At 41.1% G+C, this 288,358-nt stretch overlaps 13 protein-coding genes and 3 long non-coding RNA genes across 22 annotated transcripts in view; 9 read left to right on the forward strand and 7 right to left on the reverse strand.

Annotated features, from left to right (window-relative positions):
* Window positions 1–10,653: 10,653 nt before the first annotated feature.
* On the forward strand, window positions 10,654–56,239 carry kif6 (kinesin family member 6). 2 transcript variants are annotated; one of them, XM_026353820.1, is made up of 23 exons: window positions 10,654–10,786; window positions 11,820–11,929; window positions 12,636–12,710; window positions 17,138–17,285; window positions 17,501–17,610; window positions 19,210–19,339; window positions 22,253–22,459; window positions 22,694–22,837; window positions 24,132–24,218; window positions 28,925–29,028; window positions 31,575–31,680; window positions 33,653–33,812; window positions 39,846–40,043; window positions 45,886–45,988; window positions 46,495–46,550; window positions 50,555–50,605; window positions 51,323–51,410; window positions 51,524–51,659; window positions 52,771–52,859; window positions 53,806–53,895; window positions 53,981–54,070; window positions 54,709–54,824; window positions 55,461–56,239. In XM_026353820.1, exons 1-23 carry the CDS (start codon window positions 10,727–10,729, stop codon window positions 55,475–55,477), a joined length of 2,475 nt encoding a protein of 824 aa, XP_026209605.1. In that variant the 5' UTR covers window positions 10,654–10,726; the 3' UTR covers window positions 55,478–56,239. The 2 variants fall into 2 exon arrangements, with proteins under 2 accessions (XP_026209605.1, XP_026209606.1); XM_026353821.1 differs by lacking the exon at window positions 22,694–22,837.
* Window positions 56,240–58,288: 2,049 nt separating this feature from the next.
* LOC113158742 (potassium channel subfamily K member 16-like) lies at window positions 58,289–60,040 on the forward strand. The gene is made up of 5 exons (XM_026354894.1): window positions 58,289–58,552; window positions 58,845–58,959; window positions 59,035–59,201; window positions 59,478–59,646; window positions 59,846–60,040. Exons 1-5 carry the CDS (start codon window positions 58,340–58,342, stop codon window positions 60,019–60,021), a joined length of 840 nt encoding a protein of 279 aa, XP_026210679.1. The 5' UTR covers window positions 58,289–58,339; the 3' UTR covers window positions 60,022–60,040.
* kcnk17 (potassium channel, subfamily K, member 17) lies at window positions 60,024–68,747 on the forward strand. Its single transcript, XM_026354895.1, has 5 exons — window positions 60,024–61,015; window positions 63,271–63,385; window positions 63,742–63,908; window positions 64,005–64,173; window positions 64,288–68,747. The coding sequence occupies exons 1-5, from the start codon at window positions 60,800–60,802 to the stop codon at window positions 64,548–64,550; spliced, it is 930 nt and encodes a 309-aa protein (XP_026210680.1). The 5' UTR covers window positions 60,024–60,799; the 3' UTR covers window positions 64,551–68,747.
* LOC113158744 lies at window positions 64,452–79,302 on the reverse strand. Its single transcript, XR_003298585.1, has 3 exons — window positions 79,222–79,302; window positions 73,644–73,799; window positions 64,452–64,539 (listed from the first exon to the last, which is right to left on the reverse strand). It is a non-coding gene; the product is annotated as an uncharacterized LOC113158744 (long non-coding RNA).
* Window positions 79,303–79,426: 124 nt separating this feature from the next.
* kcnk5a (potassium channel, subfamily K, member 5a) lies at window positions 79,427–88,686 on the forward strand. The gene is made up of 5 exons (XM_026354893.1): window positions 79,427–79,893; window positions 84,839–84,950; window positions 85,158–85,324; window positions 85,432–85,600; window positions 85,774–88,686. The coding sequence occupies exons 1-5, from the start codon at window positions 79,708–79,710 to the stop codon at window positions 86,709–86,711; spliced, it is 1,572 nt and encodes a 523-aa protein (XP_026210678.1). The 5' UTR covers window positions 79,427–79,707; the 3' UTR covers window positions 86,712–88,686.
* A 4,143-nt stretch (window positions 88,687–92,829) lies between these two features.
* On the forward strand, window positions 92,830–105,582 carry rab3gap2 (RAB3 GTPase activating protein subunit 2 (non-catalytic)). The gene is made up of 35 exons (XM_026355619.1): window positions 92,830–92,938; window positions 93,420–93,508; window positions 93,730–93,847; window positions 93,930–94,011; window positions 94,241–94,288; window positions 94,385–94,460; window positions 94,638–94,739; window positions 95,193–95,292; window positions 95,711–95,809; window positions 96,004–96,152; window positions 96,250–96,329; window positions 96,720–96,812; window positions 96,911–97,050; window positions 97,194–97,398; window positions 97,511–97,654; window positions 97,993–98,075; window positions 98,177–98,241; window positions 98,325–98,415; window positions 98,521–98,642; window positions 98,836–99,046; window positions 99,607–99,704; window positions 99,842–99,950; window positions 100,060–100,220; window positions 100,371–100,545; window positions 100,694–100,867; window positions 101,021–101,127; window positions 101,308–101,374; window positions 101,578–101,648; window positions 101,734–101,769; window positions 101,900–101,974; window positions 103,057–103,272; window positions 103,377–103,466; window positions 103,553–103,777; window positions 103,895–104,059; window positions 104,315–105,582. Exons 1-35 carry the CDS (start codon window positions 92,830–92,832, stop codon window positions 104,465–104,467), a joined length of 4,128 nt encoding a protein of 1,375 aa, XP_026211404.1. The 3' UTR covers window positions 104,468–105,582.
* A 62-nt stretch (window positions 105,583–105,644) lies between these two features.
* Window positions 105,645–114,094, reverse strand: iars2 (isoleucyl-tRNA synthetase 2, mitochondrial). Of its 3 annotated transcripts, XM_026355620.1 has the most exons (24): window positions 113,630–114,094; window positions 112,718–113,230; window positions 112,513–112,635; window positions 112,264–112,417; window positions 112,033–112,181; window positions 111,802–111,851; window positions 111,590–111,699; window positions 111,415–111,505; window positions 111,165–111,280; window positions 110,667–110,836; window positions 110,201–110,291; window positions 109,915–110,066; window positions 109,645–109,805; window positions 109,347–109,449; window positions 109,146–109,239; window positions 108,298–108,406; window positions 107,895–107,997; window positions 107,686–107,808; window positions 107,445–107,576; window positions 107,259–107,365; window positions 107,016–107,161; window positions 106,718–106,908; window positions 106,271–106,415; window positions 105,668–105,813 (listed from the first exon to the last, which is right to left on the reverse strand). In XM_026355620.1, exons 2-24 carry the CDS (start codon window positions 112,982–112,984, stop codon window positions 105,668–105,670), a joined length of 3,033 nt encoding a protein of 1,010 aa, XP_026211405.1. In that variant the 5' UTR covers window positions 112,985–113,230; window positions 113,630–114,094. The 3 variants fall into 3 exon arrangements, with proteins under 3 accessions (XP_026211407.1, XP_026211405.1, XP_026211408.1); XM_026355622.1 differs by lacking the exon at window positions 113,630–114,094 and having other exon boundaries at window positions 105,645–105,813; window positions 112,718–112,984; XM_026355623.1 differs by having other exon boundaries at window positions 111,415–111,502; window positions 112,718–114,094.
* A 67-nt stretch (window positions 114,095–114,161) lies between these two features.
* LOC113159109 lies at window positions 114,162–124,444 on the forward strand. Its single transcript, XR_003298600.1, has 3 exons — window positions 114,162–114,309; window positions 114,701–116,629; window positions 124,430–124,444. It is a non-coding gene; the product is annotated as an uncharacterized LOC113159109 (long non-coding RNA).
* Window positions 121,334–126,157, reverse strand: qrsl1 (glutaminyl-tRNA amidotransferase subunit QRSL1). The gene is made up of 11 exons (XM_026355624.1): window positions 126,023–126,157; window positions 125,031–125,190; window positions 124,852–124,950; window positions 124,675–124,771; window positions 124,428–124,595; window positions 124,155–124,330; window positions 122,973–123,085; window positions 122,691–122,883; window positions 122,459–122,576; window positions 122,121–122,326; window positions 121,334–121,726 (listed from the first exon to the last, which is right to left on the reverse strand). Exons 1-11 carry the CDS (start codon window positions 126,044–126,046, stop codon window positions 121,524–121,526), a joined length of 1,557 nt encoding a protein of 518 aa, XP_026211409.1. The 5' UTR covers window positions 126,047–126,157; the 3' UTR covers window positions 121,334–121,523.
* A 75-nt stretch (window positions 126,158–126,232) lies between these two features.
* rtn4ip1 (reticulon 4 interacting protein 1) lies at window positions 126,233–133,996 on the forward strand. Of its 2 annotated transcripts, none has more exons than XM_026355625.1 (9): window positions 126,233–126,750; window positions 128,285–128,436; window positions 129,677–129,745; window positions 130,023–130,147; window positions 130,386–130,434; window positions 130,823–130,959; window positions 131,094–131,277; window positions 133,408–133,500; window positions 133,665–133,996. In XM_026355625.1, exons 1-9 carry the CDS (start codon window positions 126,468–126,470, stop codon window positions 133,869–133,871), a joined length of 1,299 nt encoding a protein of 432 aa, XP_026211410.1. In that variant the 5' UTR covers window positions 126,233–126,467; the 3' UTR covers window positions 133,872–133,996. The 2 variants fall into 2 exon arrangements, with proteins under 2 accessions (XP_026211410.1, XP_026211411.1); XM_026355626.1 differs by having other exon boundaries at window positions 126,236–126,750; window positions 133,733–133,996.
* A 2,058-nt stretch (window positions 133,997–136,054) lies between these two features.
* Window positions 136,055–148,197, reverse strand: crybg1a (crystallin beta-gamma domain containing 1a). The gene is made up of 19 exons (XM_026356584.1): window positions 144,854–148,197; window positions 143,986–144,024; window positions 143,775–143,893; window positions 143,259–143,436; window positions 142,802–142,941; window positions 142,215–142,341; window positions 142,087–142,122; window positions 141,088–141,224; window positions 140,876–141,002; window positions 140,546–140,691; window positions 139,935–140,061; window positions 139,635–139,664; window positions 139,417–139,529; window positions 138,852–138,984; window positions 138,634–138,773; window positions 138,274–138,397; window positions 137,982–138,140; window positions 137,139–137,301; window positions 136,055–136,899 (listed from the first exon to the last, which is right to left on the reverse strand). Exons 1-19 carry the CDS (start codon window positions 148,184–148,186, stop codon window positions 136,811–136,813), a joined length of 5,460 nt encoding a protein of 1,819 aa, XP_026212369.1. The 5' UTR covers window positions 148,187–148,197; the 3' UTR covers window positions 136,055–136,810.
* LOC113159722 (altered inheritance of mitochondria protein 21-like) lies at window positions 148,186–179,272 on the reverse strand. 2 transcript variants are annotated; one of them, XM_026356585.1, is made up of 5 exons: window positions 178,873–179,272; window positions 157,127–157,268; window positions 152,406–153,787; window positions 150,081–151,141; window positions 148,186–149,803 (listed from the first exon to the last, which is right to left on the reverse strand). In XM_026356585.1, exons 1-5 carry the CDS (start codon window positions 179,172–179,174, stop codon window positions 148,212–148,214), a joined length of 4,479 nt encoding a protein of 1,492 aa, XP_026212370.1. In that variant the 5' UTR covers window positions 179,175–179,272; the 3' UTR covers window positions 148,186–148,211. The 2 variants fall into 2 exon arrangements, with proteins under 2 accessions (XP_026212370.1, XP_026212371.1); XM_026356586.2 differs by lacking the exons at window positions 157,127–157,268; window positions 178,873–179,272 and adding an exon at window positions 154,675–154,993.
* On the forward strand, window positions 177,918–178,955 carry LOC113159724. Its single transcript, XR_003298638.1, has 3 exons — window positions 177,918–178,036; window positions 178,110–178,246; window positions 178,875–178,955. It is a non-coding gene; the product is annotated as an uncharacterized LOC113159724 (long non-coding RNA).
* A 627-nt stretch (window positions 179,273–179,899) lies between the features above and the next one.
* Window positions 179,900–185,369, forward strand: ccr6b (chemokine (C-C motif) receptor 6b). Of its 2 annotated transcripts, none has more exons than XM_026356588.1 (2): window positions 179,900–182,636; window positions 184,144–185,369. In XM_026356588.1, the coding sequence occupies exon 2, from the start codon at window positions 184,144–184,146 to the stop codon at window positions 185,242–185,244; it is 1,101 nt and encodes a 366-aa protein (XP_026212373.1). In that variant the 5' UTR covers window positions 179,900–182,636; the 3' UTR covers window positions 185,245–185,369. The 2 variants fall into 2 exon arrangements, with proteins under 2 accessions (XP_026212373.1, XP_026212372.1); XM_026356587.1 differs by having other exon boundaries at window positions 179,901–182,012.
* A 10,926-nt stretch (window positions 185,370–196,295) lies between these two features.
* Window positions 196,296–239,575, reverse strand: LOC113158956 (peroxidasin). Its single transcript, XM_026355361.1, has 23 exons — window positions 239,323–239,575; window positions 228,719–228,790; window positions 225,298–225,369; window positions 222,992–223,063; window positions 221,309–221,380; window positions 219,215–219,286; window positions 218,265–218,434; window positions 215,179–215,296; window positions 214,743–214,912; window positions 213,959–214,231; window positions 213,256–213,531; window positions 211,572–211,684; window positions 211,136–211,292; window positions 209,212–209,320; window positions 207,730–207,887; window positions 204,933–205,939; window positions 204,098–204,594; window positions 203,848–203,982; window positions 203,369–203,577; window positions 202,249–202,360; window positions 201,631–201,760; window positions 199,789–199,902; window positions 196,296–198,883 (listed from the first exon to the last, which is right to left on the reverse strand). Exons 1-23 carry the CDS (start codon window positions 239,505–239,507, stop codon window positions 198,740–198,742), a joined length of 4,437 nt encoding a protein of 1,478 aa, XP_026211146.1. The 5' UTR covers window positions 239,508–239,575; the 3' UTR covers window positions 196,296–198,739.
* A 5,165-nt stretch (window positions 239,576–244,740) lies between these two features.
* Window positions 244,741–288,358, reverse strand: part of myt1lb (myelin transcription factor 1-like, b) — an 82,155-nt gene continuing 38,537 nt past the window's right edge. Inside the window, 22 exon segments of the mRNA XM_026355573.1 lie at window positions 244,741–245,265; window positions 245,405–245,467; window positions 246,529–246,672; window positions 246,787–246,890; window positions 247,472–247,566; window positions 248,158–248,379; window positions 251,177–251,260; window positions 251,472–251,534; window positions 252,172–252,240; window positions 253,533–253,654; window positions 255,171–255,179; window positions 255,252–255,485; window positions 260,542–260,708; window positions 260,745–260,828; window positions 260,942–261,168; window positions 261,977–262,084; window positions 263,442–263,532; window positions 266,181–266,315; window positions 268,962–269,834; window positions 269,919–270,054; window positions 273,481–273,696; window positions 273,784–274,006. Of these exon segments, the coding sequence (XP_026211358.1) occupies window positions 245,125–245,265; window positions 245,405–245,467; window positions 246,529–246,672; window positions 246,787–246,890; window positions 247,472–247,566; window positions 248,158–248,379; window positions 251,177–251,260; window positions 251,472–251,534; window positions 252,172–252,240; window positions 253,533–253,654; window positions 255,171–255,179; window positions 255,252–255,485; window positions 260,542–260,708; window positions 260,745–260,828; window positions 260,942–261,168; window positions 261,977–262,084; window positions 263,442–263,532; window positions 266,181–266,315; window positions 268,962–269,834; window positions 269,919–270,054; window positions 273,481–273,696; window positions 273,784–274,006 (3,610 nt within the window). The 3' untranslated portion in view covers window positions 244,741–245,124.

Below are 288,358 nucleotides of genomic sequence, written 5' to 3' on the forward strand. Positions count from 1 at the left end.
AATCCAGAGCAGATATTATATCATAACTGTTAGGTTTTTGTCAGCTGAATCGAACGCTGTCACTGTCTTTAACCTGAGCCTTTCACACCATCCACAAAACCCAATCAGTGAATTAGAGTAGACACACAAATGGTACATGATGTGTTCTGGCTCAGTGTAATCTTTTACTTTATAAGGTGTCAGGAGTCAGTTCAGACAGACCCAACCACACTATTGTTTGGATCGCAAATGTATGCCATATAATGTTCTAAAATGAAGCCACCATGTCACAGTGAACAGTGTCTTTAGTGACGCCACCACAAATTAAGTGGTTTTCCAGTGAACCCAGTGAAGTGGGGATATCTGTCAGAGGCTCACAGTTAGTTCATCTAGGTTTTACGCTGACCTCAGAGAGACTAATGGGAAGAGACCCAGGAAAAATCGCTGTTCAAGTACAACTGGAATTCTTTAAAAGCTTGGCAGACACAAGGACGGCTGGACTCCAGGATATCGCAAGGGAAAGGGCTGCTTCTAAGACTGCTGGGGTGTCCAGGCAGACAAATCAAGCACACATCAAACCATTGAAATAATTTGAAACCATGTAGCTTTGATATCCCAGCTCAGGTCCAGTGCAGTTAGCCAAGAGTAACAGATTTTCTTACAGGAGCGTTCACTTACTGCCTATCAGACAGGAGCCAGGTCATTAGTAGACATTCTTGATTTGACAGGGCTGCAGATGTGGAAAGGCCCACTCGACACCTTGGGATCTCAGGGGTGTCTGGGAGAACAGAAGCGCCACTAACTGAACGCGCACATGTCTGTTTAGTATGCACACGCACACACGCTTTTGTGTACCGTGAAACCTGGAGACATATACACACACCATCCAGATGTGTGCAATCATTACACATGCTCAAGATGATTTGTATTTGACATCTTAGACAACTAAATGCCTTGGTGCCCTTGACCGGGGGCACTTACCTCAAATTGCCTGAGTGACAAGCCAGCTGAACAAATGACTGAAAGACTCGGAGCAATAGTTACTGCAGAGGAAATGACTTCATGCATATTTATTCACAGCAGTGTTGTCCTCTGTTTGCTAAAGAGGCTTTACTTCGGGATTTAACTGAAAGAATAAAAGCATGAAGACATCCATCTGCAGCAGATGACCCTAAGATGAAAGATGAAACGTGTTAAAACGGCACATTGTGTTGTGCCGGCCAACACACACAAAAGCTAGTCACAACTTTATTTTACTAAAATGAGTGTATTTTGGCGTGAGTCATTTGTGAATTCTTATCGGACAGTGTCACAATTACAACCAGAGGCAGCTTGTTTTGTTCTGAAAAGTCCAGCTTACTCCAGACAAAACGTTTTTACACGTTTTTATTTTTACTTGGTGACATCTGAAACTACTAAAAACATCAATGTGTTTTGATGAATGAGCCATAAGGCACAATTTAAAATGTGTTGAGGGCACGCAGAAATGCACTTGTCCATGAGGAGTGGGTCAAAGCATTAATTCACTTATACAGGTAATGGTGTAAAGTCAGTAGAGGAAGACAAGTAGCAAGTAGACCTTGCATATTGGGGCTTAAATTAGATTAAAAGTAGAGCAGTGTCAGTTTATTGGAATTAAAAAAAAATGAGTTGGTAGGACATGAATGTGTGACTTCCAGATGAAGGGGAAACTCAAGAGGACACATTAGTTAGATGAACATGTGACATCATGCAAGGATATGAAACATCATCGTAAAACTTGATAGACTGGACCTGTTACCTGAAGACAGGCCGGCGGTGACTCACGCGGACAACAGCCAGTCACAGACAATACGTCCAAGTGATCCCTGAATCTGAACTTGTTGCAAGTAGTTAGAATGAGATTCAATGAGCGATCAGCTGACACTGTTTCCTTGCTTTGTTTCGGGCAGCTTTTAAGGAATCATTAAAAAAAGGTGGCTGGGTATTGTTCCACTCCATTTTAGTTGTATGTAGTATGTTTATGTAGTATAAATGGGTGGGTCAGTGCCACCCATGAAAGTTCTTTGAAAGTGCCTTTGCAAAACAAATGCAATGATAGGTTTGGGGAAATTGGCAGCATACAGTGTGCATTTAGTTGTAAATGGTTTAGACGGCATGTTATGAATTGATCCTGATGGATGGGTTAGATAGAACGCAGATGTATAACATTCACAAACAGACTAAACATCGCCTAGCTTGGAGAGCCCAGGCTTACAGAAGGCACTGCTGGTCAGTTTACATATGTGATTCAGTAAACGAAAGGGCCTACATTTAGAGAGCTTCCTGTTGCTCTTTACCTGACACGACACGGAGACCCTCCATTCTCCGTCACCGTCTCCCTCTCTGTTCTGTTTCGGCTTGAAGCTGCAAGACAAGACATCTCAGCTTCATGTTTTTCCTCCTTCTCTCTTTGTCTCATCACCTCGCCATCATTTTCCCTTTCCCCTCTTTTCACAGTATGCACCCTGATGACTATAGTACAAAGTATGAGACACAACAAGATACCACTCTGTTCTATTTCTGTCCTGTGTGATAGAATCCTTCTCATTTCCTGGCTGCCATAAATGTCTCTCCACGTTTGCCTTTCTCTCAGTCTCTGCTGCGGAGAAGTGGGGCTTTTTATCTCTCTCTCTAACTGTTTATGGTCAAACAGATTGTGTATGCATGTGTCTATGTGTGTGCGCTTATGACATAGACATTGATGTTGGCAGAAATCCTGATTGCCAACAACAAGTAGGGAAGAAATGGAATTTGCATCCCCCTGTGTGCAACTGAGAAACAAAACTAAATAAATCAGTATCGTCTCACACACACACACACACACACACACAGATACCTACACGCACACGCTTGTTCTAATCTCTTCAGCATGGCCTAATTGGACGTGACACATTCCTAGTAATCAATACACAAACCCGCTGTTGCTATGGAAACATCCTCAATGAACTGTCACCGTTCCTATTTGTGCCAGAGACGTTAAGTTAAACGAGACATAGTGTCTGCTGGAATCACGCTGTATGCATTTATAGCCTTATGTAACCAAGAGGTCAATATTTTTTCTTTTTTAATCAAAGAACATGAAATGCATGGATAAGCGTTCAAGACTAGTTTGTGGTTTTCATCATGCATCCAATGCGATTCCCAGCAGTTTCTCAAAAGCAGAAATCTCTCGGCTGCTTTGGCGCCGGCATGGATCGGCCTCTCCCGGTGTGACACGTGACGAGGTTTGCCCACGCTTTACGGTGACATAACATAGTTCATATTGTGTGAGAACAGGCATGCAACAATAGGCCGTCGACTGGTCGTGAATAGGACTTCACAGGCAGTCGAGCTCAGCACAGCAAGGTATTTCATTGTAACTCTAGAACGCTGTGGAGCAGAGGAGGAATTTGGATGCTCGAATCCTCCGCAGCTACAGGAATTCAGCAGGCCTTCGGGGGCGCTCATGTCAAAATCCCACTCAGCTCATAGCCAGACAGTGTGCTGAACCATCACCTGGACTTGGCTTGTGTTAGGTAGCGGAGCTGAACAGAGAGTTGCTGGCTCTGTCCGCTCATTGCTTGGAAAAGGTGGAGAAAATGGATTTACTGTAGAGAACCTGTCAGCATTTCCAGTTCCTTACAGTTCTCCTGTCATTCCAGCTGCAAATATTCCTCCAGTGCTCTTTCAACCCTGTCTCTTGTTTCATATCCATTTATTTTTTCTGCACTCTTGTACACCCTATCCTTCTTTTTCTGCTACTTACAAAAGTTCAGGAGGAAATTCCACTCCTCAGTAACAGTAGTTGTGTTTTCAATATACACACAATCTCCCTGTTTCTTTCCTGTCCTTCATGCTCTTGCCTCTCCCATCAGCTTGACAGCTGAGAAGTGAAGATGTGGGCTCTATCAAACCCAAGTTTGTTCTATTTATATTGTGCAGTTAGAGCGGTTAGGTCTGTGCTCAGAGCTCCAGGCCTTGGAGGCGGGGGGACCTAATCCACCCACTTTGTCCACCGCCAGACCAGCAGGGCTGTTCAGCCCTGTCCTTTCCTACTGTCCAAACTCTTGACCACATGCAGCTGGGATGGAGTGATGGATTAGATGGAAGGAATGAACAGGAAGGAGGGCTTGGGAGGGAGAGCATGTACCAAATGAAGTGCATGAAAAGCTTAAGGAAAAACAGCCAAACCGTTGTGTGCGTTCTCTCTTGTAGCCATACTTGTGAGTAAATTATAGCTTTTTCCATGAACATAAATTCAGATACAAAGACATCTCCAGACAAATGTACAGAGATGTCTGAGGATTTGAGAAATGAGGAACTAACAACATAATGTTAGTTTTTTTCAAAGATGCTTCAAGGTCTAAAGAAAGAGATGAGAGAGAAAATTCTTCACGTAATGTTCATTATGCAATAACGGCCTAAAAATTCCCCCAAGCTAAGATGCCAAGCTTGGGAGCTGCTATAAAAGGAAAAGGTATGCATCAGATTTTCCAGGCAAATGGATACGTTGCACATGCCAGTAATAGTTTAAAAAGTACTTTGATGAGTATTTATCTAGGAGCATATCATAAAAAGAGATATGTGATGACATTTGCCCACATGAGGAAATATAACAGGATGAGTTAGAAGGGAAAAGGCAGAGTTAGCCACTGCAAAGCAAAAATACTGAATGGAAGTAAGTGGTATAATGTCCCATTGGCGAATTCTGGAGAACACTGAAGGGGCGGCTTTGGTTCAGCTAGTGTAACAGTTGTACATGAACTGCAGGGTCATCAACAGGACATCAAAACCCCATACATGCACAGTCACATTTGTGAAACTGTCAAGCAACAATTTCCCTTATTGGGGTCCATGCAGTATGTTATTACGTCTTCAATATTTTAATCCAAGTAAATGTTGTCACTTAAAACCATTCTCTGTTTCATATTTTCTTGACTCGTCTTTACACACAAACAAGTGCGCTGACTTATTCTGAAAAATGTTAAATGTCACCCTGTCCATGACTTCATGCTCATCCTCCTACCCATCTCACAATATTGCTGGTCTTTGAGTCTTGGAAATTCGTATACAGTATTTGAGGAATGCAGATTGAAGTTTGATATGGCTGGGCAGAAGCCTCAGAGAATAACACATAACCAAAGCCCTAAAGAATTCCCTTGGACACAGCTACTGACCAGAAAGCAGTGTACCAAAGGGGAAGGCAGGAGAGCTGCTGAAAGCCCAGACTGAAATAGAATGGACTGTGCTGCTGGTGACTGCTTAAAGATAGACACTCAGCACTTTGGTTTGTGTTGATTCTGGCCAAATGTGAAACTGGTTATCAACTTATTAGAGAATATGGTGCCAGGGTTCTGTTTATAGTTTGGTATGATGCCAAGACTTAGCTACAATAGCCAAAAGTTACCTACTTACTGACAGAGTATCAAAGATAATTAGAATCTCTTAGTCATTCCCAGCTTTACCAGAGCTACCTGTTATTTTAGTTAACGGGTGATTTGTCATGGGGATGAAATGCCCGCTTTTAAATGATAATAATACTTAAATCATCACCATGGCACCATTCTTCTGAACGATGACTCACATCTGTCCTTTTCCAAGTACAAACAAATCAAATTATCCGACTGCCAAGAAATAATTCTTAACAAGAATTAATAATGCTAAACCAACATATCTATCGTGCATATGTGTAGTTAACCCTGACGAATGATGGATCCTATGATTCAGTTATTTTTTGTATAACTAATGAAAGTGTAGCTGTGTCCACTGGTCAAATGATTTTCCACACAGCCAAGCCAAGCTTGTATGTAAGCACGCATGTACAGTATCAACATATTTCATGTACTGTGTGTGTGATAACACTAAATAGTTTACAGTCTAAGCGAAGTACTGTAGCAGCTGAGGCTTGTCTCTAATCGTCCCTTTGGTCAAAGGAGTGAAGGAGCACCTTGGCAGTTCACCGCTAACCCTCGGTGGCCAGCTTTAGTCAGAATTGGAACAACACAGACACACACACACACACACACACACACAGATACACAGAGCAACATATCATCCTATGGAATCTACAGTATCTGACCACAACCACTAAGCCACTGAGAGGCAGCTACTTAACTGAAGCATCATCTTCCCCTAGTCTGTAATAATGGCCCAACCAAATCTAAACCACTATGTGTTTTAGAGGAACGCCAAAATGCCTTTGTAAGGGGTTGACTGGCCAGGAGCCGTGGATGGTACAGTGTTTAAGGCTCAGTGGGCTAGGCGTGTGCACTTGCAAATAATCTTCACATTTACAGTGCAAAAACACATGCATAGAAATGAGGGTGCACACAAATGCAGAAAGAATCCAAATACTCCCACAACCTGGCTGTGTATAACTTGTGATGGTTGTGAGGCTACTGTTAGTGCTGAAAGCAAGCACTGGCAAGTACTGTTGATGCCTCATCAGCTCCTGCACATTTATGTTATCAGGCTGGATTTTTACAACCGGGACTGAAACTCTGGAGACGACTCTGCCTCTTCCCCAAAAATGAGGACAAATTCTTGATGCATGTTTCTAATGCAGTTCACGGCCAACAAATATGACTTTTCACTGCAGTACATGACACACATTGGCACAGTGTAATATCCACTCAAGCTGGTACAAGGTCATCTTGCAAACATGCAAACACAATCGCAACCACAAACCAAACTGTCTGTCAGGAGTGTGCTGCGTACACTCCCAGCCCAGGCTGAAATCCTCTGACATGGAGCACACCTTTTTGATAAGCTGCCAGGCCGGTGTATAAAGACAAAGGTGTCGAAGGCTGGCAGGGACCACTGAAAAAACAGGTTTATTCATTTGCCGCAGCAGCACAAGTTGTTTTTGCCTTTAAAGCTCTGCAGGTTTTGAAATGTGTGTGGTTGAAGCAAGTAGCCTCAAACATTATCTGTATCAAAACAATAGTCTTTACTGTACCTCATTCCTTTTAGAGTCTATGAAGCGTGCATTGATGAGAGTGCGTGTGTGCGGGCATGCATGCATGCTTGCTCATGGCAGCATGAGTAACCATCATCCGCAATGACAATTCCATTGTGACACTTAAATACGTTTTTTTTATTATTGTCACCTGATCTTCATGTGAACCCAATACGGGAAATAGTAAAGATGAAAGGAGGGGAAAAAAATGTGTCTGAAGTATGGAAAATCATTTACGGGAATCTGAGAAATGACTTCTAATTGCTTCAATTTGCCAAAAGAAGGAATTCAGTGTGGTTTGCATGCATGCAAAACTGTTTAAGACGAACTGAGTGCCGGGCTTGCATGTGCAACGTCTCGCATCCACATTTAAAGTCCGTTTCCGTGTGTCGGACTCATGCAGCACAGTTGGTTTCCTCCTTCGGGGTGAAACCACAGCTATGTCAGCTAAAGCTAAAGACAACACATAGACCAAAACAGGATATTAAAAGAAAAGAGTTCACAGCTCCCTAACAAGCCTAGTCCAGCCCTGAGTTGGTGTTTACTGCACTGTTCTGTCAAGGAAACAGATTTAACTACACTGTATGTCTATCCTGTAGAAAGTGGACGTGGCTGCTTCCTTCTTGGAATCCATGCAGATGCATTCGTATACAGATGCTCAAAGTTGACAAAATGCGATGTTATCATAAAAGTACTAACTATTTCTGCCGGTGCTGCTTATTTCAGCCTTTGTGGGGGAAAAGTCTTCTTTTTACTGCAAAGAAGAAAGTAGCGAGTAGGCAAACTGGATTCCTGCATACAATTACTGCTTGTCATGTGTCATACTCTATGAAAAGATCTCACATTGATAAAATAAAGATCACAGTCAAATAGTTTGAGGAGCTATGTGGAAAAAAAAATACATGTAATAGTTTCAACATAGGCTTGTTTTGCTGATATCACTGTGACATATTCCAGCTGGACTGAACTTGCTTATTCAGGTCCAGATTTTGACTAGTCCAAACCAGACCATTCATTTTATTCCTTATATCGTCATCCAGAGGTCGGTTCAGAGGTTCAGAGAAATGTTTGAGATCATTGTCTTACAGCATTCAGGATTCTCTCTTATGGCAAGTCGCCCTGGTCCTGAAGCAGCAAAGCATCCCCACAGCATGACACTGCCACCTCCATGCTTCACCGTAGTCATGATGTGTCTGATTTATGACACTAACAGGTCACCTTTGACTCATCAGACCACTGTTGAGACTTTCTATCGCTTTTTTTCTTTGCTTCATTACTCTCCTATTGATGCCATTTCTATCCGTCCATCTTTTACACAGTGGGGTCATGATAAATGGCCTTCACTGAGGTGACAGAGCCCTGCAGGTTCTTGGATGGTTTCATTTGTTATTTTGTGAATTTTTTTTGTGGAAGGTCAGACACTTTCAAGTTCATGAGTCTTCTCCAGATCTTAGAGATAGCTTTGCAACCCTTCCCAGACTGAGCAATGCAGTTTAGTAGCTTTTTTGGATGCGGGTAAATGCTTTTTCCCACAGGCAGAGTTGACCTTTTTAATACAAACAATCCAATATATATATATACCATATAAAACCTGTGTTTTGTTTTGCTTAGGTTCTCTTTCATTTTTGTTAGATTGTGTCTGAAGATCTAGGAGACACACACAATACAGAAGACGGATTGGGGTGGTGGTGGCAGTGAATATCTTTTCACAGCACTTTATTACACATGCAAAGTTAAAAACCAACAAGGCAATGAAATATGAAAAGACATCATGTAAAGAAGCACCTTTGCTCTTGGCTACAAAGTGCTGCCAGTTGGAGCTTGAAAAGTCAGCTAAGGTTACCTGAACAAACAGATGTTACTATGGTTCCTCTCTTCTCTAGGCTAATTCAGCAAAGTCACCAGTATATTTGTCTTAACATGCATCAGCGAGTAACTTCTTTGCAAATCTGAAGTGTTTTCAACAGTTGAAATACATGGACTGGATTCTGTTGTTTTAGAAAGTTCATACAGGCACCACAGTAGCTGTGAGCACCAGTACGGCTACTAGAGGGTGTGTTACACCTGAAAAGAGTTCCTACTGCTGCAGGGCTCTAACTAACACATCTCTTGTTCAACCATGCATGAACCTTAGTGTATAGGGCTGCATATGATCCTGTAGGTTATAAGACAACCTGAATACTTATGTCAAAGGGCAAAGGTTTGTCTAGTTGAAGTTGTAAGTTGTACTTGGTTCTTTATTAAGTACAAAGGTTTGTGCAAAATCTAAATGAGGAACCACACAGGACGTATTTTGTGTGCCTCAGAGGAATGCACTGGAACAAACATGATGCATTCTCCTGAATGTCAGCATGAAACCACACAGACTTCCTCGTACACTGTCTGGGGTGCAACTTGGGGGAAGGTTTCCTGGTAGGCTAAATTTGGGAAGGGGGAGGGTGGGGGGTACTCAGGTGAAATACCACAAACAGCATGACATACATACGCTGTAATTGGAAACAGGGTTCAGGGCACCACCTCCGACCTCACTCCGCCCTCTCAGACATGAGGCGCATGGTTCTTTGGGAATCAGCTGATAAGTTCATCTGTGCTCCTGATGTTTCTTTGATAGAAAACATGCAGCGCTTTCTGCTGTGGTGGTTCCTTGTATAAGCCAATAGTTTTCTACAACTTCTGCTGGTGTTCCTTGTATGGTACAGCTGGTGATAGGAGCACAAGCAGGGAGGACAGTAAATACAAAGGCTTACAGAAGTCTGCAAAACCTGAAGCATTCATACAACAATCAGGAAAATAACAGAGAGTAATGTAGAGTACAGTTATATAAACTAAAAGGAAAAGAATAATGTTTTAGCTATACAAAAGCTATAAAAAAGCAAAAATAGCTATAGGTGACCACATCCAGTATATATGTGTGAGTTTGTGCCTAAATTCAAGCTGATTTGCACATGAAAGGAATCTGTTTCAGTCCACTGGGTGCGTATTTGCCCATAAAACATACACACACACAGAAAAAAAAATGTAGCAGTATGGCCTCTCTCATTTGGGACTTTAACACACTCTGGTTTCTCAAATCTTTCATTTCCAAAACACAGAATTTTGGCTTGTGGTCAATCAAAGCAACACAGCTTAAATCCTAAGATCTGTTGCTGCTTTTGGTTCGATTTTTCTATTTATACATATAAATATTTTAGTGTTACCTCTATACTATATAATAGAAGCATTTATATGATCACCACGTACAATGTACTTTATTTTAAACCTTTTTATTGGTGATCTGGAACTGCTATATCTGTCAGTTGGTTGCACCTATTTGTGTTATGAGTAACAGCCATTGGCTTAATGTGTGGGGAGTGCCTACAGCACTGAATCCACTTATGTCAATATACCCAATGAATGAATCACTGAACCTGCAGTGAACTCCTAAAATATACAAAACACCTGCTTAGAGAGAGCTTAGGAAACATCAAAAGATGTTTCATTATTTCTTCTGACAAAACCTTTAATTTTACTCCCAGGCTCACAAGTGGCTCTGACTCCTGCCATCAGGTAAAAGGGAAGTGAAAGTAAAAGGACAGATGAAATGTTTGTTTCACTCTGAGGAGTCACCATCACTATCATAGACGATCTTTGTCAATGGCGCCGGAAGCTCCGTTACCTAGCAACTAGCAACAACAAACGACACAGAGCACAGCACCGACGTTAATGCTAACGTTAGCCAGAGTGCTAACTTAGCAGCTAAGTTCTGTGCATAAGAAAAACCAACCAGACTGAGTAGCGTCAGAAAATAAAATGGTGAAACAAACGATACAGATATTTGGTCGTATTAAACCTACTAAGAAAACTACGGCGGTAAGTGGGTAACTAAAACTTAATTTTTACACACAACTAAAGTTAACCAAAAAGATAATAGAAAGAAAGTAGCACTTGCGTTAGTTATGTTTAGCTAATGTAGGTAGCGTCAAAGCACAGGTTAGGCCACACTGAATACTAGCTATGCTGGTTCACATTAAGTATGTTTATTATTCTCATGTTATCAGAAAATAGCAGGTTAAACTGCTGTAAACACAACACCTAGGTAGTTCCCCGGAACCCCTCTGGTTAAGCTACATTTTGTGGACCTGTGGTGGCTTTTTACACTGCATTTTGCATGTTTTAACCTTAATTTGAGTGGATTCGTGAACCATGCGTTCTGCAAACGTATGGAAGTTGTTGTATTAGAATCGATTCTACTAAATGACCATCAATGTAGAGTGATTTATACACTACAGTACAAAAATAATACAAGTAAAATTGGAAGTGTACGTTTTAAAATATGTATCACAGTCATTTAGGTGAAACTGTGTGTGTTCGTGTCAAACACTGGCAATGTCATATATGAACCAACCGATTACTGGTTAATATATAATAATAATAATAATAATGATAATAATAATAATAATAAGGTTATTGTGTAGCTGCTTTAATTGAGCATGTAAAAGATGTTACCTGTTCATCAAAGATTTGGCTGTTGTTGGCAGTACTTACTGCTAGCTACTAATGCTAATAATACTGCGAGCTGGGCACATCGAAAAACAATCCAATCATTTAGATCTTATCTCTTATTCCTGGGACTATAATAATTACATCAGTGTCTACTGTGCACTAGAACACATGTCAAAGGTCACAGAAGGAGATTTTTTAGACTGACCCAGCCAACCTTACTTTAAATGTCGTCCCATATTAGAGCATTGTCTATAGTGGTTCAATGTTTTAATTTTTTCTTGTCTCCCCAACTACAGCTCTTTATTTTGGCATTTACTTTCCAAACATTGTCCCTCTATATTCAGTTTAAATCGCCTTGTTTCTCTGGAGTTGACTCTGCTGTTGTCTCTGGCTCCCCCAGGTGTACTCTGTGGACAACGAGGAGCCGGCAGGTGCTACTCTGGAGTTTGTAGTGCCCAGGGATCTGGCTGATGGCTTTGTTAATAACAAAAAGGAGTGCTACAAGTTTAGGTAGAGTGTCTAGAGAATTTCGAAAAGCTTTTCATGTATTTTTCTAAATCAGGCAACTAACTAACACTAACAAAAGTAACAATCTATCTTTATTGTGGAAGGAATAAAGACAGCATACATGCACCAAGGTGTGTTGCCCTTGAGAATTTAAGCGTTCAAGATTGCATAAGAACTTTTCCCATAAATAATTCATCCACCAGTTCTGTCACTGAAGAGCCAGAACATCTGTTTAACGTTGGTGGTGAAAGCTGCAGCCTTATATACCCTCTGGGCAGGGCCTATGCCACGCTTCCAAGCCCTAAATTCACAGTCAGGGAGTCAGACAGCAGTGGACACTGAGAGCCTTAGAAAACCACAGTGTCTTATAATAGGCTGTGGAGGTTCCCTTGTGCCCTTATAGAAGTGAAATGTCCACATTTAACAATCTTCCTGGGCGGATTCCTTTCACATCTCTCTCATCTTTCTTTGGTTTAAAAGATGATGGTTGAGGCTGCTTTAGAAATAGTGACTAAACTCCTCCACTTGGGAAATTAAATTACTTGTTCAGTACTGCTGTGGGTTAATGTGTTTAGTCTTGGGTGTCTGATATGAACCAGCAAAATACTGTGCATTTTTCTATATGTTAATGTTATGTAGATGCTCTTAACTATTCTGTTCTGCGAAATGTGTCATAGTAGTACTGTTTTTCTTGTTTACCCTTGTCAAGGTTCCAAAGAGTGTTTGATCAAGCAGTCAAACAAGAAGACATATTTGAAAACATTGCCAAACCAGTAGCAGACAGGTAAATCTTCCTTTTTTTCTGCAAGATTACTAATTTAAATAAATGTTTTTAATCCAAGGTGAGGAAAGTTATGGGATTTCTTAAAACCTTTTGTCAACTCTGAAAACCTCTGCCTTTAGTTATCCCATTAGCACATAAAAATGTCATGTCACTTTCAGTTATCACTGACTGCCTATACTCAGCACTGCTCATTTCTCCATGCTGTCAGGCCACACAGGCTTTAGCCAGCCTTGTTGACAGGAAGTCAATAAAGCTCGGCTTTCTTAAAGATGGAAATAGAGGGTCTCTGTGATTTTTGGCATGCTTTACATACTTAAACCACTAAGTGGACTGAGCTGGCAGGCAAGATGGCACACTGTGCCACTATGAGTGTGAGAACATTTGCATGCCACAACACAGAACTATACCAGATACTGCAGCTACTCACTAATTTTGAGCTTTGGTTTAATTTGTCATGTACAAGGGCCTGATTAATTAGATTAACCAGCTGATATGTGATCTTAGAATCAACAGTACGAGCCACTTCTAATTTAAAATCAAATCAAATAGAGCCACCAAGCCTGGGTTTTAAATGTAAAATCCTACATGTATACAGTATTTAACTGTTGATATGCCCAATATATTTGACTGATTTGCTTTTCAATGTATATTGAAATAATGTATTTCAAGTATAGGTGCAAGTGTTCTCATCCATCATTTATCAATACAGCATTTGATTGAAACAAATACACAAAAAATTTCTATACACAAAAAAAAGTCACCACCTGGATTTAACTAAGTAGGTAACAGCCTCCCATTGGGTTCTTACTCCATGGATGATATTTTTCAGCTGGCAACAAGTTATTTAACCTTAACTGATGCAGTGAGTAGCTTCTCATTTCTTAAGCAACCATGTCAGAAGACACATCCTGTGGTCGTTGAAAAGATGTTAATCTGTTTCAGAAGGGTCAAATTATTGGCATGAATCAAGCTAAGAAAACATCAAAGGAGACTGGTGAAATTACTAAAACTGGGTTAAGAACTGTCCAATGCATTATCAAAAATAGTGGGGAACCATCATCTTCGAGGAAGAAATGTGGTCGGGAAAATGTCTTGAATGATCGTGATCGGCGATCATTTAAACTTTTAGTGAAATCAAATCGTAGACAAACAACTGCAGAACTCAAGAGCATAAGAACATTTCCATACTCACAATGCGAGTGGTTCAGGGAGCATGACACATCATTTTCACACATGGATTGGTCACATCTTGAGAAACTTTGGGATGTGCTGTGTTTTATGTAATTTATGTAACTCTGGACAAGAATGAATGTTGTAGCATTGGAGAGGCTTATCGACGGTCATGCAATGCCACTGTGAATGTCAGGCCTGACTTCCAGGAAGAGAAAACAACTAACAAGAGAAGGAATGTACTTGGAATTTCCTGTGATCTAATGTTGGTTATGCTGTTATGTGAACAGGATTCTTCCTTTCCTCCTCACAAACCTCTGTCCTCCTGGCTCAGTTTGGCCCCTACCATCTCCTCAACATTCCACCCCAGTGTTCTTAGTCACAACAGGGGCTATTTGTGAAATATCGCAACTGCTTTGCATTATCTTTGCTATTAGACAACATATAAACAGCATGGTGAGACGTCTGGATGGGGTAAGTAAGGACTTGGTCCTGTCTCACACTGGTTCACTGACGTAGGTATTAGGTTGCCCTCCCCAGCAAACCTTTTAACAGTCCCCCCTTTGTTGTGACAGATGGCAAACATCAGGTTAATACTTCAGTCACAACCAGTCTGTGTCTTGCCGTATCAATTGCCTTGGCGTCTTTTAGTCTCTGATATTACTAAAGTATCAGTAGACTAGATGACATTCTTCATTTCATCCAGCTTTGACCACTCTGTCATCCCGACCAGACATTTCTTACTCAACTGTCAAGTCCTTGCCCCCACTGCAGGATGTGCGTTTACACACCAAATGTTCTGAATTCCACAAAGTTTTAACTTTTTAAATTCAGTCTCACCACAGAGGTTACGGCACTGGAGTGAATGGAGTGCACCATTTTCCATTTTACCATTGCCTTTAAAAACAATCACAGGAAAAAGCCAAATCTTAGAACAAATATATTTATATGGTAATGATAGGGATTGTTGAAACAATACAACAACTGGAACTGATGTAGGCTAAGTGAAAGCTGATAAATATGTACTGTAGTTTATGTTATGATATCTACATGGTTACAGTTAGAAGCACAGATGGTCCATGGATAAATGTACAGTTAGCTGGATCATATCATGTGCAAAATATCACTGTCTTATAGTTACAAAGAATGAATCATTGTATCCAACCATAGCAATTTAGTCTCCTATACCCATGTATAATATCATTGAAAACTGAATAAATCACAAATGCAAGATAATTTTATCCAGGATTAATCCATCGATCATCAACTGTTAAAAGCCAAATTAATTTCATGAGAATTAACAGGATTCGTTCATCTAAATTATCTATCATGTTAGTCTGAATTTCTGGTCACAAACATAATCAAATTTTGACTGACAGAGTATTTTTCCTAAAGCCATAGAGTTGGAAAACATTTATTCAGTTTTAGTCAGATTTTCTTTAAACCAACTGTGTTGCTTTCACTGCACTAAAACTCAGTTTCATGCACACAGGCACCTATCCTGTTAACTAGCAGTAACTGTCATCCTGTTGTTTTTGTTGGTATTCTATCATATGTGCCGCACATCTAGTTTAGCCAAAGGTTCTACCTCGCTTATTTGCACATTAGTCCCTGACTCTGTGTCTGCTGTGGTGTAACCAAAACCGAATCATTTCAACCCCAATACAGTAGTTTAAAAACAAACCAGCAATAATAGGTGCAGGAGAGGAAGAGCCAACGTAATGATGTTGGGCTGGCAACGCAACACTTTTATCTGGATTCTAATCCATTTTCACAAGGCTGTGAAAGCTGCAGGCCAAGCTCTAACAAGAATGTGGGTCTGTTCAGTTTTATCCATAACTGTGCTACGTTAAAAGATTGGACATATATATACTGCTTTTCATGAAAAGAATAAGAATATTTGGGATGATGAGTTGCCAGTCTCTAGGAAAGCTGAGGTGGAAACAGGAACAAGCACTGGGAAATGCCCAAGCCTCAGCGGCAGAGCCTAGGCCGCATCATTAGCACTGACATTAAGCTAAACACTGAGCTTGTGTCTTTTCTTCCCACTGCCAATCATTGCCATGGCTCAGGCTAGATTAAATGGACATGCAATGGCCATCCAAGTTAGACTAACAACTACCATATTCAAAAGTGGACACAGTTTTTATATAAAGTAAGTGCAGCTTTTTCCCTTACCATTCTGCAGGGTGTGGAGCTATTTAGCACACAGGAAGGGGAAACCCACACACTACTCAAATACTGGGTTGGCAGTACCATTAAAAATAAGTGAAAGGCTTATGTTCATTTATAATTGGTCTTGAAAAATATAGTTATCGTTTTCCTTGCAATTTCAAAAACGTTACCCTCACCCTATATCGAAGCTTGTGTGTTAGAGGCCTCTTGTCATTTTACTATTTCTTCCTGGTTTATTTCCAAGACTACAGACCAGAAGGGTTTTTTTAAATCCCAGTTTACTCTCCTATGATACCATCATTTTGGATGTTCACTTCATTCAGACAGAACTGGATACCATTGGTTTCTATGGCCTTGTGCACGTGCAAAAAGGCAGCTCAGTGCCAGACCAAAATCTACCAGGCCCTGCCTGGTCGAGTGGGTTTGGGCCTGTTTTCTGTCGCCATAAGAGCTCTCCACTTACTGCCATCTTTTCCTGTGGATTTAAAATGTCAGATTCAATTGAGTCAGTCTGTTGCCGTGGAGATATCAGGAGATAGGAAATGCATGACGCAAATAAGCAAGAATATGGCTCCAAACACAAAAACAGATGCCATATGCTTTTTTATTACGTGGCTCTATATTTTAAAAAACAATTTTTTTTATTTTTAGGCCCATTATTGTTTGCATATTTTAGTTTTAGCAGCTAAAACTGTTAAACTGTCTTGACTTCTTATGGTACTGCTACACAGTAGCATAGTCCTTCCTGTCTCAAGTTTTGTTTCAACAATACTATGTGTTTGTTCCTCCACCTATAATATATTGGCTATACTGAATGTTAAAGAAAAGTGTTAATTTCAATGAAACTGTATTTCTTAAACACTTTGAAATCTAGATAATGTACACTAAACAGATAAGTAGTTGGTAATATTGTTGGTATTACTGCAGACATGTTCAGGAACTCATTGAACCTACTATGCTTATCCTGTCTCTCTTTCTCTCTCTCTCTCTCTCTCTGTGTGTGTGTGTGTGTGTGTGTGTGTGTGTGTGTGTGTGTGTGTGTGTGTGTGTGTGTGTGTGTGTGTGTGACTCACCCTTGGCAGTGTATTGGCTGGCTATAATGGCACCATATTTGCCTATGGCCAGACGGGCAGTGGAAAGACCTTTACCATCACAGGAGGAGCTGAGCGCTACAGTGATCGAGGCATTATTCCCCGCACCCTGTCCTACTTGTATGAACGCTTCAGCCAGGTCAGAACAGCATGACTTGATTGTCTTTCCAATGACATTAATCTAAAGTTTTATTGAACTGGTTAAGACAGACCACACAAATTGCACAAATAAATAAACACAGGTGAAGTGTAAATTTGTCTAGTTACTGCACCTTTATACCATCATTTATTTTCACACTTCCTTTTGTCAGATGTCCTAGTCCAGCTTTACATGCTGAATGTTTTGCTCCACAGGACAATAGTATGGTTTATACCACACACATCTCCTACCTGGAGATCTACAATGAGACGGGATATGATCTTCTGGATTCCCGACATGAAGCATCCCGACTAGAAGACCTACCGTCAGTGTTTTTTTTTGTTTGTTTGTTTGTTTGTTTTTTTTGTCTTTTGCTGTATTGATGCTCCAGGAACATTGTTACTTTTGAAAATGTCAGCAATAACACTTAATCAAAAAATCCATTTTATATCTTCAAAGCATGAGCTCATGAGTGATTCACACTAATAACATTGGAAAAAAATGTCAGTGAGTCCAATATTCTCCCAAAGACTTGTGGGTTCAGCTGAGCCTTATTCCTGAACAGCCATTTTTTAGCCTGGCCTGGAGTCACCGTGTGGTGAAACGTGGAGTCTCTAGCATTTACCACCCCACTACGCACTGCCAACTGACATAATGAGCCTGTTGGGACAGCAATGGATGTGGTCAACCTGGTGGTAGACTCTGCCACTGGAGTAGAGAGGGTCATGTGTAGAAATAGTTTTTCATAGCCAGTTGCTGCTGCAGTTGTTCTGAGGGGAAATTCTTTTTCATGTCCCACTACTTTTTTCAGTAGTTTCTTATTCTTTTTTTCTTGCCTCTCTGCATTTGCCCGTCTGTGTGACTGTGTCTGTTTCTCAGTGTTTATCCTGCTTTATTTGTTTAGTTTGAGTCCATCTCTCTTTATAATTATAAATTCCATCTGTCTTGAGGTTTTTATATGTAATTCTTTTGCCTGTTTTTGTCACACTCAATACGTATTCATCACAAACTATACTTTGGACTTCCAGGCACGACATCGTCTTTGGACATCATTTTGGTGTTTGTCTTGTACTTTCTCGTACGAGTTCCATTTAAGTTTCTTCTCTCCTTTTTGCTGAGGATCCAGCTCAAGGTTTAGATACCCACAAATCACAGTCTTCTGGAAATAGACAGTGCCCGTTTTTTAACCATGGTGTGGCCGTACTTGCTGATTTAAGGAGTTGTGGCAATGACAGATTTTTCTTTGACTGTTGGCCTGCTTCTGTCTTTAGTTCTCTTCAGTACCATTTATCTTCTTTCTTACATTGTTTTCTTGTCTTTTCTTGTCTCCGTGTGTGAACTATTTGCATCATGGATTCCAACATCCAATGAGCTCAAAAATCTGTAAATTATCTTGTTAACTTATTTATCCCTGTCATTTTATTTATATTAGTGTAAAATACTCCACAATACTCTAATCCATTAGGGTAGGGGAAGGGTGTTTGGGAAAAAAAACTACCAATATACTGTTTGTCATCATATTAATATTAATCTTGTTTTATCAAGCCACTTCAATTAACTACACAAAATAATATAATTCTCAACATGTGTTATCCAGTCAACAATCACCTGTTTGTTTTAAAAAGTGAGCCCTGTCGGTTATCAAGTTATAGACCCCCTGATAGATAAAGCACATGTCAAACTGGGTTGCAGCCCACACTGACTTGCAGATGTGGTTTGTTTGGATTTAAAACTGAATCAAGGCCAAAGTGACGGGAGGGAAATAGATGACAGCACTTGCACAATTAGCTGAACCTAATTGCTTCAGTGTTGACTCATTTGGGTTTTGGCTTAATTTGTCTTGCTTTGTAATTGTACATTTATTTTCAGTTAATTTATTAACTGAAAAAAAAAAGTTCTATAAAGTTTTTCTTTTCCTTTCCAGAAAAGTGTTGATCATGGAGGATCCAGATCAGAACATCCATCTCAGGAACCTGTCATTGCAGCAGTCGGCAAATGAGGAAGAGGCACTGAATCTGCTCTTCCTGGGTGACACCAATCGTATGATTGCAGAAGTAAGAAAACAGGGATTCTATCCAACACATGAGCAATGTACAGTTTAGTGTGACTTCCTCATTTATATTCGGACACAACTGATGCGGTTTTGTAAGGAGTATGTAAGGACTGTATGCAAACCAATCCTAGGGTTGGACTGGCATACAGGGTATTTTTTTCTGCCCATAAATGCAATATGCATTTTAAAAGCTACCTTAAGACCCCTTTAAAATATTGTGGTTCCTTGTACCATGTTTTTTTCCAGTAAAACTAAGCAATCACTCTGTAATTTCTGTTTATATTGTGGTGTTTTTTTCAACGCTCAGACACCCAGACTCCCCACGCTGATGAGACATGTGGTGGTTCAGCTTTTGCTGTGCAACCTGAGGTTTTGAGCAAAGGGCTGATCTTACCTTGTTTACTCCGGTTGCTAGTTTGTCAGTAAATAACAGAGAGTAAAAGTGAACTGGGTGATCAGGATCAGGTTTAAATTAGAGACTTTCCCAAAGTCAGTTTTTGATGTGGTAAGAATAAAACCAATGCAAAAGAAATAGTTTTGGGATCTAAGATGGAATTTCTTCAGTACTCGGAAATGGGTTTATAAGCTAGTATCCTGCCACACAACTTGTGTCGTGTATAAGTAAATGTGTCCACCAAGTGTCTGCTACACTGAACATACTGTAGCTTATTACCAGAACAATATTGCATTTGTTGTTGTTTTTTTTCACCTTGAGGACACATAATCTGTGTCCCCTGCTATAAAATATTTGGGGATATTTCAGTGGCAACACATTTTTGGTTGTTACACTCAAGAAAAGGCACAGTCCACCCACACTGACTTTTGTGAACTCATCCTCTCTTGGACTTCAGAGAGGAGAGATTCCTTTTGAGCCTGAAGCAAACAAAGAACCATCGTAGTCAATTTATCACTGCCAGAATCACCCCAGAAGTCTTCACTCCTCATAGACTTCAAATAGAATTAATAGCAATGCCTTCTTTATCTCTTTTTTCCAACCATGTGGACAAAAGATGACACATCCATTCACATTGCTCTCAGCAGAACACAAGCTCAGTCTCTTTGAGAGTTGGAAATTGGACAGGGAATAAAATACACCTTCTCAACTTCTGACCCTTTCTTTAACCTCATCAGGAAAGATTTCCTCTCATCTGGTCTTTTCTCTATATCCTTGTTTCTTCTCTTCACATGTGGGGATGTAGGACCTGGACCTCTCTCACTCAACAGCTAAAACCTCTTTGTGAACTCATCCGAGTGAGCAGGGTAAATGGCAGATGGTCCAAATGAGACTACACTCACGAATTCACCATCTCTAAATGTTTTGGGCCTTGCAGCACAAGATTGCCCTTTATAATGATGCACTACAGCACTGTGTGCGGTCTGCATGTAAGATCAACATAGCCAATTTAGAGCATTGGAAAGTAAAGGAAATTACTCTAATGAGGTTGCATTGTCCTGCCGTTTTTTTATGCATATTTTAGCGCAACTGTGTAGACGTAGTTGTTTCAGTGGGCATGCAGTTTGTGAACATTGAAACATACACACAGTAGCTCTTGTGCTTTTGTCTTTACACTTTAGTTGTACTGAGCTAGTGCTCAGTCTTGATAATTACCATGGTACAAACAACATAATAACACTCACAGATAGGAGCCAACAATTGCTCCTTATCAATGGACAGCTGCCAGTGTTTTTAATTTATTTATGAGTGCTAGTATCAATTTAGTGTGTGCATTAGCAGTCAGGCTCTGTGCAAACTCTACAGCTGATCACATTGGTACAATAGATAAGTAAGAACTAAGTGAAACTGAAACAAGTTCAATTACATGGACACTTGATCCCTAGCTTTGAGCCTTTTTTCAGTCCTGTACGTTATCTCTTGCCAACATCTAAGGGCTTCACATTACTTTAAGGGATACTCTGTGGAGCCAAAATAGATGTGCGCAGAGTAATGGGAATTTGGACTGATGAAAGAGACTACAGCGCTGGGTTAAGATGGTGAAACATCTGTGAGGAGCTTACATTACATATAACAGTTAGACATTGACACATTTATGGCAACACCAAGTCAGGGTCAGAGCACCCTCTCAAATGAATGACCTGGAAACTCTATGATGATGTTTTCAAGTAGTAAGAAAAAGCATCCGCTTGAGTCCATACCATATCATTGCTACGGCAATTATACAAAAGGAAAAGATGATCAAAATTTTTTTCTGATTTCTGATTTTATGTGCTTCCTCCCAGTTCCCTTTATATACAGTACTGTGATCATCACCATGGATACCAAATAATCAAATGACGTTTTTTAGAAATCATTACAAAAACTGCAGAAAAAATCCAATAACCATAATTGTGCAGTGTGATTTGTGCATTTGATTACCACATTTAACAAACACTACACTCATGTTTTTTCTGTGTGTCAAGAGAAGGAAACAAACAAAACACAACCAGTAGAAGTCCAGTACTTGGCAATAAATGTTCAATACCTCAAGGAGGACCCCATGAGTAGTCCAGTTAATAATACTTGCTTGTGCAAAATGACTCATGCACACTCCCTATTTCTGCCTCTTCCCGGTTCCTGCCTGACTTCTGTTGTTTCAGTGACCATCAGAAAATCCACCTCAGTTTCAGCTTTTGGAAAATTTTCACAGTGTTTACTGCTCATTGGTTACACATGGTGCATGTTTGATCTTCAAACCAGCCAGAGCAAGAAAGAAAAAGAATCAATAGAAGTGGAAGTTTTTCATTGTCCTTATTTGAATACAGAAAATACCACAGATGGAGAATAAAACTCTTTTTTTCTTTGTTTGTGTTCACCATGTGTAGGGATTGTAAAGGATTCAGAAAACTCTCCCACAAACCTAATTGCAAAATTGAAAACCTTCTCTCACCACTCTGTTCTTCTTTCTGTCATGTCCAGACTCCCATGAACCAGGCCTCCACACGTTCCCACTGTGTTTTCACTGTGCACTTGTGCAGACGTGAGCCAGGTTCTGCCACCCTGCGGCGTTCCAAGCTGCACCTGGTTGACCTGGCCGGATCAGATAGAGTTAGCAAAACTGGTCTGAATGGACAACTGCTCACTGAGGCCAAGTACATCAACCTCTCCCTCCACTACTTGGAGCAGGTAATCACGTTGTTTGACAGTTTATTTCAAAATCTATTTTAAGTGACAAATATACAAAATATGCCTTTTTCACTGATCCTGCCAGGTAAAAATATTTTTACCTCACTTATATATTTAGCCATAATTAATTTTATGTGAGATGTTTTACTTGAAAGATTGCATTTTCCTCTAGCCGAACATATAGCCATAGACTGTATGTTACAATTATAATTTTGTAATTGCTCTTTTCCTTAGGTGATCATTGCTTTATCAGAGAAAAAACGCTCCCATATTCCATACAGAAACTCCATGTTGACGTCTGTGTTGAGGGACAGCCTTGGTGGCAACTGCATGACCACCATGATTGCCACTATGGCAGCTGACAAGAGGAACCTTGATGTGAGGATAGATTTTCAGTTTGGATTCATTTTGGTTTCCCCTGATTCAGCTAGTTAGCTCTGTCTGTGGTTGATGTAACTGATCTTTCTTTAAACCGTATATTGTTGTCTAAACAAGTATAACCAATATGTTCTAAAGAATTTACTCTGTATAAAATGCTCTTTCATTGTTGCACAGTTTATGTCTCTTATACACTGCCCATCCAAAAAGAAGTTGCACACTCTAATATTTTGTGGACCACCTTTAGCTTTTCATTACGGCACGCATTCACTGTGGCATCGTTTCAATAAGCTTCTGCAATGTCTTTATTCCTGTCCGGAGATCTTGTGTTGATGATGGGAGATTCTCATTGGGGTTAAGGTCTGGACTCTGTGGTCTTCTTGGGTGACAGCAATCGTCGTCCAGGACGACTCAGGTAGTCAACCTCATTCTTTGGACACATGACGTTGGTGAACCTAGACCTGTGCAACTGCAGCAACCCCAGATCATAGTACTGCCTCCACAGGCTTGTACAGGAGACACTAGACATGATGGGTGCATCATTTCACCCGCCCTCTCTTCTTACTCTGATGCGCCATCTCTCTGGAACAGTGTAAATCTGGACTCATCAGACCGAATGACCTTCTTCTATTTGACAGTTCTCAATGTAGTTTTAGTAGTTTCATCAATCTCCTTAGATGTTTTCTCTGCTTGATTCATGTCAATAATTTGATCCTTCTGAAACAGATTAACATATTTTTGACGACCACAGGATGTGGCTCCTCAGTGCATCAGTTAAGTTTAAATAACTTATTGGCAGCTGAAACATAATCATCCATGCAGTATGAATATAAGTATCCAATGGGAAGCTCTTACCTACTTGCTTAGTTAAATCCAGGTGGTGACATTGTTTTTGGACGAGCAGTGTATATTGTTCATAGGCATTAATGAAATGTAAATGTACTGTAGCCTCCAAACATCTCAACATCTTGGGTGAGTCCTTGCATGCATTCACTTAAGTGTTCCACTGATCAGCCAAAACATCACTAACACCACTTTGTTGTCCCATGCATGGTAAGTATGGGAAAAAATGTAATGCTGGCTATGACTGACAGGCGTTAGAACTCCTAGGGCATCACACCTCCCTGTGTATGGGACTGAGTGACCTCAGGCTAATCAGAGTACCCATGCTGCCCCCTGTCCATCACAACATTTAAAGCACTAGGTGGTGTTAATGTCCTGACTGATCAGTGTATATTAAAAAGGTTTACTTTGTAATTACAAGAAAAAGATTTTAAAAAAAGGTTTTCCTCAGGAATCCATCTCTACATGCCGCTTTGCTCAGCGTGTGGCTCTGATCAAGAATGAAGCAGTATTGAATGAAGAACTGGACCCTGCCCTGGTGAGTCAGTCAGACACTTATGGCACTTCAGCAGTCACTACAAATACTGTAGTTTAGCCACACAATCACACCACAGAAGCATGACTTAATTTGCTGTTTCATTATGGTCATACCCTCCACATAGCTTCCAGACCTTAAATTGATCTGCAAATGAATTGCAATGAGAATCCAGCTTCTAAATGTCACTAGCCATATGCTGAAGTGTCGTATTTAGGTTTCCAGTATCATACTAACTTCTCCAGTGTCAGACAGTTTTCCACCTTTAACACTGAGACATTTGTCCATCTTGTGTTATTTAGACTGCTCACAGGTCCTGTTTGCATTCTCTCTCTATCTTGTTTACATGTCTCCAGTTCTGTTATGACATATCTGATTCCAATACCCCATGGTCCTTAAGAAAACATCCAATTGTAAACTGGTGTGTGTTTATGCATCTTTACATGCAGCCACACAAAGTAGTTCCAGACCAAATGTTCTAGATCTTTGGACACAGTGTCATACTTTTAAAATTGGTTACTGAGTTGAGTTACTTTCAGTTATTTGATTCAGTACCTATATAATATGGTTACATAGAGAAGACGCCAGTGCAGGAGATGTAAAGCAGAGAAAGTTTTGAACAATTCTCACTCACTCATATTTACATATACAAGTAGTAGATCTTTCTGTATATAATGACTTCTAAGAAATAACATAGGCTGAACTGATTAGCCAGGTAAACCCTTGATGATGGCTTTCCTTGAGGATCCTTATTACACATTCTGTCTGTGCGTGCCAGAAAGCAGACCTGGTAGTAACCTCCTCTGAGGCTATACAGTAAGTAAATCATCACAGTTATATCTGCTTCCTCTGCTCCCCTCCCACATCGATGTGCCTCAGGATCTACTGCTACCGTATTACTGCTACTGAAACTTGGCTGGCCATTTGCAAACCCTACAGAGGTATTTTTAAGAGAGTCTGCGGCCAGCCCAGTAATTGTGACAGTGTCTGGCTGCTCCCAATCGGGTACGGCACAGTTACAGCTCCAGGCAAACCCAAAATCCATGGGCAAACTTCTTGTCTCTGTTTATGGCTTTTTAGTGTGTTTCTCATTTTGTTCGCTGATCCCATTTCTTTCTATGATCCCTTCTATCTATCTCTCTCCTTGGTTTGCTGAGTGGAGAAAAGTAAAGCCTGCTGTGCAGTTTGCAGATTAAAATGATGTCATTTATTGTGGTTTGGGGTGACGCTCAGACTCCTACTTTTGGCGTGCCCCGTCTGAACACACACTGTCTATTGGACAAGCAGACTGTGGTAATTGATTTAAAACCTGGAGTTTGCTTTTCACAGTCTTGCAGTCAGTGTTTGCATTCCAACCACACACTCCCTTAAAGATTCTGTACTTAAGCTATAGGCTGCAAAATGCAATTCTTTAAAGCTTGAACAGCAGGAAACTAGCCAGACCAGACAAAACAAGTCTCTCATGGACAGGAAAAGAATGAAGTGTTGAAAGCGTGACCTGTGATCATAATGAAGTCAGCCACAGTGACTGCACCATATACATGGCAAGAAAAAGTAAAAAATATTCCAATCTTTCATGTCTTTATTGAGAACAACCATTAAAACATCATAGTGCTAGTGGAAAAAGTATGTGAACCCTTAAAACCTTATGTTGCACAATTCATCTCCCCCCCCCAATCACTGCAAGCTGGCCATGCCCTGGTGCAGCAAAGCAGGCCCAAATCAATATGTGTCCTCCACCATACTTTACGATTGGGATAATGCCTTCATGATATGCAGTGACCTTTTTATTCCAGATGTAGTGCTAAGTGTAAATAGTTCAACCCTACTTTTATCAACTTCATGGTATCCTGCCATAGACACCCTGCTTGTTTAATCTTTTACCTACTGTAGACTCATGAACACAGATGTTAGACAGTGCCAATGATGCCTTTATATATTTGACTGTCTCTCTGGGTTGCTTCTTTACCTCATTAATGAGTGTTTGTTGTGCTCTTGGGGTCATTTTGATTGACTGTCCACTTCTTGGTAGAGTAGCCACAGTAGCAAAATGTCACCATTTGTAGATTGTTTGCAACTTTAGAGTGGTAAATTTCTAAGGCCCTTGACATCATTTTCTAACCTTCATCATCAATTCTTGATCATAGCTCCCCTGAAAGCTCCTTTTGGTGGGGCATGGCTCACATAAGCACATTCATCTTGTGCAGAGCAAACTCAAAAGGTTTGAGTGGTTTCCAAAATGATTTTTTTAACAAGACTCCAGGTATGCTTACACCTGTCCAATTAGCCTTTTTGAGGTCATTATTCCAAGGGTTCACATGCATTACATTAAGGTTTTTATGGTTGCTTTTAATAAAGACATGAAAGAACAGAATATTTTTGTGTTATTATTTTAAGGCACATCATATTTGTTAACACTCTTGACTTACATGAAGATCAGATAACGTTTTATGACAAATTAATGCAGAAACCCACAAAATTCTAAAGGTTCACATATTTTTTCTTGCCACTGTATGGCTGACACTGTTAGTTCCAACAAGAGCACTAAGATTAATCCTAATTCTCCATTTAGACAAGCAATTGTCAGAGAAGACATTTCCTCCACCTCTGTAGTGTTTATCTCAGGTCGAGCAGAGGATTTGGCTGGGTTCATCTGAACATGAAGCCTCTGTCTACTTATACACATACACATACACACACATACACATACCTGCGAGTGAAACAGTAGCTTGCTTATAATCCACCAGAAAGACGTGGTGTGAAAGTGTTGGTTTGGTATTTGATAGAGCAGAGTGGTGTACAGTAGTAGTATAGTGCAGAGCATTAGTACACCACTCTGTGTACACTACTGGTGTACAGAGCGCTTCTATCCATAGTCTACAACAGCTAAATGAAAACCATACCTCCTCTTCCTAAAGAAAAAATAGGTTTTATAATAGCAGCAATGTTTGTCAGTAGCATACAGCATAATTTATGCCCGTTTTAGGTGTCTTCTTACATTTACTCTGGTGGTTTTCTGCACCGGCTAGAATGTATGTATTCAGACAGGTAATAAAACTTTTCCATCACTGTAATAATCTTTGTGCTGCCTGGATGTGCAGTCTTAACATAAATCTCCATAGCATATGGTGACATCATCAGTCACATGGTCTGAGTCAGTTTTTATTCAGAGTGGATGGAAATCTGCTGTGGTGCTGTGGTACCAGTGTGGGCTCGACGCTCTGAAATAGACTGCACGATTCCGCTGACCAACAGCTGGCGGTCAGCTTTTGAGGATGCAGCTGGGAGAATTACATCAGACCATGAGTTCCAAAAAGGAGATACAGGGAGCGGCTCTGGTGAGAGATGGTCAGCTATGATATTTCATGTTAAGAAAATATGATATGGGCTGGATTAGGGGCAAAGTTTTTGTTAAGTTAGGTGGCATCAACCCAAAACCACACCGCAGGTCTGTTTCTTCTCAAGACCATCTTGACTTGACAGTGTCTGACTGTATGACTGGCTTTGGCTTTTCAGTTATAAGGTGTGTCTGCCTGAAGTTACATGAGTCACTCTGACCTTTGACCTAATTTAGTTTTATTTGACCTTTGGCTCCCTAGCAATTGTGTGTGAGTATCACCGTGTGATTCCAGCACACAGTCGCCATTTTCTGTTTTATTTACACTTTGCCAGTGAGACAGTTCCACTCTTTCAGCCTGCTTTAGTATTTTGCAGTGTGGTCGAACTGACTAGTGATATTAAGGTGAAGGTAAACTGAAGAAAGAAGTGGGTCACATGGCAAAAAGAACAATTGCCAGTCATTTTCTAGTGGTTAAGTGTGTTGTTTTGTGGTGGGATTTGTGTAGAATTTTTATTACAATCAGCAGCTTTTTGTGTTGGCTTATTTTTCCCCACAATTAACATCTAACTGCATGTCTAGATGACATGTTTAGATGTAATAGTAATGTAGAAAGGTTCACCCTATGAGAAATGACCAGTTAAAATCTTGTAAAACTCCCTGCTGAAAAATCAAGCTGAACTGACTTGTGGGCCCTTTCACATTTAACCTGTTCTATATCTCTGTTGGCACACTACAATTAACTGTTTAACAACAAAATAAGGATACTTCTCAAGTGGATTTACCTTTAACCTTTTCCTTCAGGTGTGGACAAAGAGATTTAGGATTGAATCTCACTTAAAAGATTTTGTGTACAAACAATGAAGAATCAATTATGGAATGCACTGTTAGTGGTGTAGTGCAGCAGCAAGTGTGCAAGTGTTCAGATAAGTTCTCTGGATTCTCTCTTCTGACCTTGATACTGACCTGACCTGATAGTGTTATTACTTTGCAAAAATAGCTTAGTATGCCCTAATGTGAATAACCAGCAGTAAAAGGTTTTACGTGGATCTATGTTTTTTGCCACTGAAACTGTTTACGCTATTTTATGTTTTGCTTCCTGCATTTTCTCGCTGAAGCTGGATTCATTTAAGTTTGTCCAGAAAACACATCAGTACAATAAGCCACAAGATCAATTTCAGATGGATTGTCTCATCAGTTGGCAGCCGCAAAATTGTGTATTTAAGCATGTGCTTGTATGTGCATTTTTACATTGTGTGTGTTCACAAAGTGTACAGTAGATTGCTAACCTGTTTGTTTGTGTGTGTGTGTGTGTGTGTGTGTGTGTGTGTGTGTGTGTGTGTATGTGTGTGTGTGTGTGTGTGTCTTTCAGCTTATAGAACGTCTGAAAAGAGAGATCCAGTCTCTGAAAGAAGAACTTGCCATGTCGACAGGAGAGCAGAGAGATGACCAGCTAACAGTAGAGGAGATCCAGAAGTATGTCTCCTCTATTTACTTGATACTTTGTCCTTTTAATCTAGTCAGTGTATGAACCTTGGCCTTCAGTGCAATGTTTAGATATCCAGATAGCAAAAGAGCTGAGACACAATCAACTCACTCAAAGCAGGCTTTATGCATCAGGGTTTTACAGTTTTTACTTTATGTGTGTATACCATAACGATGTGACCTCAGTGAAGGACAATGCAGACATGTATAGAGCCATGTTGTCTCTGTCAGCCCTCTAGGATGTTTGCAGACCCAGGGAGGATAGAGTAGTTTTACATTTTTTGTTTGTTTTTTTGACTCTTTTCATAGGCATTTACAGTGACTTCAGTGACCCCTTCCCTTTTGCACTGTTGTAGATTTTTATTTTAATTGGATAGAAACAGACATTGAGTAATATTTAATAAGAATTCTTTTGTAAATTTATCAAACGTGAAAAACTGAAACCTCTTTCCTGATCTTTTGCTGTGGCACACCAATTGTGCCAGGTGAAGCCTATTTCCTTTTTTTAAACCCAGAGATGTGTTTAGAGAATGACCTGGAGCTGCAGCAAACTGAATTGATGAACTATGACTGAAGTACAAAATCTCTGTAGTGATGATATTGTGCAGATGTATCGATGAAGCTGAAAAAAAAAGTTTCTAAATCTCGGGTTTTCCCAGTAGCGCAATGACAAGTGTGCAAGTGCTCAGAGAAATTGTCTGGATTCTAACTTCTGAGCCTTCTGAGCCTGACTGATAGAATTATTACTTTTACTATACTATTACTATAGCTATATAGCTATATAACCACGTAAAACCCATGTTTGGGGTTTTACGTATATCTATATATCTATACATTTATACGTATATATATATATATATATATATAGACAGATAGATAGATAGATAGATAGATAGATAGAGATATAGATATAGATATAGATATAGATATAGATATGTATCCATTGGCTTAGTGTGCCTTAATGTGAAGAACCAGCAGTAAAAGGTTTTATGTGTGTCTATTTTCTTGCCACTGAAGCTGTTTAATGCTATTTTATGTTAGTATTAAACCATGACCTTAATGATTGTGAAATTGAAGAAGGGCCTGGTCTCCTCCTAGACTTGGCAATCCTTTTGACTGAGTAAATGGGTAAGTTGCGTTTTGGCAAGGAAAGTAACCAAGAACCCACCGACCACACTGACAGAGCTTCAGAAATCCTCTTTGACTAAAAAGCATACAGTATGACAGCCCAATTAGACTTTTGGGATCAGTCTTTGGATGTCCTTGAGTGGCCCAAGAAAAGCCTAGACTTTAGAAAGTCTGCAGAGAAGTTTTTTTAATCTATCTGCAACACAAAGCACTGTCCAGAAAGTGAGTAGGTCTAAATCTTTCCTAAAGCCACTGTAAGTGCAGTTCATTTGCATTTTACCATGCTCAGTTATGCTCAGTTGAAGCCTCATTCACTAAGGCTTAAACAGATCTACAGTATGAAGTGCCTCAGCCAAGACTACTTTATTTCTGCTCTTATACAGTACTCAAAAGGCAAAGAGACCCTGTCAAGCAGGCCAGAGTTCAGACCAAAAGTTCCATCGAGGACTAGGCACATTGCCTGTTCAGGGCTGATGTATTTACCGTTCGTTGGCCCTCTCAGTTGGCCTTTTTATTATTTCCTCTCTACCCAGCTGATTATTCCAGATTTCCTCGTTTGTGGTTAAAATTCACAGAGAAAAGCTTTAATGTTGTCTGTTGTTGTAACCGCATTTACAAGATGTGTTGACTTTTTCATTGCGGAGAGATTGCACATATCCTGGTTTGTTTGTTCATACATTTCCAAATGCACCTTTTTATCTTTCGTGAAGACTAACACTGGTGCCTCCAGTGCTTTATAACATGCAGTACCAAACCTTTTCATAGAAGCTGAATGCACTTTAAGTTGACTTTCATAAATACATAAAATTAGTTTGCTAGATACATACCATCACCTCACATCTTGGAAACAGTATTTGGAAACTATCAAATTCAAGCCATTGAAAGATTAACTTTTTCTTTTATATAATATTGTCAATGGCATTTAAGGGCATTCTCAAAAATCAAACTTTATATCAGAAAACCACTGATGTCTCGCAGGGCCCTGAAACACGACCGCTATGTTTGTTTTTAATCCTTTGTCATGTAAACCTAGCGTGTTTCTGCACTGAACACGTTACGGCGGAAAATAAAAACCGCACATTGTCGTGCCTACATTGGATCCTTCTGGTCCATTGCCTCCTGGTCTTTTCCAGTGGCCCATTCCAGTACTTGAAGAACCAATGTTTGGACTACCATCTAGTGATAGTTTATTAACAGGCTGGTCCAGTGGAGCTGGAACACATGTTGAAGTAAACAGTTTTCTTTGACCAGACCCACATTTTTAAACATCAGAAGTACTCCGCAACTATACGTCTTAACTGTTTGAGTGTCGTTTAATGAAGAAGGATTATACCATGGAATTTGGAATTGGTTCAAGTTTTGGTAGGTTATTAGAACAACCATGTCTGTGTTTATGTCTGTGTGTTTAGGTTGGAAGACTTAGTCAAGGCCTTTTTGGATGACCCGGATCCAGACATGACACTGTTGTTGGGACCAGACATGAGAAAAATCCAGTACTGTTTCTCCATGCTGAAGGTAATATACTATGTATTAATTCTATCTCTGTGTACAGTGTTGTGTGATACCCAAGATATTTTCAGTTCCAGTTGCTACACTAGTACTACACAAGTCTAGCATAAAGGAGGCCTTCTGTAATTATCTTCTGCTGTAACAATGAAAAAATCTGATTAGATCAATAAGATGTGACAATGACACTGACTGACTTCACATTCTCAATCTATGAACTCAGCAATGACCAACTGACCAGTCATTTCTTCTAAATAGCTCCCCCTGCTGCACTCTCCTGGGTGATGCTTTACTTTTGAATTAATAACATTGATTCCTGTAGTCACACTTCTAATCTAACTTAAAATCTCATGTTTACCCCTTTCCTATTGATAACATTAACAAAAAATAGAAGTGTACCTATGTCTATAGAAAATGTCAAAGATACTGCTGTGTCTTAATTATTTTAAGTGATACCTAGTTTTATCCAGTGCTGTTGATGTTCCCATGCTCTAGCTTGACACTCTTGCTTTGCAGTTATTTGCCATCTTATTAGATGCAGGGCGTAATGTTGACATGTCATCGTCTTTAGAATTTGCAAGACAACAAAATAGTAAACCTCTGTGTTGCTTGGTTTAAACAAGTGATTGTCTTGATTGACATTGGGATTTGAGATAGTGATGCACATTTTTCATTGTTTTCTGACATATCATAGACAAATCACAAATAATGTGAATTTGATTCAACATTTCTTACGCAGCAGCCAGTAACCCACTAATACTAAATGAGCACAGGGAAAACACAGCAGTGCTCATGCTGCTCCTTGGCTCTGGTTTGGTTGGAGTTATAGCAGCCACCAGAAGCATTTCCAGATCCTACTTGAATATCTGTTTATCTCTCTTTCAGTTTGTTATGATCCGCAAACTGTCTCCTGTTTGGTTTACATTCCTCTGAGCATCACCCCAGTCATACTCCAGTTATTCTGGATCTGGTTTGGATTTGAACTTTTTTCTCTTTGTTCACAGTCCTGGCTAGCTCTTTCATTCTCAATTATCTTCTTGTCCATATTTCAGACTGTGTCCTCTGATGTTCAAACATTACAGCGGATCTCTAGAGTTTACTGCACTGTGAGTTTAGATGTGCAGTGTGACTTTGCACCATGTGTAGTATGTTGTCACAATGCACTGCAACATGACATTGAAATGGTATTTTACAAACCTGGAAAACATCAGTCAAAAGTTCAGTGTCTTTTTTTGTGCTTCATTTGGAGAGTATTTAATCTTTCTGAAGTTCAACAATCCTATGCATTAACTGTCATCTCCAGGTGCTTAGCCCTGTATATGACTTAAACCTGATGTTCAGCTCTGGGCTGTACTGTGCTGGCTATACTTCTCTCAATTCAGATCACCAGACATAGTGCCTGGAATTCTGTTATCTTTGTCAAATGCTTTTGTCCAGCCACTCTGCCACAAAGGCCTGATTGGTGGCATGCTACTGATGTGGTCATCCTTATAGCAGGTTCTCTCATCTCTGCAGAAGACTCCCTGACCAATGTCGGTGCATTGCCAAGTTTGGAAGACGCCTGGTGGTTTCACACTTCTTCCATTTCACAATTATTGAGGCCACCATGCTCCTGGGGACATGCAGAGCTTTGGAATTGTTTTTATAGACTTGCCCTGATCTAATTGTTGCCACAAAATAATATTATTAAGGTTGAAATGTATTGAGCTATAAAAACCGCATATGGTTCTAGGAAACCCACATACTCATGGCCTTGAAAATCAGACAAGTCAACACATTTTATATCAGTATTCATTTTAAGACAGTTGTTTTTAAGACCTATATGTTTTGTTTGTTGTTTATTGGATATTCAATTCAATTCCATCTGATTTTATTTAGTTTTGTATATTTATTCATTTGAAGGTCAGCATTTTTTATTTTGTGTTTTTTTTTTTGTTGTTGTTGTTGTTTGTTTTTTTTCTCCATTCTTTTCTATGTACAGAGAATGATTCTGGCCAAGCAAGATGGAGGAAACAGGCGCTGTAATGGGCAGGATTCACCAGCAGCAACAGTGCAGGACGAAGTAATGCAAGATGCCCAACACAGCGCAGAAGAAGTGGCCAAATTAAAGGAGATGCTGACTCAGCGTGATAATGAGATCAGTATCCTTTAACATGGTGCAGCCAACGTAGTTTAGTTCTTAATGAAGGACTACATTGAATCTGGGGGTCTTTGATTCAGTAGTCAAATTAGACAATGTGTGACAAGATAATTTACATCTCAGTCTGCATGTTCACACTGTCAGACAGATTCGGTTACACAAAAAGACCGAATCAAAAAGTGATTAACATTATTCAAAATACAAACTCTTTGGTGGGTTGGAATTTGGTGGGTTTGTATCATTTGTAGATAAATAGTTTGTCAAACAAATACACCAAGGCTCTTATTGGCATTGACATTGTCAGTATTTATTTATTTATTGATTTATTTATTTATAAGCAGGATGATAGCTTCTTTCACAGACATTAGATACATATCTTAATCACAATGATCATTTAGTTTCAGATACATATTATTTACATGACATTACAAGTTCTCATATCTGCATCACACATTAAAGACAATAGTATTGGGGGCATTTAGCATTAGCTAATTGCTCAAAGATTAATATTTCTTTTGTGCTTACATGTAGCAGAATGTGCATTTGGAATTACTATTCCAACAAAAACTAATTATACAAGGTAGGTCTCAAAATTTTAAATACATCTCCACATCCTAGTTCATATGTTTATTTTTCATACTAAAATCTCCATTAGCAGAAATGTGTTTATACTAAAGTCAATCTGTCTGGATTATTGCATGATTTAATTACCACCATGCTGTACAACCATAAATTATGATATGTAAGTAAATCTGTTTTCATCAGCAGTGCCCCAAAATACACATGGAATACTGTTCTCATGCATATGTTCCAATAGGTCTTCATCTAATGACTGCAGTTAATCATAATTACTATTAATCATAACTTGTTTGAACAGAATTTCTATGGGATTATTCTTCCCTCAGTGCGCCTTGCTGCGGCTTCTAATTAGATCACAGTATATTAGTCGGAAAACTGAGATGTCTGCTTGATTATTTAGCCACAAAAACCTCAGTTCTCTAATATGATCTTGCAGATATTTCACCCTAATTGGCAAAATTGCCAATGTGCATGTTTAAAACCACACATTTCAGCAAGTAATGCACACGTTCAACTTATTATATTGCCTTACTAAATATACATCCATGTACTTTCATTGTAAAAGTTGTATATAAGATTGCAGTAGCCTAAATTGTCCCTCAGTCAGGGTGGTCTGTCTGCAGCATGCAACATTATAGTTTGGGTACATCAACCCTTAGAGGTGACATCATTTACAGCCAGAGCCCTAATAACTGTCTAGATTGTAGACCATTTCAACTTAAAAATGTGTCCTGTAGCTAAATCACCATGATTTTCTTGTCTGTTTAACTATCCGACCCCTTCAACACCTCCTGGAACCTACAGTTTACTGGATGGCTGTGTTTTGTTATAGTACAGGCCTACTGTTCCCAGACTGATAAATCCTCACTGGGTTAATTATGGGAGAATTCCCTGTTGTATCCCCCCTGCTGCCCCTGCGTGTTCCCATGTGTGGTTGACTCTGCATGGGAGTGGGGCACCTGGTAGTGTTTAGTTTACTCTGCTAATGACAAGAAAAAACAATCAAACACTCATGAGTGCTCAGAGGAAATACATCTATGATATACATTTTATATGTTAACTTATTTTTCTCTGGATAAATGTTGCTTTCCATCTCTTCATTGTTATTAGTCTACAGGTAATCACAAAGTGCAGCTGCAGTGGAGAGATGTTCATTCATCAACATTTGCCTTAACAATGTTCTGTTTGTTTGTCCAACTTCCAGTCCAGCTATAATGAAGTAAAACTTGGTATTACAAATTTTAGCCTTGAACACCAGATCAGTCAGGCTTGTCAATACATGTGTACCCTGCAGGCCATAAGTCATTTATTTTTAAGGCTGTCATTAGTTTCAGGTCATGAAATTTAAAACTCGAAATAGGTATTTTGAGACAGTGTCCACTTTGTCCATTGTGAAACACACTATTTTGTGTTTCTGTGTCTTTGTTAATGTCAATGTTCTGTAGAAATAAGGCGGCCAGTTGAAGTAAAAAAAAAACATCCATCCAACATTTGGGTATGTTTGTGAGCTATGCTGTTGGGAAATAAAACCTGCAGGGCAAATAATTAGCAAAATTAGCACCACATGGAAAAACACTAGATGTTCTAGCAAACATGTAAATATGCACATTTTACATGTAAACATTAGTTAGTTCTCGTAAATACTTTTTTTTTCTCTTCTCTCACAGGTGATTGTATCTAAAAAAGATATTTTCTATGTCACAATTGCAATAATAATACAGCACAGTTGCATTGTTTTGTGTTAACTGAAAGGAATTTCAGATTCAGATCCTTTATTGTAAAAGCTCCATATACAAGTACTTAGCAGAGAAAAAATCTATAAAAGGACACCTCAATCTTCTCTACACAAAAGAATATGTGGGGCTCCTGCAACTATCTGGAGTATCTTCTACTGTGTTAGTCCCTTTTCTGGCTATACTCGTAGTATTGCACGTCCTAGGGGTGGCCATTTTGGCACCGACAAACCAGACAATGCATTTTGGTAAACGATTTATTTTTGATGTAGACTTACCTGCAGCTTGACGTTATGGAAAATACTGTAGGTGTAACAACCTTTCTTTGGGAAGTGTTGCTATTATTTTACTGCTTACTGAATGTACTGTGGCAGCACAGTGGTGTAGTGTTTAACAATGTCATCTCACAGCTACAACGACTTGGGGGACTTTCTATGTGGTGTTATTTCTTTTTATATTCTCTATGGTGGCCTGTCTGGGGCGAATGCTGCCTCTCACCTTATAGTAGCTGGGACTGGCTTCAGCACTGCCATGACCCTTAACAGGAAAAGTGGTTAACATAACAGAATTTACGGTATGTAGTATACTGTAACTTTTAATATTGGAATTATGTCACAACAGTCTAGTCCAGACTGTTTCTGTTTTTAGCCTCTTTTAAACATCACAGTTTTAAAGTTGTACTGTATACTTGTGGGTCTGATTAAACAGACAATCAGCCTTGATGCATAATCATCCTTACTAGTCCTATTATAGTATTCATGAATATGCTAATGTGTCATCTAGCATGACAAACAGTGTGGAACTGGGAGGCTTTGGCTGTTTACTTGATTGTTATTTTTTGAGACAGCTGTGCTGCTCATCCAGATTGGTTTTGTAAGAGCTCTTTACCCATAAAGCAATAGGAATTGTCAAACACAGATGGAGCCAAGAGTAGAGAATCTCTGTCAGCTGCAAACAGTTTAGCATATTTTGAAAATGATTGATGATAGAATCAAATTGACAAAATCAGTCTTTTTTCAGATTGGACATTTTTGCCTGATTGGGCTAAACTGATTATACAGTAAAAAAAAAAAAAAAAGGTATTATTTGTATCATTTTTTGAAGTTAGCAGAAAATGAAGCACAGTATTACTGTAGTATACCCACTATTGGTTTGTTGCTGGAATTGACGTCAGCAGGTCTTTAAAACAAGTGGCTTTAGTCTTCTGTCTTTGTCTTTGTCTGTTTTGTCTTGGAAATGGCACTGCACAAACAGATTTAACCTAATGAAGACAACAGTCCCTAGAAATAAAACCAACACATATTACAGAGAGAATCACATTTTCATTTCCCCTGACAAGAGCTTTGATTCACATGGCCACTAGAGGGCTTTGTCACTCGAGCATGCAGTAATAGAGTCGGTTTAGAAATATTCAGACACTGTTAATTTTGAATAAACAAAAAGAGACATTTTTGCAAATGGAGGATTCAGACCCTTGGCTTTGGCATGCCTGGCCAAACTGACTTTTGTTTATTCAAAATTAACAGTACCTTTTTTATATATATAAATAAACAAAACCTTTTTTTATATATATATAAAAAAGGACCTAATAAACATTTGTATCTACTGTATTTAAAAATGACAAACAATAACAACAAACAAACAATGAAGAATACAAAAAGTAAAGATGTCAGAATAGTCCATAAAAACAATATACAGTAGGGGTAATCTGGAAATGCCCAGTGTTATTAATTTCTTTAGTGCATGGGCTTGTGATTTTCTTTGATTTTCTCTCGTATTGGAAGAATAGGTCATCAGTCTGCTAATTTGTGACTGGATTATTATCATTATGATTATGACACATTGTCTTTACTAACCAGGCTAAGAGGCAAAGACATAGTTGAAAAAATAGAGGCCGGAAGCTCTTGCTTGCGGTACTGGTGCCGAATTTTTTTGCAGCTCAACAGTTTCTGTTTCATGGATTTCCTACCCATCTCTCTTATTACCTTCTTCTATTTTCTTTATATCACGTTATGTATGCTTTATTTGACAGTTTATTAGAATGGGACAAGAAAGATGAGATGGAGAGATTGAATGCACATCACAAGCCTGACCACAACATTTTGATTTAATGGCATGTGACCAGCCCACAAGTCTAACTTGCAACCCCCAAGAGAATTGTTCATCATATAATCGAAGTCTATGGCATGTACAGTATGTTTGCAGCATAAATGAAGATATCTGACGCCAGAGATCCCACTAATGGAAAAACCCGGTGAACAAGACTTTAAAGTAACGACTTGCATGAAACAATGACAGAGGACAAACAGATTTCTCAGTAAATGTTGGCTTGCCTTAGTCATTCTGAATTGTGCTGGGTTTAAATTTTGGCAGTTTTGAGAAGGTTGGCCTCATTGGAAATTATAATTGGAGACTTGGTTTCTTTGTGTTATTGTTCCCACTGTCATCCCCTTTCTATTGGCTGACAGGGATATAAACTCCTCCAGCTTCTTCAGGACTACATCCATTATCCAAAATAATGACATTCTGACTTTTTTTTTTTTTTTTTTTTTTTATTCTTACATTCTAAATTATCTGCTGACCACTATAGTTTAAGTTTGGCCACAGCTTGATGTCTGCAAATCTCATGATATACCCACGCTTGAAAAACAGACTAATTTGACTTTAAAGTATGTGTTGTGATTAGGCTGTCAAACACATTTCATTTCTAGTGGAAAAACAGATGAATGAATATTTTATGAGACTGTAGATGTATTATTCATGTACCTGTTGGCTGTGTTTTATAGGCATACAGTACTTTTTGCCCTTCACTTTCTAACAAGTGACACTCTTTGATTTCTTTCTGTTGATATTTTGACAATTTCTTGTATAATGTCTTTATCATGTTTCTCATACGGTTTTTTAATGTAATTCCAGTAACAGTAACAACTAACAACAGTGTGCTCTTGGTTTACAGTAAAGGGTTTCAATTTGATAATCAAATGCAAATCAAGTGCTAAATGGCATTATACTCTGCTTTATGCATTATTGTTAAAAAAAAGGTATGTGAGGCCAGCTGAAGTTTGAATAGGAGACAGTAACATAGGAAATGATTATAGTAAATTGCCCTCATAGTATGCATATGCAGACGTTGCGCATGAAGTAATTAAACTTGTCACAGTGAAAAAAAAAAGTGTGAACAAGATCTCAGCAGCAGCTCTTGTATGTCAGCCTCGTCCCATAGTCACGTACTCTTTGTCACACTCTCACAAGTACAACCAGACTTACCAACACATCTACACTTGGAATCAAGCACACAAACATATACATACAGCCTCATCAGTGGGAGAAGATTTGTTGAATCTTGGCAGATGCTTTGGCTCCTCTTCTCCCCACTGATTCATCCCAGACCATGACATCTCCCTGAGTCTGTAAGGTCAAACACTGAGCACATGTCAGCTTTGGCATTATAAAATACCATAATAAGGCCTGCTGTCTGTAGGAAATTGCTATTAATGCTACCTTCTTATAGTGTATTGTCATGTTCTGCTACCTTTCATAGCAAATCAATCCAACAATAACTCTGGCTCTCACTCTCCTTGTATCCTGAAAAGTGTAGTTATTCATTACCACAATGTTTATTCATAGGCCAAATTGCTATGATTGTGCAACTAAAAGAGTTTGTTTTCATCCAGAACCTCGTCCTAAAGGAAAGACAACAGTCCTTAACTCAGTGTCTGCAGGTATCTTAGTTAAGATGTTGAAGAAGGAAAAGAAAAGGGCCCAGGATGCTGCTGCTCAGCTTGCTAACATCACTAATGGCCAGAGCCTTGTCTCCCAGAATGCCTCGACATTGTCAGCAAACCCAGTGTTAAAGGAAGGAAGCAAAGACACCACCTCAACTGACCAAGGAGGACGAGCTACACAGTACATGAAAAGAGGTACTTCACTTTACATCCACAAGAATGTGTACTGTCTACAGTAATAGGGAATGTGTGTGGAAAAGGATGTTGCTAATAAATTTTAAGTTCCACAACATCACTGCTACTTTAATTGTGCTGGGGTGGTGGCAGAACTCTCAGAAACAAGTTAGACTCTTAAAACTATGCCACATAAAACTTATTTTATGTCTTAGCCTAAGCTTTATGGTTGCACTATGGTTGCACTGAAACTGTATGTTGGCTCAAGTGAGTATCTCAGTTCCAGTGCCAACATTAGTCATTATTTGCAGAGCTGGTGTATTTTCTTTGTGTCTGCGAGAGCTTCCTCCCTAACCCAAAATTTGTGCATAAGGTATGGATAATGTAATGTAATACATGTCAGAAATGACACTTGACTATGGCTGCTGACAGGCTGCAAGTAGTTAAAGCACTGCATGGGGACAAATAATGTAGTAAATTAAATAACACAGGTGTGAACTAAACGTGACAGTCAGTCTTTCAGAAATGGAAGAAGATTAGGTGCTAAGAATACAGTTAAGTGATCTTTCTCATTTGGAATGTGGGCAGCCCACAGTGGTCATGCTGATTATCAGTGTGCCTGTTTAGGCTCCCTCTGAAGCATGACAAATCCTTGATTTCTGGATTTTACTGCAAAGCAGAGTCTGATGTCCCAGTGCTCTCTAGATGGACTTATTTCTAAACAGTGTCATCAGTGTTTCCTTTGGAGGTCACTCAAGTGGCCCAGTGTAGTCATGTCAGTAAGGCAACATTAGACAGTATGGTATATTAAACCTGTAATTTGTTGCTGATGAAAAGCTGGTGGGTTTAAAAACCTATAATATGTGAACTTGATCTCCATGTTGTCTTGCTGTGGCACATCCCTACTAGAGGTTTACATTATAATGTCAGGGAAGAGGAGGAATAAGAGTGTTCAGACTGCTGCTTGTATTTGACTGTAAGTCTAACTTTTATTAGAAATGAACTTGGTCTTAATGTTACAGGAAAGTGAAGGTTGCACAAAGTCAAGCCAATCAGGCTTTTCAGATATTCTCTCCAGGCACCGAGAGAATTTGTTTGTCTTTTTTGTTTCATTTTGGTTAAGTGGAGCCTCAAGTGTGATGATAAACCTAAGTCCATATAACGAGTTCGGTCATAGCCATCGGGCACAGGAGTGTGAGCCAGCAGCTCATCAAGCTGAGGCTGCTCTCCTGTCTGTGCTAACCACAACTCCCCTATCCCCTTTGACATTTTTGTGTAATGGTGCCCAGTGCGGTAATAGGACCAGCAAAGTGGTAATTGCAAACAGGGTTCTGAAAGAAGATTCTATTAAAAAACAAACATATGTTTGAATTTGGGCCAGTCAAAATTAGTAAGTAAATCAGTCATTCAAGGAGGGGTCATTGAAGAGCACTGTCATGGATAGCTATAGTGCTGAAGTCGTACAGTATGTACTTTATGTTTCCCAGAATGACACTAATGATCATAGCATAGATGGCGACCATGACTATCTACAAATGGAGAAGACTTGGAACAAAAGCGAACCCTCTCAAAAGTGGCCAAGCTCTCAATATTAGTTTAACAGAAATGTTGCTCATCCAGGAAATCACATAAGATCCAAGGAAAACATCTGAAAACTGCAGGTCTCTCTCTTACCTCAGTAAAGGTCAGTTATCACTGACCTTTAGAAATAGTATCCACGAAGCAAAACCACTGTAATGGTAGGGTGTTGTAGAACCGGATGACTGTGGGGATAAAGGATCTCGTGTATCTTTCTGTCCTGCAACGCAGTGAGGTGCGTCGTCCACTGCAGCCACTTCTTTGGTCCATCAGGATGTTGTGTAGAGGGTGGTCAGTGTATTGTAGAATAGTCTTTTTTCCTGTGTGCGTTTCTCCAATACAGCCTCTACTAAGTCTAACGTCATTTCAGTCACAGCAGGCTTTTTGCACCAGTTTGGTGATGTGTTGCTGCTTCAGGACCAGGGTGATAAGAACTCTCTAAGACAGAATTGTGAAAGTGAACATCAGGTCATCGCTGAGCCTGGTGAAGCTCAAGCTTAACTGGTTTATGCTGCAAGACAGTGACTCCAAAAATAAGAGTAAGTTGACCTATGAATCTCTAAATAGTACGTTTTGGAGTGACCTAATCCAAGTCCAGACCTGAACTAGCTACTAAGTTCAGGGGGTTGATTACTTTTTTCTACTGGTGATTTAAGTTTTGGATAAACTTTAAAAACAGCCTGTTTCAGTAGAGGCAACAACTTTTTTCACAGCACTGTCACTGGATTGAATTTTTATACAGTTAGATTCTTTTGGTGCTATATATTATTGTGTAGTTTGTTATGGAAAAGTTGCTGCCTTTCCAAAAATTTCCCAGATCTCACAGTCCCTTGTTAGCCGTTACATGTCCACTGTGGAATGTTCATCCACTTTTCTCACACTCCATGAGAAATTTCTTTTCTTTCTTTTCTGTCTTTAACTAAAGCTGTGAGCAGAACACACTTCCAAGCTCATCAGCTGTTAACCAGCAGGGAAAGCTTGATGTTGTCCAGAGAGGCCAAAAGCTTTTAAGAACACACTAAGTAGTTGCAGGAGAACCAGAGAAGACACTTCTTACACTTCAGTGTTTTTAAATTGCATAATGTGGAATCCTGGGGCACACCTGGTGTCAGGCGTTTTTAAAAAGCACCAGTGAATACCGTGGTGTCAGTAGGACATTACATTTAGCTCCATACTAAACAGTACACTGTATTACAGTGCAAATTCAGCATTTATTGTGGATTTTTCTATTGCCCATATGGACACTCATAACTAAACTATATGTGTATTAGGTCATTGTTCTTTACTCTGTCTCACTTCTCTTTTCCTCATGCTGCACTGAATGTTTATGTACATCTTAATTAAGGTGTGTTCTAACAGTTCTGCTCCTCAGCAATTGCTGTCACCTCAACATAAGTTTTATATGTAATGATGATGACCTTTCCATGGAAACTGTTTGAAATGCTGATTGAATAGCATGTAATCTCTACTACTCTGCTCTCTACCTAAATTATGCTTCAGTGCTGGGCTCTTAGTTTCGCCAGCTCACAGTAAAACATGAGTATTAGGCAGTGTTTATTTGTTAGGAGCTTTGTCTCTTTGGAAGCCATTTGCACATTTTAAAAGATTTTAATTCCTCCATAGAACTGGATCTGTGCACTGAAAATTGCACACAGACATCAGATGCCGCACAGATGGTTTTCCTGAAGTTGATTTATTGTCTTCTTTTACATGTACAGATGTACAGTGCCTTTCTGCTGTATTCCATTGAATCGTTTTGAGCTAATGAATGGATAAGATGTTCCTGTTCTAATTCAGGCTGCTCATGAATTGTTTTAAACTTATCAGGGCTGAAAGAAGACAGAACAGAACAGGGAGAGTTAAATGTTAACATAAATCCTGCTAGACTGTAATGAGACGTTAATGATTCTACCAGGTCCTCCACACGTTTCTGGGATCTTAGAAGAAACCTGAGACAGGAAGGACACCTTAGTAAGTCTACTACTACTGTCCTCTGAAGGAGGCCCCAGTAGGAATGTGTAGTGTACGCAGAGATATTGCTCTTTTTATGTAAAACCAGCTTCTTCATCTAACAGTTAACAGTTGGTATTACTATTTTACTATTTTTGTCATAATTTGTAGTAACACAATAGTCAAAATTCATTTTGCTTGTTTTTCATTTCTAAAATCTGTCAAAACAGCAGCAATAGTCATGACACAGTCCTCCTCTTTCCTCTAGTTTGTCAGCAGTTGAAGCACGGAAAAGAATAATTAGGAAAATTGGCTCATGGTTCCATGTGATCTCATTACCCCACAAATTATGTTAGTACAACATAATATGTTGTCATATCACTATTAGATATTCCTGGAATGTTGCTCTTTACAAGAGTCGAATGGAGTGCGTTTCCCTCAAGAAACCCCCCAAACTGATTTGTTGAGGTTGGCTCTTGCAACGGTTGCCTGTGAAATGCCTGATGGTTTCAATCAGAACTTTCCAAAAATAAAGAAACAAAATTCCTGACTGTCCTACAGTACAATTAATCTCTTAGTATGTCTTTGGTTAGGAACGCTTTGTCACAAAAGTCCACTCATTCTTAACAAGGAGGGAATTTCTTGAATATCCTTGTGTAGTTTTGGGTTTTTCACAACACAAAATAATGCTGCTCTGTAATCTAAGACAAATACACAATCTAGTGCAGTGTTGTACTCAATATGCTTTGTTCTGCTCTGTGAATTCCACAATTGCTTATTGGTTTACTGAACATTTCATTTGGCATATTGAGAGAGAGCACTGCAGTTGATTGACACATTTCTGTGGTTGCTCTTCTCTGTTGCCAAATCCTGTCCGTCTATGCTCATAATTTTATTGTTTAAGCAGCACGGAAGATCGTTTTACTGTAAAAGATGTTGTTGAAGCCATTTTCCACAGCAGTAGAATGCAATGTGACCTTCCAAGGTATATGTAGTATCTTCCTTTTGAGTTTCCTTCTCATTAGAGTGTATCCAGAAAGTATTCACTGTGCTTAACTTTTTCCACATTTTGTTATGTTACAGCCTTATTTCAAAATTTATTAAATTCATTATTTTCCTTAACATTCTACCAGAAATACCCTATAATGTCAATGACATTTTTACAGTATTCACAGGCTTTGCCATGACATTCACAATTGAGCTCTGGTGCTTCCTGTTTCCACTGGTCATCTTTGAAATGTTGTCCACCTGTGGGGAAATTTAGTTGATTGGACATGATTTGGAAAGGTATACACATACTACAGTTAACAGTGCATGCACCGTTAACTGTAGTTCACTGTAGTACCTTATGTAGACACAAACCAAGCCATGAACCTCAAAGAATTGTCTATAGGCCTCTGAGACAGGCTAGTATCGTGTCACAGATGTGGGAATGGGGTACAGAAACAATTCTGCAGCACTGAAGGTTCCAATGAGCACAGTGGCCTCCATCATCTGTAAATGGAAGAAGTTTGGAACCACCAGGACTCCCCCTAGAGTGGCCAGCCCAGCCAACCTTAGCAATCAAGAGAGGAGGGCCTTACTCAGGGAGGTGACCAAGAACGTTTTTTTAATTTTTAATAAAATTGTAGATTTAAAAAAAAAATCACTTCATTATTATAGGTTATTGTTGGTAGAATTTAGGAAAATAATGAATTTAATCTATTTTGGAATTTGACTGTAACATAAAAAAAAAAAAAAGTTAAGCAAATCAGATCAAATCAGATATACAGCTGTAAAACAAAACATGTCATGTAATTCATTTTGACTCGTGTGTTTCTCTGAAGCAGATGTCTAGTGCTTTTAATGAAAAATACAAAAATAAATAAAACTACAAGCCTTTAAAAATAGCAGTCAGGACGATGCTATGTACAAAATTGTGTCTTGCTACACATAGCATTTTGCCAAAGTGATGTGGGTGGGGGGTGTCCACTGTGTACTGCTGACTTGTTCTAAATGGCAGTTTATGTTTGTGTTTATGTTCTCTCTAAATCTTGAGTGGCAGACTAATAGTCATTCATTTTTGTAATTAGTAACAGGTGGGAGGTCCACTGTATCTATCAGTGGGGCTCTAGCTCACATATGGCTGCCAGATTGAAGTTGAGTACCTGTGGATGTGGGAACATGTACAGCAGCATGTATAGTTGTTCTGCACAGCGTGATCCGACGCAATTTCTCAAAGTTAGTAGATTGATTTCAGTGGAATGACAAGCATGCATTCTGGTCAGGATGGTTTGTATGGTAGACTTGATTCAGAGCACAGCATGTACTTTAGTGCTGAATTGTTTTCTCTCAGGTCCACAGCTGTCATTAGGAAAGCAGGAGGCCTTTGAGATTTTCATAAGGGATCACGAGGATCATCTGACTGTTGAAGACAACAAGAACCTACTCAAACAGAGGTCAGTGACCAGCAGGACAAGTACTGAGACAGTTGTGATTCAATCACATCCTGCCTGTTCTGCAACTTGAGAGATGTTTGTACAGTGTCACTTTATTGTATGTGGTATGTGTTTGCATAGTAGCTCTCTATATCACAGTGAGACAGTGAATGCACATTTGAAAACCATGTATAGATCACAAAAACACACCACACTATGAAAACAGGTTTTATACTGTATAGTATTGTTATACTATCATTTCTTTATCAATTAGATGAATGATAGAAGTAAAACTAAAATGTAAAGTATAGCAAATGCTCTAGTTTTCTGGGCTTTGTTTGACTAAACTTTGTCATTAAATCCTGAACAGATTTTAAAAATGTTTATAGATTTTTTTAGGGATTAAGAAAACCTTAGTGACCTTAGTGACCTCTGTATTTTTTTATTGTTACATTGTTCATGTTTATTGTTATTTTACCATGCTATTTATGCTTTTCTAATCTAATTACCTATTAACTTTGGAACAGGTCAGCTGAGGCCAGAAGACTTGGGGAGAATCTGACACAAGCTAGAAACAGTATCAGTAAGTTGTCTCAACAGACAGAAGTTGCCTTTTGCAAATGCATTTACATTTAGAAACACATTCAGTTTTACATTGTATTGTCACTATTAACATTATGCTAACTGCACACAATTGCTGTGATAATTTCTGCTAATGTTGTCCACGTCCCAAATAACATCATATCTAACAACAACATATCTGCCTGGAAATCATTAATGAACAGATTGCTGTCGGGTTCTGGTTCCCTGGAGTGTAGAAACGTCGTTCAGCACATTCCTGAACTTTTGAGAGGCGTTCTGATTTCCAGCCACCTAGTCTTCCAACCAACCTATAGTTTTTAATAGCCTGTCCCAGGCTGTTTTATGATGACTTTGTAAGCACACCCCTGTGTTCTTCTGGGTAATGTCCTTGACAGGTAGTCTTACTATGCCAAAATGAGGCCTGGCATGAACCCCAGCTTCAGTCAATGCCGAGTGATTTACAGCTTTCGTCCAGTTTCTCTGCTGTGATATCTGCATACACGAATGTACAGTCCTACTGTATGTCAGCACTTTGCCTCTCTAGTTTTTTAGTAAGATTTCTTTTCATATTTAGAAATGAGCCCACACTTTGAAGTCCCTGTGGCTTTATCCAGTAATGTGTCATAATCAGTTTCTTTCACAGGGATGCTAAAAGACAAACTGCATCATCAGTGGCAATAAGCTTGAATTATTTCACTACACTTTGGTTGAATTTTCCAGCAAACTCAAAAGATGTATTATTATGGGTTGATCTGGTTTGCATTTATTACTGAAAGCTACATTTATGAATTTCCCTGGACTGTGTGTGTTTGTGGCTTATTTCACATACCACTGAAATGGATAGGTTTACCTCACACCAGTACTTGGCATTATCACTGCCCCAGATCACGCCTGGTGGTTTGGTAGCTTTTGCCTGTTACACTCATGCCAGTGTACACTTATCATCCCAGATTTAATTTTATTTATTTATTTATTTATTTATTTATTTATTTAGATTTGGTCTTTGAAGTGCTGATACAGCAATATGTCAGATGTATTGTACATCACGCAGGAATCACCTATGACAGCATGTAGCATAGTAACTCTTAAAATATGTTCTGCAGACATCACTGTGTGCTCATAGTCTGGAGAAATTAGATTTTAACTAATTCATCATAGTTTGAGATTTGAGATTTAGTAACAAAATTCCTTAGCCTATTCAAATTTGGAAAAAGCCCCAAAGGCACATCTTTATGCTGTCACATATTATTATATTGTTAGGTACATGGAGTTACATTCTTCCTAGATGAGATACAGTATTTTTAGTGGAAGCCGGTTGCCTCTTCTGGCTGGAAAGTAGTTCCATAATATTAAACTCAGTGTGTTGTCCTGTCACCTTGGAAGCCCTGCTTTGAAATTCCACACTTGTTTACCTGTCTCATGGATACTGTAGAACACAGCAACATTTTTGCACAATATAGACAAAACCTATAGTATAGGGTCCGTAGTCTTAAGTTCAAAAAGGGAAACATTAGTATTTATTCAGAGGGATCAGCAGTGCACCTTTTCTAGAGCATGAAAGGTGTAGTGCAGATGGAAATGAGCAGCATCTCTTGATTTCTCTGCCAGATGTAGATTTATACAGTACAGTTGTTGATGGAGCATCTGGTATCTGCTTTGGTATCCCCCTTTCATCGCTTACCTTTGCTGAAGTGACCCAAAGACTCAAGGATTCTGAGATACATTGCAAAGAAACTGTAAAATGTAAGCTGTTGCCAAGATTATTGTTCCATTGCACTTGAGAAGGAATATTGCAGGAAGAATGTAACTGGATTTCTGCACAAGAGAAGATCTTTGTAACCAACAGCGACAAGGTGTTAAAAGTCCAGCTACTCATTAGAGTGGTTTAGCCTTAGCCCAGTGTCAAGCCTTGTAGCTAGACACTGGTCCTTAAATAAAACAACGCGTCTCCTGACTATGGAGGCCTGCAAGGTTAGGACTGTAGACTTTGTCTTGACCAAATAGTCATTAATGTTTGACCCTTCAGTCATGAATATGCATACTTTTATTAGTGTGTCCAACAGCAACATAGTTTATTTATGATTTATTCATAAATATTTAAGACTGCTTGGGAAGAACAACAGCGTACAGTGCTTTATGATGAAGACATAAAGCTCATCTACAGTAATTAATTTACTATCACCCTCAAAAAACATATTCCAGAGCACATGAGTCAATGTTGGCCTCGTGCTCTTTATGTTGCTGTCCTGTCATGCCAGCACTTTGTCACCATGCCAACATGTTGTAATCATGGCAGAAATATTTTTAAATCTTTTTGTCAGTGTGAACAAAAAAGACTATACATCAGTTAGTGGTGGGGCATGTTTGCAAGACTTGTGTCTGTCAGAGAAGACTTAGGCTGCCCACCTGACCACAATGTAAAGCCACAGGGCGTATGAGTTCATTTAGATTCCCAGCTACCCAAGCTACTGAGTTTTTATGAAAACACAGCTCTGTCAGAGGTTTCCAAACCCTGATTTATACTCCATAGCATTAGGAAAAACACTGTCATCATGGGCTCAGCATGTCCCCATGTGTCATTTATTACGTCTCACATTATCCACTCTCTTCTCCGCTATCTACTGTAACCTAAAAAGTAGTCTAGCACTTGGAGTTTTGAAAGATGGAGGTCTGTGACTTTCATGTGCAAACTGCAAATTGTTTGAAAGCATGCAGGCGTGGAATGCTGAGCACAGATGTTAAGATAAACCTGAAGTCTGTAATAATATTATTGTTGTACTTTATTAATCCCTAGATCTCTATAAGAGACTTGGCTTTACTCAAGGTCACTTGAGCAGAACAGATGTTTGTCTTAAATGCTTTCAGAGTCTTCATCTTGCCTTTGATAAAGTAAGAGCTCTAATCCAACTGTTTTATGGCACCATTAGAGGTGTTGCATGAAAAGGTAGGTCCCCACAACCTAGTCGTTCACAAAATGATACTTCATCTGGATTTCTCATTTTTGGAACTCAGCCTTTAGCTTGGCGACAGGATTGTATTACAGAAAGAGCTGCAGCACAGCATCAGCACTAGTAGATGTGAATAAGACCTGAGGGGTTGTAATCAGAACTTGTCACACAAGCTGCTGCCATACAATGTCCTCTTTCATCTTTCATTTCATTATCTGACACTTGAGACATTTTCTTTGAGCTTAACATGAAATAGTAAATGTATCTATCTATTTTCCATGTCATTTGGTAAAAGAAATGCCTGCTTATACAATCTGTTTTTATCCATTTGTTTTACACTTGTCATTCATTAGTGTAAATATCGACTTCACTTAGAAGAAAAGAGTCAGAGAAAACAGAAGAAGAAAACATAAATTACTTATACATATGCTGTATTAACCACAAGAGAGGCAGTCACAAGAGTCCACAACTGTGGACGTGTGCAACTCAGCAGGAGGTTCATCAGGGTGAGAAGTGTGAATAAATTGGAAGAAGTATGTTTGTGTAAAGAGACAACAGATGAGCCTACAGCATTGAAAACACATTACTAAAGACATCATGGAGACTGACAAGTGGAGCGTCTTCACTAATTACGATAGTATGAAGCTTGAATTGCACCTATGGGAAATATCTGATGAATGACTAAATAAAAGCAGCAGCATTTGAAGTTGAGTTCAGTTACTTATTCACTTATTACAGATATGTCTGTAACAAGAAACTGCTTATAGAAATACCAAAGACATAGTGTCTTTCCAGAGCGACTTATAAATCCAATATTAGTCTATATTACTAGCTGATACAGGAGGCAAGAACATTTTTCAAGTGCCTACATGAATGATAACACTGCTAGCACATTTTTACTAGTATTTCAAATGTTGCTGATGTTCTGCAGAGGGCAAAATAAAGGGTTGTCCTTAACTTATTTTGCTAAGCAAACACATGTGATGTCCATGTGTATAATGCACAGTACAAAGAGAAGTACTTTTTGATGTTTATTTCTTCCCTCTCCATTTCTCAGATGAGTTGAGGAAACAGTTGGAGATGCGGAGGAGGCAGAGGGCCGTTCATGGTGAGCTCAAGCCAAGAGTTGTTCCCACAGCAAAACTTTAACCACCAGCAAAAAAAAGTCCACCTCCATTTGCCCACAGCAACAGCTAAACCAGCCATAGATGCTTCAAACAATTAATTTGAAATCATTTTTACTCACCATATCTGAGAACCCAGGTTTACACACCCACAATTCAGAGTCAGTTGGGTCCTCAGACAGGACTCAAACGCTGTCACAAATGGAAACTTTTTTTTTTTATAGTGAACCCCTTTCAAAGTGGGGAGGTAAAAATTGTGAACACAGTGTGGGTGCTCTTGTACTGTATTGTATGTGCTGCAGTGCCCACTTTAAAGCCTTTGCAGTAGACCAAACTCTGAGCAACACAAGTCTGAGGCCCCTTCATTTACTCTGTTTCTAAATGTTTTTATCAGTGACCTTTGATGAGGAAATCTGGTTGTAAAGCACACAAACATCTTCCCCCTGCTCAAAGGGTTTTCTTGTCATTTTGAGTCCTGCTTCAGAGAACACTCCATAACAGCCTGTCTTCTATCATCCACATCCTCGGTTTCAAATGTTGTCTTTGAAGGAAATGCAGTAACATGTGCACAATGAGTGCATATTACAGTAGTTTCTGGACCTAATACAAAAAACAAGAGCACATTAAGACGGTATTTTTTATCTGCATTATGTCCATATCTTTATCTGTTTGGACTCCCTTTTGCCTTTCTGATACTGTAGCTGTAACAAGGAATCACACAGAGTTTGAGGAGGAGGTGGACGAGGTGGAAGAAAATCTGTGCAAACACATTGAAAAGGAAAAAAAGGCGTGAGTGTGCTAAAAGTGCATTTTTAAATTCCCCCGTTTAGATTCGTTAGTCATGGCTGAAGCTTGGTATTGCAAAATAAAACTAATTTGATGCTGCTAATATCTCCCGTCAGCTATAAGACCATCATTGGCCGTCTAAAGGCTTTGAGGACGGAGATTGAGCACCTGCAACTGTTGCTGGAGAGGGCAAAGGTCAAGCTCCAGAAGGATTTTCATAAGTGGTGGAACCAGGAAGCTTCCAGCGTGCCGGTGACTGCCTTACTGTACCTTCCTCTAGCTACATGTATGTGAGAGCACCATCTGTGACATGAAGCTATGACCATGTCACAGATGATGTTTCTCATATTAGATGTGAAGCTTTGTCTGTTCATTTTTGTCTCCATATTTATGGATCTTTTCTTTTGTTTGTTTACTAAATAGTGGGCTTTGACAACATGTGAGTGTGTTAGATATGCATGTGTCTCTGACTTTGGAGGCTTTTATGGCCCCAGTGTAACCCTCGCAGCCTCTGCTCAACATCATCCCCAACAGGCCCTAGTGGGAAGAAATGTAGGAGGCAAAGACACAAAAACACATGTTTTTTCCAAAATGTCATGACACACAAACAAGGGCCTGGAGAGCAGCTTAGAGGCAAGACGGCAACAGCATCAATACATAGTCTCGGTCCTAACAAAGACAACATGTCCATGAGGCTCCACAGCAACACAGTGGGGGAGAAGATGTGAGTCAGGCTAAATAATAATTGTGTGTTTGTGCTTAAACACGTAGGAGACTTGAACAGTATGGTAAAAGATAGTGTTTTTGAAAGCTGGGAGAGACAAAGGTTAGCTAAAAAAATCACAAATGATTAATAAGACAGAATTGAAAAGAACCACATTTTTAGTCTCACACTCACATACTCTGCTTGGCCTTGAAGACTGCTGTGCACATTTCAGAAACCAGACACAATGTTAAACAGCAACATCTGACCAGCAGACTGTGCTGGCTTCTACTCTCCAGTTTTTGATCTTATGAATGAAGGACAATATCTCACTCACATCTGAGCAAGATTTGGGAATTTATCACCGAATGACAAAGAGGAAGTCTGACAGACAGGCCTTACATCTGCAGTTTTGGTCTTCCAAGCAGACTGTTTTCCTTGCCAGTGCATATGCAACGTGTTCAGCTATTTATTGTTCTGTTTTTGGAAAAACAGCACATGTAATTGGTTAGACTTTGACTAAGAGGTATAATGGATTTAGTGGACACAAAATAGGTCGCTTTAGCTGTAAGTTGTATATGGCCACATGGTGTTTAACTTGCTCAGATATGGACCATTAAAATGTCTATATTTCATTACGTTTTTCAATGATGTCATTAGGAATTAGAGCCAGAGGCCACAGGGAGAGTTCACACAGTGTCACCGAGTGAAACCTTGCTGCCATCTTCACCTGGCACTCCAGGATTTGGGTGAGACACTTTCCTTGTTAATGTAAAAAACTGACTGATTTTGTCTGTACCTCCTTGCAGCAGATGTAAATGTACACGTCTGTGGACGATTACTTTCCAACTTAGTACTCATATCATTAAGCATTCATTGTTAGATATTTTCTTTTCATTCAGTCTCTACTGAGCCAAGCCAAGTTCTTCCATACAACTTCTTACCAGCCAAGTTACAAGGAGAAACACCTTCCCCCCACTGACTCATTTCTGCTCCGTTCATTAATGTTATTTTTACCCTTTCACCAACTGTGCTCGAGGAGCACTTGATTAATGCTCAACAACCTCCACCTCCTCGTTGATTGTTTCCATGAAACAAATATTTAAAAAGTGTTGAAAGGTAATGTCATTGAGTTTTTGCGCTTCACCAGCCGTGTTGATAATAGTTCACACTACAATCTGACACTTACCATTGATTTAGTTGGTAGTTGACATCCCATGTCTGCCACAAGGCTGCCATGACAAAGCCTTGTAAAACATTCACAGACAGTGACCACAGTATTTGCCCAGGCTGTGCAGCCATTGATCTTTTCACCAGTCTGACTGCACGAGTCTTATACAGTAATACTGTGACTACTGGGTTCCATCAGATTTGTTTTAATGTTGTTATATACTGCTGAGCAATATTGAAAATGTGATATAATTCAAAGTAATTCTAGGCCACTGATTTCTCATAATGTTTTCACACTTTGACTAATAGGATTGTTAAACTGCGTGCGGCGTGTTACAGTATTAAAAAGGTTTCCTTTGCAGTATTACCAGTGGTGCCAGTGCAGGTTTCATGAGATACAGTGCATAACTATTGCAGTCCCGCCATAAAACATTTATATGGACATTAAGCTGTGTGACACTCACAAATCAAGATACAGATCTGTGGGATTACACTATAACTGTCTTGCTCTTGTAACTTTTATAGTGCACCTGGTGTGAGCAGTATTGTGAGAGACCATCCGACAGATCGAGTCCCCAGTCCACACTGTTCCACCTCTGCTGTTCAAAATGTCAGGTCAGCCGCGCTTCATTTAATCTCTTTTTTGTTTCCTTCCTTCCCAATGCTTCTACTGCAACAACATCGCATTTCTTTATTTTAGAAGGGAACCTCCTTTGACAGCTGTGCCAGCATGGCATGATAGGTCCCCTGATCAGAACGTGACTGACTTGATTCCTTCAGTGGAGTGGAGGTACATGATTTCTTAATGAAACAGTATTTCTCATTTACCAAAACATGAAATATGTGTACATTTTCCAAGTGCAAACACTACAGTAGTACTATATCCCACATGTTTGCTGTAGTCCTTAAATCTATACTTACGGCCAGTACCTGAAGATTTTACAGCTGTGTCTTGTGTTCTTTCCACTTATGAATGTGGCCATAAATTTTTATTTCTTTGTGAAGTAATGTCTCCAAACTATATTAACAAATCAAAGAGCAGAAGTCTCACTTGAACACTTGCTGAAACAACCTTCTTCCAACTACAGTAAAACACTGAATGCAGTTTATATATACTGCACTGGATGCCTTTGTTCATCTTCACCAGCCTTGTGCAGCACAAAGATATTATTGTTTTAAACTAATGCTCCATGAAATGACTGAACCTGCATACGTGCTAAGGTTTTTACCTTATCTCCTATACACTTCAGAATAGGATAAGTTACACACTTTCACACGCACACACACATACACACACACAAAAGAAAAGAATAACTAGATTTTTTTTGTAGGTTTCATCAGTATAAAGTGCTTTGATTTGTGTTAATCAAACTGTGAAGAATTGACGCCAATATTCCCTCATATTAACATACAGTATTTACATTTCAGGACCCTTTCCACCACCAAGCTCACATCCTCTTCCATTCCACTGACTGGAGACCAGCAGACCGATGCTGACATCCTGGCCTTTGTCAATGCCAGGCGAAACCTCCTCAAGAGGACAGGTGAAACACATAAAGCTAGAAATAATACACACACTAACCCTTCACACACTGTATTTTGCATTCAACACTGGCCTCTGGTGGTTGGATGTCTTACAGCATGTCACCTTAAAACAAGATGTCTTATTTTTGACTTCTGGTTAATTTGGACACTTGAAGTGTATACTAACCTCTGAGCACTTGATCGGCTATGAGGTAAAAATAATTTCCGATTCACATTTGCTGTTTCTGGCAGTAGTGCATGACACAACATGCTCCTATGTGGCTCGCGCTCTCGCACTTACTCTGTCTCTTCCTCTTTCTTCTGGTTTCACTGCAGTGTAGCTGCTTACTTTGGCAGACTTTAGCAAGACTCAGGTCGTGTGAACATGTGGACAGACAGAACAAATGAGCAGATACCAGACAGAAAAACAGACTGAAGACCACTCTTCAAGTCTTTCTCTCATTCTTTTCTTTCTTTCTTTCTTAGTTTGTTAGTGTGACTGAAGTCATTAATTAGGGGGATTTAAGTACAGGTTCAGTACAATTTTAATTCAGGGGTTGTTGTATTTAAAAAATAAAAAAAAATAAAATCAATCTTATTTTATGCCTTTTATATCACATACTCGCCAATCAGTCATGTCCTTTTATTTATTTCAGGTCAGTTTAAGCAGTGATACAAGTTCCCAGGAAGCATGGAGAGGAGCGCCATCAACTAAATGCTTGGGCTGCCCTCATACCTGTCGGGTGATTATCCTGAAAATATGTAATACACCTTGTATTTTGACAAAAGGTGAAAATGTGAGAAACTGGGTCCAAAACCAGCACCAGTTTTCTCATAAAAACCAAGACTGTTATGCTAAACACACACATATTTGTTGACCTCCTGATGCCAATGATATACCGTAACAGGCAGCAGTATACTGTAAATCACAGCCTGCACCGGCCATTTGATCTGAACAAATGTTGTCTCAAGATATCAGAGGAAGGAGCAACAATAGGAACCCAGTAGGCCCAGTGTGTATTTAAGGATATCATGAATCATGGCTTTTTAAATGGTGACAGTTTCAACATGCAGGATGACAAATAGAGTATATTTTAAATGTCTGTTTGTCTTCATTCTAAAACGTAACAAGTTTGTATAAAATGTTGTAAATATGTTTGTGTTCTGTTAAAAACTAGTATTTGTCATATTTTTGCACAAAATATTTAATCAAAAATGAAGCTGCAAAATAAATGTAAAGCTATTAAAATGTCAAGGACCAAAGCATTTGTGAGATGACATAGATGTTTCTGTATTATTTCATGTACTAGTTTGCCATTTCACACAGTATCAGTTGACTGGTCACCTAGTCCACCCTGTGTGTCTGGCCTGTACACTGTAGGGAGCTGTTAACACTCTAGGAGCTATCAAAGTTATGTTCCTTTTTCATTTTGAAATAAATCACCTTTTCATAGTGCTTATATTATGCTTACTCTCTTGCAAATATTATTTGTATTCTGTGGCTTCATTTCCTATGGAATCCAAATGGAAAACTACTCAGGAAAATTGACTGAGCGTCATTAGTTCACATACTGGAAATACAGTCCATTAGTAGTGAAATTTATTAGTTACACTCTGAAGGCTGTAATGAAGATTTGACTGTGTCTCTATGATGAAATCCACAGGTACTGTATGTGGCTTTATGTCAGAGTGATGTTGTGCAACTGTTTGATTAATGGATCATCTGGTTCTTAAAATATCCATATCCAGGAACACAAGCAGGTGGAGCCTATCACGGCATGAAGGTTACAGAAGCCTCCAGTTTGTGCAGGCCTTCCTTAACATACAGTATTTGACATTCAAATTGGGTTACGAACATTTCTTTGCATAGAGTATTGATTATTGAGTACTGAACTGAATGATCACTTATGAATTCTCACTAAATTAAATTTTAGTCTGGTCAAATCACATTTCATAGTGAGCCTAAATCGTGGCAGTCACCAGGCTGATGCACAGTTTTCTCCACTTTTGTAGAATATTCAAATAACACACAGTTTGTATTGCACTTTACTATATAAATAATCTTTCCATTCCATCAGACACTGGAGGAGTTGCACCCTGCTGTCGCCATGCTCCTGACATTCACTGCATCTGTAAATGTCAAAACTCGTATCACAATCTGAGTCACCTCAGAGCTATCGCTACACACTGGCCAAACAGAGATCTAGGAGCTCTCGAACAACCCGTTTGCATGGCTTTGCCTTGATTTGTTTGATAGATGACGAGCAGCTGCCCAATTTGCATCCAGGCAGAGTTGCCATGGTGAAGGAGCCTTCTTTAGACAAGTCATAGGATCTGTTATTTCTCTCACTCACTTCAGTGACTTTGTTCATCACCCTAAATAGCAGAAGAAACTAATTAAGTGAATCATTCCAAACTATCAGATCACAGAACCTAGCAAGTTCTACAACGCTCTACAACACCTACATTGTCATGTACCAAATATGAGACAGACAGTTGGTGAACATAATGAAGCATCTCTCAGCTAAGGAGGCAGTGGTTTCATGAAACAAAAACTGAGATAAAAGAGAACAAATACTCTACTTATATGGTGATTTCCCAGTACTCTGTTTACAACTCCTTTCTTCTGCAGACACTTCAACTTTCAATAGCAGGACTTGTTCCAATATGTATGACATGTAAACATTAGGACTGAGGTTTTCTGCTATATCTGAAGCCATAGAATCGCATTAGGCTGCCTTGGGATCTCTTTCAACTCTTTGGTTTATGGCCCACAGTCAAGTAATGCTTTCCACACCTCTCCAAAATGTCATCTCCTTCCTCTCCATCTGACCATAAACATGCCTGGCTTCTGAATGGGGTGGAAAACATCTGATGATTGTCCCAGCAGACTTTGGTGTGTTAAGGTTAGAGAAATTGAGCTTTTAAACCGGTGAGCTCCGTACTTAATTAGACCGAATGAATTTCTCTTAAAGTGTGTCTCACGTCGCCGCACCAATCCACATTCTCTACAGCTGTGGTTGTATGAACAGCTAACAGCAGTTGAGTAAAATATTAACTTTTGTTCCGCTGACAAGATGCTGCCACCACTTCCTTATTAGTGGAAACAGTTGAAAGTGTGTATGCATTCAGATGTCGCCCTAATGGAGGAGTTTGATCACCCGGGCAACCCATAAATTACAACATCCCTCTGACCAATCACAGTCGGAGCATTGGGGGGACATGTTTACATACCCAGTTAGAGCTGTCACCCCAAGTCAAAGCTTAACTGTAGCTTTCTAGCTGTGATTGAACACCAGCTTATAGGGCACTTAAATAGCTGACTCACATTAAATGTACATTTTTGTGTCACTTTTTATTCTGTAATTTTCCTATTCCTTCTTTTGGAGATAAAAACCAAAGTCTGCCGTGATGGACATTTTCTTCGGAGAATGACACAAGATCCGTTACATCAAGACTTCATCTGACGTGATCAAGCCTTTTTTCTGAGTTTGAGCATCAGCATTCGCGTTCTTTCTTGTGCTGGGGGAGGTTGATGGCGAGGTTCCAGGTGATCCGCGTCAAAGTAAGCTGTATAGCAGTTTTGGCTTTGGCCCACTTCACATACCTGGTGCTTGGGGCCACAATTTTCCAGATACTGGAGCGAGAGGCTGAGAGCAACAACCGCAACCACTTCCAATTGGAGAAGCTGAATTTCTTGGCTAATTACACGTGCCTGGACAGATCTGCTTTGGAGAAGTTTGTTCAGGTAGTCGATCAGTTTCTTTCCAGTACTTTAAGTAATTTATGTTAAAGAATGGTAAATGTGTTGAAGTATAACAGCTCTCCACAGTTAATAATGTAAGATGGGTCTAGATTTCGTATACAAATGTGTATCTGTACAAATATGTTTTAAATCACTGAGTAAACATTGTGTTGGAACAGCCTCATTAAATATTGAGAAACTGAAAGATCGATTTTATGATTAGGTTAGGTACATAGCAATGAATTATATTACGCTAACCTGACCCAATAAATCCCATTGGTGTTTGTGTGCGTAGGTGATTTTAGATGCCTGGGAGAAGGGAGTGAATCCCTCAGGCAACTCAACCAACCCCACTAACTGGGATTTTAGCAGCTCTTTCTTTTTTGCTGGCACAGTAGTCACAACTATAGGTAAACATTTTTACATACAGTTTGAATAGCTGGTGCTTAAGTACTGCTACTGACTTGTCGTAATCTGCTTCACAGGTTATGGCAACCTCTCCCCCAGCACTGTGTCTGGCCAAGTGTTTTGTGTGTTTTACGCGCTCTGCGGCATCCCGTTGAATCTGGCCTTCCTCAAACAGCTGGGGAAGTGTCTCACCATCCACCTCGGTCGGCTGGAGAAGGGGGTGGTCTCAGCTGTTCCACACAAGGTATTGATGCACATGTCACTGACAAGTGGTCCTTTAAGACTGATTGGTTGAACAATGAACCAGTCAGTCAACCAGTCACTTGGTTACAGTGTATGCTGCATCCTCAGTTTGAGTCCAGCTCGGGACCTTTGCTGAATGTCCTGCACGTCTCTCTTCTCCTATGTTTCCTGTCTGTCTCCATATTAACACTATCAAATAAAGGCAAACACATGTATGATATATATATACACACACAGCATATGATTAAATGTAGTGTAACCTGTGTTTGTTTCTCAGCAAACAGTTGAAGCTCTGGCTGTGAGCCTATTCGTCATCACTGGCAGCGTGCTATTTTTGATCATCCCACCTTTGCTGTTCAGTTTGGTGGAAGGCTGGACATTCGGCGAGGGCTTCTATTTCTCCTTTATTACCCTCAGCACCATTGGTTTTGGAGATTATGTGGTGGGTGAGTACAAACAAACACTCGTGTAGTGGGAGAATCACCTCTGTCAAATTGAATGACACTTTTCTTTATATTTAATAATATATATTTTCATATTTTATATATCTAATCTGTGGTGTAAGGCAGGTTTGGCAACATTAAAAATGAATGTGTATTATGGGCTGCGATAAACTCTCGTAACATATTCTGTCCATCCTTGTAGGGAGTGACCCAAGCAAGGAGTACATCTCTCTGTATCGTAGCCTGGCAGGTGTATGGATTATCTTCGCCTTGGCTTGGCTTTCTCTTATCCTCAACATGGGAACAAAACTAATAGAGCACGTGGTTGTCCTGACTCACCCAGACCTTAAGAAACAACAGGAAGAAGAGGATGTGTGATCCAGTCAACTACACGTCAGATATGTGACAGTGGGGATGGACATGGGACTTTCTACATGTACTGTAACAGTTACTAGGTAGATTTTATCATTTGTGATTGTGGATTGTGTTCTGTACTGTATATTCATGAAGAAAGCCAAAAAACAGTCTGTACATTTATTCTGTACTGCTTAAACCTGGAAAAACCTTTTATGTTGATGTTTTACATGTTTGACCTCAGTTATACCAAAAGGTCAGTACAGTACATGAGGTGAATGTCTTCATGAGAAAGTGTGTTTATCAGCTTGTGTTTTTTGTACTTTTGTTTATATTCTATTTGTATAATAACCAACTTCACTAATAGAATGTTAGAACAGAGACACTTGTGAGATCTGAATTATTATTTCTTGTTTGTTTTTTTTCAGTCCTTTCATGAATGTTCCTACTATCTTAATATCTGTATTAGAACCAAGAACAACAACTCTGTGAAGTGCATAACCTCATCGACAGCGGTTCTTTTTGGGGAGAAAGAAGTCTTTCTTTAGACCTTCTTAACCCTGATCCTCTCCCACAGCCCAACCTCTTCTGGTCTCTCTCTTTCTCCTTATTGTATTCCACTAGATTTGCATGGCAGGCCTTTGGAGTGATTGGAACAGTAGTGCAGGTGGAGGTTTATTTGCCTGCAATCCTTGGAAAGATGAGAACCTAAACAGGTAATTGCTCAGTCGTCACTGCGCCTGGTTGCAGAGATTGAGACGCTGAGCTTGCCTGGAACCCAAAGTTCTACCAGGGAGCCAAGATGGGAATAAAGGAAGTGTTCAGTTTGGCCCGGGTACCCTCCATCCTTATGCTCGGGGTGGTTTACGTGACCTATGTGCTGATCGGAGGACTGATCTTCTGGAAGTTGGAGGGAAATCTCGGACGGAAGGATGTCAGTCTTTTACTTTTAAACAAACAAATGCTGCTTACAAAGTACACCTGTCTGGACCAAGACGGCCTGGAGACACTGGTTCAGGTGAGACACAGAAACCCAGAACTTCTAGTTCCATACAACAGTATACTATGCCTTTTCGTGGTAAAACTTCAATGATAATACTGAGTTATGGTAGCACACATCCCAGGTACCAGTGTTTTTTCTTTCTTGCAAATGTGATGGGAGCTTTTCACAGCAAATGCTGTTAAATTCTAATAGTATCTATATCTGTAGAAATGTTTTGCATAAGGCAACCTGTAGGGCAGAGACCACAATTTACACATAGGCACGATTCAGATGTTTTGAAGTGAAATCCCTGAGCCACTGGTAAACATACGGTACTTATATAGCACTGTATAAATCACTCATGTACGTCATGAGGTGTGGGACCACTGTTACGTACCACTGGTGATCCTGTTTTTAACCTTGATTTAGTCAGGGTCATTTCATGGAGAGGCTACCTCTCTTTTGCGGGAACGCCCTGATCACACTCACACATTTACACACACACACACACTGGAGCAGTTGGGATTAAGAGCCTTGGGGCACCACAGCGGTGGTAATGAGGAAAGGGCAAACAGTGATTTTCACTTGTCAATTCTCTATTAGCAAACACAATTTCAAAGTGACAAAGATGCAGCTCCTTCTATGCAAATACCAGCCTGTCAGGCCTTTCAAGATTCTACTTTGCCTGTGGATGTCACGCTGAGCTGATTCAAACAGAAGTAAAGTTGTGCCATCTTTTTCAACAGATGAGTTGAAAGTCATTTTTAATCCTGAAATTAATTCAACAGCAACGCACTCCAAGGTAGGTTAATAGTTCACCTTTTGCCCAGATAACGACTCCACACAAATCCACAAACACAAAAGAAGGAGCTGAGCTGCATAGAACCAAAGCCAAAACTAAAAGTACACAGGAATAATGTTGACACCCCGTGTCATGAGATATCTGGATTCCAGTGATTTTAGATGGTGAAACATGTGGTGTGCTGTTTTCTGACTGAATCCTTATCACCAACACTTTATTTAGTTATCATCAGTCGATTGCAATAATTTGCCTCTCTGTGCTGCTGTGTGGCAATTTTTGTGTGATACAATACAAATTAAAGGAAATACTAAACACACACACATTTTGTTCTCTGCCTGGTCACATGCCTCCTCACTACATCCTGAGGCGGTATGAAGATATGAAATCTAAATTGTGTGATTAGGAAATATTATACCTCTTAACACATAACAAGCTGCGTATGATGGTGATAAACTCTTTTGACAGGTGTTTCTTGTAATAAACTATACTGTAAGTGAAGAGTTGACTTGCCAAAAGCTGATTTCTCCATTTTTATCATGTTTTTTTCTAATGAAATGTAATATCAATAAAATATCAATCAAACTGATCATAGGATTTGTAGATTAAGTAAAATCACCTCAACAAAATAGAGGTCATCTAGAAAATTAAGCTTTATTCTAATTTAAATTTCGTTTTTCCTCCACAGCACATATAATGTCTATGAGTTTCTTCAGATTGCAGTATTTAGTACCATTTAACATGAGACAAGTTGATTGTACTGGTAACTATAGTGTTTTGTGTACGTGCCCTAGAAGTGCCATGTCCCGGATTCAAGTCCAGCTGAGGACCTCTTTTTCCTGTCTGCCTCTCTACTGTCAAAACTATTAAATAAAGATTTAAAACAAACATAAAACAAACAGGCAAATGATAACAGAGACGGTCCATTATTTATCTGAGTCCTCAGCTACAAACAAACCAACTGGACAAGAAAGAACTGCAGTAAACTGGAAAAATGACTATACTATTAAATACTACTATATAATACTACTACTACTCCCTCACCATTGTGACGTGTTTGTAATTTTACATCAACACACTTGTGACTTCTATTCATTTGACATTCACAAATGATCTAGAAGACAGCTTTATGTTAAAATGATGCTGGAATATGTCCTTTCAAATAGCACATCACTGACTCAACAGTCACTGCCACCTTGTGTCTCATGACTTTGAAAGGATTTATGTGGTTTCTCTTTTACAGAACTGATAATTATATGTTTCAGCTGTAAAACAGGAACTTTTAACACCTTTCCAATAATTATAGTTTAAGGACCAAGTGGATTTAGGAATGTGTTCTGTATTAAGAATATTCTGTTCTGTTAATTACAGGATTTCTGTATCCGTCTGTTTTTGCAAACGACCTCCTCGTGTGTGAGTCCTAAGGTCTGAGGGAGCTCTGTGCAACATCACATGGTTTTATTTCAGCTTGTAATTTCAATTTGTTTTTCAGTTGGTTCAAGATTCGTCAAAGATGGGCCTAAGTTTGAAAAGCAACAACACCGCAGCCGGCTTCTGGAAGTTCACAAGCTCAGCTGTGTTTGCTGCTACAGTGGTCACAACTATAGGTCAACACTTTTTAATCATGTTACACAACTTCTGTGATTTGATGACAATGTGCAGCCTGAGTGCAGCCTCTCCTTTAGAGAAGAAGACTGTGGGAGATCATAATTATCAGAGCAATGAAAGACAGCTTGGGACGATTTTAAGAGCTGCACTCGTGGGGTTCAGTTTTGCTTAATAATATTGTTACATCTCTTGTCCCCCTCTCTTGTCCCTGGGACTATAGCTAGAAATAATAATAGTGTTAGGCCATGCCTCTGTTTAGATGACACTTATTAAAACCACACTCAACAATTAAATGAGTGTCCCTCTGTCCTCCCGCCACAACGACCTGAGAAACTAACAGCTTACAGTTTTGCAGGTTACGGAAACCAGTGTCCCACAACTACAGCTGGACAGATTTTCTGCGTGTTCTTCGCGCTGTTTGGTATCCCGCTCAACGTGGTGGTGCTCAACAGAGTGGGCAAGTACATGCTGGTTATAGAGAGGAACATCTCAGACTTCCTCCAGGGGAAAACCAGGCGAAGGGTGAGGAGAGCTCTAATGGCCTCATCTGACATGTAAGTAGTGTATGTCCAGGAGCAAATGACTCTGACTGCTCTCCTGTGTCACATCTCACTGCAGAATTGTACTCGCTTTTCTGTCCACCTGGTGTCTTACCTGTCCGGAACAGTTCTCTTCTTCATTATGCCCATGATTGTATTCCAACTACAAGAGGGCTGGACTTACTCCCAGGCAATCTACTACTGCTTCATTTCCCTTAGCACGATTGGCTTTGGAGATTTTGTGGCAGGTATAACAAAAGGTACACTCAGCATCTGGGTGTCAGCACCATAAGCTTGTATGTTCTTATGTGCACCTTCAGTGCTTTTTGAGTGTTTGTACTATATGAGCCTCTCCTTTACAGACAGCAATCCAGACAAACAGTATCCAGATTGGTACAGCGTCCTCATGGCCTCATGGATCTTCTTCGGCATGGCTTGGCTGGCCCTGGTGATCAACCACTCCATCGACATCCTGGAGCGGCTCAACACCCACTTCAAGCGGCGGTGGGGTAAAGAGAAACAGGGGCAAGAGTCTGGCAGCGCGGAGGGGGACAACCCCGAAACACAGGTGGAGGACGAAGACGAGCTCAAGAGGCCTCCAATATCTCAGCAATCTACAAAATAAGGTGAAGAATTAGAGAGGAGACCTAAATATAGAATGATCAGGCTAGTTATCAGGACCTGAAAAGGCAGAAATTGAGGAGTGAGCCTCAGCCATGGCAGGGTGTGTGTATGTGTCATAAAACAGTGAATGTTGAGCATCTGTGATGATGATTATATAATAATATGTGACTATTTTATAGTTGGCCACTTTTGATCCCTCTCTTCTTCACAAGCTAAATATTGACTCATTTTTGTTGAGTCAGGCTTTATTTATTTGACAGAACACTACATACATAAGCTGTTCAGCCTGTTAGTGCTTCGCTTCTCAAACTGTAAACAAGTTGTAAAAAGTCTAAGGAATGTTGCCGGGACAGCACTTTGTCCTGTGAATATGTGGACGGGTTAATGGTCGGTGGAAACCGGTGTCTTTCTGTTGATCTTTGTCCTCTCATCCCACTGACCATGACCAAGTCATTCCCCAAGTCCGTGGCATGTTGCAATGGAGTCATAGAGGTTGTGTATCATCATCTGATGGCACGATAATAACTGATATGTAAATAAACTAAATTCTTAATTTAAAAAAAAGAAAAGCTTTAAAGGGGAGATACTTAGTTTTTGAAGTATGTACTAAAACAATCGTCAGGTACCCAGAAAAAAACAGACTCAGATCAACATAGCGAGCATCGTATTAAATTTGGAATGTAGTTTAGTTCTAAACAGGATCTGGAGATTTTCTCCCCCATCGTCACTTCCACCTTCTTCCAAGAGGAAATGTTTTAATGGGCTGTATAAACATGAAGGATGGTCACAGAGAGAAAAGACAATGCTGATACAGGCACCTGACTGTTGTTTTAAGATGCTTATTGGACAAACTGTGAATGTGTCCTTTAACTTTGAATGTGCTGAAAAAAAACTGAACGAAACCAGAAACCTGAGCAACCAGTGTAACACAGTGTATCATATCCCCTGTTTCCTATTTCGCTGTCTGCATTTAAATAGTGTAATAATATTAAAACGCTTGTAAAAAAAACACAATGCTGCTCATTTATTCTTCAGTTTGTTGGACGTCCCAGCAGAGGACAGCTCACTTGTGCCACTCATCTGTGCTGAAGTTAGCTTTAAATCCACCAGGTGGAGCTACTAAACCAACACTGGGGGAAATGTGGCAAAGCAACAAATTCATTTCTAATATTGAAAAGTGTGTCATCATACACAATCACAAATTGATCTTCACTATTAATACACTCCAACGTATCAGTGAAGAATATGTCCAAGTGCTGCAATAATAGTAATGAGACGGTTACTGTCTGATGTAATCTCTTATACTTTTACATCATTAAATAAACATGTACAGTGGTGATTACAGTATGTGTTTGTTTTAGCAGTCTACTTCTTTTAACAGTGGAATAGCATAATACCAAGCTCCAAACGCCTGCTGGAGCTCATATATCCCAGAACAAGTGAGACAACACTGAGGAGGAGTGAATAACAGACAGACGGAAAGCAGTGGGGACAAAAGAATGGAAACTGAGAGTCCTAGAGAGATGGATTGCAAAGCAAGAAAAGTGAAGCCAGAGAAGGGGATTTGAGGACAGCAGAATAAGACAGGGAGCTTTTCTTTTCTTTTTCAGTGGTGTGGTGTTTGCTGTGATTAGTGAGCGTATGATGAAAGTGAGAGTGAGAGTGACGGGAGTGTGTAACATTGTATGAAAAAGTCCACATACCTGTTTGGCCACGGTTCAATGACGACACAATATGTGTGAGAGGTACGGTGCCTCTTACTCGGTCCTGCTTCATCAACCAGTGGTTCAGCACATGAGTGTCCATATTTAGACAAGACTCTCAAATTTAAGGTGCCGACTACAGAGTGTGAGCTTTGGATTTCAGCCTCGTTGTCTTCATCTACCTTTATTTGAGTTACACAAGGTCACAATCTGTGGATGTTAACTAAACTGAACTGAATCTTACGTTCAGTGCACAAAGCAGAATCACTCAGATAGCATAAGACTGAGGGATGGTGATGGTTACAGTGTCTACCACCAGGGTTTACATGAAGTCTCCAGTAGAAAACACTAAATCCACATTTTCATTAATTATCCGTGAGCATGAGCTTTTCCTACCTGTGACCACTGTGGATGCCAGTGTTGTGTATTTTTGTTATGGACACATCCTATGAAGAAAAATGGAAACTGAACAGTGAATTAAAGCTACATTGTGTAAAAATGTGGAAATGAAGTGTAGAGTGTAGCAGAGACTGTAGTAGAGCACAGTGAAGCAGGGAGAGGACAGCTGGACTTGACTGATCTCCTGCTTACACTATCTTAAGCATATTGTAGCTATAAGTAAAAATTTAATTAACTCTACACATAAAAACACAGGTGTGGTGTTTATTTTGAGTCTGTCCCACATACATTATCTGGTCCTGTACAACCTCATGAAATGTGTATAAATCCACCAGGTAAATTAGTCCCAGAAAATTAATCACAGTGCACAGATAAAGTCTCTTTTGAAACACTTTCAGTTCCATTTTATGAGAGAAAGTGTCTCTTTCCAGCTTCAGGCTGCCAATTTGTGTGTGCAGGGGTGCAACTAACAATCCACTGTTAATGAAACTGCTAGATTCAGTTTCAGTGCTGGAATTTGTGTACTGAAATCAGAACTGCATACAAAGGCTTTTTTGATTGTGTAGGAGTAAGAGGGAACCTGAAAGTATTTCGGAATGACTAAATGTTAGGACATTGCAAAATATCAATTTACAGTACAACCAGATTGACCAAAAGCGGTATTCAACTTGCCCAACAACAACAACATGTCTCTCACGCTGTAAGCGCTATGTGAAATACTTGAAAGGACAGTAAGCGCCTCCTTCAAGTGCTAAATATGTGTCATGCTGATGTACAGCACACACCAACAGATACCGAAACTCACCCACAGGTTCCAAAAGACAACCAGCAGCTCATTGGATCACACTGACAATTCAGTGCAGGTAAAGTGCACCTCCATCACGTGTTGCACAGGCTTACGTAACAGCCGATCCTCATCACCTTCACTGCCATCAGCTGACAGACGAAGTGCATCGCGACCAACCAGTAGCCCACAGAAAGTGACCCATATTTCCGCCTTGTTAGCCGAAGCCAGGTTCCTCACACTGATTTCTGTGCGTATTAACCATTGACAAGCGAAATATCTGCTCTGCTCATGTGAAACGGAGAGATAAGTGTGGGAGATATTGAAAACTGGGGCTGTAATTACCGCTGTAAAGGACTCGACACATGTTCAGATACGTCTTGAGGATAGAAATGGTCACTGACCACAACAACTATATGTGTTTTTTTTATTTATTGAAGTACTCTAATGGACTAAATCACAGGTTTCCGTACATTCTTGTCACTCATATTTGGCTCTAGTAACCCACTGACATGTTTGCCTTATGCGTGTCCCTCTCCATCCCACTCATTGGACCTGAACCCCCCCGTTGTGAGCCAATGGGAGGACGACATGCACTCCCAGCCTCTCTTGCCTCCTCCTCACCCAGCTCTGTCCTTCTGTGACACAATTAACATAGCCTCTCATAACCTCGCCCTCATCTGTGTGGCTCACACACAGATCAGCATCTGTGTTTGTGTGCATTTTTTGAACCCGACTGATTGACCGGGGGCCTCTTTGTTTACTTTCCCTTACGATGCTTCGACTGCGCCTCACTCACACACACACACACACACACAGAAATCCCAACAATTACTGTAATCCCAGATAGGCTTTTGCTGAGTTGACAGCAGAAAGAAAGTGCTGCCATTGGAAGCGCAATGCAAAAATCCACTCACAAAGGTTAGCATGAGGACAGATAAGCTGGTGGCAAAACAGAGCAGTTGCAGTCGGATTACTGTAACTTACATCAGCTCAAATGATTCCACCACACACTTCAGTCTTCTTCCATCATCTTCTGTTAGATCACCTGCAGCAGTTACGCTAAAGGTCACGCACATGAGGTTTTAAGACGGCAGAATACACACTGACCCACGTCATTTGTGCAGCGGGACACTGAATAGGTGCATGTGTGTTCACCTGCTTGGGGTCCACTAATTTGTGCATTCAACTGTGTTTTTGTCTTTAACCTTGTGTCAGTGTGTCTGCTCAAGGACATATGCAAAAGGTGTCATCATGAACATAACAGAACAGGATGTTTGCCAGGAATTTGAAAAGAAAAAAAAAAAAAAAAGCCAAACGCCTACTTAACAAACACATGGCAAGGTCACACACAAACTGTCTCACTAACAACAGAGCGGAGCAGACAGATAATCCAAGGCCACGGCGACCTGCCCAAAACATTGCGAAGGTTCACCTTCGCCTAAGTACTCATTAACAGCGCACTCATGCCAAAACACGTCTCTGTGTATGTATACACGGTGAGGTCAAAGCCAGCCACACGGTGTGCACCTGTCCGCTCCCAGCTGTTTTCTCCAACAGAAAAGGCAGAGTATACTGGGAGGGAACGTAACAGTAAGTGGACACAAATGCACCGGTATGTAAAACTGACAAATATTCTGTGGTTCCAGTGGATTTCCTGCTTCCATGTGTTTTGTTGCATTGGTCAGACAAGCTGGTGATCTCAATAAATTGCTTCTTCATGCAAAACACATATTTGTGCCTATTGTCACACACAGATCAATCACCTCATTAATTAACTGAGAGAATAATCAACAGCTTAACCATTAATAAAATAAAGAGAATGGATATATTAATGAAACATCACAGAATCACCAAAGAGCTCCATAAAATAGTTCAGTCAGTGTCAAACAGATGGAAGAGAAGAGGAACTTTGGGCTGTGCAGTGCTGTGCAGTGCTGTGCTGTTCTACGGACTTTCCCAGGCGTCAGCACTCCTCTTCAGCAGCCACTTTTACGTAGTTACTGCTGCACTAAGCTTTAACAGAACGTAACACACAGCACACACAATAATGACACGTCCACAGGCAACTGCAACTTCTAGATGAACCTACAGTACATCCAAGTTGGCCTTTTCCACAAGTTTCCACTTTTTTTCTGGGTTAATTGAGCTGTTTGCACACATTCTCCAATAACCCAGAAGACAACAATGAGTCAGTGTCACATACAAGGCCCTGCAGCATGGACACACAAGTGACTTTTGTTCAAACCTGTGTGCTTAGAGTGTGGCTTTGAATTTGTCTAAGAGAACCTGTGGGTTTGGGTTCATGTCCAATCAATTACATTTCAAATAAAACATACTACTACTACTACTACTACTACTACTTAAGAACATCTTCACCGATCTGGCTGATTTATCCCTAAGTACTTGTCAAACAGAGTTGTAAACCTCAAGGAAAATTGAGGAGCAGCCCCCACCCTGGTTACCAGAAACAATCAAAAGCCCATATGTCTGATTAAAAGGTTTATTAGTGGGAGTTTATTGTGTGTTTATCACTTGCAAAGTGTTTTATTAGGCCTCCTAGTAAAAGTTGAAGCAACTGAATCAACTAGCGAGCAGCTAATGGTTTACAGAAGATACAGTGCTGCGTGCGGATGAGTTACAATACTGCTTCTGTAACATTAAAGACAAACACTAGGACATTATTTTTCTCCTCTCAGCCTCACCAACCTCATGTCAAACAGCTCCTTCATGCCCTGGATGCCTCACATAAAAGACTTACAACACAGAAAGACGAGACAGAGCAAAGGCTTTAGGGGTGGCTTCCACACGTTCACGCCTTTTTACAGAGTGAACGGCGAAGATTGGAAAAGATGTATGCTAAATGACAGTAACTGTTCTTGTAAAGTGAACTATTAGCAGTCATTCCAGACACTTGTGCGGGTATGGGTAATGTTGAATGAAAGCTTTTTGTGATGTATAAAGAGCAGTGGTTGATGCATGGAGAATTTCTTTTTGGTTTAAAACAATGAGGTTTTCAGAGCATTTCATAAACCTAAAGGTCAGAAATTCTATAGAGTCATTTAATAGAAACACTGGGACTTTTCTACAATGCATCAGAACCTGATTTGTTAATTAGCTTCAGCCAAGTACCAAGAAAATATTCAGTGTTTTCATTGAGCAGCTTCATTGTATATTGTAGAGAGATTGATGCTCTGATACACTGCAGAACTGGGACAGACTCGTGTTTACCACCGAGCTGCACAACACTGAGGCTTCTGATTGTTTGGGTTTTACCCATTCTTTCTGAGTACAAAACTTCAGCTGCTCGAAAGTGCGTGTTCGCTGCTGTCTCAACACCATACATCTTCAACAGGAGACAGATGTGGCGTGCACACGCATTCGGTGTCTGCGAGCTGCTGTAGCACATGCAGAGTAAGGCTGCCTGCTGAAATATCCACTGACTTCCTGGGAAAAGACGTTGCCTAAATTTCAGCATGTGTCTCTACACCTTTCACTGGTAACGGTCCGGATGGTCTTTTCTGGCACCGAGAGCACAGAACTGATGTACAGCTACTTCTTTGCATAACATTTCCATGTAGTTATTTGGCAGACACTTCTACAAGAAGTCAGAGCATAAAATTACAGAGTTTGCAGATTGTGTTAAGTGACAGGGGTTTTTCAAAAGTACTCCCACACCCGCGTGGCTGCATTCATCACGTTAGTGTGACGGTTTCTGACACAGTGCTGTTTTTTATCCTGCAGTAAAATTGAAATTGCATAACAACTGAGGTTTATTTCGGAGTGATTAGTAATGTAATCATGCTATTAAACAGATTGAACCCGGTAATAAAGGTTTAAGATAATGGAGGTAAACTTTGAACTCTGATATGATGTGAAGTGTGTTTTGATTCTGCGAGCTGGTTCCGGGGATTTCTGTGCCTTTCATTGCAGTGGAAAGCCTAATCTTTGTTTCGGGAACAGTTGAGCTGGGAAAGTAACTACTGCCATGGAATCAGAGGTCGTACCACCAGGCAGTGGCATGCCGTTGCTCATCCACAGCATTTCCTCTCTGGCTTATACCTCTATGCAGCTCAGACAAGCCTCTGCACGAGAGCAGAGCAGCAGTATAAACAACATGTGGCGTTTACTCAGCAGCTCTTCTTGCCCGGTTGAAGCTTCCAGCATTTTGGAGAGAACATTTTAAGCTTCAGACAGCGAATCCCTTCACAGAATTTAAGAACTAATGGAAATGGACACGGAGAATTGGAGATAATCAAAATAAATAAAATGGGTCAATACTGGTGTTTAAAACGTGTAGCACCTTATCGTTATCCAATTTTCCTAGAGAGAGCGCTGTGCAATGACAAAGTTTTTCCATTGACATTGTTGAAAGAAACGGCACAGCCTGGTTGGTATACTCTGCATATTCAGTACTTTATTCACTGACCTCTTGTGTCGTCCTTCAAATGACTTGAATTAAAGAACATAATGTCATTGTAAACATGTCGAAGCATCAACTTAAGAGATGCTGCTAAATCCAAAACAACTGTGGTTAATTCAAGTTAAGTGGCCCTGCACTGATTTAATGTTGCCATATTACGAAAAAAGGGGGAATTGTGAGACACAATAAAAAATAATGAACAATAATAATGCAACTCTCAGCTTGTTGGTTATGCTGTGTGCCTGGCATGTCGACAGAACGGGAGGGATGGGCAGAGTTCCCATAGAAATGATAGAAGCACTCAGAAAGCTGCTGCTACTGAAGCCTGTTATTGATACTACTTGTTTACCAGTGAAATTAGGTGTAAATAAACATCAATCAACATCAAACCATTTTATTACTACTAATAAAATGGATTCTTGATCTGCATGGGATGGCGGTTTTGTAATCCTTTTGTAACCTGTGACGTTGAGACTTTGACACTGTGGAAATTCCTGACGTCAGATCTCTGGTGCAGAATTACTGTACAAGTGGGAGTTTGATATGAAAGCTTTTTCCTGCTCTACTGCACGTGATAAGAGTTTAAACAACATAGCTTGAATGCAACATAACACCTACAGTAGTAGAATCTAGTAACCTACTGAATTAGATCCATGTCTGGAACAATATATGACCCAGTCTTTCTCTGTCCAGAACCGTAGGATATAACAAAGGCAGCTTATTAGTTTATGAACCCAGCTGAGACAAACCTGGCAGTGTCATCAAGACTTCAAAAAGCCTCCACAGAGCCACAAAGCACATTGCTGAGCTGTTTTCACTGGCTTAGTAGTGCTTACTGTGATGTGTAAATGGATGTTAGTGTGTAGAATCAGTGTGAGTGCTCCTTTGTGATCTGTTTAATAGCATTTATTTATGTCAATCTTAATATCCATAGGCCTCACGTCCCTGTCTCCTCCCTAGTGCAGCCATGGTCCACAACAGACAAAGCCCTGCGCTATAAACTGACACAAGCTGTATTCTACATTTTGTAGTCAGAATGAATTGCTGTCATTGTCTCAACAAAGTCACGTTGCCAGTGATACTGAAACAGCGATTGTCTCACATTTGACCGTAATCAATGAAGAATCCTGTATTGGCAGCTTTGCACACAGTACACAGTGTTACTCTCTAAATAAACCGGGGACTTCCAGTTGATATTTTTGTCACATAGGCACCTGAAAGGTCTTCAGTGTCATGTTAAAAACCTCCAAAAGGATCCACGAGAGAGAGAGATTGCGTTGCCTGATTGCACAACATCAAAGGCGAAACCTGACGTACTGTAAAGCTTGTTTCGTGTGCAGGGCAAACCTTTATCATTTGTTTCACTGTTTGTACAGGAGGATACAACACAAATTCTATAGTCCATGCATGAACATAGCAACCTATTAGGAGTTTTAGATTAAGCATAGGTTTCTTCTTAGAGGAGGATTTGAATGGTGAGCTAACAGTTTGACTGGTGTATTCATATTGTGTAGTGGAATGTATAAAGTATAGGTCAGTAGATTTGATTGATTGTTTGGAAGCAGAGTGATGAACAAGAGGTTATTAGCATTGCAGTTTGTAGTAGATAATGTACTTAAAAGACAGACACGGTGTACCCAATTATTCATCATTACTTGAATATCCTGTTGAACCATGATAATGACGTTAGTTTGGGCTGAAATAAAATAAGTCATCAATCTACTGTGTGTGTTTTGTTTGTTTTTACCAACATGTTATTGGGCAGAAACGGATTGAAGGTCTTACAGTGAATCGGACTGTGAATCTGCTGAGGTCCTGTGATCAGCATGTTCAGGAACACATCAAGATCCATACTCAGAAGAAAACACATCCCGCCCAGAAGCAAATTGGCTGCTGGCTGATTGTGCAGGTTTCCTTCCCACTGAGGAGCTCAGAACAAACCTGCAACACAAACATAAAACAATGGAACTAGGAAGCAGTTCTTCAGTCATTTCACATGGTCAATCACTGCACATGCTAAAAATAATCCTTTACGAATGAAGGTTATTTAATATTACCAAGAAAACAGGAAGAACATGCTATAAACAGACATTTCAGTGATTGAGAGAAAATTTTGTTTTCTCTGTGCTGTTTAAAAATGCTGCACGGGCTTCTTTAGTAGTAGTAATGGCGTTTTGAAACTTTACGGTTACATGTATGATGGGCAGAGGTCAGAATCGTATATTCTGCAACACTCCTTAGCTGTGTAGGCTAGGGACACTTAAGCAAGGAAGATGCTTGTCAGCGTGACGAAACTGAGTAATCTGTTAAACAAACATGGTTTCTCACTGCTCCAGAAAACTGCTAGAGTCAGATTGAGATTGATAATAATAATAATAATTTCTTTATTATTATTATTGTTTAGTTTTTCATGCAAAATAAATGCAAAGCTCTCCAAATGTCTCTTGTGACAGGCTTTTAGTTTTATCTCTACTAACTATAAACTAGAGATTCTTGTTTTTCCACTCCCTGTTTTCTTGGAGGTGCACGGACACTACCGAGTAAGTGCTACACGTGTTCCAGTTTTACAAGAATTTCATGGTTACTTTTTGCTCCCCAGAGAAGACCCTGTATTCGTTGCGAATGAATAAGCACTTTTCGCTTGATGCGTATTTGAGCGTGCTCTGCTGCTCAGCTTCTGCAAACAGACTTTCACACCTTATGCTTCAAGCGAGCAGTGTATCAGTGATGTACTCTTGTCTAGTGTGGCTGTTGGTGTGCAAAATATTTGATGAATATTACAGCACGTGGATTTAATGGCTCACGCCTTCATGCTTTCTGCCAAAAATCCTGTTGCAGTGAAGCAGTGATGCCAAGAAAAGGCTGTGATAACCATGAAACTGGATTTATTTAAGACCTGTGATATGTGTGCTTTGTAAATCATTTTTGCAGGTTACAGTGTTTTATAGTAATAGTACAAGATACACTTGAGACGTGGTATTAGTCACCAAATGAAATGTGTTAATGCATCCAAACAAAGGGGATACTGTGTTATCTGATGCCGCTCTTCCGGTAGTCTATCTCGACTGCATGAAACTCCGGAAGTCCCCTTGTATCCCAAAGGGCCTATCACTAGACCACCACGATGGCCTTTAAAGGCTCTAGAGTACACTACGTGGTATCACTGACCATCTGCTGATTGGACTGCATATACCAAGCACCCAAAGGAACATTTAGAATAGATTCATCTCTTTAGACTTTTACGTAAAAACAATACTGACGTCAAAAATCAGCAGACTGCATTCTTTATCTTCGCTTGTACAGCACAGTGTGAAAACACATAGCTTATACTCCTTAAGATGGTTAAGTGATACACGTCTGATTCACATGTCAAACACTCCATGACACCGAGTGATTGCTGATGGGATGTTTTTGTGGTTTCACTTTGACATTTTCTTTTTGTAATAACAAAAATAATGACTTGCCAGTGATACAGAATAGAAGCCAGTGTATTTTCCAGACTTTGTTATTTGAAGTGTTTCCCAGCACATATTCAGTTGAGAATTCACCCAATACTGAAGGTACAAAGGTCACGTTTTTACTGGAGGCTGATACTACAAAGGACAACTGAGTGCTACAGATTGTCAGTACCTTGGTGTATTTTAAACTAGGTACTATGAACTACTCTGTTGGCTTGATGCTAACACATAAGGCTATTTGCATTTACACAGTCCTATTGGAAATTAGCACTGTAACCATGGGCAGCACGCAGTCTGTGTTGGGGTGGCTACTGCAGTGGCTGTGATCATGAAGACACCAGCAAATCAGCCTCCTGAGAACAGATTTGAAAAGTGCATACTTTTCCTATAAAGCATTTTATTGATATGCTACATTGCATGTTAAAAAGCATGTTATGTTTAAAACTGTAAAGATAAAGAGCGAAACTGTAGAAATGATCCTGGAGCCAGCAGCTTGCTTGGTGGGGGAGCATAGCTTAGCAAAGAGCGTGGGAATGGGAAAACAGCTCGTCTGAGTGTGCGTTCAGCTACGGTAACAAAATCCACCCGCACCTCTAAAGCTCACCAATGACTTGTTAAATCCAACCTGTCAGCCATGTGAGCATCGTCTTGACAATTTGCTTTTTTGAGCCATGCTTTATCACAATTTGATCAACTTTTAGAAGCAAAGCTCTGCTGTAGAATGAGTCTCTAAACATCAAAATAAGATTTGGAGCATATTTCTAGTTAAAAAAAGGACATTTTGTTCCTTTAAATTACTTTTTTGGTACTTTTTGTACAGTTTAATACAGAAACTACAAACAAATTTGGGCCATAAAAGGGAAGAAAAGATTTTTTTTTATTAAATTTTACGGTTACTTCTCGTCTATAATTCCAAAGGTGCTCATCTCTCATTTGACAGGCGCCTTCAGGAATTTCTTCAGGGTCTTTAAAAAAGAGTCAAAACATCAGCAATAATTTAAGCCACAGTCCTTTTGCCTTTGAGAGGGAATCTTCTTAGAGCAGCCCCACCAGCTTTTTGTGAACTGTGAATGCATCATGCCACCACCACCACACCCTTGACCGTTGTGCAGTGCATGTGTAAAAGGGCGCACACCAAAGCAATATTATCACAGACAAACCTCCCTGAAATTCTGCCTGAGGAAAAATCACCATGGTTACCCTTAAGCCAAAACCTAACACTGCTGCAGGGGCAAAAACCTACTTTTTAACTTAAGATACACAAGCCAAGAGTAAATACGCTGTCTTCAGCAGAGACGTCAAACACAAATCTTGTGTAACTGTAAACAAAGCCAACGTTTCTGCACTTTCCCATGAAATGTGGGGTATTTTAATTACATGTACTTTATTAATTCATGCTTTTACAAAGTAGTTCCAACTACTTCCTCTAAGAAGCTTAATGCGACATTCTGCATTATGCTGCAGTTCCTGTGTGAAGTGATCGGTAGTCTTTCTCCACAATAAATGGATGAATGACTTACAGTAGGCATTTTCTCTGTGCTTCTAAATAGTGTTTAACATGTCAATTGTCACCTGGTTTCACTCTTAGTCTGGAAAAACAGATAAATCTGTGCGTCACATGAGATTTTGACATTACATAACAGTTCACAATGTTACAGAACAGGCAGAAAAGCCAATACAGCCTGCAGGAATGGAAGGAGGATCTTGTCATGAAGACACTAAGTCTCAGAGCCTGAGGGTATCTAGCCAGGCATTATTTGTCAGCCAGGTTTGTCTTGGGCGGCCCCTGAAATTCCCCAATCAATAGCTTGTGACTATTTAATTAAACCAAACAGCAGAATAGTTTCATGTTATTTGGGGCTAACGTATGTGAAGTTACTCTTTTATTTACAAAGTATCAATGTGACAAACACAACGAACAGTTCTGCACAGCACAGCACACACGTAGAGCAGCGTATGCTCCTGAGGCATGTCTGTTCAGGCTGTTTACTCATTTCTAAGAAATAGTTCCAGTCTCTGAAGCCTTGTACTAAATGTTAAAATCAGATGATGCAAGATGCAAGTGATCCGCTCACTGGTAAAAATGTGCTTCTTCACTGAGAACATTCAAACTGGAAAGCTTTTCACAAGTACCCACCTTGTACCACCTTTAACGTTTTAAAATTGCTAGCCTTCCAATAACATTAAGTTCCTGCTACATTAGATCATTAGATCTACAGAGCCGTTAGCTGTCGCTGAGTCTGCTAGTGCGACTGCATCTGCTCACTGTCCACCCTCATTATATACGCTCCCTAAATGGAGCCAGAAACTTTAGAATAAAACAACATCTGCATGTACAGCAGGAGCCTAATGCTAATAACAACCAACAACCAGAAGAATAAAGGATCATAACAAAGGCGATAAAGCTGATTCTTTCTGGGAAGACATGCCTGGTTCTCTGGGTGTTTATACTACTTTATTATCTCTCAATCCACTGATTTGCCAGAGAACAGGTTTGCACGTGCACTTGGCACTAGCCTGTATAGTTTCATTAATTACCATCTCATCCTGTGAACCTAATCCTGGCTCACATACTGTTTGAATATTAACAAAGCAGTGATTTATCTATTATGTTATCTGTTTGTTATCACGAGAAAGTTCACTTGATATTAAAATACTTTCACTTTCTTTGCTGGATGAAGTAAAGCACTGCAGAAAGATGGAGCAGTGCAAACAGTTTGAAAATGAACCACTTGAGTTTATAGTCAACATGTACTCAGTGGGGCATAAAACAAAACACACACACACACAGAAAAAACACCAGTGATTATGATTTGCTATCTTACTGTCTTGCATATTGTGACTTCTCACACAACCACAGTCTGACGCCCCCTGAACAGTTGGGGTTTAAGAGCCTTGCTCAAGGGCAGCACAGTGGTGTTGATGAGGGGCACAAGAGGACAAATGCTGCTTTTTCACTTGTATCACTCAGATTTTATCCTGCCACTCAAATCTAGGCCATTACCATTATCACTGGATTCCAACCCCCTCCCCCGAACACCTCACCATATGCAGTGTCCAGCTATGTACACTAACACTAACAAACCATGTCTCAGAATCTATGGCTCTAACACTAGTCAATATATTTGTTTTCTTTGTTTGATCTTGAATCCTCGGAGCCCCCAGACAGGAAACAGTGCGAATCACTTGAGCAAACATTTGAGCAATTGACGTATAAACTCCAACACAGAGGATCTTTAGAGGCATATCCTGCAACTAATCACTCATCTTTCAAGTCTTGTTTTGCACCACTGCTGCACATTGGTGGATGCTATCTTGTTCAAACACCGTAAAGAGATATTTAGACAATTTGTGATTTTTAAACAACTTCTGTTATAATATTCACAGCTCTTTCTCAATGTGCATATTTTCTTTAAAGGAAGGCATCTAGCAGTGCGAAGACTTTTAAACCCACTAATAAAAAATATCAATATAGAAGATAAGATATGCTAAGAAAACACTTTATTGATCCCCTAAAGGGGAAATCAGCTGCAGAATATATATGAAATCAAAAGTTACAGACACTAGAACAGAATAAAAGTCTTCTACTATATTCGATATAGAGAAAATGCCTTAATAGCCAGAACAGACAAATAGCAATAAAACAATGTACGATTAAAGAGGTGCATTACAGAAGATGACAGGTGCCTTTATATATAAGACGAACACAGTACAACAGTGTTAAAGACTGAAGTAACCACCAGTGTGGTTTATTTCAGCGTCTTTTAGTCCTGACATCCTCTCACCTGTCCTCACTTTAAATTGATTTATGCTCATTTGATTCGGGAAACAGTGAAAGTTATTGGGAAAAACACGAACTTAGCCGAATTGATAGCGAGTGTGTCGTAGACTATAGCTGTATTTACCGTGCAGGGATGTGTTGAAACATCTGAAACCTCCTGACCGTTTCTCTTGTTGTTGTTGTTTGTTGTTGTTGTTTGTTTGTTTGTTTGTTTGTTTGTTTGTTTGTTTGTTTGTTGTCTCTTCTCCGCTCCTCTCTCCTCGTGGGCGGGTCTACCCGCACTGCTCGCGCCTCCTCTCCTTCCACCACTCCACAGCTGCCACTGTTTGTCTGGCCGCGCACGTGGACACCGCACTACTTGCGGCCGGCGTCTTCTTCGTCCACGCGCGCGCGCGCCACCACTCTTTTGTTCTCGCACCTGCGCGTCTCGAGACCCATGCTGTCACCTGCGGCGCGCGCCCCTCACGCTGCAGAGCCGTCGCGCGGAACAACGACAACACGACCCGTTTGTGTCCGACGGCGGCGGCGGAGAATGAGTCCCGCATAACTGGCGAGTGCCGCTGTCATCTGCTGCCCCCGGACTCCCCCAGTGGAGTCACTGGAAATAAGAATGGTAGATAAAGGCCCCTTGTTGACTTCTGCCATTATTTTTTACCTGTCCATTGGGGCAGCTATTTTTCAAGTCCTGGAGGAGCCCAATTGGAAGTTTGCTGCAAAGACGTACAGAGCAGAGAGGGACAAAATACTCGAAGACTATCCGTGTCTCACCAGAGATGACTTGGACAGAATACTGGAGGTATGGACACACTCTTGAACTTTTTTTTTTTTTTTTCTCCAACCCCTGATAAAAAGATAATTTCAAAGTGAATCACCCGATACGTGTTTCATCTTGTGCTAGGTGACAGAGGAGGGTTTAATGAGCCGCAGCTGAAACTCTAGCAAAACTGCTGGATTAGCATCTCACAGAGCCAAAGTTTACCCACGAACCGTCCATTACAAATGTCCCAGTGAGCTTCAAACATGTTGTCTCCACTTATCTTAGGTGGGGTTCTTGTGCGCTAATAATTATTTTATTATGTAGCTCTCTTATCTGTTGTTAGCTTGACAGACTACTGTATCTGTCTGGTGCAATGTGCAGGACAAACGTGTCCATCCTCAGCCCTGTTTAAAAGCTGCCACTACATGGTATGTCTGGTTTTATCCACTGCACAAACAAACAAACCAGAAGTAAACACAAACAGGTGATTTTTACATGCATCTTCCCAGTGACATGTTGCTTGTTCAGTTCTCTGATGATGGATGGGAGGTTTTCATTTACCTGATTATGACAAGAGTATATTTGATCTCACTTGAATCCTCTTATGCAATATCGACACTAACAATGGTTCTTTTCTGTGAAGACAGTGACATCAGGTCTTATTGCAAGGCAAGCTTTTGAGCGCGCGCGTGTGTGTGTGTGTGTGTGTGTGTGTGTGTGTGTGTGTGTGTGTGTGAGGGAGTATGGTCAGAAACATGTCTGAACCTGTTCTTTTTTAGCCTTTCATCAGTTTTGGGGAGATGTATTATTCACCCATCCCCCCAGGCCCCTTTCTGATTCCTTCTGTTCTGTCCTTTTTGTGTTTCATGGATTGAATGGGATCTGTCTATGAGCCCCCTCCCCCCTATTCATGTCGCCTCTGTAGCTGCCAAACCTCCACAATGGCCAATACTGTTTCGGGGATATCATGGTTCAGAGATTTGGGAACTTTAGCTTTGGCACTTGCTGCAAGATGAAAGTGAAAAGCTTATGAAGTTCGCATCTTCACCTATAGCACATTTACACAGTCATATGGTCCTGTTATCATTACTCTAGATGTGTAGTCTACCAGTACTTTTTCATGCTGTTGTTTTCCAAGGCACCTGCCACGAAGGCTTTGGAGTTAATATATTAAAACATGCAATGGGTCGTCCTTGACTTGTTTTCAATAGCTTTATTTGTTTTAGGAGCACAGATTCTATTAAGTTTCCACTGTGGAAACTTTGTTCAGCTTGTTAACAGTTAAAATATATAAGCTGGCTGAACAACAAAAGGCAATAGTCTTGTAAAAGTTAGTCTTCTCTGTTATGTTAACAAGGAGTTTACTATTAACTATAGGACCCTTGAAGTGGTCACAGTTTACACATTAGATTTTATGGCCCATCAATGTTGGCTCTTGGGAAGCTGTTATAAAGTTCACTGTAGGGGATGGGTGGCTGCACATTATCTTTCTGGCAAACAAAGAATTTTAGCAGTTGGATCACAGCACTGTGTATGTAATTATGTAAAATTATTGTTTATGTAATTCTAATTAATAATTATTAGAATGTAAATGGTATTCAAATGCATAAGTCATTTAAAACTAGCATTGGAAACATCTTTAAATGTTAATGTGCAATTCATCTAAAAAACTTTTTTTGTAAGGTAATATGCTACACAACCTTGAACTTATCCAAGTCATGCAAGGTGGTGTTAATGACAAATGAATAAATAGTGATAGGACTGTGACCAAGTGACAAAGTTTGTCTTTTCTTTGCACTTTGCCGCATTTAGATTTTGCTCTGGACAGTTGATGTCACTTTTTTTACAGTTGTTCCAGTTGTTAAAAACACCAGTACATCACTAAACGTGACTTAAATCACATTTGTGTTGATCAAGTAGGAAGTTGTTTTATCAGCTCACATGCCTTAAACGAGTCTTTCCCCCTGGTTAGAATGAAAAGGCACAAGTGAGTGAAGTAGCACATTGTTTCATATCATGGCTATCTTTGTCATGTGTCAAGCATGCTTTCTCCTACTCTCTAAAAAAAAAGAGAGAAATGACACTGGAGTCTTTGAAGGTAGCAGTGTTTTTTGAAATCTTGCAGTTCTGGCAGTTAATTGGACAGAAGTGTCTTTATTATCTTGCATGGCTGATTGATTTAAGCATACCAACCACTCTAAGTACGCTGGTAATGAGGTTCACTTAATCTAGTAATAAACCTGCAGCGGTCCCAAACTAAGTTACATTAGCTTTTAATTCACTTGTGTTAATCAACTCACACAAAAAGAAACATTCCGTGTGTTGATGAAAAAAGCCTCACAAACCCATGCACTATTTGTCTTAGGTTGTTAATTAATGCCTAAAGTTTAAAAAATCTGAATAATGAACTAGAGTGGTCTGTTGGGTTGTCAGCTGTCCTGATAACAGTTGGTTTTAGTTTCTAGGTTTCTTTTCATGAGGTCATATCTTATCATGATATGACAGTGGTCAACTGCTATGCTGGCAGTTACTCTAGCAGTAACTGCTGCATCACCAACAGCATACTTGTGGTTGGTATTCTTAAACCAATGAGCCATAGAACACAATAAACACATTTCTGTCTAATTAACTGGCTGAACTGCAAGATATGAAAAACCACTGCTACCTTCAATGACTCACTCACTCTCTCTCGCGCTCTCTCTACATTCATGAAAAATAACAAAGACTTGTCATTTGTTATTTTGGTGACAGATGGCATTCACTCATATGATTTAGCTTGCTTATTACCCCCTTTTTTTTGTTTTTTTCCAAATTAGCATTTTGTATGTGCACAGATGTGTCTTTCTTTGAGTTCTAGACCATTCAACACAAGCTACTATAAAGCAAATAGAGCCCAACATATTTTTTTTCTATTTCACTGACTGTATACTTTGTTCATGTGATTGCTAACTGGTTCATCAGGCTAGTTCATAAGGCACATGCAGTTCCTGGTAGTAAGACAAATTAGATTTTTTTTGGTTTGTTTTTTGTGTTCTTAGCCTGAACATAGGCAATAACTAGTTTACCTTATGTGTATGAAGGCAAGCAGTCATTACAGATGCCAGAACTGTCAGAACTGCGTAAGCAGGACAGTTATCCACTAGAGCACAGTTGACATATGACAGTTAGCCAGTTACTTTCACTTCCTGAACTCTGTTCTGGTCATGAGATTAGTATCACATGTGTTATGGTTTGTCAGCTTTTTTATGTCACCATATTGTGATTTTTAATATTCTAGCAACATTGTTAATTTTGTGTCAGGCATTTACATCTTTGTACAATCCTTTCATTATGGGTAACCACCTTATTGCCATTGCCCATTGTCATAATATAACATCTAGACATTTAGGCCAATGATGAGTGAACAATAAAAGGCTACTGCTGTTTAATACTAGTATGATGTTAACTTTTTTTAAAAAGCATACTCGTGCTTCTTTTAGGCTATAATCTCTCAATAATGCAGTTCATCAACACATTGAGTATAAGCGGTTGGCTTCAGTTTAAGTGCCTTTATTAATCTCCTCCCTTTTTGGTTTGTTCTCCATGTCCTGAAGTCACCCCAAGCTGACCACTGGCTAACCTTTTGAAATGTTTAAAGACATAAACACTGCTGAACCTGTTTACTCAGACTATGGACACCATGTCTTTACTGGTCAAGATGGTGACAGATGGCATTCACTCATATGATTTAGCTTGCTTATTACCCCCTTTGTTTTTTTGTTTTTTTCCAAATTAGCATTTTGTATGTGCACAGATGTGTCTTTCTGTGAGTTCTAGACCATTCAACACAAGCTACTATAAAGCAAATAGAGCCCAACATATTTTTTTTTCTATTTCACTGACTGTATACTTTGTTCATGTGATTGCTAACTGGTTCATCAGGCTAGTTCATAAGGCACATGCAGTTCCTGGTAGTAAGCCAAATTAGATTTTTTTTGGTTTGTTTTTTGTGTTCTTAGCCTGAACATAGGCAATAACTAGTTTACCTTATGTGTATGAAGGCAAGCAGTCATTACAGATGCCAGAACTGTCAGAACTGCGTAAGCAGGACAGTTATCCACTAGAGTGAGGTTTTTCCTCTTTAATTTCTAGGCATGGTTTGAACACAAACTTGGTCATCTCTGCTGTCACCCTAAAGCCCAATGGAAGAACTCTGTTGTTTCAGCAGACAAAAGAATGGCCTCCCCTTGTGTTGGTAATTACAGAGCAGAACTGCCACAGACCTGTTATTATTAAAGAACCAAGCATCTTCCAGTACTTTTGGGCTTATATGAAATTTGCCAACCTCTGCACATTGCCCCCCTGCCAACACTTTTGGAGAAAAAAGTACTTTGGTGTGGGGAATTGCATTGTCCTAGCAGACATGGCTGGGTGTTTGCGAATACCCAAGAGGGTCAATGCTGTTTCTGTTATGGCTGCTTAAGCACACATTTGGTTGGAAATGCTTGATTAAGTATTTTTGGTCTTCACTGGATTTCAAAAGTGGAACTGTTCTTTTTTTCTGAAAGTGCAACTTCAAATCTTGAAAGAGAATAACAAACACAGGAAAGAATGACCACTTAAGAAACACCTGGTGCCTTTTTAATCCACTTATCATCATGTGATTATGAAATGGCTATTTAGGAGTGTAGGCACTTTCCTTCCTGTTTTTCTACCAAAGTACACAGTAGTTAGAACTACCAGGCCCTCAGGTTGAGGGCAACTCTCCATGGTGCCTGATTGTCTTTTAAGCACATCAGTGCTACTGCTGATATCATCAGCATATCATAGGAAGGATGTTGTGGAACAAATGGCGCTTGCACACAACAAACTTCCTGTCTTCCTTTTGCTTAGCTAAATATCTCTTTAATCAATTGATAGCATCTGTCTGATGTCCTCTATTAATACATTTTAAGTTAAATTCCATCTTTTACTCAATTGTGGTCTCTATTTTCTTTGTCCACAGGTGGTATCTAACGCTGCAGGCCAAGGGGTCACTATCACTGGCAATAAGACCTTTAACAACTGGAACTGGCCAAATGCTGTGATCTTTGCTGCTACAGTCATCACTACTATTGGTAAGTTCATTTAGAGATTCAACAGATCTAGTTCTAACAGTAAATGAGGCATTTGAAAAATAGATTTTGCAATGTTATCGTAGTTGGCCAAAGAATTAGTGGCATGGTTTTCAAATTCATACCGAAGAGGCAGTTTTTATGCATTGAAGTAAATGTACATTACTAAAAATAACCTAACCTCAGTAACTTATTTTCAATGTTTTAAAGGCTATGGGAACATTGCCCCGAAAACATCAGCAGGCCGTGTATTTTGTATCTTCTATGGACTGTTTGGCGTGCCTTTGTGTCTTACCTGGATCAGTGAGCTAGGAAAGTTCTTTGGTGGCAGAGCCAAGCACCTGGGTCAGTATCTTACCAAGAAAGGATTTTCACTGGTAAGTTGATACATCGCACCCCCTCACACCCCTACCCCACTCGAGGCAAATAAATCTCTCTGGGGTAAGTCTTCACCTGAAATAACAATTAGCTTTTTCTTTTCCAGAGAAAGGCTCAGTTCACCTGCACAGCTATTTTTCTCCTCTGGGGTGTCTTGGTCCATTTAGTCCTTCCTCCTTTTGTATTTATGTCCCAGGAGGGTTGGACATACATCGAAGGGTTGTACTTCTCATTTGTCACCTTGACCACAATCGGCTTTGGGGATTTGGTAGCAGGTAAGTTGAGACTTAAATACTTTTATTTTGTAGGATCTTCTTGGGATAAATAAAAGGTACACCTTGATTTTTTTGAGTGAGTTGTTTAATACGTTCAAGGTATACACACATAAAAAGGAAATTATGCTTAATCATGTAGGATGTTTTCATGACCATTTTCTTCGTCCCTTCAGGGGTGGAACCAAACCAAGATTATCCAACTCTGTACCGTTACTTTGTGGAAGTATGGATTTATCTGGGATTGGCCTGGCTGTCTCTCTTCTTCAACTGGAAAGTGCGGATGGTGATCGAAGCTCACAAGGCACTAAAGAAACGGCGAAAGCTTCGCAAACTATCTCTCGAGGACCTACGGCAGAGCAAAGCATCCCTCAAAACCCCCCTTCCTTTGTCACCCACTCCTAATGATGTCAACATCTTCAGCTTCCTGTCTAAGAGGCAGGAAGGCTACAATGACTTGATAAAGCAGATTGGCAAAAAAGATGGCACCAATGACAGTGCTGTCAACACCAGTAATACATCAAAAGAATTTAGTCGTTCCAAGAGTTGCAATGATGCTCCTATGGTTAATGGCCACACCATCCTTAGTCTGGACCGTTCACCACGCCACAAGAGACGCTATAGTTTTAGTGACCGCGTCACTGTTGCCTTTTCAAAGTCCAAAAACTACCTCCTTGGATCAGACAATGGTTTGCTGCTAACTGAAGATCATGTAGAGGGTGACCTAGAACTAGACCAGGACCAAATGTATGAGAACCAACTTGACAAGGATGCCGACCTTGAGAATGGAGGAGTGGGAGACTGTGGACAAGGTGGTCAAAGGGCATGGGACCATAAAGAGTACCATCCCCTAACATTCCAAAATGCAAACATTACTTTTATTGATGAGGAGAACTTACTTAACAATAATGTGGAGGAGGACGATGACAATGATGATGATTCTAAAGCAGAGCTGTCTATTACCACATGTGACGAAAACATTGAAACAAACTCCAAGGAGGAGGAACACTCAGAATCTGAGGAATCTGTGTTCACTAGCAATGATTCAGAACATAGCCACTCCTACGAGAAACTTGTAGAGGAATATGCAAAGGAAGAAAATACAGAATCTTGATGGCCTTTACCTATAAAATCATTTATTTTTAACTTTGTTGGCATTCAAGTATACATTTATGCATTCACATGTGCCGTTTGAAAAAACATCCAGTGTTTCATTGCACTTTGAGGGTCTAATCATGAGACTGAGACAATTTTTAAATCAGTGTTTTGTTGAAGATCTGTGTCATTTTACAAACAAGCATCTTGGTGAATATGGACTACAGAGCATGCCATGGGTCCACTGCTCTATTTATGCCTGAGATACTGTATGCAAAAACATCTTGTTTGATGTCTTATCTCCACCAAGAACAATTTTCCTTGAGTGCATTTTTCTACTCATTGGCTGATAAGAAATTATGTGTGGAAATGTATTTGATTTTCTATAGTTTCTTTGATGCATTTACACCATGTTGGTGCTTTTATAGTATTTATTAACATTAAGAACATAGTAGCTTTTAATCAATAGCTACAAACGTTTAAGTCTCCCATTGCACAATTCCACCAAATGAGGACAGTTCAAAGGTCCTTCTAGTGCAGATTGTCTTTTTAAAAAAACCTGAGCCAAACATTTGTCTGTGAAGAAAATGAAGGGATTATAGGCCAGTTCTCCCTTCTTTTTTTCTTTGGCATTTCTTTGTTTATTACATGAAGTCCTTGATAACGTTTTGTGCCTGAGATTTCTATTTATTTTGACTGCATATAACAGAATTGTGACTGCATTAGAGGTCATCAATGATGCACAGACAACATCTGCGAGCCCTAGAACTAACTGAGAGTAAAGCTGGAAAGGAAAATTACTTTTTTGAACAGAGCAGAGGCTTCTATGGAAAAATCATAATAGTTAAAGTTCTGCTCCAAGCTTCTTTTTTTAACTGCTGTAAAAATAACAGCTTTGAAAGTGATCTTCCCATTGTGACACACAGCGGACGTCTTTCAGAATACAGTGAAAGTGGGTTTAGCAAGCTCATACTTTGCAGTTGTGTTTTGCTGCGGACAGCATGTCAGTTGTTAAATTTGTGGCTTCTGGGCCTCTACCGTGGCAGTGCATAATGGGAATGAATGAAACATTCATAGCAACAGTATTTTTAATTTGTGTCTCTTTAGCACTCTTTCACTTCATTGTATTTACCATGTAAACATTGGCCGAAAGCCCATCATCAGCCCCTGCTGCGTGTGTTTGCCTTTAGGGGCTCGCACTCGCATGATTACTGCTTATGAACGGCAGCCAAGGTTAACTTCTAAAAGATCAATGCTCTCTTGACGTATGATTTAGTCATGAGACAAAGGTGGCATCAGGGCTTTTGTGTAATTCAATTTCCCTTTTGTTTCATGTGAACACAAGTGTAATCTCAAGGGGAACAAAATATACTGTACTTTGTGTTGGCTTCTTGTTAACTAACCTGCTTCCTTTTGCACATTAACTTGCTTACTTAAGACCAGCTACTTCATTTGTGCCAGATTCATTGAAGTTGGATAACATAGTCTAAATTTATATTTTTGTGAACTAATGGATCATACCATCCTAACTTATAGATGTTTTAAAAATGACTGCTATTAAGTGAAAATGCCTTAAATCCAATGCAGAGGATCCACACTACAGTGCACCATCTATTGAATGTACTTTGCAGTGGCTCACTGGAAAGATGATTATTTTTATTTTATCCATATTTTCTGTTTAATCAGTGTTGCTTCTTTTCAGCATTTTATTCCTCCCTCTTTTTTCTTTTTTTTTTTTCTTTGTGTCTCGATGGAACGTTATGCAGCCCATGGTACTTAGCTGGAGCCAATTTCAAGCATGTCTCTAGATCATTAACTGAGAATAGGTCTAAGGTCTAATCCATTGTCCAACATTTTCATCTGAAAGTTGCTCCATTGTGTTTCAACTCCAGTATAGTTGTCTTTTAGTTGTTGCTTTTTTATGATTAAATTATTCATGTTTCTTTGTATATGAATTCCAAATAAAACTGTACATATCAAGTAAAATAAACTTATATTACCTTGTGACTTTGTGATTATTATATTAAAGGGTTAGTCCAATAATTTTACACATGTTGAACATTACGTGGATTTGCTTCGTGAATAAACTTGTTTTTACAGTAGCACTCATTATGGGGTGGCATGTAGCTCAGTTGGTAGAGCATCTACAACAACAACTATAAACCCCAGCCTTAGTGGACCGACCCCCAGTTCCTCCTCAACTTTACCACAACTGTCCAATTGATGTCCTATTCCTGTTATTGCTATATCTCAGGAACACTTGGAGGGAATCGGAACAAGTATCTGCTTAAAGTAGAGTCTGGACGTTTTGGAAACGACAACATCACTGGTTAGTGGAGAGATACAGCTGCAATGCAGTCATTTTACATATTTCTAGTGTGGCCAGAACTTTTTCGTCTAAGTTAAGAGCTGTATCACTGCGTCTCTGTCTGATGTCATGTGAAACATTCACACTTACGTGCAATGGAAACATTACACTGCATTTCCACCATCAATGTTTCACTAGAATGAGTGGCATAACAGAACGTTCGTCCTTATAAATGAAGCCTTAACTGATGATGGTTACTGAACCAAAGTCAAAGCAGGGCTCGCTTGTGCTGAGCCTGATGGAAAGTAGAATGTCTCCCGTTACTGTGGGATCGCAGGCACAACAGATGCCTCAACTCAGGCCTTCAGACTCCTTACTTCGATATTTGAGCCAGAGGAATGAAAGCTGAAGTCACTGTTGTTTGATTCTGCCAAAGTAAAGTTTCTTTCTTTAGCGTTTGTGTGTGTGTGTGTGTGTGTGTGTGTGTGTATGATTTGCATATTAAACCCTAAGCTGTATGGGAAGAGTAACAGTTAACATTTATGAAGTGAATAGATGAAGCTCCTGAAAACTTTTTGTCTCTTTTTCAAAAAGCAACACAGGCAGTGTTCTGTTCGACAGCTCAGCTCGAATAGGGAGTTGCATATTGTATACACTCATTTAGTTGTCGTCAATGACCATGTACAGCATGCTCATTTTGCAAAAGCCACAGTTGAGCAACACCTATACAGTACCAGCTATTTTTACTGCAGTGTCAGCAGTAGTGCTTTTGTGACAGAGACACTTTGCTCTTCTGTGATGATCTGCAGATGAACTTAGAGCTGGATTTAGCAGAAACATAAACTGATTACAGATTGTTGTTGTTGTTGCTGCACCTCGAAGCTTCCACTGAACCGATTTTTATTTGCCATGAAAGCATTAACACAGTTAACACTGTTTGACCTTTGGATCCATATTACTGCCTTAACTATCTCGCTTATGGTTGTGTAGAAGTTCAAAAACTGATATGTGGAGGTGCTGATTGCGACATAGAAAAACACTTTTCTACAAGATGCATATTAAAAAGTAGGTCTTGCACAAATCTATGGCTTTTCTTTCGCACGTTTTTCAATTCGTTTCTTGGTGGGAATGTCTGGAGATATTACGGAGGGTTTACACATAGATTGCTTTATAACATGAAGCGCTTTCTTACATTTAGGACAGATTAGATTCAGATTAGTCGTTCCCAGTGACCTGCAGAGTTTTTTACTGAGTGGGAGTGTGTCTGAGTATTAATCATTTCTCGAGTTAGTATTGTGTAATGATTCCAGAAATCAGCAGGCCTGTCTTTCACACTCCACCACTTCCTTGAAGGTTTGTTTCCCTGGCATACTGTGTACTTGTAAAGTCATTCAGTAAGCCTGTTAGGCAAATAAAAGTACACCAGCAATCTTACATGCCCATACTTTTATCACTCTTCTTAATTTCATTTCTTCTACCAGCCTCTACCATCAGCAGTGTTTTCGAACAGCTATCAAAAATATTTTTTCCCCCAAACACCTGCAACACAAAACAATCTTCAAAGTGCCCAAGGTCTTAAAACAGTGGCCACACGCACAGTGTGTTATGGATAAATCAATGCCATCTCTCTTTGTGTATCAACAACAGTTCCATCCTGTGACAGAATGATGCCAGCTTGCTTCCTTGTCAACGAAGGAAGAGGGGGAACCAGATGGAGAGTTGTTCCTGTCTCCTGTTAAACGGCCGACACAACAACAGCTCAATAAGCAATGGCCCTGGATCTGGAAATGGGACTGAGATGGGCCCAAGGACTTCTCTGACACCCAATTATTTCCTGTGTTTCTGCGTCCGGCCTTCCGGACCGGAAACTTTTGGGGACCCCCCCAGAGAGGTTGTATTTGTGTGTATATGTGTGTATGCATTGTACTGCAAGTTTGTGTCTGAGTGTATGTTTTGGATCTGAGAGCAAGGTGGGATTGTTAGTAAAGACATGGGAAGTGCACTGGCAAAAAGCCCATTGCTTTTTAAAGAGCATTTAGGAAAGGATGGGAAAGAAAGACACTGGGCTGTGCAGAACAATGTCACTAACAGCTGGTCTGGTTGACGACAGAGGAAAGAAACCCTTATGTTTGACCTCACAAGACGCCATCAATATTAGGTCAAGAGAGTCCAAGAATCACCAAATACTGTAAAAGCACGCAATATTTTAGCCCTGCGGATATTTATAACAGACTTTGTATTTCAGAGTGAAGGACACTAATGAGTCACCAGGAAGCATATATAATGTAATGTGGCTTACATTTTTTGAGGTTGTATAGTGCCATACACAGTATTTTACTATTGTTGTGGATAACTGATCAGTATGATATTACAATCAGAAATTTCTACCTTTTCAAACTAACCACAAGACTCCAAACAAAACTGTAGCTGAGGAAAAGAGGAAAATTGTCACACTTGACACAATAGATGGGATTCATGCAGCACCTACAAACCAAATCAGTCACAGTAACTCCCCCTGGCACTCCCGGAGAGGGTGCAGCTCAACACTGTGTCAATTTCCCTAAAACAGACAAACAACTCAAGTCCTGTACATCTTCATTAGTAATAATAGCATGAGTAGGGTTTTAACTGAAACGACATTAACAGCATGTGGCCAAACATTCTATACCACATCACATCACCACTTTCCCCATGAAACTCACCATTATCTCCAAACTAAATCAGGAAGAAATACACTGCATGCAATTGACAATGTCTCCCACCCATACCTTCCTAAATACTGCAACCATGTGGCCAAAATTTAGAATGGCATAGTAAACCTCTGGCAGCATACTTCTGAACATTTATACATAATAAAATGACAAAACAAAAATGAGTAAGGTATTGATTACATTTGACTGTAAATGTAACTTTTTAATTTGTGAGCCGCACTTGCATATTTATGTAACTCTATAATAAGTGCATTAATTGAAGTGAATTAATTGCTTATTCATTTTATTTTTTAAAAATGATTTTATTCACCTCACAGATCTGAGGTACATGCACATTGTACAATTATACAGAATGGCCTTAACCCAGTTGCTGTACATGCACAATAAATAAAAGCACAGTATGGATCTAACCTCAACAAATGACAGAATTGATCATATTTTTCCATATACCTTCACTACAGAACAAAAATACAAATGAATTTGTGGATCGGTTTACAGTAATGAACTGTGAATGAGTAATGTAAATGTACAACTGAACATCATCCCAGCCCACATCACCATGGTCCACAGAGGGACACAAAGCATGAGAGGAGCAGATCCAGCAGTCTGCAGGAAAAATGCTTCTCTGCTGCTCTCTGGTGAAGGAAAATATCAATACACTTTGCAAATAACAATAAGACATATATTAGGTTTTACATTTTGAACGTAGTAATTTAAAAGATTTATTCTTCCGTTAATGTTTTTGCTTTTTATTTGTAAATTAATGCCGCTTACCTTTCTTTTATTTTGAAAACGTTCTGCTGAGCTTTAACCCGGAAGTAAACAACTGTTATTATGCTAACGAAGTGTCATCGACTCATCAGGATTAGGGTGGGAACTGCAAATATCGAGGAAAAATAAGAGCAGCGGACTTGTGTTGTTATTTCTGTAAGTGACAGTTTAAGACAACTGAGCATACTACTTTAGAGAAGAGGCTGTCATAAAGTTAACACGATAGAAGGACTTATAAACGGACTGAAACTGCTTAGCTTACGTTGGTCTTCTACAAGTGCACGGTTAGCAAGAGGCTAACTGGCTGATTCCCTTTTCTATTTGGGTCCTGACGGGACGGGAGAGAGATGTCCTGCAGTTTATTGGAGTTTTGTCGCCTTCAAGAGCTCAAAACGGTCCGGGACTACTTGTTCCACACCCAGAAAACCGAACCAGTCGAGGAAAGGAATCAAACAGGTACTACTGGTGTACTACCGTGGACAACGCATCTCTGCACAATGCTAACGTCACATCAGTCACTATAGTGTCAGCCCATTCAGATAGCTAACTCAGGAACCAGTTTTGTTAAATGCAGACTTGAGCTTTAGCAGGACCTGTCCTTTTGACCGGTCGTCACATCCTAAATGCACAGAATGTGCCATCGTGTCATCAGCGCAGTGACAGAGCCCCCACCCCCCCACGCACTGAACCAAGACATAATAATGCATTATAAATGTCCACTGCCTTAGGATTAGAAGTTATTTCCCTGCAGAGCAGTAGGTGCTGTGTTGATGTTAAAATAAAAACCGATAATTTTCCCAGTTACTGACTTCATGTTTTGATGTGATCCTTTGGAAACCAAGAGACTTGAGCAAGTCCCAATTGCACAAGCTACTCTTGACAGTATAACTTCATAGGCTAAATCTAATTTTGCATTTATTTTGTTGTTCACTTTTAGATAATGAGCTGTCTTGGGACACCTCTGACTGGGAGTCAGCATGGGACAGTGGCAACAACAAAGAGGAGGAAGCAGCTTCTGCCAGTGTGGTCTGTCCTTCGTTTTGTATTTCATTCCATAATTTTATTATGCCATTCTTTTCCAAATAAAGTTTCATCTCATTACTGCACCACAGGAGGCTCATTGCTCTCTCACATCCTCATTAATACAAATTTCTCTACACAATCGTAAAAAACAAAAGCATGTGGCGTGTTGTTTGCAGACTTAAAGGTAATATCCCTTCCCACTGCCTTTTCTTTGTGCACTGCAGACAGAGGAAGATTCAATGGGGCAGAGTGGACCCTGGATGCAGGACTGTGTTGTGTCTCTGTCTCCATGTTCTGACCTTCTAGTTGTGGCTCGTGAACAGAAGGTCGTCTTTCTTTCAGGTACGATATTCAAACATATATGATGCTCTCTAGGTACACATTGGAATTACAGACAACTGTTAATGTTTATTGATGATTCCAGCTAAATGGCGTACAGATGACAGTGGTAAAGAGGAGATGACTCTGGCTGTGTCTTGGACTGGAACCCTCAGCACTGAAGAAGGGTGAGAGACAGTTTGGTTAATAGAAGGAATTGTACTGCACAAATGACAACAGAAGAGTTGAAGATGGGTAACTTACAGGCAAAAAGATATCAGAGGATGGTAGGATCTCACTGAAGAGGAACAATGAAACATGAGCTCATGCATGAACACAGTATTCTTGAGAGACAGAGAGGTGAGCTTCGTCATGCAGACCCTACATCTTGATTTGTATTTGTTTGTCTGTCTCCAGAGAGTGTGTGAGCAGCTGTATCTGTATCCCACTTGCAAGCCAAAAAAGGTAAGTTATACTTACTGATATCCCAAGATGACATGACTGTAGAAGCCCAAAATGTGTGTGTGCATACAGTGTGTGTTCATGTGTGTGTAATTGCAGGAGCTCTACTGGCCGGCCGGACTGGACGTGTGTAGTAGTCGGCTTCACCTCTGGCTATGTCCGCTTCTACACAGAGGTACTTTGAAAATGCCCAGTAGAGGATTGTAGTACTCTTTGTGCTACTCTGTCATTTTCAACTGTGTAATGAAAAACTTATTCAGATAGTCAGCATAAAACCAGTACAGCATTGAGTACAGTCTTTAAATAGTCACAATGGATAGTATCAAATGTAAAACCGATTGTGTGTCATCAGAACGGTGTCCTGCTCCTGGCCCAGCTGCTGCACGAGGACCCTGTATTGAGACTCAAGTGTCGCACATATGAGATCCCTCGTCATCCCGGAGTAACTGAGCAGGTGATGTACACACAGGACATCACTGTCAGAGCTGTGCATGAGAATTATGTTCAGATATAAAAGGAATACATTTTAGCAAATAGGTGTATTCACTTTCTTGCCCAGAGTCAGATCAGACAATCAATACCTCCCTCTCTCACCTGTACAGTGAATGAGGATCTTGATAGCAGCTAGTAGTTCTAACTTAGCCAAGCTGTGTCATGATAATGTCAGATCTCTGGGCTATGAGAGCAATGATTTCAGTCCTATTTAGCTCTCAGCAAGAAAGCAAGTGCATTTTCCTTAATGTCAAATTATAAAGAACGTTATTTTAACTATACGTTTACTGCATATGGTGGTTACGTTTTTGTCAAGTTTGATCTCTGATATTTCCCTTATCAGCTTTTTCTGGACCTTTCAAACTGATAACAACATGCTCATTAGCAAATCTATATTAATTTCATTCTACCACAGCATGAAGAGTTAAGTATCCTCTATCCTGCTGCTCTGGTCACCATTGATGGCTTCAGCCTCTTTCAGTCTCTGCGTGCCTGCAGGAACCAAGTGGCAAGAGGTAGTGTGTGCATGCTTGTGTGTGTGTGTGGCACAGTGTATTCATGTGTGTTAACTATAGGATGAGAGTTGGAGGATTACAGTGTGAAATGTTACAGTGCTGTTGCAGTGTGTTAACAGAAAACATGTTTTTACCTGCTTGCTGTGTGGATAGAGTTTGCCGCAAGGCATTCAGGTACAGTGAAGTAAACTGATATGCACACATACACCTGTAGAGTATTAGTAGCAAAGCTTCAGCAGTGTTCCTTTAAACCTCCAGTAGTGATCTGTGTTTTTTGAGGGTGTGTGTTTACCTACCCTGTCTATTAAAATGCCTTTCTCCTACAAACCACTAGAATTTGCTTGTATAAATGCAAATTCTTTAATTGAAGGTATTGTTTTCACATTATCAACTGCTCTTGGCATCTCTGTTTGTGCAGCTGCAGCAGCAGGTAGTGACATGATCCAACCCCCTCCCCTGGCCTACAAGAAGTGGGGTCTGCAGGATATGGACACCATCGTCGACCACAGCAGCGTTGGTAAGAGTTTGTTTATTAAAAAGGAATTCATGTTTGTTTGTTTGTTTTTTATATTAGCAGTTGATTGATTTATAGAGGTTATGTCCCTTTATATTATGACACAGTATAAAGTCCATCACAAGGTTGCACTGATGATTCTGAATTAGTGTATCAGAATTTTTTACCAATGCAGCTAATGCCTTTTTTTTTCTCAGGTGTTATGACGCTTTGTGTGTTTGACCAGATGAAGAATGCCTCTATCCTGGGGGGATTTAATGCTTCAGTCAAGGGCAGCCCCCCTGCCATGAGCCAGTATGTTACTGTGGGAGGGGGTCCTTACACAGGCTTTTACTATGCTGTAGAGGTGAGTATGTGTCACCTTTACATTCAGATTAAATTACATAACTTTAAGAGAACTAATTTTCATTTTTTCTCCTCTCTCTCTCTCCTTCTGTTTGTAGGGAAGCTCCCAGCCCCTCCTATCTCACGTGGCTCTGGCTGTAGCCAGTAAACTTACCTCTGCCCTATTCAGCGCTGCCAGGTGGGGTGTGTGTGTGTCTGCATGTGTGTGTAAATCAAATCTCTTGCAATTAGGACTAAAAGTAATATTGAAAGAAACAAGGTCAAGTAAATACATAATAAATCCAGAGAAGCAGGACATCAGTAGAAACTACGTCTCTGTGTTTGTGCGGTGCATTGAGCACTCATTTACTGTCTGCTACACACCGAATGCTGCACTGTTGACAGTTTACAATTGAAACAGTGCCAAGCAGTCCAATCAATACTCATGGCCTGTTCTCTGCTCACTTCCAGCGTAATCCAAAAAGGGATTTCTAGTGAATGTTTTCTCTCAGTGTGTATACTCTGTTAATCCTTTCTTTTACGTGACTCATCTTATTTGTTTCTTGTTGACTTCCTCTGTTATTGTCAGTGGGTGGCTAGGATGGAACAGGAACAAAAATGAAGAGGAGGCTATTCAGAAACAGAAACCCAAGGTGGAGCCTGCTACACCCTTGGGAATAAGGTGCCACGATTTCTCTATACACATTTAGAAGTATCTTATTGATCTTGGCAACATGAACCTTCAACATTCCTTTTGCTTAAACTTGACCTCCTGTACAGATTTGGTCTTCCAGACTCTCGTCGACATGGTGAGTCCATCTGTCTGTCCCCTTGCAACACGCTGGCTGGAGTGACAGATGATTTTGGTCGAGTCACACTGCTGGACCTGGCCAGAGGGAACGCCATCCGTATGTGGAAAGGTGAAGGGAATGGAAAGAGGAAAGAGAGGAATTAACTAGAAGAAATTAATAGCATGCCGGCTCATGCATTCAGTTTTAAAGTAGTTCATGTGGTCACTGTCATGTGAACATAACAGCTATTTTTCAATTTCTCTTAACTGCAGGTTACAGAGATGCCCAACTAGGATGGCTGCAGGTCCCAGAGGAGCAAAGTGATTGGGAGTTCTCCATGTCAGCTTCCCTCCAGCAGAGGGTGAGACGCCATGCTCTGTTCCTGGTCATCTACGCCCCACGCAGGGGAATTCTTGAGGTATGGGGGATGCAGCAGGGGCCACGAGTTGGAGCTTTCACTGTGGGCAAACACTGCAGGTACAACTGTTCATCACAAACAAAACAATACCAACTGCATTTGACAGATCAAAGAAGCATATACTGTGAACTGTGGAGAGAGAGGAGAGACAAACTCTGTGTGTACTTTCAGGTTGCTTTATGCTGGTTATCGTCTGATGGGGGTGAACAGCGTGACCAGTCAGGGCTGGAGGCTACACACCCAGCAGGTGTGTTTATTAGACCCCATCACAGGAGCACTGAGGACAGTGAACATCCCCTTCCACCTGGCCCTCAGGTTGGTGCACAGACGATTAACAGACAGATTAATTTTGAAAGTAATGTGACAGTTTTACAAGGAGAAAGATTAACACTCTATCTGTACTGTACATAAGAGGCTACAGTCACCAACCAGTTAGCTTATCTTAGCACAAAATCTGAAAATAGGGGGAAACAGCTATCCTGGTGCTGTTCAAGAAAAAGCAAATGATATTCATGCACATTTATTGACTGTGTCATTGTAGTAAAGCTCTCTCTGGATGTGTAGGAACAGCTATAGACATACATACACATTAACTTTGTATTGATGGCTGCCAACAATTTATCCATCATCCTTGGGTATCTTCTCCTTTTCAGTGACAAGAAGTGTGAACGAGCCAAAGACATGCACCTGTTAAAGAGACTGACTGCTGTGCTGAGGAGCAGAGAGGTGGAGCCCGGTGAGAGACAGAAGAACAGGAGCTGAATGAAGATAGAAGTGTATTAATTGAAAGGACTTCCAGTATTTTTGTCTTTGTGTTCATTTACTTTTTCTGTTCAGATATTTTGGAGAGTGAAGGCAAAAGTGTGCTGCTCGATATCAAACACCCTGCCATTAAGAAGCAGGTATGACTAATCAGTACACACTTACTGATGTGCACAGTGCGTTCAGCAGTCGACATTCTTGCTGAAATCTTTACTTCCTTCAGGCTCTGGAGTCTCTGCTGTCAAATAAGAACGCTCCTGTCTCCAGTCTTATTAACATCACATCCGCATTATATGACACTCTGAAGCAACACGGTAATGTTTTGGTTAAATGATAGAATATTAAAATGGAAGTGCAATAAAATGGTCTTTTTTTTTTTTTTTTTTTAACTTATGCTTGTTTCTGTGTCTGCGTCACAGACCCTAATGAAGTGGATGCAGTGTTAGGTCAGCTCTGCTCCTCCCAGCTGAAACTGCTTCAGCTCTACACTGACATCCAGCAGCTGCACTCCACTGCAGACAGAGAGGCCTGCTCTGAAAATGTGAGCAGACAAATACACACACACACACACACACACACACACACACACACACACACACACACACATATCTTGTTAAATGAACTCACATACACATTTTCAGACTGTAATATGACATAATCCAAGGAAATGCAGGCTAATTTGACTTTGTAATTCACATTTTTATGAACACATTTTCACTCTTCCCATCCTGCAGGACTCACTAGAAGACATGAAGGATGAATTGTCCCGTGTTGGCCCCACTTTACAACGCTATGCCCAGTTCACCTCGAGGCCGAGTGTTTCCTTTGCCCAGGACTCCCCTGACTCACCACTCCCTGCCCACGCTTTTCTCTCTCAGATAGAGTGTGGAGAGGACGGGCAGCTGAAAGTGATCCGCGGGTCTGAAACTGAATGGAACCAGCTAGGTGTGGAAACATAAATGTGCTCATTGTATGTTTAGAAAACCACCAAATACTACTAAAGCAGTATGCTAATATTATTTATCATACTTCTTAGAATGATATTTAATCATTAGCCTGAATCTTGTCAGCAACTTGGATGGCATCATGTGTTTTTGCTTTTCCTTCCACCAAGCTTGTTGTATTTGTAGGTTGATGTAAGATGTGCAAACGTGTCCACGCAACAATATTGTTAATGTCTCAATATTACAAATCCTTACAATGGGCATATCATGGACAATACGATGTGGCACAGCCCTACTACAACGACATAGTCAAAAAATGTGCATGAATATCATTTTTAGTTAGTTGGTTTCCAAACCGGTCAAGTGCAAACTTCCAAAATCAGAAATGCTATGCTGCTCAGACTTCTCATTAGACTTATGATATGTTGAGATGTGAGTTTGCATAAAGTACACAACTGCTCTCATACACTGATTACGAGTTCATCAAATTATCAAAGAACAACAAAGAAATCGTGCAAATACACATGCTTCAGGACTTTACTCTTGTGTGTCCTTTTGCAGGTAACTTCCTGTTCTGGGGTTGTCTGTGTGGAAAAAGCCCACTCCATAAAGTCTGTGACACACTACAACAGGCTGGCATCAGTCCACAGCAGCTACTGGTGAGTCAGAGAGAAAGTGATAGAAGGAGGGGGTGGAATTGAGATCAGTTTACTAATAGTAATAGATAATAGGTGAAAATATGAGTTAGATTAGTTAGATAAATTGTGACACACTTTGTCATTTCTCTTCCCGTCAGTCTTTACTGCTGAGCGTGTGGTTGCAAAGGGAGAAGGAGGTGCTACAGAAACCAGAGGAAACTGTTAGAAACCTGCACACACTATTCATCGTGCTCAGCAACATGAAAGGTGTGTGTGTTCTTGTCTCTGGGATGCAGAACGCAGCAAGTCTCAGCTTGCCTTTTGGTTACAGCTCATCTCCGCCAGTGAAGTTACAGGTTGTTCTTCCTCTCCTCAGGTGCAGTGGAGGAGTCATGGGACCCTCAGTCTGTCTCCCCCTGGTGGCAGCAAGTTCGCTCCACATGCATCCAGTCCCACAATGCTGCTGCTGCCCTGCTTGCTGCCTTCATCGCTCACCGTGCCGCTAAGGCCAGCATCAGCAGTCGGGCTGACAGCCAGGTAGACGGCACTCCTCCTGAAGTTACTCAGCGCTATAACAATATATTTTTCTCTCTTGCAGGCATACTACACTCACTAGCTTCATGTACTTCATGTATTGTGTTTGTGTCTGTGTGTGTGTGTGTGTGTGTGTGTGTCTGTGTGTGACAGCTACAGTCAGAGTGGGAGGCAGTGTCTTTAGAGCTGGAGCAGTGGGTGGTGTGTGTTCGCCAACTGGAGGATGTGCTGGTGCTGCAGACTCTGCTGTTGGTGCCTCCTCCTCAAGGAGCTGCAGGAAGCTCTGCAGCACACTGCTCCATCAAAACACTGTTGGAGGGAGGCACAGGTAGGCTGCACACAAGCATGTCTGTAGTATATGTTTTAGTCGTCCTGGGTAGTTTTGTTAATCTCCTGTGTTTTAGTACTAATATTGTGGTTAACTGTGCCTTCATTGCTCTCTCTCTGTTTTTGTCTTTTTCTTGTCTTACCTGCAGGTGGCATTGCTGACAGCGTCTCCAAGTGGGTGTTCAGGCACAACTTGGCGCCTGAGCGACTCAAGGAAATTCTCCAAAAAAAAGAAGACAAAGAAGCAGATGAGAAACCAGAGCAGAGTGCAGGAGAAGAAGCACAGGAGGAGAAAAGCCAGGAGGACAGAGACAGAGCAGCAGGTGAAGACTGAAGAAACAAACTGAATCAAACTGATCAAAATGTTCTATAATGTTAAATGGAACTCGCATGTTAAAGGGCTTTACCACAATTCTCACAGTTACTCAAGCAGTTTAGTGACTGCAGCAGTAAACACTGCTCACTGTGTTTTGCAGATCTGTTGGTGGCAGTGTGCCAGCGGTTCCCACACTCCCTCACACCTGACCTGCTCTTCGCCCACTGCTGCTGGGAGTATGTGGTGCAGTGGAACAAAGACCCTGAGGTGCACACATAAAAAACAAAAGAGCACGACAGCTGTTAAACGTTTAAAGATCTATTTTATTCTTCTGATTTTTAATGTATATAAGAATACTAGCTGCTTCAACAAGGCAGTTTTCCCAGCCAGGAACCAACAATCATCTTAGTTCTTAAATCGGGACTCACACCTGCTTCTTCTTCCTAGGAGGGGCAATACTTGTGCTTGGCTGTGGAACATCTAAAGCTGGTCTCCAGTCCACATATCCAGCTAGGTTAGTGCTTTTTCATGATCACAGAGAATAATGAAAAAATTGTTGTAACTTTCTTCAGCTCGGCATAAAATAACAGTTTAAATCCAAATTACAGTAAAAGTAAAATATTATCAATACCTCCACTCTGTAGACCAGTACCAGTACTTTCTTACTGACTAGTAGTCAGTAGTTTCTCATTGGGCTTTACTGAATCTTTCCCACAGGTATATCTGCAATGATGTGGAGTACATTCATTGTCAAACGTTTCTCAGCAGCAGCTTACCTCATGGAGAAGGTAAATCATACAGTTTTCAGTATGTCTGTGTATCTTTTAAAGCGTTGATGAGCCTGTGATGAGTAATTTCAATTGATTTGTCCAGGTGGGGAAAGCACCCAAAGATCGGTTATGTCGACGGGTAAGTCTGTGTTTCAGCTATAATCCACCATTTTAATTATGTGGTTGGTTTATTGATTACTTGATAAGATCATTTCATATGTAAAGAATTGTAATAACTAGGTGGATTAAGGATGTGTGTTGGTGTGCAGGATGTCGGGATGGGAGACAAAGCCATGACGTCTTTCCTGGGCTGCTGCGTCCAGCTGCTGCACATCCTCTCGGAGGTGACTGGAGTATTGAATAAAAATCAGTGCCCCTTGTCTTTTTTACATTACTATGTAAGTAAAACGTGTCGTGGAAGAAGCATGGAGAATGACCAGTGCCTCGCACAAATCCAGCACAGAGCATGGTCAGTGAAGCGTGGGCCAGCGCATTGTGAAGTGTAACTTTTGAACTTGAATTGGAAGCGTTTGAGGCTTTTTAATTGTTATCTTCTTGCTTTAGACGGTGCTTTGGTGGAATCAACTTGAAGTGAAAGAAAGTAACATTTATTACTTTATATAGAAATCAGTTTTAAAGCAGTTCTTTCACAGTAGTTGGTACCTAAGAAATACATTAACTTCAGGAAGTGTCCTGATAGATCGACACAACAAACCATAATGACAATGTGAAAACATTCTTTTAGAGGAGTGGCCTCAGGACACGTCTCTCTGACTGTCTGTGTCACTGTCTGTAGAGACTTGGCAGTTCAGACACCTCCCATCTTATCTGATGCAGCTTGACAGGATCTATGAGGAACAATGGGCTAAACAGTCTGAATCCAGGTGTGAGAAGCATTAGGTGTTCTTCCCCAAGAAGACTCAAAGCTGTGATTGTTGCCAAAGAGGCTCCTGCACTGAAAACTGCTGTAAAGTGGAATCTAATTCATATAGAAACATCTCAGAAAATCTGTTTTCACTTTGTCATTATGGGTTTTTGAATGGACGTTATCCATTTACTTTAAAATCAAATCAAAGTTCCTGAAGTCACTGTAACTGGTTTGTTTTTAAAAAGTGCTTGTGCTCCAACCATTGCTACCTCTGCTCTAACACTGCTACTAACTTATTACTTCTACCAATAGTAGTATTACTTGTATCACTACCACTGCTAAACCTTGCAAAGAATAAAACATGCATTTGTAAGCTAACTAGCTTACTGAAGGAGCCCCTCCAGACATCCTTTACAACATATCACATATTTGGTGTCTGACATGAACAAGTTTAAAACGATACATGCAGTCCTCATTGAACAAAACAGAATCTATGACGATGCAAATGCTCAACCTTTTCCTCCTCACCTCACATCTGTTCTTTTCTTTGTCACTCAGGCAGACTCAGCTGTCGAGGAGATTCCTGCCCCAGAGCTGTCTGTGGAGGAGGTGTGGTGTGGGGCGGAGGGCCCTGCCTCCATAGCTGAACTGGCCTTGGAGCAGAGAGGCGTCCACTACCCCCTGGTCCAACACCACTGTCTGTTAGGCTCTCTTCTACATGCTGCTATGACCTTCAGTCTAAAGGTCAAACCTCTCAGCCTGTTTGACAGCAAGGTGAGGAGACAGACTGTCCACCCAGCTAGGCTTCAGTGTAGATGTAGCTGTTGTGGTAGAATAAATGTGTGTTTTATATTATAATCTTTATATTTGTGGTCCAGGGTAAGAATGCCTTCTTCAGAGATCTGACGTCAATCCAGCTGATGCCCAGCGGAGACATGGACCCAGGTCTGATCTCACTGCGACAAGAGGTGAGCAGAGGACTGAAATGCTGTGGCTGACATGAAAACAATGCCTGTTGTCTGATCTGTTTTCCCACATCTCTGCTCTGTCTCAGTTCCTTCTGCGAGTGCTGACCAGTTGGGTTCAGGCTATAGATGATACTTCCAGTTCAGCAACTGGCACCAGCTCTATCCCGCTACCCTCTAGCGGCCCCAAGGCTGACTGGTGGCCCTCAGTGTGTCTGGAGCTGGGCTCCCTGCTGCAGGTCAACCCCGACATCCTGCGACGGCACCTCGTCTGTGAGCTCTACAACCAGGGCCTGGACCTCCGGGCAGAAGAGGTCAGTGTAATGAAGCTTGTTTCTCTGCTGCAAACTGAAACTAAAACTGGGACAATGCTACTTCAGTGCTCTGTTGTGACTGTTCATATCTCCTGCGTGGTTTCCCATCACCTTTAGGTGATGTTAGAAGTGGAAGATAAGGATGTGCTGGGCTCCCAGCTGTTGGTTTTGACGGGACAGAGGCTAAGCTACTCGCTGCTGCACAGTCAGAGCCAGACACAGGCTGCTATGGAGCTGCTGGCTCGTCTGCCCCCCACCCTCTGCACATGGCTCAAAGCTATGGTGAGACACACAGCACTGCACTGACACCTCACCAAAGACACTTGAGCACATTCTCAGAAACAAGATGTTCAATTGATTTGGACCTGGTTCAACTTGGGTTGTTGGTCTGATCTCATTTTCTCAATAATAAGTGGATCCTCAGGAAATGTGAGAGGTTTTGGTTACGTAGCAGTTTGACCACTCATCAAATATATACTGTTATCATCTAAGTCAAAGCTGAACTGTCTGTTTGAAATATGATTGTCTGTGCTGCAGGACCCCAGTGAGCTGCGGTGCCCACTGGTCCCCTTGGTCCAAACCAGCCGGCTGGTTGGACGTCTGATCGAAATCCTGCCAGAGAACCACGCCCAGTACAGCCTCGCCCTGCACCTCCTGGAAGCCGTGGAGGCCCTCACCACTGAGGACTGAGATGGAGACGGCTCTTTCTATAGTTAAATGTCTAAAGAAAAACACCTCCTCCTACACTCATATGCAGCGTATGAGAGACTTTCACCATGGAGGAGCTTTTCTGTTTTGTCACTCAACTCATGTTGTTCTAATATGAACGCTTTGTCCTCTCAATTGTAGAATTCAGCGACACAGAGTGGATATGCCAGGCTTTTAACTTTTTTTTTTAATCCATATTTTTGTGCATGTAACATAAATTATATTGAATATTTGTGTTGTTGAAAAAGTACCGCTAAGGTTTCTGAACCGGTTCTAAAGGAATGAGGCATGTTTTTGTCACTTTACCCTCATTTTCTGTTGGACTTTCAAATCAGATATCAGTGTGTCCTCCATCTGTGCCATATCAGAGTTCTGCTTTACATTTCTCCTTCCTCCTTCCCTGTTACAGACGAGTGAATCATAAGGAAATATGGACCTTATTTTTTATTATTATGCAGTACTGTACTAGCTGTGCCTGTTCACCTCTGATTCTGTAGTCCACATGCAGCTGCTCTCACTAGGCTGATCCAATGCAGAATAAAGAGGTTTCTCATAAGCCTAGAAATGAATGTTGAGATAATGCACGTTGTTAGTCGCGCTGTTGGTGACTTTGTTTCATTTATTCACATGAAACAAGCATAAAGCATAAAACTTATTTATAGTTCAGAGACATTTTTTCCATATAGGATTTACTATACAAAAGGTCTTTCTGGACTACACATTCTCTACAGTTGTCACACAGTGACACTGATTGTAGTGAATTGTGAAACATTTGCAAACAAAACAAAAAAAAAACTCAAACTCCACTGAACCGGATTCCTTGTAGACTGACCAACGAGATCATATCTTCAGTTCCCACCGACATATATATATGTGTATAAAGTAAACAAACTTGATGGTACAGTCATCACAGTTCCCAGCTGCTGTTCAAGCCAAGTATGTAAGTGGTAAAAGCAGAAGCACGTAACGTTCAGTTAGGCTGTCCCCTCTCAGTACCAAGCTGCAGTTTGTTTTCACGGACATGGACATAAATTAAAATCTTGTGAACCAATTTTTTAGCTCTCAGCTCAGTGACGAGGGGAAAAAAAAAAAAAAAACAACAACCCCTGGTCTCTCTTCAGTCCTCAACAACACACATCCTGGTTGTTTGCCAGTCGTCATGGTGACATGATGCTTGGCGTGTCAGTGAGCCTGGGAAACAACAGTCTTGCAGCGTGGGCACAGGCAGTCCGCTGACTGAACAGTGTAGCGGCGGCACCGCGGGCACCGGGCGGCAGAGGTGGGCACCACTGCTATACTGTAGGCACTGTCCTCACGGATGACGCCGCCTGACGGGACAGATACACACTTACTGAGCATGATATCACTTATTCAGTTTTCCACCCTGCAGACTAGTTCATGACATTTGAAGAGTGATACCTGCAGATTGATTACAGTGTGAAGTATATACATAATAGATTCACATTAATAAAATGGAGCATGTTTTGTTCTTTCCAGTGATTTGATTTAGACTGGTTACTGTTACTGTTCTAATCTACTCTAGTTAAAAGTGAACAAACAACATGAGTTAAATCCAAAGACTACACTGGATAAGCCTCTATCTGGACGCCCCATATGGAACTAGGAGCTGTAAAGAGGCATTAAACCATAAAATATTATATATGTGGTGGCAACCATAAAAACTGTTGCCAGGGAAACATGTTTTTGATGCATGCTCTCTGAAGCAGGATTTTTTTTGGGATGGAAATATGATCATTTCACTGGCTTAGTGCTGATGTCCCTCACCCTCAAGGTTGATGAGGAAGGTGCCGTGGTTGAGCAGGGTGTCTGGGGGCAGGTCGCACGGCAGCTCACTGACCAGACTGACCCGCGCTGCCATCATTAGCTCAGCCAGCTGGGAGGAGGTGGAGGTCGGCTCCTCTTGGAGAGACTGAAGTGAAGTATGGCAGAGTATGAGTTTCTATTTACACGTACATTTACATGTTCTATGGACTGACTGCAGACAAAAACCTATACAGAGAACACATTTACTAACTTTGTTACCTGTTAATGTGGAGCAGCAATGCTACATTAGCCAAAAACTCATTAGAGGAGCAGTTGTGCATTTTTATTATAGCACACATTATATAAATGGAAAATGCTTTTATGTCAACATGATGAATAATAATTATTAATAATAATAATAAGCTTTAGCTCCTGTGCTATTTCCAGTGCTAACAGCGTTCAACTTACCTCCATGAGTTCAAACAGCAGACCAGGTTCAATGGCAATAGTGAGGTCATACTGAGCAGCATGTTTGCCTGGAATGGAAGACAGGAACAAGTCCCTGATGGCGCACGCTCCTTCCACGGCTTCCTCTAATCCGGGTCGCCGCCACACGGAACTGCTTTTGATCCAGCCGCTTTTGAATAGCGTCTCCCCTTCTGCAGAAACAATTCCAGTGTAGGAATACACAACAATGTGGTTTTAAAGTCAGCAGCCATAAGGAGCGAACTCAAAAGTCTAATAACACAAAGCGACAGGCACATACGGTCGTGTCCTGGTGCATGTAGATAGACCTCTTCAGCCAGGTGTGGCAGGATGGGAGCTATGGCTCTGGTCACTCCGTCCAGAATTTCCTCTAAAGCCGTCTGACACGATCTTCTGCCCAACGAGTCCTCTGGCTCACAGTACAACCTGATGGATGGATACATGCAGAAGGACTGAATGGGAGCAGCAGAGTAAAGCCTTAGCAGCACACGAGGACTGGGTGTGGTATTTTATGGTGTTATACCTGTCTTTGATGATGCTGAAGTAAAAGCTGGAGAGGTCTCTGGTGAGGAAGGCTTGGAGAGTGCGGATGACCCTGCCGGCATCAAACTCGCTGTAGGCATCCGTCACCTGCAAACACACGCACACTTTCAAACAGCTACAGCCATTTCGCTCTCGAGCTGAAACTGTTTCACCGCCTCAAACACACCTTGATGCTGAACTCGCGGAGTAGGTGCAACATGTACTGATCGATGTAGTGCATCTGTTTGGGATCCACAGCCTGAACACGGGGGTCGAAGCCCTGCAGGTTGCCGAGCAAAAACTTCAGAATGCTCCTCAGCTGGCAGAGAAATATAGAGGGACTGATGAACAACAACAATGATGTAATCATTGTCATTATGATAAGGACATGTGGAAACAGCTACAGCACAGTTTTACTGCAGCGCTACCTTTCCGATGTTGTCTCTGGCTAAGTTAAGAACAGTCGGGCCGATTTGGACCTCGGAGAAGATGTTCGACTCGGCCACCCACCAGCGCAGCACATCTGCCCCATAGGCTGGCATGATGGGGTCCTGGGAGAACAAAGAGCATACTGTCTAAAACTCCAGGAAACTGAAACGTGTCATTTCATCTCATCACCTCTGCCCCAGTGTCCCACCTGTCCCCCATTAATCACTACATCAGGGTCCACGACGTTGCCCAGAGACTTGGACATCTTGTCTCCGTTTTCACTGACAGCAAAGCCATGAACCACCAGAGACCTACATACAGAACACAAACACAAATGCATCAGACTATATGTTTAACTACTTTCTGTAGAGTCCATCATTGAGTTAATGAAAATAACAACAAAAGGAATAAAGTGCTGGAATAAAACAAACAATATTTTCCTTTGAATTGTGGTGGAGTGACAGTAAAAGTAAGCAATACTCAAGCTAAGTACATCAAAACCTTACTTAACAACAGTACTTACCTAGTTGTACTTAGTTACTTCCCACTTTTGTCCACCAGCTTCTTTTTGTATATTTTAAAAAACAGTAGCAAAACAACAGGACACTCACTTGTACGGAGCTTTGTTCCTGACGGCTACGCTGGTGAACAGCGACGACTGAAACCAGCCACCAATCTGGTCCTTCCCCTCCACGTATGCATCCGCCCTGGGGTCTGACTCTGGTGGAGAGGTGGAGGAGGACAGGGCGCAGGGAAGAAGAAGAAGAAGATGACAATCAGTCAACTGTACACTCACACAATGACAAAACAACTTTTAAAGTCCATCATCCACAGAGGACAGAAAAACCCCAGAGAGAGCAGCTTTTGTCAGTGAGGGAGCAGTAACACAATCATCTGTGTCAAGCTCAAGTACACATGTCACCAACACAAACAGCTTTCAGAGTCATCTGCCTCCATCAATTCACTGCTATCCAGTGGTGAAGACAAGACCTGCCCATCTCGCATGGAACTGACATCTTAACTAACGCTGGCATCAGACGTTTCCCAACTCATAACTGCAACATGTCCAAGAGCCTCTGAAGGCAAAAGGGGGAAGTAGCAGCAAACTGAGACACAAAACCACAGAGGGGAAAGGACACATTAAACAACATTAGGCAGATGTGTCACCACAGTATGTGGAGAGTCAAACAACCTGTGACTGTCACTTTTCAGAAACAACACTGATGGAGTCGTCTCAGACTAAGGAAACGTTCACACACAAGAGAGGAACCACTTTCGTATGTGGTCCTAGGTCCGATTCATATCCGACGCCTCACAATGGACGTTCAGATCAGACAAGCGACAGCATTTGCAAAAGTGGAAACTGATGAGTTTGCAGCACATGACAGATGCTGATCTATCTAATCTATTTGTACTAAGTGTGACCTGCATAACAGGACAGTTTTCACATGCACTGTACCTTGCAGCACAGCGGCCCATGATGCTCCACTGTCAAACCAGATGTCCAGCACGTCCTCTCCACGAACATAGTCAGCCACTGGGCCTGCTTTACTCTGAGAAAGAGTAAAGTTACTGTAGTTACTCAAAACTCAGATTATCACCCTACTGAGGTCAGTGGTCGCATTATCAAGTCAAACAATCGGTCTTGACATCCACTCACCTTCTTGAGTACGTCGGGTGGCAGCAAAGTCTCAATAGGAAGCTCCCACCAACAGTCACTGCCCTTTTCTTTAAACAGATTTGCTATGTGGGACACTGTGTGTCTGCAGAGGTCAGAGACAGGAGCAGGGGTTAGTCTATAACACATCTGTGTGTGACGCACACATCCAGAGTCTTGTGTTGCTGTTCTGGAAGAAGGAACTGTGATACGTCCTCCCCTGTCCACACAAACACCAAGGCATGGCCGGGTGTGTGTGTACAAGTCAGTTTGTCTGCGTGTGGTTTGTGTATCAGCTCACTTGTTGATGAGAGGCTCTCCGGTCTCTCTGTGGTAGAAGACTGGGATTGGGACGCCCCAGCTTCTCTGCCTGGAGATGCACCAGTACGTCCGTCTGTCCAGCATGGCCAGCAGGCTGCCCCTCGCTGACTCTGGCAAAACACGCACCTTCTGCAGCGCCTCCTACACACACACACACACACACACACATTTTGTTTTCTTTAGAACCCACTTTCTGAACTACAGCTGTTCCTGGAAAACGACAGAACACACACATTTTGGTCCAGCTCACCTTGGCTTTGTCTTTGAGTGACGCTGTGTTGATGAACCACTGTTTACTGGGTCTGATGACAACCGGCTGCTTCGTCCTCCAGTCGTATGGGTAGCTGTGAACACACTGCTCCTCTTTCACCAAAGCTCCACACTCCTTCAGCATGGAAATCACTGACAAAGGCAGATTCACACATAAATGTAGTTAAGAAAAAAAAAACAACTAAATGACAGAGGTAAAAATATAAACAACAACACAACACTCACACATTAGCACAGGCTAAATGAATCCCATATTTCTGCTGTACCTTTATCAGTGCCTTCTGCCATCACAGACAGACTCTGTAGCTCTGGACCGGCCAGCTCAGTGAACTTGCCATCCTCGTCCACCATACACTCCTGAGGTAGAAGTGCACACACACACACACACACACACAGTCAGAGCGTGTTACAAGCATGTCACACAGTATGTCAGCCAGTAAACACTACCAAAAGATTCATGACTGAAACAAACACAAATGAACTGTAGAGAACATTGGGCCTCATTCAATCAACTCTTTTCCTAAATAAAAAACAAAAAAATAAGGACAAGTGACAATAACACTTGTTAATGTCTGCGTAAGTGGGGTTTAAGAAGAGATTCCTTCTTTAGAATGCTTTGTGAATGAGGCCCATTGTTAATAAGATCAAATCTAAACGGTTTATAATGTTATTAGGATGTCAGTTTAAATCTTTTAATTATCATAAAGCTGAGTTTTTGAAAACGGGGCGTACCACAGACAGTTTAAAGTGCGATGCCACACTGTAATCCTCCATGCCGTGAGCTGGTGCCGTGTGGACCAATCCCGTTCCTTTATCCATTGTCACGTGATTGGCCGGCAATAGAGGCACGTCCTTGTCAGGAAGCGTGGGGTGTTTGCAGATCCCACCTTCAAGCTGGGAGCCTTGGAGGACAAAGACATGAGACGGGGACACCTTTGTAACACAGGACACCAACACACTCCTGACTGCTGTGTTTGTATGGCTATCATTGTGAGGACCAGCATGAATTTTAAACCACTGGACTGAGGACATTTTAGCCGGTCTTCTCAACGAGGGATGTTTAAAGAGCGATTTCGGGGTTGAGAGTTAGGGTTAGAATTAGGGTAAAGTTTAGGGTAAGGCAGCACAGATGATAAATTAAAAATGTAAACAGTGTAGATTAGCATTTCCTACACGACAGGGGGGTTAGTGAATGCAATGAGTGTCCTCACAGTGACTGCTAAGCCTTACCTGTGAAGGTGCCCACACTTTCCAGCTGCGTGCCCAGCAGTGCCGCCATGCTGGCTGTGCGCTCAGTGGCCACCAGGAGCAGCTGAGTGTTATCCGCCCTCTTCACCACTGAGTACCTGCAAACAGAAAACAAGGTTCTTCACAAAGCCTTCTAAATGTTCCACTACACAAGACACATGATAACACGCTTTGTGCATTTCACAGACATGACTGGTGTTAGTCTAATCCTTAAATGTGTGCAGGAACTCACTGAGCATTGGGCATGTAGCAGACGGCTTGGTTGGCAGGAATGGTCCAGGGCTGGGTGGTCCACACCAACACAGAGACACCTTCCAGACCTGCTGATGAACCACATGTCCCACGCACCATTATTCATAAGATGTCCCAGTGGATCCCACTGTGCAGGCATGTGTATATCTACATACCTTTCTCTGCAGCTATCTTAGGTGGAGGCTTGACCAGAGGAAAAGTGGCATAGATGGCTCTGCTCACATGTTCAGTGTTGTACTCCAGTTCTGCCTCTGCTAGGGCCGTTCTACAGTGGCAACGACACAGGATTAACAATTACAGGAGGTGGCTAAATCAGTTATGAGGGGCTGACGTAGATTAGAAGTCTATTCATCTGAGTGAGCAGTACCTTGATGATGGAGACCAGAAGACCGGCTTATAGTCCTGATAGATGATCCCCTGGAGAAAAAGATTTACATGAATTATAAATGTTAGACCATCCAGAGAAATCCAATAACTTCCAGCTCTACAGCCCGGGTTAGTTTAATTTTTTGCTGCGTAGTTGTTGGAAGGTAACAAAAAGTGAGAATTTTAAAATCTGGAAATGTATCTGTTGTGTGAATAGCACGTGATTGTCTACCTTACTGAACATTTCCTGGAAAACCTTCAGCTGAGCTGCTTCATAAGCGCCATCATAAGTGTAGTAGCACTGGTCCCAGTCGGCCATCACCCCCCAGCGCTGGAAAGCAGCCTTCTGACGAGCTATGGCCCCCTCAGCGAACTCCCGCGCTGAAGGAGATAGAACAAAACGTTACATTGGCTGCTATTTGAACAGTGCTCGTGTTCAGTTCATCTATCAGACATTTCTTACCTTTCTGTCGGATCTGTAGAGGACTGAGGCCGCTGGTCCCCACCTCTCCCAGAGCCTTCAGCTCAATGGGCAGCCCGTGGCAGTCCCAGCCTGGGATGTAGTGGACCTGCCGGCCCCTCAGCATCTCAAAGCGGTTACGGATGTCCTTCAGAATCTGGATCATCAAAATGCAATTACCATACTGTAATTAACCAACCACAAGAGCAGGAAATGCCACACATATATGAAATAACACTCTAAAGACGTCACCTTATTGAGTGCATGTCCTACATGTGGGTCTCCATTGGCGTATGGGGGTCCATCATGGAGGCAGAACTCCTTCTTGGACTTCCTCTCCCTCTGCCAAGAGTACAGCTCTGCAAATCCGCACTTCTGCAACAAGAAGAGATTTTTATATTATGTTTAACCAAAGAATGTAACACACACACACACACACACACACACACACACACACCTGCTGTATCTCGACTTCTCGGTCCAGCAGCTTCTGTCCGCTCAGCTTCATCGGGAACTCGGTGTGTGGGAGGAGGACCGTGTCTCGGTACCCTCCCTGAGCTGAGCCTGAGTCTGCGTGCCGAGCGCCGCCTTCTCCTGAACCGACACCATGACAGCGGCTGGAGGTGAAGGAGACGGCTCGGCGGAGGAGGCCGCCTCCCCACGGGGGCCTCCGTCCCCACCTCGCTAGCGTCTGACTTACTGCGGAAACCCGGCACAGCAGCATGGAGAGGCGAGGTAGCTCTGTGGCCAGATCACAACAAGGGGAAACGTGTGTGTGTCTGTTGGTGTGTTGCTGTACTCCGTCCTCACTTGGACTCTTGTTTCTACCGGAAGGAATAGTAGGAAGGACAACTACGGAAGCCTAGTGAGGACATTGCACAGTCGCGTTGACAGCAGTAGGCCTCTGGAGGGCGCTGTTCACCCAGTGGACCAGCAACAGGCGGCACATGCTGCTGATGGACTGTTTGTCCTGTTAGAAGACATGATGGCAGTCATCAACACAGGGATTATTATTTATTGATATGTTAATGCATAATATACTTTAGTTGTTTTACTTTGGACAGGAGAAGGTGTCATCTCTATCATCTTCATACATCTGTTGTTTTTAGACTTAAATATAAATCCTGGTATTAACTACAATCTATATGTGTGTTGCACATTTATAGTGAAGAACTTCTCCTGCCAAAACCCTATTATTCTTTCAAATGTCAGTTCTGCTGCTCATAGTCATGTCTCTCATGTTTCTTTTTCTTTGTTATAAGAAATGTTGCAGATTTATTAGAAACTAAAAAATGTGGGCTACAGGCACATCCCGTCCCTTCCCTCTGTATTTAGCAGTAGTGTGGCTCCCAGTTAAAGCTTTGCACACCTTCATTTAACCGGGTCATCTGTGATGATCTGGTAGATCATATCAAGTTCCGTCTCACTGGAGGAGAGGTGTCTGCCGACTGTGTCTGTGTGTGTGTGTCATGTTACTGCTCTGCTGCAGAGTGACCTGGTTGCCTCAGTCTCAGGTCCCTTGTACTCCGGAGTGGGTTTTCTTCAAGAACCTGTATTTGGCATCATAGAGACAGAGAGCTTTGGAGGTAGGCTGTGTAGAATTACAAACATTGCTATTTGTTAATATCATAATCAAACATTATTATTAGGATTAATACAAATGCTGGCATTATACTAAGCCTACTAATAAATCTCAGTGAGCTAAAATAGTAACAGTGTTTGTGAGTGGTCACTGTTCCTCATCATCCTCAGTGGGAGCATTATTATTATCCCTATTTTCAGTTTGACTATTAACATTAGTTTAATGTTAGTTTTGGTGAAACTATGCGCGCATAGATGGCTCTGCTCACATGCGCGCGTCAGAGGACGACACAGGTGTCGCTGATGTCACAGGCGGTATAAAGAGCGCGTCTGCGTCTCCTCATTCATTCATCCCTCCCTCCTCTAAACCACAGGACCTCGTGTAGCTGCCAACACACACCCAAGATGAAGCCTATGTTTGTAGTTTACCTTGGACTCCTGCTGCTGGCTGTCCATCTCTCATCACAGGTGAGTGCTTTCTATCTCTTGACTATAACAGGAGTAATCTGTGGGATTTAATCGGTTTAAAGATGAGAGAAACTCGTGTTTGATCCCAGGCTGCCTCCAGTAATTAAACCTGTGAAACCAACAGTGCGCATTCTAAGCGAAGTTAGAAAATGCAGGTTAAATTATCTGTAAGTAGGACTTTGATGTTAAACGCGTGAGGCTCGTGTTAAAACATGTTGGATTTGGAAACTGCACTGACACAGAGCTCGTCGTGGATGAGTTTTAAGCGTGGAGCTGGATCGAGGCTCGGAGCCCTCTGGGTTGCGTTTTTAAGTTTTGTGGTAGCCGCTGTTGTTCCGTTTGGACTTGTTGTGAACCTGTAAAAGAACCGGGAATGTGTTGTGCGTTGCAGGTGGCCCAGGCTCAGGCTCCAAACGGCACGACGCCCACGACTGCCTCGAACACCACGTCCAACGGCGGCTCCGGGAGAACCGACGCCCTCACGCTGCTGCTCCCGTTGGCTCTGGGAGCGTCTCTCCTCCACAGCTGGTCCTAATGTGGCCCCCACCCCCCGATGGCTCTCTGCACTGGACACCCAGCCGACGCGGCTGCGGGGTGGACGACACGCTACACCAAGAGCAGCGCTTTCCACGGGGGCCACTTGAGGAGCACTCTACAACTCCTGAACGTCACGGAGTGCGTTTTATTTTGGAGAGCGTGTCCAGGAGCGCGCGGCGCCGCGGCGCAGAGCTTCCTCCGATTTACGCACGGACACTGACGCGCCCTACTGCTCTGGTCGTTATTCTCTGCTGTTCTCTGCAAAGGCCAATCTGGACTACATGAAAATAATTGTTGGGGAAACGCTGGAGTCTCTGACGCTGGTGGGGGGAGGGGTGGGAGAGTAAAGCTAAAAATCATGTTGATAGTCTAAATGATTGTGGGTTTAAAAAAAAAAAATCTGTAAACGTGATTTTTATGTGGTTTTAGAGACCTATTTTTTTTGTAGAAGGATAATAAAGCTTTACATTGTGATGAATTGTCATGATCCGTTTCTTTGACGTGCGTAATGTTTTACGCGGCTGTTTGAACAGTCGCACTGAAGAGTTTAACGGAAACTAGACCGAAAGCAGCATCGGTTTCACCTGAGATTATCTGAATCCGCTTTTAAACTAATGCGCCAAATCTTGAGTTGAAGGGGGTAAACTGTGACTGTGCCAACGCTGGTGCTGTGAAACCGGTAAGGGAGGGGTGTAAGGAGTCAACCACATGGTCTTAAACTGTCAAACATCCGCCGTCAAGGCCTGTAGAACAGACAAGAGGTCTCCACATTTGGAGTACATGTGGTTGAACTGTTCTCATTCAAGCTGTGAGATTTTTCAGTTTACTGAGATTTAATTTGAAAATTACAAAACAGTTCTGGGTGCTGCTTAAACACCACACCATACATTTGAGCATAGTGAGGCCTACTAATGAAATAAACACTTCAATAATTGACAAATCAGGTGAATAATTTAAATGCTGCCTCCTCAGTCACCTAGTCTCTCCCGTCAGAGCACCTCTATATAGAATTCACCTGTTGTCCCCTCCCCCCTCAGTGTAGGCACACACTTGGAGAACTGCATCCCACGATGATCACATGGCACAACAAAGGCTGTATTGTCCAGCTCTTATCGGCTCAGGACCTCCAACTACCCCTCTTCCTCCTCCTCCATCAGGTCCCTCGGTTTCCACCTCACAAACATGCTTTATAATTCAAAGCTGAAGCGGCCTGATGGAACATTGGCCACATTCCTGTAGTGTGGGGTTAGATGATCAAGAGATAAGTTCTCCCCTTCAGCTGACCGCCAGAGTGTGACCACTTAAAGCTCTCCTCCTGCCCGCAGCCACTCCACAAATGAAATGTAATGAGAAGCCTGAATTCTGAGGTTAGGTGTTTGTTCGCTGGTGAACGGGGAGAAAAAAAACACACACGCACACAAAGAAGGCAAATAAAAGAGGAAGGGGTGGGATCAGGAAAAGGTGAAGGACACTCCAGAGCTTCACCTGCTCTCGAGCTCGCTCTGTTCCAAAGCAGGAATGTGCGTTTCAAGACACTCGAAACCAGGATGTTGCCGTCTGTGAGAGGTGCTGCAGCATCACATGCGTGAGTGACTCCCTGGAGTCTGAAACAACAGCTCAGTTTGTTGTTCATCAATAAGTCAAAGACGATCATGTGCTGGGAACAAGTCTCGCGTCACCCTACCTGTGGTTTCCTGGCAGGAGGCTTACATCAGCCAGCTCCAGCGAGGCCTGTCAAGTTTTACACTTGCTGCTTTGGGAAATGAAGACAAGAAGTGAAACGGTAATTGAAGTGAGTGAAACAACTGTGCAGTTTAGGGGAAGTGAAGCAGAAGCGTTCTTCACTGAGGTGATGAAGAGATGATGCACTGCTTTAAAAACAATGCAGCAAAATGAAACGCTGTCACGCTGGTTTCTACTGTGAAACCAGTGATTCACAGAGCATACAACTCGCTTCAGTGTGACACATTTTAAGACTTTAAAGGAAAATATAGCTGTTCCTCAGATGGATTGTCCTGTGCTACCTGAAGGATGCAGGGACAGGAACTAAAATATCAAACTCTTTCCATAACCTACTTATCCATGTATCCAGGATCTGCTCATTCAATTTTAAATTTGTGGTAGTGATATCATGGCGTGCACCATCCCATCAGAAATGTTCACATGTTCTCACCACATTCTGTACAAATGCTCGAGGTTGATTTTCACAAAGTAAGAATTAACACACCAAACTTACTTAACATTTGAAAGTGGAACTGAGTTGATAACCAATATCCTAAAGTGAACTAATCTGCATGTCATATATAATTAGTTTAATTGAGTTCAATTCAATTCCGTTTATTTATATAGTGCCAACTCACAACAAAGGTCATCTTGAGGTACTTATAAAGTTTAAGACCTTAAAGAAGACAACTCTATATACACTGACCTTCTAAAAAAAGTCACACACTCTAATATTTCGTTACTTTTGGCTTTGATTACAGCACACATTCACCACGGCTTCATTTCAGTAAGCTTCTGCAATGTCACAACATTTATTTCCGCCTAGAGTTGCATTAATTTTTAGCCAAGATCTTATTTTGATGATGGGAGAGTTGAACCACTGCACAAAGTCTTCTCCAGCACATCTTAAAGATTCTCAATGAAGTTAGGGTCTGGACTCTGTGGTGGTCAGTCATGTGTTAAAATCTCTTTGATGTTTTCTTTGCTTGATTCCTGCCAATACTTTGACCCTTCTGAAACAGACTAACATATATTGGTTGTTTAAGAAATGAGAAGCTACTCACTGCATCAGTTTAATAACTTGTTGCCAGCTAAAAAATAATCATCCATGCAGTAATTATCCAATGAGAGGCTCTTAACTATTTGCTTAGTTAAATCCAGGTGGTGACTTTTATTTTTGGACTGGCAGTGTAGAATTATATAAAATCCAACAATCCCAGTTGAGCAGCACTAGGCGACAGCGGAGAGGAAAAACTCCCTCTAACAAAGAAACCTGCAGCTCAACCAGGCTTAGGGTGGGCGGCCATCTGCCTCGACTGGATGGAGTGAGTGGAGTAGAGAGAGAAAAGAAGATTATGAAAGAAGCATCGGACAACACAGTGGGCAAGTTGGTATAGCCAGTAACTGCTGATTTGTACAATAAAACAACATCTAACAAGGAAATGTAAGGTTAAATTAGACTGCAGAGAAACCATTTGACACAGTGAGTAATGTTCGAGCAATCGATCTTCACCTACTGTAGAACAACTGCAATTCCAAAGATCTTGAGACTCTACATAAAAACTACATAAATAGAATGAAATGATTTGCAAATCTCAAACTCATATTCTATTCACAATAGAACAAAGAAAACAAATCAAATGTTTAAACTGAAAATAATTAAGTGTTAATTGTGTTAATGAAAAGGGAGGATTAATAGATTCAAGTTTTTTTGTGACTAAATTGTAATAAAAACAATAATTTAAAAACATGATAACAAAAATTATGATAGCATCTACACTATGTTCAGCACAGTGACGGTTAAGGAGGAGGTGAAAAGAGTTTCTTATTTTCATAGACAATCCGGATAACAGTCCCCGTCAGAAAGCCCTGAAACTTGTTTTCTTTTTTAATCATCGTGCAAACTTTGCTTTGCAAAACCTGCAAAACCGATGTCAGCTTGAGCGCAGCAACAGGTCTGCAGCTAAACATGCAGCAGCTGAGATACTGTGTTTGGTTCCTCTGACACCCGTCAATCATCTTGCAATCATCCAGCATTAAAATTAAACCATGAGGTCAAACCACCACGTAGTGTTTCTGTTTTAGCTGATCGCTGTAATCAGTCACCCAGGCTGTAGCTGTTTGTATTGTATTTAAAACTTGCAGAGTGACTGATCAGATGTTACTGTTACAGTCAGATGTGCAAAACAGTGACACAAAGCAGTTGACACAAATGCAATATTGGATGCCTGTAGTCTTTATTCTCTCAGACGGCACCGCATTAAAAACAGGTATGTTTCTGTGATGATATCACCATGGCCGCTGCGTCCTCCTCACCAAAGAGGAGAGCGAGCCTTCTGGCTTGTTATCAAAAGGTTTCATCAATGCTGAAAAAAATACATCCAGGTTTTAGTACTGTTTAGAACTGAGTACTGTTGATCAATTAAAATCCTGAATCAGGCAGGAAATGGACATTCGTTCATTTATTTTCCTTATCTCTTGCCGTAGTACTGGACTCTATCCCAGCCGTCATTGAGCAAGATGCTAGTCTATCACACAAACATTCACACTCACAAGAGTGGGTCAACATTAGTCTCCCATTTTTTTTTATTTTTTTTTTTTGGTAAATGAAATGTGGTTTTATAAGATTTGGAAATCATTGGACTTTTAGTTGTAGTTGAGCTCATGAGTCATAACGTCCCTGACTGAAACTGATTAAATGAAATGCAAGTGCATGGTGCTATTGTTAGAAGTGCAATGCAGTACAAGCAGTGGTGTAGACAAAGACTGGGCCCCCCAACACAATGAGATTTTGAACACTGATAGGGCAGTGGTCTATGTTTCGTAACTATAATATGAAACTGATATCGCACCTCGTTTGTTAAAAGAAGCCTTCTAATAACTCTGTACATCCCTGCAGAGAGTTAGGTGCCATGCAAAGCTGCACTGGACAACATGCAACCAGCAACTAATTCTCTGGGAGGTGCAGCTTAAGGAACCAAACTTTGTATTGGGGAAATTCCTCCACCTGGCACCACCCAGCTGTATCACTAATCCTGTGGTTTGAAGAGCAGCCCACACACACTCACTCACTCTTGTTGTTTGTGGTTCCTATACAATATAGTGCCTCAACAGTTGTGCAGGAAGCACATGGTTTGCTCTCTGCAGTACAATTTCAACAGGTTTACGGTTTTGATGCCCTCTGTCTATCAAGTGGAAAATGCATTCAAATATCATCTAAAGGGACCAGATGTACTGGTCTGTACTGGCACCTGAAGTATGCCTGTGCTTTGCTGAGATTTCATTAGCACATCCGTCTCTGGCAGCCGCGATCGAGGGCGGCATTTGTGTAATGAACACAGAGATCAGGATCAAATGATAGGCACTGGAAAGAGCTGGGCAGGTGGGACGGATGGAGTGAAGGATGAAAGAGGGGAGCATGGGGGCATGCTGTGCAAATCCACACATCCGGACAGGAGGTTGTCAAAGGAAACACAAGTCCTGCGTGGACTGTGTCGTGCATTAGTGTGTGTGAGAATTTATCACGCTACATTTCACAGCACGCCACATGTTTCCTTTTTCAAATATTTCATAATTAGGCACTGATCAGAAGCTATTTTGTAACTTTAACTGGATGAAATATGACTTCCTCTGGCATGGAAAAGCAGGCGCTTCAGCAACATCTACTTTATAATGTCTCTTAAAGGTGCATAAATGTTGCTCTCACATAGAATCCAAACATGCTTAGATGCTTAGATGCTGATGTTGTCCTTTCACTGCTTTTTAAAGGAGCCAGCTGGACCTGACTGTCCAAAAACATTTGAAAAAATAACATAAAAATAAATGTACTTGCCAAAATATTGAATTCCTTTACAGATAGAGTTCTTAATTTTATTAATGTTCCTACAGAAACAGGGCACAAGCAGTGGCTGCCGTCTAAATCTGTGTGCAGAGGCTTTAAATACAGGCAGTTTGTGTTGCTACCAACTGGGACTCTGAGCACACTGGAGCGATGATGAGAAAACAATGTCAACATTTTTCTAGAATGCAGAAGTACGGCTGTTGTGATATTTGTCTATAACTCACTAAAATTAAATATGTGTTTATTTGTTAACTGTAAACTGATACTAAGAAAAAAAGAGGAAGAAGTGACTTTCAACACCCGTGAACACATACGCACTTCTTCCTGTCAGTCACTCAGTTGAGGTTTGGTGTTATTAATTTGTCAAAACTCCAGCAATAAATATTATTATTATTATTTTTATTATTATTAAAATGTTGTTTTTTCACAGCCCTCACTCATACACGTAGAACAACAAAGAAAAACAACATGTAGACAACAAAAACTAAAAACAGTGCGAAACCTTTGCAGAAAATCTTCATCTGGATTAGTCAAAGTAGAACTAGTAGATTCTCTCCTCCTGCGGGGGAACGGGTCAGGATTATGTGGAGCTGTGAAGGTTGTTGTGAACTTTAGTTTAGGCCACTTTCCAATATGTAATTGGCTGAATGGATTCATTTCACTTGAGTACATTCCAACACTTTAAATGTGGACAGTCTTAGTATTCAGGGAAAGTCTTTGCTGCAGCCAAAAAGGCTTTAAGAGTCTGTTGGTGTGTGGTCATTAAACAAATTATTACCCAACTTTTTTGCAATCCAAATTGCCTAATGTATCTCTGTTCTCATGCACATCTCTGGGTACAGGATGTATTTCTAACAGTGCTTGAGAACAGTTGCAGTGAAAGACAAACCAAACAATATATTGTGCACACGTGGACAGTAGACATGTTTTTATTTATATTTATTTGTTCAATAGCTGCACCATCAGACGAATGCAGCAGCATGTGACAGTTTAAACACCGTATCCCTAAAAGCAGGTTTTATTCCTGTTCCATCATGTGAGTGATGAACATCAGCCCACTGACAATTTCCTGCAAAGAATGTTTATATGAGACATGATATGTGTCTGTAGTTTGTCATACAGCTGACGTCTGCTCCCTTTCGGTTCTGCTCTTGCTGGAGTGTTCATAGTCACTAATGGAGGGAAACCCAACCCTCTGCTCGATCCACTGGGCAGCACTGAGCAGCTTCTTGTCTTGGAGAGCCGGCCCTATGAGCTGTAAGCCAATAGGAAGGCCTCGTCTTGATAATGCAGTTGGCAAACTAACAGCAGGGAGACCTGAGGTGGAAAAAAAAAAATAACAGAGTTGGAAAAAGGTTCAGGAAAAAGCAATTAATAGTTTGAGGTGAGCTGAGAGACACTCACTCAACAAACACCTCCCTGGTTATGATTTTAGTCCTCAGAGATGCTACTTCTGCTCTCACATGCTGACTTCCTCTTTTAATTTCACTATGATTTACCATCCACTGTGCCGGTGTTCAGGAAATAAGAAGATGAACTGTGCTGAAGTTGTTCTGTGTTAAAGGTTTTCAGGTTAAGCTGTGTGGGTTTTAAAGGTAGTAGTATATGTGTGTATCCATGAGTGCAGAATATAGCGGTTCTTGAACCCTCCCACACTTCCTACACATGCAAGAAGAGTGCCACAGATTCTGCCTCAAGGCATCCGTTCTACCTGCAACGTTGACAGGCTGGGTGAAGACGTCTTCCTGTGCGCTGCGCGTTCGGTTGTCTTCCTGTGTGAAGTCAGAGTAACGGGCTGCATCAGTCAGGGTGGTGGGTGTCAGCAGCAAGTCGACACCTGAGCCAAACACGCGCTTGAAATCGTCCGCTATCAGTCGCCGTACTTTCTGGGCCTTCACAAAGTAGTGCTGGTAGTTCCTAGCAGAAAGAGCACGGTCAATTAGTGTGAATCAGTTCATTGCTGCTGCTTTGGAATTACTATCACTCTAATTTGACTCTCTTCAATTTAAAGAAAGACACCTTGTCTCATTTCAGGCTCTGGTGTCTTACTGTTTGAGCAGGAAGTAGTTCCCAGAAAGAATCCTCCCTCTCACTACATCGTTGAAGCCCTCGTGTCGGGTCGAGGCATACATGGCTTCTGTTGAGCTGTCCACGTCACTTCGGTGGCCTGACACACAAACCTTAATATTAATAACCTTAATAACCACATTATCTTCATTTTAACACGCACACTGGGGGCAACCTGATTTTTGATGCCACGTTTAGCAGTGCCGCTTCCTACCGTATTCAAGCCCGTCAAAACGGGCCATGTTAGACGCCACCTCGGCGCAGCACAGGACGTGGTAACACACAATTGAGTACTGGGTGTGTGGGAGAGACACTTGCTCCACCCGCGCCCCCGCTCTCTCAAACATGTCGGCAACATAACTCCACTGAGCTACAGTCTCCTCAGACAGGCCTGGGGCGTGGTACTCCTGCAATAAAATGCAATAAAAAAAAATAGTATCAGTGATACTGAGATGTTATACAGGAGACAATGAATTTGATACTAAACTAGGCTCACCTTAGGGATGCCTATAAAGAGGTTCTTGACATCCAAGTCTTCAGGTAGCTCCGTCAGGGGGGCAGGAGCAGGAATTGTTGTTGAGTCTCTAATATCGAGGCCTTGGAGGATACCTGTGCCACATTAACAACATTCCAGGTCAGGATGAAAGGAGTGAATAACTGCGTCACCTATTCTTGCTATTACATGGACAAATTTAAAGGTGCCCTGTGGAGATTTCTTTTTTTTTTAGAGAGAGGTTATACCAAAGTGTAACGTGTTCCGTTTATGTCTTTGTCTGCGCACAGCTATGTTTGTTGTTCTGTTACCACAGCCAAAAAGCTAATCACCAGAATAGTATTACCAGGGTGCTTATTACAAACAAGACAGACCACTCACACAACCGCTGCACAGTCTTGTGTGAGGTCAAAGCTTCATAGTGTACCTATGATATTAGAGCTTTTTATTTGTTATTGCACAACTGTACATATATGCTTTTACACATGTACAAACATTTGGAGCCACTTAGAAATGCCACGGCCTTTAAATGAAAAGCAGATCTTATAAAGTCAAACTGATCAGAAATAGAGTGGAAATATAGTTTTTTAAGTAAAATATCTACACAGACGTACGAAGGTTCATCGTCAGCAAACATAATGAAAGTTTATTAAATTATAAGGATAACTGATCATTAGTAAAGCTTTTTGTAATTATGGTAGCACAGCTGAAAACATGTTTTCATGGAAAACAAAGACATTTCGATTAGATTAGATAAGATTCCACTTCTAATCTAATCGAATGGAAATGTCCTTGTTTTCCATGAACACATACTGCACGCGTTTTAATTTCCATGTAACTCTAAACTTTTGAATGGTAGAGTATAAACCTGAACAGTGGTTGTTAGAGGAAAGATGTTGAGGTGAGATCACTAAGTGATGTAAGGCAATTCAAATTTAGTACATTTTAAATGTATTAGTCAGTTGGCAGCGGACTGAGACAGGGAAAGTACCACAACAAAGACAGGTGGTTTATGCAGATGACTTCTGATGTATCTGCAACTCAACAATAAACCATAACTTTTACTATGCATTTGTTGATTCTTTGTATGGACTGGCAGTCAGCGACTGTTTTTTAAGGTTGCACTGGATAAAGGGGTTCCCAGCTAAACATAAACGTAACAACAATTCATCAAAAGTTCCCTACCTAAGACCATGGCTGCGTCGCAGACACTGCGGGTCAAAATGCCGGGCACGTCCATGGAGTTGACCAGAGGGATTAGACCGTGTCTGGACAGCAGACCATAAGTTGGCTTCAGGGCCACAACGCCACACAGTGCTCCTGGGTTACGAGTAGAACCACCTGTGTCTGAACCCAAAGCCCTGTCACAAAATGACCAAAACAGCACATTTTCATCTTTTCGCTTTTGTTTTCTTTCTAAATGTTTCTGAACAAGTGAACTTGAATGTGTTGCCTCACAGGTAGCTGGTGAGAGAGGCCACAGCTGCAGCACTTCCTCCTGAGCTTCCTCCAGTGATGACCCACTCAGAGTCTGCTGCTGTTGCTGCCCCTGTGTGCTCTCTGTAGGGAGCAGCATAGCTCCAAGGGTTCCTTACTGGACCAAAAACCCCATCTGTACTTCCAGAGCTGCAATGAATAAATAAGATAATGACAAACACATATCTAAACTTTGTAAACAGAAAAACAGCTATTCTAATGCTTTTACCCCATAGCAAATTCATCCATGTTGGTCTTCCCCACCAGAACAGCTCCTTGGTCCAGAAGCTTCTGGACAACTGTAGCATTGTATGGTGGAGCGTAGTCTGTAGAAAACATGGTGACAGGTTATCAACACTTGACTGACAGAAGTGTTGTGAGACATGGTACTGAGGTGAAAGCAGACCTCTGAGCATCCTGGAAGCACATGTGGTCCTGATATTCCTTGTGCAGAAGTTGTCTTTGACTGCAAAAGGGATTCCATCTAGAGGACCTCTGGGTGCACCTGAAAAAAATCAAACAGTAACACATACTGTAGGACTCCACGCAGAAAAGATGCAAACACATACGCTCGTGTGTCCACACCTTGTAGCAGTCTGCTCTCTGCTTCTTCAGCCTGCTTCAGCGCCAACTCCTCTGTCACACTGATGTAAGCATTAAGATGTTGGGTTTTCTTGATGCGGTTCAGACACCTCCTGCAAAGCTCGGTTGGGGAGATTCTTCCCTCTCTGAGGGCCAAAGAAACCTAAAGAAAATGATCAATTAACAACTGGTGATAAAATGCTACCAGGTTCTTTTACTCAACAGAGCATTTTTAAAGCACAAAATAAAAATCACTGGTGCTATTAACATCTTTAACAATAGTTAGTCCCAAATAACCAATGACTACTGTATACATCTACTCTCACTACGTTATAGACAACTGTACTAGATGGATTTTAGCAGTCAAACATTTGTTTCCACAAAAAAAAATACACATTAAAAAATATGATGTTGTTTACATCAACAGCAACTAAACATATGATGCATAAATAATACATTTAATATTAATCATATAAATTCTCAAACGCATAACTTTACAAAATGAGGACTTTTATTTAGGGGATTTTCTCCTGAAATGTACAATTTACTTAAGGTTATATTTCCAATACAACACAAAACAATTCCATTTTATATGAATCCTATTGGGTAAAACATGAATTTAATGTCACCACAGTCAAACCACTTTTTACTTTTTGCAGATTCTGTTCAAAATGAAGATAAATAATAAATATTTCCGTGTTTTGTTGTGTTTTAACCAGCTGATCTAGACTTCATTCACATAGTTGAAGACGTTTAGTACCCGTCTTAGATATCGATCATCTATTATCGATCTAGATATCTATATAGACTGTTATCTGCTACTCCAGTTTCTTGTGATTTACATAAAGCTTTAACACCAGATCTCCAAACACTGACATAAACATGTCGGACGATTCAAACCAGACTACACTAAAGACCAATGTCCATCTGTTAGCTAACAAAAATCCAAACGACAGCTGGTGAACAATAAGAAGTTCGGTCACTCTCCTACTAACCTGCTTTAATGTCAGACTGAGCATTTTGCCAGGATTTGTCTGACAACCTTTCAAATGATAAACAACCTTCTCACAGTGTGCAGCAGCAGCAGCTGCAGGCTGCCATGTTTGCGTCGAGGAGCATCGTCTAACAACGCGTTCTGTAATTGGACGGCCGCTGAAGAAACCGCGCTCCGATTGGCGGAGAGGCTGCGCTGTGACCGGGACGCCGGTCGAAGAGGAGGCACATTGCGGAAGAGGACACCTCGCTTACACACTTTTATCTATCTTGTGGAATTTGTGCATCTGTCCAACGACTAGTTTGACAGTTTTGTGTAGTAAGAAAGTCAGAATGTAGTGACAGCTCATGGGACTATAATGAGTTGTTACGTGTTACTGAGCACGCTGACTTGATGCACTAACTAGATGCACTACAGTCAAACTGTTGTGTTAAACGTGTTTACTGATGGGCTCTGTGAGATACTTGTTGTGCAGCAGGGGGTTGTTTCACCTTAGTAAATCATCATGTATGAACACACTCGTTTCCAGACCTGGCAGCCGGACGAGGCGGTTCAGTGTCTCCAGCAGATGTACCACCGTCATGCCCGCCTGGGTTATTGACACTTATGGAAACAATGATGTTTTACGCTTCACTAAAAACGCCAGTTTCCCCGTCATCAACTATCCCAATGAGGTGATTGTCAAAGTGTTTGCAGCAGGACTGAATCCACTTGATGTGAGCATGAGAGGTGAGTAACGAGCTGAGTTTGAACACTGGCATCAACCTGCAGGAGGAGTTTCTAGTGTCTGTAACAGCAACACGTTGAAGCCTTAAATCCTCCTGTAGCATGATGCATCATTAATTATAATATGTTGCAATAACAACAACAACAAAATATTAATTTCAAAAGGAAAGAGTAATGTAGATACTTTTTCATTTTCACCGTTATATGTATTTATTTATTTAAAATAAGATGCATGTGCATTATAGGAAGTGACAGATTTATCACTTTTTCCATGTCACATCCTATTATGTTTTGTTAAGCTCATTTTTAACCTGCTTTTATTTTGTCTGTTTGTATGTGGCAGCAATGACTTTTAAGAATAAAAAAAAAAAGGAAGTTTAAAATATTTGGTTTATGTTATTGCTGCTACATGAGGAGATCGCACACAGCGCTTTGGAGTTAAAAGATTGAAAAGTGAGAAATTCACCTCTTGACCTGAAAGAAACTACAGCTCTAGTTCACTGTACTAATATTCTATCAGAGGAACTAAACAAACATCTGCTGTATCTAAATAAAAAAAACAAAAACCCACCGGTTTTTATTAGTATGGATTACGTCATCCACCCACTTAGACTGATGTTTTTTTCGTCTTTGGTATAAAAACATTTTCTTTCTATATGTTTATTTTTAATCATTCATACAGCCCACCATCGTCTCCCACGCAGCCACTGCTATATGTTACACCCCACTGCACAACACACAGACTGTATTCATTATTATTATTATTATTACTTATGATAGGGGTAATAGCAGTGGTCTTTTTGAGGTCGCTTAGTGGAAATGTCTCAGTAGCTGGATTATACTTTGAGTTTCAGTTTGTTGTCTATCATGAATCTGCCATCAGTCTTTTATAAAACCCAGCTTGATGATTGTTTGTCAGAGACACTTTATACCACTTATAAATACTTAAATATTCCTTTTAAAAACATCTTATAATTGCACCTGCTCCCTTTTCCACATTGATAATGTATATATAAATTTTGAAAATCATTTTTAAAACTCTAACAAGATGTCTCCTACTTCACTGAAGACTTGTTCATTTACAGTGAATGTTCCTTAAGGGTTTGACATTCGTGACTGTTGTTGGACCATGATTGACTCCAAACCTTCTCCCCGTTTAGATAAAGAATATAGTGTCAAACTTATCACTGATCTACAGTCGTCCATCATCCAGCACTGTGAAGTAGAAACCTCCAAATAAAGAACAAAAACACATTTTTGAATGATTTTAAATCAGACACTGTTCTAATCTCTTTGATTCAGTGGCAGCTCTTATTATTTGATTTATACTCATCAGGCATAAAAATACATTTCATATTCAAAATGCAATTCTCATTGCCACAGGGTTAATAGCTGCTTTCTTAATTGATTTCCTTGATAATCATAATAGAAAACAGTCCCTGTAACTTCAAAAAGCAATTAGAAAGAATGATGATTGTTCTTTTTAGTAAAGTTGAAATTGTCGATTGGCTGTAATCAGAATCTCTCTCCTGGTCAGGTGGACATGGTGCAGCTACACTGTCTATGAAGAGAGATCCTCTGAATATCAAGCAGACAGGCAGCGAGTTCCCTCTCGTCCTGGGAAGGGACGTGTCAGGGGTCATCATGGAGTGCGGCCTGGATGTGAAGTACTTTAGAGAAAGAGACGAGGTAAACTAAGCAAACCATTCAGGAACTCAGTGCGCACTATATTTTTTAACCCTGCAGGAAGCCCCCAGTTATGGAAACAGAGTAATGCTGCACACAGTGAGTCATGTCTGAGTGGTAACTATGTAGTCAGGGGGCTGTAAATAAAAACAGCAACAGTGTGTGAAAACCCCTTCGATAAGACAGATTAGACAAGCAGCTTTGAGATGAGGTAGAAAAGGCGCTTAAAGCTGCAAGATGCTGTGGAGCTGTTTTGCTAAACTAGTTTTAGTCTTTAGTCTTTTAAAGCTGACACAGACAGTAAGTAACCCTCTACTTTTATTTAGTTTAGCAAGTGTTTAAATAAATAACAATAAAGATACAGTAAGAAAATGATTGACAATTTCAGAGGTAAGATTAGGTTTTAGGGTGAGGCAGTTAGTTGTGATAGGGTAAGGCAGTGATAAATTAGCTCACACAAACAATATCAGAAACCTTACTCACAATCCACACAGACTTATATATATATATATATATATATATAAGTTATATACTCTCTAACCATATTAGATATGACTGCAAATGTACAAAAACCTTATGTGATACATAACAATTAGATCACACATCACAGAACTTCAATGCAACCTTGCATACATCCTGCAAACACATCAGGTTTCAGTCATGATAAGGGTTAAAGGCTATTGATTCCCACAGTGGGTGAAGTAGGGAAGTGGCAAAAAAAAAAAAAAAAAAAAGGTAGTTAACCTAGCCATGCAAGAAACTAACTAACTACAGAAAACAGTGACACAACCAGCTCCGCAGTCCCTGCACAACACAAACAATTATTATAAAACCAACTCTTTTAAACTCAAACATAAAAAAACACAACTTTAATATTAATTTAAAACCACAATACGATTGTGCACCAACATTAAATCTACCTTTTGCATTGATATCCCCCATGCACGGTAGTTTCACATCCCCTAATGAGTGCCGCTTGAAAAGTGCTGTGGCCACACTGCATCATCCCTGAGTGAGACTTACTTCCTTTCTGGCCTCGTACATGAAAACAGCAGGTACCACTCAAGTTACCCGAGCCCTCTTTATCCACTCCACTACTACTCAAGGGCAAAAAACCCACCAGGGCCCACTGGTTACATGTACCCTGGTGCTACTTTTGAGATTTGAGGAATGATGCTGACCATTTAGAGTTGTTTTTGATTAATGTGTGTTGCTGTGTGTCCCCCCCCCCCCCCCCCTCCAGGTGTGGGCAGCCATCCCACCGTGGAAGCAGGGCAGCTTGGCTGAGTTCGTGGTGCTGAGTGGCAACGAGGTATTGTTCAGCTGATGACTCGGCTGACTGCTGCTTTGAGCTGACGTTAGTGTAGTGTTGCACATCAGTGAATCATTTTATCAGCATCACTTCTGTGAAGTCACTTCCTTCAGTAAACACACGTTCCATTTTAGCATCAGTATATGGTTTCCTAGTACAGGGTACTACTGAGGCCTTCAAATGAAAACTAAATCAAGCTAAAGCTGACATTCAGGAGCCTTTTCATAGTGAATGCTGCTCTCATGCTGCTTTTGTTGTGAATGTGTGTTCTGCTCAGGTATCTCACAAACCAAAGTCACTGAGCCACACAGAGGCAGCTGCCATTCCCTTCGTGGCAATGACTGCCTGGTCAGCTCTGGTCAATACTGGTGGGCTGAGTAAGGACAACTGTGCCAAGAAACGGTGAGGGAACGCAGACCAACAGTCACACTGCTAGACACACACACACACACACACACACACACACATCCTTTGCACATCCTTTGCACATCCCACTTCTAAGCTTGACCCCTGTTTCTCTCATACACTGCGGTGAAATTGACGCCAAGAGCCTGGAGTGCATTTGACATAAGTCCCAACAAGAGAGGGGAATAAAAACACATTCATTGAACATGATGTCTGCTTTTCTTCTTCTCTACAGGATTTTGATCCTTGGAGGTTCTGGGGGAGTGGGAACATTCTCTATACAGGTATGAATGAAAAGGGCACAGTAGCTATGTTATGTCACCTTTGTTGTCGAAATGGGGCAGTTATTGTTGCTCCTGTGTATACTCAGTTACGGAAGTGTAAACAAACGCAGGAGCACAGATCAGGAGATGAACAGTGGAGTCATCAAAAGTCTGTTGACTTGTCTGTGCCACGCTTGGTGCTTGGTGACCTTAATAAATCAGCTCGTATTACACATATGTAACATTTGATCCTAATAATTACACATTTCCTGGGCTCCTCAACCACTTAATAATAACCCATAAATAGGTTCAGTGAAATGAAAAGATACATAGAATTGACCCTGCGCAGTGTGGATCCACGTTACACATGATATTTGGGGGTAGAACTGATGCTCTCATGTGCGTCCAGATGTTAAAGGCGTGGGGAGCCCACGTGACCGTTACCTGCTCCCAGAATGCCGAGCAGTTTCTAAGGGGACTGGGGGCAGACCATGTGGTGGACTACACTGCTGGACCTGTTGAGGAGCCGCTCAGTGCGCTGGAGAAGTGAGAGGAACACATCTACAGTCGTTTGTCACATGTCCACATGTCCTCATCTATCCTGCATATTCTGCCTCTCATCTGCTTTTCCCTTTAAATCTTCATCAGCCAACACTTATTTGTCCCCTCTCCATCTCAAGGTTTGACCTGATCCTTGACAACGTTGGGGGGGACACTGAGCGCTGGGCACTGAACCTCCTCAAACCTTGGAGCGGCGCCAAGTATGTCACCCTGGTAACACCTTTCCTCCAGAACACTGACAGGCTGGGTATTGCTGATGGTATGATGCAGACTGCTGCCACGGTGGCCACCAAGGCCCTCAAGGTAATCATGGCAGAATAACACAGATGGCAACACCTTGATCAGGTTTAGGGTTGGGTTCAGTTCTCTCTACTCTAACATGCCATGAATAAATAATAAATATAACAGTTCTTTAGTGGAAATGCACTGTTTGGTTTCAGGGGGTTTGGTTCTGTGGTCTTCAAGTGGAACTGGTTTGTGGTAGAAATCATTATGTCCTCTAAGAACAGGTAATCAGCTAGAGGCTCCGTACAATTCTTCATAAAAGCAAACATTGCAACATCAGTTCAGCTGGGCTCCCTTCAGACCGACAGGAGCACCTAAAGCTCAGCACCCTTCATCTGAAAGGAGCCGCTGCACCGACACAGCAGGGAGTTCAGACAAAGACATGTTGCCACATCACGACACACCATCTCTAGCACAACACCTGCAGTGGAAGTACACTGTGTGCGTATCGCTCACATCATCAAACAATGAAACACACGAGCTCGCCATTAGAAATAGTCTGATGCAACAGCAGACTCTGTTCTTCTCTTCGTCTTGTGGGAAGAGTTTCCACACCTTTTTGAAACCTGGCTGCAAGATTTCCTCGCACGACAGCAGAAGTAGACGTCTAGTTAGTTCTCCATGGAAGTGTCTGTATGCACAGGTCACTGATGTTAAAACAAACAATGGACACACTACATAATTGATGTTCATTATCTCATTAGGCCTAAATGACCTAGACCGACCCCTGGAAAGACCAAGCACCCGACACCAACTGTCAATGTACTTGGTTCACAACGGTTACAGATATGTATAATAAGTTCCTTTTTGTTGCTGGGTACTGACTATTCCCACAAATGTTTCTCAAACACACTCTGTTATTTTAATAGGAACTACTTTTAGCCGTGGATTAATGCAAACTCATCGCACTGAATTTGATACTTAGATCAAAACTACAATGTGTGTGTTCATGATAATGAGGGAATGAGTCACCCATGGCACAACAGTGTGTTTGATGTGTGTTTTGAGTGGTGCTAGTGACAAAAGCACAGTGGATAGTGTGTGAAACGTCTTGAACACCTTTGCACTGCCGCCGTTGAGTTCAGTTGAAACTGAAGAACAAGCATGGCGGATGCCGGAGCCGGGACAACCCCAGGCCAACTTTCACTCTTACTTTTTTTTCACAGAAATCAAAACCACACAGGGCATTAACCAGAGTATGCACACAGGTGATGGGTGTTTATTGCTTTTCGTGCTGTACAGTTCCACCTAAAAATGAACCAGCAGTGCATGTAATTGTTTCCTCTACTTCTAGTAAAGAGTAACCAGATAGTGTGATGCTGTAATGGCTCCTTGGAAATGTTGAATCTACAGTAACCTATTTCTTTTTCCAATGTGGCCCACACACTGCACTGGAACTCCCTCAGTAGGACTGTGAAGATGTTTTGGTTTCTTGTTCCTCTGACGTTTTATTATACAGTAAGACCAACATATCAGTGTTCCCTCCCAAGAAGGATCTAATTCTCACTGCGCCCACAGTGTTGATGACTGGATTTTTCTGACAATTTTCTGTTGTCTACTTCCTCAAGTGACTGTACCAGGAAGCAAAAAACAAAAAACCAAAAAACAACAAAAAAAAACACATGCTCTAGACCTCCAGGCTGCACACATCCTTGTTCTTTGTTCACTCGCGCATACAAACTTAGTAAAAGGAAAAGTAGAGCGTCGGCAGCTGGCGTGGCTATCACAGTGCTCTGAAGTCAATCGTTAGTAACAGAAGCACTGTTCATCAGCACACACACTGACGCTGAGAGCACCTGTGAGCTGCAGTGAATCCTACCCAGCTGTTATTGGCTCATGGAAAATGCACCGTCTCCTCCCAGTTACCTAACACACACGGTGCTCTGTGTGTGTGTGTCAGCCTTTGCTTAATAAGATCATCTGATGTGTTGAGAACTGAGTCACCAAACTCATTAATGCCAGTTACACATTATCAAAACACAACTAACATTAGCTACTGGTTAAACTAAATGAGGAACTGAGTGACCATACATCTAAGTGTATATGATATTTTAATTTGCAGATAAACCAATGTGTGATTGATGTGTGACTTTCGAAGTTGTACTCGTGCTTGAATTTGATGCCTTCTCTCTGTCCGTCTCTTTGCAGCACCTTGTTAAAGGAGTTCACTACCGCTGGGGATTATTTGCACCTAGTGGTCCTGCTTTGGATGAAGTTAGAGAAATGGTAGACGCAGGGCAGGTACAGGACCACATTTAATCCCTAACTACCCTGTGATGAGGAACTTCTTTTTCCTTGCTGTGTCTTAAATAGCTGCATGTGACTGCAGCTGTTCAGCTGTTAATCTCTTCAGCTATCTGTTGTCTCTAACTGATATGAATTTACTTCTGCTTTTCTCGGTATAGATCATGACAGATAACAGAGTAGGTTTGTGTTGCCTCTGCTCAGCCCCGCTCTGTGTCCTCTCTGTCAGATACGGCCTGTGGTGGAGGAGACTTTCAGCTTTTCCCAGGTCCCGCAGGCCTTTGAGAAGATGGAGAAGGGGCATGCTCGAGGAAAGACTGTGGTCCAGATCAGCAAAGGGGGACAAGACTGATAGCACTAAAAAATAAATTAATTAATAAAAATCAACTAAAGGGCAAGGTCTTTGCTTTTTGGTATCTCCAGCTGTAGCTCTACTGTGTTTAGCTGTTTGTTTGTTGGTTTGTTGGTTTTTGATGGTACAGTAGAAGCATAAAAAGCCAAAACATTTTAAAATAAAATAAATAAAATCATAAAATGAATAAAAATCAGACTCTGCTTTAGATTTTTGATTCAACAGAACATTCAAAGGAAATTGGTCTTTAAAACCACTATAGATTGAGGTTTCCTGTCACTATAGATCATAGTGACAGGAAGCAAACTGTATCCTGTAGTTATCATGGCGTCTTAAGAGCATGTTGATTTTGACTGTTACCATGGTTGCTATTGTTAGGAAGAATACCCTGAATAGTGGAAAAATGGTATGTGTTCACAAAAAGAAAATGATCACCGTGCCCTCAGTGAGTCATGGAGGAGGCTCAGTTACACTATGTTGTTGTTTAGCTGCATCAGGGTCACGGAGCTGGTGACTCCTCCCAACAGGACAGTAACCACAACATGCATCAGAAAGCACCAAGGCTGGAGTATAAGAGCCTGATATGAGTCCTGATATGAGTCCAGGGTGTACTGCTAAATATTTCTGGCCATGCTGTTTTTAAGTATAGCAGTATAACTGACGAGTGACAGTCGCTCATTGTCGCCACAGGTAAATTCACAGTTCACGATGTAATTATTAACACTACTGTATACTGCACTATACAAAACGTGTTAAATATTAAACACAGTAGTGGAGGAAGTATTTGGATACTTTAGATAAAAGTAAAATTCAAGTATGTAAATGTTTGAATAGAAGATCAGTATTAACATTCAAAGTGAAGTGTTAATATAAACAGATCCATCTTACCAATGTTGATATGCACTGTGTGTGGCTTAATTATAACTCAGCTTTCTATATTTTCTATTATTAATTTGAATCTACAAAGTAACTAGTCACTAAAATTCAGAGGGTAAAAATATGATAGAATATAAAATAGCATTAAATGGAAGTAGCGACATTTTTTTTACCTAAGCGCAAGACCTGTGTAATTAAAATGAGGAAATGCTGGGGTCTGTGGCAAAGATGGCAACTCTGAGTCACAAACCCAGTTAAAGGATATATGCTGTGGTATACTGTATCCGTTCCACTGCTTATAAAAACGCTTTTTAATGACAGTATAGCATCAAGTCCACTAATCTTCTGGGATAACGATGTGGTCAGTTAAGTAGCAGAGGGGGTTGTTAATCAGTTTCAGCTGCTTTAGTGTTAGTGAAATTAACAACAGGTGAACTAGAACTAGCAACAATAAGACGACCCCCAAAACAGGAATGATTTTACAAGTAGAGGACACTGACATTCTTTCCCTGCTCATCTTCTCTGACTGTTTTTACACTAGTTCTGCATTTGGCTAGGGTCAGTGTCACTACTGGCAGCATGAGGTGATAGGCTGTTACTCTAGGAGAGCTGGACAGGGCCGTAGAAGGTCCTTAACCCATCAGCAGGACCAGTATCTGCTCCTTTGTGCAAGGAGGAACAGGATGAGCACTGTCAATGAGCTCCAGTGTAAATGTCTGTGAATAAACAATCAGAAACAGACTTCTTGAGGGTGTCCTGAGGTCAGCATGTCCTCTGGAGGGCCCTGTGCTCACCTGAGCACGTGACAGACGTGAAAGTGCCTGGAGAAGTGGTGAGGAACGTTATACACAGTTCAGGTTATATGATACGATGTGTGAATGTGGCTGCTGCTTCTACTTGGTATCACAATTTTAGAACAGGTCAGACATGGTGCAGATTGTCCTTGATTATGAATGTTAATACAGTTAATACAATCGAAATGACATTTAGCAATTTGCAGTATATAGGTTGGAAATAAGAACGATCAGTTGCCAAAATGATACATTCTAATACAATTGCTCTACATATAATCTTCGTGAACTTTATTATGTTGTTAATAAGCTGCTAAATCATGTTGATTTTTAAGGCTACTGTTTTTAATTGTACACATATTTTCTTTCTTTACATTACAGTATGCTCAGTAATTGTGTTATTTTGTGTGAATAACCACATTTCAATGTACTGTGTGTCATGTGGTACATGTAACATGCTGGGGTGACAGCAATTCCATCCTGAATCTAGGGATGGGAGAAGTGTCCAGGAGTGTAACAGGAATATTAGGTCTTTAAAACCTCAACAGAAACACTTTAATGTTTTTTAAAAAGATGCAGAAAAGATCATCACATCTTGACTTTCATCTAGAACAGCTTTCTCTTGTACATTCACATATTTACAGTCAACAGTGGGCAGCATCATTACCGCAGTTTGAAATTTAAACTATAAACGTGATGCTTATGTACAGCTGAAAGCTGTGAAGTTCAGTTTGTGTAAAAACCTATAAAGACATTAAAGGAGATAAAAAACTATTAGGTCTCCACTTAACACTTACAAAAAAGGAAGACACCACCTAAAGCCATCTTTGGAGTGTACGTCAGAGTGAAGTATACTGTACATTCATTGTCTGCAGTAAGATCAGAGAGCATTCGCTGGAACCATTCAGCAGAGACGTACCATAAAGTGAAGAAGCATGCAGCATTGAAACAGGGCTGAGTTCTTGCTACATGCAGCCGAAACACAGGAAGGGCATAAAAGTCTTTGGTATACAGTGTTTGAGGTGAGTATTTGACATCACTCATTCATTTCACCAACTCCTACTGGTTTTTATGATAATATCCATACAGCCAGTGGTTACCAGCATTTCCTCAACAACAGTAAACAAGAAACTGAGAAGTGCAGTGTTGGCCTTAAATCCTCCCCTACACACGCCAATCTCTGTGGTGTGGGCTCTGTGGTGCAGCTGCATCACAGGGCTGAGCATTCTGACAGAGCTGCTGCAGAGGTCCCCAGCAGAGCTTCTGTGGAGAGTCCAAGCTCATCACATCACAGGACCTCCAAGGTCCACCTCTGGCTCAGTTTTCCCTCATCAAACGTGTTGAGGATCACCTGGTTCTTGTCAAACTGATGACCACCTGAGACACAGAGATCATATGTTTCTATGTGATAAAACGTGTTTAACTATTTTTCACCCACTGATGTTGTCATGAATTACAGAACCCACTGCACCACCTTAATGCACCAGGAGATGGCGCAGCCGAATTAGGACTGGAGCTGTACCTCACAGTAGTACAGTAATTTAATCCTCTATACTTAGTCACTCAAAAATAACTCGGCTATGATTTGTGGGCAACTTAAGACAAAGCTTCCTGACCTTTGACCTCCAGGACTAGATCAGGCTTGAGAAGGCAGCGCACCAGCCCGTCAGGGCTGATATTCCACAGCTGGGTGTCTTTGCCTTGCTCTGGGGAAACACAAAGCCGACAGCCGGCCATCAGAACGCTGCCTGAGGTCTCCAGAAAACAGTCCTCCACCAGCTGGAGACAGGCAGGACAGAGAAGGAGGATAAATTGTGATTAGTGTGTAAAATACAAACTGTAAACCACAAAGTTGTGGGGACAAGTTATCGATTACATAAGAATGAACCTAAACTATTTATTACACAAATGCATCTTGCAGTTCCTTTTCCTATGGATTAGGACAGTGGTGTCTTTTTGCTGACAGCGTTTTCTTAGGGCAGAGCAGAGATCTGTGCTACAGTGCAGGAAGATCATACCTGTTTCCTCTTATGAACTATGCTCTTTCCTGTTTTGTATATTGTATATGACCACACCCTTCTTTTCAAGTACAAAGTTATGTAAAACAGCAGCGTCAAACGGTGAAGTGAAGTCATTACAGTCTTCTTTACTGCAGACAAATTGTAGCTGCTCTGTATGCAAGTGATCATACCTTTTATACACAAGTGTACACTTTAGAACTTGTGGGTGGTGAGGCAGAAAGATCCCACTACAAAGACTTGACTTTGACTTCAGTACCTGTGGGCTGGGTGATCCTATAAACACCATTGTCTGTTTGTGTGTGGAAACTAGGGGAAGGTTCTCTTCCTTGTTGATGCTTTTGGAACGCCCACACCATATTCATGAGCAGTGTCCTTTAAAGTAACTCTGACCCGTGTTTTACAGCAGCTGTTGTGTATTGTGCTAGTGTGCTCCAGTACCTTGCAGGTAACCTGTCCGTCTCGATAGAGCCACACCTGCTCCACTCCACCTGTCTCCTCCACGGCCTGGATCCTCATCAGCTTGACGTCATCGAGAGCTCCTGTCAGGGACATCACGCATCCTGTCTCCCTGCTCCGCAGACGGAAGTACATCTGTTTCTGTGGGTGGGATACATGGTCAAATTTAATTCAGATTTACCATATTGAACTTCTTTACAATTAGACATGTGCTCCCATTTCAATCTGACAATAGACAGTAATGTCTGATTGGCTCATAGCTATCCTTCTATACCTGGTGTAGTGGGCGCAGGGATCCTATTCTCTGCCAGCCGCTTAACTTGCACAAATCACCTATTTCACTTGGCTGAAGAAGCAACTGTCGACCACGGTAGTTACTGCCTTCATACAACACCCACCTGGAGAGAAGACAGTCGGCCGTGTGTCAGTTTAGCTTTGTTGATTTGATTTGTATCTAAAAAACACTGTTTACAATGCAAACATCATATACAATATATACATTTGCTTTAGTGTAGTGTACCAGTTCTTTGCATGAGAAAAGTTAACTGGTAAAGCAGCTATGCAATGTAATTATGTTGAATGTGCTTTAAAGATACCTAAAATATAAAAGTGGAAATATGAAACAGTGACATACATTCCTCCTTCCACCACCAGGGAGCGTATGTGTGTATCCATGCCTGCTTGCTGAAGGTTTACAGCTCCACTGTTCAATATCACCCTGCGACCTCTGCACCCAACCTTACTAAACAAGACGATGGAGGGCAGAGAGAACTCCTGAAGGGGGGGAAGACAGAGTATTATTTGACAAGCAAAGGACGTAAATGTACTTTTCCACACGTGCTCTGTACTCACATGTCCAGTGGTCTGTATGGAGCGGATGGTAGAATCTGAGGACAGGAAGCCCATGGCCTCTGTGTTGGGGTAATCTCCCTCCTCCAGCACATACATGTTGTCTGTAAAACGGGCCCCCTCATATGCCACCCAGCTATCACACAAAGACAGACACACTGTTGTCAATAAAACACGAAAAAAAAAAATATATATAAAGATTGTATTGAGTAAAACTTTGGCAGTAATTACAAATGGTTCTGTACCTTTGTCCTATGCCTCACCCATGTTTTATCACTGAAGTCCACTATACATAGAGGTCTTTGGACCTCATGCCTTGGTTTTTGTGCTGACATGCTGTGTGAATTGTGGGAACTTACATACAGTGTGCGAGTCATTAGGGGTTGTTGATGGGCAAAAATGAGCAATTTTATCTATTTAAAATTACCTGGATAGGCCTGGATAGTTTAAGAAGCTACTGTAATAAAGTATTGCCTGTACACAGTCTTTATTACCAGCCATGAGTAATCTCTTCACACACAATGTCACAGACAGTCCCAGTCATTGGTGTCAAACCAGTTGGGCCTACCTGCCAGCCAGCACCTTACAGGACCTGGGCATGAAGTCTTCATCTAGAGCTGCAGTACTGTCCTCCAAAGCCACTAGAGTCCCTTGGAAGTTTGGTTCAGAGTACAGCTGCACCTGAAACACACATGCATGCAGACACACTTAAAGAGTCAGCGCAAACACAACCTGGCTGGTTGAAGAAACCTGTTTTATATAAAATAACAAATGGGAGGATGATACCTTAAATTTTGTAGTTCCCATCAGCAAATCCTATAGGACAGAGGAAGAAAGATTAGGGAACGTCTGCAATAATAGCTTCTTACAAAAAACACTAAAATTATGTTTATCCCAAATTAAGACTGCATCTATATATTATTTTCAGTTATGATCAATGTACAGATGATTTTCACCAAGAAATGCTAAAATGATAAACCATCAGAGTAAGTGAGACAAAGAAAAGCTGATAATTCCAACATCTGAGAACTTGGAACCATCACCGCTGATAAATTATTCAGTAAATCTTTACAAACAATGTCATACATGGAAAACTGGCTGTATGGATGAGATCTTGAAGTTCTGGGCTCCCCAGTCCTCTGGACTTGCATACAGGCCTTTCTCCAGCACATAGAGCTCTCCACTGAATCCAGGCTGTTCAAATGCCACCCATCTGCCGGAGAAGCAACGCCACATCATCATGGTAACAGTAACTCATCAGAACTCATGTATTTAATTGACAAATACAGAAGATCCAGGCAATTCATGACCAGGATGTACTGATTATAACACTGACTTGAGCTGTAGCTCTCTTTGGAAAAATACTGCATTTCACTGATAACAGATCAATCACTGACTTGTGGTGAAAACTTTGTTTCTAAACGAGTAGGTACTTCACTCTTCTTCAGGGTAAATCCTTGCCCTCAAGAGATACCGTAAAAGCTTCTTTCATGCTTTGTCAGAGCTAACCTATCAATGTGTATGTCTGTCTGTACAATCTCAGAACACAGTATTGTGTCTGTAAAATGACAAGCACACGCCCAAACACCAAACGGGTGTGCACAGCACCAAGTCAAAATGTTTCATTCCTTCCTAATGAATCTCACCTCATAATTATCTTTTTTTTTTTTAATTAACGTATAAACAGTTCCACTTACACTCCACCCATCACGTTGATAGACTGGGTTTTGATACCATGGTGGACGTCCTCCATGTTGACAACAGGACCCAGCAAGTCCATGTTGAGCCCCCGTTCATCAAGGTTAAGCTCGGTAAACAGTTTAACATGTGGAGACACGAAATCCTAGGGAGGATAATAACAGAGCAAAAATGATTAGAAAGTGAAAACGCCATTCTGTAATTTACAGTGCCTCGCAGTGTAGGAGGGAGCTCTGGCAGGAGCCGTTTAAATGATCACTGAGGTCTGTCAAAAGCCAAGTCTGGAAATAAAATCAAATAAGAAGCTTGCAGTTTCATATCATACTTACTGCACACACAGGCTGAAGTGACAGGAGCCCATCCTCAGACCCCCCCCAATCACTGTAGTGAGGATACTCCCCCTCTTCCAGGATGTACTGTGCCCCCTCAAAGTCTGCCTCTTGATAGCCCACCCAACTTCAAGGACAAAATAAAGAAACATTGCTCAAATGTCAACATTTCTTCATCTGTAGCAGCAGAAAAAAAGATTTCAGATACTCACAGACCACCAAGTATCTTTATAGACCCCACTGTAGGCAGTTTGTCTGTTTCCTCCTCTTCCTGTTTTTGCAAGTTGTACACATCACTGTCTACCTCTATGTATGCGCCGTCAAAGTTGGGCTTCTCAAACACTAAGGCCTGGGTAGCAAAAGGACAGGAAGGAGTTAAAGATGAGTGTCAGCTACAGACAGAGGTCTTACACAGCACCAAGAAACGTGAATGACTGGGTTTTCTGCCTTACTGGTCATAAATTGTGATCAGTTCATCATCGAAGTGCAAACACAATGTGTTTAAGCTAATAACACAAACAACTTTAATTGTTCGTGACTTCATTGAACACACCCCTTAAACATTCAAAGTGCTGGTAGAAGAAGTAAATGAATCACTGGCTTAAATAACTTTTGAAATCTCCCTTGGCAGCAGAAAATTCAAACAAGCCCTTCCAGGTCAGACCTGAACCACATTCAGGGAGGAATATGGTGCTCTGAATTTTTAGTGGGTGTTTAACGATACTAGTGACTTAGATGACAATCAGATCACATTTTGTTGTTAATGCAGAAAACCAGGTCATTTAAAGGGATTTTTCACAATATATGTGTTTAAATAAGTTGGGGCCCCTGTATGAGTTTTGGCTCATTCCTGTCCCAAGGCAGAATGCCATTCATTCCACAGATCACAGTGGAAAATAGAATATCTCTTAACGTAATGTATCTCCCACCTGTCTCACTAGGCAGACTAGAGCTGTGTTATCTCACACATGAATGAATAAGCTGCAATGTTTCCTAATCCCATTTGAATTTGAGCCAAACCATCAACAATACAAACTTGATAAGGCTCCACTTTTGTGGTTTATAGTACACATTGAATTGCCATAACGATCTTTCCTTTCTCAACCATATTTTATCAAAGGGCTAGTTACTACACATGTTACATAGGAGACTTTTTTGACTAGTTTCTATAAACTTGATGTATTGATGTTGCAATGCAATTTAGAACAGACCTTGACTTCATTAGGATGCTCCACCCGTATTGCACCCTGAAATTAAGAAAAACAAATTTTTCAGGCAAAGGCAACTGACAAAATGACACGTTTAGTGCAAACACACATCGACATTTTATGTACTGTACCATGCGGAGGGGTCTGAGGGACCCAATATAGGGCTCAGGGAAACCCCAGGTCTCTGGACAGACATACTCCCCGACCTCCAGCACTCCTATCAAACCTCCAAAGCCTGGATCACTGTACACGAGCCAGCTAAAGACAGACATTAGAAGCATAGGAGAGAGGGTGAGAAAAGGAAGAGAAAGATGAGTGGGATTTTGACCTTAACACACTTTGTACACCATAATTCAAGGTTGCAGCATGTGAGAAGTGATAATGAGAGAAATGCAGTCCTTTCACTCTCTACACTACGAGCCGGTTGAAAAATGTGTGAAAAATTGCTACCCATCAGTAATCAGCTGCACTTAAAACTATGAAACCACAAGTGTTGGCCTGCAGCTTGCATTCCTTCACAGACAAAAAGCAGATGTTTCACACAGACTATTTCCCATACTCCAGAAAGTTTGCATCTTTGTTAGCTTTAAAACTGCTAGTTAGCTGCAGGGTAGTCAATATTCAGTTGAATGTTTCTATATTGCAAAATTCCCAGTTAACAACATGTACTACCTGTTATTTTACATCCGTGGTATAATAAGTACACAGGTGAACTTACACTCCAGAATGGACCTTAATGGAGCCAGTGGTCTGTGGAATACCATAGGAACCAATCTCTTCAGTTTCGTCACAGTAAGACGACATCCTCCCCAGGCCATTCACCTCTGCAAACAGGTCAATCCGGGGTATGCTATAGTCCTACAACACAAAATAAAGTTTTGAATTGAAAAGTGAAAGGTTGAAAAGTAGTCTTTATGCCAGCTGCTCAAAAATGTTTAAAGCCAATAAATTTGTGTACTGAAACATAAGCAATAAATTTGTTGTAACACATTGCAAATTTATTGTAAATATGTTCTAATAGTGCACCAGTCACTACTTTTATGATAGCAAAAAATACTGAGGATTAATACCCAGCCCCATCTACAAATCCTTCAGAGATCAACATCAGAGGGCAAATAGTTAAAATAACATACTGATACAGTGATACAGACTGACAAGTGAACAGAGCAACTTACTCTAACTGCCAATCTGAGTGAACCTATGACCATTGGCTGTACTGGAACAGGCTGTCCCATCTCATCCAGTGTTGTTGGAGTCCCCTCCTCTGCCCACATATTCACTATGTGCTCTGTAGGACCTTCGTCAAGGGCAATTACATGCCCCTGAAAACCAGGTTTTTCATAGAGAAGCCAACTAAAGAGAGATAGAATTAAATCAAAAATCGAAAACATTTCTCATCCATCATAGTGTGTGATGAGTTAAAGGGGAAGGGGTAGTAGGAGAGCTACATCACACCCATGTATGACACCCTAGAAAGATACATGCTTATGGGAAGAAGGAGAAAACAAACAGAGGAGCCCTACTGTATATAAATAGAACAGACACACTAACAGGGAAATGTGCAAAGTTCAGTCACACCACTTGCATAGGTCCTTAGTTGAGAACATTTATCAGTTACACCCATAAATGAAAACAGGGAAAACGAACATGTATTTGTACATACTGACTTTAACTGGTATGATGACACTTACCATCCTCTGACGGCTCTAACAGAGATAACAGGGGACAACTTCATCGAGGTGGCATCTTCTACGTCACAGTAAAGCTCAAACGTTTGCCCTCCAAAGTGAGCATGCTCATAAATAACAATCTGGATTTATAAAAACAAAAATTATATTACAACATTGTATTTTAATGATGCACATGCTATCAAAAAAGCATGTAAGGAAAATGAAAAAATACCTTTCCAGGCCTTTTGTGGAACCCTCTGGCTACACGTATCTGTGTGGAAATGTAACATTTCAATTATAAACTTTGAAAATGAGTTCAGTTCAGCTAACTTGTGTTTTCCATGAACATTTTGACTACTCAGAACCTTTATTGACGCATATAAGGCTACAGTAATACTTCACACACCCCAAATATACACTCAATCGAGGTGAAGTCAGCTTTGTCAAGTTTGCATTTGTGCTAGTAACAGCAATTATCTAGTTATTAATTAGCTGACAAGACACAACTATCAGCCACAGCATTAAATTCACCTTGTGTGTGTAAACTCATAGTTAACTTATTATGTGCAGTAAGTATATTTTTGTCAGATATTAATTTCTTTTACTTCTAATTAGTTAAGCTACTCTACCGCCTTTGTAGTACTACCTAGCAACTATAGCAGTACTAAGAGAAATCAAAACAATTGTCTTATTGTACCCGGAGTCCAAAATGAACACAGTGTTTATCTTACCAAACGTTTTTGCATAGTCCTGCTTTATTTGCATCTTGATGCAAACATAGTATTATCATGACATGACAGCTGAGCTTTGGTTCAGCTGAGCTTAGATTTCCTGTGCAAAATTCCACACTGAGTACATGTTCCTGCCTCATGTCCTCACTTGCAAATGTTTCATGACTGATGCAACACAAAAGAACAGGATATGAAACTAGGACACATATCATAGAAAGAAGTTAGACATATCAGTGCTTTGTATGAAAGCACAGCAGGTCTTAACCCGTTGAAGTTGTTTCTTATTATTTCTACAGGCTATTAGTAATTACTAAGATAACTACCTGAAAGCACAATTATTGGAAGTTTTCCTCTAGTTCAAATACCCACCTTTGTTTTAGTAGTACTAAATTCCTTTGGAGGCTTCTGCTGGTTGTATTTGGTGGCAAGAGGGAGTCCAGCATCCACATTAGGTGCTCCTGTTACTGAGGCCTGGTCCATAACAGCACTCCCTTCTGGATTCAGCGTAGTTTTAGTCATTTGTGCAGAGCCCAGTGAGGCCTCAGATTCCTTTGTCTTCCCCTTGAAGTATTTTTGCAAATCAGGCTGCTTTATCTCAGAGAACGAGGGTAGAGCAGGAGGAGAGGAGGGGCTAAGTGCTGACTCACTAGCTTTACCTATACCACCACCCACAAGTGGACCTTTATGTGTACTTTTTACATCCTCCTTATCTATACCGACAACAGACAGAGGTGAATCAACAGCTCCCTGCTTTCCAAGGGAGAGCTGGTCCTGTTGTTGGTTAGATGTAAGTGGGCTATTTGAGGCAGAGGTAGTTTCCTCCTTGGTCTTCCTGGAGGTCCGAGGGGAACTCAGTAAGCTGGAGAGGATGGACATCCTTTCAAGTCTTGATGTCAACTTCCCTGGTTCCTCTCCATTGTTTTGTGTCTCTCCTTTTCTTGCATCAGTCCCCTCTTTTACACCATCCTTTCCTTCCACTTCATCCAGTGATTTCATTTGGCCTTGAGGTGTGGCCAGGGCATCATCTTGCACATGTTTTCCCAGGGTCCGTCCTTCCCTGTCGGCTGCTTTTTGTTTTATGACCATAGCTGGTGAGGGATCCCTAAAACCTTTGCCATTTTTCCTCAAGCCAAACTGGAATTGCTCAGGATCAAATGTTCTCTCAAAGTGGTCCTCCTTTATGGCCGGCATGGCAAAATGGGGAGATGGAGATGGGGACTTCTTACGAATGTGCCTCTTTGGAGGTAGTGCGAAGGAAGTTCCACCTTCTTTGATGCTTCTAATGAAATCATCAAAGTCATCAGGCTCAAGAGATTCATCCTCACTGGCTGATGAATTTAGTCTCTTTTTGTGTTCCTTCTTCTGTTTTTGCTTATGTTCTACATTCAACCAGCTAGATAGAGATTCCATCTTTATACCCTGAGATGGAGTATATGGTTTTACTGCTGCAGGGAGAGATGGACTGACATTAACTGTTGGTTCTGTAGGTTTCTGTGGATCAGTGACATTTAGCATGGTCTCTTTTCTCGAAGTCTTCAATTCCTGTTTCAAACCACTATCGGTTTTTATTTTCTCCATTGTGTTTTCATCGTTCTTCTGAACATTCGTACTGATGGCTGTTTTGTCTACAATAGAACTGGGTTTATCCGTTTGTTCTCCACCAACTTTTTTGAGGGATGCCTCTTTTGAAAAAATGGGTTCTGACTCTTGCTTGACATATACATTTAATGTGTTTATCTTCTGATCCTTATTCTCATTCTTATCTTGAACACGTTCATTAACTGTGTTTTGCTGTTTATGTATCTTATCACTCTTAGTAACTACTTTTTCATTTGTGAAAACACCTGATTTATTAGGTAATTTAGATTCTTTGGTTACAGATTTTGGTTCATGTTCTTTGTTAATATGTGGGGCTTTGCAATCTTTGGCTTGACCAGTGTTTTCCTTTGGTTTTGTAACCTCTTCATGTTCCTCTCTTACAATGGAGGGCACTTCATCCTTTTTGATGCTAACTTCAAAGTCAGCATTCCTAATTGCAGACTTCATGCTTTCTGCTGTGTTCTTGTTTCCAATAGTCTCTGTTTTCTGTTTTAGAACAGTATTTGGAGATTGGATATCAGATTCTATAGAGTGTATTTTCTCTAGTTTTGTGATGTCCCCATCTTGGTCCCTAACAGGTATAGGCATCTTGACCTCTTGGTTGCCAATGTCACTATTAGCAATCACAGCTGGTGTTAAATTTAAACTCTTTACTGATGACTCCTTGGTGTCAGCATCTTCTTTGGTATATTTACCACTAGCGCTGACAGGGTTAAGGTTTTTGATGGTATCCAGTTTCTCATTTTGGCTTATTTCAGTTTTTGTTTGTACTGATTCTGATTCCTGTTGTAGGTTTGAATTTGGCTGTTTGAATTCTGTTACGTTTTTCTCTTCTTTTTCAATATCTTTAATTTGGTCTTTAACAACTGTTGATCCCTTCTGGTTGCTGACTTCTGAATTAGCAGTCTTTAAAGCTGAATCCTTCGTTTCAGTCCTTTTTCTTGTACATGCAGCACTGGTGCTTAAAGAGTTCAGTTCTTGAGCTGTACCAGGCTTTTGGTTCTCCATCGTTTTCTCTTCTTGAATTTTAGTTCCTATTTTCTCTGGTGCCTGTTCTAACTCATTATTTGGACACTCAGATTCTGCTGATTTATTTTGGCTAAGTTTTGTTTTCTCATCTTGATCTCCAGTAAGTATGGGCTTCTGAACTTGTTGGTTGCTAACGTCCCTATTAGCAAGTGCAGTTGGGGCAATGGGTGTCCCATTCAAACCTTTTACTAACAAATCCTTGCTTTGGGTCTTTTCTGTAGTAACTTTAGCACCAGTGCTTACTGAACTAAGTTCTTGGGTTGTATCTGTTTCTTCATTCAGGTTCTTCCTAGTCTTCACCGGAGCTCCTATTGTATCTGGTTTTTGCACAATCACAGACTCTACCTGTTTGCTGACATCCTTTATGTGAGTCTTTTCACTGGTACCTTCAGTACTAGTGCTTAAAGAGTTGATTATGTGAGTTGTATCTGTTTTTTGGCTCTCTGTTGTCCTCTCGTGAACTTTAGTTTTTCCTCTCTCAGGTTCCTCTTCCTGTTTCCTGTTATTTTTTGGACATGTGGATTCTGTTGATTTGTTTTTGTCTGGATTTGTTAGGCTCTCATCTTGTTCTCCAATAATTCTGGAGCATTGGTCTTGTTGTATACTCATTTCAGTGACAGCATTCACAACCACAGCTTCATTCTCCGAACTCTGTGCAGTGTTCCCCTCACCTTTACTGCTTTGTGTTAATTCTTGAGTAGTGTCCTTTTGTGAAATTTGGGTTTCTTTTGCATTCTGTAGAGCTTTATGTGTCTCAGGTTTCTGCTCCTGGTTAGCATTTGGATATTTGGACTCTGCTAATCTATTAGCATTTTCCTCTGTTTTTTTAATATCTTCAAATTGGTCTCTAGTAATGTCGTCTTTGTTGTTAACTTCAGGTTGAGACATTTTACTCGGTAACCTCTTCTCTTTTTTCTTTTCTTTACTGTTCATTTGAGTACTTGTAGCTTTAATTTCTGGAGTTTGCATTTCCTTTACCTCATCAACATGTTTGTCCTCCTCATTTGTGTTGTTGTCCATAACCTTGTCATCTTTGGTTAGAAGTTGTTCATTGTTCACTGTTAATTCCTCCATCTTCTGTTCTGCTTCTTGGGTTTCCTTACTGGCACCCTTTTCTTTCAAAAAGGGTCTCACATTTATGTTTATTATCGGCCACAGCGGCTATCGTTTCATGAAGTACATTTCTTGCTTGCTCTCCCTCTGTGCTCCTCTTTTCCAGGGCATCTGTAACTACTGTCTGGCGTCCGTTCTCTGAGTCAGGCTGAAAGCATTTCTCCTCTGGTTTTGTATCTTCTTTCTCTGCTTCATCCTCAGTGGTTGTGGGCTCTTCTTTGCAGCTACTCATTGAGGGCTTTCCACTGCTTTCCACTGTGTCGTCATTCAGCTTTTCAGTTGGTTTTGACTCTTTCTCCTGTCTTTCAAATTCTCCTCCCGGTAAAAGAGCCTCTTTGTTCAGCTGATTTTCAACATTCTTGGGCAATTTACAAACAGTCACAGTCTCTGTTTGGCTGTCCAAAGCCTCTGGTAGTTTCTTGCCAACATCCTCTTTGCTTTTTACTGAATCTATGCTTAATGTGGAGGGCAATCTATCACTGCCAAAAATTACATTTGTGGTTTGGCTCTTTTCTTTTTGCTTTTGCTCGTCTGTTTTGGTCAGGTTACATTCAGATGAAACGCCAGTGGAAGGGGCTGAAAGTACATACTTTGGATCAACTTCTTTAGAAGTGACCTTTACTGTTGTTTTCTTTGGAACTTCACTTTCCTTAACAAAGTGGGTCATTATGTCACTGTGTATAGTGTCACTCACAACAGGCGTGGCAGACATATCATTTACGTCGTCATTACCTGGTGTTGTATCCCGAGACATCACGCTTGTCTCTTTCTCCTGGAATAAGTCTGGTTTTAAGTTACTTATAATCTGGGTTTTCTCTGAAATGTCTAGAGAATTTTCTGGTGCTAAAAGTGTTTGTTGTTCCTGTGTTGAGTTATCACCTTGAATTGGAGATGAAGACTCTAATTTTGCTTCTTGTTCACCTTCATTATGTCTTCCCTGGATATCTGTCTCAGCATTCCAGTCATCAGAGACTGGTGACTGAGCTGCGATTGCTTTACCAAACTCATTGGTAGGCAATGGGACTAGTACTGGTGCAACTTCTACTTCAGCATTTGCTGTATTAATACCATCACTGCTTTGTACTGATTGGATTTTTGAAATGCCTTTAGATGTAGCACTGGATATCCTGTCCAATTCATTTTTCTCTTTTGCTTTAAACGTGATTTCATGGGTATTTGGCTGTTTGTCTTCTTCCTCTGTAGACACAGGCTTGTCCTTCACCCGACTGGCTAGAGTACTTTCAGATGCTTTGACAGCTGTCTCTGTGTTAGTGTTTTGATTTGAGTCCTGTTTAGATTTATCAGAAATATCAGTTGGGACATGTTGAGGTTTTCTAGATTTCAGTTTTTCTGAGCTTCTCTGACCCCTTGTAGGAAGTTTGCTCACAGATATCAGGGGATCAGATATATCCTTTACTGGACTTTTCTGGTGTTGTTTGGTATTTGAAGTTCTCGATGAGACAGTTGTCTCTTGCTTAGTGGGAGGTGGAGAGACGCATGAAGTGGGACTGTCACTGTCTTCGTTGCTAATGCTTCTTTTAGAGAGGTGTTTAGATGGTCTTGTTGACAGCAGGCTTCCTGTTGGAAGCAGCCCACAAAGTTTTAATACAACAACACTCACACTCGCAAAAAACAACAGGCAAAAAAGGCTTTCAAAAAGTCTTAAATAAGACAATTTGCTTTCAACACAAAACTTTGATAAAAAACAATACCACTCATGTCTGTATGGTACATATAAAGCCACTGTCAGCAACCAGTTAGTTTAGCTTAGGATTAACATTAACAGCTCTAAAGCACTCCTGGAAATGACTGATTTACTTCCTAGAACATCATAAGTAAATCATATTTGCCTTACCTTTCTTGGGACTTTTAGAAAGTGGGGGTGGTGTCTCACTTCCAGGACTCTCTTCAGAGGCTACCTCTTGCTGCTCTGGACTGGTCTTGGGTCTGTTCACATCTGTTTGACCAGATACATTTTTTTTATAGCTGGTGCTAGTATTATCATTCCTTTTTTTTGTTGGAGATGAAATGGGCAGCCGAGTCTTTGATGCCAAGGGAGCATTATTCTCCAGATTGTTCTGCTGCGGTTTCTTAGCATCGGAGGCAGGTGGGTATCCTGTTTTCCCACTACACTCCCCATGTTCTTTCTCCACACCATTTACCAGGGTTGCACAGTCCATGTTCTCATCTGACTTTTCTTTAATAAGTTTTGTTCCTGTCTTGTATGTGTTTTTTGTGGGAGAAATGTCTCCTGAAACCAATTTTCCTCCCTTAGCATCCTCAAAACTTGGTTTCCTGCCAGTTTTGGTTGTAGTGACGGGTGATTTCAAAGGTTCTTTGGTTCTAGGTTGCTTTTGCAGTTTGGAAGAACTGGCACCATCAGTCACTGATGGTTTATCTGGTGTCACTGGGGATTTGACATCAGCATCTGATGTTGACCTTTTGGGAATTTTAGACTTTGAACTTGTTGCACTTATGGAACTGTTGGTGCTTGGGTCTTTTAGTATTGGTGATATAGAAACTGCCTTCTCATTGCTTTGCTCCCTCTGTATTGGAACATCACTGGAAGTTCCCAGATTTGTGCCTTCTCTGGAGGATTTAGCCTTAGTGGTGACATTTTTAACCTTGCTTCCAGTTGCAGTGGATGGGGTCTTTGCTCCACTTGCTGCTGTTGCTTTAAGCCCTTGTTTAGAGGCCTGGTTGGGCTCTTGGCCTCTTACCCCAGCTTGTACTTTTGCTTTGTACATATCTGGGGGTAGAGCGGTATCATCAAAGTCAGAGGCCTCAGAATCCGCTTTTTCTGTAACTAGAGGTTCAGGAGTATTTGTGTTAGAAAGTGTAGCCTTTTCTGTTGTTGTAAGTGGCTCAAGGTTGGCTTCCTTGAGTTCCACATTGCTGTTCTGAAGGTTTGGCAGACTGTCAGAGAGAGAGAGATGGAGAAAGGTAATTTATAACAGAAGGAGTCTTTTTAATATTCAGATTCACACATATATTTTCAATGAGAAACAACTGCATTTTCCATTTTAAACAATGCCATGGTTTGTGCTGTATTACATTTATGTGACATCTGTGTACAATAGTTCTATTCACATTTAGATTTTACATGGAAAACAATAGTTTGTAAAATATAATTGTTACACTTGCCATTCTGTATAACTGTGATACTTAGTGAAGTTTAACCTTTACTTACTGCACTTAAGTAAGTAATAAGTATTTTATTTATGTATGTGTGTTTTTGTAGTGCAGCATAACTACTTGTACTCTGTATAAACTGAAAATGATCTGAATGCTATTTTTCATCTTTTAATGAAATGTTAATGCAAATAAAACTTAAAGGAATGTTTGAAGTTTTGGGAAAAAAATAGTCATTACATAAGAAGACTGATAATACTCTCAAGTCAGTACAGTAAGTAGTTACTTGAAACTTGAAATATATGATTCTGTTTTATACTACTCAAAGCTAAAACTACAGCTAAAAATCTGTGGGGTTAAACAATAAGTTAAACTTAAAACCCCTGTGTAGCAGTCCTAAAACCATATATCAGCCCCAGTGTTGAAAATTTTTCTTGACAGGGCCATCTTTAGCCTGAAGTGCTGAATAACTCACAAATGTACAAGGTAATGCCATGGTCACAGCACAATCTATTCTTTAATCTTTTGAGAGCTGAGTGTCTGTATATATGCAATGCCACTTTTCTATGGCCATTAGTCTGAGTATATCCATGTAACCCTTAGGTCAAACAAAAGTATGCAGGCCTTAGTCACCAGTTGCATGTCAAGTTTTGTAATCACTAACTTGTTCAAGTATTCAGGTGAATATACACCATAGGTAAACACTGCAATTTGGGCCTTCATTTTATCTGAAACTTGACAAAAAGAAAAATAAATACTCGTCCATTAATGCCGCATTTACTGTCTAGTAAGTAAACATCATTTTCTAGAAATTTTAAGTAGTGTTTTAGTCACTTTTTTGTATGATTAAATGTATTGTGTATGAATATTTTAGTGCCTCAGTATAGGTTTAACCTGTATTGTTCTCTGGTACAAAGGAGCATGGGAACTCAGAGCTCAGGTTGCATGTCAGCTTAGCTCTCTTCAGCTGCCCTGCTTTCTGGTTCTCCCAGGATCAAAGGGACTATTAACCAAGAACTGCAGGAAATTAAAATAGACAGATACTCACCGTTCTACTGTTTTATCCGAAATTGTTAAAACTGAATCTGTGCTGTACTCCTCTCCTGTCAGTTCATTCCCGTCCAAACCTGGCTCGGTGTTTACATACACCCTCTGGGCAAAAACCTTCTGCTTCGAAGGCAGATTCACAGTCTTCCGAGTAACACGAATATCTTTCAATTTGCGTTTCCCTTGCTTTGTGTCTGTGCCAGTGTCAGGCTCCTCTGGCTGTGGTAAGGTTGTTTGGAACTCCCCTGTAGTCGCTGCCAAGGAGATGGTTGATTCTGGCAAGCTGCCACTGGACAGCAAAGTCTGCAAAGGACTAGAGGGGCTGTCTGCAGTGCCCTGAGTGGCTGAGTCGTCCACTGGAATCACTGTGACAGGTACAGCCAGCACAGGGGGTGAGTCTGCTCTGAAGTCCTGCTCCTCCTGTTTCATTCTCTCAGTCTCTTTCTCCCCCTCTCTCCCCCCTTCCTCCTCCTCTCCCAGGTATGTTTCTACCCATATGGCTTTGTGGAGTTGGACAGGAGAATTACCTCTGGGTATTTCCTCTCTCTCAGGTGAACAGCTCCATGCTGTGGCTAAATTTTCTCCAGTGAATATTTGAGCATTCCTATTGGCTGTCAAGTTGTCCTTCTCTGTATCTACAGAGTCTTCATCTTCTTTCAGCTGTGAGGTCGATAGCTGAGGGCGTAATGTTACTCCTGTTAGGGCAGTGACATGCCCCGCCTCTCCGATTTTCACAAAAGTTTTCTTTGAAGCTAAGCTTATAGAGGTTAAATTAGGTGACTTAGGGGCCTCAACCGGAGATGAGATGGAGAGGGGAGTGTTAAATGATGTCATTGTAGTCGGGCTCACTGTTCTGTCCTCTGTATTCTTCAGGATGTTTTCTTCCAAATTAACCTGCAGCCTTTTGCTTACTTCCTCCACTACTAAATCTGAGAAGCTAACTTCTGAGTTTGTATCAGCACTCAGATGAGTGGTAGTAGAGGGGTCCAGTGTGGTGGGAGTCACATTCCCAGAATTCTTCTCGCCGCCAGCTGTGCTTACCCTGTGCACATTCACTTCTCTCACACTGCTTCTGCCACTGCTGTTGCTGTCTGCAAATGGAAACTCTGCTTCACCAGTCACCAGAGAAACAACGCTTGAGGCACTGGGACTGGAACTTTGGCTAATAGTGTCACCATGGTCTGCTCCTGTTTGGGGCTCATAATTTAGCCCAGTTAGCTCACTATTAGAAGTTGGAGTCTTTAGTCCGTCCTCCTGTTTAGGCTGTGGTGACGTTGGAGAACTTGCATCAGCGGAGGCGTCTGAATGCTGCCTACTACTGCTCTTCTTTCTCTTGAAGAAGCTACTGACGCGATCAAACACTCCTTTCTTATCCTCTGGATTCTGAAAGTGGATAGATGTAAATTTAGACAGATTAGATACATTTAGATAAATGACTTGCACTCACTTAAAACCAATGCACAAACAAATGTTAACACAAGATCAAAATCAAATACAAGTATGTTGTATGTGCAATGGACAAGATGACAATGTGCAAGTAAAGAAAAAAATGCAATATGACTACTAAAGAATGTTTTAGGCCAACATTTAGTTTTAGGTTGTTAACAGCAATTTGTGATTTTAGACAAGCTAAGTAGATGTATATTGAAGAAAAATCATTTAAACATAATAAGAATTTTGACTTTCTGAATCAGCCTTTTATAGATCACAAAATGTGTATCAGGACTAATTGTATGTGTTTTTGGTCTGGATTTTCTAACATTCATGTTCTACAACTTACAAGTTTGTTTATTCTGTCAAAATATTGAATCTTGGGGCATCGGATGACTAAGCAGTTCAGGCACATAGTACTACGCCTACATAGTAAAAGAATACCATAAATTACTCAAATTTTTTCTGATCCTTTATAAAAGAGTTAAATCGAGACACCCTGGTGCAATTAACAGCTAGTGGTAAATTCAGACCACAGTGGGATGAATAATGACTAAAAAGACAGACACAGACAGACAAAATTTCTTTGATGCACAGCTCATGGGTTGTCATCCAGAGTTACTAACTGTACTTAAATAGTGAAAGTAAGAAGTAAAACAAAATAGGCATAGGTCCAGAAAAATTAAACTTTAACAGAATTGAAACATCACAGCCAAGAAGTCACAAAGCACCATGTTAACATAATACACACACAGTCACGTGTTAAGACTAGAAACACGAACCACTGTATAAAAAACAACAGTTGCAGAGAACATTATAAATAAACATCAGTTACGTACCATTTTGACTTCCTGGAGTTACTGGTGTTTTTAAGAACATATAAAGATCTTCAGATAGTTATAAAAGTACTTGACAAGTTGTAAAAGCTAGTGTCCTACTTCACGTCTGGGCTACATTAAAAATAAGTCCTTTCTCATGAGCAGACATGTGCTGCAATTGCCTGTGTGCCTGTACAGTCTCCCAGGTCTGAACAAAGTGTCTGACTTGAGGGCAAGGCCATTTGCATCACAGCAGCAGTGTGAAAAAAAAAATGTGAAAGACGTTTCACATGGCAAACAAGCAAAAGGAGTTCATAATCCAGTGAAGCTGAATGGGTGTGGATAGACCTGCTGGAGACAGCTCCACCCTTCCCTATTCCAAAGCTAGACAATTAAATTCAGAGACATCTATTTACTATACCTAATATACCATATAGAATTCAAGTTTTATCAGTTAAAATTAATTAATTAATTCTAACATTCAGATAGGAACTGTAATCTGAAATAGGTTATAGGTGCCACAATCTGGTGCACTTTGTATTTCCCTTAACTGTGGAGAGAGTTAGACCTGACTGTTTCCACTGTCTAAACAGGCACTTTTCTGTGATAAAAGCCAGTTTCAACATATTCTCCAGTGTTCTCAAACATTCACATAATTTCACTGAGCAAAGAGCAAGTAAACACAGCCTGTGGCCAGATTTTCCAGTTCATGTCTAAATACAGAAACCTAACTTGCTTGGATTTAGAATTCATTTGCTTTCATATGTAGACAATGCTGCAGCACTGTATCTCCTGGTTGCTTCGACTCACTCACGAGTTATCCACGGTGAAGCAGAGTACATTTAGAAATTAAAATAAATGGTAGCTCCTGTGTCCAGTGTGTGTTTAAGTCTTGAATGGTTACTTGCCGCCCTCTATGCAAAGCTACAACTGTAGAATTAGCTGTCCACTAAGCATTCCCCTTGTAGTCACACATAGCAATGACAAATGTCAGGTAGGTGGAGATACACTACCATATCAAGGTGCATTTGGCCCACTTCCTTATCTGTCAGCCAAAGCCCTGCTTCATTCTCTGATCTCAGCAGCTGATAATAATACAGGCACACACATGAACAACAGTGTTGATCTTAATTACTGTTAAATACTCCAGGGCATTGGATCTTTAAGCAAGCATGCCAAAGTATAAACAGAATAAGCTTGTGTTTTCTTCTGCAGGTCTAAACTTCATGCAACTAAAATTCTTTCTAATAGTCATTCAACTAACTATTATACATCTGGCATGCCCGAATGCCTGAAAATACTTTGCAAACACATGAAAATACTGCAACAATTTCCACACAAATATCACAAAAAGCTGGTTTGACAGGTTTACACAGTCCAAGCCCACAGGGATTCAATAGGACAATACTTTGTGCAGCTGATCTTAAAGGGGAAGCACAGTCCCTGAATATGCTTTCTTGTTCACCTACAGGCCAGTCAGTCACTAAGCATTTAACACTGTCCCCTACAGACAGAAATGAGAGAAAACAGTCTGAAGGTGGTGATGTAATGCAGTTGTGCAGCTGTTTTGGAGAATACACTGGAAAGGGAAGCTAAGCGTGAACATGGGAACATTCTATAAATGTGGATAAAAGTTTTGCACCCTAAGGTTAACAGACTATTAGAGACACAGTGCAGGGAGAGTCATTTTTATGCAGATAACTACAATGCTAATTATAATTTTATGATTCTTAACATGAGGTTTTTCTTGCTAATTGGAATTCCTGTTATTATCAAGGGGCTTTTATTCTCTTGATAATCAAATTATTTATATGCATAAAAGCATGCAACAGCAGAAAATACTGTCCCACTGATCAGTGGATCATTGTTGTAGATGCATACAAGTCTACAAAGCAGTTTTTTTTTATTTAATATTATATAAGTTCACCATATATTTTGTGTGCATTTAATCTTAAAGTTACAATTAAGCTTATAGTAACTTAATCTATAAATATCTACAGTGGAGTAAAAGGTGCGACGTTTGTTGAGTATTTTAAAATGTTGCAAAATGCAAATAATCCAAGCAAAATAATACTTAAAATAATAAAAGTCAAAATATACTGATGTAGTACTATCAGCAGCAATACTTGTATATATTGTATATAATATTTAATATGAATGTGTTACTGTTCTGATGATGACTGTTTATCTAATATCTGGAAGAACTATTGGTTGTTTCTTTTTAATCCAACAAAAACTATATTACTACTTTAGGTGAAGAATCAACACAGAATTATTGTAACATGTCCCTAAAAGCAATGTTTTTTATCAATAAATAAATTCTAATTTCAAACAAAGTTATTGAAGTAGTTCTACAGTACATGTACTTACAGTAAGTGCACAGGGAAACACACAAGCACATACAAAACTGTAAAATCTTCAATTTTCAGTCCAACACCGATAATACATGTGAAAATGTGCTAATTAAACTAACCTTGAACATCTTGGAGGGTGAAGTAGGGCTGTGTGGCTGAGTCATGTCGAAGCTGATCATTGAGGTGGACTCAGATTGAGGGTCCCATTCCGAATCAGCCTGGAAACCACAGTCTGTGGAAACACTCATCTGATCGTAGCTCCTGGTAGAGAAGCAGGAAACATGGACAGAGAGAGAAAAAGGGGGTGGGTGGATGAAGGGACAGAGAGGATGTTATGTCAGTAGCCTTTGTTTCACTTCTCACTGTTCAATGCTCACGTATTTCTTAAATATTCATCAAATTCTTTGTCATTCCACCTTTTAACCACTATTTATTTTCATTCAATTTCGAAATAAAGCTAAAGAAATGTGGTTTATACACCTATGCGCATATAAACACGCAGCTCTAAAGGTGATAGTTAGATAAAACAGTTATATACAGGATCACAGGCTTTCTCCAGTGTCACAGACTCTTCCTCATGCGCTTTATATGAATAGAACTCCAAACCCAGCCCTGCTGTGGCGTTGTGTGGGACATGTTACTGACACCTCTGACTGTTCTTCTACTTTCGTGATGAGTTGGAAAAACACACAGAGGTGACAGCCAATATGGCACTCGGCAGACAACGTTCACTCCCCAGCAACAAACCGAGTAGAGCAGAACAATTAGCATGCCATCGAGGATTCTAGAACACGTGTGAGGCATGAGGAGGTGAGTTTGTTTCGAGGAGGAGTGGTCCGTCTGCAGTCGAGGTTAGTTGCTTCAAAGTATTTGCAGATGAATCACACCCTGTCTGAAAACAAACAGTCCTCCTCGTTTTAACAATAGACATTCCCTGTAGCTACAAAGTGTCATATGACATATGATAGTGTCATGGGTTCAGCTGCTGGCAGGAAGTGAGCAACCAGCCTCTAAGTGTGATTCATTAAGATTTTGTGCAATATATCTAAGTGTCTTAGCGTGCACACACAAAGTTACATTATGTCAGCAGCAGTAGTAGAAAAGAAATCCAACCTACTCCAGGATACTGTTTGTCAAGACCGCATGAAGTGTTTGCAGCTGTATCATTTTATACTTTGTCCCAAGACAAGAGTAAGCAGCAAATGAGCTGCAATACTGTGTGTCCCCATGAGGGGGCAGAGCTCAACTGCAATTGGTTTTCCAGGGAGACAAGCGGAAAATCAATTCAGTTGACATGAATTTGTGTTTTTTACCATTTGACCTAGTTAAAATGTGCAAAGACAATAAAGTCAGACTGTGTGAGGAACATATTCTGACTAACATAGAGACATACACATAGACAAATCTTTTAACTGGAGTTTTCTGGTGATAAAGATGCAGAAATGTGTTTTTATTTTTAGAAATGTTAACAGACACAGGGTGACAGAAAATAATTCCTGTATATTAGAAGACAATGGATTAGATCCAAGTCTTATTCTACTTTTTCAAAGTGGGGATAGACAACAGATGCAGAGAGCCTGCGGATATTCCACCATATTTACATTTTTGCACAGGCTGAGCTGCGGGATCAATCGGCCACACCTCACTACAGTGGCTTTTTCTTTTATTAACTTGATCAAACAGGCTGATCATGTTATTGCACTCTGTTGTAAGCGTTATGTAATTCACAATGATACATAATAGAAAATAATTTTTGAAATATTTTTCATCAGAAGTCTGTGTTGTTTTTAGATATGGACAAGCATATGTAGTATGTAAAAACATAAAGAGATTAGAGAGTCAGACGGGGTGTTGGTACTTCCTGCATGCAGGCATGTGTGGTATTGGTATTGGATAAAGACATAACACCAGGAAATAAAGACAAAAATCAGCTAGATAGATGAGGGATAAAAGGTGAGCAAAACAATGTCTTATATAGCCTTGTCAATAGAATGTCAACTAAGAAATCCCTCATGAATCCATGAGTGTTGGATCTGTTAAAAAAAATGAAACTTTCTTTTTGATACACATGCTTGGTCCTATCTATCTCCATTTTGTTATTTTCCTGAAAGACCTCTCAACATCCCCGAAGTAACAAGCATGAACGTGTTGCTTTCAATCAAATATGGCCATATAGGAATTAAAATTACACCAGGGACTGATCATGCTGCTACATGCACTGTAGGTAGAGAGGGTTAAGAGGCAGCATCCTCAAACTGTTGCATCAAGTATGCCTCTAGCATGTGAACTGATTTATGGTCCAGCGTGGGATTTTCTACACTGACTGGAGATATACCCTACAGTGGTGTTACTATATATTTATGTGTTCATGTCGTCATTTCATAAGATAACAAATTTAAGGCAGAATATGGAGCTTTTCCTAAACTTACTTGATACCTCATGAGCTCTAGTGGCCACAATGCAAGTAAAATACTGCAGCACATTAAGATTACATAATGCTCACATAGGGTCTCCGTTTATTTAAGCATTTTGGTATTTTTTGCAATACATTCACGATTCTGCTTCCACAGTTGAAAAATCACTGTACAGACGAATAGAACTGATCATATTCAGCTTCTCCTTCAAAGATATGAAGAGCCTTAGCACAATTCACAGGTAAAGACAACCTACTTATGCTTCGTTACATGCTGGGTCTTATTTCAATGCAAGATCGTGAGAAGAACATTTTTGCTTAAAACAGGCTTTGAGAGTAACCTCTGACTTTGTTGAAGAAAAAGTTACTTGGATGACATATGTCTCCGTCACCTTCTGTCAAAGTGCAGGCACAGACCAGCTGCAACTTGTCTGAGCCCTCTTTTTGTTGCACACAGAACAAAGCTCTACTGTTGTGAGTCTGCAATTTATGACATTTCAACATTTGCTGTTATGTCTTGACACAAAATGACAGCTGATGTCACTGCTCAAAGATTTCATAGGTTAAAAGCTTATCAAAGAGGTTAAGTTGAGAGAAGCTGATGTGGCTGACCCCTTATCTAAGCCATTTAGATTAGTGTACAATATCTGGTAAACACAGTTACTGTGAGACCAAGATATTTGGACACTGTGAAGATTGTGTCTGTGCACACTGCCAAACCAGTGTCCCCAGTAGTGTTGTTAAAATGACTGGATAAACAGTTATGGTTGATGCGTTTATTTCATCTTAATGTAAATACTGTTATCAGTCAACACTGTGTTGATTTGTTTGTGCATTTACGGTGTTGGAAGATCTGCAGACTAAAGCCATGCAGGCTCTGTGCGTATTTCCACAATTTTAGCCCACACTTTTTAGGATCAAGGCAAACGTTGGCCCCACCAGTTGTTTGATGATGTGCAGTGGGAGCAGTTTCTGGCATCCATCACTGGAATGAGCAACCATCCTGTTCCCTGACAACTGAATGGATTTCTGCCTTTTCAGAAATTTTGGTTGGCTGCAGTGTGAGCACTTCCACAGTCCAATTTCCTGTATGCTACTTGTCAAAGGATCCAATACATTATAAATAGGAGCAAGCTTGCTCAAGTAGTATTAGAGTAGTAAATCTATTTTACATGATATCGCTCGAGCTGTAGGCTATTCTACTATCTTTTGTGATACAAAACAGAACTGGAATAATTAGATCGTCCTGCGATTGGCAGCTCCAACTTGCTCCATCTCCTTTCATTGTAGAGTCACAAAAAGTTAACACATATTTCTTTGTCTTTGTCAATACTGACATAGACAGCTTATTTGTTTGAATAAACTCCACGGTCAATGCGCAAATCAAAGTGAGAGCTCCTTGCACCATGTCAGATCCGTGTGATCAGAATTCGGAAATGGGAAGTGGAAAGGTAGAATTTTACTTATTTCTCATTATTTAGAAAGTTTTGGAAAAGTCTTATTGATTTTAATAATATTAATGACAACCTGGAATGCAGGGCAAAGTGTGGCAGAGTACAGCAGGGAGAGGGAAGGCTGGGCAGAATCTCATGCTAGCACTTAAAGTTTGGTTTAGGCTTCTCTGTCAAATTGACACACAACCTACACAGGTGCCTGATGTGCACCTCCCCAGAAATGTAAGGAAAAGGTCGCAAGAGTGCTGCTCAAATAACTAATAGCTGAACTCCTTTGCCTTCATTTTCCGTCTGTTCTTCCTGTGCATGATTTAGTGAATATGAGAATATGAGAAATTAAAAAGAAAATACTTGTTTTTGTTTACTCTGGAGAACTTATTCATTACCTTGACAGCTTGTTTAAACAAGGGATGCCATCAGATATACGTCTGACTGGTAGAGGAGGAGGTGTCGCAGTTATTTATAATGATAAACTGACTATCGTACAAAAGCATGTACACAAATTTAAAGCTTTTGAATGTCTTTATAGTAACATAACAAGTATAGATACAAATATAAAGTCTGCTCAGCCGATCCCGCTAATTATCATTTACAGACCCCCAGGGCCCTACTCTGAATTTCTTTGTGAATTTGCAGATTTCCTTTCTAACCTAGTTGTTTCTGTAGACAAAGCGTTAATTGCTGGAGATTTTAATATTCACTTTGAGAATCCAGAAGACCCTCTGAGAACAGCATTTATGTCCATATTGGACTCGCTAGGAGTAGATCAGTGTGTAGTAGGACCCACTCATAAAGCGGGTCACACCTTAGATTTAATAATATCATTCGGTTTAAGTATAAGAAATTTACTTACGCTCCCACTGTCTGAAGTTATCTCAGACCACTATCTTGTTTCAACTACAGTGTGTCATATTAACAATGTATACTCAGCGCCGCGCTATCGCATTAAACGTACATTTACATCAACTACCGCACAGAGCTTTATTAGTAATCTTCCAGAGTTATCAACTTTGATTGGATCACCGTCTGACACCACAGAACTAGACCAGGCGACTGAATATCTCGAGTCGTCATTACATTATACCTTAGATAAAGTAGCTCCAGTTAAAAGAAAAGTCATTAGAGATAAGAAACTTGCTCCTTGGTATAACGATGACACGCGCGTCTTAAAACAGACTGCTCGAAAGTTAGAACGTAAATGGCGCCAAACTAAACTGTTAGTATTCCAGATAGCGTGGAAGGAGAGCATCCTGAACTATAAAAAAGCTCTTAGTGCAGCTAGATCAACGTATCTCTCCACTCTCATAGAAAACAACAAAAACAACCCTAGATTTTTATTTAATACAGTAGCCAAATTAACTAGAAAGAAAACTACTGCAGATATCTCCACAACAACGTTGTGCAGTAGTGAGGACTTCATGAACTTTTTCAATAACAAAATTGTAAATATAAGGCAGAAAATTCAAGCTTTAAAACCAGACAATTTAGTTGACGCAGGTGACGAGCTAACCTCAGCAGATCAGTACCTAGATTACTTTACTCCTCTTGAAGAGAATGAACTAATTTCACTCATCTCTTCTGCAAAATCTTCAACCTGTACATTAGACCCTATACCGACACACTTTCTAAAACAGATAGTGCCAGAAATAATAGAACCCCTGCTGACAATCATAAATTCCTCACTCAGCTGTGGGTATGTCCCAAAGTGTTTTAAATTAGCAGTTATTAAACCGCTAATCAAGAAACCTGATCTCGACCCTTGTCAGCTGTCAAATTACAGGCCGATATCAAACCTCCCCTTTATCTCAAAGATTCTCGAAAAGATAGTAGCTGGGCAGCTATCCTCGTATCTTCATAGAAATAACATACATGAACTCTATCAGTCAGGATTTAGGCCTCATCACAGCACAGAGACGGCCCTTGTTAAAGTAGTAAATGACCTCCTATTGGCCTCTGATCAGGGTAGTGTCTCTATGCTTGTGCTACTCGATCTCAGTGCAGCTTTCGACACCATTGACCATAGTATTCTCCTTCACAGACTAGAAAATGTTGTTGGAATTAAGGGAACGGCCCTCTCCTGGCTTAGGTCCTATTTGACTGATCGTTATCAGTATGTAGATCTAAATGGCGATTACTCCACATGCTCTCCAGTGGAGTTTGGTGTTCCACAGGGTTCAGTTTTAGGCCCCCTGCTTTTTTCCCTCTACATGCTTCCTCTGGGCAACATTATCCGTAAACATGGTATTAACTTTCATTGTTATGCTGACGACACACAGTTATATGTTTCATCAAAACCAGATGAGATCAAACTGCTTAATAAAGTTGAGCAATGTGTAAAGGATATACGAGACTGGATGCTAATTAACTTCCTTCTGCTAAATCCTGATAAGACAGAAGTACTAGTTATAGGATCATCTGCAGCTAGAAGCAAGATGTTAGACCACACCGTAACTCTAGATGGCCTTTCCGTTACATCTAGTGCAACAGTCAAAGACCTTGGTGTAATTCTAGATTCCAGTCTTTCATTTGAAGCTCATGTAGATAATGTCACCAGGACAGCTTTCTTTCACCTCAGAAATATTGCCAAGATAAGGAATATTTTGTCACTAAATGATGCAGAAAAATTAGTCCATGCTTTCATCACCTCTAGGTTGGACTACTGTAATGCCTTACTGTCTGGCTGTTCAGCCAGGTGCATAAACAAGCTTCAGTTAGTTCAGAATGCAGCAGCGAGAGTCCTCACTCGAACCAGAAGATACGATCACATCACGCCTATCTTATCTACACTTCATTGGCTCCCCGTGAAATTTCGCATTGATTTTAAAATACTACTTTTGACATTTAAAGCATTAAATGGTCTTGCGCCGCATTATCTAAGTGAACTGCTAGTGTCTTATGATCCACCACGCCTACTTCGCTCAAAGGATGCTGGCTGCCTGTCAGTACCTCGTATCCTAAAAACTACAGCTGGGGGCAGAGCTTTTTCTTACAAAGCCCCAAAGTTATGGAATAGCCTTCCAAATAGCGTTCGGGACTCAGACACAGTCTCAGTGTTTAAGTCTAGGCTGAAAACCTACCTATTTAGTCAAGCATTTGAGTAAATAGATCTGGGAAGGACTCATGGACGTAGATCATTATGGTGAACTGGTATGTTTAGATGCTGTCTTCCCAACTCTCACTGATCACTCGGGTTTGTTGATGGTGAAGTGTTTGGTTGCTCTACATCCCAGTGCGCCCTCATGTCTGTGTTTTCTTCTGAACCCACCCTTTTAGTTAGGCTGTCATAATTAGTCCTGCCGGAGTCCCTGCTGCACTACACTAAATATACATTCACCTCAAACTTTATCTGACTGTGAATACAACTAACTGCAATCTCTCCTCTTCTCTCTCTTTCCCTCTCCCTCTCTCTTTTCCCTCTTCCTGTCTCTCTGTCGAGCTACACGTCATTCCACCCTTTGCCCTCTGGACCTGTCTGACTCGTCCTGATGCCCAACTTCTGGCTGGAGATCTCGTCGCCTGGATCCACCGTTTGCCCTTTGGGATGCGTTTGGAGACTGGATTGGTCACAAGCTACTATGATGTCGGTCCCGGCCTCGGCGGACGTCGGAAGCTGTTTCTTGGAGGTCTCGACTCAACGCTCGATAGTCAAGGAATGGAACTAGTCTGCCTGCAATAACTAACTGGACTCCATATTAACTTAAAAGACTTTAACTGTTATACTGGACTGCTGCCTACACAGCATGTAATCACCCATATGAGGATGGGTTCCCTGTTGAGCCTGGTTCCTCTCAAGGTTTCTTCCTGTTGCCTTCTCAGGGAGTTTTTCCTTGCCACTGTCGCCCTCGGCTTGCTCATCAGGGACAATCACATTATTATGACTCATACACATACACTGTTCATGTACTGTTCTTTGGTTGTGTAAAGCTGCTTTGTGACAATGTCAATTGTAAAAAGCGCTCTACAAATAAAATTGAATTGAATTGAATATAACAAACTAAATCAGGAAATAGGTTAAAGCAAAGCAAAAGTCGCTTCCTTGGCCTTTTTCCTTCAGCTTCTGTGTAACATCTCACAGCCAGCCAAACATGGGCCTTGGTCCTGTGTCTGAGAAAAGTAAAACCCCATGGACATAATTCACTTCAGTTTCTTAGCACCATACGATATTCTGAATTCTCAACATAAACTGATTTTTCACTGTTCAGGCACAAACACAGAAGTAAAACAAACAGATTTCAGTTAGGCAAACCAGTAGACCTGCATGGATCTGCCTAATAAACTCAAACAAGGGATGGAAAGGTTTCAACTGACTCACCCTGTGTTGGGTATATGAGGGGTATAATGAGTCACTGGAGGCTATTGATGAAAGATGTTTTGTTCTAATATAAAGGTGAAGGGGTGCTGGATTTGACTGCTATACACAATAGCTACAGGCTGTTATGTTGACTGTGTATGGCTGTTAGTGCTGGAACATGGAAGATGTTATTTTAGGGCCAAGTTGCCCAATAGGAAACTTGGAGCTGGGCACTAAGCAGCGCAACAATTCAGCAAAATTTGGACACTTACACTCTGCAATAACTTGATTAAACAACACAGCAGCTACGCAGTTTGTGTTGAAACAAGCCTGATGTTAAAAATAATGTATTTGTTCATTTGTAAAATAAACTAAATTAATTGTATCAAAGTGCAATGCAACATTTAAACAAACTCTTATATGGCTCCATGTTGTGACTCCAAACAGCTGTTGTTTTTAACAGCAACTGTGTATTTGGGAGTGTCTGGAGCAACTGCTCCAATGCTGAATGTTTGCCAGAAGCATTGCATAAGTACAATAACCAGTAGACTGCAGCCAATACTGTACACTTCTACTTCTACTACCAATAGCCAGTATAATGGCACGCAATGGAAACCAACCAGCACAAATGTGAATACTCACGCAGACATGCTTTGAAACTAGAGCCTATGATGATCTTGCAGTTTAGAGCAAAATGCATGTGCTCTTCGAACTGCAGATTATTTTAAAGTATTTTTTTTTTGTTTTGGAAATTAACATATTTTTATTTAGTAAGTCAGATTCCAGCTATTTCAGACAGTCTTGAGTCTCCATGATCATTTACATTTTTTTAGAAGAGTGTGAGACTAGGAGCAGATGGTCAAAACAAATTAGGATAAATGTCTTCTCATTTCTGTGTGTTGCTCCGTGTGTTGCAATAATGATATTATATGAAATTCCAATATTCCTCCTTTAACAACAAGAATCTTCTTTGCCAAGAAAAAAAACTATGTCAGTCCACAGTGCTTGCCTAATCCAAACTGGACTGTGCAACTGTAAATTATGTCATATGTTAGCAATACTGGAGGTTAATTTCCCCAAGGGATTAATACAGTATTATTTATTTTTTTAAATTCAATAATAAGTGCAAACAGATCATGTTTAGTTTTTACTCCACCCTCAGCCTGCTTTTATTGGTAACATTTGAGGGCCTACTGACACAAACTTACAACAGCTAGGTATTTCAGGACATCTTGACAGCCAGTCAGGATGCAGCAAATACTGTCTGACAGCAAGAGAAATGCAGAAAATAGCATTTTTCATTGACCTTTTAAGTGCAGTTGCAATGAAAGTTCTGATAGATATACTGTGCTCCCTTCTTCAGAGTAATGGTATCTAGTGACATTGTGCATGAGCTGAATGACTTAGTCAAACAATGAATTAATCAAAGCCAGCGGCTTGCACAGCCAGCAGAGCACAGGTCATATTGTGAACAACTAATCAATGGCACCAGCTACACACACACACCACACACACACACACACACCACACACACACACACACACACACACACACACACACACACACACACAAACAAACCATGACTCTGTGTGATCGTTTACTCTGCTTTCAGTAAAAACACATTATCACTTCACTCCTAATTATAAACTTAAAATTACTTTAATTGATCTACTAATGAAGGCCACTATTGTCAGGACAAATGCTGCGTCAAGGCATGAAAGAAAACTGGAAAAACAGCTCTACCGTTTCCACACAGTAGTAAAACATACTTCACAAAGCTGTGAGAAGCATGCATAGTCTGAAAGAGTATGCATGCTGAATGAAATTATTATTGAATGAGTTATTAACTGTCACTGTTGGAGATGTATTTCTGGTTGTGCTAGCACATATTGTAGCAGCTGCCTAGCTTTGTCAGTGGCCCTGTTTTTAATGAAGGCTGATCCAACTTACTAATTGACACCCATTCACACATTTACCGCTACATTTACATGTACACAAAACACATATTGATAAGACACAGTACTGGCATCTATGTAAAAAAAAAAAAAAATGCTGTCATGGAGTTAGTTAGTTTGCAATGGACTACAACTTGAGCACTATGTTTTAGCCTGCATGTGTGTTTGTACATGAATGTATGTACATTCTGGCAAAATAAAGTAAGCTAAATTAGCTATCAGCGGTTCAGTTTCAATGGATGTACTAAAAATGTTCAAGGACATTCTTTTCAAATGTGTTTTTAAGTATCTTCACATCCCACTTACCAAAGGTTTCAGTGCTGCTTAATAATGCAATAAAATCTCTTTCCCAAACTGCCTGCAGTCTTTGAGAAATGTCTCTGATATACATTAAAGTGAATGGTTCCAGCCTTTTAAATAACATCATGTTGTTTTAACATCCGAACCATTCAGCTCTTAGGTCAGGTGAAAGCCAGGTGTTTCCCATCATGCCCTGAGGTCTCGCAGCAAAAACTGTGGCTGTCTTGAACTTGTGAGGTTGCATTTGCATGACGTCAGACAGAAAATTCAGCCTTAACCTTTTGAGCATTTGTTTCTCTTTCTCTGATCAACACATTTCAACATAACTTCACATCACTGAACTATTTTCAGTATGCAATGAATAATGCTGTTAGAAAAAAAAAAGGGGCTTTTATTTTTGTTTCCTTCCTAGATACATAAAACTGAAACAATTTAACAGGTGCATTTATTACCATACCTGTCAGTTTTATCTGGTGCAAAACCTGCTGGCACCTACAGAGAAAATAAACACTCCTAAGACACACACACATCAGTGTTTACTTTAATAACATTTAGACTGACTCGCCGAACATTATAAACTGACTATTAATTCCTCTACAGTTTCTAAAACGGCTTTAAGCCACAGGCTATAACCAGAATGAAAAGCCAGTAATTTGTAGTGCAGTTTTGAGCTGTGGTTTTTACATGTAAAAGCCATGAGCAATCATGCTGGCAAAACTACAAGGAAGACAGCAGTACTCTTCTACTGGTGCCTTGAATCTATGAAAATATTCACAAACTGACGTGTTTGTGTCCTATTCTGTGTTTTTCAGGGTTTCAAAGTGCAGAATTATTTCTTTCACATACAAAACCAAAATAGATAGATATAGTAAATAGTAATGGACAAGATATTTAACTGTGTAAGTGACATTTTTTAGCTGCTGGGACATTAGGCAAAATATTCGGGCCATCATTAGGTTTGCTAGTGTTCATCCTCTGGGGACTATAAATGTGTAGACACAATTTATATAAATCCCATCAAAATATTGTTTTCACATGACATAACATACTTTTTGGACAATCCACCTGTCACCTCAAAGTCTTGGGATTCATTTTCTGTGAACAGTATCTGTCCTTTGAAGGTTTTGTTCATCTGTCACCTAGCATACAGTATTTAAGTAGCTGAATGTCATTCCTAAAGTCACATTGCAAGCATGGCTAACAAACAGGAAGTTTTTTTTATATCTTTATAACATAAACTCAGAGTTACTAAATCCCAAACATTTTTAACATTTAAAGACATTTTAATTAATGGCACAAATGGTTTAAATGCATCTATGGCTCCTTGTCTTCACCCGTGGACAGATCTGTCATTTATAAACATGTAAGGAAGTCTAATTTATAACTTCTGGTGAGAAGTAGCAGCAGAAGGAATATTTGATTTAATAACCCTGAACAAAGGTTACAACATCTACCTAATTGATAATAATTATATGTGAGTCATTGCACAGTATGTCACAACAGATTACATTCAACAAAAATGTCTTGATCAACAAAACTGCTTCCAGCTTCAATAAAAATGCCCTCAACATAGTTTAAAGTAAATACACTACATTTCACTACCTGTTCCCTGGAGTATCATCCTTCACATGTGACTGAATTCATCCCTCCCAACCCTCCCTACAGCCTACTTTACCGTACTTCCAGCCCATCTGCAAAACAGTAGCATAAAATCTGATCTGATCTTGATTTAAGTCAAGAGTATTAACAAATGTAATATAACATTATTACAACCATAAAACCCTTATAGTGCCAGTGGAAGTATGAACCTTTGGAATTAATAACTGGTTCACTCAATTATTCACTTATTTATTATATATTATTTAATCAAGTCATTCCATAGCATCTCTATTGGGTTGAGGTCTGGGCCCTGACTTGTTGTTCTGAAGCTATTCTGTTATGGACTTGCTCTGGTGTTTTGGGTCACTGTCCTGTTACACTCCATGCTAGCTCCCCGGGCACTGTATGTGGCTGCCCACTGCTCCCCCCAGGGGGATAGGTTAAATGCAGAGAACCAATTTCATTGTAACATGTAAATGTGACATATGATGATTAAAGACTTTCAGTTGACGTACAGACATTCTCACATTATCCTAAAGAATTTTTGATACACTTGGGAAATCATCTTCCCCCCTAATCACTACAAGCTGGCCAGGCCCTGATGCAGCCAAGCATTATTACAGGCATTACAAATTATTTACATTAAATTTGTTAGATAAAGATCAGATCACATTTTATGACACATCAAATGTGATGATGACACACTTTTTCTTGCAACTGTATCTATCCATAACAGACAGTCAGCACTTACAGTAACAATACTTTCAGATACAATTACCTATAGCCCAAAAGAACCCAGACCAATTTCTACTGAGAGGAAAATTATGTGGGATATGAAACAAATCAAATGGACCAATGTGAAACACATTTCTTAAAGTGTTGGGGATACCCAATAAAGAGGAGTATACTACACTCTAATTACACCTGGGTAAAAACACATACTCCACTTGAGAAAGCTAAACTGTCCAGCACAACAAGGCATCCAGTACTGCTGTACTGTGCTGTAAGCTATGCTGCAAGACAGGAAACAGTTTGAATAAAATAAACAAATAAATAAAAATTGAAACAAAAACCACTGTGGGTTTTTATGGATTAACATATAGTATCAATATCTGTGACTGGCTGGTTAAACATTTGACAAGAATTCCTCAATTTATAAAACATATCTTTCTAAAGGAAAATGAAGTAGTACCTCTTTGAGGCCCCTAAAATTTGTCAATGTTCTTCAAGCAGTTTCAACTAAAACAGAAGCCGATCAATCAGTAGTAAATCATTACCTATCATCTGAGGAAGCTGCTGACTAGGTGCATTCCTGCAGAGAGGAACTCTGATTAACTGGAACTAAATCAAAGCAAAGAAAGATCTGTTAAGACGTGACAGATGCATTTTATTAACATAAGATCGAGTGTGTGTCTGTGCTAGTTTTAACTACCACACTTACAGTAAGGGATAACTGACTTCTTTTTCACAAACTTTGTCATTGCTCATCCACGTGTTTCTTCAGTATGAGGAAAAAATGGTAAGGGAATTTCCGAACCAACTTTTAAACTAACTACAAAGAAATCCAGTTGTCATGACTCCTCTTCCAGGTAACTAATCAAAGAGCTACTGCTGTCACAAAGTGATGTTTGTTTGAGCTGCAGGTGATATATAGATCTGTCAGTGGGAAATGCATAGTAATTGCTAATTGCGCAGTCCAATTCTACACTGTTGCTGGCACAAAGCCATGAATGTAAATGTATTTCAGTGTCATGTGTTTGTCTTCCATTTTAGAGAACTTCCTCATAGCTGCACAAAAATATGCCACAAAACGGAAAATGTATGGGCACAGTACATTACAGCATATACTGTATGAGTCAAATTAATGCCACCTAAAATTTAATGTCAGTGTTAAGTTGTTTGCATCATACATGTCAAACTTAAAATAATTATAATTAAAAAATAAACTAGAATTACTGTATTGAGGTTGTATGCCTCTGCTAACTAGTGACAAAGTTTACACGTGTTGGGACTCATATTCTGATAATGTTATGCATTATTCCAAGTAGATGTTTGTGCTAGATGTAACAGAATTCCTTCCTTGCATTTCTGAGATATAGCATTAATGAGAATGGGACATAAATGGGGGCACAGCGACCTTAAACTTTAACCTTTGACCACTAAAATCTAAATAGTTCATCATGGGGTTCAAGTGAAAAGTTTTGGCAAATTTGAAGGAATTCTGTCCAAGCATCCTGCAAGTAAATATTGTGTTTACAAAAATGAACATGAAGAGAGTGTAATGTTTGACCCTTGACCACTAAAACCTAATACGTTCATCATTTCAGTCTAAGTAGACAATTTGAAGGAATTTCCTTCACGTGTTCCTCAGACATGGATAATAAGACACCATTATAATATCTCCTCTTTATTGAACACACCCATTAAACAATCACAGTGGTGGTAAAAATACCCATAGGTTTCAACTGGTTGATAATCTCAAACAAACACTGACAGTAGCTGTGAATTAGACCTGCCCAACATTGAGGAGAATTTTGGACCATTCTTGCTTACAGAACTGCTTCAGCTTTGCCCATGGCATGTCTTTGGACAGCTGCTGTGAACGGCTAACTTGGTAAATCCACTGCATCTCTACTGGGTTGAGGTCTGAGTTACTCCAAAGGGCTTTGAGGTAAAAGACTGAGTTTGAAGTCGTACTGTAGTAGATTTTAGCATTTAGCACCATTCTTCTGTTGCATCACCCAACTTCTACCGAGCTTTAGCTGGCGGACAAGCCACCCTGACATTATCCTATCGGATACCTTGATAAACTTGTCTGTGCAGGCCCAAATGCAGCAAAAAAGTCCCAAATCATGGAGCTCCCTCCACAGTACTTTACCACTGGCATGATGTTTTCATGTTGATAAGAAACCTGGCCAGTTCCCGGTTGCATTATACCTCATACAGCACAAACAAGGTGTGTTTGCGAATGGCCTGAGACATCTACAACTGCAGCAGCTCCAAACTTTCTCACTCCACGTCGCAACAATGAAGCGCCGCCATATTTCAGTAACCGGAAGTCCCGCAAAATCTCGCGGCAAACCCCATGAGAAACCTCGCGAGATTTCAGACATAAACGGCTGAAAAAGGACAGCCTAGAAACGGCTGGGTTACACCCTCCCCTCTTTAGTTCATGCAAGTCCCTGTCGCATGCATAACTACAGGTTCGGGGTGACTGTGGGAGACAAGGTCCACTGCAGGGGCATGACTGAGAACCTTCGTGTAGGTATCAGATAGGCCTTTAAACACAGCCTGGACAACCGAAATTAATGGGTTACCCAATACTGAATAATGCAGTCGACTTGGTGGTTGACACTGCCGAATAGAGCGTCTAACGGCTGCCTCAGCCTCTATTGGACCAGCAGGCATGTCAACAGAACCAGGATTTCCAGCACCTACTGATGACTCAGATTGGTCAGGCTCCAGATCTCCAGCCTCGGGCTGCACAGACAAATTGGCATCAGGTAAGTTCTCAGACACATTGGCGAGAACATCTCCATCCACAGACAGTTCCACAGCTTCAGGTAAGTAAACTCGAGGATTTTCTTCCATCCCAAGCTCTTTGAAGATTTCCTCTGACTCGTTGCCAGACGTGGACGGATCTCCTCCCTCGGACAGAGACACAGATCCTTGGACCTCAAGCAAGCGATGGTCAGGTGGTATCACAGGTACAGGAGCTGTTATTGAAACAGGTGGCAATGGATCGGAGTCTGTGCTACTTGGAGATGATAGAATGAACTCCCTAGTATCACTAGACACTGGTAATGGCTCAGGTCGACTGGATCCTACCACAGCGAACGTAACTGGTGGCTGGACAGAACCTTCCAGGAAGGTTGCATTAGCATCCTCTTCCTCCAGACCAGCGAGTTTGGGGTGGTTTTGCGTTTGGCTTCGTGTCTTTGGTCTGACAGCAGGAGCAGCTATAGGGAGGTCTTCAACTCGATCTGCTGGAAGGAACCCACAGGGCAGAAGCAAGTCTCTATGGAGCGTGCGGGTTGGTCCATCCTTAGTCTCGGGTTTCACAGTGTAGACAGGGAGGTCGCCTGCACGCTTAGTGACAACATATACCTCTTGCTCCCATTTATCCTCCAGCTTGTGTTTCCCACGAAGTCTAACGTTGCGGACAAGTACACGGTCCCCAACCTCCAGACTGCAGGGTGTTACTCTCCTGTCAAAGCGGCTCTTGTTTTTCTCAGCTGACTTGAGTGTATTCCTTATAGCCAGCTTATAGCTCTCCTCAAGACGAGATCGGAGGTCCCAGACATACTCCGAGTGGGAAATAGAGAAAGGTTCTTGAACTGGTAAGCCAAAAGCTAAATCAACTGGAAGCCTTGGCGATCGACCAAAAAGAAGTTCGTAAGGAGTGAACCCTGTGACCTCATTCTTTGTACAGTTGTAGGCGTGTACAAGGGGTTTCACGTACTCTCGCCATTTAGCCTTTTGCTTAGATTCCAGAGTTCCCAGCATGCTCAGAAGGGTCCGACTGAAGCGCTCAACTGGATTTCCCCGTGGATGATAGGGAGTAGTTCGAGTCTTCTTGATTCCAGTTACCTCACAGAGTTCCTTAATCACTTTCGACTCGAAGTCTGGCCCCTGGTCCGAGTGCAAGCGCTCTGGAATGCCATAGTAGACCATAAAGTCATTCCAGAGACACTTAGCAACAGTCTTGGCTTTCTGATTGGGAGTGGGTATGGCAACTGCAAACTTGGTGAAGTGATCAGTAAGAACAAGGATGTCTTTTGTGTTTGCACTGTCAGGTTCCAGTGACAAAAAGTCCATACACACAAGTTCAAGTGGACGATAAGTTCGAATGTTGACCAATGGAGCGGCTTTCTCTGCCAGGGCCTTACGTCTGACACACCGGCCACAAGTCTTAATAGTCTGGTTCACATCTACAGCCATCTTTGGCCAGAAGAATCGCTGGCGCACAAGGTCAAGAGTGCGCTCTATGCCCATATGCCCCATATCATGATGAAGGGCTTTCAGGACTGTCGTGCGTAGATTGGGAGGAAGAACTAATTGGAGAGTGAGATGGTCATCCTCCTGCCTCCTTCTATACAACACGCCGTCCTCTAACTCCAGCCGGTTCCACTCCCGCAACAGCAAAGGCAGCTCTGTTAGCTCCTTTCGAGCCGTAGGAGGAACCTTTTCACCAGTCTCAAGCTGATGGATGACCTCACGGGTAGCAGGGTCAGCTTGTTGTTCTACCTTTAAATCAGCATGGGACAGAGATGTCTTCTACATGTTTGCATATGGATGAACAGGTGCGAAAAAGTGTGTATATACCGCAGCTCACTCAGCCAGCCAGAAATGTCTTAGTCGATTTTATGCACAGCAACAGGTTCACTTTCAAAATCAGTCTGAGCTAACACATTCCACAACACCCATCTGGAGGATTCAGCTTTTAAAACGTTGATGTTTGTAGATTTGGTGAACCAGTTCGACAACTCGGCCACGAACCCCTTATCATTTCTATCTTGAATGTTACCGTGACGAACACCTTTGATCACAAGCATGTGGTGAATTATCTCCTTCGTAAAACCCTCACTGTCACACAGCTGATAAAGAATTGATTCAGATTCTGTTCTTAGGGACGTTACAGAAATTCTCAAGGTCAATGACACTTTCATTTTAACTAAATAAAAGATTAATATGATATTTGTGGTTGTGGATATTGTGATTATGATCTTTTAAGGCGTTTGCACTCTGATTTTCAGAAAAATTACATTGAAACCCGTTAAATTGTAAACCATCAATTACTTGACCACAATTCTTGAATTGTCAATCTCTGCACAGTAGTTGTCATGCTGTCAATTCTTGCCAATCATTTATGAGAGATTACATTCATAGCCACAGATGTGAACTATTTAGTAGCACTAGTTGACATCACTGACGTCAGTACCTGTGTACCTGTACCAGCTTTTATGACAGTACTTTGAATAGCTGTTTGGATATTCCAGTGTGGACAGATCAACTGCTGTACTGTAGTGGTTTCTGCAGCACAACATCAGTTACTATAAGTACTTACAAAGAGTGTTTTACTGTACTGAACATATGATAATATTAGCACTGACAGCCAACTATTGCTTAAAATATGGTAGCAAGAAACCAATGCATGTTCCGACATCATGAAATAAAAAATGGTAGCATTTGAATACTGATATAAAGAGTGGGTCAAAAACAATCTTTAATACAATGAAAGACAAACAATTATATGATTTATAAAAGGTTCTGTTCTGCATCTCTGTTAAATGCCTCAATCATCTTGTCAGAACACAGTAAATGGATTCCAAAGACCAGAATAGGTCCAAACAACAAGATACACACATTGTTGAAAAACTAAAAATGCAAATTAAAGAAAAAAAACTGTGAGAGGTCACAGAACACCTATAGCTCCCTGCACTACCAGTCAAGTTCACAAACAAGCCTCAGTTCTCAAAGCCTTACCTTATGTAATAACTCAAAAAGACATGGTCACTATTTTCAATACATCTACCGAAAGCCTGGTATGAGCTATTGTATTAAAAGGTAATTTACTTGTTAATTTATGCAGTACTATGGAACAACATAGTTGTGCATAAACATTTTCACTTTGTTTAGCCTTTCAATGTCCACACCCTCACCTTAGGGACTATCTAGAAATTTGAAGAGCAGCAAACCACAGCCTCTGTTGATGGGTGTGGCATACTTTTCTGAATTACTGTCACTGCACAGCTTCTACCTATTATACTTTGAAATTGTTTGGTCAAAGCCATTTAGTGACATGCCACAGACTTTTTTAACATCACCACAGGCCTTGCACATTCGTAATCAGTCTACAAACACTGAACCTTTTCTAACCCCTTAGTATTATCAGCTTTGGAACAGGCTGTACTTTTCTTGCTCCCTCAGTACTCCCTCTCCTATATTTCAAGTACCTTACTAGTCAGATTCCAGCTAGTCACAGGCCAGGGAATTCAAAAGTGCTACATATACATATACATTTTGACAAAACTGAACAAACATTCCTCAAACCGAAGTGGCCTAGCTCTCCTGCAAAAATCCTTGTACACATACAGTATACAATACACTACCCGTCCAAAGAAAAAGTCACCACCTGGATTTAACTAAGCAAATAGTTAAGAGCCTCCCTCTGGATAATTACTGCATGGATGATTAGGCAACAAGTTATATAACCCTAACCAATGCAGTAAGTAGTTTCTCATTTTTAAACAACCATCTTGGAAGACACATTGTTAAACATGTTAATCTCTTTCAGAAGGGTCAAATTATTGGCATGAAACAAGCAAAGAAAACATCAAAGGAGACTGATTGGAGCATCAGGGTAAGAAGAGAGGCGGGTGAAGTGATGCACCAATCATGGCTAGTACCTACTGTTCAAGCTTGTGGGGTCAGTGCTATGATCTGGGGTTGCTGCAGTTGGTTAGGTCTAGGTTCACCAACGGTATGTGTCCAAAGAATGAGGTCAGCTGACTACCTGAATATATTCCAAGATGACAATGCCAGGATTCAATGGGCTGAAATTGGGAAAGAGGGGAGCATGACAAATCATTTTCACACATGGATTGGCCAACACAGAGTCCAAACCCTAACTCCACTGAGAATCTTTGAGATGTGCTGGGGAAGACTTTGTGCAGCGGTTTGAATCTCCCATCATCAATACAGGTTCTTGGCAAAAAATGAATGCAACTATGGACGAGAATGTAAATGTTGTGATATTTCAGCAAAGCTGAAGGCAGTCCACCGAAATATATATCCAGTATTGTATATTTCTGTGCCATAGGTAAAGATGTTATGGAATTTGCCCACATGGGAAATTTATGGGGAACCCCTGATGTTGGGTAGCTGAGCTGAGTTCAGATGTGTATGTATAATTCAGCTTCAGTCTAGATTTTTAAGTTAAAGTTCAGTGCAAACCTTGGTTTCTGTTTTGTTTTGGTATTTTCAAAACACAGTTCTACAGTACACACCTACACAATATACTGTCTAGGAACGCCTCCCAACACAAATGACCTACACTACAGGTGAGTTGAGGTCTCCCCCCTCCAATCAATAAAAGTATTTAAAAAAATATCATTATCAATATCAATATCAAACTATCTTTTAAACTTTGGAAGACTTTTCAATGACATGCACTCTCTGGAGAGGCTGTTTAAGGGCTGTGGAGACAAGGAGTTGCCCTTTCCAACCTGAGTCTCTCCTCTTTGTGCTATCAATGGGCAGACTGGGGCGATGTCTTCTTAAATGGTTTTATCATATTGAAAGTTCTGCAGTATAACTTGAACAGTTCATGTTTTATCCACCACTTCTTTTCCATCATTCTCACTGATATAACACTGAACTGATGCTGATCCATACAGCAGACTGAGACAGATTCTCCAATTCTACTTTGCCTCGACCATTTGGCATTTTCACGATTTAAAGACAGCTGTCCCTGATACTTTCTCCGATCTGACTCTGATTTTATAAGTGCATGATGATCACTTGATGCACCAAGGGACTCACAATAAAATGTGTCAATGTTAAACTCATTTAAGCTGAGTGTGAAAGACACAGTCATTGATATACAATGAATTCTGCAGCCTTAAATCCTATGACTCAGTCATGTTTATTCCGCTGTCAACAAAGTGATGGTGCCATTCATCTGTGTGTCACTCAGTTCTTCTGTATTCGACATGTTTACTCAGATCCAGACCAGCTCAGACATAAATATCAGCCTGACTGAGCCGCATATAAGGACACTGAACGAGAAACATGTCATACAATACCTGCACGGCAGGTTATTTCATTTTCACATTACTTGTTGCACAATGCCTGCCTTGCTGATCACAACAGCAGCTGTCAGTATAGGTTAAACTGGTAACGTGTGAGCACAACACCTGAGTCAGAGGGAATCAATCTCAAGCCGTCAACAAAGTGGTTTGGACACAGAACAATGTGGAATACATATGGAGGAGGATAAGAAGAGAACAGGAAAAGTGAGCAATAAAGAGCACTGGAAAAGACCGTTTGGGGTTAACCAGTTTCATTTTAAATCTTTCATTTGTCCAGGGAAGAGTGAGTCAGCATGGATAATTTTGACTACTGATCCACGTTCACATCCAGGAGCCTCGCACTACAAGCACAGTCTTGTGCTGTTTGTCAATGAGCCCGATTGAAGGGACGGGGGTCAAGTGCCTTGCTTAAAGGTATTAGAAAACAGAATGGAACCTCAATGAAACTGGGCTCCCACCTCTTCCTCATCTTATCTGTTTACCTCACTCTGCATTTTTCAAACTTAGCAACAGAAGAGGTGCATGACTAAACTAGCTCGGCTGCAGCTCAGTGCCACAGCGGTTAGATTCCAAAAAAACAAAGGGCCTGGGGGGGGAAATAGTCACTCTGCAAGAACTTTCTACTGCTGCTCTCACGTCTTTCAGCTTGTGAAATGCTGTGCGCTGGTTTTGAAAGTGGGAGCTGCCACAGGCCCCGAGATGTTCCAGGGGTCCCAAACCTGCAGCTTCACTATCCGTTGTCATCCAGTACATAGTCATAGGTACATAGTATGGGATGCTGATGCGTTATGTGCTGATCTGTACTGGTGTCACACAACCACGACAGTTACCAGTGATTCAACACACTTCTGTAGACTGGATCTAACAGCAAAGCTACTCTCTGACAGGCTTCATCATCAGTACCTACTGTTATTGTGGGGGTTTCTCTCATTAAATGAACCACACTGATACAGTGATGCATTATAACACATGGGACTAGCTTAAGAGGTACATATCAACACACAGCTTATCAACACGTCTCTGTGTCTCTCCGGACTTACAGGCTGCTGCTGAAGCTGTCCAGTTCGGGGAAAACATCCTCCTCTCTGCTCTTGGACTTCCTCCGCAGCAGCTTTAAAGGCTTCAGCCGCCGTTTCTTCTTCTCTTTCGGGGACGTTGGTAGAACATCGTCGGGCAATGTGGCGTCGCCCGCCGGGCTCCGAGCCCCGAGGCTCGCCGGTAAAGTTCTGGTTTTGTCTCCGGGGTTTGTGTCAGCTCCATCACCGGAGGACTCCTTGCTGTCCTTCTCGGGGGACTTGAGTTTGAACAGACCGCGGAGTTTGAGGGTGCCGGACTTACTCATGGCGTGTGGACGCGTCCTGTGTGGCTCCTTCTTCTTCTTCTTCTCCTCCTCCTTCTTCTTCTCCTTCTTCTTCTTCTTCTTCTTCTCCTTCTCCTTCTTCTTCTTCTTCTTCTTCTTCTTCTGCTGCTCCAGGTGAGACTCACCGGGACGACCTGCACAGCGGGTTACCGCGAGCGCGTGCACGAGCGCGCACTTCCCGCGCGCGCTCCCCCAGGTAAGAAAGGTCCAATCAGTGTAAAGTTAGCTACACCACTACCACTGCACTTCCGACTGACGCCTTCAAAATAAATGAAAATCAAAGACTGTAGCTGTCAGGCTCTAAACTGTTCAAGTTAAGAAATCACATGTTAATTCATACATTTTGTTTTCAAATTGTATTAGATCACATTTTATATGGAATAAAATAATATTTGTGTAGAAGTGTTTTTTATTGACTTGAAAGAACTAATTTAATTGTATTAATACTTCAGTACTGGAATCTAGACCCTTTTATTGCAGCAAGGCATTATTATAGGTTATTTTTCTTCAGTCATCATTATGTCTGTAATGTCATAAAATAGTGTACAGTTATCATGATCTAGTATCAGAGTTACTGTGATAATTGTAATATAATATGATCATTCCCAGAGGACTGATGTGATCTGTTCAAATAGCTTGTTTTGCTTGATCATAATCTGAAATCACTCATTCACATTCATTCACATTCACAAGTATCAAATCATCACACGTGAAGATTGATCATGATGGAAAACACTAATTTCAGCAGCTATGTAACCAAAGAGGTTGAGAAAGTCTCCACATATACTGTACAGCAAGAGCAAGAGACAATTCACTGAGAGGCCAGTTGTTTTCCATCCATGCATCATAACATTTTATATTAAATATGTATTTCAACATAATGTTTATCTCTAACTAACTAATTAGTGATGAGTGAGTTCGTAGCTCTGTAAACAAGACAAATCACCCAGATCAATAGAGTCACATCACTGGACAAATGCTTTTCTGCGCTGGTGGGTGGGTTTCACGTACTGAAGCTTTAATAATCAAGCTGAATAATAAGCACCAGTATCATTTTATGATGTGCAAGATCTAAAATGTGCCGCAAATTCACAGTGCAAATATGTTTTAAATCAACATCTGATGATAGTTGTTTGCTTTAAGACAATCACCTCTGGCACTCATGCAGCCTGACAGGGGCAGACTCCCTCAGTGCAGTCGCTGTGGTAGTCGTGGCTCAGTCCAATGAAAACAAGCTGCACCCCATGAGATCCCAGCTCATTTTCTTTTGGTTTCATCTGAACTAAGGATGCACTGTGAATACTTAACAAGCTTCTTCTCTTGTTCTTTGAAATCTTACTTTTGCGGAGGTGCTTCCTCATCATGTGCTGCCATGTTGCATTAGCCGCAAGTGTGGCCAAAACTGAAAAAGCTGTGGTGCTGTGTTTAGAGCATATTGCATAGGAGTGTATTGGTTTGGTTTTACTCTGTATGTTTGCACTTTACTACATGCAACCCTGCAAAAGATGACTTTAAAATAATCACGCCTCATGATATGTCTCTGAACACCAGCTGTTTGTCCTTCAGTTCACTAAATTCTAAGTAGTCACTGCAATAACAGCTCTATCTGCTGGTCATGTTCAGGAAAGGCAACAACAGTCTAGATTGCTGAACACAGCAGGTGACACTCTTCACCCTGTTTACTCATTTTCAAACCAGCAAAGTGGCACCGGAACAAGTCCCACCACATCAAAACCACAAACAAGACAACAAAGGAGGGGAAAATGATCAATCTAAGCTGGTACTTAAAAACCTAAAAGAGGCTTGAGATCACGCTACACAGTTTCTGTCTGTGGGATGTTTGCGGGAATACACCTGCATGTGGCTTCAAAGACAGAAAGCGAGACTGAGAGTGGGAAGCCCGCTTTCATCAGGTATTATGTAAAAAGTCATTTTTATAGGTTTGACAGAGATTGGATCTTAAAGAGCTGTGACGACCTACTGAGGAAAGTACTCACCCCTTTGAACTTTGCACATTTTAACATGTTATAAATCTATTTTATGTTCCCACCTATAGTAACATAGTGACTTAGGGAACACATACAATTCTGCTAATTCATTACACTGCTGTTTGCTTTCATGAGCTGAGGATAAAGCTTTGCTGGAGTTCAGATGGAGCAAATGAACTGATCAGACAAACTCTGACCTTTGTGTTTTAAGTCCCACAGATCACTCTGCTGATAGAAACCAGGCCATCAAGTCTGAGAATCTCTCTGTAGACCTACACAGCAAATTGTAGATCAGGACGAGGGTGTAATTCTGACTACTAAACTGTAGGAGCACAGTGGCCTCAGTACTGTGACATAGAACCAGCAGGACTCTACTAGTAAACATATAAATTGTCATATGCTGTTAAAAAAGTGATTGACAGGGGAAATTATGCTATTTTGTTTTTTTTTATCTCACTAAAATAAAGACTGAGCGATGAGATAGCGAGAAGTGAGAAGTGCTCCTACACTTGTAGTGACACACAGTTCATTTTGTAACAGGGACCATCAGATAAGGAGGACCTGTGTGTGTGTGTGTGTGTGTGTGTGTGTGTATATATAGGTGGGGAGCAGACGCTGATGAATTTGAGATCAAAACCAGGAAGCTCAGTGTAGTGACAGCGCTCACACACAGTAGCAGAGCTTTTTCTTCTTTTCACATTTTTTTTTTTTTTTTAACTCAGCGTACTAAACTCATCTGTGTTTTCATAACCAGCTGGAAAATCAGGGAAGTTCTGCCACTTGTTGTTTTGACTCATCCACAGGATTCAATCCCATTTGAACATTGTGCAAGGTAAGCATTTTTACAGTTTGTTCAAAGCCCTCCACGCTCCTGCATTAATGATTTAGTAACTTTTAAGAGCACATACAGTATATTTGTTTCAGGAGATTAGTTTAAAGTGCAGTGAGAATTTTTTTAAGTTAAAGGTTATGAACTGTTGATCACGGTTAAAGACTGAAATGACTCAGGTATTACAGATGATCTATGAGAGCGAGGTACTTACAAAATGTTCTGTGAATGATGGAAATAATATTGACAGAGCACATGAAGTTCTTAGAAACTATTTCTATTTGATGGGCTGGTCCCTTTCCCGCACCATTATCTGCCCCGGTCACACTTGTGCTAAATCTGATACCTTCCTTATTGAGAGGTGCCACTACACCTTCTATGTCTGATCTTACAGTGGTGATTAGTGAGAAGTGAAAATGCTGAAACAAGAGATGCCATCACATGATCCGGTTTGTTCCTGACAGCAGGCTTTTGAAGAAGTCATTCGAAACATGGAACGCTCATGATGTGTTGATCACTGTGTTCAAAGTGAAGTGAAGTGAAGTGATGCTGAAAACACCAGAGAAGTGTGATGTTGCAGAGGAAGACGAGGAAGGATTATTTTCTCACTTATTGTTCTGTCAGTAGGTGGGTTGGTGTTTACTGACCTTGTTACATACGCTCCGATTGATTCTCAGTGATACTCAGATCTAAGATCCCTGCTGACAAGGATCTTATCAGTTCCTAAGATCAGATGAAGCTCAGAGAGCAGCCACCTGCAGCCTACCTTTATGTGCAATCACCTAATGTCTAATCAGGCTGAAATTGGGTCACGCACAACCGGAGGAAGAGCTGAACTAGAACATTTTGACTTTATCCTGTAAACAGACAAAGAAAAAAAAAACTGTGGTGTTAGTTTTATCAAATCAACCAGGCTTTGCACCAAACTGTTAAAATGATGTGGTTGAGCTGTTTCTCAGTTTGCTGCCGGAACAATAACCCCACGTTTGATTCCTGTCTCATTCACACAATACAGGCTTGATGATGATCTGTTCAAGAATAAACTAATTGATTAATGAATATTAATGAACAGTTCGCCTCATGTGGAAAAAACATACTGAGATGTTTTCATCAAATAGCAATATGTGTTCAACTCTGAGGCATTTCCACTTTTCTGCACCACCAGTCAGGAGTTTGGACACAGAAATCCCCATGTTTCTGAAAGATACACAGATTTTATAGCATTAAATAGGTCAGAAATACAGTGCAGACATTGTTCATGTAGTAAATCATGAAACATTTCATTTAAAATGAGAACTGATCATGATAAAAATTCTTTAGAACAATAGTAACACAGCTGAAAAACATGCTAATTCCTTTTTGTGTCCCAGCTAAAAGGTAGTATATGTAAAACCATGTGATTATACTTATCATATACTGTACGTCTACTTCACTTTTTTAGAGTCATATATAAATTGTACTGCACAACTGTTGATCTTTAGTTACTAGTTACTGTGCAGATTAAAATAAATATATAATGTATATATAAAATATAAAGATAAACCTACAGATTAAACTACCTAATTTAATGTCCAATAACTACACTTAAATCTACTTTCTGTATAATAACTTTTACTTCTGCTGCTTGCAAGTAAAAACATCTGAGCTCTTAAGAGTGGTAGTTTTTTTATTCAATTGCAATTCTGACACTAATGATACAGTTACATTAGTTTGAATTTAACTGATGTACATATCTATTATATAATTGTTTTTGTTTGTAATAATGATTGTAGGAGAAATAGAATTTTACATTTCATTTGGTCTTTGGTTCAAAGTTGACTAATCTTTAACAGTCATTTTATGCTTTACCTAGTTTTCTTGTTTTGTGTGTACCTTGCAGTTGCGTGCACCACATGTGCTCATTTCCTCTTGGATGCAAAACACTTCATCTCAATCATTTGTTTGTGTCTTCTCTTATTCTAATACCCTGCTTTGTTAATACACTAGTGGTCACAGCAGGACTCTAATGCAGTGGAGTAAACGTAGGATAAAACACTTTGTCCCTCGAAAACGTGGCAGAACAGAAGTAAAGTTGCATAAAACAGAAGGTTTTTGTCATTTTCTTTGTTTTATTTGACTCTGCTCTCCTCTCCAGATGGACTACACGGAGGCATGGACAGTCTATAGTAACAGTACAGTAACTGGTCCGGAAGAAGAACCGGAAGAACTCTGCAACCTCGACCCTAACCCAGTTGAGGCCATCACCCAAACCTACATACACGGCATCATCTGCGCCTTCGGCCTGATCGGGAACCTTCTTGTAATTGTCACCTACATATTCTACAAGAGGACCAAGACAATGACGGATGTCTACCTCTACAATGTGGCTGTGGCAGACCTGATCTTCGTGGTGGCCCTGCCGTTTATCATATACAACGAGGCGCACAGTTGGTTAATGGGCTCTGCAGTTTGCAAAATGCTGAGATCAGTGTACAGCATCAACCTGTACAGCGGCATGCTGCTGCTCGCGTGCATCAGTGGCGACCGTTATTTCGCAATAGTTCAGGCCCGAAGATTCTTCGGGACTCGCTCACGCACTCTGATCTACAGTCGCCTCATCTGCTCGGCTGTTTGGGTGTTCGCTGTGGCTTTAACGCTGCCCACGCTCATCTACACCGAGTGCGTTGAAGAGCAGAATCTGTGGGCCGGGACCGTCACCGTGATGTGCCAGCTGTCTTTCAGGACGTCTCAGAAAGCCAAGCTCATGAAGGTGCTGGTCCCCAGCCTTCAGATGGCCATCGGCTTCCTGCTTCCTCTGCTGGTGATGGTGTTCTGCTACTCCAGCATCGTGTACACCCTGCTGAGAGCACACAGCACCCAGAGGCACAAGGCCGTCCGCGTGATCCTGGCTGTTGTCGTGGTCTTCATCGTGTGCCAGCTTCCCTACAACGTGGTGCTTCTGGATCACACCCTGTCTCTCTTTAAGGAGAGAAGCTGCGATGCAGAAAAGCTTAAGCTCAAGGTGCTGGCTATTTGTAGGAGCATCGCGTACCTGCACTGCTGCCTCAATCCCATCCTCTATGCCTTCATTGGAGTCAAGTTCAGAAGCCACTTCCAGCAGATAATGGTGGACCTGTGGTGCTTCAGCAAAAAATACATCTACTCCTCCCGCGCGTCACGTGCAACAACCGAAGTGTGTATCTCAGGCTTCAAGACCTCAGATGCTTCTAACAACATGTCATCATTTACTGCATGACACCGCGAGCCTCGGCTTCCCAAGCTTCCCCTTTGATGTGGCTGTGTGTGGAGGTGAAAGCATATGAAAGAGAGGTGGAGTGTGTTTGAGATGTGTTGAATCCCGAGCAAACACAAACAAACAAATAAAAAAAAAAAAAGAAATAGCACAAAGTCAGAATGTAGACGGGTTTCCTGTTACAGAAAATGACAACAAAGCAGCAGAGGTGAACATTTTCCATGATGCAGTCCACAACTAAAGACTGAGCTACATGTCAGATGCCTCCTCAATGGAAATTAGTCATTTGTAACATTTGTGGTTTTAGTTTTTCACCTCAGCCGATCGACACTCTGGTTCTGTGTTGATGTCATTCACATCGAATTTCTTCTTCTTCTTCTTCTTCTTCTTCTCTTTCTTTCAGCTGTTCCCTCTCAGGGGTCACCACAGTGAATCATCTTTTAACCCCAAGCTCAGCATCCTCTTCTCTTTCTCAACTAGCTTCGTGTCCTCTCTCACCACAGTCTTCCTCTGGACCTACTGCTGTGTAGCAGCCTCAGCATCCGTTTACCGATGTGTTCACGATCTCTCCTCTGAACATGTCCAAACCACCTCAATCTGGCCTCTCACTTTATCTCCAAACCATCTGACATGGTCTGTCCCTCTGATGGACTCATTCCTGATCCTGTCCATCCTCACCATCTTCAGCTCTGCTGCCTCCAGTTCTGCCTCCTGTCTTTTCTCCACTGTCTCTAAGCTGTACAGCATCGTCCTGAACACCTTTCCCTTCCTTCTAGCTGCTACTCACGCTCTCCGTTACTCTGAGCCGTCGACCCTAACTACTTAAAGTCCTGCAGCTTCTTTCCCTCTGCTCTCTGTAACCTCACCGTTCCACTTAGTTCCCTCTCATGTATTCAACATGTATTCTGTCTCGCTGCATCTCGAATTTGAGAAGAAAATATCTTTATTGTTAACCGAACTTATGATGGCTGTCTTTGATGCTTCCTTTATATCTTGAAATATATATATAGCCTATATGATGTTGTTTAATTGTGCTTATTTTTAAAAACAAGAAGCTAAACCTCCTCATATTTCTAGTTTTCCATTCTGTCCTGTCTGCAGATTTTCTGGAACCATACTGTATATGTGGGTCTGTTGTGTCATACATATATAAACTTTTATTTTTTTATTTTTACAAATTATCTCAATAAACAATTTTTTTTTGGAATTATATGACGTGTGGTGTTAGACATTTAACAGATTTTACACTAAAGCACTGTGACACTGAATGATAATTGTAATTATAATAGTTACTCTAAAATCATTATCATAGCACATTGAATATTTCCATTCTAACCTTTACAGATGATAATGTTAAATAATTGACAACGTGCATAGGACACTGTATGTGACACTGTAAACGTAAAACTTGTCATAATTGGTGCGTTTTTGTCAACTAAAAAAACAACAGGAAATGACTGAATCAGTCAGTGTGTGCAATCTCCCCTAAAGTAGAATTCATCTCTCGGACATCTAGATAAGAAAAAAAAAACAAAAAAAAAAACAAAGAAAGGAGAAGTGTGGCAGCGTTGTGACACGAGCTGCAATGGTAGGTCACAAGTTTCCCACGCCATTTGTTCAGATGCTCCTTAGTGTGCTGTCCACAGACAGTGTCACACATCCAGCCTGCTGTGGCGCACGAGGTTGAGATGGGGTCTGCGATAAAGATGCACGGGAGAGTAGGCGACGATTCCGAGCAGGTCACGACGAGTCACAGCCTCATCATCGTACGTTAGGTACTCACTCACTCGCCATCTGTCAGCAGCATCCCAGACAGAAACCCTGCTGCATACTGGGCCAGGCTGTGAAAACAGTACCGGGGCTCCAAGTCTGTCGCTGGCCTGAAACTGAAGTCATTGTAGTTTTATGGTTGTGTCTTTAGTAAAAGGACATTTGATTAGCAGGACTGAAACCCGTGTGCTTCACTACCAGCCAGCTTGTAGTTGCACATTCACCTCTGGGCTCCGACTTTGTGGAACATGGGCACGCCGCCTCAGAACATGAAAAGTGTAAGAATGAGTCTTCACGAGGCCACTTCCTGTGCCCAACTGATGTGTTTTAGGGTCATTTCCTGTGGTTCTGTATCTGTTAAGTTCCACCTCAACTTACCATAGTCAAGGGTCACAGGCATCAGGTGTTTGTAGTCAGAGACAGTAAATGTCTGACAGACCACATAACAAGAAAGAAAGAAATGACAAGTTACCACTGACAATAGCCTGAACGTCACTGACGGTGCTCCGCTTCACTTCTGCCACCTCCTGCCAGAATGCTAAGTTAATACTTCGATTAGTTTATGAATGTTTATTTCTGCTACAGCGTTGCATTTGTTAGTTCTACTTCTCTTGAACCACCATCTGACTTTTTTTTTCTGACTTTGGTGTCTCTGCCCCATTAGTTTCAGGAAAGAGACGCTGACTCCAGACCACAAACCAGTTGTCAGCACAGTTTGCAAGATCCTGTGGCTTTGGGGTTGAAGCAAAAGTCAAACAATAAATATATTACAATACACTTAATAGAAATTGTAATAATATGATATACTGTATAAGAAAAAGCTTTATTTAATGTCTTTATATCAAACTAACCAGGTCTTCATCTTACTGGAGGTGGAACTCCAGACCTGTTCTGTCTTTCGTTCCTTTTTTTTCTTGCCACTTTGACACCAGCGTCCTGTACTGTGTTACTTTCATTGCATTTTTACACACACAGGGTCGGAAAGTAATCAGCAGAAGTGGCGACGCCTGTAGAGGGACAGCCGTTTATTCCCGGCGCTGCAGAAAAGCTGGGGTTGTCAAGCCATTTAACAAACAAACTGATTTTCACTGTGTTCCTTTTGTGTGTGAAGCAACCAGCTGCTGGTCCTGTTGGGCAAATAGCAACACACACGGTGACAACAACAACTTTATTTTTCAGCAACAAAGCCAAAAGCAAAACTGTGTGTGGTAAACCAGAGCGGCTCACTGGGAGCAGGGCGGTGTGACAACAGCTGTTTTGTTGTTATGTCTACATTGTTGTGAAACTGAAATTTCACTACAGTAAGTAAAATACTAGTAATCAAATCACTATAATCACTGTTGAGACGTGAACGTTTGTGAATCCATCATAAATTAGATAAATAAACTCAATGCAATTAATGAGACAGAAATAGAAAAAAGATAATATGGGAACTCATGCCTGGCAACCAAACCCAACATGCATGTTTGGACGGTGGAAGGAAGCTGGAGTCCCTGGAGACAGCCCACGCAGACACAAGGGGAACATGGAAACTCCACACAGAAAGGCGTCCGGCGAGGCGGCGGTGCTAACCACTACACCACGGTGCCGCCCTGTGGATGTGCAGCAACATGGTTTTTTTTTTTTTTTTTGGAGAGTAGCTGCTTCCTCTCTGCAGCTCAGCCACGCGCACCAGTGTTGTTCAGTGGGTACATCCCAGTTCCCCTAATGATCGGCCCTCGATCCTCACTCACCCACCCAGAAGTTGTTCTGCTCCTCCCCTCATTCATTTTATTCTGAGGTTTGAGGAGCGAGGACACACAAGACCAACACACCCCTTCATGAAATGCATGGTTTATAATGAAGAGCAACATTAAAACAGAACCAGTGTGAGACATTTGAGTTGTTGTCAGATCCATCATCTGGATCGTTTGACTGACAAAGCACATTTCTTTCTACACTAGAAACTGAACCATTTCTGTTTAACATCAGTAATCAGCATCAATACATAGAGAGTTGGCTGTAAATATGGTAAATACATCATTTATATATCTATATTTATATATATTTACAATTGATCTAGATTAATGAGTAGCCAATAAATGTAACGTCAATTGAAATAATCATCAACAGTCTCAAAGTCTAAATGAATGACACACAGAGAACAGTAAGAACACGGGAGCAAGTTTTCACAAATGAGCTCCTCACTTCGTTTCCTTGCATGTCTCTGCATGTGTCTTTAATTGGAGGGACTAAGACACCAGGGAGGAGGATGTGGATGCATATAAGGGCATTGGAGTGTTTCCCATCTTCTCCTGATGCTGGACTCCTAAACACTGATTTTAGCCAATGCAAGACAGACTTCTATTGTGTCCTAGACATCATTCTGGGGTTGACTGTACCCTGCTCTCAGTGTGAACCACTGTCCTGTATGTTATCATAGGGATGAACTCCCCTCTCCACCACTGGATGTCCTCAGTAAGCTTCGCTTCAGTTTTTGCTTTTTGCTCACTGGATGAACGTGCATGTGATTTATGCAAAGATGCCGGGACCGGGTTTGTAGTGCAGCTTGAAGACACCACCCAGTGCAGTAGTTGGTGGATCTAAATGAAATCCAGCTGATTTGTGGGATTATTAGTTAGATTTATGGTATTTAACAGGCAAACTGTTGCTGCCACAGTGGCCTCGGAGTCTCCTCGTCTTCCAGAGGAATATATTTCTGTTTATTATAGTTTAAGATGGACTTTTCCAGATTTCTGGTTTCGGCTTGACAAAGACGTTTCATTAGCCCGTGTGTCAATGATTTATTGTAATCAATATCATTAACAAATGCTAGATTCCATTTAGAAGAGCCAAGACATCTGTGTTTGTATGCTGCTTCACTGTGTGTTTTAATAGGCCACTGGATGGAAGGAAGCCATTATTAACGCCAGTCACCCCACCTACCCTTTTCCTTCTCTGTAAAGTTAAACGTCTGCTGTGGAAGCTAAGTTACACTGATCCGAATCGCTGGTCATTGTATTTCCTCAGGGCTGTGACTCATCAAGCTGACGGCCCATTTAGATTGAACACAGGAGGCAGCATCGAGACTGAAACAAAACACCACCAGTTACTAGTTTTGAGGCTTGTTGAACCGAAACAATGAGCTGAAGGACACTAAAACCTTCTGCAGGGCTGAGGAGAACTGCAGAGTTGGGAAACAATTCTGTGTGGGTTTGTCAGACACAAGGAATTCATGCGGTCATAAAGTAAGAATACTGACTACTGCACCTTTAAATGTCTCAACAATAACAACACTACAGAATGTAACGTACTGAAAAAGCTGCTGATTTGAACTACTCACCCCCTGGTGAGGAATGATGGCATCAGGTGATGTCTGACCTTCTATTTGTCTTAGAAAGTTACATCCTGTGCTGATTTGCAGACGCCTTTTTTTTTTTTTTTGGCTCCAGGCTCATTCCAGATGAACGGCCCTCATTGTGGCATGTTGTGGACATGCTGCGACAAAGTAGCACTGGGTGCTATATTAGGCACCTCGGTGAGGGGGCCCTCCTCTGTGGACGCACTTGCGTAAAGAGGATTCTCGGCGCCTTTCCTGAAGGGGATTTTTCGAAACTGCTCTTATACTCATTTAAACATCTGGTATTTGATAATGAGGTCACCCATTTGACTCTTCTACCACAATTAACTTATGATTCATTCTCCCCAGAGTCATCTCTGTTCAAAAAGCCTTTATTGGAGCAGCAGGGCACACGGTAGTGTCTTGGTAGACTTGGATGCATTTTGCATTCACCATCACTACCTTTGTTCAGTCATAACAAGGTCTCTACCAGATGTCGGTGAACAATAACAATAGTGTGACGTCAAGAATCCAGACTCCCCATTGTAGTTCTGAGGAAAACATCAGAGAAGAATGCTTTTCATGTCAACACAATCCTGCTAGACTCTCGCTCCAGTACTCATTTTCTATTTTCTGCCTGGCCAGCAGGCGGACCGGTCATTTTAGTTGAAACCCTGTTTGCAGCAGTGCATGGACTGCTATAAAGAACCAAACACATCCCTCCCAGCAGACGTGTCTTCCTCAGAACGTCTTATCGTCTTCTCTTTATCGTGATATTGCAGCTGTAACCAAGTGTTTATTTAGCCTTTCGTTGATTGGGTCAGTGACAATGGCGACTCAGCACAGTCTGTACAGTCTGAGCGTCACGTCTACACGGACAAAGAGAGCTCAAGGACAGACTCACTGAGTCACACTCAATGGGTAATACTACATGTGCTATATACATATTTTTTTCTTAGCGGATAACTAAATTCCACAGGGCATGTGTAACCCTCGCTGAGGCCATCTTATCAGTGTTGTGCCACCACAAGTAATCTGCAATCCAGCTGCAGGCTGGGCAGTGATGACTCACTGTGGTTTGATAAATGCTGGGCCACGTTTTGAGATTCTGATATTTTTAAGTGATTTGCGCCTGTGAACAGCTCAAAATGATACAAAAACAGTTTGAGCAAGAACACCTTACTGTGGAGAGCTGCTGTAGAGGGCTTCTTTTACTGATCTAGACTCACTGAACAGAAAAGTGAAGCCTGCTCTTCAGTTATTTCTACCATTAGGATTTATTGTAATTTCATAACAACGTGCTGGGCAGAGGGTATCGGAGCAGAGTCTCGTCTCTGGTCTCTAAGTTGCATTTCATTTCATTAACTGGACTGTAAGCACTCCCGTCTCACAGCTAGAAGGTCACAGGTTCGAGCTTGTCGCCTGTGACTGTTCATGCACTTATACAAACTGGTGACTCCGAGTTGACCACAAATGATTGTCTGTCTGTCTGTGATGCTGCTTCTTAATAACCGTGGTTCATACCTAGAAACACACACCCTCACACAAACTGTTTGGTGGTTATTGCCACTGATTTAGATCAGTGAGTTTCCTAATAGAACTCTCTGTAATGTGAGCATCAAGGTAACTTTACCTACTGCAGCTACAACACTACAGAAGCAAACAGCAGTTTATCTAGAGCGTGATACTGTTTCCAGTGTTTGGCACACTGCAGGTTCAGCTCCTCCTCCCTCCGGTATTTCACATTAGGGAAATTCCCCTGATAAAAAACCTTTGTGTTTACCTTTTGATCTTCTCTCTCGGTGATTTTAGTATTAACACTCTTCTCACACCTCCAACTCCAACTGTATCAACCTCTGGGAATAAAACTAACTGCTGCATCTTTTCCAGGATACCGTTCCTTTAGCGAGACGGAGAGGTTTTTGTAGACAGATGATTTGGCGTCACCGGGTGTGTTTGTGCTTGTGTGCACGTGAACGTGCATTCCTTCACTGTGCCACATTATCTGGCCCATTTCAGACCTAGAGGAGAGCTGATTAGGGGTCATGGCAGCGAGGGGATTATCACTCTGGGTCAGACTGTACCCCGCTGGTGTACACCGAGGAATGCAGGCAAATCAACCAGCGAGCCTATCAGTCAGCCAGTCAGTCAGTCACGCACGGAGCCATCCCATGTGCCAGTCAGTGATCTGCCAGCTCACACAGTCCTCACATGAGACTATCTTGGCTTTATATCAGCAATTACTTTGAGGATCTGCATGTTCTTTTCACCCACTGTTTACCTATCACACACACACACACACACACACACACACACACGATCATATTTTCTTCTTATCTATTGACATGTTTTGTCTACATGTCAGCAAATAGACATGTTCTATTTCAACAATTAGGAGCTGACAAATGACTAAATGTAAATTACAGTTAGAAGACCTGGGAAGGAGTTTGGTATTTTCACATGGGGGGAGAAAGTCTCCCCAGAGAGAGAGAGGGGTTAATGCTGACCTCTGTTTAGTGCTGAATTATGGCCATAAATTATATTAGTGTAACTTGAATCTTGGGAGTAGGAAACAGTTAAAGGAAGTTAGGAGTTAGGAATTAACTAGATAAGTGCAAATTATATGTGATGGGTTGTGAGCAAGTGACTTTCATAACATTTGGTTTATAGGTTATATATTTTAAAGGAGCATGAAATGTTTGTTTTATCCACTTGGGGCAGCACAATCAGAAAACAACTCTCTACTGACATAGAATCAGAGCAAGGATGTGGAATGTAGGTAGGATTTACTTATTAATGTAAGTACGTTAAAACTCAACAGGTAAAAGAGGGATATGAACTGAAAACAGACGGGAATGTCCAGGACTCCACCAGTCAATCTGGATGCTGTCAGCTCACTGACTGTCGTGCCACCAAAGAGGGACCACCTGTGCCAATTCCTGCAAATGAGGCCAATACGTTTTGTGCCACGTGTGATGGATCTGTTTCAGAGAAACATGAACAGTACATGTCCTCCCATTGCCATCATTGTTCATTAAATTTGCCAGTATTTAATTTGTCAGTCAAGGCAACTTAGAACAAAAAGGCAATGAGTCAAGTCATCAACAGTATTAAACTTTGGAATATCTTACTGTGAAAATGACAAGAGCCTTGTTAGATGACTCACATGAGGCCTGGAGGGGAAGAGAGATGATGTTAAAAGCTCCTCAATGCAAACAGTTGCCTTTAGCTGCTGGAAAGGTAAAAGAGGAAATCCAAAACATTGAGCTAAAAGAGGCTAGAAAGCTACTGTAGAGCTAAGGGTGCAGCATAATTCCCCATCATTTTGTCACATGTGACCCCTTTCACATGACATATAATTGTTTGATCTATTGTTAATGTAGTTTTGTTTAGTGCAGCTTTAAATGATCAATGTATGCTACTTTTCAACTCCTGTTTTCTTTCCTCTATCCATCTACCTCTGTCTGTCCTCTATACTTCACTGTGATACCATTGCTACAAAGCCGACTGCTCATTGTGCTCCGCCTCCGTCCAGCACAGACTTAACATTTAAGCACCATTAACCACGCTGCCTCTTTGAAATAAATGACACAGTACAAAAACAGTGTAGTTCAACTTCACTTCCTCAGTAATGTACCACCTTACGTGCTGAGTTAGTGTGCCATCCTGATGACATCCCGTGTGATTCCAAGCAGGTTTGCACCAGCTAACTGCCTGTGCAAACACCTGCACTAGAAACTCTGTGGGCTTGCATGTCAGAGCCAAAAACACAAGTGGGAAGCCATCTCATGACATTTCCCACTCACTGGGGGTGACAAGCCATCGCCACAGTCCTTTGGGTCCTGGGATACAAAACCTATTTTCCCTCAGCGGGACGCCACTTCTCTCGCTTTCATCCACCTCACTCTGGAAATGAGAATGACGTTCCATTAGCGAGGGGAAAGAATCCCCCACCTTGGCGTGTGAGACGTGCAACGCTGAGAGCCAATTGCCTAAATGAAATTCCAGTATGTGATGAGTGGGAAGTGAGAGGCTTGCTGGGTAGCCAGGCTTGTGCAGCTGCTGGCTTGTTACACTCTGCCTCTTCCCTCCAGACTCCTTCAAGCTCTGAAAAGCACCGGGTGGAGACTGAGATCCAGCAGCATGGATGATTTAGTCTCAGATAGCAAATTTTGTGTCTGGCTTCATTTATTGAGCTTTAGCAGTATTACACTTACATAATCACACAGTCCATCTCTCTCCTGAGTAAACCTGAGGACCTCTGGCTGTTGTTGGTAAAGGGAGGGGAAACTGTGCAGCAGACATGGGAACAAGCAATGGAAGTGGCTTTGTGTGTATTCATGTTTGGCTCTCAGAGGAATTGCGCTATTACTCTAAATAAGGTAGAGTGATAATGTTTTCCCTGCCTGACTAGAAGATGAAGTCCCCTTTATCTGTGCAGTCACTGGAAACCTCATTTCCTGGTCCGGTTGTCTTTCCAGAATCTCCGTCCTGGCTGCCAGCACTTGCTCTACAGGGAGAAGTATAGAGGACAGACGGAGGTAGATGGATAGAGAAAAGAAAACAGGAGGATGTAGATGGAGATAGTGAAGGTGGAAACTGTCTTGAAGACTTGTCTTTTGTTATGTTACTGTCTAAATGCAGTGTGTGAGCACATGTGAATGACATGTGAGTCAGGATTATTATCTCTAATGGCCGACATCACTCAGTTTGCAAATATCCCTCCCAAACATGTCGTGCGCTTTTTATCTGGCAAAAAAAAAAAAAAAAACATAGAACAGAAGCCTCTCAGTAACTGTTGGTGTGATAGCACTTGTATTTCTACATTCAGTTATTCAGCAGCGCAATGAATCTGAAACAAAACAATCAAGATCGAAGCTCTTTTTAAGGGGTGTCACAAAAATGTGTCATTTTCTATTCATATTATATTATATGTTATGTTTTAAGCAGGGTACCTCCATTTTCACAGCTCACTGTATGGAGACAAGTTAAAGTGACATCAGGTTCTACAACACCCTAGCCAACAGCAGATGACTACTTTTACTATCTTTCTATCTTCAAGACTACCTGAATTTCCCTTTGAGGATTAATAAAGTTTGTCTTATCTTATCTGATCTTAATTGCCCAGGTACAGTACATTCTCTTGTTACCTCAAGAGAAGAGAAGCAGATTAAAGGTCTGGAGATGCTATCAGGTCTGGAGTTGGCATTTCAAAGCTGCTTCACTGGAGCTATATCTATAAGAGAGATAGCAAAAACCTTAGGTGTGGCCAAACAAACAGTTTCAAACATGCTTTAAAAAAACACACTGGTAATCTCAACAACAGTCAAGCCTGGAATGGCAAAGACATGGCCGAGTTAGTCACCTGATCTCAAGCCAACAGAGCAGCTTTTCAGTGACTGAAGACTAGACTGAAGGCAGAAAGAGAGGAAACTCCATTCTGTGATGTCCACGAGCTCCAGACTTAAAAATTATGGCTATATCTACAATTATGTCACTTTGTCCAAATACTTCTAAGCCCCTGAAAACATACTCTGCACAAAATGGCTGAAATTCCTAAACAATAAATGTGACATGTTTGTGAAACCTCCTGAGGCTGAAGGGAATTTGGTCATACCTGCAAAACTAAAGTAGCCTGATAAGGTAATAAAAAGAAAAATGCAAACGTGAACATGACAGTTGTGGTAGAGGAAACATCACAGCATCATCAGTCGTTAGGATTCACCCTCTGGAAAGCAGGGAAAACTAACTTCAAAAGAACAAAGCTGCATTGTTAGATTGATTTGATGTTCACCGCAAACAGCTGTATCGTGATGAGTAAAACCAAAATCCCCAAATGTCTGAGTTTAGAAGCAAATAATGAGTTGATGACAGGTCACATATTTAAGGTCGATCTCATCCTTTGTTCAGCAGTGAGCTTCTGCCAAACACAGGACCTGAAAAGGAGCAGGCATCAACAAGTTACTGTAATTCAAATGTGGCTTATTTATTTATTACTGGTTGACAGGCATACATTACAGTGCAAACCATTCTTTGGCAAACGTACAATAAAAATATCATGATAGGTACTACTATATCTACACTGACCACCGGTGAAGGCACAGTGTAGGTAAAGCATGTTTAGTCTTGCAGAGCAGTGCATTCTATCAACAGTTGGGAGTTTTTTAAAGGGGAAATGAAGAGAGGAAACCACAATGACAAAACAAAATTAAAATGAACTAATACAACAGATATATGAATATAAAGACTGGTAATGAATAGAGCTCACAGTGCTTTGGCATCCAAACCTCGAGCCAAAATGCTTTGTCCTGTTACCGAGACAGAAAGACAATCAGAAAATCTGTCAAAATCAGAGACACTTGACGTTGCTGCTATTGTTGGAGAAGCCACAGTCAGAGTAAAGTGAAGGAGAGGAAAAATACACATCTGTAAACACAGTTTGATGTGCAAACCTGTCCAGTCCATTTAAACATGTGATATAATAACAGTTTACCAGTGCGACTGCCATCCCTGTAATCCATCTAGAAACCTGAAGGGAACATTCTGTGTTGAGTATTCTGTTTAGTGACAGATGCTTGCTCCGGATGTTAGCACATGAAGAAAACAATGGAAAGGAACACTGCAGCTGTGGGTGCTTTAACACAATTAGCAGCAAAGCAAAACAGGAAAACAGACACATGACCTATGTTAAACCAAGAGAACCAGTGCATGCAGTACAGTACATCTGTCAGGAATCAGTGGAATAAATCTGTCTCACAATAGCACTATGGTGAAGACTTGTTTTGATTGACACGGTATCCCAATCATCCCTCCCCCAACGTTACCCTTGCTTCCCTCTCATATGGCTTCCATTACAGTGGAATGAGGGTCAGAGAGCTAGAGAACCCAGTGCACCACACATGCTCTGCTAAATGACGTCACCCCAGTCTCAAAACCTTTAACATGGCAACGTAAAGTGAACAGCGCACACATTCCTAACCTACATCGACACTGGAGCCAGTCCTCAAATGGGGAACATTCAAAAACTCAACACGCATGAGGAAAAAATGTGGAGAGGAGAGGTGGAGGCAAAGTGGCTGCTCGACAAAGGAATGCATGCAAACGTGTCCTTGTGTAAACTGGAGCTAGAGAGCGGCAGGTCCGCAAGGGCAGTGAAGTAGTCCTTCAGCTGAGTGTAGTCTGTGGACTAAAGACTCTACATGAGGAGAATACTGCTCTGGTTGAGTTAGCAGTACAAAAGGCTGAACCATGACCTCATTACAACATTCATACATAGTTTTATAGACAGACACATACCATTTATGTAATTTTAAAAGCTACTAAATCATCCATTTGGCTTTAAAAGACTGGGAAAAATACTGGGATAAAGTTCACAACACTACAGTGATAAAAAAGATATTCTTTCACTGCTTTCTCAAAGCAAAACGAAACATGGAAAAAGAGCACAGCAGCGCAAGAGCTGGATCCAGAGTCCTGTGATGGGAATTGCCACATGGCTCCACCTCAAGTTCAGGACAGGCGAGCAGAGATAATCTGTAAGTGAACTAACTATTTGCCCACGGACATAGGAGTGGTGATCAGTAGACATTGTTTTTGCAATACAAATACTTTTGCAGGGCTTCACATTATCTTCATATGTAAGCATTTTAAAACAAAACGCAGAGAAAACAAAACAAAACATATTCATAACATGATATAAAGCACCGTGGAGTAAAAGATGAAGTAACTCTATTCATATCAAGTCTTTAATTTGAATAAAACAATCCTCTCAATCATGTTTTATTAAAAGGCATATACTGAGTGTTTAAAGGTTGCTTTGCATACAAAAAAAAATACTTCGAAGGTCTGTATTTAGAGATTAAATCATTAATAAAAAGGGGGGAATAGCACCAGTTTTCGGCATCTCTAACCTGAGAATTTTTTATCGAATAACAAAATGGCTGCCGCCCTTCAATCTACTTCCCTTTCCTTGCATGTCGACGGCATCTGACCCCGCGCTTTGTCACCAAGTGTTAGTCGCAGGGGAGCAAACACAGTGGCTGTTTTTTACACTTCAGTGGACTCCAAGTTAGGAGGAGAGGTTTGTCTGTTTTGTTTACAATCCACCCATTCATCCACTCACCCACCTATCGGTTCAGAAATAAATCCATTTAGTGACTTGTTGCCAGAGGATTTCAAACCAAGCCTCAAGCTGCTGGCCCTGGAAAGGGCAAGAAGCCAAAACGAAAAAAAAGTCAACCCCTTCACTGATCGAGGGACAATAATACAAAGTGAAACAAAACAAAAACTGAGGCTATTGGGTCTATCAAGGTGATCAGCACACCTTCAAGTGTCTCATCCTCTCTCTGGATGTCTGTGTGAGTATTTGACTTTCAGACACTAGAGTTGTTTGCTGGGGGGACCTGAGGGTTAGTCATTGTGGGTGTCTGATTTTTGCTGCTTGTCTACATCTTCCTGCTCAAGGCACACAGGGCAGCAGGCACCTTTTAGCTTGACGGGCCGTTTGCACTCGGCTGGTGGACAAGACTCCACAAAGCAGGTCACCTGGCCGTCCTGGGGGAACAAAGAAGGGACAATATGTCAGTTAACTTATTATATAAAACTAGAAATGTTCATGATCACTGTGGGGAAACTGACCACTTGCAATGAAGACATCAACATATAACAAAGGAAAAAACCTAAAAACAAGAACAGACTAACTGGAGGCTGCTGATTGGCACCGGGCAGTAACAGAAACACTAACAGGTTTATTCTCTACTCTCTCTTTAACATTTACTAAACCAGGTAAAATCAATCAGAGACCTGGCCAGAACACAAGCATCACAAATTAGCTTGTCCCTGAAAAGAAAGATTAAATTGCTTTGTGAGGTCATACAGAAAAATAAAGAAATGTGTTTCAGAGTGACAACATGATGTGTTGGACCTAATTGTTCTTTCCAAGACAATGTTTATACCTACCAAACTAAATTATTATAACAAATTAATTACATGGAGCTGTGGAAAATGAAGTAAGACAGTTTCAGGAAAGCCAAGGAGAAAAACAAAAGAGAAAGGTGTGTAATCAGATGTGGAGGACAAAATAAACTGAGTAGGAAAGATGGCAACATAGGGTAAGTGGGATGGAAACAAAGGACTGAAGATCTGAGGCAGTCAATTTTGGCATGCGACTGCCATTACCTCTGCCAGCATTTGGCACTGAGAGAGTGTCAGAGATAAAGAATGAAAGGCAGAGAAGTGCTGGATGCACACTGTGGGCAGATAATGTGCCAGGAGAAGGGTACTGCCAAGAGGTGGTGGAAGAGGAGGAACACTTGAAATATTTCCAGCCAGAGAGAAAAAAAAAGTTCTGATGGACAGCCTGCAGTCAAACACGATCAGCTTCTCAGAGTATGAAAAATGACAGTATTAGATACTGTGTGCATGTATGATTATGATTATGATTTATATCCTGAACTTACTGTGCATTCACATATGGTGCAGGAGTCCTTTTTCCACCGCTCCCCATCTGTTCGCTCACGTCCGTCACGGTCAGTGCAGTCAGTCTTGCTCAGACGGGCTTCCAGTTTCTTAATCTACAAAGAAACAATACCTCAGTTCCTAGGAACACTGACAAGACATTTGCACCATTGTAACATGTATTCTGAAACATGAGCCAGATGAAACCAGAATTTTCATACTATTCTTTTTTTGTACAGTATTAACTACCACGTGAGGAATATTGTGATTCTGAACCATTCTATAGCATTTAAACCTAACCATATCTCCACCCAACTTCTCAACTTTCTACTCATAACTACTCAACAGCTCTGCACTTAAATGTCTGCAGCTCACTAAAGAATCCTGGGCCCCATCCTGAGGAATTATCTGTACTGCTCATGTAAATGGAAAACATATCTGTATGTAAGGGGTTTGAACTGTGTCAGTGTGTTACTCTACAGCATAGTTTTCCTAAACAGACAGGGCACGAGTCCATGCAATTCAGGACATCAAGACACATTTAGACTTAACTGTTTTAAATGATAAATGGATAAGGGGATAGGATTATCAATTTTAGACAAGGAACTAGGGTTTATATGTTTCACTGTGGTCATTTATCACCTGCTGCAAACAGACAAACACAACGTGTGTCAAGAGCTGAATTTGTTGAATATGTTCAGGTACCAGTGGCAGTTCACGTTGGATGCTTAAATTACTGTCAGATACGGTCTCTCTGCATTCTGCAGTCTAATACACAGACACAGATAATGTCTGAAAACAAGGAGATTAGCAGACCTGATAAATGTATATAGAGAGGAGTGACAGGACTCCCAGATTTCCTGAAGTCCATTACCAGCTCCTTTGTTTTACTGATGTTCAGTTGAAGATGGTTGACTTCACATCAGTAAATTGGATTTCTCCAGTGCATTCAACACCCTGCACTGCTGGGAGAGGAATTAAAAAACATGCAGGTTGCCTGATTTTGTGGATCATGGACTACCTTACTAACCACCCCCAGTTTGTCCACCTGCATAACTGTGTGTCTGACAGGGCAGGGAACTGTGTGTCTGAGCACAGGTGCTCCACAGGGGACAGTTCTGTATTCCTTCCTCTGTATACCTCAGATTTTCAGTATTCAGGGTGGAGACGTCACAGAGTACCAGGAAGTGGTGGACAGTTTTGTGGACTGGTGTGGACTCAACCATCTTCAACTCAACATCAGTCAAACAAAGGAGCTGGTGATGGACTACAGGTATTCTGGAAGTCCTGTCACTCCTCTCCTTATACAGGGGGAGGTGGAGGTGGTATCTGAGTAAAAATACCTGGTAGTGTACTTAATGTGCAAACAACTCTCAATGCTGGACAATCCCTCCCACCCACTACACAGTGTGCTGCTGGACAGAGGAGCATGTTCAGCCAGAGACTGATCAACATTAAGTTCTCCACAGGACGTCACAGGAGATCCTTTCTACCTGTGGCCATCAATCTTTTTCCTCCCCCCTCTGTAAGGGGAGGGGGAATTAATTAGGACAATTTCTTATCATATATCTGTTGTCATTCCACCCTGGACTATAATTATTGACCCATTTTCATTCATCTATTTTTATATATCTTACATATTCTGTATTTATACTGAGTTTTCTTTGTTGATGTTATTCTGTATTTGTGTTGGTGTGGGTTAGGGTTCTGGTTCCCTTTCTTTCTGTCTGTGTTGAGGGAAACTGTAACAAGGCAAAACAATTTCCCCAATGGGGTTAATACAGTTTTTTTTTATCTTGAAAATATACTAGTCTATTTTTGTGGGTGTAAAAACAGACACACACCTGCTTCCGTAAACTTGTAATTGTCTTCTGCATGTCGGAAACAAAATCCTGGAAGTTGACTGAGGATTCAGTGTGTTTTTTGGAGGTCAGAGTAGCATTTACAAGGCTTTCAACAGGTTTCTCCACTGGGCTGCAAGGACAAACATTTTTTTCGGTTAGATTAGGCTTTAAACACTACCATTCAAAAGTAGAAATGTAGCTATTGTCAATGTTGTAACTGAATAGTGTGGCTGGAGAAATCGACAAAGTTGTACAGGAAACCATTATGAGAGAACATGAGTTTCCAATGTTTTTTGTTGTTAATTTATTTCATACAGGCTAGAAACATTAGAAACACATCTACATATATTGCACTACAGTTCGACTGAATCACCCACAACATCTACATTAAACTAAACAATCATCACTTAAGCATTTCAAAACAAAAACTGAGAAATTACAACCTTGTAAAATGGCAGAGCTGCCGTATTAAATTGCATTAGATTTTATACCTAATACATCTAATGAAGTGGCGAGTGGGTAAATACTGTAATCAGCACCAGAATAAAGTGATGGGCTTCACCAATGTTCTGATGAATTTTCACACTTCAGTTATTGATGTTTGCAGCTCTGTGGTACCTGTTCTCCTTGATGCTGTAGTCAGATTTATCCTCTTTGTAGCTGTGCTCAGCTGATCTCCGCCCCCTGAAGTGGTATGACAAGGCATTGAACTGACCCTTGGTTCTGCAGTCTGGTGGATAAAGCGCAACACAATACAGTTCAATGGGAGCCCTACACAGATGGGCAGGCAAGGATTTCTACATCAACTGATGCAGCATTTTGAAAAAACACGAAAGAACTAAGCAAATTGTACAAAATGAAACCTGAATGGTTCACTATCAGTCAGCTTGCAAACATTCAGCTCAAGCTTTGTGCCTCTGTGTGACTAACATGGACACCCAACTTCACAAAGGTATATATTGGACCACCTATGCACACACTCACTCTCACACAAACACACACATTTTTGTATAGCAATATGAGGATACTTATTAACATTAATAATTCCCTAGTCACCTACTGAAAAGGCATAGGCCATGTTAATCTACTCTCTTTAAATTTTGTATTTATCACTACTGCTTTACCCTAACTATCAAAACTAACTGCCTCACTCTAAAACTTTATTGCTCTTTAAATACCCTTCTCATATTGAGAACTGGATAAAATGCCCTCACTTTGTAAAAATTCATGCTGGTCCTCACCTCACAATCCCCCCCCCCTGCTTCCGCCCCAGTACATATTTAGGCCATGCTGTGTTGAGGACCAGGCCATAACAAACAGATAAATGCCACCAGGTCCTGCAGTTAGGAGGGCTGCATCTTTATCTGTACCGTTTCAAGTCAGTCCACACTTCCAACATGATGCTAATTATATTTGGAGAAAGGTAGGGAGACTGTGGTGTGTTTCGTAGTGGACAGTAAATGGCCAGATTGTGTCAGTGAAAAAATAAACAGATGACAGTGCCACGAAGACAGTGAAGCAAAAATTTCATTATTTTTTACAGTTAAAGCCCATTCAACACAGTTCAAAATTATATGATCAATCTTCAATTAAAAGAATCACTGCATGGCTCATCTGGTACCTTAGATTACGCCATTTCAAGCTATTCACTAGACTGAACAGGTAAAAAAATTTAATGGGGTACACAAAATATTTTCACCTAAGAACAACAGAAATCAAAATGACGAAGTAATATTACCTTGACAGCAGTCCTGCCACATGCGCAGGTCAATCTGAGGCATGTCGTCACAGCTGCTGTAACCATGGGGGAGCTCTGCCACCCTGAAGACGTCCTGCTGGATGCGTGTAATGTTATCTCCATTGTTACAGAGCACCCGTGCTAGAGAAGCTTGCTTCAACTGGGTCAGCTGGGCAGGAGTGAATACGCCAGGGTTTTCATACCAGAATCTGAACAAGACAAAGACAAGTAAAAGAATTGATGGATAAAAGAATCAAATAAATTCCCTGAACCCCTCATTTATTTGATAATGGGGAAAAAATTGTACAGGTGTTGTTGTACAAATGAAAAGTATGGCTTGAATTTTACATGACTCCTATGGCATAGTCACAAAACAGTATTTAAGAAGATAAGGATTCACAAGGTGAACTGTAGGCGTTCTTTCAAGTCATCAGACAATGTGTTGGGGTGGGGTAAGGTTAGCTATGATCTTACTGTACCTGTCACCATCCCGCACACGTCTGAACTGAGTTGCCAGCAGGCACATGAGGGTTGGGCCCAATCTACTGCCAGGGACCAGATCTTCAACCATTAGGGCAGGGAATAAATCAATGTTCAGAGGAGTGCCATACAGCCTGCCATACAGTAAAAAAGAGTTAGGTGGTACTTAACTGGTAACTGTATGACCACTGTCCACATGCTTGTCTCAAGATCTCAAAATATTAATAAAGATCTAGATTGTATAATTACCTCTGTAATTTCTCTCTGACACGAGGATTCTTAATCTCATTCCTCAAATCATCAAATGTCTGAGCTGAGGTCAGGTTGCAGAACGTCCTATAATCATTGTATGAAGGTATACCATGGTCCCTTCCTCTCTGAATATTCATAGCAGCAAGGTCCAGAGCCACAGCGTGGGCCATAGAGAACAATTTCTCTGTCAGCTCTGTATTCAGCAGCTGTGTGGTAACTCGCATTTTACCAGCCACGCCAAAGAGCCCACGCAGTATGGGATCAATTCCACCCTCATTCACAATGCGGAATGGGGAAAAGAAGGCCCGGTGCAACGAGAGGTGTCCCTGGTGAATAGGTTGGAATTCCTCATCTAACCGATAGAGTATTGGGTTGATTAGAGTGTGCCCAAAGCGGAAAGCAGCAGTGGCAAAAGAATTGAAGATGCCGGCATTAGTATTAGGGTCATAACCTGCATACGACCCCATTATCTTCATGCCTGCTTCACCCAGTATCTAGGAAATGGGGAAAGGAATGTTTTCTTTAATTAATATCTTGAGACAGAAGTTAAAATAGTAGCATAAATCTGATATTTTGTCAACAAAAATGTTGAAAATTAGAACTTGTTCACAAAGGTCTATTTAATGACTAAATTGTAACAGAAATAATTTTAAAACTACTATAATGAACTCTCTGTTCCGATGATGAATAAAGACGAGAATGAGTAGCTAATTTTCATCTTAAAAACACACCACACGGTCCACATCTGAAACCAGTGAAGGCTGTTATCTTTATCATTGTACCACTGGACTAAATAGGAGCACAACTTAACAAAAGAACATTAGACTGTTACCTTTGGCAACCAGTGACTGTAGGTGATGTGCTGCATTTGAGCCCCCACTATTTTCCTGGCCTCATGGTAGATGGTGTCCCCGTCCCAGTGAGGATTCAGTCTCAGTAGCTCTGTGGCTATGCGGTTGTGTTCCCTGAACCATACTGTGTGCATGGAAGTCAAACCAAGCTGTTCATTTGCACGGTGGTCTCCAGCTAAGAAACATGGAATTGGACTCTCACTTTCATCTCTCATACACTCAGTCGGTGGTCCAGTGGCAAATGGCAGAAGCGGCTTCCCTGTTCGCTGTATGATACCTTGTCGGAGCAGACCTCTTTGGCTGGCCAGATCTCTGATTTCTTCGGATTCATGTTGGGAGCTGCCATAAACATTTGAAGCATCAATGTAAGAGGTTATCTGGTTGATTTGCTCTCTTGGATATACGCTGTTCATGAGTAGAGATGTCATCCCGCTGCCACACACTGGGCTAGATCGCACAAAGAACATACAGCGGGCGCCACTCCGCAACTGCCGTGGGTCATTGGGTGGGAAATGGATTGGGAAGCATGGTGGGTCATTAGTACAGACCTGAGTACAAAGCTGGCCATCAGAGAACCGTGACTGGCTTAGGGCTATTACTGTTGCATCCAAATCGTGGTCAAGGAATTGACCCCACTGCATCAGCATGTGAGTGTAGCGGTCATCAGGAGTGATGGTTTCTGTTCCAATCATTGTGGTGGACACCAACCTTGGCAGTGGCAACCTGTATCCGTTGTGTAGCCGGTCAGTGGCACCTCTAGGCAGATTAAAGCCATTGTCATAGACTGATTTCAGGAGTCGTTCAAAGGCAGTGAGTGAGGCACCCCACATCGGGTGCTGCAGATTGTTGCAGGTGCCGTCATGGCTGCGATACTTCTGGTGGAAGCAGATGTCAGAGCAGTTATTGATGCGCCTGTGGGCTGTACAGCCTGACAGGTTGGCAATCATATCCAGGAAACGAGGAGAGACCAGGTCATTGTAGCGAAATGCTGTGGAAAAGCAGAGTTTTTTAATTTTATATTTTATATATATATTTATTATATTTACATTTTTACACTTAGTCATTTGGCAGACGCTTTTATCCAAAGTAACTTACAAGTGAGGAACAAGGTAAAAGGTAAAAGGCAAGGTAAGCTTAATGAGGTCTTGCCTAAGGACCCCTACAGGAGGTAGGCCTCAGCCAGGATTCGTACACTGGTCGCACACACACTATCCAGCCGTTTTTTTTTTTTTTTATGTTCTCATTTTCAATCCTTGATGAAAAGACACATTAAACAGTAATGTAGTGCTTGTTAATATAATAAACATGCATGTATTACACATCTTTATTTTGGGACAGTTACTGCTGTTGAGAGTGGAACACCTTTGTGTCCTGAGGGTATGAGTTGCAGGATTTGACTAACTTGCTTTGACTTGCTTTGATATGTCAAAGAACAGATGTGCTGCATATTAATTTGTAATTATGTGTGTGTGTCTGATGTCTTCGCTGTTGTTATGGTTATGCATAGCAACAAGTGTATGCATGTGTATTGTGAAGACAACAGATAAAATTGTGGTGCTGCACTCCCAGATGAAGGAGAGATGCAATAAAAACAGCACATCTGTTTCTGCTGACAGGCAGAAATCTCTCTGTTAGCTTGTTTTGGGGCCAGTGCAACAATGAACACTTGCTTGTTGACATAAGTAATGAAAACACTGTCTCTTCCTCTCTCTCTCTTTGTTCTTATTTCACAGAGCTCTATTTCTCTGTCTCTTCCTACAACACTAACTTCCACCTAAATTTGTTCCTGTGTGTGTTATGTATGTTCTCCCAGTGTCATGCATTCATAATTGAGAAAATATCTACGCCAACAAAAAAAATCTTAAAAAAGGTTGCAGGTTAAGTTTCATGTGGTGTGACATGAGCCTAATAAAAGTGTTTATCCTCGTCAGCTGCCCTTGTGATTATGTCACAGAGTCAGTGCTTAAGACAAAATGGCATACATTAAACCTTGAACACAGTCCAATGGTGCTCACAATAACACAGCAATTCACAGAGTGGTGAATAAGGAATTCACTGTTGCTTTCTCCTGAATCCACATCTACGAGCATTATGTTGACGTGTGGGTATGAGTGTGTCCATTAATTTGCAAGTTGTTTAGTGCAGTCCTAAGATCTAATTGGACTACTACTCTGACAAATTCAAAATAAATGTAATTTCATCAATTAGAACCTCTCTTTCTAGTCACTTTGTGTACGTCTTCAATTGTGAAAAAATAACAGATGTAACTTGAGTAAACAGAAAAACAACCTGAAAATTATTTTGTCTTGATGGCATACAAACTATTATAGCAATCATTTCCTTGAAGCATTAAATTGTTCAAGTGGTTATTCACCAGCAGTGGTGTGCCAAAGGCTCCACCCTGCAACACCATTAACCCAGAGAGTAGACTCCCAAAGGCTCTCCAAGGTTGTTCACACCCTGACAGAAAGCAGCAGTGCAGATCCAACACCAGATGTCTGTGAGGATGTAACACTCTGTTACAAATTCTGTTTGGTTGAGGGGTTCCTGAATTCTAACAGGCCAGTGCTAACAGCTTTTTGTTCTAGGTTTGCAGTGTTTGTGTGGAAAAACAACAAGTGATGTAAATCACTAAGTGCAAGCATGTGAGATTCTAATTGTCACAAGCATCCACAAACCAGAAAACTTAAATATGAAGTTTTACATTAATTTTTGTTGCATATATAAATGAAACAATTTAATTTCATCAGTTTACACACTATGCCTGATGTCTCTCACCTGTGCCATTGGTGTCGACCATGAGACCCTGGTTGACATGGTTCTGGATGAGCAGAAGAGTCTGCTCAAAGATCTCCCCAGCACGTGCCTGCTCCACTGTGTAAGGGTCACGTGGATACCGGAAAAGAGCTAGCAACTCTCCAGGGGTACGAGGCTGACTGGAGGGATGACGGATAAGGAGACAGGATGTTGAGGGAGGTGGGAGAGAAAAAAGAGGCATGAAGAACAATCGAAGCTAAGGAATATGCATGGAATAAAACTTGTGGAAGTAATGAAGACAAAATAAAAAAAAAGCAATCTGATGTTCAAATTACATTCTTCTCATTTGAGTGCAAAAAAGAGGAGGCAGTGTTCTCTGACACTTTTCAGAAAATGTCTTCGCTACAGCCAGAGCTGATCAAAGAGCAACCAAGGAGAAGCTACAAAACATACACAAACATAAGTAACTGATGCAAGTCATTACATTCATGAGTTGGATCTCCTCTACTGTAAGCCTTCTACTATGTTTTTAGGTATAAAACCATGCTGCTGCTTCTTCTTCTCACTCCAGAAGACCAGTGGATTCTTTTCTTATCAGCTAGTTTCTTTTTAATGTGCATTTAACCTAATTCTATAACTTGTGCATTAAAAATGTCTCAAAAACAAAAAAACATTTTTGCTAAAAAAACAAAACAAACAAAAAACAACAACTACTACAACAATGAGCACAACCTCCCTTCTTCTCTCCAGTGTGTCAATGCAAAAAAACAACTGCTGGACAAATCATACAACAGGATAGAAACACGTACGAGCTATACTGAAGCCAACTACAACAGAGTGCAATGAAATCTTCACTGTATAAACAAATCAAATCAAAATAATTACTCTGATGTACAACTGATGTATGGTAAACTGGTAAAGATATAATGAAAAGCTGTTAGTAACCAGTCAGAGATATTGACTGCAGATGTCAGAATAATTGAGGCAGAATGTATAAAGTACTCTGATGTGAAACTCATCAGCTCTGAATCTTTGGAATGGCTACAAAGTTTCTATGAAAGCTCAGAGTTAGAACATGCTGTCATGAGACCAGATAATTATGTATTTGACAATATCAATCTGGACTAAACATACAATGCTGCATATTTCAATTAGTTCAAAGTAATGACATAATGTTGCAGATTGGTGTTCTGATTTGTTTAGTTGCAATCACTATCAAAAATGTATTTCATATTGAGATTTACATTCCTAAAGTGTAATGCCGTACTGAGAGTTTATTTTCATTTAAAAACACAACTACAGAGTTCTGTTTTTAATCTACAAGGCTTGCCACCAAGTCTATTGTAGACTTGAAGGCAAGTCTACAGTAATGCAAGCATAATCAATAGCACTGGCTGGTGGCACTCAGCCTAATGATTTGGAGAACATATTTTTTGGGTAAACTATGCCCTGAATCGCATAACTGCAAGTCCAGTGTGGGGGTGTGTGTTTCTGAGATCTCACCCATCAAAGAGACGTCTCCTTGTGGACTCAATAGCGCTGTCCACATTACGGATGGCCTGCTCTATGGATGTGCTCACAAAGATATCTCCCTCTCGACTGACTGCAGGAACTGTTGTGAGACAGAGACAAATTTAAAAAGAAAATCACAATGAACTGTTTTAAAAACATTTTTAAAAATGATTTATGCTATTTTGTGCTTCAATTAGTAGCAAATAAAAGACATGTAAGAATTAAAAACTACAGTACATTTAGTAAATAGTGCTTGAATGAATTAATTTTTCTAAGTTCCAACAGAATACTGTACAGTATGTGACTTTCCCTCCTGAAGGTGAAGTAAAAACATTTCTGGCACACATTGATCTTAGCGTGCCACAGAAAACATTGAGACATTGTGACGTGGGAACTAAGAGAGTCCAACAATAACTGAGTACATTGATGCAGTTTATTGATCACCAGCAGAGTGCTGTGGTTTGACCTGACAAATCTCAGCAGGAAACACCAACAAACACAGTGAAGAACTGATAGGATCTGGATAGCACTACAGCAGAGTGTGACTATATTACTGACTGACTTGGACAAAAAGAACACCAGGTTTCTTACTTTGTGGACAGTGTGCTACCGTGAAAACAATTTACACTGAATCTACAAAATACGCTGCCCGTCCAAAAAAAAAAAAAAAAAAAAAAAAAAAAAAAAAAAAAGGCACCACCTGAATTTAACTAAGCAAATAACTATCCCATTGGATAATTACTGCATGTATGATTATGTTTCAGCTGCCAACAATTTACCCTGACTGATGCACTGAGCCACTTCTCATTTCTAAACAACCATGTCTGAAGACACATCCTGTGGTCGTGGAATAGATGTTAATCTGTTTCAGAAGGGTCAAGTTATTGGCATGAATCAAGCAAAAAAAAAAACAAAAAACAACTAAGGAGATTGATAAAAGTATTAAAAACGGTAAAATGAAAGAAGATCATGTGGTCTGATGAGTCCAGATTTACCCTGTTCCTGAGTGATATACACATCAGAGTAAGAAGAGAGGCGGGTGAAGTAATGCTACCAACATGACTAGTGTCTACTGTACAACCTATGAGGGCAGTGCTATGATCTGGGGTTGCTGCAGTTGGTCAGATCAGGTTCAGTAACGTTATGTGTTGTTAAAGAATAAGGGTCAGCAGACTACCTGAACATACTGAATGACCAGGTTGTTCCATCTATGGATTCTTTCTTCCCTGATGTCACGTACATATTCCAAGATGATAATGTCAGGATTCATCTGGCTCAAAATGTGAAAGAGTGGAGCATGACACATCCTTTTCACACATGGACTGGCCACCACAGAGTCCAGACCTTAACCCCATTGATCATCTTTGGGATGTGCTGGAGAAGACTTTGTGCAGCGGTCCAACTCTCCGATCATCAAAACAAAAAATTAGTGCAACTCTGGATGAGAATAAAAGTTGAGACACTGCAGAAACTGCACTGCCGTAATCAAAGCTAAAAGTGGTCCAACAAAATATTTTTTTTGGACAGGCAGTGTATTACATCTCCTTCCTGATGCTGCGTTGAAGCTCGTTCTACATTATGAACATTCTCTGTCTCATTACTTTCTTAACTATTACAGTTTTATTGCTTTAGTTTTTCTTTCACTTTTTCTTCTATGTGACAAGCGGAGAAACCAAAAGCTAGTGTCTTTGTAATGGCTCTGACATAAACTCACAACATTAGTGCTGCATGGGGTGCTCCTTGCATTTAGTACATTAAGTGTAAAGTCCTATATGTTTATTCTGCACTAAATTTCATTTGCAACATGTTTAAACCTTACTTGTCAACATGGTCCACTAACTGACCCTGCCCCCCACCCAGAAAATGGACATGCAAGGTGTCAGATTCTGAGGCACTGATATCAGTTGTTTTTTACCTGTGACAGTGAGAACCATGCTAGCAACCTGGAAGCCAATGGGATTGCGGGCAACACACTCATAATGTCCAGCATCTGCAGTTCCCACATCCTTCACCTCCAGGTAACCCTCAGGGCTGATGTGGAACTTGCCACTTTCTGTCACCTGTATGCCATCCTGAGAGACACATGATCATGTCCATGAGTGCTACATAAGTGCTAACATGTAAAAGTAGGGATTAAACTATGAAACAGTGTTTAAAATTCAGAGGTGGGACCTGTTAAATTAGATGAAGCTGAATAAGCATAATATCATTCTGTTACTTTATCATTATTAGCGTTACTTTTTAGTTAAACATATACTGTATTTAATGGTCACAGTTCTCTTTGAACCCCTTCAGCACATGTCTAACCTCATGACCTCTGCAGTGATGAGGTGACTTATTCAGTATCTAACCTTGTTCCAGGTGAGGACTGGTTGTGGCTGGCCCTCAGCACTGCATGGAATCCTAACATCCTGGCCAGACTCCACTGTCAGGTCCCTTGGAGCATTTGTGAAAACAGGCGTCACTGAATGAGTTAAAAAACATGCGCACACAAACACACACACAAGCATGTTTTAATGATTATGCACCAATGGTCAAGTACACATAAATACTAATACAAACAATCACAGCAGACCTTGACTTCTGAGACTTAGCATTTTACTGTCTTGCATATACACACAGAATATGCACACACACAGTGTGTGTTACATTTTAAACAAAATGTGAAATGTAAAAGGAGATCAAAAGGTAGGTGTTCTGTATTTTGAAGGGAAAAAATGTGCTATGATTCATAACATACTTTGAATAATTTTTGTCCACACACACGCACACACACACACACACACACACACACACACACACATACTCGGTGCGTTTAAGTGTGATACATGTTACTCAACCAGGTTACATCTAGCTTTCTTGAGTAAGCTGATTTCTTAAGTGTCATGTAGATTTGTGATTAGATTTCTCCCAGAGAACTCTGAGAACCCTTCCATGTATATCCGTAACCAGTATTCTAATTGGCTTTTTACAACAGCGCATGTGGATAACAACAAAGGCTGCCGGCACTTACCACTCTACCACTCTTGCGTTCCCCGATTATCTCAGAAACCTGGTTTCTCTCAGTAACTTGAGTTACTTATGTCCATGTAAACACACAGGATATGTTACTATTCTTTGTCACAGAAGATTCAGTAATGTGAACAAAGTGACACAAGAACAAATAATAATCTTACAGGGACTAAAATGTGTGTGGAATGGTGGCATGCTTTACATCCACATAGCATCCTGTTAATTGATGCTTTTACTTTTTTCTAATGGTTTGTCTATTAATCTGCACAGCACTCTAAACATAAGACAGCCATCCCAATTCCAGTTTGCTCTTAGGTTTGTACACTACTTTAACAGTGTGGCGACATTATGCAACGTGTAGTTTGAGCCATGTTAACAGTCATTACTACATGGAAAACATAGTGTCATCTCAGGATTACAGACTGCCATGCTTTTCTGTGCTAAACCAAGCCTGTAATTTCACTCACTCACTCACTCACACACACACACACACACACACACACACACACACACACACACAATACCACCATCTAGACACAAGAAACATCTGTGTCAACTTCCCTTCTTCTGAACAAAAACATGTACAAAATGCACAGCATGTTCATTTATATTACACATACACGCACACAAAGAACGTGAACGTGCAAGCAAACACACAGACAAACTCCCCATTTACACATGCACTGTAACAATTTAATAGTTGACTTGCACATGTAATGACAAATTAGCTGTGAATGACGTGTGCTGCACCACCCCCACCCGGTTAACTTTTTAGCACCCTGCCCTTCCCTCCTGCTCCTATGCAAACACTGCATGTCTGCATAGGGGAAGAGTTATTAAGTTGCCTACCTAGTAGGACCTACATTTCCACCCTGACATTTTGGTCCTTAATGGACACTAAATTCAGTCAAAGTTTTTCTTAATCTCACTCATTTAAAAAACATATTTATATACAGCACTCTAGAGTAACACCTAAAACAAACTCTCTAATAAGCGGTTTTAAAGTAAACTGTTTCCTCTCACCTCTCTGCTGAATACTGAGCTGCACAGCAGTGCGCACAGTGCCTACAGGGCTAGCTGCCTGGCACTCATACTGGCCCTCGTCATGGGCTGCAACCCGAGTGATGCGCAGAGTACCGGAAGAAAGGACTATGTGACGACGGTCTAGGGGCAACGGACTGCCTCCGCGTGTCCAGGCAATCACCGGCTGTGGGTAACCACTTGCTTCACAGGGAAAATCCACTGTTTGACCCTCCAGCACGGATTGATCCTGTGGTGTGACCGTTAACTGTGGGAATGCTGTGGACAGAAATTTTGTTTTTTGCTACAAAAATGAAATCATTCCTGAGGCTGAGGACACCTAAATGAGATAATACCTAATGACAATAAAAGCCAATTCATTATTTCTGCTTGCCGTCCAATGCTCAATTGCACTGTGGATGGTATGATGGAAAAAGACAAAATTTAAGTGGTAATGTAAAGAACATGCATGGGGAATGCAAGTTGAGTCAGAATGTCTTATTATTTTGACAATTCATTATGTATTAGTTAAGTTCCTTTAATGTCTTATGAGAATGAGGACAATGGCAATCAATCAAAAAGTTAAGATTTTCAGTGATATCGAAGGGGGCCCCAGTCACGATTAAAAAAATCAAAACACTGATCCACTGGTTACACCATGTCTAAATACATTCACTTAATACAAAGAACAGATTCAGATTCTTACCTTGTACAATGATATAAGCTGTAGCATGTATGGTATCTACATTATTGGAGGCAAAACAGGTATATTGTCCTCCATCGGCCTGAACCACATTCTGGATAAAAAGCCCTCCGGAGGGGGTGATGTTGATGCGGGGATCATTGGGCAGTGGTGTCCGGTCACCCCTTGTCCAGGACACTCTGGGCTGTGGCTGGCCTATGGCGCTGCACTCCAGGGTCACACTCTCTCCAACCAACACTTCAGTGTTCTGGGGCTGGATTACAAAACTTGGGCGTGCTGAAGGAGTAGGAGAACACAGGAATAGGGTTAGATTAATTTGATGTCTGGGACGTCACTGAAAGGCAACTGAAAATTCAGTTCCAGCTTTTTTCATTTTTGTATATTTCTGGCCACTCGGACTTCAGCTAAAAGCTATGTGTGGCACAAAATGAGGTTGAGTTCTGCCCATATTTGGCAAGTGATTACAGTGGAGTCTAAGGAAATATGTACACAGTGAGAGGCATGGAGTTTACAATCACACAGACAGGAAATGCAAAACATCTGCTCTCATAAAGTGTTCCTTAACAAGAGGTCATAACAAAATCATCCATCAACCCAACAATGACCCTTGGATCATTAGGAGACAGCTGTGCTAATCTCCTGTGGTAGCGGCTATTGGGCACTACATCTTACAGTATGTACACAACACAGTAATCTTTGGTGTATATGAATGTCAGGCAGATGGTGGAAAGAGCAAGAATGACAGAGGACAGAAAGTCAGCAGGCGCTGCTTATAGCAGCCACTTACAAGGGGTTCCGAAATATCGCAGTGTGACCTGTGAAGTCTTGACCTCCCCAGCCACATTTTTTGCCATACATTGGTAGACTCCCTGGTCTGTCTCCTTGGTGTCCTGGATCATCAGTGTACCATCCTCCAGCAGGTTGAGACGACTGTCATCACGCATGTTTAGAGCATTGCTGCCAGGATGGCACAGAGATACACACCCCAACTGATTAAACATAAATCAATAATGTATAGAATCTATTCACATACCATAAATGCAAAAAAATAAAACCATCAGGTCAGGTGTTGTGACAGATTTGTGTCTATTTTATAATTTACAATTTATTTAAATTGTCCACAATTTATGGGACTATAACACACATATACATATATTTAAATTAATGTAGACATAACTTAAAAACCACCAAGAATAGGTCTTTTATTTTACACGTTGTCTTACTTGTTCCTGAGCCAGATAATTTGCGGTTTAGGGTTGCCTTCAGCCCTACAGGTGAAGTAGACAGTGTTCCCTGAAGTAACATCAACATCCTGGGGCTCTGAGGTGATCCTGGGTACCTCTGGAAGAAGATGTCAGATAGGACTATTAGGAGATGAATATTCACAAGTTAAAATCCCATTCTCTGTTGTGTGCATGTGCATTTATGTGTGACTGCATGCTGCACCAGTCTGTCTGTCTGTTTAATCAACACTCAACTGAATCTACCTAAGCTTTACTAAGATGCTGGCTGGAAGATTGGGCTGAGCTAACCATAAGAGACAGACAACACAAATAGTAAGTGATCTTCTTTAGCCACCTCATCCTGAGTTCCTAAGATCACTGACAAGATCAGCTCCTTAATCTAAGTTTTAGAGGAGTCTAACCTGGCCCAGCTACACTTTTTACTCATTTACTCATTGCGGGAACCACAAATGGTAATAAAATGAAGCCTTGTGCTAAGAAAGTTCAATGTGGTCAAATACACACATTACTGCTGCATTGTTTTAATACAGTTTTTCTACTCTTCATCACAACCAAATATAAGGCTGCTAATACTGAGATAACTTACCACAATTGTACAATGCGGTCTATCATGATTACAAACCACTGTGCTGTCTTTTGGTGTTAAGCTATTTTAGATATTTAAGTCATAAATCTGTCCCTCTCACTGGACTTCCTAGGTCATATTTATTGTGTCACTGGAACAAAAAACAATACAACCTACTGTGGTTTGTTTCAGGCAGAGTAAATGTCCGTCTGAATATGACCTAAACGTTTGCCCCAATAGAAAGACATGCTCACACCTGCCAATATGTGGCATGCACTGGCCCCTGCCCCAGAAACTCAGTGTACATATGGCAGACACATTTCAGAGGCACTGTTTCATTAGAATCCTTGCACTCTATAGTATAAGCTATGGGATAGGGATACATCTGTGGAGACCAGAAAGTAAACTAAACAAATTAGCTCAAATTCATAAAAATCAGACAGACACTCCACAGTAACACTGAGGATAGTAATTGTAGTGGGTTAGAAAACCTGTTTGTGGTAACACACACTCAGCTGCCATCAAGGCAAAAGGAAAAGGTGGGCTTGACTCATCAGATACCACTTGTGCATCTCAATGAGGGTGACTATTTTGACAGGTGTTCAACCCACTGTGCATTGTTCCAGCCTGTTACGGGGGAATAAGGGAGAATAAAAAGGGAGGGATTTGTGGAATGCTTTCTGCCTTGTTTTTAAGCAAGCATTCCTCCATTGCTATGCAGACAGATGGAGTGGAGAGGGGCTGCAATGAGCAAGAGCAGGCAAGTTTGTAATTTGATGGCCTCACATCAAGTTAGCTGCTGACATTTAAATAAGGGTGAGTTACAGTAAGCTTCCAACTAGACTGCCTCAGACTGTAGAATGCAATGTGAAATTGATTAAAAAGGGTTTAGACACACACACTGCTGTTAATCTGATACTGGAGACCAAATTCAAAGGTTTCTGACTGACATCTTACTGAGACCAGACATATAGTAGGTGGTGTATTCAGTGTCAAACAGCTGGATGACTGTAGGCCCCAGAAACCAAGAGAGGAAGCACCTGTGTATCTGTGTGTTTGCGGCTGACTAAGTCTACCTGCTATCTAGAAGCAGGAAGGCTGTGGAAGATTGTGTGTAAGAACAGGAATGTGGAAAATTAGGCATGCTGTTTATGACTTCATGTATGCATGCCAAAGTTTATGCTCTTCTTGATTTGATTTTCTTAGTTTTTTCTTGTCCTGCTTGATTGATGCTGTTAATGTAGCAAAGTTCCTTAGAGGTTATCAGTCTAATTTAATGAGGAGAAGCCTAAATCCAATATATATTGCTGGATATCTAAACTGGTATGGGTAATGTGTTAGGAACAAAAAGATACTACATCGTTTGATGGAAATGAGAATTATCAACCTACAGAGGGCTGAATTCAAAGACACCCAAAAAAAAGTAAAAAATGCAGCAACTCAAAATGGTACTCAGTCGTTGTCAGGCCAGCATACAAGCGCAAGTTCCTCCATGGATATGCCTCGCCAAACCATCACTGACCCACCATCAAACCAGTCATGCTGAACCTTGTTAAAGGCAGCATAACGTTCTCTGCCCCTTCTCCAGACCTTTCATGTTTGTGACGTGCTAAGGCTGAACCTGCTCTTTCTCTTTGTACAGAGGAGCAGATATCAGTCCTGCTGATGAGTTAATAACCTTCGTTGACCCTGTCCAGCTCTCCTAGAGTAACTCCTCCATGCTCTTGACACTGTGGTGGGAGACGCAGCAAATCTTCTGGCAATAGCATCTATTGATGTACCATACTGGAAGTGTTGCACTGCCTGTGCAACCTGTGTAGAATACAGATGTTGTCTCATGCTACCAGTAGTGACACTGACCCTAGCCAGAAAAGTCAGATAAGATGAGGAGGGGAAAAATGTCAGTGTCCTCCAACCATTCCTGCTTTTGGGGTTTGTTTCATTGTTGCTCCTCTAGTTCAACTCAAATTCAAGAACTGTTCACAACAAACATTACAAGGGTGAGTAATATAGTCAGAAATTTGTGTATACATGCAATAATGGCTCACAGATTTTAACTTTATAGTGACAGAAAACACTGCTTCAGGGTAGCTGCAGAGTGACAGCCCAGAGCGAGAGGAAAGGGGAGACTCAGCTTATACAGAGTACAAAGTAAATAAAAAAAAAATTGTTGTGGGAAAAACTTTTTTAGATTTCTATAAAGCAGCTCAAGCACAAGCTTTTGTACTAGTTTCATTTTCAGTCTGGCTTTTCAGGTGGACTGATTTTTCTTAAAAAGCAGCCTCGCCCTGATTTAGCTGTCTGCAGCCTACCTATATCCAGGAGAAATCTACCTAGAGAAAAATTCTATACTGACGAGTTCCCTTTTTAGGTACTAAATTGTAACTATATCATTGATATTGTGAATGACAATATTTTATGATGTAAAAATGTATACCAGTGTTATTATGGAAGCTATGATACACCTATACTGGTTAAGCAGTTTTTATTATTTCTGTACCACAGTTGAGCTCCTCAGCAGTGAGTGTTGCCACAGATCTTCCCTGCAGGCGGATGGGGTAGTCACAGGTAGCAGCTGCCTGTGCATTGCCTGACTCAGCATATTGCTTCAGGAGGTCAGCCAGCCACAGCAGCTCACAGTCACAGTTTAGTGTATTGGAATCCAGTCTCCTGAACACAGACAACATGCACAACAACAGAGAAATGGGCATGTAGACCATACATGAAGTAGAAAAAATATTACATGTAACTGCAAAGTTGTGCATTCAGCAGCGTTGGGCAAATTCTCTTTGGCAGGTCATGAACTAAAACTAAACTGGCATGGCCTGGTAGGCTAGCCATGGCCTGGCTAGCCCAGCTCAATCCAAACATTGGGGCTCAGCAGGACTATATTCGAACACAATCTCTCCTGCTTGGCTACATGTTCTGGTAACTGATATAGCTTCCAGTTCTACCACATCACATGCTTTTAAAAAATTTTAACTGGCACTTTATTCATTGGTGAGGCTATATGTGAGACTCTCTTATATTTGTCCATCTTCTGACCCAAATACCAAAATCCCAATTTGTAGCAGTATTGGAGATAGTTGACCTCAAAGAGACCAAATGATCATATTTCAGGACAATCTCAGAATATTCTGTGCAACATACATAGTAGAGTTTTATTTACTCAGCTATTCTCATCATAGCCCACCCTAAACAGCCCCTTCTAACCTCCACTGCAGTTGAATCAAAATACAAAACTATGGAAAGGACTGGGCAGTGACCCTTTTAAAAGAAACCAAATTGCAGCCAAAGAAGCGTGAGAGCAGTGTTGTGTGGTTAAGTGGAATTTAACTGACAAACAGAACCCAGAGGAGAGTGAGATCATGGGAATAAACTACAGAAATTGATACAGACACGCACACTAACACAGCAGTAACACTGGTGGTTTGCAGCTTTTGCACTTACAGTCGCTTCATGGCCTGAAGTTGAGAGAATGTTCCTGGGACTAGTTGGGTAATTCTATTGTTGTGCAAAAACCTAAAAAGAAGAAAGAAAAACACTGTAAGATAATTGTAAAGACAATTGTAAATATGCTATACCATATTGCTGGCTTTAATGACTACCCAAAGTCTGAGTTTAATCTATAAATTTTTTCCCAAACATGGGTTTGAGTATATAATTACAATAAATAAACAGCAGTGGATATTTTTAAGCAAACATTTTGTTAATATCATATTTCTTGTTTCCAAATGGGACCACAATTATGATAATCTTCCAAATATGCTATGGAGGCTGAACTTGATGATTCCCAAGACTTTATTCTTCAGCTAAAAGCCCAATGTTCCAGGCTACAACTACACCCAAAACTATTTATTTTAAATAAAGTGTCAAGGAAAAGTATGTATGAAGTATGAATTTCACGGTTTTCTGCAGTAATTTGTCATAAATTGTGATCTGATCTTCATTTAAGTCAAGAGTATTAACAAATACAAAATGTGCCTAAAATAATAACACAAAACCTCAACATGCAAGTGGAAAAATTATGAAAGTAATTTAATTTAATTTAATTTAATTTGTTTCAGGTGTTTCCATAAGTTAAGAGGTGGAGGTGTAAACTAGAGCTACTTTAACTGACTACTACTACTAATTTAACTTTTTGACTTTGTTCGGCACAAGAAGGAAACGCTTATGTGAGCCATGTCTCGCCAAAAGGAGCTTTCAGAGGATCTACAATCAGGAATTGTTGATTTACATGAAGCTGGAAAGGGTTACAAAATGATGTCAAAGACAATAGAAATTCACCAGTCTACAGTTATTCAAACAATCTACAAATGGAGACACTTTCGGACTGTGTCTACTCTACCAAGAAGTGGACAGCCAGTCAAAATTACCCCAAGAGCACAACAAACATTCATTAATGAGGTAAAGAAGCAACTCAGAGAGACAGAAAGATTTGAAGGCATCATTAGAACTGGCTAACATCTGTGTTCATGAGTTTACAGTACATAAAACATTGAACAAGCAGGGTGTCTATGACAGGACACCACGAAGCTGCTTACTGAAAAGATCACATTGACGCTTCACAGCAGCAGCAGAATGTTTTTTAGACATACTTTTCTCACCACTATAACTTTAAATTAAGAAAGATTTTGATGCAGTTATTCACTTTCTATCTCAACTTGTACAATCCTAGAAAACTAGAATTATGTTCTCTGGATACTGCTTTCACTGTGACCATGGAAATATTCCTCAACAAACCACTCAGTGTACAACTGAGAATTCCTTCCCGCTTCCTCTGAAGGTTCTTAACTTCTTTTTACTTGCAGCCGTCCCTTCATGTCCTCATCCTCTCAACAGAGTATAAAATATGGATATTCTTGGCAGCGACTGGCCCATAAACATGGACAATGAAACATAAACTTAACAGGAATATTCTCAACCCTTAAGACAGCTGGTGTAGAGTTTTAAAAGCAGAGGTTACATCACATCTGCATGTCAACATGAAAACTAATATCCAGAGGCAGTACTAGTGACTAACAGCTTATATATGAAATACCTGTTTGCAAGAGAACAACAGCTTTAAATCATTAAATGTAAAAACAAAGCAGATTTTTTTAAAGGCAAAGAATATAGACATTCAAACCATGATATTAGTATCTAGAATTATTTTCTAGGTTTGACATTACAGGAACAATTTTACATATCTGATTATTGTTGTGGTCAGAGACAATCACATTAATATCACTACTAAACATTAAAATAACCTCACAAGGTAAATACACAAGGAGCAAATTGAGCCAACTGCAGAGGACTACAACTGGGGATCTTGAGCTTGATCCCACTTATTAGGAGGCGGGTGGTTGTACTTATTTATAGCTGACATTTAGATACATTCTGCAGGCCACCAAGCTAAATAAAGTTAGGATTTGCTTAAATAAATTATGTTGATGATTGGTTTTTGGTTTCTATCAAGTGTCCTCTGTATCAAGCTGCAATGGTAGATCTATTAGCCCACTACTTTAATAATTTTGAGATAAAGGTCAGACAGGATGAACTTACAGTCGTTCCAGCTTTGGTAGGTGGGTAAAGGCCTCAGGTTCCAAAGTCTCAATGTTGTTGAAGTGAAGGTACCTGAAGAAGAACAAATTATAGACAAAGCACAGAAAACTGGATTAGGGCTTCCTGATGACTAAACATCATTTAGTCCATTACATATCAAAGTATGAGGTGAATCAATGAAACCACTGTTTTCTTATAATCATTCAATATAATTCACTTGTCCATGCCTAGCACCTCAGAATAGAGAGGCATATTCAGGTTATTTGTATAATAGCGCTAAGGGTAGTGCAGTAAAGGTCAGAAAGTATCTAGCAGGCTGGGTTTCAAATGAAATTGCCCAAATGCAAAAAGTACAAAATACTCTCAAAGAAAGCAATATATATTTCCCCAAGGCCTTTGAGCTAAGAAAAAATCAATTAAACCATATGCTAACAAATAAAAGTGAAAACTAATGGTAACTATAAGGGTTTGGTGAAGTATCTTTGATAGGCAGGGGAGCAACAGTCAAAGCAGCTGAAGCAGCAAAACACACAGACAAAGAAAGACTAGAATGTCAATTAAATGCAAGATCCCTATACATGTCTTCCACCCAAGGAAATTTGTATTCCAATTGTTGATTATTTGTTGTGTTGTACTGGATGTTGGCTATTGTCTAAAGTGAGGGTACAGCAGAGAAAAACACAAGTGAAAGCAGAAAGGCAGCAGAGAACTAATTGTTAATCCTCCATCTGGGCTTTGTAAAACTGTAAAGAGAACTAGAGTGTCCTCCAATGTATTCATGTTTTGGACAATCAATCATTCAAAGTGATTTAGTGTGATCCTCCTATGATCAGTGACTCCTCCTGTAGGTTACTTTGGAAAGAAGTGCCAAATGACTAAAAGTAAAGGTAAATGGAGACATATTGGTTGTGATGATGATATACTGGCTTATTAACTACAGTAATGAATTCTATTCTGATATTACAGTATATATTCAAGACCTCAAATAACAACTGATAACAACTAATACATTAGTGAACAACATGGCTTACAGGAAGCATATTAATTCTTTCACACAGACTAATCATTTATAATACAATGAAGGTTATTTGCAAATGAATACTTCACAGGTTTGAACACAACCAGAGCACAATTAAAGTTTCCGCATTGGCAGGATGAATCCAAGTCAAGCTCTGCTGACAAGCAGAGCAACAACACTCCTAGGATTGCAAGCAGCACAGAGCTAGACATCATGCTTTAAGCTTCACATGGCATTGTGCATACTGTTGTCCTGAACATGAGACGTGGTTCATGCAAAATAGTCAAATTGGGTCAGCGAGACATACAAGGATGGGTGCACACATGGCATGCATGGTGGTGGTAGAAGAGGGGATAGAGGGGCCTATATGAGCAGGTAGTGCAGGGAGGCAGCTGCACTGAAATGAAAACTGAAAAAAGCTTTCATGACACTTGTATAAGGTCTACACAACAGTCATCTGTCACAACAGTCATCTGTCACATGCTTTGCACAATTAAATCAGGATTTTGCTTAGAACCATGTAGACCACACTAGGCTTCATGAATTATTTACAGCAATCCTTTAATTAAGGAGGGAAATGCTGATTAGAGACAGAGACAGGTGTTGGAAGGAGGAGCAGTAGGGCAAGCAAAAGAAAAAGGTGGAGAAGGAAGTTGGTCACTTACAGTTGCTCAAGAGAGACAAGCCCCTTAAATGCCTGTCTGTCAATTGATTGGATTTCATTCTTGTACAAATAGCTGAAAGGAGAGATAATCAGTAACATTAGTAACACCTACACACACGATCATCTGAATTCTCTCTGGTTTTTATGAGAGAAAGTAGAAAGACAAAAGCATGATTGTTCAGTTGCTACTTTAAAATAAAATGCATGTTGTGTTACTACTTGTTGTCAGTAGAAATGTTGAATGTTACATTTAGTAAAGTACATGCTACACTGCCCTGCTTCATATGGACACCTCTAGTTATGGTAGGGAAGTGTTATGGGGGTGAGTGAGTATTTGAAATCGTTTTCCACAAAATCTTATTGCACAATTAGAATAAAAAGTGAAAGTGAGAAGGTATGTACAGTATGTTTTCTCTCCAACAATAAATGTGCTTGAAAATTAGGCATGCACAGTTGTCCAAATGACTTCAGTAGGCAGAACAGTGTGTAAAGGAATACTTTAGGTCATTAAATTTTTACAATAAAACTAATAAGTAAAAATGTTACATAGTCACCCAGTTATTCCATAACCATCCATATATTGTACAAAATCTGTATTATTCCTTTTAATTTTATCAGAAAATTATAATATTCTATGTACCTTTAAATACTGTGAATTACTGAATCTGAATGTATCATCAGATTAAATGGTTTTCCAGTCAAATTATAATATCAAAGTTAAGAAGCTTGCACACTACAGAAAAACACCCAAGGTGGATAAAAAATAAATAAGACATGGCAAATTACTTTTGTGTCAAATGTTTTGAGTGGTTTTCACAGTTCAACTTAAAACATGCTTAAGTAAGATGGAAGATGCACTCTGTATAGTACATACTAGTATATAGTAGTATGTATCAACTTGATATTTTACCAAAGCAAAAGGCAAACACCCTTGATGTGTGGATGATTTCTCTCCGTTATTCGTGTTACAGAAAGGTGACACTATTAAAGCAAAGTCTTAAAGCTGCATCCCCTTTTAATTTTCTCTAGTTCACCTTACACCATTACACTCCTGAGATGTGGTGAAAGATCTCTCTGCACCCAAAGTAAAACAATCTTTGGAAAAATAATTGTTGAAACAACAAATTCAAAAATTCCTTTATTCAAAACAATTTATGTAAATTTTTTTGTTTATAACCCAGATGTAAATGTTGTTGATCACTTAATTGCATTACCTATGTCAACATTCACAAAACAAGAGCTATGCATATATAAAATACCTTTGCTTGTTTATGGTTTTCATGGAAGAAACAAGGTATTTTGTAAAGACAGCCACCCAGCTACAATGTTTGGAGGACATCAAAGATGACAAGGAATGGGCTCCAAAGGAAGTGAAGAGGTGAAACAGGAGATACAATCTAGCCTCCAGCTAGAGCACTAAATGAGCAGGAAAGGAGTAGTGTGGGGGACACCTTACCCACAAAGGTAATCACAAAGGTTACAGCGATGGTGAAGTCTCTAGATCAACTCCTTTAGAAGTAGAGGAACTCTATAATTATACGTACCAAGTAGGTACAGGTACAACTTTAAGGGCATGCAATACCTTTGTGTATCATTAAGAAAGAAAAAGGAGACGTGTAGAAGTTCTCTCTTCTCACCCCTCTTGCCTCTCTCTTGTTTAGTGATACAGTATATACCATCTTGTATCAAATGAACAGTGTCTAAACAAGTTATCAGCTTGCTAGTGTTGTAACGATATGTCAGGCTAGTTCTTTCTCAGACACTCAGTAGTTCTTGCCAATCCAATCTGTCTTCTATCCGCCATCGGAAAAACTGATGTAGACAACTAGCTTTGCCTAATCAGTGACAACACAGAACATGATATCAGCTTCTAATCTAATCACACAAAGAAAATTAAATATCGTTATCTTCTGTTTTGTCTCAGATTGCTGTACATTGGTTCTTTGTGGTTCAACTAATGGACCCATACGATTTCTAACTGAGCACAGACAGTGCTGTAACCACAACCGAGGCCAATGGGATGATAATGTAAGTGACTAACAACGTGAGCAAGCTATCCCATAGTCCCAGAGGGACCCTGAGGCTACACACACCTCAGAACCTTGTCTGTTCTCAAATCTGCCTTCTGGTCAAGACTTCCAGACACATAAGTACAGAGCATTGATCAAAAGGATGTGTTTTCCATATGCGGTACTCACATGCTCACTCACCTTGCAGTCGAGCAATATCAATGATACTGATGCATTGTCTCAAAATCTATTACTTGACCTAAAAAAGCTAAACAACATTGACATAAGGGTAACTCACAGATATTTGAGGTTTTCCAGATCTTCAAATGCCCCTCTGGGAATCCTTCGTATATGATTGTTGTTGAGAAGACTGCAATAAAAAGAAAACAGGGATTAATTTAGGGTTACCACAGGTGCGGAAAGAAGACAAAAAGCTGTATAATTTAAATAGTAGCTGCCTGTGTTGTTTCATTTGTCCCCTGAGTTCTATCTCAATTAATTATTTGGATCAACTCTGCTTTAAAGTGAGAATTTTAAAATGTGATCTGGTCACAGTGCTCACACTATTTCACTTTGTGCTGCAGTTTGAAATGTCATAGTTCTTTCCGTTTGTGTGAAGTCGCATGAGAGTTGTCACTGTAGTTCTAAGATGAAAAGATTTAGAGAAATTACAAAAGCCTGGGCTACCATTAGCTACACATTTACTATCAATGGAGAGCCAGCTTTGCAGCAGCGTACCTGGGGCGATGTGGCCGAAACATGTCACAATATTTCTTTTTTTTTCTTTTTTTATTTTGCAAGTTATAAACTTGATAATTAAACTAATTTCCCCTTTTAAAAATAGCATTACAAGGTAGCAAAACCTAAAAGAAAAAAATCATAACAGACAAGTTGTGATGACAGAAGTGGAACTAGTCCGACATCAGCTGTTGTAGCAAAGAAAATGCACATTTCAAATTTAGTGTTGTCATGGTATATGGGCTACAATAGTGTTGGAAAAATGTTTGCAGCTGGGTATCTATTCAGGATTTTTATTGGAATCATAAACTTCACTGCATCTGTTACTTATTTCCAGCTTCTCCCTATCCTGTCATTGGAGTGCCTTTCTCAAATGTTGTTTGGCCTTCTAGCTGCTGGCTGTGTAGCTGTAGCTGATAGACCCATGTGGGGTCCTCGTACTTGCATACTCTTCTGGGTGATTTCACTGTGTTGCCATTTGATGTGCATTGTGGTGGTAGAAGTTTTCCGCACTGTGTCAGTTTTGGAAAGTCCAAACCAGTTTTACCAATGTTGGAATTCTTTTAAAAGACCAAATCCTCTGTGTTCTCATCAATCATGCTTCCTGCTAAATTGCCAAATAGGGAATGGAAGGTACATCATGCTGCAAAGCATGTTGTATATAGGCCATAAAACTGAAACTGACAGAATGTGTGCTTTTAGCACAACACAATGATGAATAGTCTCACCGTAGAGGAAGATTGTGGGTATTTTAGGCCTTCAGAATCTAATATCGTCATATAGCACACCCCAACGTTTAAGCCTTGTCCAACAGATTCAGCAGGTGTCCAGCTACACTACAGAGGACAGGTTGGACAGTCCTAACTTTATGCAAATATCCTCTGATGCAGTTCAGCTACAAATGGGATATAGCGAATCAGAAGCATCTGAGGCTGAAACCAAAGCAGGGAGTTAGCTTACTACAGTGCCAGGCATGAAGGAATTTGAACAAAATAGAGGATGTAGGGTGTGTTTAGTCACGGTGATCCTGGTCACCAGTTAGATTACAATTTTGCTACTGTGATCTCTGATATGCTAATTCTTACCTAGGTAGGTGGAAAGGTTAAGCAAGACTACAGTTTATTTTGTTTTGGTTTGGTTTGTCTAGCGGTTTTCAGATTATGTATGTGTTTTTGAACATTAAATAAAGTAAACTAAAAGGAAAGAAAAAACTTTTCTGTGCGTGGGATTGGCACATCTCTTAGAAAGCAACTCTCCAGTAGGGGCAGTGTGTGTGAATTACATTTTTGAACACCCCTCCACAAGCACGGTTTCTCCACAGGCCAGCTACTCTGGACTACAATACTGTTTTGTGATTGTTCTGCCTGTGGAACTATAACCCGACAGCACAAAGTGTTGTTTAGGATATAAAGCCCTCAAAGGTCCACAAGTTGGGTTTTTCTCCTGTCTTAAGAGGCCTTACTTTGAAACTTAATCTACAGATATAGTGCTCAAAAGCGGCAATCTCTGACATGTGAACGGGCCACCTACACCGAATCTGCTTGTCATCTGTTACGCAGCACGGCGTGTGTTTCAGTATAAAGTCTGTAGGTGGGGCTCACCTTCCACTCACAGCACCCTGTGCATACACAAGTTGTGGCCCATGTTACGATGCAGGGCCGTTGAGAAACAGAACAAGAATTTAAGGTCCTGTAAACTCTGGTTTACTGTGTATGGATATACTGTAAGATGCACTATTTTTATTTACATTATTTTTATAACAGATGCTATAAAGTAGAACCATTTAAAAAAGAGGCGTCATGAGCAACTGTTAACATTTAGTAGATTTTAATCTCAGTTCAAATCAAGTCATTCAACCCCGTCTTCTAGAAAAAACACACAAAGACATTTTATCTCACAGCTGCTGTATTTACATTCACTTTAACAGGGGACATGGTGGACGTGTCCGTCTATGAGTACAGGGTTGAATGACTACTATAGACAGGTCCTGTCTATAGTTATTCATTTTTGTGTTAAGTCATAATAACAATAAAACACTGCTGTTTTGATACAGTATGTGTAACTACAGTGAGACAGGATCAGTAAGTTATTAGAGCCTGAATTATAATAACTTAAACTTCAATAATTTCATTGTTGTTCTGGGTGGGACATTCTCACCTTGCCTGCATCAACCCTGCTAAATTGACCGTAAGTCTGTCTACAGTTAATCACATTCTGCAGCTCAGCCAAATAACAATGGTGAACAATCATGGTGACTCTTTTTAAAAATAATTAATTTGTCATTTTAGGGGAAAAATTATGATATTAAAATAGGAAATAAATAAATAAATATAAGGTGCCACCAAGACCATGTCCTGCATGCATTATGTGTATTTGAAAACTTAGTACACAGCCACCTCAACAGGCATGGATGAGAAAGAATCTCAACAATGTTTGCAAAAATCTGAAAAATGCGTCACTATAAAGATACTGATAATGGTCACACATGCTAAAGCATGCACATATTTCTTAAAAAAACTTCAAGAGGGCTGTTAAACTAATTTATTTTCCATGACAAATACAAAAGCTTAGGACAGCTTAGCAATGCACCACCTAGCAGGTTAAGTATATTATAAATAGCCCTAGCAGAAAAATGGATGTCTAACAGATTATAAACTGAGCTACGTGTTTGGAACAACAGCAGAAGAGAGCAAGAATATGTGTTTCATACAAACAAGACTTCCTAAGGAAGTGACAATCATGAAGTGTTTTTTAAAGGAAGCAGATCTGATTCAATGTTAATTATAGCCTCCTTGAAACTGGAATTTCTTACTAACAGGATGTTATTATGCTCTAGCCATGTTTTACACTACATTTATATTATTTAGGAAACAATCTCATACCAAAGACATGGATTTACTACATCTCTAAAACAAGGTTTAAGTGTAAGTAACTTAATCTTAGGTCTCAATTGTGCATGCAGAGCAGGGACAAAGACTTACAGTGTGTTGAGGTTCTTTAATTGTCTGAAGGAACCCGGTTGTAAATCCTTGATTTTGTTGAACCTCAGGTCTCTGCAGAGGGGAAGAAAATCATAGTCATATCAGTACTTTTCTGCAAGAAAATCTGCACATGAAAGCAATATTTATCCTTGGAAGATTTATACTGTGAAGCAGGCAATATGCTATGTATTGTAAACAGAGCAATCATGTAAAATGACTCATTTCACAAGAATGCTTTTGTTGAGCTTTCATCACAAGGTTAGATTTTTTTAACATTTGCCCTAAATAGATAACATTCACAAGGCTAGTCACAGCAGTCAGCAGGTTAGATTATTACCCCATTTAATTGTCTAATTAAAAGAGCCTGAGTAGCTTGAGATGACACTAATCACTCTGGGTCTAAAAACAAATGACTTGCCATAAGCTAAAGCCCCTATAACTGCTATTAACACGGCAACGGCCAAATCTTTCTTAACTCCCAGTGAGTTCACCAACTACGAAAGACAATGTGGAATCTAAACACCTCATCTGGTCAGTGATGTCATGTTGGTGGAGTCATATGATATTTAATTATGTCATTTGCTGAATTTATTTTTATACAATAAAGTCTGGAACCAGCTATTTGTATGAGGTAAATTTATAGTCCAAGAGTGAGAGCATTTAGAAAAACTGTTGAAATCAGTCCCTCACTATTCATAAAACTATTCACACATTGTACCAATTTATGTCTTTTACTGCTGCTTTCACCCACTGAAAACACTTCTAACCATGAAGGGCATTTGGGGTGAACCACAAAACAGATGTATCACTGCATTTAGGAATGAGAAAACTTTTCAACCTGTCTCCTCCTGAAAGCTCCCAGTAACTCCAGCAACATCCAAAGTAAAAGCCTGGACTGTGTACTTGTGTTCCTGTTAGCCAATCTCCTTACAAAGTAAGTACTCTGAGACCGACTTGAACATTTTTTAACTATTATACAAAATTGTCAAGAGACCAGGGTGATGTAAACCACAAGATATTTTTTTTCAGTTTGAAGGAAAACAGCTTTTGATTTTGGATAAGGTCTGACACAACCTTACACACTATGAAAACCCAAGCATACATTCAGATGCTGTATCTCTCCAGAACATTGTTCCATTGTTCATTTTCAACAATATACACAAGAGGCAAAGTATCATAAACACTACACAACACATTTCACAGTTTTTAATTTATATATTTCCAAGAAAATATGAAATATCCAAAAAAACAAACAAAAAAACCCCTATTTTGTAGCCAGTGAAATGTTTATAAGACATTCACTGTGTTAAAAGCATTACATTTGAATCAAATCATGTGCTTACTTTATTTAATATATGCTGTGAGCTAGTGCAGAAATCGGTAACTGACATGTCAGTTTTTCCTCTATAGTAGTTCAATGATAATACTACACTGCTCAAACAATATCAACCTGTCTAGTTAGGAAGCAACACCAATTGTGAATCAATTTCACCTGCTGTTGTGCAAATGGAACAGACAACAAGTGAAAATTAGAGGCAATTAGCAAGACAACTCATATAAAGAAATGGTTCTGCAGGTGGTGGCCATGAACCATTTCCCTGTCCTCATCCTTTCTGGCTGATTTTTGGTCACTTTTGCACTTTGCCAGTGCCTTCATCACTATAGGTAGCTGGTTGGGGTGTCTGCAACCCACAGAAGTTGCTCTGGTAGTGTGCACTGTGGCAAGAAAGTTTGTTGTGTCTCCTAACACAGTGTCAGGAGCATGGAGGAGGTACCAGGAGACAGGCCTGTACACCAGGAGATGTAGAAGGCACTGTACGAGGACAACAACCCAGCAGCAGGGCCGCTATCTGCGAAGGAAGAACAGGAGGAGCACTGCCAGAGCCCTACAAAATGACCTTCAGCTTCTTCATGCAAATAATGTGCATGTTTCTGCTGAAATTCCATGAATCTGACAGATTCATTCATCTGTTAGAAATAGATTCCATGAAAGTGGTATGAGGGCCTGACATCCACAAGTGGGTCCTGTGCTCACAGCCCAACACCGTCCAGAAAACACCAAGATTGGCAGATTCACCTCTTCATGGATGAGAGCAGGCGCACACTGAGCATGTGACAGACGTGACAGAGTCTGGAGACGCTGTGGAGAATGTTCTGCTGCCTGCAACATCTCCCAGCATGACCGGTTTGGCAGTGGGTCAGTGCTGGTCTGGGGAGACATTCCCTTGGAGGGCCGCACAGACCTCTGTGCTACCAGAGGTGCCCTGACTGCCATCAGGTACTCGGATAAGATCCTCAGACCCTTTGCTGGTGTAGTGGGCCCTGGGTTCCTGCTGATACATGACAATGCAAGGCCTCATGTGGCTGGAGTGTGTCAGCAGTTCCTGAATGATGAAGGCATTGATGCTATGGACTGGCCATTCCCTAGATCAGAATCTAGTCGAGCACCTCTGGGACACCATGTCTCCTTCTATCCACCAACGCAACGTCACATCACAGACTGCCCAGGAGTTGACTGATGCCCTGATGCAGGTCTGGAAGGAGATCTCTCAGGAGAACATCCGTTGTCTGATCACGAGCATGCCCAGACATTATGGGGAGTGCAAACAGGCTCGTGGAGGCCACACACACTACTGAGCCTCATTTTGAATTGTCTTGAGGAGTTTTCACAGCCTGGATCAGCATTTTCCACATTTATTTTGATTAGGATTCTGAATCCAGACATCCATGGGATAATGATTTTGATTTCCATTGATCATTCTTATGTTGTTTTGTTCTTAACACATTCCACTATGTAATGAATGAAACATTTTCAACCAGAAGATTTCATTCATCGAGATCTAGGATGTGTTGTGTAAGTGTTTCCTTTATTTTTTTCAGCAGTGTATAATATTACAATGACATCCCCATACCTACACTAGAGGTCACTTTATTTATTTATCATAAATATAGGGCTGGATATTAGCATATATCTCTTGATTCAATTTGATTTTAAATTCACATAGTCCAGAATCAAACAATTTAATTCATGAGATAAACAACTTACATGAGATAGATACAAATGTTGCACTTCTACGAATCCTGGGTACTTTTCTTTATTCAAAAAGTGAGAAACACTGTTCACATTACAGACTAAACGACTGTAAACTAAACTAAAAACTATGTTCTTAGACAAATGGAAATGACTCAGACATTATATGAGTATGTTTTTAGGTCCACACATGCAAAACAGCATATTTCTGTTTTGCCCATACAACCAACATGGACTGTGAGTGACTAAGTACAGAACATTCGCTTTCATGAGGGTGAACACAGACAGGACAGAAACTGAAACTGCACACTAATGTTACTTTATCTGCAGTGTTTGTGAAAAAATTAGAATCAATATACTGCTCACTTGAGTTCTATCTTGTGACATCTTATGGTAGCTAACAAACAGCTCAGAACAGTGTGCAGAGCAAGTGTTAATAATCAATCATGTTCATAATAATAACATGTTTGATGTATTTGGAGCACCAAGAAAATGGAGTGATGAGGGTCTTCCTTGGGAGATCAGGGATCACTATTAGGTGAACAGGTCACTGTTAAGAAAGCATCCTTCTCCAGGCCATAGGCTCAAGGTGCAGCGTGCACTGTTCAGACATGCTAAAGATGTGTGATTATCCTGCTTACTTGTCTATAGTTCAGAAGTTGAAGAGGAGGAGGGGAGCAGAATAACGGGGCTAAATGAAAGTAATGGTTCTAACAGGTAGACTGGTTGTCTTTCTGCCTTGGTGGGGAAACTCATTGTCATAATGCATCCCCAAGTTCCTTACTCTATAATGAAAATACAGAGGAAATGGAAGAAAAAGATGGTCACTATGTAGCAAATACAAAAAACACACCTTTCAGCCTCAACATGTTAGCAAGAATGTTAGAAGTCAAGATGGTGACGTAAAAAAGTGAAAAGACACATTCAAAACGTTCAAAAGTTTCAAACAAGCATTGGTCAAAACTGAAACTACATTTTCAAGACTCTTCACATAGTCTGCATTTCAGCTAAACTGTTTATCTCACCACCCAAAAGCCACTCTCACTAATGAAACACATCATACATGCCTCAAAAGAAGCTCATTCCTCCACAACACTGGCAACATGTCTCATTTAGGAACCAAACACTGTCACTCTTAGTACACTGATCTACAAAATACTAACAACAGAGAGCATTACATAAAAGACATGCTATCTCCACTCACTTTATCTATGCCTGCTTCATCGTCACACCTTTTGTGACCAGCTAAACACTGAAGGTGTCACCTCTGCCACGAATACAGAAATATACACTTAATTTATCAAGGTTTTTAGAACGACACAAATATACATTTTTAAAGGTCTGCTGCCTCAGTCTTGTCTATAAAAGCCTTTGACACTTTTGAAATGCTTGTAATTATACTTCACTATAACATCTGACAATAAGATCTAAACAAGGAGGGAGCAAACTTAAATGAAAATTAACCTTTGTGTCATTCTCATAACTTTTGGCCATGGCTGTATACTATTTATATTCAATGCCCCTTAAGAGATATGCTCTGGACAGTGCTCACTATTGACTGCTGTGGGTGATTAGTGTGTAAGTTGTTTTTCTGCCTCTGTGTATGTATCTCATGTCTACGGCTGCGATTCTTTGCAGAGAGGGCTAAATAAGGTCAGGTGGAGTGTTGTCTGTGGCAGCAGGGTTCCAGTAAACATCAGCTGTTGAAGGCTGGGAAGGAGAAGCTCAGCTGAAAGACTGTCCTGAAAGTACTGGAGCTGATTACATCATCGCCTATTGATCTCAGAAGTGTTCTCAGGTGTGCTATGAGTGAGTCTGAAAAGGTGCTTTTGAGATTATGATCATGGAATTGCAGCACTGCCACCATGAACTGTGCATGTGTTAGAGTAGACTTCTACACTAATGCATATGTCCCTTATACAAGGATGAAAGCAAAAATCCATATTTGTTTCACTACAATTAAAAACCAAAGCCTAAAAATTGGTATTTGGGATGTTCAGAAAATTGTTTATTAAGTGAGTTCTAGGATTTTTTTTACAAAAATTAGCACAGATTAATACAAATTAATTGTTTTCTCTTTGAAAGCAAACATCTTTGTAATTTACTTACACAGAATGGTATATTTATAGTTAAATGTAAAAACAAGTTTGGAAATAAAAACGTGGCCCAGTGATGGACTCCTAGAGATAGATGTGTACTGCACTTTTCAAGAAACTGAATGAATGATTTGTTTGCACTGCAGCTTTTTGGCATAAACTAAATGCAACCCTTACATTTCTCAAATGATAATTAGAATGGCCTATTTAGACTAGACAATGAAGACAATCTTTGTCTGCTGTGTTTTGGGCACACTGTGTCTGAGATGAAACTATGAGTCCAGTGAGTACACTGAGGGAATTTAGGGACAGAGTAACTCCCCCACACAGGAAGCTTACAATATGTGCTGGTCAACGTGCTACTATAAATATTTAACATGCCAGCAACTCTACTCAGTGGGCTGACACATTTGTTAAACTACAAATACAGATCTTTTATAGCCCTTGTGTAATTAGTGAAGAACTTACATCAGTTAGACTCATGTAATGCAGCCTATTTCCTACTCTTTTTCCCATTAATTACAGCCCCGTGTCCCACACTATAAACTTAGCATATTAAAAGCAGAGTGTATGCTAAAATAACATCAAATTTTCACAGGGGAGCCACAAGACTATTAGAGCTGACCTTAAACTTAAAAGCAAATGACAGTACCAATACCCATTAACTACTAAATATATGTACTATACTTGAGAGTTTGTAGCTGAGCTGTCAGATTATTGCTCTAATGTCTAAATTCAGTTACTTCTCAAAATCAGTCACCTACTAAAATAATCAACCTCTGAATGCAGTAGAAGGAAAACATATCTACCGCTGCAAATGATTCTGCACATCTGCAACCATGGCATTTTCTATAAGTTAATCTTAAACTTTTCTGTCTATTTACCAAGCAAATGAAAATCATACAATGCTGTGCAAAAAGGGACTACAGCTGCTAGAAAAAAAATCAGACAGGGTTCATGTAAAGTCTTGTCTCAGCCAGGATAATAAGTGAACCTGGTTGCTGCCCACTTCAGCCAGCATCTGACTGCCATGTGTGGACCTCTCCACTCATTCTCTCCCCCCTCAGTCAGGCAAGTGACACATGCCCAGAAGGCCTTGCCAAGGACTCTCGGGTGTGAGTGAGTCATAGTTAAACAAGAACATGGTTGACTCCTTGCCTGATTGTACAAACAGTGAACCAGTCAACCAAGCATGGTTGCGATGTTTCTCGGCAAAATAGATCCTGTGTAAAAAATGACAAGAACTTGTTTCTTGTCATAAAAGTGCTGCAGAGCAACAAGAGCCTACCGACATCCCAAGATAGAAATATACATAATAGAAAATAAAATGTGATTAACTTTCTAAGTGACAGACTGCTCTGAGTGTTGGTATTTCCAGCAGCTGGACTAATGTTAGCTACAGTGAAAAGCACACTGTTCACTCTAGTCATGTGAATAAAGTTGTGTAGCTATGAGGTATTTCCATAAAACCATTTTGCTGTGGGGACACAGCTTACAAATTTCCCAACAGTAAGTACAGCATATTTTATTTGATGAATCTAATAAAACGAAGCTAACACATTGTGCATCACTGTTTGTTCTGATAAATATTGTTGATTTGGTCTGAACAGTTGTAGAATAGATGACAGTGGAAGTCATTGTGTTTGAATTTGTGTAACTTGTTATTCAGGTGCTGTAATGTTTTTAAAAATACCTAATTTACTCATTCTTGCAGCATACATAGGTTAAACAGTAGCTTTATTAAAGACGGCTGAATTTTATTAATTGTTGATAATTAGCCAATTATTGATTATTAATGTTGGTCATTCTTGATTTAAGAAAATTGCTTAGAATATGCATTCCCAGATACCTTGACCCTGACTTAGAAACAGTATCTCACAAAACTGACAGCAAGCTTCAATGTTAAGCCAACTATTACCAACAATTTGTCAAATAGTGTTCCCCCAAATTCACCAGCTGTTCTTCCCTGGATAGGCACAGGAAAAGGCTAGCAAAGTTCCTTTCAACAGCTATCTTAGGCCCAATCTGACTGTACAAATGAGCAAAGCTTGGAGGATTTCTGGCTTTACATTCCATAATGCAGCAGAGACTGAATGCCTCACAAACCCTGACTGCAGCAAATTCCACACAATGGAACTTCACTTTCTCTCTAGTGTCATTCAGTCACCACAGGCCAATGTTTTGGGGCAGTGACCATGGTGGTGGATAAATAAGATATTTAAACACAGAACAATGGGTACCTATTGCCAGTAGCAAAATGCTTCACTGATCTACTGGCACCCAAAAACACGTATTCCACTCTGGACCTGCACACAGTACAAAGGTATGGATCTACAACAGATTTGAATACAAACTGAATGACATGTTCTCGGGTTTGCAGACACATACATACAATATAGTGTGTAGTATGGCTCCTGAGTCACAATGTTGAAACATGAACGTGACATTATTTTCAATGAGCAAAGATCTAAGAATTTCAGTGCGGGACTGAGGGTATTGCTAATAATTTTAATGATTCCTGCAAATCTAGCTCTTATAATTCAAGAAAATTGCCACACATGTACAGGAAAATTAAATAATGATAAAATACTAGCTGTGTTCTCTGTCCCTCTCTCTACAAAGCTGTCTCCTGCTGTTACAGCATCACTCGCTAGTAAGCTGCAGTCGGTTTTCAGTGATTTTTACATGAAATCATGGAAAAATAAATGGGACATTTAGGTTACATCAACTGAAGTTGAACTTGGTTATTAAAATAACACAGAAACCAGAAAAGACTAGTGCAAACAGCAACGCAAGTAATGTTGTTGTTGCTCAGACAGGTAACGGTAATGTCAAAGACAGGTTTTAGGCCAATGTGTATCCCCATCCCATAAAAAAACTTATATGTCCAATCAAAATAATAAATGTTTCCATGTGTGGCCTTACATATATTTACATATATTTTCAGCCGATAGGAGGAAGATGTTGCATTAAGACAAATTATTTAGAAGTTCACTTCCATATCCTTTCGCAAGGGTTGTGTTGATGTGTGGTCATGTTTATTCGAGCTTTAGAACCACTAATACTGGGGTTTGTAGACGACTGCTCTATCAACTGAGCTACTGCCACCCCACTTGACTTTATTGTCCCCATGAGATAATTCTTACCCTACGAGATAGAGATGACAAGATTTGATACTATGAATCAAACCGAGAAGTGAGATTTGTCGTGATTTTTCACAAGCTGCTAAGGTAATGGTAGTAAAATAACTGTTTATATTTAATGTTGGTAAAATAGTGCTAGCGTAAAAGTAATAATTTCTCAAATTCTGGCAAATCGCTGAAAATATGCAGCAGTGTCATTAGACACAGAGGAAACATAATTTACAATCATGCCTCAAAAAGAAAGTCCTCTGGGAAAACAGCTGAAAAACAAATGTAGGCCAGAAAAAAAACCTGAGGAAAAAATTCCATGTTTCTTGGTCCAAGTGTCTTGTAGAAAAACTCTTGGCACAGATCCTATATGCAGTAGTACTTCTGAGCCAAGACTTTTCATTCTCTACTTCAGTGGCCCAGAGGAAACAAAAAGAGATGTTTTGAGTTTCAAGTAGTTGAATGCAATAACATTCACTGTTTGGAACTATTCATAATGGCCTGTTAGTGAGGCATCTTCTTGTTCATTATTGGAAAAGTGTTTCCTAATTATAAACACACACATATACATACATATACTAAATCTTTATAGATACAAAGTTATACCACTCATGCCTTGAAAAATGCCTTTACAGTTGCTCAACTGAACTTCAAAACTCCAACAGACATAACATAGATAAGGAACACCTCTGTAAAAATAACTCAATGCTACTGTATTAAATCTGTTCTCAGTGGAGTGTACACAACTAGAAATTAAGGATTGAGTTGATTGTGAGCAACTACTTTACCTTTCCACTGTATTATACCTGGTGGAAGGAAAAATACAGTGCGTGTACATACAGCATATAGGATATAGCTCCATGCTGTACACTCTTCTACATACACCTTCTACATTAAAAGACATGTTTCCACTCCACTCTGACAACAGTGAGGTTTAATTCAGTTTGAGAATTAAGCTTAGGAGTACCAACTGCCTACTGCACAGTGACGTGTTGTTGAAGAGGGAAAACCAGGTAGGAACTGCATTCATGTCCTAACATGACAGCTAAGCAAGGGAGGAGGGGGTGGGTGGGCAAGTGGCTGTAGCTTCAAAGCTCTTCAGCATAAAAGCTTCAGAGAAACCACAGCGTGTTCTCCTGAACTGATCAGACCTCTAGCAGATTGCGACACATCTTACAGAAGATCCAAACAGTCATTTCATTGTGATAGTGGAGGGTGGGCATTCATCTTTCCACTTGGGGTATCTGGGCAGGGCTACACTATGGGTTCCCTTCAAGGCTGTGGGCTGACCCCAGATGGCAGAGGAAAAGGCTAATTCTGAGTATGCTGCTGTGGTGAACACTTTCTGAGTTGCCCCTTTGTGCCCCTGCTTATAGGCCGATTGAAACTATTTATAGGTCCATGCATTATTAACACACAACATGACTACAGTGGCCAATTAAAGACAAAAAGTGACACATATTTGGGAGACGTGACAGATCAACATCTTGTGCTCGCTTGCTCTGTCTCTGAGTGTGTGGCCAGCTGTATCAAAAAGTTAACAGTTTCATTAGGTGACAGCAGCGAAAAGTAGCAGAGGTCCAACAACCAGCACAGATTCACAAGACCTTGTCAACTAAGGCAATGTGCAGACAGACTTTCAATTGCCTTGAAAAAAGCATTTCCTTCCTTTTTTCTCAGGGAAAAAGTCAAACATGAAGTTTAACTTTTGCCAAAAACCCACCCAAGCACCATGATAGCTTTTCTGACTGTTGAGAAAAAAGCAGCTTAAGTAAATGATTCATGTAATTTACTTATCACAATGAGTCAATCTATACAAAAGCAGGTCTATTAGTCTGGGTTTAAACAAAGTACAGATTTCCCCAGTGATAACACCCAGTAAAGCTGGGTCTGAAAAAAATCTAACTGGACTAACGGTACGTCTCTCACTTCTATGTTTCATTCGATGTCTCAGTGAATGAAATGTTAATGTCTGCTGTGGTTCCTCATACAAACACTCATGCAGGGATCTCTGCCGAAGAGCCAATTGCTTGCAGCTGCCTTCACAACTGTGTGACCCTAAAAACAGTGTTCATTAACCTGCACAGCCAACTGCTGAACTCAGTGGCAGGTGTCAAAACTTAGTGAAAACTTCCTGTGACTTTGTAATAACCTCTGAACTACAACAGGATATAACATTAGCCTTTGTTGGAATTTTCCATGTATCCAAAAGTTTCCTTTCAAAGCCTAAATGATTATGATCGCTACAACTTTATCCGACCAAACAAAGCACGCACAGACTTTTGCTAAAGTTACATGCTTTAAGCACTCCTTGTGTGATTTGAGGGCTGGGAAAATGCTACTTACAGAATGGTAGTCAGAGGAGAAACTGCTGGTACGGTTTCCAGGTTGAGATGCATGCATCTCACGGTGGTTCTGAAGCATAAACAGCGACTCGGACAGCCCAGTGTCACCTGTGGTCCTCCAGCAAGCAATAACAAAGCCACCGCGAGTAGACACGGAGGAAAGAGCTGGTCAACCCGCAGCGCCATTGCTAAGCAGTGAGCCGAGCAGAGCACAGACCGCCAGCTGCCCCTCTCCAACACCAACAGCACGTTAGCCCGAGCGGAGAGGGGGGAGAGAGACACAGAGAGAGACAGAGAGAGAGAGAGAGAGAGGGAGGGAGAGAGACACAGAGAGAGACAGAGAGACAGAGAGAGAGAGAGAGGGAGAGGCGTGGGGCAGTGTGCTGTGGGGAAGGGAGGTCCAGCACAAAGCTAACTGGAATATTCAATGAGAGACTAAGCTGACTTAATCACCAGATTTAGATTTTACTATCGCACCTCCATATTATTTGTAACATTGTAATAACTATCAGCCTCCCATTCTCAGTCAGAAGTTCGTTAACGCCATTTTCAAAAAGTCTTCCTACACATTTTGTGTGTTGAAGCCTGGCACACAAGCTAGCGCCCTAAACCATAGATGTGGAAAATACCCACTTTAAAATACTCTACTAACTTGAAAAGTAGCAGTAAGTTAACTAGTGTTGATGTTAGCTAACAGAAAAAAGAGCTGGTTAGCTTAGTCTGTCGTTGTAGAATAAGAGTCAAAGTAGCTTCTGAAATAATGAGCAAAGGAAGAGGAATAACTTAACATTACTCTGAAAAGCTTCTGCTAACTAAAATAGGTTAAGCTACTGTATATTATAGGAAGCTGTAACAAGTCATAATGAGCCAGCAAATAGGGCCAACTGGCGCACCTAGCACCTAGCTACTAGTTGTCTTATTAATGGCTGTACCTGACATGCTTTGTCCCCTTTAAGCACCAGTTGACTATTTTAAAATAGCAAGAAATGTAAAAGAAATACAAAGAAGCTCGTGTTTCCATTCAGCTTACTTTGGTTGGCGCCTGGTGGTCGCTGCCAAGCGGCGGTGTTTCTATGTTGATGCTAGGATCAGAAAGTGATGCTAACAGCAACAGGCTAATGTTTTAGCTCAGCTAAAGTATAGTTGTGAAACTTTTAGAAACTCTAAAAAATGTACAGTGACTATTTGATGTCGATGTTACAAGTCGACTGCGTTATAACTATGCGTAATACATATGTTTATCTTTATTGACATGGATGAAGAAATAAACTCACCTATTATTTTCTCAGTGAACAACATAAAGCGAGCGCTTCAGCTGTCTCATGACATCATAGTTCAAAAACATAAAGCAGCGACAGCTACATGACGTCATTAGGACGCTGCCGCGTTGCAAGTTGAGTTTGCTGACATCTGCTGGTGAATGCGAGAATAACACAGCGCCCAGTGGAAGGCAAAGCCACTTTAGGGTGCTGGGACAAATGAGATGTGATGAGAAGGAGGGTGTGCGTTTCCATATGTTAAATAAAATGCATTGTTGATCAGTTGTTCAGCTGTAAAGCTATTAATATCTACTCTACATGGGGTTCCTTGATTTTATAGCTCTGACTAATTATGTCAATCAATGGCTGGCAGTCTGAGGCCTGATGAGGCCTTCACTCATCAACCCATCATGCACAACTTATAAGCTGACTGGAGGCTTATTTTCCAAATGAAACATCTAGTCAGCGGCAGACAGCCTCCTGATTGGTCTATTATATTAAATTGGACCCCTGCTCAGGATCGTTCCACATCCACATGTTCCTGATTGCCGCATTGTGTGGGTGAGAGCTAGTTGTGTCTGCTGCTGCTGGCGCCCTGCTATGTCATTGTTAGCATTTCCACCGCTAACAATGCTATCCCATTACTATTGTTAGCAGTCCCACAGCCTGGAGGCACAGATTACGAAGGAAAGCATTGTTTTGGCATATTATTGTTCCCACAATAAACCAACATATTCTCTGGGATGTGTGTTTTGGGTTTTTTTTTTTTTGCAGGGAGCTAAAAAGGAAATTTGCCTCCATCAGTATATATAGAGGCATTTTTATTAAATGGAGGCTACCAGGATTTCCAATTAGCTCCACAGTCCTGTACGTGTGTTAAACTAGGTCTAAAACTTATTAACTGCTAACGTTTGCTGCTTTATCTTTCCGCTGCTGCTGTTCAGTACTGTGCAAAAACACTATTTAAGGGTTAAATATGGGCCTGTTCATATTTCAAGCTTGTTTCCAGGCTCATAAATGATCCACAGTAACCCCTAAAGCTGCTCTAGTCTGGGATAGAGTATTCAGATGTAGTCCTGGATGCTCGTGTGGAACAGTACTAGTTTGCCAGGCCCGTTTAAATCATGCTTGGGGACTTATAGGCTGAGAAAGGGCAGGGCAGGAAACAAAGACGCCCCCAGTTCTGCAAGATCATATTTGACACAACGCCACATTACGGTATATTCACCTCCGCTAATTAAATTAAAAAAAAGAAGGGAGGACTGAAAACCAGGCCAGTGGTGAAAGATGAGATCCAGCTGTTGACATTTAGATACAGACCATATGTTGTGCAGTGTGCTAAGTATGAGATTGATCGTTTTTGCCAAAGATTATAGAGACACTGGCTACACTGGAGACTGCATGAACCGCACAACAACATCAATGCAGAAGCCCGAAGAAGAACAAGATAGGACGGCTAAGAGAAGTTCAGTTCCCTCCATCCACTCACGGTCCTGACATCACCAGGCCGCGTGAGTTTCTTCATAATGGGCGATCAGGCCTGTTTTTCTTTTGGACCTGCTGTTGTGCAACTCAGGTTCTTCACAACATTCACATCCTCCAGCACAGCCTGGAGTTGAGGAGGATCGTGTGTTCTGAAGGCCGGCCTTCCTGTGTGCCCACGCTTCATGAGGATGTGAAGTGAAGTGCGTTTCTTACCATTAGTTTGTTATCCGCTTTTATTTGATGTCTTCCTATCAGAATACACACTCTCCATTAGCCTGGATGCACTAACTGCACTGTGCTGTATTCACTTTGGAGGAGTAGGTATTAGATTGTTGGCCTGTGTGTTGTACAGGTTGGATCTGCTGACATCTGCTGGTGGAGATAACATGCAGCGGGTTCCCAAGGCTCAACGTGTGATGAACACAAAAGGAATGTTGTTTTTTTGTAGTTGTTTTTTTTTTTTTTACAGAGCTCTGGCAACACATTTTTTTTTCTTTATTCAGAGTAAGATGTGTCAACATCCAGCATGACAAAAATTGTACAAAGTTCACAATTTATAAATGAAATATCACAGCAACTTGTGATCTCACACATTTATAGCAAAATTAAAATGTCAACAAATCCATGCTGTGTAGTACAAAAATAAATCAAACTTCAGTTCCACAGAGAGCACAATAGTTTATACAAAATCCTGTCTTTGTTAATGGTCACTGAAATCAATCTCAAAATGAACTGGCTCAAAGAAAATAATAAACTCTGATGAATTCACAATAATTTATATGAAAAGTCAGCATTCTAAATATGTGACAACCTTTCCGTGTCCCCTACAGATAGTCACAAATAACTCTTTTCAGATGTGTTATTAATGTACCAACATCAGATGAGCAGCTGGTTTGTGCTTTAAAGATCCCTTTTTCCGCATTTACTGATAATGAGAATTAATTCAAAAACTGGTACTAGCTATTACTCTACTGAAGCATTACTATATTGGCAAAAAGCTGCAGACACGATGCTGTGGAAAAAGGCATATGCAGTCATGGATGATGGGTAGTAGAGTCCTGAAAGAGGGCAGTAAAGTACAATAGATGATGAGATTCGATCAGGTGAACGACAAGCACCTTTTGCATTAGCTCTCAAAAAGGCAAAGTCTGAACATGAGCTCTAACAACTAGAACGAACAGAATGGAGGGGTGCATACAGTCGGGCATACGGGAGGGACGCTGGATTGTATCACCCCTCGAAGGTCTCGTCTCACCAGGCCTTCGTTTTCTTCTGCTTTTTTTTAAAAACCTTGAATTGATTGACTATTTAATCCTTTGTACAGTGATTAGATATAAAGTGCTGCTGGGGGATAACTTCATCTTCCTAAAACATAGCAAAAATCAAAGAACATTGTTAATGTTTTCTTTACACTTGATAATAGCCTACAGTATAACTGCTATATTCATCCTCTTCTCTGATTTCAAGTCCCTGTTCTTCATCTCTCAGTGGTACTAAATCCACACCTACAGTGGCTCCAAGCAGTTGGTTCCTCCAATCGTGTGCCAAAAGAGGTCACCTGGTAAATTGCACGGCGCCGTACGTAAGGATAATATCTTCAAGGACAAGTGCAAATAGTCTACTGGCACATAAGTGGGGACAGTGACCCTGTAAGTCCCGCTGTCATACATAAATACTCTTTACAAAACCCTCTGAAACCCTCCTTTTAGGCTCTCGGGTACTGCTTTTAGTTTCTGTAAGAACATCAAAACATGGAAACGAAGGTGTCCCTGTGCAAAATTGTACAGAAAAAAAGTGGAACTCATATACTTTCGCTTCTAAAACGCAATGTCCTGGTTTCCTCCTCTTTTTTAAAAAGACTTTTTGTATTAAAAGATTTGTATAAAAATCAATATTTTACATAGGCTATATTAAAAAGATTCATGTTACCCCGCTATGCTTATAAACAAGAAATTGCATATACCTAACCTTTTTTTTTTCCGTTGCAGATTGCATCCCGTACCTATGATAAACAAATGATTTAAATTTTATATTGCTGAGCCATTATATTTGATTCTAGCCACACACGTCTCAGAATTGAGCAGATTTGATACTAGAAAGGCTAGAATGCTATTTCTATAGATTATTGTCTTTACACGTCTTTTCCATTGGAGAATAGTTAAGGTGAGCATGTGAACGTGTGCACCGCGCACACGTGTACCTCTAGGAATGAATTGGCCCTCCTAGAGGATGGGATTTCCACCATCGGGTTTCCGTGTAATGATGTTTACAATATAACTGTTCATACATACATTCATACATACATCAGGTCAGTTATCCTCTCTGGATTCATTTACAGCACCAGTTATAGATGCCCCCACCTACAGCTACACATAGGTTTTTTTTTTTTTTTCGTCATCAAAACAGAACACAAATGTTTCTCAAGCATTGTCAGAAAATAAAGCGATTCGCAAACCAGTTCTTGCTCTTGAACAATCTACACGCAAGAAGAAGACGAAGAAGAAGAAGGAAAAAAAAAAACAAAAAACAAACATCTAAAATCATCAAGTCCAAAATCACCCCGTGAGGAGGAGAATGAGTTGAGCTTCCTCCTCCTCGCTTGTAGTGTTTTTGTTTTTTTTTTTGTTTTTTGTTTTTTTCATGTTTTCACTGTCCAGGTTTTTCATCTAAAATGCTTCGTGGTTCAAGCAATAAAAAGAACTCGCGTTCCGTTGTTGTTGTTAGCTTACTTTCCAGAAATATACACTAAAAATGTGCATACATGAGCAGCTAGAAACATTACATGACACTATGTCAGCTCATATGAAAACGTACAAAATGTGAATGTCCTCAAAGCAAGAAAAAAAAAAAAAAAACCCAAAGAAACAAAGAAAGAAAGGAATTATCTTGAGGTCTCTCTAAGCATAATACCTCTTTTTTTGAGATAACAGAATTGAGAATATATAACACTATAGAAGTTACTGCACTGAACCGAGGAGATCGAACCATCACTGCCTGTTTGTATGTGGATTTCATACCCACACCTGCTGGGGGAACAAAAATCTCCCCTTGCTGAATGGTTACACTTGGATCCCTTGAACAGCTTGCTTGATATTTTCCAACAGGGCTTTGTTTTCTGGGCTCTGGTACTGGTCTTGGTTTGCGTACATATCCGTTAGAGTCGTCACATAGGCATCAAAGTTCTGCTCACTTATTGGCTCCTGTGGGGACCGAAGACATGACATGGAGACAATCAGAAAACAAGTGAAGCTGGGGATTGACAATATCTGACAATACCTGAAATACTATCAAATTCTTACAGTATTAAAATACAGTGAGTGGATAAAGTCCTTGACTTACTTGCTGGTGCAACTGTAAGCAGCTGTTAGTCCTCAGAGGAGGTTCTTTGTGTGTCAGTGGTTTCTATGGAAGGAAAGCAGGTACACATTTCTTTAAGCTTATGAGAAACTGAGTTGCTAGTCTCACATTTACACACTAGGTGGCAGTGTTTGACGTACAGACACACACACACAGGACACATCAACTGGACATGTAGAAGCTGGATGTGCACCAATCAGCCTCATGTTTAAAGCATGTGTGAATGTTGCGGTCAGCATGGGAAAAAAGGTGACGCTAAATTTAAAGCTAGGGGCTGATCCATGTCCACCACAACATAAATACAGCCCCCGGCGGTGTTAATGTTGTGGCTGATCGGTGTAAGGGTAGACATACAAGACATTGACGCAAAGCCAGGTGAGCCAGTGGAATCAGATTAACCGACAGCTGTTGTAAGAAGGTATCATCTGTAAAAGTGCTTGAATTCATTTCACACTGCTATCTTGGGCTTTTATCTGTGCAACTGCTGAAATAGAAAAAGCGAATGCGATAGCAAAATAATAGCTTGCCACTGTTACTGAACTTTAGTTCAGTCCTTTGTCAGTTACCGGTAACTGATCCATCATGAAAGAATAGCATTGTGAAGGATAAGACAGGACAAAATAGCGTGTGATTACAATGAAGCCCTCACAACAGAATACGTTTTATCTCCGAGAACAGAGGAAAAGAAAATAGCATTATGGCAGACTGAAGAAGGTGTTTCAAGCATGGCTGTTTAGTTGGTAATAATTCTTCTAAAGTGTCAGTCAGAATTCAAATGACAATGAGGAAACCACATTGCAATACACATTACAACAAGGGCTGTAATCATCATACCTCTGGGAAAGTGCATACACAACCCCCAATACAGACAGTACACACTTTAGTTTAAGCTGAAGCTGGTGCCACTGTGAGAACGTACATGCCCAATCAAACCTCAATTCACAACTCCCCCTCACTGCTGGAAAGACAAGCAGTGCTCCACATTTTAATACTAAGCATGCACAGTGGACTGAGGTTGAATACACAAATAAATGAATAAGCTGCTATAATGCTATGGTTTGCTACATTCTGCAACTTGCCGGCTTGCCGTTCCTGGTGGCCCTTACCATATGAGGGAGCTGGACATTAGCTAAACTGTTAATCAGTGACTGGCTGAGGTTGGCCAGCTCATGCAGGAGAGATTCATTTTGCTGTTCAATCACCTTGTTTTCCTCCTCTATGGACTTCAGGTTGGACTCCATTGTTGTAATCTGAGGAGAGGAGAGGTGGTGACAGGATGTTAAGAGCGTCAGTCCCGCCACTGCCGCTGCCACCTCAGGTACATATACAAGCGCAGCGGGTGTGGCACACAGGAAGCGGCTTACCTGCGTTCTAAGTTTGATCATGTCTGCTTCCACTTGGGAATTAGATTCACTTAGATCTTTGATGTCCTCGTCCAGCTGTTTGATCTCCTCCTCATGCTCCAGCCCTGCAGAGGAGCAGCAGCATTAGCACTCACATTTCAACCTCAGTCAGAAATGAGATTAACGGCCTTTAAGCTTCCACTGAATTAATTAAAGATGACTAAATATGACTGTGGAGCTCTGCTGGACACGAGTGGGACTGTCTTCTCCTCTACAAGAGAAGTGGGGCCGGTCATTTCAGCTGATTAGGACTGAAAAACCTCGCAGACAAATTAGGATCTTGTCACATCCCTTTATGAGGGGGTGAAATCCACCGCAGTCCAGAGTGAAGTGTTAGGAAAACAGATGGAGCACGTGACCACGAGCCAGCTCACATATTTGGTGTCTGATTACTGCCATGTAGGCCGGGCTCTGTTCTTCCAGATTGGAGCCACTCTTCTCATTATTTTCACCGGGCTCCTGAATGGCAGTTTGTTTCCAATTTAAGCTTTTTACTCAGATGCCGCTCGCCACACGAATGCGCGCACACACACACACACCTTCATGATTGGTTGATTATTTGAAATTGGAACTCTGTTCAGAAAATCATTCCACATCCATGTTCCTGATTGGCTGTATTGTGTGAGTGAGTGGTGGTTGTAGTTACCATTGCTGGTACGCTGCTGCTTTATTGTTAGCATTTCCACTCCGGAGAGCCTGGCTTTCCTCATGGCGGAGGTGGCCCGTGGACAACCCGACAGACTGGAGGCAGCAACAGGACAGAAGCATTGTTTCAGTATATTCAATTAACCCCCCATTCCTCCACGTGGCTACACAAGCTTTGTTAAATAAGTCAAGACACCATGACGAAAAACTTTGGATCTATCAATATGCAACTTGCAGCTACAGGTGGTTTCATAGTACTTGTGTGCATTGCTCTGTCATTTGCTTTTAAACGAGCTGTGATGTCGTCACAGCTCGCTTGCAGCAAGGCTCTGAAAACCTATTTTTACAATCAGCTCCTTTCAATTCAACATTTCTGTTCAGATCTTTTAACAGGTGGAAATAAAATCTGATCATCCACCCGGTCCAGATAAAACATGTTAGCTGGAGCTCGCCTCGTCATAAATAGTACATAAGGGTGCTTTATGGTAAACTTTGATTGTTACGGTGAGATTTAAGCTGAGCACAGAGAAACTTTTCCTCTTCAGCAGGTGATTAATACTAATAACAATCATTCTGCATAGTGACGCTTAAACAATAAACAACATATTTTGAGTAGAGGATTTCTAGAGATCAAATACATTATATACTATTAGGTATTAGTACAGCAGCCATGTTGACTAAACCCACCTACGATGTGTCAGGAAGCTTCCGCTGACGTGACCTGATCCGTCACAGCCCGGCGTCGGGCACGACATGCCCTCCGTCTTGCCAGACTTCCATGTAAATTGTATGCCGTTGAGATAGCCATCCTTTTGTCTCTTGGCTGCTATGGGGCATCCTGATGCACTTCTGTGGGATGCATACTTCCCTGTCACATGCCCCTGGCCATCACAGCCTGGGACTGGACACCTGGTGGGGGACAGGGGAAGACGTTCTCACATTTCTGCATGAATCAACATCTTTTTTATCACACTGGACACATCATTCTGTTTTCTTTCGATGGGTGACCTGCTGAGTCTCAGGTGCTGGCTCTCTGCTCTGCACTACAGTCTCTGCTTCCCGAGTACAAAACCCCACATATCATAGGAGCACATTCCATTTTTCTGTTTCCCTCTATCTTCTCTGCGTTGATATAAACAGAGATATGATCATCTTATTTTAAAGCTGCCCCAGTGCTATCCTTATCACACTTTTGAAATGCTGACAGTGCATCAACACCAGTGCTAATCAGATGCAACGAGGCAGTAAATAATTCTAAATGTCACACTGCGTGAAATGGATTACGGCTAAAGTTAGCATCGGTTGTGAAAACATCAGTTCTGCCTGCACATAGCAGCTAACAGGTTTTGAGCTTTTTAACTGCAAAAAAGACACAATGGTCATTAATGTACTGCTTTCTGCTACAGTTTCCTCCTAATAAATGTAGAAAAAGAAAGAAATCAAATCAATCTGATTGATATATTTTCCACTTGCCAAAATTGAATTGAAATATGAGAGAACTACACTTCACATTGGATTAATTATTACTAATATAACTGTGTATTGGCTGGAACTGTGGCTTTCCTGTTAGAGATCTACAGTGTGGTTACTGCAAAAGTACTGAACATATGTTCCAAGAGTTTCTTCTTAGTAATATTTAAATGCAGTCTTCAACGTTTAGATTGAATGGTTTTAGTAAAACCTACCTTTGACACCTAGACTTTGCATTAAGCCGCAGTAGTACGTACACTATTAACACCCCACTGCTTCCAATGTAAGTTTTTTTTAAGAGAACAGAATTTCTTGTGTTATTTGACAACTGACATCATTTCTCAATCTAATCAACTCGAAAATGTAGATCATTTACCCATTTACCATTAACTTTGACTTATTGTGGCCAGTTGTGTAGCCTGATCATTTTCAATATGTGTCCATAGGAATTTGGAGGAATCATTCATCAAAACAGTGTTTTCACAAAACTGTTGCATCCTCAATGATACTAACAAACTCACACAGTAACCTTGACCTAACCATCAGATGTGTTAGTGTGCTTGGATCTTGTGAATTAATTCTTTCAGTTTCAGTCCACTGGATTTTAAACTAATGTGTCGCCTGCCTGTAAACCTTGGTTGGTGCTGAAGCTACAGCCATGACTGCAGCTTTCCTTTATCCTGATGAGAACTCTGGATGCCACTTCAAGCCATAAATGTTTCAGCTGCCTGAATCAGATATCTGCTCACAGCACTGCGTCAGTGACCCGGGAGCCGAAGCGACAAAACCTGGCAGCAAACAAATCCGCCAATCTGTGCTGAGAGCTACGTGTGTTGCTGCAGCAGTTCAGATAGAAACCCAGCCGACGGCCATCCAAGAATACAGAGAGAGAGACAGCGTGGTTGGGTACACTGCTGTGTTTCATGCCACAGTGGCAGAGGAAGTTATGACTGGGCAGGGGAGGAGGGCTGAACCCACATGTACTGTAGTATTTCATATTTTAAATGAGTGTATTCATTTCTTTGGACTGGTCCTCGACTTAGGGAAAAGCTGCAAACTACTAAAACTAAACTAAACTAAAATAATCAATCAATAAAATCATTATACCACCTGAAAAATCAGGTAGTTAATGATTGTTTGTAATTTAGTTTCAGTTGAAATATCAGGATGTGATTTCAGTAAACTGATTACTATTTCCACTTTTAAAAAACAGTAACAAACTAAGTTGCAGAAATTATACACCTACAAACGTAGAATATACATTTTAGGATACATGTTACACTATTACTGCACTAATTTAAACAGGAAAATGATTGACAGATTCATATATAATTATAATCAATATTGAAAATAATCATCAGTGTTTCATAAAAGGTAACTAAAGGAGGGAAAGCAAGTGTACTCTGAGTTGGGGTTCAATTACTCCCTTCCCATTCAGTACTAAACTAAAACAGTGTTAGTGTGCTTCATTTTCTTGATCAGAGTAAAAAACAACCTCTAAAGAAAACGAACTTTATCCATGTCTGTACGGAACCAAAGCTCAAACAGGCAACTTAAATAGTGTTTTTCACAGAGACACTTCAATGTCAGCAGAGCAAACCGACACAGATACCTGTGGATAACTGTCCTCAGAATCCAGCAGAATGACAAGATTGAGAATGGCCAAAGTGTGCTGTTTGTGCTCTGCACCACCAGAGAAATCAATGCAGCTGCAGGGCTGATGCCTGAGAAGCCCATTGTGGAATTTAGGTTCAGTCCAATCAATCTCTCTGCCTCTATATCTCCCTCTCTGTCTGCCTCTCTGTCTTTTCCTACGGGTGTGTCTGCAGGAGTTCACCAGAGACTGCAGAGTCTCCCCCCTCGAAACTGCTACGAGCTTGCACTTCTGAAGTTTCTCCTGCGCCGCCTCCTGATTTCTGTTGAACCTTTACACTCGTAGCACATTTGTCTTGTCAGAGCTAATACTGATGTATTCCTGCCTGCCTCGGTGCGTGTCAAGGAGCAACGCGCAGACTTCTAATCAACCAAATTCCAATAGCATTCCCATTTCCACTGATTCCCAGCATCGTTTTTTAAACAGGAAAATGAATGTGTTTAATGCTATGTTTGGTCATTCACATGGTCAGTGTGTAACGTAAGCAGGGAACAGTGAGCAGTGCCGGCAGGAGGGGGAAGGGTTTCACTATCAGAGTTTTAAAGGGAGAAAGAAGACTGATGATCAGTGTCTGTACTGTACCTGATAGGCTCCTGGTCCTCCTTGTTCTCTTTGCTGTGGATGATCTTTATCCCACTTTTCCTGGCCCGCGGACACCCTGAGAGACTGCAGATAAATGACAGTGTTACAAAGGTGAAGCATACACTGTGTGTGTGTGTGTGTGTGTGTGCGTATAGGTGTGTGTGTGTGTGAGACAAAGACAGAGACATGTAGAAGCAGAGTAAAGTAGGACTTCAACAAGATATGTGACAAAAAAACAGAGAAGTACGTGTGTGTGTGTGTGTGTGTGTGTGTGTGTGTGTGTGTGTGTGTGTACCTTCTGTGTGAGGCGTAGTTGCCAGTGATATGTCCCGAACCGTCGCACCCTGGTGTCGGGCACCTGGGGCAGAAAACACAAAAAGGGCTCAGGGCCTACAGCAAAAGTAAAGTTTCTCAGGGATTTCCAACACGCAGATCTACTGAGATCTAAAGTATTTAAATGATTTTAAAACAGCTGGACACTGCAGTTTTCTGCAAACATTAGTTAATTATAAGGAATTAGGACAATAGTGCTAATATTTGCTAGGAACTATTTTCTACGAGGGACTAATACACATCTTGTCTTGAGTATTTGAGGCAGCAGCTCTGAGTCACAGTAAACTTGAGTTTCTGCTGATAAGAAGAATATATCACTAGTCTTATCCTTCATAGTTTTCCTTTAAAGGCAGTGAAATAGAACTTGATGCAATAGAACTTGAGGCTCCAATATGTAGTGCCTCAGTGCTTGAACATTTCATGCACTTGTATGAACTAACACTAATAAGTTCGACCTTTCCCTGAGCAGAATAAGCAAGTAAAAGTCATACACTTACACTCATATAGTGGGCAATTTAGCAGGCACACCAAGGTAAGGCTAATGCAGTCAAATACAAGAGTCCTAGGTGCTAATGTTCTGCTCTTGTTCAAACTGTGTGATCATGTTGGAAGGTGTCGTTTGTGTGTGTAGTGTGTGAGCAGTAGGTCATCTCCTGTCTTACTTGAGCTCTTGTGCGTTGTTGGCCAGCATACTTCGAATGCTTTTATCAGCTAAAGGGCAACCTGAGAGACTGAAAAAATAGACCGATGGACCATTAGTTTCACCAAATGACAAGACTCCCCAACAACACAGAGCAGTCTCTCAGTCCACACTCATATCTACACATGTGAACACATGTATACGCAACAACATCGACCAGGAAATGCAAAAAGAAGCCATGGTGCAAGTGCAGGGAGTTGGTCAGAAAGAAAAGCTAACCCTTTGAGTATTTGTATTCACAAGGTGCAACAAGGAGGACTTGTATGCATGCATATTCTGCTCTGCACTGTATTCAAACAGAGCTGAGTGAATTACCATATGGAGTTGTTTTTAAAGACTCTGACTTTGTGGGAAAAATTGAGAACTTGTACAGGAGCAATCTCATGTATGTGGGGCCACGTCAGCCTGCAGAGTTATATCATTCAGTCCTTGCAGACTCGTCGGCAACACTCAGCAATTCTGCTGAAGTCTGCTCGCGCTGAATGGTAAATGCTTAGTCTGCATCGCAGTGAGGGAAGAGGGGGCCTGGAGGACTGAACAACATCAGCTTAGAAGGCTTTACACACGGCCCATTGAGAAATAATTTGAACCTGGGGTTTAACTTCAAAATGAGCACATTTCCAATCTTTAATTCATTTAGTCTTTCGATACCCGTGAAGGGCTAACAAAGAAGAGAGAGACACATTCTTCCTACAGGTGTTTGACAGCATAGTTGAGGTAAGCTGAAAACAATAAAGAGAAATAGACTTAGAATCCACCAGGAGAAAAGGAAGTCACACCTTCGATGTGAGGCGAAATTGCTCGTCAAGTGACCACTTCCATCACACCCCGGTGTGGGACATCTGCCACCGGAAAAATAGACAGATTTATAAGCCCAAAGGGAAGGAGAAGAAAATGTCAAAATTACAGGACAAATGGGTTGTTTCTGATTTATTTGTTGGTTTTCATTGTTTCCAGTTTAGCTTCACTGTCTGTGATTATTACTATTGTTGCTGAGATCAGCTACACTCTATGTGGCAGGATACTGAAAACTAGTGTTGCGCCTTATAGAAATAAAGCATCAAAAGCATGTACAGTGAAGGCATCGGTACAAGTTACCAGCTCTAAGATCAATGTGGACAAATGGATAAAGCTGTTAAACAAAAGTCATATAGCAAGCCACTGCCAGCAGCACAGCACGAGGGAGTTAGAAAGAGGTGGTTCTCTGAGGTTAACAGGAGCAAAGAGAAGGACGAAAACAAAAGAAAGGAAAAGATGATGGGGGGAAAAGCAGAAGAGGAGCGAGTGGGGTCAGGTGGATAGGAAGAACACAAGGGCTCTTACGTTATCAGGTCCTTCTTACTCTCCTTGCACTGGACATACTTGGGCTTGGGGCTGGACATGTTAACATCTGTGGTGTAGGAGCGGTCCTCCAGCAGGTCATGGAAAGGATCCAGGTCATCCGGCTGAGGTCGAGCAGGAACAGAGGTCAGACAAGGGAAAGAGGTGAAAGGGATGGAGGAAGACAAGGAGGGAGAGGGGAAGAGAGAGGTTTTTGTTTTTAAGGCTCCATCATTATGCATCATCAAGAAATAAAGAAAAACTGAAACATGCACTCAATTTCCTGCCCTTCAGTCAGTGTGTGTGTACGTTCAGGAGCATGTTCATGGATAAGCTCATGTTCACAGAGCATTGTTGTGTGTATGTGTGTGCGCAAGCACACTAATACTGAGCATTCAGGGAACTGGGTGTATCCTGGTAAAGCACCTGTCAGCCACTAGATGGCACTGTGGTGCAGCATTAGACCGATGCTGGCGGTGCTGATGGTGTGGAACTGTGCTTTGTCTGCCGCGTGTGCAGCCGGGGCACGGTAGCTATTGATGCAAATCCTCTTTCCTTTCTTCCATGCTTGCAGTGTATGTACAGTAATGCTCATAAAGACACAGGTCCAGATACAGCCCAAATTTTCCGGGGCTGCCTCGGAGTGTGTGATGCTAGGTCAGCCAGCGAGCTCCTCCAATTAAAGGGAGCACAGGCTGCGAGGCAGACAGGAAGGAGAATGACACATGCATACATACAGAGATGCAGAGCAGAAAGTAGGCTAGGGATGAAACTCGCATATATACACGCAGACGCACTCCCAAAGAGACACACAAACACACACACACACACATGCACACACACAGTCGAATATGAATATTCACATCTCCCACACACCAACACAGGCACATGTACATGCATGCGCCTCTGCACACCAACAGGCACACCCAGCAGTCCTGCATTGATTTCCAGCAGTTCTTTGATGAGATGAGCCATTCCGATTCCCTCCCAAGGTGCTACTTTGCATAATTCATTTTGGAGGAGAGCGAAATGTAAAAACAGAAAGCCAGCATGCGGGGAGCATGATACAAACAGAGCAGATACCTCTGTGCATGGCAATGCTGACATCAATTAACATGCAGATTCATTAGGTTTCCCTCAAAAATCCCTAATATGACTTTCTAATGATTCCAAATATAACAGGGAGACAGACTGGGAGGTAAGAAACCTAGAAGACAATCAGACGGCAATGCAAATGTTTGTCTTGGAGACACTGTGTTGAATCAATGGCTTGGAGGGAGATAATTTGGGCTAAGACACATGGAACAGACAGTGTAAATGGCACATGCCAACTGTGCGGTCTATCAGCTTCAAAAGCCACAAACTCATATCATATACTACTGCTTCTTAATTACCATCAAAATCCTGACTGTCTGTCATTTGGTTCTAATCTCTATTTTATTCTTCTCTCCATCGCTCATCAAAATTACTAACACAGCCCTGGCACGCTCATGAACAGCTCAAAGGTAATTCAATATGGAATGGAATAATGTATGGGTTTAGCTGATCCAAATAACATTACAGTACAGAGATTCACAGTAGAGGACTGTGCAAGCAGCTTCTTCTTTTTTAATACAGTGAATCAGGTTCAGGCTGACTTACAGTAAGCTACTCCCTAAAAAGTATCACATCATCGCACTCATGTGACCATTCAACGTCGTCCTTGTTAGTTTTCCTCTTTACCTCTTTCTCGTCCTCGTCTATGTGTTTGATCTTGGTGTAGTCTACCGGCAGGTCCCAGCTGTCAGCAGCGTCCCCCATGCCGTAGCAGCGGGAGCCCAGCAGGGCAGCTTGCCTCTGTGGGGACATGGGCTCTAGAGGGGTGAGCACCGAGTCCCCGCCACCGCCGCCGCTGCACAGGCGCTTGCTCATACTCAGGTCCAACGTACCATTCTCATCAACATCTAGACCGGGGCTCTGGAAGGACGTATGTGGACGTGGTTTGTTGTTCAGGTCAGTGTATGTGGAGGAGATGGGGGAGTGTGTGTGGAGTTTGTGTTTTTTTCCAGATGATTATGAGGAAGGGTAAAAGGATGCACAGGACATATGGAGTCAGGGATGGACAAAAAGGGATAAAAGAGAGAGAGAGTTTCTGATTAAATAACAGTCAAACATATTCATATTCTAACATGAGAGCTGGGGCAAAACAGTGACTGAATACACGGTGAATACTAAAGAAGCACATGAGAAGTGTTTGAATCGTCTGTTTTACCAGTGATGTGTTCACTTTTCAACTTTTCCGATTGTCCGCAAAGATGGATCGAGAACACCTGCAGTTCAAATATCTGAAACAATATTCCAATTTATTTTTTGCCCACGTCTGTCTAGCATGAAACAATAGACAACTTGCAGTGTACAGTAACGAGCTAGCTATACACTTGTAAGAGGGTCAAAACAAGAAGAGGTCACGAGCGCTGAAGGACGAGCGCATCCCTCTGCGAACCCCTCCTTTTCCTCTTTCTTTCATTCTCTGTCTCTCTCTTTCCTTCCATCCCACTTTGGTCTGTACTGTGCAGTCAGAAGGGCAGGAGTGTGTGCATGACTTTGTGTTGTTTGTGTGTGTGTGTGTGTGTGTGTGTGAGCCTAATGTGAGTGGACATCGCAGGGGGGGCAGGAGCTGAGGGTTAGGGGTGGGGTTGAGAGCAGTGATGAGCAGCGGTGGCTGGAACTAGACTGCTGCAAACCCAAAAATAGAGACAGAACTATACTGCTGTTCTGGAACAAAGTGGGCCAAGTCCAACAAGGCTGACTGCTCCCTACAACATCCACCGAGAGCACAGAACATAAGCCCACATTAGTTTTACCCAGTCTGGATGTGGCACACGCTATATCAGCAAAGCACTATCTCCTTATGAGGATTACTGTGTGTTTTGGTAGGCATGTGTTTCCGTCCTTGGTCCCTCATTTCATCTCTCCTCCTCGTCCTCCTCACTCTTATTTGCCCCCATCATGAGTAAAAAAGCCGTCTGTAAAGCTTATTCCAGCCGACAGCCTCCCTAGGGGTGGATTCTCCTGGTGTCTGAAGCCAAAACCTCTCTGACACGCACTGACTCATGTACACGGGGCCGATAGATTTGGGACTGGACGCGATTGTGGCGGCAACTGAACGGCGGCTGAACCAAAGACTTTAAAAAGAAAAGAAGAACAACAACAGAAAAACAAAGCAAGAGCACAGAAAAACACTATTACTACTAGATAATTAGTCTGTGGAGAGAAACAGCTCACTATGAGTAAGAGAAGGTGCTAAAAAATGTGCAAGAAACGTGGAGATGATAGGGTGCTAGTCACAAAGACTGAGGGACAAGTTTTACAAAAGCACCGGTCTGCAAAACGGTTCAGCTGCTACTATTCCACAGTGTGGGTGTCTGCATCTATCAAACACACGCTCATTATTAAAGCAGTTCAGCGGTAGGTTCGACAAAGGGAGAGGAGGCACGGGATAAGTAGAAAACCAGTAAAGGAGTCGAAGTGCAATAGGAGCTGTCTCTTAAGTAAAGGTCAAGTTCGTGAGGAACGGATCTCATGGCACGCGCCTCATTGTGCGTTTGCCGTGACTCGTCTTGTCCTTGTGAATATGCTCGGCCCACCGCGCTCTCCTTTCTACAAGCCATTGTGCTGTATGTCAGAGTCCAATTACCATGGCCCACCCCTTCATATCGAGTTAACGACGATGAGATGTGAGGATTCACTCTGCCTCCTTCAGTCCACACCACCCTTCTTGCTCTAAAACCCTCAGTAACCTCTGACCCGTGTTGCCGTGATGATGTAGGAGGAGGAGGGGGAGGAGGAGGAGCAAAGCGTCAGAGGTCTCTCTCATTTTCTCCACATTACTTTTGCCCACTTATTCCAGGTCTTAAAATAGAACCAGCTTCTCGTCTCTTCTATCTCTCTTGTCTTTCTTCTGCTGTGCTCAACATTTCCTCCCTCCTCTTCATGGTCTGTTTCTCCAACCTAAACATTTGTGGATGCCTGGGTTAGCACACAGACACCACAAATATCTCGCATTGATAAGATAATGTTGGGATGTCGCCTCTCCAGCTTTATTCAAGAAGACACTGCTCCTCCTCAACTGATGATTTGAGGAGTTTGAAATATATGGTAATGTACGTCTGCCGCCATGACCAAAAACACCTTAGTTTGTCATTATGTTGAGTAAATGTTATCTTCCTGTGTCTGTGTTTTTCATTATAACAAGGCAGTAATTTGTTCAGGTTTTACATTACACTTTTCTTGTTGTAACAATAATTCAGGGAATCACAGCTCATTAAGAGTGACTCTTTTCATAATAGCACGATGAACTTGCTGTATATGTTGTTAAAACAGGAAAAGATCAACAGATGATGTGTAGCCTACATCAGCTTTACAAGAGTTTAATCTAGTAACAGCAAACGTATACGTCAACAGAAAAATGTCTGGCTGCCTATGAAACAAGAAACCTTTCACATTCCAATGAAAAAAGAAATGTGTGTGTTGTACACGTTGTGTGTTTCACTGACAATCAATAAGATCCACTGGGCTGAGTTTGTGAAACTAAGTTCCCATTTTGATTGAGAATTAAAGCCAAACCTGATGTTACTTGGGATTCATTCATTATTTTATGCAGGTTTTAGGTCTGTGGAATTTTGAGGAAACAGAAAAAACGCAAACAGTGGCTGGAAAAAGTATGTGAACCTCTTGGAATGTCATGGTTTTCTGCAGTAATTTGTCATAAATATGATCTGATCTTCATCTAAATATTAGTATTAACAAATATAATGTGCAGATATATATAATATAATGTTCATGTTTTTATTGAGAACAACCAGAAAAACTTTATGGTGATAGTGGAAAAAGTATGTGAACCCTTTCCAGGAGGAGTTTTAGCCCATACTTCCTACAGAACTACTTTAGCTCTGTCATATTCTTTGGACGTCTCGTGTGTGTGGCTCTCTTCAAGTCGTTCCATAGCATCTCTGTTGGGTTGAGGTCTGGGCTCGGACTCCAAAAAGCACATTTTGTTTCTCTGAAGTCATTCTCTTGTGTGTTCTGGGTCATTGTCTTGTTGCATTACCCAGCTTCTACAGTTCTTGAGTTTCAGCTGATGTACAGACATTCTCACATTATTCTGAAGAATTTTTTGATACACTTGGGAACTCATCTTCAGGTGTGCAGCAATGTTCTTCTTGGTAAGCAGCCGCTTCATTCGTGGTGTCCTGTCATAGACACCCTGCTTGTTCAATGTTTTATGTACTGTAAACTCATGAACACAGATGTTAGACAGTTCTAATGATGCCTTCAAATCTTTCTGTCTCTCTGCTTCTTTACCTCATTAATGAATGTTTGTTGTGCTCTTGGGCTCATTTTGACTGGCTGTCCACTTCTTGGTAGAGTAGCCACAGTCCCAAAGTGTCTCCATTTGTAGATTGTTTGAATATCTGTAGACTGTAGACTAAAATCTTTGACATCACTTCTTCATCGTGGCGAGGCATGGCTCACATAAGCGTTTTCTTCTTGTGCAGAACAACCTCAAAAAGTTACAGTGTTTTTTATTTAGTTGAAGTAACTCCAGTCCACACCTCTAGTTTTCTTAACATATGCTAACACCTGACTCTTGACAACTAGCTTTTTTGAGGTCATTAAAGGGTTCACATACGTTTTGCACTTGCACTTTGAAGTTTTTATGGTTGTTCTCAATAAATACATGAAAGATTAGAATTCGTTTGTGTTATTATTTATAGTCTTAACTAACCTTAATCAGATTTTATGACAAATAAACGCAGAAAATGATGACATTTCAAAAGTCAAAAATTTGATCAACTATAAAAAAATCCATATTTATTGTAGAAGTTACACTTATAACACACAATTCAAACGCATAATTAGCTGCTTTGTTTAATGGGATATCAGCCAAAAAGCCCAACCACTGTTAAGACTGTTGAGGTCTAATCTCAGTGACCGGCAACTAATCTTATACTCCAGCTCCAAACCAATTCAATGAGCAGCAGGTGGACAGACAGTGTGGAAAAACAAGCAGTCAAGAGTAGATGTGCGTCAAGAGGAAGGAAGGAACAGTGTGTGCCACGAGGTGAGGTGTTGAGATGAAAGCAGAAGAAGAAGAAGAAGAAGAAGAAAAAAAAAAAAACATCCTGCCCTGAAAGCATCCTGCCCCCCCGGCCCTGGAGCAGGAGGACAGACAATAAACAAACACAGGACCAGAGGAAGTCCTGACTGCTTGAGGCATCTGTTGCCTCCGAGTTTGCGCTGTCCCACTTTCAGGTTGCTTTTGGCTTTTTTGCCTTTCGTCTGCTCTCCCTTCTTGCCTCAGCACCTCCTCTCCTCTCCTCTACTTCTGCAATGTGACATTTAGAAACCTCCCACCGAAAAAAAAAAAAAAAAAAAAAAAGATTTCTTTCCCCCCTCGCTCTCTTTATTTTCAATTCTATTCCCCTGGCTCTCATTCTCTGGCAGTCTCTGCTGTCAACATTAGCATTAAGCCAGCATTAGCTCTCCGCTGTGCGCTCTCTTTCTGGCCCCATTTTCCCGCTCAGCATCTGGGCGCAGATAATACAGGAACACCGTCACCTTATCTCCTCAGAAATGACACACTGGGCTCACGCCGTGTCAAACAGCGCTTCGTCCTGCTCCTATCTGATCCCCAGACAGAAAATAAAAAACTGCCCCGCTGAGCTCTGAGTGTAAGACACAGCCTTGGATCTTTAATGGAATGTGTGTGTGTGTGTGTGCGTGTGTGTGTGTGTGTGTGTGTGAGTGTGTACGTGTGCTGAAATCTCCCTATCTTTGGCATTAACATAATGAAGCAAGTGCAGAGATGATCTGTCAGTGTTTTTTGTAACCACGGCAGGAGGCAGAAGGTGTGCTGGATACTGAGTCAGGCTGAGGCGGCGGTGTCTAAAGGGATGTTTGAACGTGTAGAATCTGGTCACACCTGTTGATCTCACTTAAACAGATTCAAAAAAGTCCTCTGGCCTCTTACCTGTGAGCACAGGTCCTGGGGTTTCCCCCCCATGCCGTGGGGCATCTCCCTGCAGCGCGTCGACAGGTTGAGGATGGCCGTGGCTGCCATGTGGGCCGCCTCCATGTCGTGACTGTAGTCGAAGCTGCTCTTGCTGCAGGTGCTGCTGGCGCTGCTGCCCCCGCCACCTCCGCCCGCCCCCACGCCACCTCCTCCGCCTCCACAGCTCAGGCTGCTGCTGCTGCTGCTGGGAGCGTAGGTGCTGGTGGTGCTGCTGGCCGAACTGGAGTTCTTGCAGTAACGTTTGGCTGCGGGACAGGTCAAAGAACTCAAATTGAAAACTAAACTACAGTGATGTACAATAAAATCAAGTTTGTCATTAGAGTGGAAGACCACAACGAGTCTTGCTGTAAAATAGTACCGTCGTATCCTTTGGGTGAGGTGTCCCTTTGTCCGTGAACTTTGGGTGCGATGGCCCGTTTCCCGTACACTTGGTGGTTGTTGCTGCCGTCGAAGGCGCTGTAGTCGAAGCTGGTCTTGGAGTACTTCTCCAGCTCCTTGGCCAGGTTGGAGCGAGGTGTACTGGTGGAAACATTGTTCTTGTAACCATACTGTGGATAGTCCAGTTGTTTGACAAAGCACATAGGCCTGGAAAATAAATGACGAGGGGGTGGAAGTTGGACCGAGGCACTCAATATTGCCCAGGGGAAGGAGAGGGAACTTGGGGTTTGGCTTAATAAAAATGGGCAGATGCATGGACGGGGGCAGACTGTTATGGTTCAACTCTGGGAGTAGAATATGAAGGATAATGCTGGTGGGGGAGGGGTGGAGGAGCTCAGGCTGCATGGCATCCCATCTATATGCTACAACATGAATGTTTTCTTCCTTTTTATTTACAAACCATAATCCTGTTGCAAGAGTTCTTCATGCACAGTCAATAAAAAAGAGGCTAAATTGAATTTGTGCATTTCTTTTATTACTCTTGCATCGTTGTGATATGCTTTTATCATCTGATATGCATTTATAGCCTTAATCCGAGACCAGGAAGAAATGAAACGTAAGATCTCAACGCAGTTGATGTTCAGTGAGATATAAATATAAATTTTACAATTACTTATGACTTTTCATCACAGCGTTTTGGTGACTATCAAAGAAGCTCATTCAAAAAGCTTTGCCTTCGCTGTGATAAATGAGGCCAATTTTGTTAAAATCTAATAAAACGATTTGCCTTCAATAGTGAGCAGAGAAATGAAGATGCCGTCTCTTGAAAGGATTCTCGGGGGACAGGAGAACATAAACATAAAACAAAAAAAAGGGGAGACTCAATAGTTTTACAGTCTCGAGGTGAAATAAAAGAAAAAACATTTCGACATGAATGTTCATGAACATCACTTCTTGCCATTTGTACCTTACAGACCGTCTTCAAGTATATATGATTAGATAGAGTGAATACTACCTTAAGACTCGGTCAGAGGCCTGGTTGGAGTTGGGGCCGTCAGAGCTCTGGTGCTTCTCCTTGACTTTGGCCAGCTTCTCTGCTGCAGCGATGGGGCATCCTGACAGACTGAGGAAATGAGATGAGAAAGCGACTTAAGTGCTGCCCGAGACCCATTTTGATAGGTGCAAATGCTACACTGAATGCACATGCTGTAAAACGTCCAGCTTGTTAAGGAGTGCTCGTCAGCCAGTCTGCCAGCCTGAAAACAGCACGTGCGCATCTGTCTGTCGGCCAATCAATGCCAGCGTCTACTAGTATGAAAAATCTCACTGCAGTTCAGATACTCGCTGCTAAAAATGCAAAATCATTCATTTTCATCACTTTTAACACGTTAAATAACAACGCAGCTGGTAACAGATTGCATGTTTCTGCTTGAGTGGCTTGAAATAATTCTCAGAATAGTTTTTCCCATGTGGACAAAAGTGCATTTTTATATGCATTCTGAAGCGTCTTGTTTCCATCAAACACATGGTGACACACACACACACACACACACGTACAGTTGGATATACACCTACACTGTGCTCCATCAGAATTTAAGGCTGTAAAACTTCCTCCTGACAACTAACTGACCAAATGTGACAAAAGTTCATGTTGTTATCCTTAACCCCTATTATACTCCATCCAACCTGTCAACCGCGCTGTGTCAAGACGTAGTGAAAAAATTATCTTTGACAATGGCCTGAAGCCAGTGTAGAGTTGTGCTCGTGAGCACCTGTCATCAGACGCGCATGAATGTGTGCAGGGATAAGAGTCTGCATCGGGTTGGGGAGTGTAGAGTATATGGAAGGTTTGTATCAGCTCTTTCTAGTGAAAGTGAAAATTTTACTGTGCGTGTCTATTTGGCGCTGCAGCCGTGTGACTGAGCACAGCGTGGAGGCATTCTGGTCCTCCCAGGTCTGCACCTCTCCTGTCACCCTGGCTGAGTGGCAGAAAGGTGCTAATGGCTGCTGCTATGCCCGACTCCCTGAGCATCTGCTGCGGGTGACACTCTTCTTTCACTGTCACCTCACCCCGTCTGACAGCGCTGGCGAGAGCGCCCTGCTATTTCTGTTCCTCCCTCCAAACCCTGCACCTGATAGATGCCATTTTTCGCCATGAGCTGATAAATGATTTATGCCGTGGAAGGTGTGAATTGTTGCATTCTAATCAGTCTCAGTTAAAACGTGGGGTTGTTAAGCAGCTGAAACACTTTAGTTCACTGTACCAAGCTTCAGAAGACTCATCCACACACACGCATTATTTTCAAGTGTACGAAAATAACGCATTGGAAAAATACATTGAAACAGAAATGTAACAAATAAATGATGTGAAACGAGAACAAAACCCCCAAAAAGTATGAACCAAAACAAGTCCCAAAGTAAAAATAATGGAGGGTGCAACATGGACAGTGCCAGTTTGACACAGGCAGGCTGCCACTTACCTTCTGTGAGAGTTTCTGTTGCTATTGACATGACCGCGTCCCGTGCAGCCAGGCGTAGGACACTTAAGAACATTCTCATACATAGCCACAACTTCATACAGACAGGAGATAGGAGTGAAAGACAGGGAAGGTTAGGAGCCCCTTACAATCACGCATGAGCTCTATTAGTGTGTGAGGAGCTTGGCATTATAAACATCATTAAGAAATGAGCCTGTGTGAACCCAAATGACCTCTTCTTCATTTTAATGAACACTAGTTTGAAAGGGCAGGCAAGGTTTCCCACCATATTGCTTCCACTTATCCGGCCCTTTCAAATTAGTATTCATGGAATAGGGACAGTCATGAATAAAAAGATGTCATTTAAGTTTAACAGGACAAAGCCAGCAAGAGACAGAGATGGAAGGAAATTTGAAGGCATGCAGAGAGCGGAGTAACCAACAGCTAGCAATCATGTAAAACACAAGCCTTGAAATCAATGGAAGAAGCAGACAGATGGAATAGAGCGCCTTGATAGAGTGTGCTTTGTTACCATCTGCACGTTGTTAGGGTAGTGAGCGCAGTCTTCAATACCATTTACCATTAAAAGAGTCCATAACTGTCTCAGATCCCCTCGGCAACCAGCCAATTAGATTAATGATCTATGGCTGTCCGAGAGGAGCCGTCAGAGCACCGCAGGCGGAGGTGCGGGGAAGGGTCGCCTCGACACCAGTGGCATGCAGGGCCGAACCCCATCGGCATCAGCTTCATCATTATCACCCCCTTAAACTTTAACCCCTCGTCATCCTCCTTCTCTTACATACTAATTGGTGTTTCGGTGCAGGTAAATGGACACAGCCCGCCACCTCAAACACGCCACAAGCGAATGCATTATGCATATCCTAGTTCAGCTCTCCCTCCCCTCCTGCCTGCTAAGAGTCAGATAGAAAGGCAGGAAATTAAAGTACGGAGCCCAATTCTGTGGGCACAGATAGAACTACTGGGGTTAACTATCGCAGAATAAAACAAGGAAGCAAACAGGAAGCAAAGTGACTCCAAGTGCCTTGTGTGTTGCAAAGGTAAATCATTTTAAAAGACAAAACAAAGACACGCAGACTGAATATTTTAATATCCTACAGAAAAGCGCCACAATGAGCAAACAGGAGTAGGAATTTGAGATTTAATTTGATTGCCATTTTTCATTCATTTCCCAAGGACGAGTGTGGCTGCGCCGCGTGATTAAATTAAATGAAGCCACCGCATTAATAATACATTGTCCATTCAAGACAGCAAATGTGTTAATAGAGGGAGAGACTTGCAGAGTCTGCCCTGCAGCAGGTCCCGCGTGTGGCACGTACTCTTCCGTACCTTACGTGAAGAAGCGAAGAGTCACCACATGTTGACAGAAACGCGACGACCGGTCGCTCTGTGGCTCAGAATGCAGACACCTAGTGATGATGCCTACCTAAAATCACCCCTTTCACACAGCGGGAGTGTGCGGGCCTCACTCTCAAGTATCATTTTGTAATCAGGGACGAAGGACTGGAGGAGGATGCCAGATCAAGAACTTTTTGTGATCCAAAGCATCCTGTGCCGTGTTAGTGGTATCATTTCCCCAAAAGTCAGCTCGATCAACACGAGTGAGGACACTGTACTCCAAAATCTACAGTGACAATCAATTCCAGCCTAAATTCCATTTTGGGGCTCCTGATCCCAGTCAAGGTCAACCGCTCGGAGTCATTTCACATTTCTGGGAGAGAAGCACATCTCGGGTTGGGGACCTTTGTGCGAGCAGCACTCCGCTGGAGACTCATTTGTGACAGCGCTGGTCTTTACAAGCCCGGCTTAATGGTAACAAATTTCTTTGTCATTATTAAAACCCTCTTTTATTTTGATTGAGTCTGGGTCATGGCAGATCATAACTTGATTTTCACACCGCGGTTAATGAAACATGTAAAGGCGCTTTTATTGAGAAGTTTGCACAAGGTGAATGAGACTAAATAGCTGGGGTGAGTTCTCTAAAAGGAAAATACACTATTCATTCAAGGCTAATATTTATTGCTACTTCACTTGATCTGTGGCTTAGAGATATGATACTGCTTTTCTATTCAGCAGAACGTAATTGAGCAAGCAATACAATAAATGAATGGGGTTTATGGCGTGGATGGCTGAAGAAGGCTCGTTGTTATCAAGCTCCGCTAGCATTTCCAGGTTTGTTGATAAATGAAATGAAAGACTGGACATTAAAAAGCTGCACAGATGAGTGAAACACACCAGCACGACATTTGACCTTTTATCAGTCGCACATGCACTGACCGACCGTGCTGTGAAGAAGCATGCAACCCGTACTGCATTCTCTCAGCTCTTTCAATCCCTGTCAGGTAATTTAGTGGAGAATAAAAGTGTCATGCATTTGAGACAATCGCCGATTAACACTTAAGCAACTGGTGACACACCAAGCGTCTCGTCCCACCTCTTCTCCACAGCACATTAGACAGGCGTTCAGCAAGCAAATCCACAGTCACATGCAAAAGGTCACGGGAGAAGTGGAGCTGCAACCCATCTGACCTCCCACTGCACACCCCGCTGAAACATCAAATACAGGCCAACCACAAGAGCACGTATACAGCACATGGAACGAGGCAGACACAGCAGCCATCACGGGAAACATGCTGATACTTAAACATTAAAGAACATCGATGCCACAGGTTGAGTCAACAAAACAACCTGTGTTAGACTGGTAAGTGTGACTGATGTGCTTACTTTCCGGTGGCACCCTGTCTTTGTGCGGACAGCCGGACAGGCTCCGGTGGTGGGGGTACAGGCCTGTCACGTGACCCGTGCCATCACAGCCCGGTGTCGGACACCGGCTTTCCTTCTTGTCAGCACGTGAAGCATCTGCGGGCACAAATGTAAACACAAAGGTGAATGTACGCTCCTCAAAGAATGAACCTCCCCCAGCAGTGTCCTCTCACTGATCAAAATCCACATGTGAGGAGGGAGGATACTTTTATTTGGTTAGAGTCAGTTATGGCTCACTGTTATTTATACTGTGAGCTCAAAGCATGATGAGCACCAGTAATTTGTTGACTGTCTTTTCTTTGGGATTCAGACCTCGCACACACACATACACTTCCAGTTTGGACTGAATAAAAATGTATCTGACTTCTCTTCATTAAAGCCACTCTTGAGGCCCCATAAAGCATGCACATGTGCAAACTGACACACACACACACCAAATGAGGTTGTCTTTCCCTTTCCCAAGCCTGATTCTCCTGTTTCTTCCAAACCTAGATCACATATTTGGTTACCACCAAAAAGCAGGGGATGCCAAGCTGTGCCAACGGGCGCTTTTTCTGCGAATGCAACCATAAAACAACTTAAACAAGGACAAGAATTCTTACTGTGAACACGCAACAGTGCTTTGAGATGCAGTTCACTTTACAGTTTAAAAAGAAAATGAGGAAAATGTACAAAGCAGGACTAGCTTATATCTTTTACTGGCAGAGTTACAGGAGGTGGGACATCTATCACACTGTATAATCTATTGTGAGATCTGAGAAATCTTTATCTTTAGGGGGGTAGGCTACTAATTAAAACTTTAACTGAGTAATTCAACCTAAAGCACTTAGTCTAAAGCACTTACCGAGAAACCAAAATAAACCCAGAGGTTGTCCAGTAAGAGCAAAGACATGAACGATCTAGTGATGGACGCGATGGGTGGTGGAGAATGGACAAAATTGAGAGTTGGCGTGGTGCACATCTACTCATATATTTACAAGTGAGTCACCAAATGAAATTCTATGTCTCATTCATCAGGAAAAAGCACCTCATTATCCTCTGTGGTTGTCATCCATCTATGTCACGTTAGGGGATATGAGCTTGGTACAATATTGCTATGTCATGTCTGGCTCTTCTGTCTGGCACTAGTGCAATAAAGGCAGGGAATTTTCACATTGATAAAGAACTCGCTTTGCATGTGAAATATGGCTTCTTTTGGGGCACATTATTACGCTGACTGTTAGTGTTTGAAGAGTATGTTGGAAATAATTCTCCATTTCCACACGCACCAACGCACACATACATGATGCTCATGCGGTCTGCCTGCCACATTTCCATTGCAGAGAGTGGAGGCAGCCAAGTGGAAGACATATTAGAAAGCAGGGGATATTGATTGTGGCTGGGGACGGTCTGCGCTTTGCATAGCAAATGGCCCCCATTACCATACCATCTCTGGATAATTAATGTGCAGTCAGTGGGCCTGTCGTTCGTTATCGGTCATTTTGATACTGTTCAATTTTCATCTCGAGCTCATGTTTCTCTTACGGAACTGGGCTCTTCTCTGAATGCCCCTTCGCTCCACTCCCTTGCCACGCTCTGTTTTATAAATCACACACAAGGACCGCGGTCAACGAGTGTCTGCCGCTTTCTTGCCCGAGGAAAGATGTTATCGTGACGCAACTGTCTTGCGTCCTCTCATTATTCCAACATTAGCCAGACACAGGGGCCATGGATGGCTCTTGAAATTAACATTTGTATGGCATTTAAGTCGCAATATATACCCGCTGTGAGTTGGGTGGCATTTAAGGTGCAATATCACCCTGCTGTGAAATAGCATGCTCTTATTTGTTGCTCTCCTTTGATATCTTACTTATGGGAGGAAATGATTTAACCTAAGTCTGAACATTGCTGCAGTAAAGGATATGATGAGAAGAATAATTAATAGTTAAACTGCAGAGCTGCAATCAGATCACTGTAAATGCCAATGCAATGTTTCAGTGAGTGCAGCTCTACTCTGGATTTCTTCCTTGTAGGCATAAAGTATGAGAAGACATCCAGAACATCTAGTACACTGTGTAACAATAACAAATGATGGAATACTGCAGTTCTTAAAATATGAAGCAATCATGTGCATGGTACTATATAGCTACTATCTATATTAGTCGTTTCTATATATATATATATATATATATATATATATATATGTCTTTCAGGAAGTATCAACCTAAATATTGTGTCACACGCATTATAAAAAAATGTGAAAAGACTCCTTGTTCCCCACAGAATGAATACTTTGCCTCTGTTTTGTGGCTTCCTCTCCTAAATGCTTGCGCAGGTTTAAAAATAGGCAGCTTTACCCCAAGCTGCATCGCAGGGATGAGATTTGCGGTCCTAACAGGCCGTGCAGATTGCCATTACTTATGCCTGACAAGCCTACCCTCTGATGTTTCCATGCTGGCCTATTTTAACAACATAAGCTGCTGCTGCCGCTCCTGCTGCTACCGAGATGCGAATTTCCAAATTGGCTGAAAAAGCTTGTCCTGGGGTTATATCGAGGTTCCCAGAATGCATGTGGGCTGCCTAGTCTCCGGTACAGGATAGATAGAATACAGAGCCAAACGCTGGCAGAAGTTTTTTTTTATTTTTTTTTTTCTACCTGAGCTTGTTAAATGAGGTAAACATGTCTACACTTGTGTAGATATGGTTTTCCAATGGAAGCTCAGTGTTTATCTGAGCGTGTCCGTGTTTGAAAGAAACACTCACCTTTATGGTAGAAAGGTTTCTTCATACCATCAGGAAGCCGGGCTTTACGCTCAACACCGTAACCGTGCCTCGGGCCGTGATCTTCATGGTTGTACCTCACCCCGTCTCTCCTGGCAGCCTCGGCTGCCATTTTATCTCGCATTGCCTTGGCACGCTCTGACTCTAGTGCAATGGCCTTCTCCAGCAGGGACAGGTTACCCTTTGTCATGTCAAAGACTTCTTCTGATCGGTCTGACGTCACTGAGGCAGTGTCTTCATCAAAGTCCGGGTGGCTGTTGTGATATCTGTCGTCCTGTGCGCAACTGGAGAAGGTTTTGGAGCGTGGGCTCAGCTGCTCCTCGAGCTTCATGAGATTGTCCATGTCAGAATAGTTCCTGTCAAGCGTCCGCCTGTCGTCTTGGCTATGGTGGAAATCCCCATAGCCGTGATGCCGGGACTGTTGACTGGGATCTCCGCATAAGAAATGATTTTGCTGGGATGGTCCGTTTCTGTCGGCAGACTTAGTTTCACTCAGTTTACGAGCCAGGTCGAAGCACTGGTTCCGTAGGCACTCCAGACTGCTTAAACACACTTCTTCATCACTGTTTTCTAATTGTCCATTACTGGTGGTCTTAACTTGTCCATTACCACCGTTGTGTGCATTTCCCCCATTGTGAGTGCAGTCAGCATCACCCCCGTTCTCAGCTGTACCGTCCTCAAACTCCTGTCCGTCTAAATTGTCAGACAACACTGCACCGTGACCTTGTGCCAGGAGTTTGAGGGAGTCCACTGTCTCACGAACCACATCACTGTCCACGTCCAAACTTAGATCCCCCCTCTGCGTTTCATCCCCTTCCCCATCTTCCTCTTCCTCCTCTTCCTCCTCCTCCTCTTCTTCCTCTTCCTCCTCCTCCTCCTCCTCTTCCTCTTCCTCCTCCTCCTCCTCTTCCTCTTCCTCCTCTTCCTCTTCCTCAGCACCGTGCGAGGAGTTGCTGTTCATCTCGGACTCTGTCATCGCTCGGTTGGCTGCGTCTTCCGCAATCTTGCCCAGGTTGAGAAGCGACTTGGCCACGAGTTCATCATAGTTTTCGTACTCGTCGTTGTTGTTGTCGTCCTTCTCAGACGCCAGGCCAGATTTGGCACTGCCACCGCCGCCTCCACTGTCACCCTCGCCCCCCTTGCCACTGCTCATCTGATCATCCTCTGTTGGAAAGAAAGAACAAACGTCTTATAATTTCATTTCCGTCATTCTATTTTACTAGTAAATCTGATTTCTGGGCTTGGTCCATCTAAATTGGATAAGGAACTCTTTGCTTCCCCCTAATAATTTACTTTGAGAGTCTTAACAGCAGCTTGTGTTCTGAATTGGGAATCAGCACAGGAAGTTAAATATAGCTGATTGGGAAAGTTCCAGAGAATGATGCTCTGGTAAATGAAAATCTATGGAATCAGGGACTATCTTTGATCTTATTTTTATCCTGATTTCCTAGAAAAGGGAATTCACATGGCTTATAGCTAATAATAATAATAATAATAATTGGTATAAGAATTCTTTAAATAGTTGCAACTAATATAAGATTTGATTGATTGTATTGCAATTTACGCCAAATGACAGAAATCCCTGATTTAGAATTTTTGTTTTGCAGACATGTCTAAAACCCAAGAGATAATACAGTGTTCCATCTGCAACAAAATGAACCCCACTCAGTAGCTATTTGTCGTTTGCTAGCAAGGTTCTTTTTTTATTCAATCATCAGTATCTTTAGAATTCCTTTCACTGTCTAATTGATTCTGACAGGCTGCAAAAGGTTACTGAACCTCTTCTGTCAGTAATTTCAAGCACTCACTCCTGGAGCACTTCCAATCTCTCCTTTCACATTTCCGCCGTGCCGCCAAGAGCACATCGCTCACATTGGTGTCACATTTGCCACTTACATTCCTGCAGAGAAAATGAACCCATAGGCCCACACACGGAAAATAAAAAAAAAAGGAGAGTTTCACTTCTAGTTGGAATGAGCAAATCACAAGACAAAAAAAAAAAGAAACAAAAGTGTAATTGTTAGTGATGAAATATTAATTTTCAACCAAGTTCAGAGACTTATAAGTAATTACAATTTATACATAATAGTGTATATCAGGCTAAAGATACAGATCAAGTATACTGTACTGTAAAGCTGTTTATACAAATTATACATCTTCTGTTTGTATGTAAAACACTAAACTACACAGACACCAACGTTGAATTCAGCACACTCACATACTGTACATACACACAGTCACACACACACTCTTATCTAATGAGAGCAACACAATATTGCTGCTTGAGGAATGAGGGCTTTAGAGCGGGAAGAGGGAACAGTCACGAATGACCAGGCACATATTTTGACAGTGGAAGGCTTCTTACAACAACCTCCTGCACTGGGGGTTTAATTTTTGATGGCATGAAACATGGCAAAGGAAAGCAATTTGAAGAGCAATCAAGGTACACAAAAGGGATATGGAAGCGAAACAGATTAAGCACGAAACAGAGAGACTGCCCTGCCCTGAATTGGCTTTGGATTAGCTACAGAGATGTGCATGCCATTGAGAAACACAAAGAAGCTCCAGAATGTCACCTCTGTTACATTCGGGAGATTGGAATCTGCCCGGCAACCATCCGGTACTGCTGTCTGGAGGTGTATGGGGAATAGTAAGGATGTATATGGAAAGCTTTTTCTCCCTTTTTAGGGGGAAATGCTGCGGATTAAATTATTAATCCTAGTGTTCTTCTGTTCCAATATGGTAAACACCATGTGTATGGCACTTGATAAAAAACACACGATAATCAGCCACTACACATTGAAAGAGTGGCTGTTGACAGGCTGAAGAGACAGTGGCAACAGTCCACTGTGTCAGTGTTAAGGGTAAGATCTCGACTGTGGGCTCTAATGAACACCAGTCTGCAGAGATGTTTTCACATGTCTGCAAGAAAATAAGAGCATGGCTGCTGAGATGCCACATCAACACTTTTGGGTGGGTAGAGCCGCGCGCCAAACAGGGTTAACACACTCCTCTCTGAGCTTCACTCTTAATTGGACTTGAAGGCACTGTCAGGTCCAATCGTGATGCGGGGGTGCAAAGCAGAATCTGCTGGAAAGAAACCTGCCAAATCTGGTGTTGGGCACGTCGAGAGGGAAAAGGCGATAACATATGGGGCAGGGGTTTCTCAAATCCCAGTCCCTGAACCAGGTTTTATTTTTGTGCCACAAAGTAATACTTTGGAATTTAATAAAAAGGCTTTAATATTCTTAAGATAGAAAATGTATCAGTGCCTTAAAACGACTTATTCTCTTTTATATTAAAAAGAATATATTCATATAGTTTGTTTTATATCATAAATATAGTCTTTGGCTACAGTTTTAGTACTTCAGTGTGTTTTAAGGCAAATTATTCAAATATGTTAGTGAGAATTAATTACCAATGACAACCATAGTGTTTCTAGCCAACAATTTAGACAATGTCATTTTAATTGTCAAAAGGAAAATGATACATTTTCTAAAAAGCTTTTTGAGAAAAGAAATAATAATTAAAAAAGTAGCACATTTAGTCCAGCTTCTAGTGGGTTAAGATTAAAGTGGCAGTGCAGTAAAAATACAAGTAAAACCTAAAATAAATAGGAATTAATAACCACTCACTATAGGAATAATAACAATATATGCCAATAATCCCAAGTCATCTCAGTACAATGCAAAATAAGCTGTGTGTTAACATCCGTCTCCTGCCCCAACTTTATTTAAAGCTGTGGTGCATGATTCTAATTCATTTAGTCAGATTCAGCAAAATGTGCCTAATTTCAGTCTAGCTGTCCATCCAGCATGTGAGCTCAGAAAGCCTTGTGGTTGTGCACGGTCCTGGCTCTTTAAATGGGGGGGGGGGGGGGGGGAAAAATAATGTGGGTTTGGCCTGGTAATTACAGCTTATTAGCACAAGGAACGCTCGTGCCTGTGCACAGCACAGAGAGAGATGGATGAATAGAGGGAGAGAGGGGTCTCCAACACTGGAGCCGTCTTCAGTGCACACATTAGACTGACCGTGAGATGAGATTGGTCCGTGTCTGCTGAACACATCACTAACAGTTTATTTGGCATTGACGTTCAGCCAACTTGCTAGTTTGCAGATACGTGTTGCAGACAGTACTGAGAGATTAGTGGAGTTTGGAGGTATTGTGCCTCCGTGTAGCTGTGGTTATTCTAACTCACTAAGCTCTCATTTTTATTTGGTCACAGCTAAGTTTCCTTGCTTCATTTTGTGTTTTAGGGTTATACGGTTCCATATCCTTCTGCTTGATAAGAGCGTTTTATCATGGAGATAACGTTATTGACAGTATCGCTGCCATAGTAACAGGGGTTCATGAATTCTAAGTGTGCATTCTTCAGGTGTTGATACAGATGTCAACAAACTTGTGATGGAATCATGGACTAAAAAAAAAAAATAACACTAACTACTAAATAGAAAGATAAACCACAGACATGGAAAATGCTATTTTAACTGTGTTCTCCACATTCTCTAGTGCAGTCTGATGAGATAAAGTGTTCTCACCTGGCCTTTGACCCTGCTCCCCTTCCTCCTCTTCTCCCTCTTCATAGTCCACCTCCTCTACTGCTTCCTCCTCCTCCTCCTCCTCCTCCGCCTCCTCCACTCTCTCCTCATAGCCTCCCTCCTCCTCCTCTTCCTCTTCTTCTTGCTCCACCTCTACCTCCTCCTCTTCCTCTTCTTCCTCCTCTTCCCCCTCTCCGTCTCCTCTCTCTACGTCCCCATCTTCATGCTCCATCTGCTCTACGTTGTAGTCCATGTAGCCTTCCACCTCCTCCTCTTCCTCAACCTCACCCTCTTCCTCCTCCTCCTCTACAGGTCCTTCCTCCTCTTCTTCCTCCCTGTCGTCCATCTCCTCGGTTCCATCTGTCTCATAGCACTCCTCCATTGTGGAGTTGTCCATGTCATCAAGGTAGGTGCTCCTCTTGGGGGACGTTTCCAGGATTTGTCTGTCTAGACTCTTTCTCTTCTTGGCAAGAGGGCAGCCATATACACTGCAGAGGAGAGATAAGAGGGCAGCCATTAGCTGTTGACCGCACCTGGCCATAAATGCTAACACTCATTTGCACTCATGCTTCTTCTGTGTTATAGTCCTGTGGTTTACAAGCTGCATTTGAAAGGGTATAATGCACATAGCAGCATAGGAACAAGGACCTCTTACTGCACGTAACGGCCCTTACTTCTTCTGGGAAAAATACCAGACTTTGCTTAACCAACCTTAATAAGGCACATACCCGTTAACTGTTTGGCAATTATAATAAAGAGTGTCATTCCTACTAGGAAACAGTTACAAAGAGATATCATCACTATCTTTGAAGCAAACAAAGCTAAAGATTTAATTTATATTCGCATTCATTTCTATTCAGGTACCAACCGTTTGGTTTTGGAGCAACAGAAAATCACAGTGCGTGCTCTGCAAACACTCGTATGCTGTTGTTCTGAAGTGAACCGAGTGCAGCAAAACAAAACTGCTGGTCTGGAATTGACCATAAGGGGAGAAAAGACAACCTGTAGCCTGATTAATTGAATCCTGCCAAGGCACCTCAGGTTTTAATGTATTCTCTGGCTCCCCTTTGCAGCAGGGGGACAGATCGTAATCTGATAATCTGATAATCTGTGTATTCGCTCAGGCTATTGATCACAAGGGCTTAATCCATTTCACTCATCAAACCTCTGGGAGCCCCGAGCTGCCACCTGGCCCTCTGATGTCAGCTGCGTGTGTATGACTTTTAAATGCGGGCTGCTGTTTGTACATTTATGTATGAGCGTGTGTATGTGTTTTGTGTCTGTGCACACGCATGCACGTTTGAACAAAGACACCCACGCATTCGGAATTATGATGAGCTCTGCTGAGTGTTTTGGCCATCAAATAAACCCTCTGTCCGGGCTGGAGTGTAAGAGAGCTAAACACGTTTTGGGCATGTTCACTCGGCTGTGAAATATCCCTGGCTCCTATTTTTACATCCTCTGGATGTTTCCCCAGCTACGGGCTACTTAGAGTAAGACCTGATGTGAATGAATGGCACCAGGCTGTGTGTGAGAGTAAGAAAATGGTAGTTGTTAGTCAGTGTGAGCGGTTTTCATGGTGGAGAAGCGATGGAAAAGGCTCATTGAAGTGGTTAGGCACTAATAGTCTATAGTAGGATGGTGTCTTGGAAGCCCATTTCTGTTTCCTCTTTATGTCACTGTGTCCCATAGTCTCATATATATCTGAATATCCTGTCCAACCACCTCCCTCCCTCCCTCTCCCACTCCTCAGTCCTACATGTCCATCAGTCAGTCAGGGTCCAGTCAGCTGGCAGGCTCAATCTTACCCAGCTCAGAGATTCCTTAATGGTCTGACCCCCTGCACTCCCCCCCTCAACCAGGGGGCTCATTTCATTAATCTAAGCCCACATGGAAACTCATTCCCTGCCTGACAGCCGGACCTCTCCCCGAGGGCAGCGTGAGGGTGTGCGGGACAGTGAGGGAGTGGAGTGAGGGAAGGTGTGTGTGTGTGTGTGTGTGCTGCGGCACTGTGATCAATAGTGCTTGTGACCAAACATCTCAAAAGCACATTAAAATGCCACTCATCCTGGCCCCTCCGTTCCAGGGCCCTCTCCAAATAAATCAAGGGCTGGTCCCAGCAGGTTAGCGGCTGCCAAGCCAGGCGGGCTGGCAGGAGAGGAGGATAGGTGGGTGGGTGGAAAGAGGGTGGGGTGGCGGAGGGTGGGTGGGGGGGAGCAGGGATGGAAAGAGGTAGAGGGAGAAGTGGTGTGGGAAAGGTAGATAAACACAGCCTCTCACCCCTCCTGTGTTCTGGTCCTGTCTCTCTAGCTTTACGTTAACAATGAATACGTCTTAAGGCAGCGTTTGCTGTCGAGCACTGAGCCGTAGTGCTGCACACTGGCTGACATGTATTAATGGTTACACCTGAATCACTCTGAAAAATAGTTGTTGAATTGCTATAATTGTGTTGCAACATCAGCTAATGGATGGCAAATAATAAATGCTCGCTAGTGGTTTTTTGATTCATTGTATCTTTAAAAGGAGTCAAGTGGTCTTCATTATTTTGGGTCGGGATTGTACAAACAAAGTGGCTTTTTGATAGCAGAGTGTGAACGCTTTAAAACCCGACCGTGCTCAAAGTTCCACCTCCAGTCGAGCAGATATTTGGCTCCTTTTTTAAAGCCTCCTGCTCGTTTCAAGCGACTGCAGAGCATCTCATGCAAATAACTTTTAATCACAGTCCTGCTAAGAGGTGCTGCACAGAGAACTTCTTGGGTCTCAGGTGTCCTCTCGTCCCTGAGCTGTCAGGTTGTTGTGACACCGTGTAAGGTGTGTTTGCTCCGGCGCTCGAGCCCCAAGATGACTAAGCCACAGGAAGCCTCCACAGCTCCGCCATCCCACGTTCCCTGGCTCTGTCTCCGTGTGACCTTGGCTACAACATTCGTCATCGCAGGCACCGCATCCCACTCACTGTGCTTGGCAATTAAAATTCCAGAAATAATTAGGTGGCATTTAAATTTAAAAAGAAAAAAAAATGATGCAGGCATTGTGCGGCGAAAGGAAGGAGATGAGAAAATACTGTAAGTTTTCCTTTTGCTTTGTCCCCTGGCAGAATCACTAAATCCTCCAAGAGGAGTGTGTGGTATGAGAGGTAGCAATCAAAGACGGAAAGAGCTTCAGATCACAAAAAGACCACTTCATATTTTATGGAGTGGGCATCCTCAGCATTATAAGATGGAACAAATTCTATTACAGTGTGAACAAGTGGCCCCTTTTTTTTTTTAATGCAGAAAAAAACCTTGTGGAAACATTACAGAGAGGGGCCCCGTCTCTGGAGCATTAATGTGAGGCAGGAGAGTGGAGCAGCAGGAGTAGGAGAGCTCCCATTTGGCTAATTTTGGGTGACAGTTGAGCGACTGCTGGAATGCGACAGCATTCCACGGCGCCTTTATTAGCAGTCATATTAGCGGCTGTTCTCAGCGGGGGCAAAAGCTTTAGCCAGTCATTAGCATCGCACGCTATTTGTCTCCCTGACACCGGGATGAGGCTGCTGTTGCCTCTTCCTCTGCTTCCTCTCTCTGCCGCTTTTCTCTTGACTTCTCCCTCTCATCTCCTCCTGTCACCCAACATTCACACCTCATATTTCTTCCCGTCCCGTCTCACTCATCATAACCTCACCTGTTCTTTTTACTTCCATATGTACTGTACATACACTTTCTCCATATATACAGTATATGTTACCTCCATCCTGCTCTCACACCAATTTATTCTTTCCACCTTTTCCCCCTATTTTCTCCACAGCCTTATCTTATTGTTATCTCTCCTTCTCTACCCACAGAGCAGAGCTGGAGGTGGAGGGAATGCACCACCTCTGGCTGTGCCCCCTATCCAGTAGGAGGATCTATAGACACGTGTGGCAGAGCCCCGTCTCCATGGTGATACCCTCCAGAAATCCATGAGGGATTCGCCATCCTCACAGCCAGCTAGTAAGGAAAAATGATAGAGAAAGTCGGGAAAAACAGAGGCTATAGAAAGAGACAGACGGAAGAGTGCATGTTTTTGTGCATAGTTTGCATGTGTGTGTGTGTGTGTGTGTGTGCAGACCCTTTTGTGTGCACACAAGACTGGAAAATGTATAGGACTTAAAAAGAAAGAGGAGCTGTGTGTGTGTGTGTGTGTGTGAGTGAGAGATAGAGAGAGAGAAAGAGCAGAGAGGATCATTTCAGAGCTGACAGGCTCCTCCGACTAGCAGGGGAGAACAAAAGACAGTGACTTGGTGCAGGAGACTCAGCGCATGGCAGACGCTGCATTTGGGGCGTTTTCTGGTGGCTCGGGATGCAGCTCGCATATCAGCTCCTATGTCTCTCTCTCTCTCTCTCTCTCTCTCTCTCTCTCTCTCTCCCGCTCACACACACACACACACACAGCAGAATGATTGTCAGCTTTTCCTAGAACTCATAAAATATTACTTCATAGCTGTGGTGTTGAAATAATCCTGAGCTTCAGAGACACTTGATGCAGCAGGTCCACGTCCGCTCGGATTGACGATGGAGTCTTACAAACGACACTTAAGTAAAATCGTTCATGTTTTGTTACATGTTGGAACAAAGCATAAACACGTCAGATTCCCCATTTTGCACTGTAGAGTTGGTCTCATTTGGACAGCCGGTGCAGTGGTTAAAGTAGCTAAGAGGTGTTAGTATCCAGCTGACATGCTCCTCAGCTCACTGGTTCAATAAGCCTGTTGTTGCCCACTCACTGCTCCAGCTCTAACATTTGTAGCCTGAAGCTAATAAACCCAGTATCAACTTTAGTCAAATACTCTGCCCCCTTTGCATCGCTTCGACTCTAGCTGTTAACTCTTCCACTTGTTTTCATCCACGCCACTGCTCACGTCCTTAAACCCTACTGTCTCCTTGCTCTCCTCTTTATCCCGAGCCCAGTGTGCGCCTCAGAGCTCACACTAAGCCCGGCAATCTCAACATGGTGGATGTGTGGTACAGTAGCTGGCAACCACTCCAGCGGGCATCTCACATGCTCTGAGCTGCATCTTCTTGTTTTATCCTCGCTGCCACCGAGTCCAACTACGGCCTCAGCAGCTCCTCTATGCCTCCTTTTATCCGTATGAGTCAACAACCAAGCCCATCCTCACAGGTTGGTTGTGTTCCTTGCTGATAGTGTCCTCATCAAGGGAGCTGAGGTGCAGTCAGTGGGGGATGTGAGGAGAAGCTGAGAGCATTAAAGATGGGATGAGCCAGGTCAGGGCACTTCAGATAGTGGCTCACATGTATTTGCTGTGGCACCAGATGAGCCTAACACTGGTACACAGTGGAGATGATTAGTCAGTTATACACTAGACAGAAATTTGTCAACTAGTTACATAATTAACTATTTAAACTTTTTTAAATCTAAAAGACCAAACATTTCAAGCTTCTCAAGTGTTTCTTCTCTTACACTGGAGTGAACTAAACATCTTTGGCTTTGTAATTTTAATTCCTGTCAAGTCGTAACGTACATTTTTATCCTACCGTCTGTTCCATGCACCAACATAATTTATCAGTTGTCAATCACTAATGAAAACTGCCCTAATCTGTTGTGGTGAATTCAGATTTCTCCTTTCTATTTCCAGAAAATGAAACACATGAGAAACAAAATGAGCCAAATTATAAGTATTATAGTTAAAAATGTATAAAATTATTCGTACTTGTTGTAACACAGACGCTGGGGATTTAAAGACGGATCTGACACAATATTGATACGCGTATCGTACAGCTGTTGTGTATAATTTTCTAATGGAGGTCCTGAACAGGAGAGCTCATCGGACAACAGATTCTGGGAGTGTAATAGGCACTATCTGTCATCCTGCAGCTAAATTCACTCCTGGATTAGCCAGGTAAGGAGTCTCTCTACCAGCGTAATGACTTCAATCAATCACCCGACTCGGAGACATACACAGGAGAAGCCGGCTAGTTAGCTACAAGCCCAGCAGCCATTTTGGGAAAGGAATTCCTCTCTCCAGTTTGTTCATTTGTCTGTGTGAGCCACACTGGAGGCCATCGCAGTAGATGTCTGCTAGGATGAGCTGGTAAGAAGGAGCTGGTGTGAATTAATAAAACGAACGACGATAAATGAGATGTGCACCTGTTCAGTGTAAATGGTAAATGTAAAAGTCCTGTATCCATTGCATTCGTTTCTCAATTAATTGATGAACAGTTTCTTCTATAAACATAAGAAAATGTTCAAAATTGTCCTTTACAATTGTCTAAAAGGCCAAACTGCTTGACAATAACAGCACCCACCAGTCTTCTCCTTTACTGCAACAGAATAAAGCGTCTGCCCTTCATGTGTTGCATTGTGATTCCCACTCTGCATAATGTTTACCAGGCTCCGTGTCTTCAGCAGAGGAGGAGGCTTTTTGACATTGATGTAATGTAGTTGGCAGCTGCACTGAGAGGAGGGCTGGCTGGGGGTGGGAGGGGAAGGCTGGAATCAGGGAGAGCTGGTGGGGGTTCAGGGGTTAGAGGTCAGGATATGCCTGGCCCAGAGCTGCCCTCCCCAGCCAAACCCCACCTCCCGCCTAACCCGCGACCCCTCCTCCCTTCATGCCCGCATCCCCCGGCACGCTCCGCACTCAGTGCACATGATCTGTTATTCCCTTTGATGTCTTTCCTCAGGGAGGCGGATAAAAAAAAAATAAAGACAAGGAAAAAAAAAACGAGAAGGATGGAGGAAAAAAAACACACACACACACACACCCACACCACCTGTTTATGTGACGCAGAGTCAAGTCACAAAGGTAGTTCACAGTCCTGTCATGATGTGCACAGGGGGCAAATTAGAAAAGAAAAAACAGGAACAAATGGCATCAGAGCAGAAGTCATGACTAGGGAAGACACGTGCACGTCACTGGAAATTTAACGGCCCCGGTTTTGAAATGCTTTCAAAGTGTGTTTTAAATTAAAGAAAAGTAGTCCTAGCTCTTTAATCTGCAAAGAAACAGACTGCGCTGTACAATAAATAATATAGAATTGTTGTAATACACCACCGTTACCCCAGTGATTGTAGTTGTATAGACAGGGACTAATATCCGTCCAGCTCCATCATACTGTCGAAATGATAACAAACATATCAGAGCCAAACTCGAATGAACCCCACGGCTCCACACGCAGTCTAAAGTGTAGAAGCTAATGACAGAGCTGACAGATCCAACCAACTCTGTTCTCTTCACCCTCAGCCCACACTGCCTTTTTGGTGATATAAAGCTTTCCCATTAAATATGGAAATTTCCGTTTCGGTGACAGATACTTCACAGAGGGGGGCTGATGGCATAGACGGTGTTTTTTTGGAAGGGGAAGTGGCAGATTTTGATTAATGCGACCTTATCTGGTTCTGCACATGGAGGCAAAGGGGTTGCTGAGCTTGGCGGGGGTGGATGGCTGCTTGTTCTCTTCTTCTTTTTCCAGGACTCCTTCTCTCCTCTATTTGGAAAGGTTTCACTCGCTCGCTCTGCGACTCTGCTTCTGCCTTCTTCTCTCCATTTTCACCCTTTTCCCGTTAGAGCGCCCATCCTCTAGCTCTGCCGCAACAAAAGCGATGCTTTAATGTCTTGTAGTCGCGCTGTTCTTTAACTTCACACGGCCTTTCTGATGCTGCCGTCTGATTTCTTTCACCGCCCTCTGTCCCCTCTTCCTATCCCACTTACACATCCTCCCGTCTCTGTTAGAACTGCTCAACCTACATCCTGTATCCTCTCCCCTCCTCTAAGGCAGAGAGTAAGGTGCAGTGGTGCCGCTTCCCCCTGTCGCTCCATCACCACCTGGCCCAGTTCCAATGCTTTTAGTGAGAGCTATCTGTCAAGCTATGAATAATACAGGCCCAAGGCTGGCATTACTGTAGCTTGCTAGCTAGCTATGTGGAATCCAAATGAGGTCTACAGCAGGAAGAGAGCACTTGACTTTTAGCTCGCTACCACGCTCTACCTACCAAGACAGGCAATTACTCAGCCCACAGCACCAGCTGCAGTCGCGGCAATCATGAACGCAAACCCTCACATCGCTGTCTGCACACACTACACAGACACACGCACACTGCATGGATAAGCAGACATGCATAGTCCATCACCTGATCCAAATAACACCAACATTGTCTATGCAAAGACAAAGCCTATACAACTTTTTGCCATGCATGACAGAAAATCCATGGTCCTCTCACTGCTGGCAGCGAAAAGAAACTGTTTCCATTCATACGTTCTCCACAAAGTGCATAGGAAGAAATGAAAATATTGTTGACAGTGATTTTGCAGAGGATGACGAAATCACGGCATTGACTGTAGCTGGAATACTTCTGTCTATCTATAAGACATATACAATAAGCAAACACAATCATAGAACAGCATCATTTTGATTGCAGAGACAATAATTAGAGATTTCAGTAGAACGTCTGGTGAGGTAAAGAACTCTTTCTATCTTCATGGTAGTCTATATTTAACAAACCGTTGAGCTACAAAGATCTATTAATCAACAGTGGAGTCACTTCATCATCAGTCTTATCTGTTGATTAACAGGAGACACATCGGCCACCTTTATCACACTTGTTCTACCGTCACGGCAGGAGGCTGAGAGGGCTATCACATGTATCAGGCATATGACACATGTATGGTCGCGTAATTAGCTTTGCGCCAAGGCATCCTTAGGTGACAGCGTTAACCCATCCATCATTGCTTCTAATCATTCACTGGCGGAGTGTGGGATGTAATTACAGAGTGCTAGGCAACGACAGGCTTCACAGGTAAAAATAGTCATGCAAGATGAGAGACTTCTGCATGTGTTTGGCATGTGGGGTGTATGCACAAAGTGTGTGTGTGTGGGCATGAGAATGTGTGTGAGGGGCTGTGGGTGCGTGTGTGTGTGCGTATGCATGCCTGCGTGTATTGTGGTAATGAGATCTAGTTAGTGATGCTCCAGAGTGTCTTATTAACAAATAATAACAGCACTCCTTTGTTTTTTACCTCTCCTCCCATCTATTATTCACACATCACAGATTTACTCATGATTCATTTATAGGAGCATCTTGTGCAACCTAGAAACTAAATGTCACCCAAAACATCACTGTCAGATGGTGCTGTGGGTATGAGCGTGAACACAGTTTTTCTGTGTATGAAGTGTATCTGTGCATGTATGTGCAGCTATTTCAGTGCAAGTATCAAGGCCTGTCCACCCTACATCTGTCACGCATTACATGAACAGTATTTACAGCAACACTGCTGGAAATACAAGATTGTTAAGAAAAAAAAAAAACGAGCACTGCTGCAATCGAGCTCCATCTGTACACGCACACACAAGTGTGAATGATAGAGTGCTATTGAAATAGATGAGTCGGATCTTGCCGGATCAGTAACGGAGGCTGTAGTGAGGCCATTCTGCCATTCAACCCCCCTGTTGTGAAATCAGCATGACGCCCTGTGTACTTTAACTGGATTCTCTTTCCACTCAAATTGCCAGGTTGGAGAGAGGCACTCAGCTGGGAATGCTGCTCTACATGTGAAGTAGGTTGTGTGTGTGTGTGTGTGTGTGTGGCTTGCATGTCTACATTTGTGTCAGCACGCATTAAGACAGCCTATGTAGGTGTGAATGTACGTGTGAATGTGTTCGTGTCAGTGGATTGCCCTTTGCATCTCTCTCCTTCTCTCCAGGTGAAGAGCCTGCTCTGAAGGCTCTGCTCCAGTCGAGGGCCCGCGAAGTCAGGCTGGCAGCACTTTACCCAGATAGAGGTAAACTGACAGCACACCATCTGTGTTAGTAATCTTGACACTTTGTGAACAATCGGACAGCAGCCACAAGTGGCAGCAACGCTCTACACCGCAGAGAATAGCCACATCCACGTCAACAATTGATTTACTGAATTTTGCCATTGAATCTTGAAATATGCTTTTTCCTTTAATCAAGTCTGCAAACAATTGCCAGTCAAGTGAGGACATGTCAGTGATTCGTACTGTGGTCTGTAAGTTTAATCAAAACAACAACAACACATTGTTTTACACTGTCCCTGTGTGGACTTTTTCTGAAGACCTAAAACCACAGACCAGCTGAATTCATTCATGTTAGCAGGCAAACTACTACTATTACTATTACTTATTCTTACTAGGGGTGTAATCTTATTTTCCGAAGCACATGCATGATGTAGGACTCAAATGACCAACAATTTGCAACACTAAATGGTTTTGGCTCATAAAAGTACAAATCACCTACATGATACCTAAACACATCACAACACAGGTGGCCTATGCACCTCTGAGCAAGTGATGGGTCATCTGATGATAACAGAGATTTCCAGGATATCACTTACTGTACATGATTAAGGAAATATATACATTTTAAGAAAAGTCTCTATGTATATATATATTCTCAAGAAACCCAGTGTAGAGACAAAACACTGATTTGTCTTTCAACACTTCCTGACTTGTCCTGTCTCACTCACTGGTTCCACCTGAAGATAATAACAAAGCTATAGTGTATCACCAGACTTACATTTTAAGACCAAATATGGATAGAGAAAAGAAACTTTTGTGTAGTTTGGTGACAGTCTGTCACTTATTTTTTGCTTTTCAGTGTGTACAAACCAATGACCTGTCACTCTCCTTGCCCACTTCCTGCTGTTGTTGAGCTCTTCCACTGTAGATACCCTAAGACTCATTGTGCCACTCTGCTGGTTGCTTGCTGCACTCATATCAGTCTGAGTGCTTTGAGAGCATGACATAGTAGAAGGAGTGGAGATGACTGTGTGCATGTGTGTGTGAGAGAGTAAATAGCATCCCAACTGTAGAGATGGCATTTAAGTGTCTCTCCCTTTGCTCTCCAATTCTACTGCAGAACCATTACCACGGTGCGTGTGTCTGTGTGTCTAACAGCATTCAAGTGTGTGTGTGTGTGTGTGTGTGTGTGAGTGCTCGTGTGTGGCTACAAATGTATTTCCGAGCTATTCCTCCAATCGTCTCCATGCTCCCACGCGACTCACCCTCTACCTTTCGGTTCTGATCCTTTTCTCATTCATCATGCTTCCCTTCCTGTCCTCTTGCCAGAGGTCTCTTCTAAGGTGTAATTTAGCTCCTGCTGTTCTCTAATTTCTGCCTTAGTCAGAAGGGGTGTGGCCGGCCCCCTGACACCGTGGATGCAATCTGTCAATCATTTCTCCCAGCCAGAAAAGTGAGAGTAATTATTAAGTCTGCCCTGTGTGGGTTGAATTGAACGCCCTCTCAGTTTGGCACAGAGAGAAATATGTATTCAGAGGCAAGGCCAGGTACATTTGTGAGGCTTTTATTGTAGCTAAGAACTGAGTGAGGGCTCTCCTCATCTCACCTTTTGTCTTGTCTAATCTATTTGCCTTTCATTTACTTCTACTACTACTTATTCCTCCACCCGGCTACTAATGGTATCTCTGTAGTTGCATTAACACCGTACCCTACTCATTACACCAGCTAACAGTAACTGGTGCTGCCTATGCCCTGTGTTACCTGCAGAGAAATGGGGGTTACAAAACAAACCATCTCCAATCATCATCTCCAATTGATGCACATGGCACTCTGATAACATACTGTACTCCGATCTGCATGCAACCCTAGCCACTACACATGATAGTTAACCCAAAGAGATGTCACTTGGTGCACTGGCAGAAGCACAGGAAAGATACGACAGTAGAAAGTAAGGCACTGAAAGAAAGTCTTCTTAACATGAACGTGTTTGGTGAGCGAGCGGTTAGAATTCCTATTTGTTAAGGTCCTTGAAAAGCTAAAATCAAACTGTGAGCAGGAATGTTGTAACCGTTCCTCTGTCTTCACTCCCCTGGTTAAATTATTGAAACCTACTTTCGAAAGCACTCGTGTCCCTGGTTACCTTTCAGTTCTACAGAAAAATGTTGATTTATGTTGATGTTTCCCTTTCATTCCAGGAACCACTTACCTCTGTTTGCCAGCATAATACTGAATAAATGTTAGACATCTGTAGATTTTGGCATTCCCATACAGGAGCCTCAAACCTTGAATGTGAAACAGCAAACTGCAAAATAACTTCAACCGAGGACAGAGTTTTCCAAGATGACCCGCGCCAACATTTGCTTCTAACTTCCTGTGCCATTTTTAATTAATGTCAGCCAGAGTTGCTTCTTGTAAGCATCTCTTTCGTCCACGTGTAGCAGCGTTGATTAATCTCCAGTGCACTGCCAACCGAGCCTTGTTAAAATAGCCGACACATGAACGACCCATTAACCCTTGTTCACGAGCAGATAAGTCAGAATTAGCATGATGTCCCTCGCCCCTAGATTAACCACTGACCCTGCAGCCCGTACGATGGACAGTTATTTTAATCATGTTACTTTAACTGACATGGAGACAGCATCTTGTACAGTATGCAGATTAAGACGTGGACTATCAATGGAGAGGTTCTTCATTAACTGCGTGCTGTTGAGGCCAGCGTTTAGTCGTACCCCCCCCTCAGTTAGTGCTTGTCAAGGTTTCAGTTCTCAGATGACTCATGCATTTACAGTGATAATGGTGGCAGATTGTATCATCTGTAGTTGCCGAGCTAATTAGGCTAAGACTTGCAATCTCACTTGGTTGACAACACCGTCTCCAGTTGACTCTCCTGTCTCCTGCTCACACATTTAAAAGTAATTATTGTGTAGGAGTTATAAACATATATTTTCACTTTTAACATTGCATAAGAATAGGCATAAAGCAAATTCGATCTGAAGTAATGCTGGCTGGAGATAGTGTATTATAAGCATACAAAAAAAAAACTCTAAATTCTAATGAACCATGAGCTGCTACATACAGTTGGAAAATATGACATGAAGTGGGTTTGCTAATTATAAGGAGAGCTGTTATCAACACAATCACATTAGCTAATTTAACCTTCACAGTGAACTAACAAAGTTGCAGCATATTGTATGGTATCGTATATAGATGAGGATACGACTTGGATGGTTTAGACGTTTAGAGCAGATACAGCTGCGTTCATTCCTCACCTCTGCTGCTGTATTTTGGTTATGAAATGCTAGAAAAAAGAATGCCACCCACCACACTCTTAAAATACAGAATATTACTCTTTCTGCATTCTGGCATATAGCGAAGACAAAGCTTGACAGATGACAAGACTAATATGTTAAGATACAGCTGCTAACACTACGACAAAATGGAAATGGACAATATACTGTTTACATGTTCAGGGGAGAGGTTTAACAAACAGTCATTATGGCTCTAAAATATCCACGGAACATACATACAAATGATGCTGATCCATGACTGTAGTCACAATGCAAACATACCCTCACTATAGATAGGTGTGAACCAACCCAACCCTCCATCTGAGCATGTCTACAGAGTCTTATGGCATTTGCAGGGCCTCTGAGGGTATTCAAACATTAAAAGCCTGCGTGTGAAGAAGAGAGAGAGGTGGAGGATATGGATGGTGTGCCGCCGTCTAAAGGCGAGGGGGAGAAGAACGAAAGGGGGGGGGCTAATTAACATATTAATGACCCCACCTTCCTACAGCTTCTGTCGGATAGTCCAAACACTTTGATAAGTATGCAAATGAGAGCTGCACCATCTGAAGAGGGAATTAGCTCTGCCAGAGACAGCCGAGAAAAAAGGAGGGGGAGAGAGAAAGAGAAAGGAAGGAAGGAAGGAAAGACGTAAGGAAGGGACAGGGTGTTAGAAGGGAAAGAGGAACTAAACTGGGGCAGGAAGGAGAAGAGAAGAGGAATGTCAATATGAAGAAAGAGGAGGAAGGATGAAAGGAGCAACCAAAGTCTGAAAGTGAGATAGGATGGAGTCTCAGGCGTGCTGATGAACTGATATCCTCATGTTTGTTTTAGCTGTCTTTAATTATCTGATGTGCACAGTGGGCAAATGTGTGGTATTAAACAAAGAGAGAGGCGGAAAGAATGAGAAACAAGACTTTTCTTTTCATTTCTGTGCTCTCCAGCTCTCAGATCAATATGCCAGTGCCCATCAGGCCTGCAGTGATGTGCAGAATGGCTGCAGGGGTTCAGGCCAGTGGGCATACAGGCTCGAAGTAATGACCCTGAGCAGACAAGGGCAAGTAATTATAACACAGGCTGATCTCGCTCGTTCTATCACTGAAGAGAATGGATGTAATAAGGATGAGGGAGAGCACCATGGGAAAGCACGAGTTCACATGTAGGACAGACAAAGGGAATGAGAGCGCGAGTGTCAGTGCATGCGTGTGTGTGAGTGTGTGAGTATGTTGGGGGAGACACCTCGTGTGAACAGCCAGACCAGGGATTCACCGACACGCTCGTCACGTTCCACAATTATCTTGAATAATTAAAACGTTTCATTAACTTTATCATTTCCTGTTCGGCCATGTTTCAGCTCTGACACCGGCAATTAAAGCCGGGACAAAAAGTGTACGCCTTTCTCATTCAGCCTGTTCGTGACAGAGGACAACTTCATGTCTTTTGTGTGGAAGCTGAATTCTGACAGGGGGGAAAATGAGGGGCTTTAGCAGTTATCCACCTTATTTAACTGTTCTCACCACTTCAGTGCTGAGGCACACCTAGATTGACAATAAAATCTGCATGCTCAGGGTGAAATTGTGCAAATCTTATTTGATTAATGCAAATAAAGGAGTGAATAGTTTACCTCTGCAAACCAGCTTTAGCCACCGAGGCCATCCATCTCGCAAATCTTAACATATTGAAAGCTTTTTAGGGTGTGTCATTTCTCTATATTTTCTCCAAGATACAAGCGGTCATAAATACCATATTCCTGTAAGCCAGACATCCATCACCTAACATAATCATAGCATCCGTGTGGCTGTATGATGTGGTAGTTTGAGAACTTG

This window comes from Anabas testudineus, chromosome 12 (genome assembly GCF_900324465.2).
Source record: "Anabas testudineus chromosome 12, fAnaTes1.2, whole genome shotgun sequence".
In the NCBI taxonomy this organism is placed as follows: domain Eukaryota; kingdom Metazoa; phylum Chordata; class Actinopteri; order Anabantiformes; family Anabantidae; genus Anabas; species Anabas testudineus.

Bases quoted from the DNA above. Each gene is read 5' to 3' on its own strand.
- kcnk5a (XM_026354893.1), top strand. From the start codon at position 79,708: ATGGTAGATAAAGGCCCCTTGTTGACTTCTGCCATTATTTTTTACCTG. The intron at 85,325-85,431 runs GTAAGTTGATAC...TTTCTTTTCCAG, and splicing joins CCAAGAAAGGATTTTCACTG to AGAAAGGCTCAGTTCACCTG. The intron at 85,601-85,773 runs GTAAGTTGAGAC...TCGTCCCTTCAG, and splicing joins CTTTGGGGATTTGGTAGCAG to GGGTGGAACCAAACCAAGAT.
- rab3gap2 (XM_026355619.1), top strand. From the start codon at position 92,830: ATGTCCTGCAGTTTATTGGAGTTTTGTCGCCTTCAAGAGCTCAAAACG. The intron at 94,461-94,637 runs GTACTTTGAAAA...GTGTGTCATCAG, and splicing joins ATGTCCGCTTCTACACAGAG to AACGGTGTCCTGCTCCTGGC. The intron at 97,051-97,193 runs GTGAAGGGAATG...TCTTAACTGCAG, and splicing joins CGCCATCCGTATGTGGAAAG to GTTACAGAGATGCCCAACTA.
- kif6 (XM_026353820.1), top strand. From the start codon at position 10,727: ATGGTGAAACAAACGATACAGATATTTGGTCGTATTAAACCTACTAAG. The intron at 22,838-24,131 runs GTGAGGATAGAT...GGTTTTCCTCAG, and splicing joins CTGACAAGAGGAACCTTGAT to GAATCCATCTCTACATGCCG. The intron at 40,044-45,885 runs GTACTTCACTTT...GTTTTCTCTCAG, and splicing joins TACACAGTACATGAAAAGAG to GTCCACAGCTGTCATTAGGA.
- LOC113159722 (XM_026356585.1), bottom strand. From the start codon at position 179,174: ATGAGTAAGTCCGGCACCCTCAAACTCCGCGGTCTGTTCAAACTCAAG. The intron at 157,269-178,872 runs GTAAGTCCGGAG...CTTCTCTACCAG, and splicing joins GACAGCTTCAGCAGCAGCCT to GAGCTACGATCAGATGAGTG. The intron at 153,788-157,126 runs GTTAGTTTAATT...ATCCACTTTCAG, and splicing joins CACCCTCCAAGATGTTCAAG to AATCCAGAGGATAAGAAAGG.
- kcnk17 (XM_026354895.1), top strand. From the start codon at position 60,800: ATGGGAATAAAGGAAGTGTTCAGTTTGGCCCGGGTACCCTCCATCCTT. The intron at 63,909-64,004 runs GTGAGGAGAGCT...ATCTCACTGCAG, and splicing joins AGGGGAAAACCAGGCGAAGG to AATTGTACTCGCTTTTCTGT. The intron at 64,174-64,287 runs GTATAACAAAAG...TCTCCTTTACAG, and splicing joins CTTTGGAGATTTTGTGGCAG to ACAGCAATCCAGACAAACAG.
- iars2 (XM_026355622.1), bottom strand. From the start codon at position 112,984: ATGCTGCTGTGCCGGGTTTCCGCAGTAAGTCAGACGCTAGCGAGGTGG. The intron at 110,067-110,200 runs GTACAGCAGAAA...TGCCTTTGTCAG, and splicing joins GGCAGAAGGCACTGATAAAG to TGATTTCCATGCTGAAGGAG. The intron at 109,450-109,644 runs GTGAGCTGATAC...TGACCTCTGCAG, and splicing joins GGAGAGCCTCTCATCAACAA to ACACACAGTGTCCCACATAG.
- crybg1a (XM_026356584.1), bottom strand. From the start codon at position 148,186: ATGGAGGAATTAACAGTGAACAATGAACAACTTCTAACCAAAGATGAC. The intron at 143,894-143,985 runs GTATTTTTTCAT...TTATAAATCCAG, and splicing joins TCCACAAAAGGCCTGGAAAG to ATTGTTATTTATGAGCATGC. The intron at 139,665-139,934 runs GTATGACATTGT...TCTGTCCTATAG, and splicing joins CCATACAGCCAGTTTTCCAT to GATTTGCTGATGGGAACTAC.
- ccr6b (XM_026356588.1), top strand. From the start codon at position 184,144: ATGGACTACACGGAGGCATGGACAGTCTATAGTAACAGTACAGTAACT.
- rtn4ip1 (XM_026355625.1), top strand. From the start codon at position 126,468: ATGGGCTCTGTGAGATACTTGTTGTGCAGCAGGGGGTTGTTTCACCTT. The intron at 128,437-129,676 runs GTAAACTAAGCA...CCCCCCCTCCAG, and splicing joins ACTTTAGAGAAAGAGACGAG to GTGTGGGCAGCCATCCCACC. The intron at 130,960-131,093 runs GTGAGAGGAACA...CTCCATCTCAAG, and splicing joins CCGCTCAGTGCGCTGGAGAA to GTTTGACCTGATCCTTGACA.
- LOC113158956 (XM_026355361.1), bottom strand. From the start codon at position 239,507: ATGGCGCTGCGGGTTGACCAGCTCTTTCCTCCGTGTCTACTCGCGGTG. The intron at 215,297-218,264 runs GTACAGAAATAA...ATCTTCTTCCAG, and splicing joins TGCTGAGGAGCTCAACTGTG to AGGTACCCAGGATCACCTCA. The intron at 203,983-204,097 runs GTAATTATACAA...ACTGTATGGCAG, and splicing joins GTCAGAGAGAAATTACAGAG to GCTGTATGGCACTCCTCTGA.
- qrsl1 (XM_026355624.1), bottom strand. From the start codon at position 126,046: ATGCTCAGTCTGACATTAAAGCAG. The intron at 125,191-126,022 runs GTTAGTAGGAGA...CATTTTCTTTAG, and splicing joins TCAGTCTGACATTAAAGCAG to GTTTCTTTGGCCCTCAGAGA. The intron at 124,596-124,674 runs GTAAAAGCATTA...TATTCATTGCAG, and splicing joins ATGGATGAATTTGCTATGGG to CTCTGGAAGTACAGATGGGG.
- LOC113158742 (XM_026354894.1), top strand. From the start codon at position 58,340: ATGGCGAGGTTCCAGGTGATCCGCGTCAAAGTAAGCTGTATAGCAGTT. The intron at 58,553-58,844 runs GTAGTCGATCAG...TTGTGTGCGTAG, and splicing joins CTTTGGAGAAGTTTGTTCAG to GTGATTTTAGATGCCTGGGA. The intron at 59,202-59,477 runs GTATTGATGCAC...TTTGTTTCTCAG, and splicing joins TCTCAGCTGTTCCACACAAG to CAAACAGTTGAAGCTCTGGC.